Below are 279570 nucleotides of genomic sequence, written 5' to 3' on the forward strand. Positions count from 1 at the left end.
GGTTTTTCTTTTAGCGCACGATAATATTTTATTTTCGTCGTTAGCAACGTTGTTTTGTCATTTGATAAAATAATTTCAATTTATGTAGTAAAACATAAATTGAAACTCATAAAGATGTAAGTAATGAAATTAAAGATTAAAAACTATCATCATACAGTCATGTTATAATATTATGTGGAATATAATAAGTGTCAAAAATAATATATCTCTCGTCAAGTAGTCCCGTTATTTATTTACAAACATTTCCATTCTGTGGCCGCCGGTCGGGAACTGGGAAGAACTCGTTTCCTGTTCAAATATTGACATAGGCAGCAGTTTGCTTCAAATTCACAGGACACAAGACTTCGAGCATTGTTATTTACTTACTTCTGTATATGTGCAATTTTTATATCATGGGTGTGCCATGTAATAAAAAGGTAAGTTTATTGCCTCGCCTTCGCAGAATAGATTTTCAATTGTTATACGACAGCCGGGTGCCGGCTTGGGGATTGATGGGTTATAATTGACTAGATGATCTCTGTTGCGCCAAATCTCGATAATCGCGCGGGGCCGTACATTTTTCCGGGACAAAAAGTATCCTATGTCCTTTTCCGGGACTCAAAGTATCTCCATGCCGAATTTCAACAAAATCGGTTCAGCGGTTTGGGCGTGAAGAGGTAATAGACAGATAGACACACTTTCGCATTTATAATATTAGTATGGATTAGTATTAAATAGTAAATACATATTAAGATCTGAACCTGACTTTATGACACAGGGTGTTACGAAACAAAGTGATAATAAGTACTTTAGGATCTCTAATGTGTATGTGTCCCTAATATAGAGTTTGTGATTTGTATGGGCCCACGCCCGAGCGAGCGTCATGAATTTGCCCATACAAAATTTAACCAAAAGCTGTTTCAGCGCTGCTACTTTTACTGTGAACCCTATACAGGGAACTCATACACGCTCTAAATTACTATCACATTGTTTTGCTACAACCTGTATTATATATATATTTTTTTTTTCATTTATTTCAGGAATCTAGGCCCATAATACAAATACCTTACAGACTAACATACATATTCATATTATAATAAATATAATATGTTGGTCGTTAGCGTAATAATTGCGTCGTCGTTAGAATCTATGAAAAAAATCATCTTGTATCTGCCACAGCATAAGATTTTATCCTCTTTGAACAATGCTCCATTATCATTACTAATATTTGGAAAAATAAAATCATTTATGAAAAGAATGCTGCTAGCGCTCGTTATCAAGTTCTTTAAAGGAAAGTCATTCATTTTGATTCATTCATTGATTAAGCGCTTTTTTGGTGAAGTATTCAAACATTGTGTGGTCAGCAAGACGCAAAAGTTAATTAATTCTAAGAGACTTAGAAAAAATATCATACCTAAATATTATTTCAACATAATAACGTATTTAAATCCTCCCCTGAACTTCCACGAATATTTCATGACTTAAGTTTGACAAATCGGTTCAGCCCTTCTCGAGTTCTAGCAAGACTAACAAAATTGTGATTCATTTGTATTTCAGTCGCGCCTGCGCAGGGTGCGCAGGCGCGACTGAAATAAAAATGAATCGTGGCGGTGGCGTATTTCGTGAATGCAATTATGGCGAGCGTGTTAAAGTGCAACAATTGTAATATTGTTATCGACGAGATGTTGGCATACATCCAAAACAAAGTATCAGTGATAGATGAGGAAACACTTGTGCGAATTTGTAAAAGTGCTTTAAGAGTGACGAAATTAAAATATCAAAGTCACTTCTCTTCGATTCCATCCCGACAGAGCTACGAAAAATAGTCCGAAAAAACAAAGGAAAGGAAGAACGTGACATAATTGATATTATCAATTTATTTAAGTGTGCGGAACCTACTGAAATTCCTGCATTTGTGGCGCGTCAACTGGAAAAACTACCTCCGATCGCATTTGACCACCTAAATAGATTGCACTAAACTATTAAAAGATATGCTGCGAATGCAATCCGCTATTGACGAATTGAAGGCGAATTGCGCTACCGTGGAGCAACTAAAGAAATTAAGGAAGGAAATTCAACAAGTAAAACATGCTTCGTTGCTTCCTTCATCGGCTCTTAAGGTGAACGTAAAACGGGGTGCCGCGTTGTTAGATAGTGGCCCTATAGGTTTGTCACACCTGCCCAATAAATCAATGAATGATTCATCGGCTAGTTTTGATGAAATTAATAATTCACAGTGCAACAAATTATTGAAGGTAGACGCACAACAACAGGCGCACAATACATGCACGCAGCAACGGACCGACGACGGGGCCGACATCCGAACCCGGTTTGCTATGCGCGTTATCGCGTTCGTCAGTGCAAGCGAGCTCGTCGTCGCCGCAATCAGCTGAGTGGAATAGTATGGCTGTAGTTATGAATGACAATAGTGCAATGCAAGGTAATCGTATCCGCGATGGTGAGGGATGGCAAAAAGTCACAAGTAAAAAGAAGCCAACTTATTATCGTTACGCTGGCAAGTCAAGAATATTGAAAGTCTCGGAATTTAATTTTAGAGCCGCTGAAAAGAAGATTCCAATGTTTAAAACAAACATTCATAGTGACACTGAGGAGAACGATATTATTAAATATGAAAGGTCAGGCGTATAAATTCTGGGATTCAATTTTAGTTGCAGATAGCAACTAAAAAGTTATGCGGTGTATGTGACTTAATAGCGCTACAAGAAACATGGTTGTTGCCGGAGAAAATTCCTTATCTGGGTACTATCGACGCGCAGTTTAATTATACGGGAACATCAGCGGTGGACACGTCCATGGGAATACTGCGTGGAAGGCCCCACGGAGGTGTTGCCATACTATGAAGGAGTACAGTTTTTCAACAGGTGCCAGTGTTAAAGTGTGACAACGTTCGTATCTGTGCTATCAAAATAGTAACTAAAGACTGGTCTATTATAGTGATGAGCGTATACATGCCTACCGTATCTGCGATAAATGTACCTGAATTTACTGACTGTACTATTCGTGCAATAATAGATGAGTACGGTCTAGAATTGGTGATAATGCTGGGTGACTTTAATGCTAATTTGGGTGAATTGTTTTATCAGGAACTTATTGATTTTTGTTATGATGTCATAGTACATATACGTTCATAAATGATGCTCACGGGACCTGCAGCTGGCTCGACCATTATATACTGACGCAAGCAGCTAAGCAAGCTGCCGTAGAAGTGTATGTGGATTATGACACTTTCTGGTCGGACCATTTCCCGCTCATAACTCTCGAAATCGGAGTGAAAATGACACTTTTCCGTGCGTACTGCACCTCGCTGTATACCTGCGCTCTGTGGGCTGACTATACGCAGCGGGCATACAACGCCATCCGTGTTCAGTTCAACAATGCTTTTAGAGCGATACTGGGGCTACCACGCTTTTGCAGTGCCTCTGGTATGTTTGCCGAGGCGCGAACCGACTGCTTTTATGCTACTATACGCAAACGTTGCGCGTCCCTCGTGCGCAGAGTGCGAGCTAGCTCCAACAATGTCTTAGCCATGATAGCTGACAGACTCGATTGCCCCTACATCAAGCACTGTTGTGATAAACATGTCTAGTATGGAGCCAGTCGTGGCATCACTCTTTGACGTAAAATATGTTTCTTTTTAGATATAAGATCCAGGATATTTTTTGAATGTTATTTTAGTATTTTAATTTTATACACCTAACTACTGATTTTAATTTTATAAACAATGAATTATTATTTATTAATTTAATTTTATCTGTTTATTAATTTGGTTTAATTTATTCAGTTGAATTTTATTTATGACCTTTAATCAATTTAATTTCATTTAAGTTTATTTTATCATAATTATAATGCATGAACTAGATTATTGGTAATTTTAATTGTGGATTTTTGAATTTTTATGTGATGCTAAATTGATGAAATTTTTACATTTATGGGTCTTTGATACCTGAAATAAAGACATTTATTTAGATGTATTAGGCGAGGGCCAAAAACAGTTCTGTTCTCCGTATTTGGAATGGCTGATGCTATCCAGTCAATTTTATTGATGTACCAGGTTAAACAATAAACATCCTTGTAAGTCTGACTTTTAACTTTTGAATTGACTGAATAAGAAATGCAAAAGTCGGATCAGAGGGTGCTACTACCACAACAAAATTATTCCGACCAAGATCTGACATGTTGCACACGTCATATCAGAATATAGACAAAAGCAATCGAACAAAACTTTTTGTTTTCCGTCTATACTAGTGGCATTCTAGCGAAAAAAAAAATCAGTAAGTAATAATATTATCCTATTAGAACTATATAAAGATGTATAAGTAATAATAGGGTTATTACCTACTAACCAGCAATTCCTCTTGATGCTGGAACTATTTCACCGAACGGGGAGATCCATATAGTAATAGATATTCCAAACAAACCAGCTAATTTCGGCTAATGTAGATCCATCCGAGCTAGACAATGGATTCACCGTTGTAATTATTAAAAGATAACGCAACCGGATAACAGAACTGCACTTAATAGCCTGTAATTAAGATATTATAGTAGGGGAGGGGAAGGTGCTAATTTTGTAGTCACTCGAGCGTCACGGATACCTAGTAGGTTTTTTACATTAGGTAAAACTGATAAAAAAATAATAAGAGCGTTTATTTTTTATTTTAGCGGTGGGTTTATAAACTGCAGCCATTTCAAAGTTTTGAAAAGAAAAATATAATATCCAGAAAATTGCTTATTGAGGTTAATTATAAGACAACAAGGACTATTACTAAATCATTTAGTGTTAAAAAAAGTTTAGTGGAAAATAAAATATCTGCAAAGCTTAGTTAGGGAAATATGAAGCTATATTTTTTTTTAATGTCCCTACAGGCTTACCTAACCATTGAATCGTCAGTGCTTTATATGGAAGCTTCTTTGGGGTATACTAAACATCCCCTATCTTAATCTGACAGATCCAATAACATTTCAATATTAAAAAAAAAATTTAACCCACCACGTGAGATATCTGATTTCTATACCATGATAACTAGACACATGTCGGAAGCCTATACCAGCTTAATCTGACACGCTCGAGCTTATCCCGAAATCCCCTCTTCCCCTCCCCAACTATTATATTCTAGTGACCAATACCTTACTTTGTCAGGTAAACTTGCTTTATATCCATACTAATATTATAAATGTAAAAGTGTGTCTGTCTTGCTGAAATTTGGTACGGCTATACTTTGAATCCTGGGAAAGGACATAGAATACTTTTTATGCCGGAGAAATGTACGTTTCCCGAGCAATAAACGAGTTTTGGTATATCTGTCCTGAGACTTGGGAGTCCTGTGCATCTAGCATGCGTCTAACGAGATATCTCACTCTCGAGATATCTCGTTGAAACTACTCTTCTCATAATGTCAAAATTGCGCAAAACTCGATAAAAATGTATTGTCATGTTAGGGTTCGCTAATTTTGACGACAGATCTACAGGAGAAAAAATGTATGTCATGAGGGTCAATAGATATGAAGAGACAAACCATCAAACATTGAGAAAACATGTAGACAAAATTTTCTCGTTGGCACATGCTGGGCGCACTGATATAAGCAAGTAGAAGAAAGTAGAGAAGATAATGTATTTACAACGTTGCAAAAAGCACAACGCAAAACTGTGTAATTTACTAAAGACTGGTCAAAAATAAAAAATAAAACTTATAATAAAAAAGTAAAAAGCAATTTTGGCCTTCTGTAATAACTCTTTTGCCTTTATAATTTTCTACCTTTCTTGTTGTACAGCATGTCCCTCAGCCTGCCGGCTTATTTATAAAATTTTCAACCAGCTACAGTATGTCAAGAAAGAGTAGACGCAGTACAAAATTTTTGAAATGTCATCACGCTCAAAAGGTGCTTTTAGGGTTCCGTACCCAAAGGTTAAAAACGGGAAGCTATTACTAAGACTTCATTGTCTGTCCGTCTGTCTGTCCGTCTGTCCGCCTGTCCGTCCGTCTGTCTATCTGTCTGTCTGTCTCCAGACTGTAACTCAAGAACGGTAATAGCTAGAGAGTTAAAATTTTCACAGATTATGTATATCTATTGCCGCTATAAGAACAAATACGAACAAAAAAGAACAAAATAAAATTCATATTTAAGGGCACCCATACAACAAACGTGATTTTGTGGCCTTTTTTGCTCTATATCAATAATGGCAACAGGTAGGTACTTGAATATTTCTCAAAGTCCTAAGTTATAAGTATACTTTAATATTTAATAATAATATTAAAATAAAATATAAAATTAAGGGTGGCTCCCACACAAAAAACACAATTTTGCTCTATAATGGTACGGAACCCTTCGTGCGCGAGTCTGACTCGCACTTGGCCGATTATTTTCTCTTTGTATTTCCAAAGAAAATGCTTATATGTGCACTTTAAATATTATCAGTTATCACCTTGCACATTTTTATCTCGATTTAAAAAGGTTTTCTTTTATGTGATTTTAAAATTATGTCAACGATTGTTATTATGTTTTTATTATTCGTAGAATTGTGTACAGTAGCTAGGTACCCCTTTTTTGACAAACTATAGCTAGAACAACAATTTGTGTACTTTTTTGTATTCCTGTGTGTCCTCTTGTTTTTTAATAATTATTATTGTTGAGCCTATTGCAATAAAAGTAATTCACACTAAAATGTTTAGGTTGCCTCATCAATAAACTAAACTTCACTTAGTGGATCAGTTAATAATCTCTGACCGTTAAATGTAATGCACATTTGGTACTAATGCGACCATTAGGACGATGATCCACAAACCATGCGGATAATTCGTTTAACCACCAACGCTGTTTCCATAATCATACTCTAGTTGTGATGATTTCATTCTGTGTATTGTTTAGTAAATTGCCTCAGAACGGATGTGCGGTTGACTAAAGCATACAACATTTTTGCGTTTAATAAAAAATGCAATTTTTTCATGTAGCTTACATGCCCATCCGACGCATGAATCATCTTACTTGTCAGATAATCAGGTGATCAGCCTGCATTGTCCTAACCAAACTTGGAAATAACATTTTTCCAACGCGGGAATCGAACCCACTACCTCCGAGTCAAGAGCCGCGCTCTATACCACTAGACTACGGAGGCATTAAATACAAAATAATATCATTATTTTAAAACTAAAACTACCGGTCAGAAAAAGAAGAATATTTGGAAAAAGCAAATATTACAGTGCCACAAAAATAATTTTATTTGTTCTGCGAAAATAATTAAAACAACTCACGTTAGAATTAAATAATAATGATAATAAAAACGCAATTCTCATCACCCATTACTATACGATGAAGGGTATCAAATTAACGAGTTCACTGCCACTAATGGGTTTCATTATCACATTACACGAATCATCCCAAGGATTAACTAGTTCTGTGTGATATGGATTTCAATTTCCTCTCAGTAATATAGTACGGGAACCCTAGAACAATATATTTTTTATTACTATCAAGCTAATTTTTTGTGAGTAGCTCCATTTTGATAAGACGAACAACATTGTTATTTGCGAAAAATCTCGAAAGTGGTAGCTAACAGTGATAGAAAGGATTTCATACTTTGAATTGATGGTCCTAAAATATGGACTGTTGTATTTGTAGGACAATGTTACCCTTAAATTATATGACTATTCTAATTTCTATCAATATACAAAAAATTAGCTCGTTCTGTAATCAACAAAACTTGGTTGACTACTGAACCCTAAAACGGAACCTTAACAAGCTGATTCTTAGTGTTCTAGGGCTCCCGTACTTTACTAGGTAACGCCCGCAACTCCGTTCGCTCGGCAAACATTTTTCCGGGATTAAAAGTATCATATTATTATATCCATTGCCGGGACTCAAACTATCTTCAAACCAAATTTCATTAAAATCAGCTGTTTAAGCGTGATGACTGATGAGGTAACAGACAGACACAATTACGCATTTATTATATTAGTATTGATTATCATATAATGCTATGTTCGGTACTTTTGTTTTGGTTTATTTTATGGAAACCAGGCAGCCGTGTATTTTTATACCATGTGTAACAAAAATAAGTGATAATACTTTAGGGTGTGTACGTGTTCCTTGTAGAGAGTTCACTGTGAAAATAGCCGCGCTAAAAGACAATTTTTTCACTTTTGTATGGGCAAGGGTCACGTGCTTGCCCATACAAAAGTGAAAAAAAAAATGGTCTTTTAGCGCCTCTACTTTCACAGTGAACTCTCTACAAGGAACATGTACACACCCTAAAGTATTATCACTTATTTTTGTTACACCCTGTATAGTCCAAGACGTATGTGTACAGTTATACATAAGAACATTATTTTTTCTTATCATCTTGTTATACAGTAGGATGACAACCTGTTATATAAGGCAAAATATCGGTACATGTCTATGTCCTCTTAACGCTTAAAAACCGTTAAACGGAACTTCATAAAACTTGGCATTGTCTTCATACCAAGTTTCAACAAAATTGTTTAAGCGCATCCCCAGGACCCCTATCACTAACTTTGTCAAAACCTGAGCTAATCCGTGCAGGTATGTAAACAGTTGTAAAGTGAGTGGTTCTGTTTCGGTATCATTTGCACTTTTACTTCTCAATGGTTTTAACCTGTAATATTTGTCTCTGAACTGGATTAAGAAATGTCAAACACGAACGTCAAATTTGACTAACGGAATTGTTTTTTTTTTAGGAATTGAAATGGCTTAGCCATAACGACTAACGGAAAAATTGTAAATCAAGATGAAAATATAGTTTAAAAAAAGATTGACATTTTTTATTATAAAATATACTATTTTCTAATATATAACGTGGTCAATGTAGGAATAGTTACTTTTGCACCGATTTATTGTATTTAAAGGTAATTATTATAAATGTGTAAATGGTTTTATTTATATTTTTTGGTATTTTATAAGCCCTTTATGAAAACACTGAGAAAATAACACTCCTTCATGTTTATATTATCACAAGCATGGCGATCTAGAGGAGAAAGAATTCTCTGACATTGGCAACTAACTGAGTCGGCAATTAAAAAAGAGAAGAAGAAGAAGACAAAAAAAAAAGATAATTAGATATTGTTATTATGTTTATAGAGATTATGTTTTAAGCAAGAAATTGATAAGTTTATTATATCCTATACCTATTTGATACCTACGCTAAATAATCTACCATGAAAAAGTCTTAGAAATGCATCAAACTTGTGGATTACAATTACATGCATTACAACAGAGTTGATGTCATGAGTTGAACATAGTTTGTTGAACTTGAACTCATTCTTGAACACCTACGTTTTTTTGAGCTTTCAAATAGGTATTATTGTAACATAAACAGGCAATTTATAAGTTTAATAATCCCCTTTTCGTGCCTTGTAAGGCATTTTACATTATTAGTACTGTGTACGCTGAACCAAATATTTTTCAGGATAAAGGATGATTGCTAACACTGAGATACTATAAGTACTACATTTTATAATAAAGAATTGCAAGTGTAATGATGACGAAGTCCTAGGAAGATAATATATATTCACTCAAAAGCTTTAATTAAAAGAAATTTAATAAATACTCGTTTTTAAATGTTTTTTTATTTATTTTCTCACTTAAATATACCTACCTTAGATACATATTCATACACAGCTTTCATCAATAGGTACTACATTTGTCTTAAACCTTATTATCAACCTAGTATCAGATAGGCAAGTGTTAAATCTCTTTTTTATTATACTTATAAAAATATTTATACAGCGGAAATCTTAAACAAGGTCTTGTCACTTAAAATCAAAGAAGATGAATCAAATATCCCTTGTGTAAATATTAATTTATTATTATTAAAGGAGTTCAAATACCAACTTTTGATGAAAGATAAAAACAATATTATAATTTCAGACTTTTATTTGGCAAACCAATAACAATTAGAAACTGCATTGCAAGTTGCAACTATGGGAAATTGCCTGGGATATCTCAGACAGAGAGCGGTCAAGGGTTTTGTGTTCTTTGTGTTGTATTATGTTGTAGAATGCCTCCCGTGTGAGTATCTCTATATACTCACACAGGAGGAGTTCTGAATGTGTCAGAATTGCTCCTCAGTCACACACTGACTGCTCCAACGCAAATGCTTCAACGCGTGACCACTCTGTCTGATAGGTCCCTAAAACGACCACATCTTTTTAAAATGTATAATACATGAGGACTTACTAAAGTCCTTATTACATTAAAATTTAAAATGTATTTTAAATTTTAATGTAAAAATATAAAACTAATATTATTATTATTGAGGTACAAAAGAATTTTTGGTAATAATAATATAAGTTCCAATGAAAATATTATGTTTTATGAACAATAAGTATGTTTGTTATGCAATTTTTGTTATGTCTTTTTGGAAAAAGTACTATAAGTAATGTAGGATTATATTTTTGAGTTTTAGTGACTATTCCCATTATATATTATATCATATTGTAGTCAAGAGAAGTTATAAATGAAAAAGTGCATATGAGAATTTAGCTAATTTGGATTTTATATTATCAATGATTTAACTTTTCTAGTAGTTTAGGTGTATGTGTGTGTGTCAATATTTATTCGTGAATATACATGAATCTAAAGTTTCAAAGGTTGTGTTCTCAAAATTCTTGTTATTGAGAAAGTAATACCTTTGAATTTACCTCTTTGGTGCAGCGTTTATCATGCATGGTTTACAAGGAAATAGTTTGTGAAATAACACAAAGACCTACTGCAATCAAAAGATTGTACGAAATGCTCCTAAGATAGGTTCCTAAGAAGTACATAGTAAGTCCTCATGTATTTTAAGTTTTAATTTAATATAAAACTAATACTTATTATTATTATTGAGGTAAGTACAAAAGTATTTTTGGTAATACATAATAATATATGTTCCTATGATAATATTATGTTTTATGAACAATAAGTTCCATATGTTTGTTATGCAATTCTTATTAAGTAAGTCTTTTTTGGAAAAGTACTATAATGTAGGTTTTTGTTTTTGAGTAAAATTTAGTGATTTACACTATTCCCATCATATAATACCATATTGTAGTCAAGAGAAGAAGTTATACTTAAATAAAAAAGTGCTCATATGAGAATTTAGCTAATTGGGATTCTATGATATTATCAATTATTTAACTTTTCTAGAAGTTTAGGTGTGTCAATGTTTATCCGGAGCATGTTATACATACATCTAAAGTTTAAAAGGTTGTGTTCTGAAAATTCTTGTTAAAAGTAAGTAATATTGAATTTACCTCTTTGGTGCAGTGTTTATCATGCATATACCAATAATACTTCAGATTTACAAGGAAATAGTTTGTGAAATAACACAAAAACCTACAATGCAACTATAAGATTGTACCTGTAGGTTTTTGGTGAAAATTCATACTTGTTTTACAGTAAGTAATTATACACAACACTTGTGTTCCTTATACCTTGTATGTGTTTCTTGTGTACTAAATCAATGCAGTCTTAGCTCATCGCACAAATGCAAACCTTATTGTTGACTAGACATATAGGTATACTACACCTCACTTATGTTATTATTCTGAAACCTCACTAACACTAAATGGATTACTAAGGTCTCTACGTTTCTTATGTATCACTTCGTGATTAACTTGAGAATACCTACTTAATCGTTTTCCAAAAATTTGGACACTTCGAATGTTTAGTTTTTTGGTTTTAATAACGAATTATTTTCACTAAAATATATGCTATAGACTAAAATATAACTTATTAAGTAACTAACCAACTAAATAGCAATATAATTTAAGACTAAAAAGTATGTAATATTAATAAATAAAATTACTAAAATGTAAACTATTCAGTAAAAGCTACTCGTTGGTTGGTGTTTATTGAATTGCTGTATTTGACGTAAAAGCAAGCGAGCTTATGTCAGAAGTGTTGTCATGATTCGAAATTATTACTCAGTTAACAATGGAGAAGTGAGTTTTGTGTCACGTGACCACTGACTGGCTGGAAAATAGAGGTCATGGTACCAAAATGCGAGCCAGTCAGTATTCTGGCTGGCTTTAAGAGCTCATGATAGAGGGGCTGGTAACAAATTTTTCCGTTTAATAAAACGGGCTCAAAAAATTTTAATTATAGAAAACTTTACCGATTCAATAAATATAGAAATCCAAGAATACTCTTTATTAGAAACAAAAATTTCCGTTTATTAAACGGACTCAAAATATTTTAATTTTAGAAAACTTTATCGATTCAATAAATATAGAGATCCAAGAATACTCCTTATTGAGTTGCCAAAGATAACTAAATCCAAAGTGACACATAGCTGGACCTTCATCAGTATCATTTTATTTTTAATATACATTCAACTATAATAATTAATCATTAATATCATCTAAGCCGCAGTAAAGTTCTGGATACTGACAGGAGATTAAGTTAAAAAATGTATGGATTGCGTCCAAAAACTTCTTTTTAGTCTTTGATTGCGTCGTGCTAAAATTAAAGGGTACTAGATGATGATGATGATGATAATACCATTCTCGTCACGGCCGCACTCAGAGACGAGAATGTAATGATAATTAATTTTACATAAGCGCCTTACATTATCTGTCAAATTCTTTATTTAATTACTAATATTACTGAATGCGGCCGCGGTTAGTGCATCTAACCCATACAATACGTCTGGGACCAACCATTACATGAAATTTTCCTTACAATGTTTTACTGTGTTTCTTTAACATGTGACATAATTTATTATTATTAATTATATAAATTAACATAAGATGATAACAATATTCTAGCTTTAAATTGATACTTTACTTATATCAATCTGACTAATCTAAATATAGCATGACTTTATAATCTCCGCAGAACCTGGATTTCTCAAAAGATAACATTACTCGATTCCCTAGAAGTTCTCAGGAATTAGTTACATATAAATTCCTGTGCTGGCTTTGCACAGCTGATATTAACATGCATTAGCATATATTACGATACTAGTTACTTTTCGCTCGTAAGCCTGAGTATGTTTGCTTCTTAAACATGCGAAATATTCTTGCTCAACTTAACCTACCAAGTGTGATGCAATGGTGAAATATCTGTAAATGATACAGATACATAAAGTTAGACACAGCATGAAAACGAGCGTGCCACTTTTTTCCTACCTACTGTGACGTACTGATATGATAAGAAACGTGTCCATTATCAAGGCCAACGTTTCCTTCTCTGATAGTACATCTCGCACGGCATAAAATTTTCTAGCAATTTAGTCTTGATCAGAACTTTCTCTTATTTTGGTAATTGAGTGTACGGATGTAGTCAATGTGTATTGTGTATGAATTTTCTATAAAATACAGGCAATTTACATCGTGTTCGACGCTTGTCAAAATCAATTTCGTAACAGCCAGCAAACAACAAAAAATTGTTTTGACCCAAAAACACAGCAAATTTTATCACAGTATGATATTTTCAGTGCTCGTTCTAGACACAAAAAACCGCAACTCCGAAATAGTTTGCCACACAACGATGTCGATATTGCTTTTGTTATTACGATCGGAGCCACTATAGGGATATCTATGTGGCAATCTTTTTTCAGCGTTCAATCGCCATAACAACACAATAACTCTTTTTGTTATTGAAATTGTGGCGATGACATGAATATTTTACGACAATGTAGTTCTGTGAAATTGTATATTTTATATTAAAATCAAATCTCATACCTCAAATGTCGCTTCAATCCCAGGTTGCTCTCCGATCTCACATACCCCGGTAGCGCTCCCCAGACTGCCGGGGATGCGTAAACGCATTTCCCCAACGCAACAAAGGGTGGCTTTCCGATATTTGCGACCGACATAGGCTACAAATTTCATTTTCTACCGACATTGGTCCAGCCACCCATACCGCCGCTGCTTTGTAATGGCGTATAGCAAAATGAAACCTTTAGCCTACGTCAGTGGCGTTTTATTTGAATTTTGTCGGCCGAGGTCGCTGGCCGCGTTGATTGGAACGGTACCTTTACTTGTACATACATCACCTAACATACGAAGTCAGGAGATCGGCCCGCACCTTCTAATCCCATCTTTTACACTTTAAAGGACGTATCGTATCGTTATCCTAATTCTATTAGTCATTTACTATTCGTATTTATCTTAGCAAATTACATTTATTGTATCTTCTCACTAAGGCTGTAGTTTTAGAGGCCTTTTACGCGAACTGGAAAGGATTATCCAATCCCCGAGCTCGAGCCGATTAGCAAAATGCATCATTCAATACATTCAATTTCCTTTGTAAGTTCTAATGAAATAAGATTTATGTTATTTGAATAAAATCTATTTAAATCAATTTAAAGGTTTTTCAATTCAGTTGCAATACATCATATTAATATTATATGTACGAAAGTGTGTATGTCTGTCTGTTACCTCTTCATGCTTAAACCACTGAACCGATTTTGATTTTTTTTTATGAAATAAGGGGGCAAACGAGCAAACGGGTCACATGATGGAAAGCAACCTCCGTCGCCCATGGACACTCGCATCATCAGAAGAGCTGCAGGTGCGTTGCCGACCTTTTAAGAGGGAATAGGCTAATAGAAGAGGGTAGGGAAGGGAAGGGAATATAAGGAGGGTGGGGAAGGGAATAGGGTAGGGGATTGGGCATCCGGTAAACTCACTCACTTGGCGAAACACAGCGCGAGTGCTGTTTCACGCCGGTTTTCTGTGAGAACGTGGTATTTCTCCGGTCGAGCCGGCCCATTCGTGCCGAAGCATGGCTCTCCCACGTATAAATGGACGCTGTTAAGCATTCGTGTACTAGCCCACACAAAAATTACGTATTGAGTTATGAATGCAGTTATGTTCTTTACATGATTTAGAACAAGACTGCATTCAAAATTTAACGACAAAAAAAATGTGGGTTAGGACTTAGGACACTAATACTTAACAGCGACCAAATATGGATAATATTCTTTGGAGATACTTTGAATCCCGGGTTTGGATATTTCTTATCCTGGAAAAATGTTCGGCTCCCGCGCGATAAATAAATCTCTGCGCAGCAGAGTTAGATGAGGACGTAGTAAAAATATTTGTTACAAGTTTTTGTTTTCTACCTACCATCTTACAATAAAGAACAGTAAATTCTAATAACTTTATTATTTTTTTAAATGTAGATTAGATAGAATAAATAAGCTTTATCTATATTACTAGATGACGCCCGCAACTTCGTTGCGCCAATACTCGTTTATCGCGCGAGGACCGTACATTTTTTTGGAACAAAAAGTATCCTATGTCCTTTCCCGGGACTTAAAATATCCCCATAACAAGTTTCAGCGAAATCGGTTCAGCGGTTTGGCCGTGAAGAGGTAACAGACAGACAGACACACTTTGGCATTTATAATATTAGTATGGATTATTCTTGTATAAATAACAGAAAATCTACATTTTCTCATACAAAATAGAATGTTTTATATGGCTACGGTGAAAATTAATTTTTCGTGATCCGGATAAGGAATTTCATTATTTTACTTGATAAGGAATAAAATAAGATAAGAGCACATTTTTTATATTTTCAAGTTTAGATAACATGAGAAGAGCTTACAATATAATTATAAAATGGTATTTAAAATTTAAAATACCATCGTAACACTTGAAAAATATGACTAGTTCTTTAACTATTAATACAAATTAAAATGTTTTAAATTTTTATCAAGGCTCCGACATTAAAAAGGGTTCTTGTTGGACAGATTTCAATTAAACTTAGTTGATTCTGTATAAAATATTGGTACCTATTTAAAATCCGAGATAAAACTACTATTAAGCAAGCCAAGATAACCTCGTTCCTTTTTAATTTTCCGTCTGGAATTCGCTTCAATCCCGGCGTTAAATAAATGAGGATTGCATTACTTCTGCCCTTTTTTAAATTTATTTTATTACCGCGAGTAAGATCTCGGGTAAATTCCTTAGAACTACTTGTCCCTGGGTTTGATTAACTAGTATAACTTTGTAAAGAAAAGTCTCTCGGACAACCATTTTTCTAAGCTTGAGTAATGATTCTTTTCTGCGAGTTAAAAGTGAGTAGCTATGTCAGAATATAATTTAGGATATCAGATGTGGATAGAGAAATACGGGGTAAAAATATTATTATGGTTACTATTTTACGAGTATATTCCAGCAATTCAGCAACTATGTATTAACAATTAAACAGCTTTTAATTCCCTTGCACGAAAATAAGTTATTCACCAATTGTGAGTTAGAATATTACGTAGCTAGCAGCAGCCAGCTCGACCGGAGAAATACCACGTCCTCACAAAAAACCGGCGTGAAACAGCGCTTCCGCTGTGTTTCGCCGAGTGAGTGAGTTTACCGGAGGCCCAATCCCCTACCCTTTTCGCTTCCCTACCCTCCCCTATTATCCCTTAAAAGGCCGGCAACGCACCTGCAGCTCTTCTGATGCTGCGAGTGTCCATGGGCGACGGAAGTTGCTTTCCATCAGGTGACCCGTTTGCTCGTTTGCCCCCTTATTTCATAAAAAAAAAACAGTCTCGTAGCTCTTCGTAGAGCGGCGTAGCGCTACGAAGCTTGACGTAGCACCGTAGATTAGAGGTTGATCTCAGTAGACTCGAATTTAAGGGGACTACTGAGATATTATAATATTATAGAGGCGCAGCTCAGTAGCGGGGCATCGGACATCTTGGCGTTCATAGAAAGTGGTATATGTCCAGCTGCAGAGTACAGGCTGTTTAGATAGATAGAATATAGACACTCAAATAAATTCAGTATCTAAAATATTAGCCCAGTAGAGTTAGTTCAGCCTGGTATGGGAATCTGAAATTAATTATAGTCATTATACATTTTTGCTCCTATATTATACATACACCTAAATTATAAGAACTCGAAATGTAGAAAATTAAATTTACAACAAATTTAGTTCTTATCATTTTCTTAAAAAAATAAAAAATAAATGAGATTTAGCTAAAAAAAGATTGGACCTTCAAACCAATATGGCGGCTAACGCACACGTCGGATTTGGTCGAATTTTTTAATTTAAGCTATTTGTGACCTCCTCTAAACACTAGTGTAAAAAAAAAATCTGACTATAATGAATATAAAAAAATCTAACTCTACTGGGGCGTAAATGAAATAAATACCCAAGTCTGAAGTCAGTGTCACAAACATTGTCATTGTATGTTATCTTATATCTTTAAACGAGCAATTCTTGTATATTATATATAATATATAATTGGAATCTCGGAATCAGCTCCAACGATTTTCATGAAATTTAGTTTAAAGGGGGTTTCGGGGGCGATAAATCGATCTAGCCAGGAACCAATTTTAGAAAATGTCATTTAATTCGTGTTTTATCGAATACCGAGCAAAGCTCGGTCAAATAGCTAGTTTTATATAATAAGAAAAACGAAGAAGAAACATTATCTAAATTACATAATTTATTTTGATATAGCGTAGTACGAGATAATTAAAGCGGTCAAATGATGGCGGAGTTAAAATATGTAAAGTGAGATGGCGCGGGCTTTCGGCAATAAACGGCCTCATAATGATTTCGATCGATTACTAATGGCTTTGATCTGTTTAGATGCTTTTATGTTTTACTTAAATTACATAACATTTTTTTTTAATAATTCTATTTTTTATTTATGTAACGTATTTTTAAATTTTAATATCTAAATGGAGATCACCTAAAACCAACTAAACACAGGACTCCCTAGATCCATGGATCGGCAGTTCAAGAAGACAGCTGGCAGTGGCTTGGGCAGCCGTCATACATGATGGTGGCCCAAGATCGGGGTGGTTGGCGCTCGTTGGTACACCACATTCAGCAGCGGCTATAATGATGATGATGAATAATATAGTTTTATTGAACACACATTTTTTGGATATGGAAATTATGATTCTATGTTTCAAATACGTTTTCTATGTTTGGTTTACCAACCAACTCAATTAAACCAATTAATAAAATTACTTACAATGTATGTTTTCGTAACCATTATACGTGGGAGAGCCATGGTTCGGCACGAATGGGCCGGCTCGACTGGAGAAATACCACGTCCTCACAGAAAACCGGCGTGAAACAGCGCTTGTACTGTGTTTCGCCGAGTGAGTGAGTTTACCGGAGGCCGATCCCCTACCCTAGTCCCTTCCCTACCCTTCCCTCCCCTATTTCCCTATGCAGCTCTTCTGATGCTGCGAGTGTCCATGGGCGACGGAAGTTGCTTTCCATCAGGTGACCTATTTGCTCGTTTGCCCCCTTATTTTCATTTAAAAAAAACCAAGTACGATTTCCATAAAACTTTGCAGTAAGTTGTAGCATAACAAGCAAACTTATTTGCCATGTAACAGCTAACATCATGAACTTTAAAGCAGTGTTAGCGGTTTAAATTATACTTCGTCAAAAAGTTTAAAGGCATTTGTGAAATGCGTGGCTTTGGAATTGCCGTCGGAACACTTCTGACGAATTACAATTTACAACTCGGTGCCTTACGTTCCGTGCAACGTGCAAAAATGCGAGCGCAAATAATTGCTTCATAGTTTAAATTTTAGATTTTTATACAAAAAGTTCAAAATGTGTGAAAATATGTTTTTATTTTTAAGTTAATATTTTTAAATAACTTCGAGTTTGTACGAGTACTTGTAATCACATACACTTTTTTTACGGGATATTTGAAAATGCCCTTTGAAAACGTTGCATGTTTGAAAAAGTCAAAGTGTTTTTCAATTCTCTATAAATCTGAATAATAATAATCAGAGACGAACGCCTATTGTGAGTATCTATATATTAATACGTGAGAGAAAAACTTTGTAACCCTTTTTACGAAAAATGGGGAAACGTAGGTGCATGAAATTTCGCACAGTTATAGTTTATATGGTGAAGGAGTGCATCGAGCTAATATTATTTTAAAATTATGCTTTTATCATATATATTTTTAACAAATAAAACGTTACACACACTACGACACTACTACTAGGAAAAATGACAGATTTTTGAGTGACAAGCCTATACATACGAATTATACTCTTTTATTTATGATTGAATTCTGTTGACAACAAGTTGACAAATTGAAAATGGATTATTGTTTTTTTTATTTAATTTTAGATAGTAATTAGACAATGCTTAAACGGCCAGTCTGAGATCAGCTGAGTCCCAGAGACAAGAATTGAATAAAACTATGATGAAGTCAATATTTTTTACAAAATATAGGTAGTAGGTAGTCCTAATGTCGTTGCAGGTAAGGTCGAATTTCGACCATTGGGCGATCTCTAGTTCATATTAATATGGTTACATATTTTAAATTATTCTAACAACATTAAGGGTGGGTTGCACCAACTTACTTTAACTATACCTAAATTTAATTTTAACCATAAAGAAATGTCAAATGAACTGTCAAATCCCTAGTAATAGTCCATAATGGACGTCATATTTGACGATCACCTTAACCTTAACTATAACAAAGCCTCTGGTGCAACCCACCCTTAAAAAATCAAGATATTTGACATCTGTGTACTGAAAAAAAATGACCTTACGTTTAATAAAATTAAATAAGTCGTCGACTCGCTGCGACCTCCAGGGACGGTTTACCGGACAAATAGTTTAAACTACGTTTAAAAGCTTCACTTTAAGTAAAATAAACTTTCGGATTCAACATCTTAACACTCAGAAAAGAGGGTGGATGTCAAGCCTTTTTAACTAAATTGAGATATTCAATAGGTATATTTTTTCTAGCGTACTTAAGTGTTGGTACGAGTATCATTAACATGTTTCTTATTTAGGTTTTTTGTACCTTTTAAAGCTTACTGTCTCAATGCGACTCAAATATTTTAATATCTATAATATAAAAATGAGTCGCTGAATGTGTTGCTAAGCGCAAAACTCGAGAACGGTTGGACCGATTTCGCAAATTCTTTTTTTTAAATATTCCTTGAAGTACGAGGATGGTTCTTACGGAGAGAAAAATTCTAAAAAAGATTTTTTTTTATTTCCTGAAAAAGTCTAAAAACAACACTTTTCTATACTCCCATTCAAAAGATTTGTGATAATACTTAAAAGTCAAATATATAAAAATGGATTTTCAATTATGTTAGTAACGCTAAAACTCGAAAACAGCTGAACAGGTTGGGCTAATTTTAGTCTTAAAATATTCGTAGAAGTCCAGGGAAGGTTTTAAAGTGACACGAAGTTCACCGGGACAGCTAGTATTATATACAATCAACATTAAGTAAGATTTCAGATTATTTATAATTAGTTACCATAACTTCTGATTCTTTTATAATTTATTCTAAATTTCATGACATTCTCGTAATATTATTAGTTTCAACCAGTGGCTAGAATATTATTTGCAATAGGTGTTTGTGTACGGAATTTTGCAATTACCGTCCAGTCAGAATTATAACCCTTTGCGGCATTAAGGTTAAATCTGACCGTGCATATTTAGTCCGGTTTCCTTTATTTTAATATTTATTGCTTTATTAAAGGTACATTAAGTTCAACAGCGAGTATTTTGAGTCAGGACACGTGTTGCCCGCCCATATGGCGTCGGGTAAGCAACCCGAGCAAAACCGTTTGGGTCGAGACGTGCACAGATTTTATGGATATTTTTTGTTACATTCCTTATGCTGTAAAAACTAAGCATCTGAATATTTAGAGTAACTGATATAAGATGCGTCTTGTGTATCAACGAGACGTAGGAACATAATATTTTGATCAAAAAAACATAATTAATTAGCGTCATTCCCAATATTATACTTACCATCACAGAAATCACGTCATGTACTGTGAATGACAAATAAAAATCAGTGAAGCCATAGGCCTCTTGGATATCTCTCGTGGCGCGGCGAGTGGCAGATTCAGGCAACACGTGGGTGTCAGAGTGCGATCAGCTGTGAAATACGGTTTACTAGTTAAAAATGAAAACACGTTGAAAACGTTAAAAAGTGCCCTGAATAAGGAAAATATGGGCGGTACGAGGTACTGTTGTGTTGTAGGGTGCAAAAATTCCCAATCTCGGATTCGTGAATTAACGTTTTATTCGTTTCTGAGACGGAATTGGGAAACGTATCGAAATCAACATGCCGATTATTAATCATGCTTAAATCTAAATCTCGCATGAATATTTCTAAAATATCAGGTGCAAGTAATTTTTAATATCATTGTTGTATGTATAATAATATATTGTAATTGAAAAAACCAAATAAATAAAATTATAATTGTCGGTTCAATATTTATTACTAATTCCTTCAATATTCACTTTCGCATTTATATTATTATCATACTAATATACTAATTACTGATATTACTAATAATATTATAAGTGCGAAAGTGTGTCTGTCTGTTACCTCTTAATGCCTAAACAGCTAAACAGATTTTGCTGAAATTTGGCATGGATAACTCCATAATATATTCTTAAGAGTCCCGAAAAAGGACATAGACAGTGGCGTAACTATAAGATCCGGGGCCCGTGGCAAATTGATGGGGCTCTATCAGTAAAAATCGTCACGTTTATAATAATCAATATTATGTACTTACTTAAAAAATTTTGCCCATTTGTGTCGGGGCCCGTGGCATTTTGCCAGCCCTATATTTACGCCACTGGACATAGGATACTTTTTGTCTCGGGAAAATGTACGGTTCCCGAATCCCGCGCGGTTACTCCGTTGTGCAAGAGTTATGGGCGTCATCTAGTAAATTCATTATATTACATATTAATCATAAAAATCAAAGAAAAATTTATTTGATAATGAAATACATCTACATTTTCCATTTTTATTTTGCATGTATGGTTGAAAAGTTGCTGAAATATATTTGTTTAGATTATTCAATACATAGCTCCACTTTCACGTCGTACAGTCGATTACCTACTCTGGTCTGTGGTATTACTTTTACACGGATGATTCGTTCTCCATTATCATGGATTTCGAAGACTTCATGAACATGATTGCTTTAGAATTAGTTTGTGCTCTATAATTTTTTATTAGGTAAACAACCTGTTTTTAGTAATAATTAATAACTAAGAAGATGATCTTACAAATATTATTTATTTGTAAGATCATCTTCTTAGTTATTACAAATACAAAGTAAAAAATCATATTCAATGAATTTGAAAGAATATTTCATGATCGTGTATATTTAAGTAAATATAGCTTTTGATAAGTACTGATTTTCCGCGGAAAAAGTCTGCGGGAATATTATGAAGTCCACAATCAATAATAATTTGGCTTATTACTTTTTATTGTGCTAAAAATATAAACAATTACCAAAAAAGTGCAGTGACTTGTATGAGAATCATACGAGAAAAGCGCCCGTGAGTTTCCGCCGTCATCCGACCCGCGGCGTTGGCGTAGCTTAGCAACGATATCCAAGAGGCCTATAACGCCAAGCACAATTTTCAACTTATTATGTTTTTCTTTTATTAGGTTCACACAACAAGATACAATTCACAATACATGTAGTTATAAAATATAATAGAATATAAAATTAATAATACTAGAGAATGTATATCTCTAAAGAGTGAACACAACATGCACATATAATGCGAGCTCTACACTTGAAATCCCGTGATGGCCGCGAACCGCGAGTGTGAGGGTTTCACGGCTTCGCGTTCGCGCTTTGCGGCTTCGTATTTGTACGCATCGTGTTCACGGCGCGTAGCATCCGTGAATCGCGGCCGCAATTCGCACCGCGGATGTAGAGCCCGCATAACATAATAAAAGTTGTGAAATGTGATTGAAGTATGCCACCGTAATCTTTGGTTAAATAAAAAATGTTATTAAACTTTAGAAGCGCATTTTGATATTTAAAACGCCCAAGACATGCCCCAAGTTATGGTAACGCATAAAAAGATTTTTAACTAGATTAGATCATAAATCCTTAATACCGCCGAAACCTGGTGATATTTCCTCGAATTTTTATCACTCCATGCTGACGACATTTTACGATTAGCAAAGATAACTAGAAGGTAATTGAAAGCATTCTGCGTCCATAATGACCGCGCCGAGGCATAAAACACATCCCTCTCTCTCATAAAACCAAACCAAATTTAGTATAACATGATTTACTTCCAAGAAAACGGGGGTTTATTATAAAGAAGATGGTACACTCCAAATTTCTTGTACTATAAAATTTCAATCTTATCGAAATCTAGTTCAAAATTTTAAGTTTTAAAAGGTGATGTTGTTGAAAGACTTCTAAGAAGTTATGCGAAAGAAAAACCCCATTTCGATATTCATATAATATTTTATATTTAAAATAATATTTATTGAATACATTATTTATTTTAAAATAACGTTATAAATTTTAATATTTTATAGAAATGAAAATATTCGATCGACATAATATTAGAAATATTGAATGTCAATTATTAAACGAAAGTAATGTTAATATTTTTTTAATTACATAGCTTTTATTGCGGGCTTATCCCGTAACGAAAAAACATAACACCCTCACTCCAACCAGTTAAGTGGTGTGGCGTTATCAGACTTCGGCACGGTGTTTGTGTGCGTGTGACTAGACGTATGCGTATTATAAATGTATAAGATTATAAAAAATGCTAAGCTTTACCGCGGCAGTCCCCGAGTGTCACACGTATTTTTAATTCAATATTTACAAGTATTTTTAATACATAATATTTATATAGTACTTAGATGAGACACGTATACTTGTCCATAGTGGAGGTTTGAGTTTGGCTGGAACAGAAGGTTTCAAGACCTAATATTATTATGTCCTATTCTTGACACCGAAAGTTATATTAATTTATGTAACATATAATTACTTAGTAATTTCACAACGTAGTCTCAATTTGTTTTGTTAATTAATTTTGTTATTATGTTTCATTTAGTACAATTTTGTATCCAAAAAAGCAAATCGTATGTTTTATGCGATACAGTGCCCAGATAAACTGATCCGGTTTATGGCGCACTATTTTATGTTGTAAAAAAAAACTGTGTTTCTAATAATAAATAAATAATTTAAAAAGTATATATCATTTTACTAGTCGAGGAATTTGGAGAACTGTATGACAATGAGGAGGTAAGTGGTACATATACTGCAGTAGTTGAGCGGTAAAGCCATGTTCATCTTGACGACTCCCCCCAGGAGGTACACTATCTGATTGTCTTTGGTCAACTGAAGAAACGCCTTTATGTTACGCCGCTCCATTTTACCTGAAATTCAAAATGAATACAAAATCATATTACATCATCTCCATAAATTTCTAGTAGTGGCTTAAAAAGTTATGCTTTAGGATATTCTTGAATGTAGCTACCAATATTCATGTTTTGAGTCTTAATATCAATTAATATAATATGTCGCGCAATCCACTAAAACGTTTTGGAACATAGTATAATACACTAAGTAAGTATATAAATTATAATGTAATGTTTTTTAACCGATAACATTCAAAACAATTTCTTTAGGCCATATTATATTTTATAACATTTAATTGTACAATTTTCAAATCCAACCACAGTATGAAGGTTATAACCACAGACATACATCAAGATAGATACCGCATGTCGCCCCATTTGTATGAAAACGAGCGTGTCACTTTTTACTTTTTTTTTTATGAAATAAGGGGGCAAACGAGCAAACGGGTCACCTGAAGGAAAGCAACTTCCGTCGCCCATGGACACTCGCAGCATCAGAAGAGCTGCAGGTGCGTTGCCGGCCTTTTAAGAGGGAATAGGGTAATAGGGGAGGGTAGGGTAGGGAAGGGAAGGGAAAAGGGGAGGGTAGGGAAGGGAAAAGGGTAGGGGATTGGGCCTCCGGTAAACTCACTCACTCGGCGAAACACAGCGCAAGCGCTGTTTCACGCCGGTTTCCTGTGAGAACGTGGTATTTCTCCGGTCGTGCCGGCCCATTCGTGCCGAAGCATGGCTCTCCCACGTACCTACGTACCGATGATATAAACGTTTTTATAAACTTTTAGGCATTTAGGCAATTTTTAAATTCCGACTGACGTCCGATTCCGATAGCAGACTAATAGAAAATATTTTCGAAAGATGAGCATTGCTCGTCGTTTGGGGACGCGATATGGCACGCGAAGTACATACACTTGCGGTATCTATCTTGATCTATATCTGTGGTTGTAACCAACCAATTGGAAACTAATTTTATACAATGTAGTCTTCTAGTCCCTAACGACTCTGTCATTTTCGAATTTGTTTCTCGTGATGAGACCACAAATATTTTCATTTACAATTTATTGAATACTAGTTGACAGGCCGTAACCCCGTTGCGCCAAAATTAGTTAATCGCGCGTGAACCGTACATTTTTCCGGGATAAAAAGTATCTCCATACACAACAAAATCATAATATACAGACAATAGACAGACAGGCAGACACACTTTCACATATTTTATAATACTAGCTATTTGACCGAGCTTTGCTCGGTATTCGATAAAACACGAATAAAATTACATTTTCTAAAAATGATTCCTAGCTAGATCGATTTATCGCCCCAGAAACCCCCTGTATACTAAATTTCATGAAAATCGTTTCACGAAAACCGATTCCGAGATTCCAATTATATGTATAATATATATATATATATATATATATATATATATATATATATATATATATATATATATATATATATATATATATATATAAATATACAAGAATTGCTCGTTTAAATATATAAAATTCTTTATTTTTACAAAATGTTGAAATACTTTATTAATACTTTATTATGCTAAGTACTCAATACGGTTTTGCTCGTCGAGCAATAACGACGAGCAAAACCCGCGGCTCGGGCTTTCGTCCACACATTTAGCATTGCTCGATAGTTTTATTCTAAATCGATATATTTCATTCCATCAATCCGGCTCCATCCGGTTCCATCAATCCTTGGAGCGGCTCGATGCGAGCCTTCGAGCTGTCAGGAGCTGTCAGTTCTGCGGCCCACACAATAATTATTACTCGATTTAGGTAGCGAACTCACGGCGCAGTTTTTTCCCGCGCCCGCCGCGGTTGCGGGCCCGCGAAAATGAGCGGTATTATTTCAGAACTCACGAGACCGCTGATTTGTGCGGGCCCGCAGTCCGCGCCGAAAAAACCGCGCCGTGAGTTCGCTCCCTACTACGGCTACTGCGATCGCCCGCTAAACTATCGCAGAGAGCGCGGGCGCAAACCGCCGAGGCTGCGGGCGGTGCAGTGGGAGCCGCAAACAACCGCGAAAGTTTAAACTATCGATCAAAACCATATGTGAGTACTTAGCATTAGGAAAATACTTACTTAGCTCCTGTGTGTTCAAAGTTTCTTGTAAAATAACTTGTAAATCCTCAACTTGGTTTACTGTTATTGTGGAAAAGAAACACAGCGCCACGATCAGAAATATGTACTTCAGACATCGAGCTATACCCACCACCATAACGTTGTAATGCTCCTGAAATATTATAGTATAAGTAAAATTAAAAAGAGTGAAAAATTTAAATTACACTGTATAGGCCTCTTGGATATCGTTGCTAAGCTACGGCAACGCCGCGGGTCGGTTGACGGCGGAAACTCACGGGCGCTTTTCTCATATGATTCTCATACAAGTCACTGCACTTTTTTGGTAATTGTTTATATTTTTAGCACAATAAAAAGTAATGAGTCAAATTATTATTAATTGTGGACTTCATAATATTTGCGCAGACTTTTTCCGCGGAAAATCAGTACTACGCGGAAAAGCAGTAATTTGGCATGGATAACTAACTCCATAGAGTTATCCATGCCAAATTTCAGCAAAATCTGTTCAGCAGTTTAGGCGTTAAGAGGTAACAGACATACACACTTTCGCACTTATAATATTATTAGTAAATTAGTAATATCATTAATATTAGTATATTAGTATGATAATAATATTATAAATGCGAAAGTGAATATTAAAGGAATTAGTAATAAATATTGAACCGACAATAATTATATTTATATCGTTTTTTCAATTACAATATATTATTATACATAAAACAATGATATTAAAAATAACTTGCACGTGATATTTTAGAAATATTCATGCGAGATTTAGATTTAAGCATGATTAATAATCGGCATGTTGATTTCGATACGTTTCCCAATTCCGTCTCAGAAACGAATAAAAAATTAATTCACGATTCCGAGATTGGGAATATTTGAACCCTACAACACAACAGTACTTTTTCATAGCACTTTTTAACGTTTTCAACGTGTTTTCATTCTTAACTAGTAAACCGTATTTCACAGCTGATCACACTCTGACACCCACGTGTTGCCTCAATCTGCCACACGCCGCGCCACTAGAGTTATCCAAGAGGCCTATACTAGATGACACCAGCAACTCCTCACAGAAAAAAAATCATTTTCAATAAATAAATAAATTCTAATAAACTTTTCTAATCTCTAACAAGAGAAATACTAACTATTAATAATAACAAATAGCCTTCTCATATTTCTGGATTGCACAATTAAAAATGTTACGTAACATACCTACAAGTATCCAGTCATAATATCATTGACTAAGTATTTCGACGCTTCCTTTTTTATATTCTAAAATCTAAACGATATAAACGTTAAAAATATCACAAGACTAAAGATAAACGCGAAGGCAAAATTGAAAGTAACGGCCTTGTAAATAGATAACAGAAAACTTTGTCCCATCCAGATTAAATTAGGACCCATTATCAGGTCTCGCGATAAAGTTTCGCAGGAAAATAAAAGGACCCGTTGAACTTTTCACCCGTTTGCTTCGTTATTGGGTATATAGTACCTATACAAATAGGTACCATCGAAGAAATTGATTCAAATAGGCAGTTGACGGATCTACGTCATATTTTGGTGGGATTACGTCAGTCCAATGTTAGTTGTGTGATCTGTCGACACCTCAGAACAGGAAAATAAGGTCGAAACGGTTTGACATAACGCGACCAAATTACGTAGGTCCACCATCTGCCTATTAATCAATTTCTCTGATAGTACTTTCATAATATATGAAATTACTAGATGTCCCGCGCGGCTTCGCCCGCGTAAATTAGAAATTTTACAGAATCCGTAGGTACATTTTCCCATAAAAAATATATCCCCCGTTTTTCTCACATTTTCCTGAGTTTCTTCTGTCGTATTAGTCTTAGAGTAATAATATAATATAACCTTCTCGATAAATGATGAGTCTTACTCGATAAATGATCTATCTAACACTGAGATAAGTTTTTAAATCGGACCTGTAGTTTCTGAGATTGACGCGTTCAAGCAAACATACTCTTCAGGTTTATAATATTAGGTAGATATAGATTTTTTTTAATTATCGCTTGACAAACTCGAGTCTCGATCTAAAAGACTATGAAATGGTATAATATGGTAGTGATGATGATGATGATGATGATGAAGAATGTAATTTGCATAGTAGCATATGCTTTCTGTTCTTAAAACAACGCCGAAACTCCCAAACTTGTATCTATAAAGAATCAGGAATTCTCTCAGCACCTTCCGAACCACGGTATACCAGGTATATCTCGGTGCAAAATCTTACTTGTTGGTAGCATATGCTTAGAATACTTCTCACGAAACCGAAGTCACCATATGTTTCCCTATAAGTTTTGAGGAGTTCCCTCGATTACTTATGGATCCTTCATCAGATCACCACTTTTCTGAATATAATACCAAATTGGGATGATACCCTATATACCAAAAGAAAAATTTTGAAAATCGGTTAACAAACGGCGGAGTAATCGTTGAATATAAGAAAACGAACATAACACCTCCCCCATTTTGAAAGTCGGTTAAAATTGTAGCCTATGTGTTATTTATTTAATATTTTAATCAGCACATGAATTGAATAACAAAAAAAAATCTGTCAGGACAAACTAAAATTGAAATAGAATAATATTGAATGCGATGATAGCGCCGTCCGCCGGATCTAATGTAAAACATTCCAAAATCAACAACTCCTTATAAATAAGAAATTAATTGAAAAAACATTTTCCAGTAGACCAAACTGTAAATCTAAACCATTCTCGAATCTCCACGAACACACACAAAAAATTTCATCAAAATTGGTCCAGTCGTTTAGGAGGAGTTCAGTCACATACACACGCACACAAGAAATATATATATATACTAGATGTCCCGCGCGGCTTCGCCCGCGTAAATTAGAAATTTTACAGAATCCGTAGGTACATTTTCCCATAAAAAATATTTCCCCCGTTTTTCCCACATTTTCCTGAGTTTCTTCTGTCGTATTAGTCTTAGAGTAATAATATAATATAACCTTCTCGATAAATGATGAGTCTTACTCGATAAATGATCTATCTAACACTGAGATAAGTTTTTAAATCGGACCTGTAGTTTCTGAGATTGACGCGTTCAAGCAAACATACTCTTCAGGTTTATAATATTAGGTAGATATAGATTTTTTTTAATTATCGCTTGACAAACTCGAGTCTCGATCTAAAAGACTATGAAATGGTATAATATGGTAGTGATGATGATGATGATGATGATGAAGAATGTAATTTGCATAGTAGCATATGCTTTCTGTTCTTAAAACAACGCCGAAACTCCCAAACTTGTATCTATAAAGAATCAGGAATTCTCTCAGCACCTTCCGAACCACGGTATACCAGGTATATCTCGGTGCAAAATCTTACTTGTTGGTAGCATATGCTTAGAATACTTCTCACGAAACCGAAGTCACCACACGTTTCCCTATAAGTTTTGAGGAGTTCCCTCGATTACTTATGGATCCTTCATCAGATCACCACTTTTCTGAATATAATACCAAATTGGGATGATACCCTATATACCAAAAGAAAAATTTTGAAAATCGGTTAACAAACGGCGGAGTAATCGTTGAATATAAGAAAACGAACATAACACCTCCCCCATTTTGAAAGTCGGTTAAAATTGTAGCCTATGTGTTATTTATTTAATATTTTAATCAGCACATGAATTGAATAACAAAATTTTTTTCAAATTAATCGTAGCACCATCTGTCAGGACAAACTAAAATTGAAATAGAATAATATTGAATGCGATGATAGCGCCGTCCGCCGGATCTAATGTAAAACATTCCAAAATCAACAACTCCTTATAAATAAGAAATTAATTGAAAAAACATTTTCCAGTAGACCAAACTGTAAATCTAAACCATTCTCGAATCTCCACGAACACACACAAAAAATTTCATCAAAATTGGTCCAGTCGTTTAGGAGGAGTTCAGTCACATACACACGCACACAAGAAATATATATATTAAGATTAAGATTAAGATTAAGATAAGATTAAGATAAGCATTTAAATTATAACTTTATATATTTAATTTATTGTTATTTCATAAATTATAATTTCATTTGGCATAATTATTTTTTGTTATCAAAATTTACTTTGGGTTAACTGTTATCTAAAACTTACCAAAGCATTTGAATTAAAATATTGCACCACAGTCTTCATTATCAACACCGTGCACATACCAGATGACAATAACATTATCAAAATCTGAAATAGAACGAAGAACTTCAAAATATGTACAACAAAAATTTACTAAATGCAATATAAAAATTACGATACATACCGGAAAACCGATAAGTTTATTCAAATGCTTGGAGCACTTGTGTATTAATTCGTATTCCTTGTAGAACGAGGCCGTGGCGCTGAACATTTCGCCCGACAAATTACTTCCCTCCGACAAAAAAGCCTGCTCGTTTAAAATAAAAATCCTCGATACTCGTTCCCTCAGCAGCTCCACTCTCCTCAGTATCAATGCGAGGGACGAACAAAAAAATAACGTCTCCAGGTCGTGAGTGAATAGAGACACGAAAATCGCACCCCTCGCCCCGTACCCCGGGCTCGGCTCGTCAAAATATGCATCGTCGAAAACGAACTCGAATATGTCGTAACAAAATATTGCCAGGAAACAGAATAAGTAGCGGTGTTTCGAACTCGATACGTCTGAAGCCCGGCCGTCGTCGAACAACTCCGCAAACAATTGGCTTCTTGATACACTCGTAAAACTTAGCACCAGATATTCCAATGCTACCGTTATATTGAACACGATCTGCGTAGCGCTGTACGAGTTTATAAAAATTCTAAAATATACAGTGAGTATGACAACGCAAACTGTGTACGCGTAGCACAGTCCGAGAATGAATTTGCTTTTACAGACTAATCTGAGCCTATTTATACCGAACAGAGTTTCGAATTTAATCAAATATTGTATTTTCTTTGGTATCTGACCGTCTACAATGAAATTATTCTTTTTTTGGACTGGAATATTATTTGGTGTTACTTTATTTTCTCGCATTTCAAAGTATGTCATAGCTCTGGCGCGACCGATGTTTCCCTACAACTGATACCAGTCAAAATACGAAATTAATTGATGATTGATTAGACTTCTGAATATTTTATTTGATTGCGTCAATTACAATTAGCTTTTAAAAACGTGGCACTTAAAACTAATTGTGGTATAAAAGGCGGGTCACAAAATTCAAATCGATTGTGGTTTGTATGGCATTTTGTGACTTTCCTCAAGGTTTAAATTATAGCATACTCTATACTCTAATTGACAACATTATAAGACTGTTACATTAAAATTGCTAATTTTATTATTATTTACATATTGATCTGCACTAATTACTTTACAATATATACATTGTACATGGTAAATGGTCAAAGAGTTAGTTGATCATTTTTTGTGACTTTAGGGAGATCGCAAACGACAGACTTTTTGTGCGATCGAGTCCAGATCGAGTCGGCATGGGCGCCGCAGACTCGATCGCACAAAAAGTATGTAAATAAATAAAAATAAAAATTGTTTTGTATCTTAATAAATTTGAATCAAATATTTTCAGAACGTTGAACTACATGTTGCCTACCACCGGTTCGGGAACTAACCCGGCGACAAGAATCGGCGTAAGAAACTCGCACGAGGCCACTTTTTAGTAAAAAAGTGGATAATTTGTCTTTTAAAAAAATAAAATTTACAATGTAAATATGTCGTCTGCGATCTCCCTTATTGTGGCATGTATACAAATACTCTTGCCGATCGTGCAACAATATTTCGTCCTATAACTTGTTAAACTTTATCAGGCGGTACAGTAGTATCTCCAATTTGATGCGTTTATGTCAACGAAACAGTTTTCGGATGTGTGGAATCGAACCGACGCATCATCATATCAGTTGAAATATCCATATCCATACTTCTATACTTAATATTAAAAATGCGAAAGTGTGTCTGTCTGACTGTCTGTCTGTTACCTCTTCACGTCCAAACTGCTGAACCGATTTTGCTGGGTGTAGAGATGCTTTGAGTCTCGGGAAAGGACATATGATACTTTTTATCCCGGAAAAATGTACGGTTCCCACGCGATAAACTAATTTTGGCGCAACGGAGTTGCGAGCGTCATCTAGTGAGGACATAACTAAATGGCCCAAATCGATGAATGGGTAATAAAATAATATTGGTAGGTACCTGACTTTAATATTTTTGGTACGTTAGCATTAAGTCCTGCTTATCAGCAGTTCTTTTTTTAATGATATAGAATAAATTAAAATAATATCATCGCTTATTAAAATATAAAATATCATCGCTTATTAAAATATAAGAGAGATTAAAAAGAGTTTTTAGCTTTACGGGAGTGTTACACGTATTGTTTCGATTTTCCATCGCAACATGGTCACAGGTGGACTGTACTGAGTCTGAGACAATACGTAAACGATCAAACAATAAAATACAATTTAGTTAGCTATTTTTTAACTTACCAAGTTTTTAATTTAATCATAATGTTTTTGAAGTTATTGCATATGTTATGAACTTATCGAACTGTTTAACAATAACAAGGTATGTTATGCAGATGCTTATATAAACATACCTCATCCAGGTATGTTTGTCATTTTCTGTATGACTCTACACGTAAACACCTCACTGGTGGTCAAACGTGTCCTCACACAGAGAATTACTAAAATTGCGTTGTACTTCAAACATCGGTTGAACACCAAGACTGCTGCATATTTCAATACGTCGATAACTACAAACACAAAAAATACTTTAGTTTTTAGTTACAAAAACTTTTACAATATCAAGAAAATACCGTTTTTACATTACAATGAGTCTGCAGGCAATGCACTTGCCCTCCGATATGGTGGGTGTCAAGTTGCAACTTGGTTGCAACAGCAGTCGTGTCAGAGCTTGTATTGCAAGTGTGCAAAATATTTATTTAACAAAACTAGAGATCGCCCAATGGTCGAAATTCGACCTTAGTTTCAACGACATTAGGAGTAAAAATATTGACTTCATCATATTTTTTTCAACTCTTGTCTCTGGGACTCAGCTGATCTCAGACTGGCCGTGTAAGCATTGTCTAATAGTATCTTAGATTCAATAAAAAAAACTATAATCCATTTTCAATTTGTTACCTTGTTGTCAACAGACTTCAACCATAAATAAAAGAGTATAATTCGTATGTATAGGCTTGTCACTCAAAAATCTGTCATTTTTCCTAGTGTGTATGTTGTTGTGTGTGTAATGTTTTATTTGTTAAAAAAATGTATGATAAAAGCATAATTTCAAAATAATATTAGCTCGATGCACTCCTTCACCATATAAACTATAACTGTGCAAAATTTCATTCACCTACGTTTCCCCATTTTCGTCAAAAGGGATACAAAGTTTTTGGCTCACGTATTAATATATAGACTAGAGATCGCCCAATGGTCGAAATTCGACCTTAGTTACAACGACATTAGGACTACTACCTATATTTTGTAAAAAAATATTGACTTTATCATATTTTTTTCAACTCTTGTCTCTGGGACTTAGCTGATCTCAGACTGGCCATGTGCATTGTCTAATAGTATCTAAGATTCAATAAAAAAACTACAATCAATTTTTAATTTGTCACCTTGTTGTCAACAGATTTCAACCATAAATAAAAGAGTCATATAATTCGTATGTATAGGCTTGTCACTCAAAAATCTGTCATTTTTCCCAGTTTGTGTGTTGTAGTGTGTGTAATGTTTTATTTGTTAAAAAAATGTATGATAAAAGCATAATTTCGAAATAATATTAGCTCGATGCACACCTTCACCATATAAACTATAACTGTGCAAAATTTCATTCACCTACGTTTCCACATTTTTCGTAAAAAGGGTTACAAAGTTTTTCGTTCGCGTATTAATATTATAGATATTATTGCTTACCTCACTATTATAGCTGAAGTTCAGGACAAAGACAATAAACGTTTTTATAAGAATATTTAATTCGCTACGAGCGTCACCGTAACCTGAAAATATAATAATTATCATGACTTGAATTTTGAATTCACGTACGTGTTATGTGATGAACTATATTACTTTTAGCATCATAATATCAATAACAGCATTTAATAAAATTGCTTACCGATACTTTGATGATATTATTTAAATCCTCCGAACACCTGTGCAAGTGGTCATAGTGTTTATATATAAAAGAAATGTTCTCCGACATTTTCTTAAAATTCTGATAATGTACTAGGAAACTTCTTCCCTCCGGCGGACTAACGTGCTCGAGACGGTTTCTGACCTTTCATTTTAACTCTTTGATGTATTAAATACAGGATAGTATTTAGAAACACGAGTTCCAAATCGTGTCCAAACAATATGTAACGCACGTAAAACTCCTCATCGACTCCGAAATATGGTCGGAGTCCTATCGCGTACACACCAACGTCCAGTAAAATAAATATGGCTGCGACGGAGGTCGACAAAATGTTGAAGACTTTTAAAGACCTCGTTGAACTTTCTTTCAGACTATTATTTTGGTCAAAAATTTTAACGTTTTTAAAAAACGACTCGTAAGTCGCTTTACTCGTGGTTAGGAGCAAATTAAACTGGTAATAATGTAAGCAGGTAGAATGGCATATTTGTACACAATGATACTGACCAAAGCGAAGATCAGTTTTAAAAACCAGACACAAATAAAGTATAGGAAAGCGCAGTTTAGGTTAGCGAGGAGACAAACGTATTTGTGACAGCCGATCAGTAACAAGCGACAGTATCCCAAGCACACGGTCATGCAGATTGCTGGTTTCAGGGCCTTCAATATGCTTTGATCCTCATTTACAAAGTTATTACATTTTACGGAAGGTATTATATGATTGGATTGCATTTTATTAAATACTGCTAACCGCAATACAGCAAGTTTGTTCATAAACAGTAAGTCCAACAAAAGAAAACAGTGTTTCCATTAACAAAATTAACGAGTTTTAGTACATTATATATTATCCATCATAATATTTTTCATTCGAAGCCATCTTTTTTTTTTTATGAAATAAGGGGGCAAACGAGCAAACGGGTCACCTGATGGAAAGCAACTTCCGTCGCCCATGGACACTCGCAGCATCAGAAGAGCTGCAGGTGCGTTGCCGGCCTTCTAAGGGGTAATAGGGGAGGGTAGGGAAGGGAATAGGGGAGGGTACGGGAGGAAATAGGGGAGGGTAGGGAAAGGAAAAGGGTAGGGGATTGGGCCTCCGGTAAACTCACTTACTCGGCGAAACACAGCGGAAGCGCTGTTTCACGCCGGTTTTCTGTGAGGACGTGGTATCTCTCCGGTCGATCCGGCCCATTCGTGCCGAAGCATGGCTCTCCCACGTCAAAAAGTCGTCTTATGATTACGCCTTTCTATTTGGTAAATTGAAGACCTTTAATCACACAAAATAGCACTTAACATCATTGATAAATGCAAAAAAGCTTGATTTAATTAATGAATTTATTGAATTGCAAAATCATGATGAGATACGTGATACAAATATTAACATACTTCAAAGGTAGGTTCATGTCTAACTTTATATCGCCATATAACTTGTAGATGAATTGTCTGTCTTTGGTTAATTGAAATAAAGCCTTCAATTGACGTCGGTTGCTTCGATCTACAATTGAGAAATAACGAGACTGAGCAAAGGAAGATATTTCTTAAATTTTTAGGTTGCAGTAATTATGCTGTTTGAATAGTAGACCATGGAATTACTGTAATAAATACAGAGATTTTGCTGGCGTTAAAAATAAAGTACGAGGTTTGTTCAAAGTAAACAAAGGAAAGGGTTTTAGAACATGTTTTACAACAAAATTAAACTAAATTTCATAGAAATATAGCCGTTGCTGAGAAATCTATTATTATGTAAAGATACAAGGTAGTCTCTTTATTAAGTTTAGAAGTAAAATTATTTAGCACTTACGCAAACATTCGGTGTCCCGCAATTTTTTGACTCGCCGACGTATGGAGGCTACTTCGCTGGTTGTCAAACGCGTTATTAAACTGATCATCGTAAAGATGGATACATTCTTCAATATTTGTGCCACAGCTATGACTATGCAGTATTTGATCATCTAAAAATTTAAAAGTCATTACATCAGAACAATTTTCATTTTATATCTTGAGTTGATATTAGAAAATCACTCTAACTATCTAAATAAAGCATATTCTTAGTATAATATACAAATTCAAACATAATTAGTGCCGAATGTATGAAAAGAAAAATGAAGTGAACAATTTTGGTAGATCGTATGATATTATAATCAATAACATAAATATTGTTACCTACCACATGAAAATTTACGTTTATCACTAAAATAGTTAGTACTTTCAACATAAATATTGTACTAGCAACCAGCATCAAGAGAATCACTGAAATCTGTAAAAAAATATATTTGTTTTTCAGAAAGTTTGGTTTTTTACCAACATACAATTATACATTACAAAGGTAAATCTTAATTTTTTGTAAAGTTAATTTATACAAACTAAAACGAAATAAAAAACGAGTATAACTTTATAATATAACACAGTATACCAATAATTTAAAACTTACTGTAAATCTTACTGCGTCATTTAAAATTTCGGAACAGTCATGCAAATGATCATATTGCCTATAAAGATTAGAGATACGCCGAGACATAAACAAAATATTCCTCGTCGCCTTACAATTTTTCTTTACATCAGACAGTAAACTGTTAAAATTATGATTAAATATTCTAATCCTTTGATATATGGTATAAAGCAATGAATTTATAAACACAATTTCCAACTGGAATCCTAAACCAGATAGATATGAACTAAAATAATGGGCGCCAAAGCCAAAGTACTCACTGACAGAGAAGTAGTATAACAAAATTTCGTAAACCGAAAACACAAACAAAGCAACGAGACAGTAAATATTAAATAACTTGATGTTTCTGTTTAGTATTGTATCGGTCTTATTGTCTGATTCGAAATTACTCAGTTTATCGAAAAAGCTTTGTAGTGTTTTCTGCGAAAAGAAACAGCTAAAGGCACTCACGATGTAGGCAAAAGTGCTACTATATCTGTAAACGATTAAACTAACAGATTCTAAGTCACTGTGCTGTAAGAAGTAGCCAGCGCTAAAAAGCACCAAAACTGTGTTCGAGTACGAAAGAAAGCGTAGCCAAATGTTACGATTCAGTAAAGATAATCGGCTGTAACCAAAACATGACTGAATATAAATCGTTTGTTTCAATCCATTTACTATTAATTGTTGTTTCTTCGGTAAAAAGTTGTCGTGTCTATGCACCCGACCTCCAATTTCTAAGTCCATTTTAGCTTTGCCACCGCGTACGTATGTTGCAAATGAATGTTGCCTCGCAAAACTGTAATACATACAACAGTATGTAAATATTGTGCACTTAATTTATTAGTGTAAATATTAAGTATATTGCGAAATGCGATATAACCTAGAGTGGGTGACAGAAGAGTAATATTATTATTTATTTATTGATACGTGAGTATTGATAATTTAAACTATTGCATAGCTTATATCGCGGGCTTTGAGCGCGGCGACCGAATAAAGAAATTCCGTAACGAAAAACACCTAACATTCGTCTAACGTCGTTTCAGTTCGTCAGCAATCAGCATAGTAAAAAGAGGGGAAGTAAGTTATCTTCATACAAAGGCACCGCGCGCGGCTTGTATGTGTGCGCCATAGTATCAATGCGTCGCCACGTACGGCACACAACAAAATCTCGGCGGTACCAGCCTAGTAAAACTGGCAGAGATTTTGTTGTGAGCGCTACGTGGCGACGCATTGATACTATGGCGCACACATACCTACAAGTCGCGCGCGGTGCTCGCCAGACCGGCGCGTCGCGGCGGTCGGTGCGACGTTGGCAGACTTCGGCACGGTACTGATAAAAAATGCTATGCAAAATGCCGCTTTACCGCGGCAGCCTTACGTATTTTTTATATACTTTTCAACATAATATAAAATATTGCAGTTTGCTCTTATGATTTACAAAGTCACTTACAGTAAAAATATCTTTAAAATAATTATATACTAAAACCTACATAGGTACTAACGAGTATTTTTAGGGTTCCGTAGCCAAATGGTAAAAAACGGAACCCTTATAGATTCGTCATGTCTGTCTGTCTGTCTGTCTGTCTGTCCGTCCGTATGTCACAGCCATTTTTCTCCGAAACTATAAGAGCTAATTGAAACTTGGTAAGTAGATGTAATTTGTGAACCGCTTTAAGATTTTGATACCATTTTTTTAAAAATTATTAAAAATTTTAGGGGTCCCCATAGATACAAGTGAAACAAAAATTTTTTTTTTATCTAACCTATGCGTGTGGGGTATTTATGGATAGGTCTTCAAAAATCATATTGAGGTTTCTAATTTTTTTTTTTTCTAATCTAAATAGTTTGCGAGAGACACTCTTCCAAAGTGGTGCTTCTAAAGTAGGGGCATGATAAGTCTTAAAAAAATATATGATGTACATTACTACAAAAACTACCAAAGAAAATTGGTTCGAACGAGATCTAGCCAGTAGTTTTTTTTATACGTCATAAATGGTAAACCTTAATTTAACTTTCATTAAATCAACTGAAATATGAAAATAAATCAGAAACCTCTTAATTTCATAAAAATAAACCTTATTGTTGCTGCGGAACCCTTCATGGGCGAGTCCAACTCGCACTTGGCCGGTTTCATCTTATTATTTTATCAAATGAAAAAATAAAATAGTATTGATAAGCTAAAAGCCTTTTCCATTAATCAAAAGTCAATATTGAATATCAATCTAAAGAGTATAAAAATACAAATGAACCATTATATAATAAACTAGCTGTACCTCGCGGTGTTACCCGCGGTTTAAGTGATATATTATATATCATAAAAGACTATGGAAAGTAGATACCAATAATAGGGTCAAAACGGGACGACACATGGTTCTGTAACGGTTTATGGTAGTGATGATGATTAAGATGAAGGTAATTTGCATAGTAGCATATGCTTTCTTAAAACAACGTCGAAACTCCCAAACTTGTATCTATAAAGAATCAGGAGTTCTCTCAGCACCTTCCGAACCATGGTATACCTTGGTACAAAATCTTACTTGTTGGTAGCATATGATGATGAGGTTGGTAGAGATCAAAATCGGTCCACCCGTTTGGATGCTACGATGCGACGGACTGACACACACAGACAGACCGACAGACAGACAGACAGACACGTCAAACTTATAACACCCCTCTTTTTTGTCGGGGGTTAAAAAGATCCTTAAAGAGCAGAAAATTTCCTAAAAAGAGTCGTACCTTCCGGAACTATACTAACAATCCTTATCAGTTTATATTAATACGCAAGCGAAAAACTTTAAAACCCTTTTGGAATTTTTCGTTTTTACGAAAAATGGGGAAACGTAGATATGCATAAAATTTCGCACAGTTACAGTTTATATGGAGAAGGAGTGCATAGAGTCAATATCGTTTTAAGATTATGCTTTTAATCGTACATAATTTTAATACACACACTACAATGTGTACACTACCTACCGAAAAATTTCGATTTTTCACTTTTTAATTAACAATCAAAGGCAATCAAGAATTTCCCATGTAAATAAAGCCATTACAATTTTTTATTAATAAAAAATATTAGTTAAATGATATAAATAAAAAAATAAATATTATTGTTATATGACTTTTAACAAAAACAAAACAAAATAATAACAATAATTTGACAAAAAAATAGTATTTTCATTTTTCATTTTTACCACATTGATAGAAATCCTGTAGCAAAATATGAAAAACCTCAAGATATATTCGCTAAAAGCGATCTCGGTATGAACTTCTTCATTTCATTTCCTGTCCGTCGTCGCCAGCCTATATTTGTATTGCAAATGCATCTTCTCGCCCACTCGTAAACCATTTTGAAAATACACACTCAAGAATATTTTGCATGACATGAAAAGGAGAACTCCTTTGAATCTTAATATATATATTTCTTGTGTGCGTGTGTATGTGACTGAACTCCTCCTAAACGACTGGACCAATTTTGATGAAATTTTTTGTGTGTGTTCGTGGAGATTCGAGAATGGTTTAGATTTACAGTTTGGTCTACTGGAAAATGTTTTTTCAATTAATTTCTTATTTATAAGGAGTTGTTGATTTTGGAATGTTTTACATTAGATCCGGCGGACGGCGCTATCATCGCATTCAATATTATTCTATTTCAATTTTAGTTTGTCCTGACAGATGGTGCTACGATTAATTTGAAAAAAATTTTGTTATTCAATTCATGTGCTGATTAAAATATTAAATAAATAACACATAGGCTACAATTTTAACCGACTTTCAAAATGGGGGAGGTGTTATGTTCGTTTTCTTATATTCAACGATTACTCCGCCGTTTGTTAACCGATTTTCAAAATTTTTCTTTTGGTATATAGGGTATCATCCCAATTTGGTATTATATTCAGAAAAGTGGTGATCTGATGAAGGATCCATAAGTAATCGAGGGAACTCCTCAAAACTTATAGGGAAACATATGGTGACTTCGATTTCGTGAGAAGTATTCTAAGCATATGCTACCAACAAGTAAGATTTTGCACCGAGATATACCTGGTATACCGTGGTTCGGAAGGTGCTGAGAGAATTCCTGATTCTTTATAGATACAAGTTTGGGAGTTTCGGCGTTGTTTTAAGAACAGAAAGCATATGCTACTATGCAAATTACATTCTTCATCATCATCATCATCATCATCACTACCATATTATACCATTTCATAGTCTTTTAGATCGAGACTCGAGTTTGTCAAGCGATAATTAAAAAAAATCTATATCTACCTAATATTATAAACCTGAAGAGTATGTTTGCTTGAACGCGTCAATCTCAGAAACTACAGGTCCGATTTAAAAACTTATCTCAGTGTTAGATAGATCATTTATCGAGTAAGACTCATCATTTATCGAGAAGGTTATATTATATTATTACTCTAAGACTAATACGACAGAAGAAACTCAGGAAAATGTGGGAAAAACGGGGGAAATATTTTTTATGGGAAAATGTACCTACGGATTCTGTAAAATTTCTAATTTACGCGGGCGAAGCCGCGCGGGACATCTAGTATGAATATATTATTTTAAAGGTTTTTGAGGACTATTCTTATCTTGGACTTCGATTAGCTTTTTACAAGTATGTATAAGCACAGTGTATAAGTCTAAAAAGATTAACATTAAACATTTCATAATATAAGTAAACTAACTTGAGCCTCATTCGTTATGGGTGGATGTAAAAAGAGCGAAAAGTAATGCAATCCTCATTATTTTAATGTAGGTTTGGAACAATTTCGAGATGGAAAAATTAAAAAGCGACGACCCTATCTTTTTCAACCTCGCCAAATTACTAGACTGAGCAATTTTATAATGTTTTAGGAGGAACGTAGCACGATAATTTTCCTTTACGAGGAATATTATCGTGCTATGTTTATATTCAAATTTAAGTTTCTAGTAACTTTATTGTTAGATGGGATTTTGCTTTAACCAACACCCAATATTTTATAAAAATAAAAGTTACTACAAGATAAGATTGCACTGCAAACCTTGTAACTTGTGACTTCGCTTATGGTTAAACCATAAAGTTAATATACCTAGCGGAATAGAGAAACAAAGGCCTGAGCAAGCGAGATGTCACTATCAGTAACACTGCGTGGTAAAAAGAGACGTGTGATACATGACAGCAGCACTCTTTTTTTTTTGACGCCCAGTCGGCTTATACCGCACATTGAGAATTTAATCTCATAGAAATCATGTTCAATCATGCTTGTGTAAGTGTATATGTACACAATATATTTTTACACACAGATGAAACCAATTTCGGTTTCGTTTGACAGCTCGAGATTGTTGCTAGGTATATTCCGCTAGGTATATTAACTTTATGGGTTAAACGCCTTATCAAACTTATCGTAATGAAAGTTGGACTGATGTCACAACTTCCTTTTTCATTGAGTTCAAACCTACAGAAAATGAGAAAAACTATTAGTTTTTATGACAAAATTTTGTATTTCTGAGTTAGGGCAAGTCATATGTGCATAGTTTTAAGCCTTATACCGGTCTATAAAGAAAGGGTAAATTGGCCATTTAAGACCCATAGTTGGGAGATACAAGCCATTATTGGGTCCGGGGCTGAGAGGGATGGGAACGATTTAATGAACGAGCTGACTTTACCCAAAAAGCTTAATATTCAGGAAGTTACAAGCGCCATTCTTGTTTACATTGTTCTAAATAGAAGCGAGAAAGTCCTAAGAGAATTCTTACTAAGCTATGGACTTAATAAAGCTTATATTTCATTAAAGTATATTTTATTTAATTTACGATAATATGATGAAAAATTGTGTTGTGTGGTAATAATATAATTAAAGCAATTAAACTACTTATTATTATGTAAGTTTAAAAAGTATGTTGCAGTCAAAGTTATCAGATAACCTAAAGCTTTCTTGGAAACCATTTTTTCCTTTTGAAAACATATTTTCTTTGTTGCCTGCTTACTCGTAACAAAACTACATGCAAGCAGTTTGGTGTTTTCGAAAATCCATTAACTAGGGACGAACTATTATCAGCGACAATTTTAACTTAAAAGTAGACAGTATTGTACCTAGAACGACGTCACTACGAGTACGGCTGAGTCGACAAAAACGTAGCGTAACGTTCTCTAATACATTTTCGATAAAAATAAAGGAGTGCTTCGTTTAGCGAGGCTTATTAGGTTTTAAGATAGCGGAGAGAAAATCGGCAATTAGGCTAAATAGATTTCCAAACCAAAGTTCGAAGGGAAAATATCAAGATTTTGCAGCAATATTTATTTATTTATTATAAAAGAACAGACACAAATTTTGTGTCTATTAACATAACTAGCTATTTGACCGAGCTTTGCTCGGTATTCGATAAAACACGAATTCAGTGACATTTTCTAAAAATGATTCCCAGCTAGATCGATTTATCGCCCCCGAAACCGCCTATATACAAAATTTCATGAAAATCGTTGGAGCCGATTCCGAGATTCCAATTATATATATTATATAACTAGCTTTTGCCCGCGGCTTCGCTCACGTGGAATTCGAAAATCGTGTACAATACGAATATTCTTGCAAATCTCCTTTAGAAACATGATGTTTTTCCAAGACCAAAAGTAGCCTATGTTACTCTCTATCCTTTCAACTAAGTCGATGCCAAAAATCAAGTCAATTGGTTGCTTCGTTAGGCTGCGAAGAAAAGACAAACAAACAAACAAACAAACGAATACACTTTCGCATTTATAATATTAGTATGGATAGCTGTTTCCCGTAGGCGTTACCATAGTATAATAACGGAAATGGATAATTCTTTCCTTTTTATGGTCCCTTACTCAAATGGTAAAAAACGGAACCCGATTACAAAGATATAATATCAGCCTGTCCGTCTGTCCATATCCAGGCAAAGCCTCCCTCATATTAATCAAATGACACTAGAAATCTGTATGTTTCACTATTAATTAATAACTTAGTTTGTTTCTAAGGAATAAGAATTAACTCAACACTAACGACGCAACATGTTTTTGCTTGGCAACATTACCAGGAGGGGGGGGGGGGGGGTATGAGGGGGCGTAGCCCCCCCAAGTACCGGCCGGAGGCAAAGCCTCCCACATGTTAATCAAACGACACTCAAAATCTGTATGTAAAAATTTGGTTAGATTAATTTCACTTTTAATAAATAACTTTGTTTGATCCTAAAGGAGAATTAAAACTCAACACTAACGATGCAACACGTCTTTGCTTGGCAACATTACCAGGTGGGGGGGGGGGGGTTTGGGGGGGCGCAGCCCCCCCAAGTAGGGGCAGGGGCAAAGCCTCCCACATATCAATCAAACGACACGCAAAATCTGCATGTTTAGTTTTGGTTAGATTAATTTCACTTTTAATAAGTAACTTACTTTGATTCTAAAGAAGGAGGAGTAAAACTCAACACTAACGACGCAACACCATTTTGCTTAGCAACATTACCAGGAGCGGGGTTTGGGGGGGCGCAGCCCCCCCAAGTATGGGCAGGGGGAAAGCCTCCCGCATATTAATCAAACAACACGCAAAATCTGCATGTTTAGTTTTGGTTAGATTAATTTCACTTTTAATAAATAACTTACTTTGATTTTAAAAAAGGAGTAAAACTCAACACTAACGACTCAACACCATTTTGCTTAGCAACATTACCAGGAGGGGGGGGTTACCCCCACAGTTACACCCCAAGTACCAGCCGGGGGCAAAGTCCGGAGAATTAAAACTCAACACTAACGACGCAACATGTTTTTGCTTGGCAACATTACCAGGTGGGGGGGGGGGGGGGGGATTGGGGCGGCGAAGATGCTAAGTGTGAATAAGGCATATATATCTGCAAAAACCGTATTCAAATCGGATCAGTAGTTTTCGTGTTAAAGAAAAAAGTTTTATACAAAATCTTGCCCCCTCTCTTGTCCCCTTAGAGGGGTCAGGGGAAAAATTTTATACACCAGATATTAAATTGGAAAATACAGTTTATAATATGATGTAAGTTTATTCAAGAAAAAAGTTTGATACAAAATCTGCCCCCTCTTTGGTCCCCTTTGAGGGTTGGGGGGGAAAAATTTTATACACCAGATATGAAGTTGGAAGAAGACAAATATATCTGCGAAAACCATATTCAAATCGGATCAGTAGTTTTCATGTTTAAAAAAAGTTTGATACAATATCTGACCCCCTCTTCGGCCCCCTTAAAGGGGTGGGGGGAAAATTTTATGCACCAGATGTTAAATTGAAAAATACAGTTAATAATATGAAGTTAGTCCATTGAAGAAAATAGTTTGATAGAAAATTTGACCCCCTCTTTGGTCCCCTTAGAGGGGTAAGGGGGGGAAAAATTTATACACCAGATGTTAAGTTGGAAGAAGATAAATATATCTGCGAAAACCGTATTCAAATCGGATCAGTAGTTTTCGTGTTAAAGAAAAAAGTTTGGTACAAAATCTTACCCCCTCTTTTGACCCCTTGGAGAGGTGGGGGGAAAAATTTTTGTACACCAGATGTTAAGTTGGGAGAAGACAAATATATCTGCGAAAACCGCATTCAAATCGGATCAGTAGTTTTCGTGTGATGCTGGAACAAACATACAGACAGACAGACAGACAGACAAAAAACTAACCACAGTTTTGGCTTCTATAGCGATGTAGTAACAGCCCCCGCTTATTATTTTTTGGATATCTTTAATGTACAGAATTGTCATTCCTACAGTTTTATTATATGTATAGATATACAGGAATTGCTCGTTTAAAGATATAAGATAGGCTTAATTTTTTTAAGCCGACTATGTTTTTACGTAATAGGCTTAATTGTTGCTAACTATCATTACAGGCAAAGTTCGTAAAAATATAAATAAGCAACGGGAATCAATTGATACAAAATTGTAATATTGATCATAATACGTGGTTTATACGTGGGAGAGCCATGCTTCGGCCGAATGGGCCGGCTCGACCGGATAAATACCACGTTCTCACAGAAAACCGGCGTAAAACAGCGCTTGCGCTGTGTTTCGCCGAGTGAGTGAGTTTACCGGAGGCCCAATCCCCTAACCCCTACCCTATTCCCTTCCCTACCCTCAACTATTCCCTTCCCTTCCCTTCCCTACCCTCCCCTATTACCCTATTCCCTCTTAAAAGGTCGGCAACGCACTTGCAGCTCTTCTGATGCTGCGAGTGTCCATGGGCGACGGAAGTTGCTTTCCATCAGGTGACCCGTTTGCTCGTTTGCCCCCTTATTTCATAAAAAAAAAAAAAATATATTATTAAATATTTTAAACTAGATGACGCCCGCAACTCCGTTGCGCCAAAACTCGTTTATCGCGGGGGAACCGTAAATTTTTTTCGGGATAAAAAGTATCCTATGTCCTTTCTCGGGACTCAAAGTATCTCCATGCCAAATTTCAGCAAAATCGATCCAGCGGTTTGGGCGTGAAGAGGTAACAGACAGACAGACAGACACACATTAAGTATGGAAGTATGGATTTTAATAACAACCAGATTTAATCCACTTTTTAAGTTTATGAAACAATATATATAATAAAGAACGACAGCTGAATTTCAAAATTTTTGCGACTCAAAAAAACGATATGATATAAAAAGTTAAAGTAAGAATATTATCAAAGGAAACTTTGTATGTGAAGCCTTTGTAGAAAAATTTAATTCACATACTCGGGCACGTGAAATGAAAGAACTGCCTCACATTATATAAAAGAATGTCATTTTCGTTGGCAAGTCAACCAAAAGTATGTCGTATGTCATCAAAGTAAAAAGTGTATGTTTAAAAAGTATTAAAATACGAGCAAAGTAAAAGTCACGGTTATTAAAATTGTGAACTGTATTTTGTTCGTTAAATTTTTTAACTTTCAAAATAATTTAATAGGTATTGTTTAACGTTGTTCTAAAAAATTCAACAAAGTAATCGGTTTTAGGATGGGTTACTATTATATTATTATCGCAGCTCATTTAAGTGTGCCCAACCCTGAGGGTCAATTCACGTTGAAACGTAACGAGACGATGCCATGCATTTTTATATGAGAATTTCGAAATTGGAACAGGCCGCCTGATTATTCAATGTGTAGTATGTTCTTGTGAAAGTTATTAAAGTGCAGTTTTCAATAGTTTATTCAATAATGCTTTGCATTGCCACTTCATGTACTAATAATAATCATGGGCAACCAGGTAGGGGCAGATAGAAGCAGACTTTTATTAATCTGATTAAAAAGATACTGACAAAGAGACTGTCGCAGGAATTAGGTATATTTAAAAAATAATAAAGTCAATATTTTGACAATAGAATATCAATAGAAAAGCTAGAGAGCTATCCGGTGTATGTTTATATTTCTCTATGAGAAAAGCGTTGAAATTTTAATTTTTTTTTTATTTTAAGGTCGAATTTCGACCATTGGGCGATCTCTAATCCATATAAATGTTGAAATGCATCTACGCGTCGTGTTGCGGTCTGAATTGACCCTAAGACGACAATAAATCTAAAACGTATCGTCGAACTTTATTCTCACATTAGCCTTTAACGTTGCACGTTGAGCGCTGAAATCGCCATAGGGAATTTGAAAATTACACGTACAGTAGGAGATCATCTAGTTCACGTCTTTCAATGATATCCCCTTTCTGTTTTCAATTTAGATACAATTCCTTTGTGAGCTGCACAGTAATAGCGTATAGTGCTGAAGCTTGAATTTTATACACTACGCGATACGTCAGCTGACTGAATTTGTACTCAATTTGTGGCTGTAAAAGTTTGATATTAAAAATTCCGGATCAAATTTGTTGCCCTTTAGAGTTTGAATAAACAGTTTTGTTGTTTATAAAATAAGTAACCTGGTAAAAGTTTGTGTATAACCTACATAGTAAGGTGAAGATATTGTGTATCACAGTGTATGCATATACAATATTGTGTCCGATCCTTTAATGTCATGATATATGGCATATTTTATCGACAAATTGGTGTTGGGACACATTGTATAATATAAAGTTTAGTAATGTCTTTGACGTTCTTATCTTGTTTGTTTTATCAACTAAATAAATTTAATGCTTTTACTTTTATTTGTTTCGCTCTATTTATTTAATTACATTTTTTTCGATGTCACGTTCATTACTTATACTTTCATGAAATTACATATTTTTGTTGTGTCACTCATTTCATTAGCATGCGCCATGCTCTACTTATGTGGTAGCATTTTAGTGATCAAATGAGTAGGACTACTTTTGAGTAGCACCATGGATCCTACGGCGGGTTCGTCCACTCGCATAAATGTTTTTTTAAAAGAAGCTAGCATACCAGCTCAATCACCGATCAAGAAACTTATTGTTATGAAAACCTTTCTTGGATATAACCATCTCTATTTAATTAGGTGTCGCAATGTTTATTCTGTTATGTCGTATATCTATACGTGTTTTTTGTTTTCCGTTTCTATATGGCAGCTCACTTTCGATTCGGCGTTTAGTTCAACGATGCTAGTGTATAAAAGGGAAATTTATTTTCAATACTTAGCTCTCACTTTGTTCTCCGTTTTCGTGCAAAAAGGTAGGTTAAAATCTTTTTTCGAAAATCTTAACGATTTCGATGATGAAGCTATGATCAAGAACAAATTTGAACTTTACCCCCGGCTTCTTAATTTGGTAACAATTCCGATGGTATTCGTGTACTATTTAATTGAAATATACTGGCATATGATTGTGTTTCCTACGAAATCAATGTCAACATTTAGTATGTATATGACATTCCTGTTGAGCGCGTCACATGACATAGAGATACTCTTTATTAATTCTTTACTTTACATGATTTACAAGAGGGTACAGATACTTAGGAATCTAATATTTAGTCATTTTGATAATAGTAATAAAATATTCATATTCGAAAATGCAAAGCGAGGTCCAAATTTTTTGTTTAAACTTTACGACGATTTACATAAATGTTCAGATGCGTTAAATCAAGCTGTCCGATTCTGTGTGAGTAGTAATTTTTTTTGTGAAATTTTCATATTACTTTCGTTTAATTCATCAAGCCCCATACGCTCACCGGTGAACGAGACGCAATAGAATATCTTTTTTGTCTCGTTTTCCCACGATCGACGGGTTAATTTAACGATATTATCCATTAGCTTTCAGTTTTATTTGCGACGTCTGTTTTGTCGACAGTCACTCATATAAAAACGATCTCATTGGCTTTTGCTCGCTCTGGCTGGCTGCGGACAAATTTGGTACGGGTTTTATTTTTGGTTATTAAATACAATTTTCTTTTTTAATCGACTTCAACTTTCAAGTAAAGAGGTTTAATTCGATCCGTATTATGTAGATAATATTTCTGCGTCTTAACAAAGGCGCTAAATGTGTATGTATGTAATACGTCTGTATATATTATGTATGTTTATGTCCGATTTCAGTAATTCTTTTTTTGTTGTACGAGGTATTATATTATCTTAGGAAATATTGCAAATTTCACTAAATCGGATGGGTAGTTTTTAAGATAGGGAAATTTGAAGTATGTTTTATTTCTTTATGAGACTAGTCGGTTTTATATTATTATGAGTTTATGTCATGTCATTCGTAAACACCCGTAAAATGAAGTGTTATCTCCTCCTACCCGCGGCAAATATGTATGCCTTCTTTCCTGCTTCTTAATTTTGCCGACAATCCTGGAAATCAACTTTTTTGTTTTTTTTTTGTTACAGTTTTGGCTCGCGATGTTCGGCAGCTATGGCCGAATTATGAGATACAGTCTGCATGTGGTACTCGTCTGTTTTACCACTCGACTAATAACGGACCAAGTAACCAGCATTCGCATCAAAGTTCAGAGTGAACTTGACAACACACAACAACGTACGTAATTTTTTGTCCAGATAAATATTTTTCTTAACTTCGTTTATTGGAACGAAGTTCCTTATCGCACGTTCGGCGTAAAGGGGGCTAGACAGAACGATATTTGACCTCGACACTTTTTATTAATACCTGCATGGTAGGGGCAGAGGGAGTTGATATTATATGAAAACTATCAACGCCCTCTTCCCCTGTGCGTCAACTAGATGGCGTTTTTTGAGAATAAACAGCGAAGCGTTGTTAGTATTCCTGGGCGTCAATAGATGGCATTTTTTAAATAATTTCTTTGAGTGCATATGTATACAGGTTTTTTGAACACAAGAAAACTTCATTCCATTTGGGTGTCCCTCGACACCCCTCAAGTTTTTTATAATGGGAACTTTATATATTTTTTTCAGGACAAAAATTCATATTTTGTGTTCTCCTGGGACTCAAGGTATCTCCATAGTCTATACCAGGTTTTATCAAATGCGGTTCAGTGGTTTAAGCGTGAAGTGATAACAGACAGACACACTGCAGCATATTTTACAATATTAGCACGCATATTTTATCAGGATTTAAAATTCGTGCAATTTACGCGCCTCTACTAGTAGGTTTAGATCCCGAAATAGTAGTAGGCATTATGTAGAATCCCAGCAGATTGGTTTTTAACCAATTTAGATTTTATTTTTATTTCAGCTCTCGTGTACCGCCGCCAGTTGAAAGCACTCTACCAGCTGACGCGAAACAAAGAATTTACATACAACCTATGGGGGAACATCAAGATAGACATGAGGCTGCCACTCCGCTATGTAGGCTTGTGTATCACCTATGTGATCATTCTGCTACAGTTTAGTAAGATTTTAGATTAAATAGTAGAAATTACAGGGATTTTATTTGCATGCTTTAGGCTGTTTTACTTTTCAAGTATTTACCTAAGAAGCTATTGGTCGTTAGACAACATAGAAAATTCCTTTGTGGAGAACCTATGGTGCAAAAAGCCAGACCATGATCAAAGTCATACCACGTGACACAAAACATAATATCATGTGGTAGTCATATAAGCATATTTTAAAATGTGAATAATTATAATCGTCATAGTTTTTAAAATATGTTTTGTAGTTCCTATCATTTTTCATATAAATAAAACCCTGTAACAAATATTAAACGATGGTTTTGGCTGAACACAATGTTTAAAAATTTCAGGCAGCATACAAAATAAGAAAAAATTGAGAAATTCAAATGATAAAACGCAAGATTCTCGATGCTATTATCTCGGTAAAGTAGACGTGAGATTGCGGTCGGGGATTCAATCATTACCCCGGGGAAGATCATTACCCACGATTGTGGAACTTGAGTGCTCCCACCTGACATTGTTTACCCCCTGTAACTTACCATTTGGAGGCATCTTCGAAGCTGTCTCTATCAAATCCAAATTCTTGTCATGGAATAACAATTGAACTTTTGATGCTGGTGATCAAATAGTTTCTTCATGCTCGCTGTTGCAAAGAAATTTGTATTTTTCTCATTTGTACATAAAATTTAAATTAAGATTATTGTAATCTTCAACATTTTGAAGTATACTACGCGACCTATCACCTAGCCATCTTTCTTGATTTATTATTATATGTGCAATATGAACACGACATTATTATATTGTAAACATTATCATAATAATATCGAAAAATATTATGTTGCTACGAAGTGCTACGGCGCGCTACGGCACGCTACGGCGTAGCACCGTAGCATAGTCTTTGTTAAAAAAAACAAAATATATATACGTAGGGTAAATGACTAATAGATTGGACAGTACCAGTCATTGGAAAAAGTACAAAATCACAATATTTATTAATGTTGCTTTAAAAATTGCCTGTTTTTAAAGTAAAAGAACGCCTGATTTTAAAGAAAAACAGGTAGTTTTTAAAGCAACCTTAATCAATATAGTGTTTTTGTGCTTTGTCCAATGACTAGAACTGTCCAATCATTAGTCATGTTCACCCAAATACAGTGATTTATCAAAACGAAATTAGAACTGTGCTAACGAGTAGCACTTAAATATAAATCATGTTATCCTGGATTAAAACTTGTTTATTAAACTTGCGTTTTGTACGAGTATCTTCTGAACTCCTAAAATTTAAGGTTATCTCAATATTTTATTTAACGTTAAAGTAAATTTTAAGACGCCAGAAACTCGTTGAAATATTAAGAGCGTTTAGATTGGACGAACATAATTATTTTACAAGCTATTTTTTAGTGAATCCATAGTGTGATGTTCCATGCCCACATCGACCATTAATATGTTCACTTTCACTTTATAGAACAGAAATTCCTATATTTACTCTAATTTCTAAATAATAATGAATAATTATTATTGGTTTTTAAAGAAAGGATATAATATTTACATGATATATTTTAATTTTAAAGTACTATGATTCCTTTACACTCTTTTTAGGGTTCCGTACCCAAAGGGAAAAAAACGGGACCCTATTACTAAGACTTCGATGTCGGTCCCTCTGTCTATCTGTCTGTGTATATATATATATATATATATATCTATATATAATTTCAGAAATCTATTTCTAAAATTTTCACAGATTGTATATATCTGTTGCCGCTATAACAACAAATACTAAAAGAAAATAAAATATTAAATATTTTAGGGGGCCTCCCATACAACAAACATATTTTTTTTTCTGTTTTTTGAACGAAATATTCAGTTTTATTTGTACTTTTATAATAGTAAAATTCAAATAAATGTAATATTAAATATTATCTCTTATACTAAAAACACAATTTTCGGCCTATTTTTGCTCTATTGTGGTACGGAACACTTCGTGCGCGAGTCCAACTCGCACTTGACCGATTTTTAGTTCTGATCAAAAACTCGATCTTACTTTCAAAGAACGGTTTAAATCATAAACTACAAAGGAGTTACACAAAATAAATTAATTTTTTGTTTCCTTTTATTGCATACTTTAAGTAAATTTTCTGGTTGTTACCGAAAAACTGAAATATCTTACGGAACCCTATATTTCCAAAATAAAAAGTAGCCTATGTTACTCGTAAATAATGTACCTTTCGAATGGTGAAAGAATTTTAAAAATCGGTCCAATAGTTTTTGAGCCTATATTCATTACAATTAAACAAACAAACAAACAAAGTTTACCTCCGTTTGCCTACCTCTTTATAATATTAGTAAGTATAGACCTACGTAAAGACTATTACGTTTATTATTTGCACGTTGTTACAATGTTAGAACAAAAAAGTTATCTTAACAATTTCTTAGAAATCAAAAAGTAACTTTGAAGTTTTATCCCGAGGAATATTATTAATGCGGCAAAGCAAGTAATAAAGGAGCAACCTTTTTATTAATAACTGGATCGCAACCCTTTACAAGGATTTCCAATAAATAAGAGCCTAAAGACCCAAAGAAATATGGCGCCGTGATCTTTAAGTATCCTATATTTTAGATTACAAACATTATTTCCTTAGAAATAATGACGCCCTCCGGCGAAAATTAACAACAAAATACTCTTTCTCCTACGTTTTAACGCTTACATAAATTAAATACCTAAATAATATCCGAATGCTACCAAAAATCAAATAAGCGCATAAGAATTCAAAGTAGGCCCAATGGTAAAGTCGTTATATCCTATAGAGTGACTTTTCCAATGTGCTAAATAATAAAAAATAAATCTTGTATTCACTGCGTCAATGGGGAATGTCCATTTTTTTTTTAATTTTGCTCATTACAAAAACATTTCAAGGAATAAGGTCAGTGATCGTTTTTCTGTACATAAACAAAAAAAATACCCATTAGTTACTTATATTTTTAAACAAATATGTTTAACCTTTGTTTGACTTTCAATGGCTTTAAATTAGCAATAAATTCGACCAACATTACGTTTCGAACTTTTGGTAAGGTTTTCGTATCAGCTTTCCCATTATGAGAACTTGCATTTGACGAACCAGCTATTATAAATAAGATTGAAAGGAAATTTAAAACACACTGCAGTGGTCACTTGGCCGCCGATGATGACGTCAGAGCGAAACTTTAAAAATTTGTTGAGAAAAAACTAGCCAATGAATTTCAAAATTATTTAATTAATATTCTTAAAATACCCTATTTTAACGAAAAAATATAAAAAGTATATGTGATTTTTTTTGGACAATGCCCATTGGTGCCAATATTAGTTTTTAGGGTTCCGTACCTAAAAGGTAAAAACGGGACCCTTTTAGTAAGACTTCGTTGGCTGTCCGTCTGTCCGTCTGCCTGTCTGTCTATCTGTCTGTCTCCAGGCTGTAACTCAAGAACGGTAACAGCTAGAGAGTTGAAATTTTTACAGATTACGTATTAAGTTGTCGCTATAACAGCAAATACTAAAAACAAAATAAAATTAATATTTAGGGGGGCTCCCATACTTGATTTGTTTGGCCTTTTTTTTCTCCAGATCCATAATAGCAACAGGTAGGTACTTGAATTTTTCTGAAAGTACTAAGTTGTATGTGTACTATAATTTTTAATAATAATATTAAAATAAAATAAAAAAATTAAGGGGGCTCCCATACAAAAAACACGATTTTTGCCTAATTTTGCTCGTCACAGACTTAGCTATAATATATATTAATATACCGTACTATAATATATATTATAGTAGCTATCAGAAATATATATTATAGCTGAGTGTATATAGAAAATATATAGGAATATGCCTAGCTATAAAAATATTAATATAATTATATTATAGCTAAGTCTGTGACGGGCTTTATGGTACGTAACCCTTCCTGCGGGAGTCTGACTCGCACTTGGCCGATTTTGATGACAAAACAGATTTTTATGATTATAGTACTAGATGACGTCCGCAACTCGGTTGCACCAAAATTCATTTAACGTGCAGGAACCGTACATTTTTCCAGGATAAAAGTATCCTATTATCCTTTTCCGGGACTCAAAGTATCTCCATACCAAATTTCAGCAAAATCAGGTTCAGAGGTTAGTGGTAACTGATAACAGACAGACTGGTAACATTTATAATATTAGTATGGATTTTACTTCAGCGATTTGGGAGTAAAAAGGTTACAGGCAGACATACTTGTGCAATAGTATGGATTGAATTGAAAAATAATTTTAGACAACATCTACTGCATGACTGGTGAGACAATATTTTCAATACTCGAGGACATGATAATAGCACAGTGTAGATAAATATTAGACTATTATATAGATGAAAAAAAAAACAATTGATCACTGAGTAAATGTCGCTTAAAGCACAGAATTGATAATAGTACAAGTACTTAAAGTTAAATTATTATTTACCCAACGCATGGACACCGCGCGCGGGGGTAGCGGCCTAGTAGCGGCGCGGTGTTTCTGTGATGGCGCACGCTTCTGCGGCCGCGCCGGCCGCACAGTATGCCTACCATAAAGTTAATATACCTAGCGGAATAGAGTAACAAAGGTCTGAGCAAGAGAGATGTCACTATCAGTAATACTGCGTGGTAAAAAGAGACGTATGATACGTCATACATGTCAGCAGCACTCTTTTTTTGACATTCAGTCGGCACGTGCCGCACGTTGACAATTTAATCTTCATAGAATTCATGTTCAATCATTCTTCTGTAAGCGTATACGTACACATATTTTTCACACAAATGAAAACTAATTTTCGTTTTTCGTTTTCGTTTCGGTTTCGTTTGACAGCTCGATATTGTTGCTCTATTCCGCTAGGTATATTAACTTTATGATGCCTACTTGTCTAGCCGCGTAATTTACTTAGTGTCCATGATTTATTTATTTAAAGAGAAATTCGGACAAAAATTAAGTACTCACCTAATTTTATTACATAATTATAATGAGAATCGAGTACAGAGTACTCTCCTTAAGTATTGAACATGTCTCACCGATCATGTTGTATATTATTTTGTTATGAAGTTTTTTTTAAATAAAAACGAAAGAAGTAATATTTGCTGAGATCAGAAAACTACAAACATCTTTTGTAGTGCTGCCCTCTAGCTACATAATTTATGTGTTGTTAGAGATTTTAATAATTCTTTTTGAGGGATGACGTATCGAGGAATACCGCTGGAAAAAAAGAAACCGTAACTAGGGGCCAAGAGAAAGTACAAAAACGTTACCTTTTAGACTCGTTAAAAAATTTATTCAAGGCTTTTAAGGCTGAGAATCCGGGCGTCAAATGTTCATATTTCAATTTTACAAAACACCGGCCCTTCTACATACTTAGACCAACAATAAATGGAAGAGACATGTGTCTTTGTAAAACACACACAAATGCCGAACATAAGTTCAAGGCTTTAAGACAAAAAGGAGTCATTAATGCAATTGATACTGGCGCACTGATAATGGAAACAGTTTGCAACAGCAATCAAAAAGATTGTATGTATGGAGTCTGTGTTCAGTGTCATGATAAAGAAATAAAAACTAACAGCGAAAATGTTAAAGGCAAAATACAATGGTTGGAATGGGTGCGAGAAGAGGAAATCTATTTGAAAGAAGGGAAACGAATTAAAACTATAAAGAATGTAAAAAAACTGTTAGAAGACACGATACAAGATATGCTGGAGAATTTTAAAGGGGATCTGAAAACATTAAAAAAGCATATTTTTAATATGAAAACACAGAACAAGAACTTCCGTCAAAGTGTTGACGAGATTCGACCAAATGAAGCGGTAATATTGGTTGATTTTAGCGAAAACTACAATGCTAAATGTAGTGAAGAAATTCAAGCGCATCATTTTGGTGGATCACGTAACCAAATAACTCTTCACACTGTTGTCGTGTATGTATATGACAGTGATAAAAAGCACAAAGTTTTGCCATTTTGCACTATATCACCGTGTAATATACATCAACCGGCTGCAATATGGGCGCATTTAGACCCGATACTGAAACATATAATTGAAAATTACGAGGACATCGACACTATTCATTATTTCTCTGACGGACCGTTTTCACAATACCGCCAAAAGGCAAATTTTTATTTGGCTTGCACAAAGACGTTTGATTATGGATTTCAAGCTTTCAGCTGGTCATTTTTCGAAGCTGGCCATGGAAAGGGTCCAGCTGATGGGATTGGAGGATATTTAAAACGAGAAGCCGACAAAAAGGTGGCTACTGGAAATGACATTATTGACGCATTTGGCTTTTACACAATTCTTCAAGAATCAAGTAAGATTAAGTTGTTTTACATCACCAAAGAAAATATTGACAACGTCCAGAGATGTATTCCGAATGACCTCATCCCTCTGCCTGGAACCAAAGATGTACACCAAATCTTTTCAAGGATTCGCGGTCAAGTAATGCACAGAAATTTGAGCTGTTTCTGCTCACGAGCATTCTGCGAATGCTTGCATCCAAAGATGTACTTACCTTCACAAGCTGCAAGAAACGCTTCATCCTCTATCAATACTTGTGAAGACATACCTGAAATCGACAACGTGGTACTGAATCCTGTGATACCTTTTAACTTAAATCTTTGTGAAGACGTTTCTAGCGATGATGACGTGCCTCTTATCAACTTGAAATCTTCAAAACAAGGTGATTTTTTATACACCAATCTGCATGACACTCGACGCGCTAGTATTTACAAGAGAGTATATGGTGAGGATTCTGATGATGAAACCAATACCACCCGGCCATCAGTTTCAGGACAAAATTGTGAATTACCTGGAATCGGAGATTCATCAGTCGATAAAAAATATGCATCTACTTTTCTGACCGAAAGTATGAATGATAAGAAAGAGGGCAAGGAAAATAAGGCGAAAGCTATGGAGGTCAAACGTAAAGCGGTTTTAGATAACAAAGGAAAAGAGATTGTTCCCAAGAAGATAAAAAGGAATTTCAATAAAAATAATATTAATGAATATACGACTGAAGAAGAGACTGGAATTATGCCCGAACCATCTAATGACAAAAGTGCTATGGACGAAGTGTATGAAGATGATGAGGACTTCTCAGTAATAAGAGGAAATTTCGGAAAGCTGACTAGAAGACCGGCCGAAGGTGATTACGTTTTAGTCATGTTTAATGCAAAAAACCTCAAGGTTTATTACGTCGGAAAGATCATTGAAATAGAGGGCAATGATTGTTTTGGAGTGTCATTTATGCGGCTTCTGAACAAAGTCAATATGAAGTTCCGGATGCCTTTAGAGCCAGATCTCGCAAGTGTTGAATTGAAGGAAATCAAGATGATTCTACCAGCACCTAAAATTAACGGAACAGAACGCCGAAACTCAACCTTTTGCTTCCCAGTACGAGTTGCTCCTACTATAAACTTACGTTAAGAAATTTTGATGATTTTCTTTTCAAGCTAGATTTTAACTACGTTTTCATTTAAACAGTTTTAGCTAAAAGGATAGTATTTTTTTTATATTATTGTTTTTTAAGAGTTAAAAAGTGTCTTCCTAGGTTTAAGTAGGCATTTTTATATAATAATAAGTCAATAGAGGTTCTACTGAAAATATTGTGATTCTAGTTAGTAATTTAATGAAGCTCAAAGCAAATTTTGTGATTTAAAGTACATTAATGTTAACATTTGGATCTCAAGAAAAACTTAAGAGAGATTGTTTAAGACTGCAATATAATAGAAGAGAGTAAACTATTTGACTGATTAGAAAAAGCTATTTTATTTTTAATTCTAAATGTGGACCCTGAAAACCATATCAAATGTAAGTAAATTAGGTATCTTTATATTGTTTTTCATATAACACATTAATTACCTTCTAATAATATAATATTTCAATGTTAGATGGTGGTCATTATCGTTTGGACAAACAAATAATGTCCCATGGACAACCAAATATGTCTTCTGGACAACTAAGATGTCCCCATATGAAAATCACATTATACTTCATTCATTCAGTTTTATCGAGAATCAGTTCATTTTAATTTAGTAAAATCAATAATACAATACGTAACAACCTCGCCTTAATAGTTTTTTGTAAAAAAATATCACTATTTCCACTTTACTTATTTTTTTTATATTAGAAACATAATTTGGTTGTCCAAAAGACATCATTCGTTTCAATTTTAATAAAAATATTTCGTATTTTGGGTGTACACAGAACAAATATCAAAATATTATTTATTATTTAATATTAGAAGAATTTGTTTTAATTCTTAAGGGCATTTAACATTTAAAAAAGTACTACTGTGTAAGTTGTCCAAAGGACATTATTTCCCGTGAAAAGATCGGTTAGTGAAGTTAAATCCACAAATGTGTTTAATCAACATCACTGCTGCTTATATAATCTTAATCTACGAAGAATCCTCTTCTAAATGAAATAGTAAAATGCTGAAAAAGAAGCAAAAAAAAAAAATAGCAGAAAATTATGATCGGGACCTTTAAAAATTGATTGACCCATATACAGGGTGTAACAAAAATAAGTGATAATACTTTAGGGTGTGTACGTGTTCCTTGTAGAGAGTTCACTGTGAAAGTGCAGTGCTGAAAGACGAAAAAAAATTTTCACTTTTGTATGGGCAACGGCCCGAGCGTCACGAGTTTCCCCATACAAAAGTGAAAAAAATTTTTGGTCTTTCAGCGCTGCTACTTTCACAGTGAACTCTCTACAAGGAACACGTACACACCCTAAAGTATTATCACTTATTTTTGTTACACCCTGTATATATATATATATATATATATATATATATATATATATATATATATATATATATATATATATATATATTTATATATATATATATATATATATATATATATATATATATATATATATATATATATACAACTAAAAGTTCATATGGCTGTACTTATTGTAGTTAATGATGAAATTGTGTCAAAATCTTTACTAAACAAAATGGTAAGTTTTTCCCCTCGTTACTTGAACAAACATTGTAATTTGTAACTTATTTACTTCATCATCAAGCCTCCATTTGTGCAAAAAACGTCAACTTGTTACTTATCCACTTCATCCACTTACGTTTTCAACACGTAGTAGGATGTCATTCATTCGGGTTGATAATGCAACGCGACGAGGCGAGGCGAGGCGCGGCGGAACATTTGTATGGATTTGAAAGATTTCAATTGCGTGAGACGTCTTGCGAATCTGTCAAATCCATATAAATTTAGAAATGCATCTACGCGTCGCGTTGCGGTCTGAATCAACCATTGGTCTCTGGTGCATCCGTAACGGATGTGAACTTGTGAAAGGTTTTAAATATTGATTGTACGAAAACTCGTACGAGATGTACACCCGTACTTCACTTGTACACCGTACTTTTGCTTGTAGCTCACACATAGATAATCCTAGTAGACGACCCATTGTTAAAATGTTAAAAGTAAACCTAAATTCGAAAGAGCTCTACACGGCTCACAAATTGAATAGTTGCTTAATTCCATTTAATGCTGAATAAAGGGACAAATAGGTCTTTTATTACAAAGGATTTAAAGAGATTAGAGAGGATGAAACTAAAACCTAAAACTTTTAAGGATTTACTACGCTTATAAAATTAATGAATGCTTACTTGCTTGAGCTTTAAATTTTTATAAGTAGGTACTAGGTAGGTTTAAAAATATATTATGTTTTGGTTATTACCATTATTTTGATTTAACATGATTGCATCTCATCTTAGTAAGCCTGAAAAATATATCATCAGCAACAATTTTAGATCAAAAAAAAAATTGAGAGGTGTCAAGGGACACCCGAATGGAACGAAGTTATTTCTTTTGTTTAAAAACCTGTATACATAATATACTTACGCTCAAAAAAAATATTTAAAAAAAACGCCATACGTTTTTAGTAATCCTGGACGTATTGACGTCCAGGAATACTAACAACGCGTCGGTTTATTCTCAAAAAATGCCATCTAGTTGACACACAGGAATACCAATAAAAAAGTAAAGTAAAAATATAATAAAAAAAATGTCGAGGTCAAATATCGTTCTGTCTTAGATCTATCTATCTTACGCCGAACGCGCGATAAGGAACTTCGTTCCAATAAAGCACTTGAAATTTATTTTATTACGACTGTTTGTTGCCTGCAACTTCGTTTAAGCTGTAATTATTTATCACACGATAATCTAACAAACCATCTTTCATTACATTATAATGTCTTTTTTTTTTCAGAATTTAAAGCATATTAGCTAAATGTACATTCACACCAGATTCCCACAAATCGGTTCAGTGCAATGACTTAACAGACAGACATACCTTCGTATAATATTATAATATTAGTGCGGATTAGGCAAAAAGGCAGCACGTACTTAATTAAAGTCAACAATTCGGTGCGATTTAAGATATCGTTCGGATGAGAAATTCAATATTATGAAATAATTAACTTTCGAAGGTCTGTTTGCTTAGGATGAGTCTATGATGAAACGATAACATCGGATAATGATCGGGCACGCACGGGATACTAAAACCGCTAAATATTATATATCACTAGATTATCTCGACTATAATTATATAAGTAATTGGTTTACTGTTTTGATTGCTAATTTGATCAACGACAGATTTTACAACCAACGTACAACGCTTCTTATGACCGCACAGAAACATTTACTGATTTATCTTCAATTTTATGAAGTTCGATAGATAATGTATGGGGCCTACGCTAAAATATTCATGTAATTAATATTCGATGCTGAGTGCGACAGTTAGTGATTTAGGACGGCTCTTGATCTGGCAAAGTCGCGGTTGTGTATTCCGCGTATCCCGTGGGTCTGCCTAAGCGGAAGAGCAGGAACACCGTTGGGGTTTTAGTATGCCCGGGCGCGGCCTTCACCGCCCCCAGGGAGTCTCACTACCCCGGTGGCCCTCTCCAGACCGCCGGGGATCCGTAAATGCATTTCCCCAACGAAAAAAAAAGGCAGCTCTTGATTCGGAGAGTGGGGTCAATATTCACAGAAAAAGTTATTTTCAAGTTTGGTTAGGATAATACGGGCTGATCAAATTATATGCCTGCGTAGCTGGTGTAGTCGGACAAAAATATGGGTTTTTCATACGTAGTTGATTGTTAACCTTTTATGTAACAAAAGATTTATAAAACAAAAAGCTATTATTAGAGCCAATGCATAGAAAATGTCAAAACATAATCCACTTTTAGTTTCCCCGTGGTGGTTAAAGAACTTCGCTAGTACCTGATCTTGTGGAATACTAAAGGTTGAACTTACGAATATTATGCAAGAGAGAAACTTGAAGGTAACATTCGCATCTAAGTTATAATCGTTATTAAAACTCTCAACAACTTATACGCAGAAATTGTATTACATATATGGCTTACGGAGTAGAATTTCAATCAAGGTACGGTTAAGTTAACTACGCAAGTAGAAAATTACTGACGTTAGTTAGCTAATTTATACAAATATTATAAAAGTGTGATTGTCTTTCTGTATGTCACCTTTTCACGCTTTGCTGAACCGATTTGCTTTTCGTTTGAATAAAGTTAAAAAAAAATCTAAAAAAAAAAATCCTGAAAAAGTCTAAAAACAAACTAACGCTAAAACTCGAAAACGGCTGAACGGGTTGGGCTAATTTTAGTCTTAAAATATTCGTAGAAGTCCAGGAAAGGTTTAAAGTGACACGAAGTTCACCGGGACAGCTAGTTAAAAATAATAATCATTTTCAAGTAACACTTACTGTTGCATCTAATCTCATCAACGTTTAGATAATTTTATTTTTTCTTAGCAAGCTCTTCTCTTTATTCTATGACAATTTTTTCCCGTAAAAAAAATAAAACAACACTGAGATAATAACTTACAAGAACAAGAGGCGGGCACAAAATTAACAAGCGAAAATGTATGTTACCGTCATAATTAAATCGTCCCCGGGAATGGTTTTCGCACTTTTAAAAGTTTGTCCAGTCCGGCGCTTGTGTGCAAACAGAGTCGCATACGCTGCCAATTTCATTATGCAAATACGTCTGAAATGAACGCAAAACATGGCTACAATGGCCTAATTGATGGACGAATTTGCATCCCAATAAAATTCATGCCCTGTCTCGTAGATTGCATATAATTGCAACCAATGCCCGATAATGTACGAAAAACGCGCGAAATGGCTTTTGTTTTATAAACTCGATCTGATACTTTAAAGTTTAATAAGGGTTTTTCTTCAGTTATATACTTTAAATGTAGGAAATTCAGGTGCTGTAGCAAGTTTTTGTATATAATAACAAAATGGCCCATTAAGGAGTGAGCACACTGAGACGGGCCGTGCCGGGGCTCAGCGTGCCGGGGCTCATCGCAAAAATCCGCCTCCATACAATCTGTATGGAAGCGGATGCGCGTATCGCACACTGTGTCGGGGCGCAGCGGATTTCCGCTTCCATACAAATTGTATGGAGGCAGATTTTTGCGATAGCCCCGGCACGCTGAGCCCCAGCACGGCCAGTCTCAGTGTGCTCACTCCTTTAGGGTCAATTCAGACCCCAACGCGACGCGTAGATATTCATTCCTAAATTTGTATGGATTTAACAGATTTGCAAGACGTCTCCCGCTCACGAAATCTGTCAATTCAATACAAATTTAGAAATGCATCTACGCGTCGCTCGATAGTTTTACTCCAAATCGAGTAATAATGACTGTGTGGACCGCAAAGCTGACAGCTCGAAGGCTCGCATCGAGCCAGCTTGATGGAATTAAATATATCGATTTAGAATAAAATTATCGAGCAATGCTGAATGTGTGGACGAAATCCCGAGCCGCGGGTTTTGCTCGACGTTATTGCTCGATCGAGCAAAACGGTATGTGAGTACTTTAAGCATTACTCGTAACATAAGATTTGGCTGGACTAAGTTATGAATATTTGTTTGAAAATTTGAATCCATTTTAAAATACGTATACAAAGACTGTTTAGTAACTTTTCCTCTTTTAAAGAATTGTTCATATCTTAGTTCCCAAGCGAAAAATTTCAAACTCTAAAATTGTGCTAAAGATAAAAATATTCTTTCGAAATATAGCAAAAAACTACCCCTTTTCGTGGAAATGTTTGCTACGAATACCTTTGTTTGGCTTATCAAGGGAACGCCGTTTTATTTGCCGTCGCACAGAGCTTATTCGTTATTTTTATTTACAAACCGGCATTTTGATTTCAATTGAAATTTAAATTCGTAACGATGTTACAAACCTACGAAAGGTGTATTGTATACGTTATTTTATTCGAATTCGTGACGTTATTTAACTTTTTCTATTTTTTTATTGTTCTAAAATTATCTAGAAGTTACTTCCTTAACGGGTCTCATAGTCTTTTCAAAGAGAGTGTTATTAACTTTTGTGTCTTTTTAGGAAGGATTATCTGTTTTTTTTTCCACAAAACATTACAACCATGATTTCAACTTATTACAAAACTATATATTATTTTGTGACCTACAATTTGTGTAAAGTAACAATAATAATTATAATATTGTATGCAGCCTGCATTCAGGTATATGCGCCCGCCGGAACGTGCGACCGCGCCGCTGTTTAAATAAATCGCTATACAGTGTGTAACAAAAATAAGTGATAATACTTTAGGGTGTGAACGTGTTCTTTATAGAGAGTTCACTGTGAAAGTAGCAGCTCTGAAAGACGAACATTTTTTTTCACTTTTGTATGGGCAAGAGCCCCAGCGTCACGAGTTTCCCCATACAAAAGTGAAAAAAAATTTTGGTCTTTCAGCGCTGCTACTTTCACAGTAAACTCTCTACAAGGAACACGTACACACCCTAAAGTATTATCACTTGTTTTTGTTACAGCCTGTATATATATTTTGCTTGCAAACTCGCGGTGTACACTTAACTTATAAATCCAGCCTAAGTATTAAGGTATTCGTTTAAACGTTAAAATAAGTAAAATGCCTTAGTTCACTACTTGGTGCACTCAGTGCTACTCTAATGTATTTGTAAAATTGTATACATACCATTACCGTGTAACTTGAAGTGGAGGGGAGGGAAGAGGTGGATTTTAAATGCACCTACGATATTCCGCGTAATTTTCCGAGTTAGTATTTAGTTGCAACCTGAGGAAGCTAACGTTTATCCGACTACGCCGAAAGGATTCGATTTTTAAGAGGGCGACCGCAAAAAATCAAACATCGTCCTTCTCTCTTCACACTCACGCCCGTCTTTCATATGCCAGGTGAAAAAGGACGACGCGGAATCATCGCCAAGTTAGTTTTTTCTTAATAACTCGATAAATAATAATGAATGACTAGCTATATATATATATATATATATCCAATCTATAAACGAGCAACAAACGTGGCTTTGCTGGTAATTAATGATAGCTAAAGGTAGGCGCAAGACTTAGAAAATCCTTAATTATATTTGTATTTTAATAATTTATAATAAAATTAAATAAATAAATATTTCCTAACTTTTGCTCTATAATTGCGAGTCCAACTCGCATTTGTTCAATTACTTTTTTATTTCTACCGTTTCCATACATAGTGAAATGGCAGATAAAAAACTTAATACAGCGTATATCGTCGTTGGTGTTTACCTCCCCGTAAGTACATTGCGCGGATAGGGATCTTATCTTCGACAATGACTATAAAGAGAGCTGTTAAGCATTTAATCATTCGGAATACATTTCGTTTAATAGTACACAATAAAAAGCGTTGGTTCCCCGCGATACGGCGTAAGGGAAACTTGCGCCGTAAATATGGCTGCACATTCAGTCTCTGGGGCGACTCGCGAGAACATTATAACGTGAAATATTTATGCTGTTTAGTAGAATTTATGATTACAACTTGATTCATTTGTGGACGAAAGATATTTATGTATTTTGAAATGCGGTTCGTAAAAATGTTGATTGACAAGTAAGGTTAGGTTAAATATTCCCTCGGCGATAGTTCGAATCAGATTTCTAGAGAAAAAAACTTAGCTGAATCGTTTTTCCCCCCTAAAGACTTAGATACTAAATTATACACGCAAGTAAATATTAAACATTGTCTCATTTAAAGTATTAAAATGGGCCACACGGCGAAAAATAAGTTTCGTATTCATTTTCAGCAAATAATTATTTTTTTACCTCGTAAAATTAAATACTTATTAGTTCTAATTTCAACGCTATAGATCCTAAAATAATTGACTCTAATTAAATTTCATGAATGTTTGACCCCTGTACCGAACAAATTTTTTCTATCGTCTAAGTATATTATTAAATTCTATTGATTTTACGCACCGCGGAGGTTTTGTGCGGTTCAGAAGAGTGTAGACGTCGTGATGTCCTCTAACGTGCACGTTAAAAACTTGTCGTCGACGGAAATTTAAAGTGTCTTCATATATTTCCATACATTTTACTTCTCTATGTCATCGTTTTACCGCGGACATCCACGATATTACCGCTACGTCCAAAATTATAAAAGCGCACATTAACACATTAGAAGGAAAAACGCCACATAACTGCGTTGGGACGACGCGCGAAGACACAAGGCGTTTACAAGGCAGCGCGTCTCTCAACCTCCCACTTTTTCTTCCAAAAACCGCGGCGCAGACGCAGCGCATGATTGGTACGATAAAAATAATATTATAATATTATGTATTTATGTAAAGGAGGAACGACGCGCGGTAACGCAACGTATAAATGTGGTCTCGCTCTAATTGTAGGCGCCATATTGTGCAATTCACGTTACTCACATCCGTGAAACAGGTCAAGTTTCCGGACAAAGGAATATTACATTCTAACTAGCTCCCCAAAATCGTTTCTAAAGATATTTAGCTTTGAACACGTTGTTCAAAGTGCTTTGCGAACGTTATTGCATTGTTCAAAAGTCATAACGTTGTTATTACTTTAATTTATATTTCCCGTTTGTAGAAATATGAATGTTGCTGTTCGCTAGGATGGTTATCACAGGTAAAACCTTAGGCTAGGTTCACATGGCATTGTATTGCACGTTTCCTGCACGTTTTTTTTGCAGTACTTATACGTCTTAAGGTAACGCCGCGTTAAAGTAAAAAACCGTGTTGGATATGTTTTAGATGAGATAGCTTGTTTTCTATGAGAGGCCGGCCCGGCCTAAGGGCGTAAGCGACAAAATGGTTTTTGTCGCGTAATTTAAAAATCATAAATACATTTCATATAAGCTACGGGCAAATTAAAGTGTATGCTTGAACCAATTTATGCACTAATTTTGGAAGCTTAAATGACTCTCCGCTATTGGCAAAATTAGGAATCCCTTTTTCTACAGAGGTCTTTTTGATTGATTATTCTGTGTTATAATAATTTACCAATCGTGCCCTTTCCTCTATGGGTAATTCAAAGACAAAGACATGATGAATACTGACAATGAACTTTAATTTCTTAGCTTTAGTTATTGCTGAGAAAAATCGATATCGCTACAGCCAAATTATCAAGGAGTCGCCTTAAAGAATAAACAGTGGCGCATACAATGTATATATTATTGTACTGCACGATTTGTCGTTTCATTAATGTCATTATAATATACTAGCTGTTGCCCGCGACTTCGTCCGCGTTAGCATAGTAGACCACGTCCCAAGTATTATTGTACAAAAATATTCAATATACAGAATTGACCTTCCTTATAATATTTAGATGTTCCGCGCGGCTTCACCCGCGTAATTTAGGAATTTCACGCAAACATTTGCAAAACATTTTTCCGCAAAAATAGCCTTTGTCCCTTCACGTGGTCTATTCTTCATGTTTGTCAAATAACATAAAAATTGCTCCAGTAGTTCTTAAGATAATAAGCAATTTCATATAATTATCCCCGTTTTTTCCACATTTTCCTCTATTTCTTCACTCCTAGTAGTCTTAGCGTAATAAAATATAGCCTATAGCCTTCTTCGATAAATGGGCTATCTAACTCTGAAAGAATTTTTCAAATCGGACTTTTTCAGATTAGCACGTTCAAATAAGCCCTTTAAAATAATTTCTCCCCGTTTTTTCCACATTTTCCTCTATTTCTTCGCTCCTATTAGTCTTAGCGTGATAAAATAAAACCTATAGCCTTTCTCGATAAATAAGCTATCTATCACTGAAATAAATTTGAACGCGCTAATCTTAGGAACTACTGATCCGCAGTAGTTCCTAAGATTAGCGCGTTCAAATAAGCCCTTACAAATAATTTCCCTCGTTTTTTCCACTCTTTTCTCTATTTCTTAGCTCCTATTAATATTGGCGTGATAAAATATAGCCTATAGCCTTCCTCAATAAATGGGCTATCTAGCATTGAAAGAATTTTTCAAATCGGACCAGTAGTTCCTGAGATTAGCGCATTCAAATAAGCTCTTTCAAAAAATTTCCCCCCGTTTTTCCACATTTTCCTCTATTTCTTCGCTCCTATTAGTTATAGCGTGATAAAATATAGCCTATAGCCTTCTTTAATAAATGGGCTATGTAACACTGAAAGAATTTTTCAAATCGGACCAGTAGTTCCTGAGATTAGCGCGTTCAAACAAACAAACTCTTCCGCTTTATAATATTAGTATAGATTTTTCCACATTTTCCTCTATTTCTTCGCTCCTATTAGTCTTAGCGTGATAAAATATAGCCTATAGCCTTCCTCGATAAATGGGCTAACTAACACTGAAATATTTTTTCAAATCGGACCAGTAGTTCCTGAGATTAAGCGCGTTCAAACAAACAAACAAACAAACTCTTCCGCTTTATAATATTAGTATAGATTTTTCAAATCGGACCAGTAGTTCCTGAGATTAGCGCGTTCAAACAAACAAACAAACAAACTCTTCCGCTTTATAATATTAGTAAAGATTGTATGCGCCACTGTGACGTATACTGCAAAAAACGTGCAGGGTTGTGCCGTGTGAACTTAACCTTACAGAAAATTTGTTTTTACGTGCATTTTCGTTATAATAAGAGAAGATTTTCGCCTTTTGATTTTAAATATCCCATAAGGTCGCTCACATAATATTATTATAACGAAACCAGCTTTTTATCGTCACAGTTGAATGTTGATATTCCAATGTATTCCTTATATTTGCATTTTACAAGGATAGTTTTGTCAAAGCCATTTGTAAACGCGGTTTGGAGCCATATGCTGCGGGCTACGACCTAAACGTTATATTGCTTGAAATAAAATTTGATTTTGATTTCATATGAAACTTAGATAAGTGCTGGTTACAATTTTCTACAAATGTATGATGTTTTTTAAGTGGCAGCTATGTAATATTTCGTAAGTATTTAAGAGCTCACCTGACTCTAAAAATCAAACATCGTCCTTCTCTCTTCACACTCACGCACGTTTTTCATATGCCAGGTGAAAAAGGACGGCGCGGAATCATCGCCGAGTTAGTTTTACTTGAATAAAAGAAGAACTATAATGATTATGAAAAAAGTGTTCTGAGCAAATTTAGGTTTTATCAATACCTTTTTAGATATTAAAAAATATTAAAGAAAAGACAGCAAACTTCGAAGATCCAAGCAAAAATGTGTCTAAAACAAGGTTTTTTGTAAAAAAGAAACTATCGAGCATTTTTTGAGTAATCGTGTTTTCATCTTGAGCATTTAATCTTTATGAACTGAAGTTAATTGTGTCAAAAAATCAGTTTTCTAGACCTTACAGATTTTGAGATCTAGGTTAAAGTATGTAGTCAAGGGTCATATGGGCTCTTAAGTTTCTTTGAGGTTAAGTAATATTCATAAAATATGAATCTTAGCTTTTAATTTAGTAGTTTCCCTATCCTATTGCTGTAGTAGGACCATTAATTTAATACTTTCCTTTACCCTTCCCAAATTCTATAATAAGTCACACATTGTTCGTAAATTCTTTACAAATTGGAATTCTTACAAGCCACTTAATAGTTTTAAATAGTAATTTATTATCAGGGAGAAACTCAGCGGCAGCGAGGTAGTCACCGCGACATAAGGCTATAGGTTAAGTTCACACCGCGACAAAACGCAACGACGTTGTGTAATAGCGATACAGGATTAAAATGTTGAGTGGCATCATGTTATTTAAGATTTCAAAATATTGCTTTGGCCAATTTGCGCCTCATCAATTCTTGTTTCTGTATAAACTGGTTCTTGGGACTGAATAAAATATTTTTTAATCAGTCTACTTGGGTTCAGCTCGGGATAAAATTAATTGTTCCAGCTCTTTGTGTACTAACAATGTCCACAATGACAGCTGACTTGCAGTAACTGTACTTTTTAAAATAAAGAAGTTAAAATTGTTCCACGTCCTGAAATGCGAAACTTAGGAATAAGGATACAAAAGAACAGTGCGATCTTGTTTAACAAGAATTCTTAAGGGAGGATCGGCGAAAAAGTTAAAATTAAAACTCATTCTTCTCACTAATAACTACTCAGTGACTTTAGCTTTTGTCCATTACTGATACGGATTAGTGTTTTGTTCGTGTCGGAACTTTATGTTTGAAGGTATTTAACAATACCAAAAGTAGTTTTATTTTTATAGTTCTATTTAAGTTTACAAGGAGGTTGTTGGTAACTGCAATCAATCAGCAATCGATTATTTACTATAATATATACTATTTCTAACTTTGAACGTTTTGATTTTATCCACGCTTCAGCATGAATTTGTCAGCTCCAAATAACGCTACGTTGTATTCCGACGAGCGATAGCCAATAGAGCCCAAAAGAAGTGCCTTTGAAGACTGGAGTCAAAACCTTGAATCTTTGGACATTATAATATGATAATATTATCTATTTCGACGATCCATCTACTTATTTCTTTATTTCCTTCACAAATTAATGCTGTTTCACAATTCATCCTCACTATCATTATTTTTCCTTTTCCAAATACATTACTAGATTTAATTAAAGCAATCTACATAACGATACACAAGGGAAGTCACCCCCATTCTCGCACAATACTACCTCTCGGCCTCACCGCACTACGTCGGTCAATTCTAATTACTTGTATAGAAATTGCCAGTATCATGTATATGAACTATCAGTTCAGAATAAATTGCTATCCTAGATCTTAAATACCTTGTATTCAATTTAGTTTGCAAACCCATTTGAAATTAGCAGGTTTGTAGTTTGAATAAACAAAAATTGTTGCTGAAAAGGTAATTTTGGGAAAAACAAACTTAAAAAAATTATAATATAAGTATAAAAAATAAAATCATGATATTCTCCATATTTTTTTTATTAGAAAATACACACCTGTTTTTTATTTCTTATAAATAATAAATATTAAAATAATTACTATTCTATCAACTTATAAATTAAAACATTAATTAATCGTTGTTATTGTTAGGCCCCATAAAAGTCTATGAGATTATCTATAGTATGTTTTAAATTGTCACTGGTGACTAGATAATTGGAACCTAGCCAAATGTTTCTTACAATAAGAGCAGAATATTATTAATCATTGATGTAACGAGCAATATGCTACACTTGCCAAACAATTAATTAAGCACAAATTACAAGCTTCATAATTCAGAAATAATTACTACGCGGCAATATATTTACACTTTATTTAAACTACCTACATTACACTATCCAAATTTAAACGTAGTCCTATCGATAAATCTTATCGTCGTGCGATGGCATACTTATGAAGTACGGGGCGGGGGGAGGTTGGGCCAAGTATCTCACAGATCCGGGCCCGGACTGCAGTTTATGCGGCAAGGTGGCGGTGGACAGGGATGGCGGGGGTAACGTGGCTGCGTACCCCGGCCAAGGTCCGTTCCACATGGGACCGGCACCCGCACCGGGACTGTTCGCTAATGGACCACCTCTGTAAGATGTCGTCGTCATTCTTAATCGAACGATGCAAATAGCAACAATGAGGATTGCAATGAACGCGACTACTCCACCTACGATACCGATGATGAGGTTGTCGTCGTTAGTCGTAGTGGCTACGCCGAGAACGGGGGCACCCTTCGGTTCCCCGGAATTTTTCGGCCTCTCGTGCGAAGGAGCGACCGACCAGATGATGTCAGGTTCCGCTGAAGTACGTTGAACTATCCTCGGTGAAGAGGTCGTAGCGGCACTACTCGAGGATGACGAAATCGTAGTCTTTTTTCTTTGGTCACAAGATAGCTCGTCGTCCCCAATTTCAATGAGTAGAAAGCCCGATAAATGATCTGGGGAATGACACCGGACGTTTTCGATGCCGACGTTCGGTATCCAACGCCGCAGAGCTCTAGCGTTACAATCGCACCGAATAGGATTGGTGTCTAGGCCGAACATGGACAAGTCAGCACGACGATCATCTAGAGCCACTAAAAGTTGAGGTTGTAATGTAGTTAGCTGACTTCCGCCGATGTCGATCGTTATCTGAGATGACCTCGGTAAGGGGAATAGAATCGCAGGAGGCAGATTTGTTATTGAGGTGTTTCGTAGACGTAGCGTAATTTCTGGTGCTTTTAATCCAGCCAGGACACCAGATGACACTGTTTTTAGTCTGCTACCCCTGAGGCCTAATTCCTCAAGTCGTGGATGTAAAATAGAATGCAATTGATCACTGCCTATATTCGTATCCTTTATCTCAACATCTAGTTTTTCAAGCGCCACCAAGTATTCTAGAGCACCTTGAATGTCGAAGTAGCCAAGTCTTGGGTAACCATAAGCTCTAAGTTCCACCAGATTTGTCAACACTCTAAATGAGTTCTTTTCTATTTTTGTGCATCTTTCCAAATTACTTATATCCAATACTCGAAGTGATGATAAACCTTCGAAATTGCCATCAATGACCACTACAATTGGATTGAAGGATATATTTAATTTCTGAAGATTTTTAAGTTTTGGCCACGATATAGCTAACGAATTGGCGATTTCATTGATTTGGTTATATGACAAATCTAATGATTCTAGTAAAGTTGTCCGTGTAAATGTTTTTTCGGAGAGTTTAGTTATATTATTATGGGATAAATTAAGTCTGTATAAGAATGGAGTTTCGAGCTGGCCAACTTGTTTTATGCCTGTTCCGGCAAGATTTAAATCTCTAACAGTTTTTGGTTCTGTAAGCACATTGTTTATAGTTTTTTCAGACAATGGATTATAAGACAAATCTAGCTTTTTGATATTGACCATTACGCTGTCCTCAGCTGGTATATCTACTATTTCATTGTTTGACAAATCGACAGAAGAAACAAAGAAATATTGCTTCTGCAGTGCTTTCAAGGGAGCTTGTTCGAATAAATTGTGACTCAAAATTATGGACTCTAACATGTTCAGCCTGGACCTGTCAAATATGTTATCGGGTAGCTCGGTCAGAAGGTTGCCAGCGAGATTAAGAACTTCCAGTCTTATCAGACCTTCAAATAATCTATCTCCCAAGCGGTCTATTTTATTATACGAAAAATCTAAGTGCTGAATTTGGGAGGAGTTGTGGAACGCCATTTCACTTATCGAGTCTATTTCGTTACGCGCCAATAACACTGTTCTTAGTTTAGGCAAGCGAGCGAAATCTAATTCATCAACGTTCTTCAAAGCGTTCCCAGACAAATCCACTAATTCAAGGTATTGTAGAGTACTTATGAGCTCAGACGGGAAAAAGTTAAACTTGTTATTAGTGAGAATAATTTCGCGCAGCCTTGGATGTATCTTAAACGAGGAGGGAAACAAATAACTCAGTTGATTGTCTGAAACGTCTATCACCTCTAAGCTCGTTCCGGTGTTAAAGAATTCGCCCTTAAAAGCGTTAAGCTGATTACCTTTTAATGATAAATATTGAATCGACATTACGTTTACGAAGGCCGGGGTTCTTATTGTTACAATGTTGTTATAAGATAGATCCAAATGAGTTAAGTTCTTTAAATTTTTAAACGTTCCCTCGGTGATCTCCTGGAGATAATTGTTAGACAAATATATTTGCTGAAGATTATGATTCTTCGAGAATAAATTTACGGGCAGGGCTTTCAATCCGACATCACTAATATCCACCACTTGTAAGGCGTCGTTCTGACTGAAGACATTTTGCGGCAGGACATTTATGTGCAAGTTATGGCTAAGATTCAAATGCGTCAAACTGGGCACCATCTGGAAGGCGTCGACGGGAATTTCCGAGATTTGATTTCCGGATACGTCGAGGAACCAAAGATTCACAAACTTCAATTGTTGTCCGGTGAAACCGAGGACTCTATTTTGGTTCAAAGACAAAAACTCTAAAGTCGTTTCCAAACCGCTGAACACTTCCGCCGAAATCGAGTTCAATAGATTTCCCGATAAGTCTAAGTGGCGTAAGTTCTTAAAGTGTTCGAAGGCGGCGGGCGGCAATTCTCTGATAACGTTTCGGGAGAGCACTAAAGAATTGATTCTGTCGGATACGGCATGAAGTATGTCACTCGATAGCGCCGTGACTCTATTGAAACCTAAATGAATGGAGGTGAGGCTCGGCAGGCGCGATAAGGCGGTGGCGGGGATCAGCAGTATATTGTTGTCCCGCAACAACAGCGTCTGCAAGCTCGTTAATCCGTCGAATGCATCGTCCTCCACCTGAAATGATCAGTGTACGATTTAATATAATTATTGTTTTACTTACAAGGTTACGAGGTTGTGTACATGATAATATTACTTATGGTGTCTTAAATAAAATTAAGAATCGATATAGAAATAATTAATCTACTTTTATTTCGGGAAAAGTTACGACTCTTTTGAGGTTTTAATATTACGAAGACACGGGAAACATCTCATATATATAACGAGCTATTGCCCGCGGCTTCGCGTATTTTAACCCCTTGGAGGTGGAATTGATCAAAATCCTTTCTTAGCGGATGCCTACGTCATAATATCTACCTGCATGCCCAGCCCGATCGGTCCAGTGGTTTGGGCTGTGCGTTGATAGATCACCATGTCAGACAGTCACCTTTGAGTTTTATAATAATATCTAGATATAAGTCTATATAACTAAAATAAGGGATTTCACTTTGCGCTTACAAAGTCGCAGGAAATATCCAATATTATATAAGTCCATATAACTAACACATTATGTAACAACACAATATAACGTACCGTGCGGAGGGAATTGACTCCGACGTCCAAGTATCTCAACTCGGTTAGACCCACGAAGGTCCCGGGGGAGAGCTTCACTAAATTATTTCTGCTCAGATCCAACACTTCCATCGCCGTCAGGGAGTTCAGGTGGCTGTGGTCGATGTTCTGTAACGCGATTACATATTATTATTTAATACATGAAGACTAACCATAATATTATGTTCAAAAACTTCGTAGAAAGTTATGTGATCTAAGCTGTTTCGCCAAACTAACATTAGAGAGAAAAAAAATTTTATGTAATGTTAGCAATTTACAATATAATACATTGTAAGATAAATAATAGCACTGAAAAAGCAATGTTTTTGGTGATTTTTTTAAAAAAGTTACTCATTCAGCGCTGATACTTTCCCATAGGAACTTAATATAGGGTACCCATTACGTGAGGTGTTTTTTTTACTATTTTTTTACCCCCCCCCCTCTGGTGGGATTTTATTCAACCCCCCCTCCCCCCCACAAATCTAACGTGAGATTTTTCAAAATGTGGGTTTCTTACGTAAATGTTTGGTTTGACAGTCACATTTGTGAATAACGATTACGCTTACGATTAAATCTTAAGCATGCGTAAAATCTGGATGAAATGGACCAAAATAGTGTTATTTTGATTAGAAAAAAATTACGTGAGATTAGATGAGATTTCACCCGCCCCCCCCCCCCCCCCCTCTCCCCTAAACACCTCACATAATTTGTGGACGCCTCCTAACTGCCGCACTCAGAGTGGAACATCAATTACTTAAATGTAATTTTGACATAAGCCTCATAACATTATCTGTCAAACTCTTCATAAATTCATAAATGTCTCTGAGTTAGTTTCATAACACCCTGTTTAAGTATAATTTGACTTACCGTGATCATATTGCTCGATAAATTCAAATGTTTGAGAGACGAGAAAGATTTAAGTGCGACCGTCGGGAAGTCCGTTATAAAGTTTTGCGAGAGGTCCAATTTCTCCAAGTTTTCGATCCCCTGGAACACGTCACTGTTGAACTTGGAGAGCCTGTTCCTGCCCAGGTCGAGGCTCTGAAGGTCACCGAGGCTGACGAAGGCCCCGCCCTCGATAGCGGATATCATGTTTCCGTGTAAATCGATCTCCTCTAATGTCTTCTGAGAGACGAACGTCGCTTGCCTGATTAAACCTGAAACATGAAACGGTGAGATGCGAAGTTTATCGTGAAATTTTCCGTGATGATATTCGATTTTCAGGTTGTAAAGATGTAAAACAAGATTTTATTTTTATATCTGTACCTTTTTAGTTTTCTAATATGTTTGAGCGTTGTGTTTTCTTTTACCGTTTAGGATAGATTTGGTACGCATGAATAGGTGTTTTACGAAAATAGAAACACCTATTTTCCGAAACTGAATTGGACTAACCGTGGGCGGACCTGCCGGAGGGCTCCTGATAGCATTCAATATTCCTTTCAAAACATTAATATAAAAAGGGTGCCCGGCCAGCCTCGTATAAATAAAAATAGTTTGAAGTACGTCCTATTTACGGAAAGTTCTTTTCCTTCCACAACAAAAAAGATTTATTTTACTTTGAGCGTCGAGTTTGAGCACTTTGCGAAGTAGGTACGACGAGCCCTCGCCTACATTATAATTGTGAAAAAACCGACTTACCTATTCTGTTTTCCCTCAGAGAAATAACTTTTAATGATTGGGGCCCATTGAGTGAGGAAGACGGAACGAAATTCATATTGTTACGATCCAAGCGCAATATCTGAAAATAAAATTTACATAAAATATCTTTACTACGGGAATATCATGCTGAAATTAAATTACAAAAAATCCGAATACAATTCTTCGTTTTCTCGGATAAAACGATAAACGCAATAATAATAATAATATCTAAGTCCGGCCCCATGCTAAGTACGTGAAGGACTTGTGTTACAGGTACCAGACAACGGAAATATATTTAAAATACTTTTATACTATACATATATTTAAGATTTTTATTATATGATACACATCCAAGACCCAGGAACTTTTGAAAAACTTTTTGTTCCGTCGGCGGGATTCGAACCCGCGACCCCCGGCTTGAGCTACCAACAGCCCACTGAGCCACAGAGGTCGTCAAATAGGCAATACATGGAATGTCAGTTGTAGGAAATAATATTCTGAGTACCTACGTGGAACACTACTATCTTAACTACCACTACTATCTTAATGTTGGAAACATGCCTTAAAACCTAACATACTCGTACTTACTTTAAATCCTAGGGTCCTACATTATGATATATATATTTTTTATGAAATAAGGGGGCAAACGAGCAAACGGGTCACCTGATGGAAAGCAACTTCCGTCGCCCATGGACACTCGCAGCATCAGAAGAGCTGCAGGTGCGTTGCCGGCCTTTTAAGAGGGAATAGGATAATAGGGGAGGGTAGGGATGGGAAGGGAAGGGGAAAGGGGAGGATAGGAAAGGGAATTGGGCCTCCGGTAGACTCACTCACTCGGCGAAACACAGCGCAAGCGCTGTTTCACGCCGGTTTTCTGTGAGAACGTGGTATTTCTCCGGTCGAGCCGGTCCATTCGTGCCGAAGCATGGCTCTCCCACGTATAAGTATTTTGTTATACATTTATTATAACATAAGAAAGAGGTTGGCCAGTGTGTTGACCTATAAACTAATATATTATGTATTATTTATTTGGGTATTAGTTTATAGATCAAGACACACGCCAAACTCTCAAGAGCTAAAAACTTTTAATTTCGCACACGTGTTCCCTTAATGACGGAGGCATCTACCAAGCAAGGATTTTTATATACTTATAAGGAGATACATAATCGACGAGATACCCTCAATTTGAGCAGGCAAAAATAGTACAGTATTATAATTATAGTAATAGCTCACCTTGAGTACATCGCAGCCTATCAGTAAGCCTTCCTCGATCCCCCTTATGTTGTTCCCGCTCAAATCCAGTTCTTCCAAAGCCGGCAGGTTATGGAATTCCGTCGTCGAGAATATCGGGTTCAGGTTGTCTCCGAGCAGATTGTCAGCCAGCACCAACTTGGTCAAGTTCCCCCTCACTCCGGCCAGCAGACGGTCAGGCAGCCTCCGGAGACTGTTGTGGGAGAAGTCCAGCTCTTTCATCGGCAACCCATACGAGGAAAATATCTGGAAATAACCAAAAATTAACAACCACAAATCAAAAGCTGAAAAAAATAATTTAAGAAAGTACATTAATTATAAAATTATTCTTAACAGACTGCCGAATAAAACTTCTGTATATAATATAATAAACTTTTTTATTGCTTCAATTTTCTAGCCACCAAAGTCCAAAAATAATACCAAAGTCCTTCAGCTACTTAGCACTTTTATGAGTGCTATGCAATGCTATTAAGAGGATTCCACACCGCCCTTTTTTCCATACAAACGTTGTCCCCTGTTTCCTCCCTGGATAATGCTAGTAGAGTTATAATTTTTTTCCTGAATATCTACGGCCACTAATACAATGTCCCTATGTTTTCTTTCTTCTCATAATTTAATTATTAAATAAGATATGAACGTTCAAAAACCCAAAAAAATGGCCAGATTTTCCACTGTGTTCAAACGTCCAGAAAACAGATTTGGCTAGATTATACAAAAAAAGCAAAACATAGGAACACAGCTCAAGCCTTTTTTTAATCTTTAATGAAAAAAGTACTTAAATCGGTTAAGTTTTGGAGAAGGAATAAGGGGACAACGAATCGTTGATTTTCTGGATTTTCTGCAGTTGTCTCTATCGCGTTCTGCGGTATAGGCTTGAGGTAAGGGAGACAGCTATAGATATTACACGTACTTTTTTTTCATTTCTCTAGCCCCTGTTGTATCCTCTTAAAGAGTTGTTTAAATTTCTCTTGATTATATTATAATATAATCATGATATTATTATACAATACTAGATGAGAAGGCGAACTTTGTGTGACTTTCCTATTCATAATAATATTATGAGGAGAAAGGTTTATAATTTTATATAGATCTTCTCTGGACTTCCAGGAATTATTCAGGACCGCCTCTCGAGAGCGAGAGTAATAAATTTGAAATTCATTTTTTTATTTATAAAAGATTGTATTCGTTGTAAAAAGTCTCAAAACGAATCTATTGACACCTCATTCATAAGCGCTACGTTAAAAAATATGCACACAAATATAGGGTGCAATTTAACCTTCCTGCCATATTTGGATATAATGATCCTTGTCTATATATATAAAAATCAATTGCTGTTCGTTAGTCTCGCTAAAACTCGAGAACGGCTGAACGGATTTATCTTATCTTGGTCTTGAATTATTCGTGGAGGTCTAGGGAAGGTTTAAAAGGTGAGAAAAATTCGAATAATTGCCGGGAAAATCCTCAAAACAGCATTTTTCTATTTCCCATACAAACGTTTTCTAAATAAAATGGAGAGTCAATTTGTAATTTATTACCGCTGCATAAAGTTCAAATTCGCGTGCGCGTTGGAGGACCTAATATCGCGTTCTGAAACTCAACAAAAGTGAAAGTGAATCGCGAACGCGACAAAATTGCATAGTCTCAAAATACATAGTACATAAATAAACACAATTTTAGCTAACTTCAGTTATTACTCTGTCCGATTATTTTTTTATTTTAGCTAACTTAAGTTGTTACTCTGTCCGATTATTTTTTTAATAAGACTATATAGAAATCGAAAGATAAATCTATATATATAAAAATCAATTGCTGTTCGTTAGTCTCGCTAAAACTCGAGAACGGCTGAACGGATTTATCTTATCTTGGCCAATTTTGATGAAATTTTTTGTGTGTGTTCGTGGAGATTCGAGAATGGTTTAGATTTACAGTTTGGTCTACTGGAAAATGTTTTTTCAATTAATTTCTTATTTATAAGGAGTTGTTGATTTTGGAATGTTTTACATTAGATCCGGCGGACGGCGCTATCATCGCATTCAATATTATTCTATTTCAATTTTAGTTTGTCCTGACAGATGGTGCTACGATTAATTTGAAAAAAAATTTGTTATTCAATTTATGTGCTGATTAAAATATTAAATAAATAACACATAGGCTACAATTTTAACCGACTTTCAAAATGGGGGAGGTGTTATGTTCGTTTTCTTATATTCAACGATTACTCCGCCGTTGGTTAACCGATTTTCAAAATTTTTCTTTTGGTATATAGGGTATTATATTATATCCCAATTTGGTATTATATTCAGAAAAGTGATGATCTGATGAAGGATCCATAAGTAATCGAGGGAACTCCTCAAAACTTATAGGGAAACATATGGTGACTTCGGTTTCGTGAGAAGTATTCTAAGCATATGCTACCAACAAGTAAGATTTTGCACCGAGATATACCTGGTATACTGTGGTTCGGAAGGTGCTGAGAGAATTCCTGATTCTTTATAGATACAAGTTTGGGAGTTTCGGCGTTGTTTTAAGAACAGAAAGCATATGCTACTATGCAAATTACATTCTTCATCATCATCATCACTACCATATTATAGTCTTTTAGATCGAGACTCGAGTTTGTCAAGCGATAATTAAAAAAAATCTATATCTACCTAATATTATAAACCTGAAGAGTATGTTTGCTTGAACGCGTCAATCTCAGAAACTACAGGTCCGAATTTAAAAACTTATCTCAGTGTTAGATAGATCATTTATCGAGTAAGACTCATCATTTATCGAGAAGGTTATATTATATTATTACTCTAAGACTAATACGACAGAAGAAACTCAGGAAAATATGGGAAAAACGGGGGAAATATTTTTTATGGGAAAATGTACCTACGGATTCTGTAAAATTTCTAATTTACGCGGGCGAAGCCGCGCGGGACATCTAGTTAAAAATAAAAATACACGTATTTCTTCTTTTATAATCACTCAGTACTAATCTTTTAAGAAATAGCCTCCGTAAGTTATCCTACCAAACACCACAAAATATGGACACATGCGCGGCCCGGGGGCCGGGGGGGGGGGGGGGGGGGTGGGGGGGGCGTGACAAACAAAATAATTACGTGTTAGCTACACAACTACGCGCGTGGTACTAAACGGTCACCGGCGACCGGCGGGCGGCGGGCCTCCCGCCTCCCACCCCTCGCGTCACCCCCGCTTTACCCCTACGCATAACCGGTCTCGACTGGATATCTGTGCGGCGCGATGTACTAGCTCGGTCGCAATATCGTAATTATTATTAACTTATGAAGTGACTATTGTGCATCGATTTTTTTGGGATAAAATATGTTATTGTAAAAAAATTAACACCCTATTGTTTTTGGTTTAATGGACTCACCTAATGATACCTAAGCCCCAGAAAAAATTTGGCAGGTAGGTTTAATTGCAACCTGTATAATATGTTTTCGTATAAACATTACTGGAATCGTTAGAGCCAGTCCACACGGCGCGTTGCGCCATCGCAGCGTTATTAGTTATTACTAGACATCGGATTATATGCATTTGCATAATTGCATAAGCAAATGCATATAATGGCACTTTTTAGGCGATAGTGCATATTTTTGCAATTTTTCGTTGATAGTGCATACTTTGGTAGTTTTGTGCCCTCGTAGTCTCCAAACTAGCTATCATGACACACACCGAGGCCACAAAACAGAGGTACGATAGATCAAAACACTTCAAATATGTGGCTCCATCCATATTTAAACTACGGGACCCTAAAAATGCAATACTCCCAATAGGCACAATATCTTTCTAGAAACAACATTTTTCTTTATAGTTGGCAACATTTGTAAAAAATTTCAATAAAGTAGTAACAATTTAATAAAGAAAATTATTATAGTTATTGGTGCTGTATAAGAAATGAAAAACCCTGCATTTGATGAAATTATAAAAATTGGCACTTTTATTAACGGCACCGCCGGAAAACTCTTCAAAAAAAATTTTATATTAAGTGACCTTTGATTGTGCACATTTTGTGCACATTTCGGCCATTTTTTTCGTGCATATTTGCATGCATATTTCAGCGCTTTGATCGTGCATATAATCCGATGTCTTGTTATTACTTATTACGAAGCAGTCTTAACGTCAATACCCCCTTCGGCTTCATCTCGGGGGCTGCTGTCCGTTATGTGTGCGTTGCAACGACGCAGCGCGCATTGTGAACACCTTGGTTATTAATTGTATGTAAAACAACGCAACGGCAGCGCTGCGTCGACGCAATGCTGACGCAACGCGCCGTGTGGTCTGGCTCTTACCTAGTGGCTCTCTCTCTCTCTCTCTCTCTCTCTCTAAGATAAAGAGCATACGGATCGCCTGATGGCAAGCGCGTTACAAGTATTCTTGATAAAAGATAAGAAATGTGAATTTTACACAGCATCTACAAAAACGTACCGCGTTTTGCCCCTAGCGTTTCATTATGCAGATTTCTCTGACGAGTTTTCTTCATAGCCGAGTAATATCATTTTTGAAACTATCTTCTCTAACGCTTGAGTAACCAGTTTAATATTATGATAGCTTGTTTATAAAATATGTAAAAGATTTTACGTAATAGAAATTAGAAATCTAAATGATTAAAATAATTCTAAACCTTACAGCTACTCAGTATTTAATTTTGAACTTGAATAGATAACAGTAATTATTTACTTGGACGAATCCTAGCAATTAACAACAATAATTTTAAATATTAACTCACATAATTTCAGCCCAACAATAATTACTTTCTAATAAAAATATTTACACAGAGGTTTGCATGTTTTTTTGTGAATTGGAATTTTCGTATTGAAATAGTCACCTGACGGACAAAGACAGCGGACCTGAATCTGTAGCCAAGACCTCTTCTTTATAGAAAATGTATGAAATTGACATTAGACGAGTCGTACGTCAACTTCATATTAACGAACGCTTATGTCGATTCCATTCATTTTGATCGGCGATTCTATAAAGAAGCGATAAAGAAAAGGTCATGGCTAAAGGGCGAAGGAAATCTACATAATATTTATTTGGGACGAGTGTACGATATTGCGATGTATGATGTGTTCTGAATTAATGTAGTAAGTGCGATGAAGTTATGAATGGATTGCGAAAGTTTTAAGGCCAACCGCACACAGAGCACAACTTATATAAAAAAATTATAATATATTTTTAAGTAAGCGCCCCTGGTTATTAATAAAATATTAATAAAATACATATAATTTCGTCCTTGTGGGTTGATGAAAACAATAACTATAATGTCTATACAAAGTGTAACCAAGCTAAGTGATAATACTTTAGGGTGTGTACTACGGTGTGCATGAGTCCCCTGTATATAGTTCACTGCCAAAGAAGCTGCGCTGAAAGAGTAACTTTTTTTTAAGTTTCGCAAAGTTTTCTGTAAGAGGAGTCCACACCGCCTTTTTTTCCATACAAACGTTGTCCCCTGTTTCCTCCCTAGATAATGCTAGTAGAGTTATAATTTTTTTTTCCTGAATATCTACGGCCACTAATACAATGTCCCTATGTTTTCTTTTTTTTCATAATTATATTATGAAATAAGATATGAACGTTCAAAAACCCCAAAAAAATGGCCAAATTTTCCGCTGTGTTCAAACATCCAGAAAACAGATTTGGCTAGATTATACAAAAAAAATAAAACATAGGAACACAGCTCAAGCCTTTCTTTAATCTTTAATAAAAAAGTACTTAAATCGGTTAAGTTTTGGAGAAGGAATCAGGGGACAACGAATCGTTGATTTTCTGCAGTTGTCTCTATCGCGTTCTACGGTATAGGCTTGAGGTAAGGGAGACAGCTATAGATATTACACGTAAGTACTTTTTTTTCATTTTTCTAGCCCCTGGTGTATCCCTCTTAAGTTAAGCAAAAAAATGTTTTTTCAGCGCTGTAACGCTCACAGTGAACTCTATACGAAAGGCACATACACACTCTCAAGTATTATTAATTAGTTTTGTTACACGTTGTATAAACAGTGTGTATTCTTCATTAGTGAGGGTAAGTGTACGTTAGTCCTAGTATGAGTGGCATGCATGAGTTGTCGGACAAGATGCATTTATCAGATCGTGAATCGCGTGACATCACTAGAAATCGGAGCAACAATGGCCGCAATTAACCGGCTAAGCTTATATTTACAGACGCGCGGAGAATACCCGATGGCCCGAAATATCGCCTTTTAGAACGTTTCGCGGGAAGTTGAGAGGTAAAATAGGTTAGTCTGTCTCTCAGATTAGTTACTAGCAAAGATTTTAGCTTTTAGCAGCAACCACATCAATAGCAGGATGATAATGGAGAAGAAAGAGACATATACCTAATGAGGGACGATTGGCGCTATGTAGTCGTAGGATCTATCGTATCAATTGTCATGTCAAAAATGCTCAAAATAGGAGGCATTTTAAGCGTTTTGATCGTTTTTCACGCTAAATGGAACGCGGGGATTAAGTCCTAAAATAGCTTCCGCATGTCACATGTCTGTATGATACGACATTTGACACGAAAGACCATACCGACTTTGTGCGTCTAGCATGCGCGTACAACGAGATATCTCACTCTTCTGTGTAGTTATATAATATTATGGTCGATATAACTACACACGACAAAATCTTCTCGTTTGCGCATCTTAGGCCGGCTGCAGCTGGTACAAATGATAATATATCGACAACCCTCATTGATTGAACTACATTCCAATAATTTTTAACGGAGAAAGACAATGAAGGCTACAATGCGTCGATGCCTCAAACCACTTGTGATCGCGCAGAAGGATTTCTGTATAATTAAAAATTTAACTTTTGACATGAATTAGCAATAAATAATTAGAATATTTTCGTTTAATTTCTATTTCTACATAATTTGCAGTGATGTTCCTACATTAAAATATTTTTATAGTAACTGTTTCCATAAAATAAAATTAAAAACGTAAAATTTTAGGTTTTTGTTTTCTACTATGTACTTACTACAATAATAATTATGTTTAAAAAAATATTGGCAATCGTGTTACTTTTATCCACATAATGTATCTGCATGTAATCTAGCTGTAACTTTTTTTAAAACAAAAAAAATACCTGCGTGGGCAGCGATTGGTGGCCGGCGTAGCGCTGGCTGAATGCCACTATGGGTGCTCCATAAGGCAGCGGGGGGAAGTCGCCAGCGAACACCACCCGGTCACAGTTCATGAGTATCCTCAGCTGCAGAGCTCTGTCCACCTGGACCTTGCAGCGGCAGGGGTAGCGCAGGTCATCGTTAAGCTCTGAACACGGCACCCACGACTGCTGGCTCACCACGAACGGCAGAAACAGAAGAAGAAACCGCCGCATCGTGACCTGAAAACAAATGTTGGGTTTGTAACTGGTAAAGTAAACTTTATTATGTCAAAATAATTTTAGGTGGCGCCAGCGATCTTTGACCTTTTTAGTCTAGGAGCTATGTGAAAAGTCTCGCACTGTATTTTGTTAACTAAAGAAAAAAGTTAAACTCTTTTAAATACATAGACTATTATAGATTCATCAGAAAACCTCTTGGCAACTCTTAGAAAGATAATCTCCAATAATTTATAAGCTCGAAGTGACATAAGTACTTCATACTCAGTTCACATAGAGTTTGCAAAATGCGATATCGCCCTTAGGGCCAACCCACACGTACCACAACCACACGACAACCGCAACCACACGACAAACACACGACGTGGTCAGGCGTATATTTCGTATTGTAAATGAACTGGACCATTCACACGTACCACATTTTGCAGTCGTTGTCGACCACTTGTCAAATACCGACCACATCGCAACCACGTCGCAACCACATCGCAACCACAACGTTGCGTCGATGCAACGACATGCCGCCCGCGCTCTTCCAAAGCAAAAGTTGGTAGTTGGTACTGAGTAACGGGTACGCCATCGGGTACGCGTACGAAACGTTACTCACGAATGCGTTTCGTTAGGTACTCGCATTTTTCGTTGCCGTATATTTTTTATTTAATGTTTTTTTTTGTAAATATAATAATAATATTATTATTATTAAGTTTTTTTAGGGTTCCGTACCCAAGGGGTAAAAACGGGACCCTATTACTAAGACTTCGATGTCTGTCCGTCTGTCTGTCCGTCTGTCAGTCTGTCTCCAGGCTGTATCTCAAGAACCGCTATAACTAGACTTCTGAAACTTTCACAGATTTTGTATATTTGATGCCGCTATAACAAGAAATACCAATAATCGGCCAAGTGCGAGTCGGACTCGCGCACGAAGGGTTTGGGTTGGGTATGCTTTTTCTCATGACCGTGTCTTTTTTTTGTAAATCACTATTCAGTTCCTTTAACAAGTAGTCAAATGTGTTTGTGCTCATTCTAAATTTTTTGAAAAACTTTATCTTGAACCTTCGCAGTATGAGATAATCAGTACGAAATTGGCTTTGACTTTTGTTTTCCAATAAAGGATGTACCCAATAAATTCTATTTCGACGATTACGCTGACATCGCCGTCGTCTTCTTCTTATCAATAATACATATAGCAAGGATAGCAACAATAAAGTGCCCTCTTCGAAATCCACGACTTTGGGCAAGACGTGTTTCCGCTATAAAAGCCGGAGTCGAACTACAATGGTTCGACTTGCACATGACGCAACCACGTCGAAACCACATCGCATCCACGTCGCAACCACATCGCAACGTCATTTTGTCGGTACCATAACGCAACCACAAAACGCTGCAGAGGCACCATTCACACGTAACCACAGCTCGACGACATTTTGTCGTTGCGATGTTGTGTGGTTGTGGTACGTGAGGGTTGGCACTTAGACTAGAAATATCTGACACTTTATTCTCAAAATCTCAATCGCCTTTTTTATAAAAATCAATGAAATATGACAAGTTTTTTGACAGAGGGTCAATGACCGCTACCGACAGAATTCAGCATTTTGAGAGTAATAGAAAGCGAATGCTGGACTATGTCCAGCAGTGGACGACTATAGGCTGATATGATGAGGAAGCGAATTAATCATCACGTAAAAGTTGGTAATTAATTTATGAATTCGCTTTATATAAGTTTATTTTCCTGTAAAATTTGTTAGGAAGATTACTTTTAAAGCTGCTCATTACAACATTGTCATTTAGTAAGCCATTAAAACTTTTACGACGGGGTAACTCGACCATAATCACATTAATAATAATAATTGCTCTCCTTAATAACCTGTATCACCTTAATGTACCTGTAAAGGCGGTAATTTGTTTGTCGTTTTCATCAAACGATCTTAAATTTAAATTAGCTCGTGAGTTGTGAGTTCGTCGGGAATTATATCAACAAATTTCGCTTCTTCATATTTGCTCGCTGTTCTTTGATAAATCAAACAAAAGAAAACACAATATTAAGAAGCCATGTTGAATTCGAAATGTTTAAGACGACAAAAGAAATTCAAAATATGACAATGAAGTAACGAGAAAACCTTTAACAGCTCCGATACAATATTTACGAGTTACAGCGACGGAGCTTTACCGCTGTCCTTACGTGCGCTTTAATTTACCTACTACCGAAAATATGGTTTTACTATAAATACAAACACTTTTCAAATTACAGGTTTATAACTCTGTTTTAATCCAACATTGGCTGGCACTGGCTGGTGTAATTTGATCTACAAATCTCGTTTGAATAGTAAACATCAGACGCTGTTAGATGGCTCCGACTTACATTTTGGCGTCGGACGTCTGAAGCCTTTGGAGTTTGGACACATCAATATACACCACAATCAAATTTACATAGCAATAAAGGGAATACGGATACTCCTAGGTCTGTTATAATTTATGCATAAACTTGTGCGAGTATACGTCATACGTGGCTACGTGCTGTATAATCTATAAATTACTTGCTGCTCGTAAACTCGTAAAATAACCATAACGGTTACATTACTCACGTGATACTTATGATCAGTTATAAAAAATATTATCTAACAATACTAGGATACAGATGTGTGAATTCTCTATTGAGAATTCACTATCCGAACGTCGTATCTATACAGAATTACATCTATACATATTATAAAACAAAGTCGCTTTTTTCCCTCATGTCCCTTTGTTCCCTTTAATCTTTAAAGCTACGCAACGGATTTTGATGATTCTTTCAGTGTTAGATAGCCAATTTATTGAGGAAGGCTATAGGCTATATTTTATCACGCTAAGACTAATAGGAGAATGTGGAAAAAACGAGGGAAATTATTTGAAAGGGCTTATCTCGCGAACTACGGGAGCAATTTTTATGTTATTTGGCACAGATAAGAAGTACACCACGTGAAGGATCATAGCTATCGATTTTAATCATTTTTTCAGTGGCTATATATTTTATACCCGTGTGACGCCGGGGCGGGTCGCTAATAGGTTATATAGAACAGATGATTCCGTCTTTAACCCCTAAAATTTTGAACCTGGAACACGCCTCCAATTTTAAGGAGGTGAATGACATTTGTGTAAAAAGTAAAAACGTTAGAAATCGAACTCAGAAACTCTATTTAATAATGTTAATAGATAAAGTAATAACTGCATATTGCATTTAAAGAGGTGCACGCATTTATATGCAAATATATTTATGAACTTCTGGGTGTAGTCACGCGAGGAATTATAATCGACGTACGGGCATTCTAATGATGCTAAAAGACCAGTACCCCTATTCTACTAACGACTTCAACCGTACAGTAGTACATCATCTAAATAGTTCGTATTATGCAGTTTTGGTATTAAACCTGTCTACATCAGACGGTGCGATTGGTGATTGGTGAAAACTCCAAAGTTCAAAAATGTTCATGGGTCCAAAGTATACAATTAGTGCAATATTACCAATTTACAGGAGAGTGGATAAAACGCATTTTATACTCGCAAACGGACCCGCATTTTTGACCCGAGCATTTTTTCGTGTTTGTGAATTGTATGTACATGAAAGTAATTAATTGGAAAACGACTGTACAAGGAACGAAGCTGCTGCCTGCTGCAACATTAAAATTGTAGAATACGAGTGTACTTTAAATTATTCCAATTACATTTCATAAATGGTAATGATAATCAAATTGTTTTACGTTACACAGTGTATTCTAAGACACTTCATAATGATAAATTAGACTTGACCGCTAGGTCTTCCGTTTCAGGGTAATAATGAAAACTTGGCGGGCGGCCAGCGCTGTCATAGTTGATTTAAACTGGCCACTGCACCTGTGGTCCCTAAGTAAAATGGTCGTGACTTGTGATGTACATGACACTTTAGCGTGTCCGACGTCGTAAGGTCTTATAGTGTAAAGTTTATACCGGCTCAATTGCATGCGCCAATAGATAAAGTTTTTTATGAACACATGAAAAAGATTATTTTCAAAATATAACTGACTGTAGGTATTTCTGTGGGTCTATTTTTGCAATAATTGAATTTGCTAACGAGAAAATTGCGAACAACTCCCATACCAAAAAAGTTGTTTGAATACCTCGTAACCTGTACACGAAGCCAAAAAAAGATATGGCGAAAATAAATATTGTAATATTTAGTGCGACACCGACGGCCCGCAATAACTGAAGTTGGGATCCACAGCGTTCGTTATTGGTATTCATTTTATTTAGTCGATTCGTTCCGATAAATTGTTAACGAAGCTAAATTTATGTGAAAAGTTTTGCGTTCGCATTCAGAACTAGCTAAATTTGTTTCTAACTCGCCCCAACTCCCATCAGGCTTCCATCTTACTGCCACTATTTGACGACTGGAACTACGAGTGCCCTTTTTATTTATTCTCCAATATCTAGATCAAAGATTTGCCAAAGTTTCACCGATTATTGCTAAACTTTTAGTTTGGTGATATTGTTACGTTGAGTGTTTATTCTGTTATCGTCCACTCATAAAACTATTTTGTCTCTATCAATAGATCAACTTTGTCAATAGTTTGTTTAACGTGTAAGTTGTAATAAATATTCTGTTAGTTACGTAATATTATGTAGGGCGTAAAAGGGGTCTAAAGAGCTACAGAAAATGTATTAATGAAATGTACTCCTATCCATACAAAGAAAAATTATGTTCTAAAACTATGAATTTTACAACAACTAGTAATAAAAGTGGACCCTCGTTTCTGAATAAAGTTTTAATATGAGCGCGCCGAGTTAAATCATAGTAGTTTATGAAAAATATATTTTGAAGTAAGCGAAAGCCGCAATTTGGCCGGGCCCCAGGAGATTTGGAAGGCGTTGTCTAGTTTTATCAGCAGTGCTCTTTACGAAATATTTCAAAGAAAAACTTTTTTGTTTTCATAAAACAGTAGCTCCATAATACTCGCGCTGCAGCGCAGAGTTCTTACCTGCAATCTTTCCTTACAACACGTTTCTTAAAAACACTAGCTATTTGACCGAGCTTTGCTCGGTATTCGATAAAACACGAATAAAATGACATTTTCTAAAAATGATTCCTAGCTAGATCGATTTATCGCCCCCGAAACCCTATATACTAAATCTCATGAAAATCGTTGGAGCCGATTCCGAGATTCCAATTATATATAAATATACAAGAATTGCTCGTATAAAGATATAAGATACTATAATATTATGTTTGATTATGGCATGTCTTTTTGCACACTGACTGTTTTTTTTATCTAAGAAATATTTTAATATAATATACTGATATCAGATTGTTAATTAACTGTATAGTGTACCAAAATATTGAGAAAAGATTTCTTAGTCTAAATACGTACTCCACATTTCATCACCAATCACCACCCTCACTCTAGAGCTATAGAGCTTTTGTTGTACTAAAATAAATGCATTAATTTCCCTCCATCCCATATTATGTCAAGACACTTTGCACTGTTCGACGTCGCATTGCTATAAGCCATATTAATTAATATGTAAGTAATTAATAAAATATAATATGCCATATTCGTGCGTTGATTGGCGGTGTTTTGTCGGAACGATGGAAAATAGATATAACGCGCTGCGTCGGCACATTCTTTGTTGCCACTTGTCATATTGCGTCGTACGTGCGTCCATATTTCATTAGCTATGTCCACACTGTGCACTTTCATCTTCAATTTTCGTCATCAACTTCCATATTGGCGCATTCAATAATTGCATGCGTCAAGAAACGCAACGCCAGTATTGTCATTTTTGAAGTTTTGGATACGGTCAGAGGGCATGCGTTGCGGGCATGTCTCACGTTCGCTGTTGACTGCGCTATAGCGCATGCCCTTGACGAACAGAAAAAGGCACAGTGTGGACAAAGCTATTGTGCGTGCATACAGAATGTTATACTGTCAAAACGACAGAATACAGTGTGCAGCTGATCGGAATAATATGGCCTCGCTCACGACCGTATACGGCAAGCTTAGGACTTGCATGTGTGCACTTAATTAAAATAAATTCGATCTTCCCTCAACGCGCCGTCAAGCGTAATTTCCACGCTTTACGATCAAAGCCCAATCGGACTAACTGCAAACATTGACTGGATAAAATTGACTTTGGAAGAAATTAAATAAATAATAAATAAAATAATAAAATAAAAATTGTTTTATTTCCGAATAGATTTGTAACAAATACTTTCAGAACGTTGAAGCTAATGGTGCCTACCACCGGTTCTGGGACTATCCCGGCGAGAAGAACCGGCGTAAGAAACTCGCACGGGGTCCCACTTTTTACCAAAAAAGTAAGAAAAAAAATAATCTTTTTAAAATAAAATTTTCAATTGTAACTTAAAATTATACAAATCCCAGAACAAATAATTTTAATTTTTAACATTAAAATTACGAAATGCGTCCAATACTATAAGACAACATAAACTAATATACGAAGCTTATTTACTACTATATTTTTTTTAAATCAAAGTGTTAAAAATCACTTCCACAATAATTAATGACCGCGAATACCATTGACTAATAACTAATTGATTTGAAATGGCAATTCAATAATGGAATGGACAATACAATGTAGAATTGTAGTTTACTTGTGAACAATGCATAATCATTTATCCGCGCGAATTCCCAACGGATTTAGTTCTGATAGCCGTTGAAATTGCGAACCGCCTAAAATATCCGCGTAGTTTTCTTCTTTTTTGTGTAAGCCATATAAAATAGTTTTACGTATCCATACATAATATAGGGTTTATAAAGCAACAATATTTGCAAAGTTACATTTTATGTAGAGTTTTTAGTTCCCGAACCGGTGCTAGGCCTCATGTAGACGTTTCAATAATCTATACATAATACATAAATTATAATAAAATCGTAGAGGTAAAATTTTTGTACATTGAAAATAAACTTGAAAAAACGAGTCAGGGGCATGTTAGAAGAGTAATAGAACACATTTTAACTGTTTTTGAAATTTTTGTTTCTCTGTCTGTTTGTCTGTTTGTACAGGCTAATCTCTGAATCCGCTGTACCGATTTCAATGAAATTTGGCACGATCATACCTTACATCCCTGGTCAACATCTTAGATACTTTTTTTAACTAACTTTCAAAAAACAAGGAGTTAATGTTTACTTTACTGTTTTTCAAATTTGAGATACAGCCTGGAGACATACAGACGGACAGACAACGAAGTCTTAGTAGTAGGGTCCCGTTTTTACCCTTTGGGTACGGAACCCTAAAAACGGTGACTTGGTAAGTAATGGAATTGAAGAAACTCCTCGAAATTAACAACGACAACCAAAGTGATTACCAATTCTAGCAAAGGTTGATCTTTAAAACTTTTCCTAATATTCGTAAACGATTATCCAAATCCTGGATGGATATTGACCATTGCGTATCTCAATTCGTTACCGGCCATGGAAATTTTAAAGTCAATCTTTACGGATCTAAAGTTACTAGCATCGGTCGAGCACATAGTAAGAAATGGTAGAATATGTACGACAGAAGGCAGTATGTTTGAATAAACCTCTCATCATGTTCTCTGGGAGAGTTTTTTCTACCAAGATGAAAGAACTATAATGCTAGACAACCTACAGTGTAAATCTAATGTCGCATACGATATGCAAATAAAATAGTCGTAGATGGGTGTTCAATTTTCTAAATCTCGATTTTAATAACATACATTCACGCGGACGAAGTTGCGGGCAACAGCTAGTTTATAATAATAATTTATAGGAGTGATCCAGAGAATAGACTTATATATCTCTTTATTTATTTTCAAATCAATAAGAATCATTTACGTAGTTTAATCGCTGAATTGTATGGAATTTATTTCAGTGGAATTAATTTACTTGAGTATTTAATTATTGTTCAATTGTATTTCACCTGACGAGCGCTATTACGTCTGAATTTCATTGTGCTTTATTCTGCTGTTCAAAGCTGGATTTGCAAAAATGTTGATGAAACAAAATTCTATGTAAATACTTGATTAATTTATATCCATTAACTAATATACGAAAACGTGTCTGTTTGTCTGTCTGCTACCTCTTCAGAATCAAGTCAAACTTGATGAAATTTGGTATATACTTGGAATCCCGGGAAAGGACATAGGATACTTTTTATCAAGAAAATATGTACGGTTCCCGCACCACAAACCAATTTTGGCGCAAAGGAGTTGCGGGCGTCATCTGGTTAGATATTATATTTTTAAATGGTAAGATAATTCTTACTACTATACAAACTGTATAAGCCACCTTTATATCAGCAGCTACGCCTGCTTAAAATAGTATTCGAAGTGGACGAGGCCGCTGAAAAAAGGTAGTCGCATATAAAATAACGATTGCAATGTCGTGCTAAATTTGTCGCTTCCACATACTCGACCAAGTGCACAGCCAACCGATAAGGATGCTTCAACAATCTTCTCAACTAGAACTTCTTTGAAAATGTCTGTATGGACTTTGAAAATACTTATCAATTTTCATAGTAAGTAACTACCCTTAGTCATTTTTAAAGATACAATATTGAATGTTCCAGGATATTCTGGTACCTTGAACAGTATATTGTATGGTAAGACAGCTTGAGTTAGACATCGTGATTCGTGATCGAAGCGACAATCATGGTACCAGAATCAGAATGAACTATCACCAGCAGTATTTCCGGACCGATACGACCTGCAAACCTTCAAGAAAAGAGCGTATTCCCTCTTAAAAGGCCGGCAACGCACCTGCAGCTCTTCTGATGTTGTGAGTGTCCATGGGCAACGGTAGTTGCTTACCATCAGGTTACCCGTTTGCTCGTTTGCCCCCTTATTTAATAATAGAAAAAAAAATCGGGCCCCTGTCGATGTCACTTATTTGATGGAAATCTCATGATCATGTCGACGTAAATAATCCCCCAGCATAATACGCCTCCTCGAGAAACCTTTTGTTTTTATTGCTGGAAACGGAAAACCTAATTTGTTTTGATACTCGCCCCACTCTCAGGTATGTCTCAAATTTCATTTCTCCTTTAGAAACCTTTTAACAACAAACAAGGCAAAACAAAAAAGGATTGGGTATTAAGTCTTTCAATTACTCGTAATTTGCATGGAAAATAACTTTCGTATTTTGCGTGTAATTTAATTTTATTTTGTATATTTTCTTTTTCACGATAATCTAGGGCCTTGAATTCGTTCGGCCTCAAAATTACATTTTTGAGACTTATATTCGGGGGAATTTATTTTAGGCTGGAAAGTAATGATAATATTATTATCACTAGCTGTTTGACCGAGCTTTGCTCGTTATACGATAAAACTCTTTTTATATATATTTTTTTTTATGAAATAAGGGGGCAAACGAGCAAACGGGTCACCTGATGGAAAGCAATTTCCGTCGCCCATGGACACTCGCAGCATCAGAAGAGCTGCAAGTGCCGACCTTTTAAGAGGGAATAGGGTAATAGGGGAGGGTAGGGAAGGGAATAGTTGAGGGTAGTGAAGGGAATAGGGTAGGGGTTAGGGGATTGAGCCTCCGGTAAACTCACTCACTCGGCGAAACACAGCGCAAGCGCTGTTTCACGCCGGTTTTCTGTGAGAACGTGGTATTAATCCGGTCGAGCCGCCCCATTCGTGCCGAAGCATGGCTCTCCCACGTATATATATATTTATATATATATCTATTTCTATATCGTATTATTCTATATCGTAAACCTCATTTTGAGAATCAAAATTTTTAGCCCGTCAGCAACTTATTAAGTTACCAACTATAGCATATTTTGTTGTGATTAACAATAGCTTTAATGAAGCAAGCCGTCAAAAAGTTTAAGCAGCATACGAAAGACTTTAAAGTAAGTATAATGTTATGCTAGCTGGTACAATTTAAACCAGTATAATAAACTGCTATGAATTAATTTGATGAAATATGCATTGCCAACTTCGCAGCCAGCAAAGTTGTGAGCAAACTTGGAAGTTCTGCAACCCGCGCTGGTCCGGCGCGAGACATAAGACAGATTAACGATGCCCTAGAAAATACACAATCTTCATGTCAACAGGCTCCCAACTCCAGCACAAAGCTGATTCTATTATGAACTAGCTGTTGCCCGCGACTTCGTCCGCGTTAGCATAGTAGATTTCCCACGTTTTTTCCACATTGTCCTCTATTTCTTCGCTCCTATTAGTCTTCGTGTTATAAAATGTAGCCTATAGCCTTCCTCAATCAATGGGCTATTCAACAGTAAAAGAATTTTTCAAATCGGACCAGTAGTTCCTGAGATTAGCGCGTTCAAACAAACAAACAAACATGTTTGAGTGAATGCTCGTATATTTAAGTATAAGGGTTCTCGCACAGTTGAGCTGTACGACAGTTAGACTATTGCAATCTAAGACTGTCGTACAGCTAATCCATACTAATATTATAAATGTGAAAGTGTGTCTCTCTGTGTGTTTGGTCTGTCTGTTACCTCTTCACGCCCAAACCCCTGAACTGATTTTGCTAAAATTCGGTAAGTACGGAGATAGTTTGAGTCCCGGGAAAGGACATAATATGATACTTTTTATCCCGGGGAAAGGTACGGTTCCCGCGCGATAAACGGCGTTGCGGGCGTCATCTAGTACAAAATACTTGTTTGTGTATGATTATCATAGCGTTTTTTTAGCTGTAGAAGTAGTGTGTCTTAAAACTGACGTGTCTTAAGTGAGCGAGAGCCTTAAAAGCGTATAAAACACACATGCTCCATGTTATTTAATTGCAATGGTAACAGCATTTATTTAATCTCCATATCCGGAAATATCTGGAATATTCCGTTCAGATTTTATCTTTTGTTCTAGAGAAATATAGTGTTTCACAATTCAGCGGAGCAGCCCGGTCACGTTTAAACCAATTCAAGTGAAGATTGGAGAGCTCGGACCAATTGCGGGCGAGCGCGGTTTGTCGCCGCTCATCCGATTCCAACGACTAATAATATCTTCCGTACACTTTTACACTATTTTGTAACAAATCTTTATTTATTTTCACATCCAATAAGGATGTTTTATAGCTTTATTTGTTTTAGATTTAGCTGTATGTGGTCGTTTGTTGACACATCACACAACAGTTGCAATTGACACGACTTAATATTTTCATATGATAAATATTTTGAAATTGGAACTTAAAAGCACAAATGTTTTAAGAACTCTATCTATCTCTTTTCATTACTAAATCGAGTACCTACACAGCAGGAATGAAAAATTATAATGTGTTAAAATTTTATCTCTATTGGTATGTACCAATAGAGATAAAATTTTAACACATTATAATTTTCTCTGATGGTATATGTATACCATCAGAGAAATAAATAGGCTCTCTCATATTTTGAATGATGCCATCATTCAAAATATGAGAGATAGAGAGAAAAGACAGTAATATGAGTTATGACTAGTCATCGGATTATATGCATTTGCATACTTTCATATGCAAATGCATATTATAATGGCACTTTTTAGGCGATAGTGCATATTTTGGCAATTTTCCGTTGATAGTGCATATTTCGGTAGTTTTATGCCCTCGTAGTCTCCAAACTAGCAGTCATGACACACACTGAGACCACAAAACAGAGGAACGATAGATCAAAACACTTAAAATATGTGGCTCCATCCCAGATCCAGATCCCCATCTTTCTAGAAACAAAATTTTTTTCTGTAGTTGGCAACATTAGTAAAAAATTTGAATAAAGTAGTTATCGATTTATTGAACTTCCATGGGATTACAATCGGAAAAAGTTGGTAGAAAATTAATATTGAATTGGTGCTGTAAGTATAAAAAAAAATATAAAAATATTATAAAAATTTACGCTTTTCTTAACGGCACCACCGGAAAGCTATTAAAAAAAATTATAAATTTTAATAATAAGTGACTTTTGATTGTGCATATTTTGTGCATATTTCGGCCATTTATCGTGCATACTTGCATGCATATTTCGGCACTTTGATCGTGCATATAATCCGATGTCTAGTTATGACCTAACAAATAGCTATTAGCTACTCACTCATAACTTTCAGTTTTACTTCTATGTTTTTATCTTAATGTAATACTTATGTCCACGGCAAAACTGTGCATATGTACTAGGTAAGTACGGCATTGTTGTATGAGTTGTATGACTTATCGTCAAACTAGTAGCGATCTATACACGAGGCACGTACCGTAGCCACAAAATACACTACACCGTGCTACTGGGAAACCAACAAAAACAGATCCTAGTATTAGTTTCGCTGCGTATATCTGAAATACGAGCATCATACATTCGAAGTTGCTTCATAGGATTGAGTAAGTTGTATTGGATTTAACATTTCACCGCAACGTTATAAATTAATATCCTGCTATAGCTAAGAGGACAGTAAGTGATTTTGGCAGTTTGTGTATCATGTATGTATTATTTTAATCTGCGGCTTCAACCTTTGGCAAAAAAGAAGCTAATCGGCAAAATTTTTGAATTCAGCTGGATACACGACTAAAGCCGAAAGTTTTCTTAAGTTGCGAAGAAAAAAGAAACATCCTTCAAATGCAATATTTAACTTATTTCATCTACAGTTATATCAATCATTCAACACAAAACTAGCCGGCAATTAAATGAAAACTCCAATACTCTAGGTCCGTGTCCAAAAATGTGTGAAAAACGCGTGCCCGGGAATGCAGACCGTCAGTTTCACGGCACATAAAGCTTTTATGGAGACACACGACGGCCCTGACCCACCTCCAACAAAGACCGACACTATTTAGTGAAATTTCATCACATTTTTTATGGAAAATGGTTGAATCGTCCTTTTGTGCTTGACCACCGGAGCGTACCCATAAAACTCGCGTGATTTATACTAGATAAGTACGAAATTAGCATCATTTATCTTCTACCTATAATAAATCGTGTCATTTCTCCCGAAAAATGTCTAAGGTCTAATTTTATTTAATTAAACTGTTAATTTGTGAAACGTATGGTAAAATAAAGTCGCAAAAAGTTTAAGAGCCTGTTTTACCACTTTCTGATAAGTGACGAATAGGCTATCCACCAATTAACTTGACAGATCAAGTTAATTGGTGGATAGCCATACAGCCATAGCCAGATAGTATGGAGAATCTGTCAAAAAAGTTTTGAATAGCCTAATCGGAACTTTACCAGAAAGTGGTGAAACAGGCCCTCAGGCAATATTCGTTTTTTTATAGCTATGCAAATGACAGATGGTGAAGGAAAAACCATTAATGGCTTCCTTTTATCTCCGGAACAAATGAAATGATCTATTTTAATTCTGTATGGAAATTGGAATCACCGCTTGAAACTCGTAATAATAATAATTGGAATCGAGACATAGTCACTGACCGTACCATACTGAGTAATAGACCTGACATTACATTGACAATCAAATCTCAAAAAATCACTTACCTCATAGAGATATAGCCGTCCCGAACACCAATAACCTGAAACAGAAACACAACGAAAAGATTCAAAAATACATACCTCTTGCAGACAAAATAAAGCAAATGTGGCGTCAGGATACTGTAAAAATCATACCCATCATCATCTCCTCAACTGGCGTCATCCCGAAGACCCTTGCTGCTGCTCTGAAATCACTCGACCTAAACAAAAACACATACATCCACATACAAAAATCCGTCGTAATTGATACCTGCTCCATCGTTCGTCGGTTTATAAATCCATCATCATCATTCACTATCTCACAATCATAACTCTTCCCTCATACAAACTGAGTCAGGTATTTGGCATAGCCCGTACCTGAATCATAACCGGCATATTTGCCGAGACATAAATTCATATATAGATAATAATAATAATAATAGACATTTATTCAACAAAGTTCACAGCACACTACAATAAAACAAAGCACAACAAGAAACAGAGAAAACATGAACAAAAAACGCACAAACAAAACAACAAAAATTCATACTAACCATAATATAATATCTAAGGTAACAGAAAAAGAAACTATTGAGAACACTTAATTAAAACGGTGCGGTTCATTCTATAATTAGTCATACTTTACATACATTTTACGCACAATTATTTTAACGTGGGAGAGCCATGCTTCGGCACGAATGGGCCGGCTCGACCGGAGAAATACCACGTTCTCACAGAAAACCGGCATGAAACAGCGCTTGCGCTGTGTTTCGTCGAGTGAGTGAGTTTAACGGAGGCCCAATTCCCTATCCTATTCCGTTCCCTACTCTCCCCTATTCCCTTCCCTTCCCTTCCCTCCCCTATTACCCTATTTCCTCTTAAAAGGCCGGCAATGCACTTGCAGCTCTTCTGATGCTGCGAGTGTCCATGGGCGACGGAAGTTGCTTTCCATCAGGTGACCCGTTTGCTCGTTTGCCCCCTTATTTCATTAAAAAAAAAAAATTGTGCAGTGCAGTGCGAAAAGTTGTCGAATAGGACTCCACTCAGGTAAATGAACATGGCACAGAATACTGTACCACGATCCCTGGTATTATATGGATCCTCGAATAATAATAGGCAGTCACTACTTCAGTGGCAAGGTCTTATATCATTTACACAGCCCAAACAAATTAATTAATAACAATATTCCGACTGCCAGTCGTAGACAGCCCTAAAACTTAATTAATTAACGTGTTGTAACAAAAATGTTGCGAATTCGTTAAACCAATCGGAGGAGCTATGAATCTAAATCGAGCGTCTCATCAAACTTTGCTCGCTCGAGGCCGAGGGTACTTTTAAACTAATTTTCATATCGCAGCTTCGCCTAAGATTTCAATTAGGCCGTGTACTCCGAAGGAATCCCCCGAAAACGCTTCAAAGTAGACCAATGCCGGTGGTGTTTATTCTGTCAATGTTTATACGGACAGAACTTTTTAATGGAATGCTTTTTGCGCTATCGGCTTGTGAACTTGTAAATACTGGATTCCTGTCCGACGACTCTTTGAACCGTTTTATATTTTTGTTACGAAAAGTTAACAGGATTCCCTTTTTATCAAGGGCGTCTAAAAGCATGTTTTGAATGAATTTACATAATCAAACCGTACTTTGGAATTGAAATAATTTCACGTAAGTTGAACGGCAGCATCCTTACGGCATCATCATGTAACAAACGTATTAATATACTACACTGATTAAAAATGTACAGTCTATTATTTCTTACATTAAATAAATAAATTATTAGTTAGTGTAATGTGATGTGTCCGATGCAAAACGAGAAAAAAACGCAGACAAAATAATATGTTTGTAAATGTTTTTTAATTTAACATTTTTAACCCCCGACAAAAAAGAGGGGTGTTATAAGTTTGACGTGACTGTCTGTCTGTCTGTCTGTGTGTACTGTGTGTGTCTCTCTGTGGCATCGTAGCATTCAAACGGGTCAGTGCTGGAAAATCGCGGTTCATCTGGTTCGTGAAGGGCCGATTAGCAACTTGCAGACGTTTGGTGGGCTTTATAGTTTGCATTCTAGTTCGTGACATTTATGAATATATACACATTAATCGACAGTTGACCTGGTGCAGCAGCATCACCTGGTAATCAATAGGATACCCAACTCCTCACCAACTTAGAGCAGGGGTTTGTGTTTAGGCTCATTTTAATTGCGGAAACTAGTAAGACGTAGATAAACAGTAAATATTTGCATGCTGCTGCCAGCTGCAGCATCACCTGGTTTCTATAGGAGCCGAGCTCCATATGAACCCAAAGTGGAGGATACATGTTTGAACTCATATTGACGGCCTCATCCAAGAGAACATTCATAGATGGTATTTATTGGGATATTATGATCCTGTTGATAGGAATTATTCTGCACTATAACCAACATAAGTTTAAAAATCATAATATAAAATTAAGTTTAGAAATTAAAAAAAAACCCGCCAAAGAACTTTAAAAAGTAATAAAATAATATTTATTTACTTTAAGTTTAAATAAAAGTGATATTTTAGTCCATATTATAATTGTTGTCAAGGTGTGTCGGGGCCCGCGGAACCACTAATGTCTTTTTTTTTTGCTTTGATCTACGAATAATAAAAACTAAGGAATCGTAACTCCCATACTATTATCGTTTTAAATTTGGTTCCTTTTGATCTGTCATGTAAGGTCAGCCTAGTACCGCTCAAGGTCACCTAAATATTGCAAATGTATTGAAATGTGTACCTAATGGTGCCTTCTCACGGCGCGTATTATCGCAAGCTGCGCCGCGCCCGCTCGAGCCACGCGCCGTGTGAAGGGGTGGCTCGGGCTGGCTCGAGCAGGCGCGTTTAATATCACGCGCCAGCTCGAGCCACGCGCCCTAAGGAAGTGGTGGCGTGGTTGCGTTCTCACGGCGCGTGCTACCACGAGCCGCGCCGCGCCCGCTCGAGCCACGCGCCGTGTGAAGGGGTGGCGCGGATACTTGCAGCATCTGAAGAGCTGCAGGTGCGTTGCCGGCTTTTTAAGAGGGAATAGGGTAATAGGGGAGGGTAGGGATGGGAAGGGAAGGGAATAGGGGAGGATATGAAAGGGAATTGGGCCTCCGGTAAACTCACTCACTCGGCGAAACACAGTGCATGGGCTGTTTCACGCCGGTTTTCTGTGAGAACGTGGTATTTCTCCGGTCGAGCTGGCCCATTCGTGCCGAAGCATGGCTCTCCCACGTGTAAACTGGGGGAAGAATGATGCTTCTGTTCGAGCACAACATCACGAAATCCGTCTGTACGGCTACCCTGGGACTAAAATCGCTCTGGCATGATAAATCTACAACACCAAGAGTGAGTGTGAATGGAAATAATTTCATACTAGTTAATCACCTTATACCTATAACAAATATCTTCGTTCTAGCTACAGCGCGATGTAGCCGCCAAGCAGCGGCATCTGTTATCGAAATAAAGGAATTAAACTTAATATAATAAAATTAGCGACATAGATTAAAATGCAACCTAGTTGCCTACTGAATAAAGTTGCATTTCATTAAAATTTACTTATTTTACGTAGTGACTTAGAGCAAAATGATATCTATGTTCGTGTTAATAAAGTTTAATTTTACTTGAATGTTTGTCAGCGTGGCGCGGCTTGTGATATCACGCGCCGTGAGAAGGGGTGGCTCGTGCTCGCCTGTGGCTCGTGCTCGCTCGTAATAGCTGGCTCGGCGCGGCGCGGCTTGTGATATCACACGCCGTGAGAAGCCAGCCTAAGGTACACTTTTTTGACAAGTATTGTGGAGCATGTTTTTTGACGGAGTTACTTTTCCTCAGTTTTTATTATTCGTAGGCTTTGATTGACACTTTGATTTGCCGCTTTGATTTCACATAACATAATAGTTTAAGGGTCAGTTCACAACGAACTGAATCGAGACCATAAGTGACTTGGCGATACAAAATGTAAAAGTCGCTGTTGGCGGTCCCCCGACACACCGTGACAACTGTTATGGACTAAAATATCACTTCACACTTAGGAATTATTTAAACTTGAAGTCCATAAATATTACTTTTTAAAATTGTTTGGCGGGGGTTTTTTTATTCTATATGAGGCAGGAAACCTAGTACAAAAATCAAACATAACAAATTATGCGGATTATAAATTTATAATTAGTAATTACATAATATTATAGGCAAATTTCGGCTACAAGCGGATTCCCAGTGAAATATAATACCTAATAGGTACTATAATGTTTAAACATCTTCTATCCAAATATTTCATATAATATCTGTCAGACCGTACGATGCAACGTAAAACATAAATTTTGTGTTAATGAATTGAAAATTCATCAACACAAAATTTATGTTATTATTTTCACGGTATCCAATTTTCTAAAGTTACATTCAGGTAAGGTTACCATTACCTTTTACCTTCCTCCTAATTACAGGAGTAGAATTACCTTCAATTAATTATACGTAAGTTGAACAAATGTATGACATTTGTTCAAATTAAAATAGTTTTTAATAGTTCAAATTAAAATAGTTTTTAACTACGGTTTATCGCAGATGACCTTAAAAATTAATAAATGATTCTTAACGTGCGTAGCATCGATATTGTCATACATTTCCCAATCTTTATTATGAAATGTGTTATAATATATCTAGCTATAATAATAATATAAACTTCCACGCCGATTTCAATCTTGGTTTTATTAAAACCAAACTGACGCAGGAGTCGTTTTTATACTTTATAGTTATAGTAATTTATCAAACGCCCTTGCATCCTTGTAAAGCAATAATGTGATCTACCTATATTGTAAGCAACTTTAAAACAAAGTTTAAAGTTGTTCCAACACGGGAATCAAATCCACAATTCCTCCATGTCGATAGCTAAACCTTAAACCTAAAAAATAGAGGTGTAAAATTTTAACACTTTAACGAATGGTATCAAATAATCTGCAGATTACTTAGTTAATGTGCACATGAACGTATTGTTACGTGCTAGGGTTCGAGGATTTGGAGAGAAAGACCTGGTGACTCTCTTGAAGACTTTATTAACACTGCACTAAACACTAGGTCACAACACTTAGCACTAAGTCCAAACACAAATCACTAGGTCCAATCACTAAGCACTATCCTAGGTCCTAGGTCGTAGCCAAGTCGCAGGTTTCACTGGTTCACTCACTATTGATCACTTGTTGTCGCCTCGAAGATCGCCCGAACTGAACTGAATCGCCGGGCCATCTACCTGCCGCTTTTTATATGGCGAGACGAATTCCAGAAAGTTCCCGATTCACGTAAACAAGTAAACAAGTATGGGAACCTTCGGGGAGGCTCGAGCATGTACCACCTGGCGCCATCTAGTTCCGAGTAGGGGATTTATGTGTAGTGTGTCCCCTGATCAGTTTCGCTGGTTTGCCGCTAGATGGCACCACATGTCCGTATATCGTGTACCGTAACACTACTCCCCTCTTAGAGATGCTCGTCCCGAGCATCATTGTTACTGCCATGGTAACGCGCCACGCTGTTCCTACGACTACTCCTGGTCTGTGGTCCCTTTACAGCAGCGCAAGTAATACATCTGTGGCACCAATCCTGCACATCATCTCTCCAATGCAACCAGAAGAATCGTTCTCGCACTTTCCTTAGCATCCTCTTGACACCTAGATGACTCCCTGATACGCCCTCATGTATCTCGCGGAGAACATCTGGTACTCTTGCCCTTGGGACAATTATCTGAAAATAGAACTCTCAACCGTTAGCCTTCTGCCATTTCTGGTAGAGTATTCCATCCTGAAGAATCAGACTGTCCCATTGCTCCCAGTACGCCTTTGTGACAGCGCCAGTGGGTGCAACCTCACTCCAGATTGGTTTTACATCACCCCGTTTCTTCCATGTGATGATGTGCCGAAGGTCGTCATCTCTTTCTTGAGCCTTTCTCATAGCTTCATTCTCCATGTGCCCCAAATTACTTGTTCTCTTTGTTCCGCTCCGTGCCTGGGAGGTAACAGTTACCGGGGCTTTCTCCACGTCATCCAGTACTCACCCCTTAGTTCTGGATTCTATTCGTTCCCCATGATTCCGGGTAGGGGACGAAACCGCTTGCTTCTTCAACTCCTCCATTTGTTCCTCGATCCTTTTTATCCTTGCCATCTGGGTCTTCTTCTGCGGACAGTTTAGCTGAAGATGGCCCCTCTCACCACACTTATAGCACATGGCTTCAAATCTTTTCCTCGTAGAAGCCTTAACTTTGACTTCCTCAAAGACCTTGTGGATCTTATGGATCTGCTGTATGTCATGGCGAACAGCCTCAACTTCCAAAGCATGCGCTAATGCTTCCTTTAGCGAGGTATGGTGACCAAGTCTTACTGCAGCCCTGACCTCCAGGTCTTTGATTCCGTCGACAAATCCTTGAACAATATTTGTGTCGACCATCTTGGTGTCGGCTCCTGGATATGCCTTCCTGACGAGTTTTTCTATTTCCAACGCCCATTGTTGAAGTCCTTCTCCTGAACGTTGGACTCTGTCACGCAGTTGGGCACGGAACACGTGCTTCAGATGTCGCTCCCCGTACCTGGATTCAAGTGCCTCCATCAGGTCTTGAAACCCATTTCCCGTATGCGGCAGTGCTTCCAGGACCGACAAAGCTTGCCCTCTGAGCGCAACAGTGAGAGCGATCAGGCATTGTTCTCCTGTCCATCCGTTGACGGTAGCAACAGTCTGAAATTGCCGACGATAAGCGTTCCAAGAAGTAGTGCCGTCGTATGGCGGTACTTTCACGCTTGGTCCCTGCACCACCTGCACTACTCCGGTAGTTCCACTAGACCCAACTCCTGTAGTTTCAAGGCGCACTACTCTCTTCTGCAGTTCAGTAAATCCGGTTTTCAAATTTTCCACAACCGACTCTAACCCAGTAACTCGTTCTTTCATTACGTCGACATCTTTACGAAGCTTAGTCACCGTGTCACTGACATCCTTTATAGCCAGAAGCGCTTTCTCTTGGAGGTCCTTTTGTTGCTCTTGTGACTCTTGCAAAGCGCCGAGCTTGCGGTCTTGTGATTTCATCATTGCCTGAATTTCAGCCCTTTGAGAATCTTGCAAAGCGCCTAGCTTGCGGTCTTGTGACTCCTGCAATGCGCCGAGCTTGCGGTCTTGTGACTCCTGCAATGCCTGAATTAATTCGATTAGGCTTTCTAATTGAAGAGCCACTTGAGGGGTCGCAGAAGCTACGGGCGAGTCGAGGTGGGTAGAGCCAGTGGCCGGGGCTTGAGCAGGCGGGCTCCGGTGGGCGGGGCCAGTGGGCGTGGCCTGAGTGGGCGTGGCCTGGTGGACGGAGCCAGAGGGCGTGGCTTCACCCAAAGTGGGCGGAGCCTGGTGGGCGTGGTCAGTGGGCAGTGCCAGGTGGGCGGGGCCAGTGGGTGGAGCCTGTCCCTCAGTGGGTGGAGCTTGGTCCCCAGTGGGTGCGGCCTCCGCAGCTCGTTGTGCCCTTGTCCTGACACTCCCTGTGAAGTCCTCTCTCGGAGTCAATGGCATCTCCAAATCCCACTTCTGACACCAGTTGTTACATGCTAGGGTTCGAGGATTTGGAGAGAAAGACCTGGTGACTCTCTTGAAGACTTTATTAACACTGCACTAAACACTAGGTCACAACACTTAGCACTAAGTCCAAACACAAATCACTAGGTCCAATCACTAAGCACTATCACTGTCCTAGGTCGTAGCCAAGTCGCAGGTTTCACTGGTTCACTCACTATTGATCACTTGTTGTCGCCTCGAAGATCGCTCGAACTGAACTGAATCGCCGGGCCGTCTACCTGCGGCTTTTTATATGGCGAGACGAATTCCAGAAAGTTCCCGATTCACGTAAACAAGTAAACAAGTATGGGAACCTTCTAGGAGACTCGAGCATGTACCACCTGGCGCCATCTAGTTTCGAGTAGGGGATTTATGTGTAGTGTTTGCCGCTAGATGGCACCACATGTCCGTATACCGTGTACCGTAACAGTATTTTAAATGCTAATGGAAACATAATATTATATATTTATAATAAGTTATTCAACTGCAGAAAATGTATGAAAATGTTTGAGAATAAAGTTCGTCTCTGTCTTTCCTTCCTCTGGGTTGTTCACAAACTTCAAACCAAAATGGACACAGTACGACGGTTCCTTAAGCTGGCCACGGCAAAGTTGGAGCAAGTGGCCAAGTTGGCTAATTTAAACTACGTCAATCGTGACAAGTTAACGCAGTGCATCCTAATATTATAAATGTGAAAGTGTGTCTGTCTGTTACCTCTTCACGCCTAAGCCGCTGAATCGATTTAGCTGAAATTTGGTATAGAGATACTTTGAGACCTCTGGCAAACTCGACAAAAGTTTCGCGACCCACACGAATAACACTGATTTAAAGTTTTTGCATTTATTAAATAATAGAAGTCATAATATCTTATATATATATATATATATATATATATATATATATATATATATATATATATATATATATATATATATATATATATATATATATATATATATATATATAAAAACGGATTTTCAATTGTGATATTAGCGCTAAAACTCGAAAACGACTGAACGGATAGGGCTAATTTTAGTTTTAAAATATTCGTAGAAGTCCAGGGAAGATTTTAAAGTGTCACGAACTTCACCGGGACAGCTAGTAACATTATAAAATGATCATACCGTAAATCATACCGTATTACTACCGAGTACTTATAGTAGTGTGTATAGTTGGCTACTTTATACATAATACTGCTGGTTTCAAAGAGCTTTGCCCGCGGGAACACTATTACAAGCTTGTACGAATTATATGCTTGTATTATATATCTAAGCAGTATAGTATATAACTAAGTACTACGTTGTACGAATGTGGTAACGGTAATGTTATTTTTAGAATAAATAGTACAAAATTGAGACAGTTCCAATGAAATCTAAATTATTATCCAAGATTGGTATGTATTCAAATTACTGGTACGCCTACTAATTCCGAGAAATACTAATAATACTTAAGAACTTGTGGCTTCGAGAGCTCTCCAAGATATTTTATAAAATAATTCGTTTTTCAGTGGTAAAAATGAGAGAAAAAGTTTAGATAAGCGCCGAAAGAGTTATGAGCAAAAACCGTTGCAAATGTTATCTTCGGGTCCGTTTGTCTTTAATGGCACCGCTTAAACTTCAGCATCTGAAGGTTATATCAAGACATTATAAGATCCAGAGCTTCGTCATTGTTGGGGAGATTTATTCGACAATTTGTCTCAAACTAACGGCGCAGCATCCATCACAACACAAATCAATGGCCGCTTAATTAGCTAATTAATGCAATTAAGAAGGATTTACTAAGATATTGTAATAATTAATATATGCTTAGAGAGCTAAATTGAATGAAGATTACAATACATATTATACATAGTTATACGAGTATATTTGTTACACGTGTACATTGTACACAGTACAACATTAGCAAACTTTTGCTAATGTTGTACTGTGTACAATGTACACGTGTAAACAAAAACAAATAGCTTTTGGTTGCTATATTATAACAATAATTTTAGCTTCGAAGCTCGAATCATATCATCCGTGATCAAACCACAAAATAAGACTTACTTTTTACATTTAATTTGAAGTTTTGTAACTTGTCTCTTGGTTTGAACTTTAACTTGATTTGGACCATAATATTCAGAAGATACCTAATACCTAATAATAATCCTCGATATCGTGGAGATTTTGAGGTTATTTTCGGCGTAACCGACCTGAAATAATTCATATTGTGTTGCCGGCTATTATATTTACGAGCAACTACAGACTTCTCAACCCCGGAACACGAGGTGTAAAAACGTAATAAATTATGGTATCAAATAACCCCGAAAAAAATGCTCCGTGACTATTATCAATTTCGCTGGAAACAGGCGGTGCAAGATAGCTTAGATTTATGAGTGAGGGTTACAAGGGAAACGGCTAGCGCGATTTTGACGGGACTTTTTTTGGCAGATAGCTGATGTAATAAGGAGTAACTTAGGCTACTTTTTAACTGACTTTCAATAAAGGAGGAGGATATATTTTATTTTTTTATATGTTTTGTTCGGAAAATTTATCTCTTTTTTATTGTCTTCGTTATCACATTTTGCTGACGCGGACGAAGTCGCGGGCAACAGCTATCTCTTTTTTATTGTCTTCGTTATCACATTTTGCTGACGCGGATGAAGTCGCGGGCAACAGCTAGTATAATATAAGTTGCGAATTACGATCATAACACCAAAAGGCAAATTATGCAGTGAAAAATATTATGATAATCATATTCAGTGTTTTAATCTAAGCTCTAGCTTTATAGCATTTTCTTAAAATCTATTCAAAAATAAAACAATTTTTAATAATAATAATAATAATAATAATTGTTTATTGCATTAAATTTTACAAAGTACAACTTAATTACTAGTGGACTCCACACTAGGTCTGGCCTGTCTCGTGGAGTCCATGAGTGGTCTTACTAATAATAATAATTTTATCTAATTAGCGGTAATTACATAGAATCGTTTTTTTTAATACAAAATGAAACTGTACAATTAATTATCCATGAACGATTAATTATGTGAACGTGTAGATGTACTTTGGTGTGTGTGTGTGTGTGTGTGTGTGTGTGTGTGTGTGTGTGTGTGTGTGTGTGTGTGTGCGTGCGTGCGTGCGTGTGTGTGTGTGTGTGTGTGTGTGTGTGTGTGTGTGTGTGTGTGTGTGTGTGTGTGTGTGTGTGCGTGTGTGTGTGTGTGTGTGTGTGCGTGTGTGTGTGTGTGTGTGTGTGTGTGTGTGTGTGTGTGTGTGTGTGTGTGATACTACTCTTATGAAGGATTCGATTTCGTCGTAGGCTTTTAAGCTTTTAAGACTTTGTTGTATATAAAGGTAAACATAAATTCCTGCATGTGTTGGGCAAAAGTGGAAGACATATACGGTTTTATTTTTTATTTTTATCAATTTTTATATCTAATGTTATAGATTACACGACATGTTTTAGGTATCTTCAACTTGCTAATAATACACCTAGCTCACTAATTATATATCTCTAATCCTCTTCTATATTAAATGTTATGGCAAACATACGACAAACATACACTAAAGTTATTAATATTGTACTGTATAAAAACTTATTCGATCTTTTTGACACTTTCCATTGAACATAATATTATGTAAATAGAAAATATTATATAAATAGAATCATCTTAGATATAATTGACAGCTAGTAAAGTCTTCTCAGGCTCGATAAACATAATATATGAGCCGAAGGCGGGCGGCGCCTGGGCGGGCGGCGCGGGGCGTGTGCAGTGCAATATCCTGAGCCGCCTGATGATACGACACACGATAAGAATTCAATATACACCAGCCATTGTATAAGAATTCACAGAATAGACGGTGCCAAGAAAATTTATAATTAAAGTGAAAATATGTCATATTTTTAATAACTAAGGGCTTGTTTCACCACTTACTGATAAGTTCCGGATAGGCTATCTGACAGATACTCCATAATCTATCTGTCTGATAAGTTGTGGACAGCCTATACGGCACTTGTCAGTAAGTGGAGGAGGAGGAGCGGCTGAAGCAGCGGCCGGCGGACATCGACGCGGACGTGCGCGAGATGGAGCGGCGCAAGCGCGTGGAGGCGCTGATGTCGTCGAAGCTGTTCCGCGAGGAGCTGGAGCACGTGCTCGACCAGCAGATGCACGAGGGCGGCGACGCGCCCCTGCTGCAGCGCATCCGCGAGATCGAGGGTGTGGGCTACGAGAAGGGGGAGAAGATCCTGCGCTGCAAGCTCGCCGCCGTCTACCGCCTCGTCGACCTGTTCGGGTGGACGCAGACGGGGTACTCCGGCCAGATCACGGCGCGCCTGAACACGGCGGTGGAGCAGGTGCTGACGACGCCGCGCGGGCTGCTGCCGCACGAGGTCACCGCCTCCTCCCTCGTCAAGGTCGACATGCAGGGCACCGTCCAGGACCAGGGCACCACCAACTTCCCGCCCTACTGGCATGTTTCACCACTTACTGCCTTATCTGTACTAAGTGCCGGATAGGCTATCCACCACGTAACTTGACAGATAGAGTATGGAGATTATGTCAAAGTTGTGGATAGCCTATTCAGCACTTTATCAGTGAGTGGTGAAACAGGACATAAATGTCGAAAAAATAAAATCGTACCAGTAGATATGAAACATTAAACATAATATAAGTACTAAAATGCCAGATGTTTTCATATTTGCAAGCAAGCTTGAAATAATACCCCTTTTAACAAAAATAGCTCTTAATTCTGCTAAATTTAGGAAGTAATTTTGTCACTGTTCGGTCGTTTACATTTAAATCGCAAAGTCACGGTTTAAACAAACATAATTAAGTTAGAGCTACACGTATTGGCCGGCAGCCAGAGCGGGCGACAGGGCGGGCGCCCAGTCAGCTAGTATTCGTGTGATGCATGGCCATCCTTAGCACCTAAGCCCCGTGTTAAATGTTCCCGGAGATTCTGCTATTCCAATTTCCGATAACGCTTCGAAAATAATAGAAGTAAATCTCAAGTTACTATTTTATGTTGATATCGCTAAAATTATTTATGATTGATGTTTTGGAAATTACTTTGAATAATTTCTAAAATCCAAATATCAAATCTATTCTCAAATCTCGGAATTCTGTCTGTAGCGGTCATTGACTCCCTCTCAAAAACTTGTCATTTTTCGTCGTTTTTCTTAGATACAAACCGCGATTGACAATAAAGTGACAGATGTTTCTAGTCTAATGGTGATATCGTATTTTGCATACACGATGTAGGTAAGCAGAGTATGAATTATATTACTTCAAAGTTCAAACTCATAAATAGTTGGAGATTATCACACGAACAGTTACCAAGACGTTTTCCGATGAAAATATAATAGTCTGTTTCTCTACAAGAATTTAATTTTATTCTTAAGTTAACAGAATGCAGTGCGAGTATTTTTCACATAGCTCCTAGACTATAAAGGGCAATAGCTATGTCCACACTGTGCACTTTCATCTTCAATTTTCGTCATCAACTTTCCTATTGGCGCATTCAATAATTAAATGCGTCAAGGAACGCAACGCCAATATTGTCATTTTTGAAGTTTTGGATACAGTCAGAGCCTCAGACAGAGGGCATGCGTCGCGGGCATGCCTCACGTGCGCTGTTGACTGCGCTACAACGCATGCCCTTGACGAACTAAAAAAAGGCACAGTGTGGACAAAGCTATTGACCGCTAGTGCCACCGTGTCCTGACTATAGGCACAAAACTTTATATAAAACGTCAAAATATGAAGCTCTGCGCCTGCTTATTACAGTACTAGCTGTTGCCCGCGACTTCGTCCGCGTGGACTTCAGTTTATAGTACTTTATAGCGCGCGATGTCAACAAAATTGGTGTCAAAAGCTTTTATAAAAAAACCCTGGTACCCCTTAAATCAATACAGCTGTGCAGTGTGCACACAATAAGTATTTCATTTTTTTATATTAAACTTTATATTTTATGCCAAATTTTAAAGCTTATTTAGCCCTCCGATTACACAACTTTACCCATAAACTATTTATCATTGATAGATTTAAGGTTACGTCACTGCACAGATAAAGTACTGAGTTATTTAATACCGTAGAATAGATATAACAATCGAAAAAAATCGAAACTTAAATGTAAGATGATACCACGTCTTATAGGAAGACTTTTGAGCAAGCGTCAGCGCGATGTAGAAGACGCACGGCGTCATCTATTATGAATTGTTGGAACTAACTTAATTTGAACAAATTTACGCATTTTCACCCCCTTACAACCCTTTTTTCTAGTAAAAAAGTAGCCTATGTCCTTTCTCAGGCTTTAGACTATCTGTATACAAAATTTCATTACCATCGGTTCGGTAGTTTTGGCGTTTGGCGTGAAAGCGAGACTGACAGACAGACAGACAGACAGAGATACTTTTGGCGTTTGGCGTGAAAGCGAGACTGACAGACAGACAGACAGACAAAGATACTTTCGCATTTATAATATTAGTATAGATTATGTGCACACTGCACAGCTGTTTTTGGGTATTTTGATTAATTAAGGGCCGCGCTACACCGGAATGGCAGCGGCGAGGCGAGCACTTTCAGCGCTGCCATTCCGGTGTAACGCGGCCCTAAGAGGGGTACCACTTACCAGGGTTTTAAAAAGTTTTTAAATTTGACACAAATTTTGTTGACACCGCGCGCTATAAACTAAAGTCCACGCGGACGAAGTCGCGGGCAACAGCTAGTTAGTTAATATTAACGTGTACAACAATCGAAAGAATCGTAAAACCTACCTCAACATGGTACCACCTCTTATAGAAATACGTATGAGCAAGCAATAGCGCGATCTAGGGGACTCTTGGCGCCATCTGTTTTAAGTTTTTGGAACTAAGTTAATTTGACCAAATTTACGCATTTTCACCCCCTTACAACCCCTTTTTCCAGTTAAAAAGTAGCCTATGTCCTTTCTCAGGCTTTAGACTATCTGTGTACAAAATTTCATTACTATCGGTTCAGTAGTTTTGGCGTGAAAGCGAGACAGACAGACAGACAGACAGAGATACTTTCGCATTTATAATATTAGTATAGATAATATTCTAACGTATTAAAAACTATAAACAAAAACATACTAACTAATAAGTATGATTAGTTCTATGTTACAATAAAGTAAAAAATAAAACGCCATCTGTTGAATCGTATTAGAACTAAAATGTTCATTCCATCGATATATTTCTGGATTTTTTATAATATTATACATAAAATATTATGTTTAAGATTTTTGAAATTTTATTTTAATACACATCCAAGACCCAGGAAAATTGAAAACTTTTTGTTCACAGGACCCCCGGGATGAGCGCTGGCCACGCGCAATGCGAATTCATTTTCATCGAAATTTTCATGGAAATACGAGTAAGATATTTTCCCACATCAAAATGTAGCCTATGTCCTTTCTCAGACTCTAGAATAACTGTATACAAAATTTCATTGCAAACGGTTCAGTAGTTTTGGCGTGAAAGCAAGACAGACAGACAGACAGACAGACAGACAGACAGACAGAGATACTTTCGCATTTATAATATTAGTATGGATTAAACATCATATTCTAACGTATTAAAAACTATAAACAAAAACATACTAACTAATAAGTATGATTAGTTCTATGTTACAATAAAGTAAAAAATAAAACGCCATCTGTTGAATCGTATTAGAACTAAAATGATCATTCCATCGATATATTTCTGGATTTTTTATAATATTATACATAAAATATGTTTAAGATTTTTGAAATTTTATTTTAATACACATCCAAGACCCAGGAAAATTGAAAACTTTTTGTTCCGCCTGCGGGACTCGAACCCAGGACCCCCGGGATGAGCGCTGGCCACGCGCAATGCGAATTCATTTTCATCGAAATTTTCATGGAAATAAGATATTTTCCCACACCAAAATGTAGCCTATGTCCTTTCTCAGACTCTAGAATAACTGTATACAAAATTTCATTGCAATCGGTTCAGTAGTTTTGGCGTGAAAGCAAGACAGACAGACAGACAGACAGACAGACAGACAGACAGACAGACAGACAGAGATACTTTCGCATTTATAATATTAGTATGGATAACTTTTGTTCAAAGCAATTTTTAATCAGATTTTGAACGCGCTCTCGAAAAACTAATTAAAATTAGCATGCAGTTCAAAACACCTCAGCCAAACTAGGAAAACAGCTCAAGGAAAAAAGTCCAAGTCGACTCTTATAGAGCAATTTCCCCGAAACGAATAGCTCGTTCAGTTTTCAATTTGCCACGTTGTCTCGTACAGGGCGACCGCGCGGGGACTGCTGACGGGACAAGCCCACTGGAAATTCCTGACTTCAAGATGCATCGCTGTGTAGCATATCGATATTTCAACTCTTATTTTTCGTGTTATAAAACTTTTCGAATATTTGTACAAAAATGAATCGCCGTGTAACGTATCGATATTTCAGGTCTTACTTTTCTTACTGGAAATTTTTCGGGTGCTTTTACATTTTTTTTTATTTCGTTATTAAACGAGCCCGCTAAAAATTCCCGACTTCTATCGTAGAATTGATGCATCGCCGTGTTGCATATCGATATTTCAATTCTTATGTTTCGAGCTATAAAAATCTGGGATAATACAAAGTAAGTGGTACTTTCCAAATCAAATGTATTTATTTGGTTTATTGAATTAAAGTATATTTTGCAATTAATATAAATATCGTAACATTCAAATTGTAAAATATATAATGATTGATGGTAATATTAACAAATGAAATTCAATAATTTTGCTTTAAATAGCGTTTTTTTGTAAAAAAAAATACTACATGGATATTAGTTGCAAAAGGATATTTCATTTATTTTGAATTAAAATATATTTTGCAATTAATATAAACATTTTATGAATAAAAATATCGTAACATTCAAATTGTAAAATATATAACGATTGATGGTAATATTAACAAATGAAATTAAAAATATTTGTTTTAAATAGCGTTTTTTTTTTGTAAAAAAACACTAAGTGGATAAATTGCGAAAGGATATTTCATTTTCGCTTATATTTTTCTATTTCTCATGTATTTTCGTTAATCTATATTGTTATCATTTAATAATTCTCATTGATATTTCAAATTGCTTGCAAAAAAAATGAAAGTGACGCAACAAAACGAGGCCACAAATACACCGGTGCGTCGCATTGTGTTGCTTTGTATCGTCGGAACTCGGAATGAAATGGAACAACGCAGTCCCACAGCTGCGTTGAGGTGACGCACCGCAACGTAATTGAGCTATGTGGCTTTTAAGGTGCCATAATTAATGGCAAGCGACTGCGCTCGACAAAAATTCAAATAAAATGCCACTTTATGAGCTAGGATATAGGTTTCATTGTCTACCGACATTGATCTAGCGACCCATGCTAAAGCTGGCGTAGAGCAAAATGCCACCTTAGGGTCAATTCAGACCGCATGTTTGTTTCACACTTTATGGTTTGACAGATTTGCAAGACGTCTCACGCAATTTATACGTGGGAGAGCCATGCTTCGGCAAGAATGGGCCGGCTCGACCGGAGAAATACCACGTTCTCGCAGAAAACCGGCGTGAAACAGCGCTTGCGCTGTGTTTCGCCGAGTGAGTGAGTTTACCGGAGGCCCAATCCCCTATCCTATTCCCTTCCCTACCCTATTACCCTATTCCCTCTTAAAAGGCCGGCAACGCATCTGCAGCTCTTCTGCCAGTGTACATGGGCGACGGAAGTTGCTTTCCATCAGGTGACCCGTTTGCTCGTTTGCCCCCTTATTTCATAAAAAAATTGAAGTCTGTCAAATCCATACAAATTTAGAAATGCATCTAGTATCTACGCTTCGCGTTGCGGTCTGAATTGACCCTCGAAGCTCAAAAATTCAGACCCGACGAGGGTACACTAGACAACGTTCGTATCAAAAATTGAGTGATGCTTGACATGAATCACGCTTGGTGATACTCTTCACGTTGTACTGTGTAGGACGTAGTCCCCATAAATAATGTGCTCACCTGTCAGTTTTGGTCCACGGGAGATTGGATGGTACCTGCGAAGAATAAATAACATTAAATATTTTATGGTGGAGGTGGGAAGACTGCAGTATCAAAAAAATGCTAAGCCGCTTTCGTTTTATTGCTATATAATATAACTTGGTTTTATACATATAATACTAGAGATCGCCCAATGGTCAAAATTCGACATTAGTTTCAACGATATTAGGACTACTACATTTAATTTGTAAAAAAATATTGACTTATTTTTTTTTTCAACTCTCATCTCTGGGACTCAACTGATCTCAGACTGGCCGTGTAAGCATTGTCTAATAGTATCTAAGATTCAATAAAAAACGTTTAACGGCCATTCCCAATATTTGATCTATCTCTGGTTTTGCCCTACTAGAGATAGGAATAGCTCACATTAGACATTAGAGACATATATTTTATGTCAATTGTGAGCTATTCCTATCTCTAGTAGGGCAAAACCAGAGATAGATCAAATATTGGGAACGGCCGTTAGTAATCCATTTTCAATTTGTCAACTTGTTGTCAACAGACTTCAACCATAAATAAAAGAGTATAATTCTTATGTATAGGTTTGGCACATGTTTGTAACTCAAAAATCTGTCATCTTCTTGAATGTGCGTATTGTAGTGTGTGTAATATTTTATTTGTTCAAAAAATGTGTGATAAAAGCATAATTTCAAAATAATATTAGCTCGATGCACTCCTTCACCTATACGGTGAAGGAGTGCTATCTATAACTGTGCAAAATTTAAGTCACCTACGTTTCCGCATTTTTACGCAAAAGCGATACAAAGTTTTTCGCTTGCGTATTAATATATAGATAATATATAGAATAGACACTTGACAATTGATTTTCAAATTACAAGGAACCTAAAATTTCAGCTTTAGTTGTAAATAAATAATAATTGGGATCATTAGTTAAAACTTAAATTTTGTCAGGCCCTGGCGGCAAAAGACCTAGAGGCCGCCAGAGTGAACGTTGGGTAGACGAAATTAAAAAATACGCTGGGAATAACTGGACAAAGAAAGCTGCATCAAGGAAAACTTGGAAAATTTTGGAGGAGGCCTATATCCCGACAGGGGCCTTAACTTTAATTACTTTTTCTCATAAATAAATGTATGTTTATCAAAATATTTGCAAAAAATGTTGTAAAGTTAAGGTTAAAGAGGCTTTATTATTATTAATTTAGATCATTAGTTAAAACTTAAATTTTGCTAATCATACTTCCAGTCTATTGAGTAGCTTATTTTATTTAAATTTTTTTTAATAACTTTAATTAATTTAAATGGTACCTTTAACATATCCCTATGGGCTCCTGGGCAAACTTGTAAGTAACTTGGGGCACATGTAGACCGCTAGCTACATAGTACGTTACACTGCATATCATTTTCACAACCTCAGGCGCGGTTTAAACCCCATGTAACTTGAAATAATTTAGGACATGAGAGGATAAAGTGGATAACTAATATTTTATAAAATAAGAGCAATTACTCATTTTTCCCTAATAATTTGAACAAACTTTTTATCTACTTTGTCATCTGGCTAATGTAATATCTAGCTACATATAAAATCCACAGTTTTTTAATTTCAAATAATATTTTTCCGGCCCTAAAGCCTCCATTTCTGCAAAAAGAAACGGCAATTTTTTATCTATTACTTTGTTTACCCTGACAAAGCTATAATTGCATCAGCAAAACGACGATACTATTTACTGCAGGGTGTAAAATAATGAAGAGTCAGCGCTGCTACTTTCACAGCTAATTCTAATTGGGAACAAATTTTTTGAGATGTTATTATGATCAGTTGAAAAAAATATAGAGCAGTTATTTAATTTAATTGCGGTTGATTAATTATTGCGACATTAAGACATGGACATTGGACAGTAATAAAAAATTGATTAGTCGGTTACTTCATCATACAATGTCAATTCTAAAAATAATTGAGCAGTCCAATAACTAAAATGAGCGGTAAAAAGGATGGAATGAGCGGTTCGATAAATAGTTCGGCAAATCATAGCGAGCGGTGACACCCGAACTCAAGTTCAATGAAAAGAGAGGTAAATGTTCGTTAGTTGGGCGGAAGTGACAGAATTTATTTTAGCAGCTATTAAAGCAAATTCTATGTCATTTTAATTACTTAAGTATGTTTCGAACTACAAATAAAAGTTCCTATTATATAGTTACAATTTGCTTTATTTAATTCCTTGTCAAAGCAAAAGTAATTAAATTTTTTATTACTATTTAAGTTTTTTTTTTTTTACCACTTTATTGTTTAAAGAAATGCTTGGAATGAGATTTTTACTGTCAAATTTCGATTTATTACTGCCCACGCGTAACCGCTCGTCCAATAATTTTTGCCGCTCATTTAAGTAAGTATTTTCATGCTCAATTATATATTCACTGATCCATTATTAATACTCATTTTTGTTTACTTTACTGCTTAGTTTTAACTGCCGAACTAGTTATTAAACGTGCCATTTATAATTTTTAACTTATATATTTACAACTGCCACTTTAAATCAGTGCCATTCTAAATACACACCTTAAGCTTTATCTCTTAGTTTAATTACATCGTGTATAAATTTATACGTGTTTGTCTCCACAAACTTCTATAACACAATATTATTATGACAAAATAATCGTATTTATTCATACTCAGAATGTTTCTTCTACTGACACGCGTTAATTAGGTACCGTCGTGTACAACAATTATAACATTTTTCTATTTTCCGTTACGAACATCCTGTACATGAGTCCGAGAAGAATCTGTAGATGACCGTTCGTTTCTCAGTAGTACAGGCCTGAGGCCTAAAAACTTGTCCCATTACGACCTTCAGTACTGTTACACTTGAGTACAGTCGGCGTACTAATTAAGGTTACTTTTGATTAATATCCGTGAATGCTTGCTCTTGTCCTTTGTTTAAATATTTTCTTTTGATCCCTTAGTGTTACGTAAAATTATAATTAACAAAAATATTTTGTGCTATACAATTCTATATGATTATTTTTTGTTTCTATGCGTTATCTTTGTTGTTTTCTTAATCGAAAGTAAAAACTTTTCTTGATCAAGAAAGATTGATCAAAATGGTATGATTGACTGCAGATTTACATACACATTAAATGTACATTACATCTTAAAATTAGTAAGTTGCTAATAACGAAAGCTTTGTCATCTCAGTGATTTCAAATTCAGAAAGTAATCAATTATCTATACACATATAAATAAAATTAGAGTGTATGTTTGTAATATTAAAATAACCGTTTTTTACTACATGCATATGAATATTTAGACGGTATTTACACCAAATTAACAATTTTTAGAATTTTTGTCTGTCTGTATGTCTGTCTGTTTGTTCCGGCTAATCTCCGAAATGGCTGGACCGATTTTGACGGTACTTTTATTGGCAGATAACTGATGTAATAAGGAGTAACTTAGGCTACTTTTTAACCGACTTCCAAAAAGGAGGAAGACATATTTTTACTTTTTTATTTTTTACCGATGTATTTTACATTTTGTTGACGCGGACGAAGTCGCGGGTAACAGCTAGTTATAAATATAGAGCACGGATTTTATATCACATAATATTCAGCACATAGCATTTAAAATAATAAGCTGTTTTTGAAACGACTGTACTTACATTCCACACATGAATGTGAAGGCTGTTATCTAAACAGTAACACAGTTATAGAACCTTAAATTTTATTTCTTGTGAACTGAATGTTTGTTCACAAGATGTTAAATTTAAAAAATTTAATATTCAAACCTTTAACAAGTCATAATACGGGATAGAAACACGGTATGTCGGGAATAAAATGCGTAGTCAAATGGCCCCACTTCCGTCTTATTGGGGCAATTTTGATATTTCAGGTAGATTGCTTTATTGCTTTATAATTTATAATAATATGAAGATTGTTTAAGTCACATTAATAAAATAGCGGGTTATAATATTTTAATCTAAACAGGCTCTGGAAATCACTTAATTGCTTTCCTTCACTATTTTGGAATGCATTTTATTGCTTTCCAGTGCATTCCAACGCTAGATTGGTTCACTGGATTGAAATAATGTACACCGGCCATAAGGGTATTTTGTAAGTAAATATAATATGGTAAACATAATATTATGATGACGTTACATAAGTCGAATAGCGAATGTAAAATATAAACATCGACCTTCCGGCCCTACGGCTTCGTTAAAACTTGACCTTTGAGTGTCATTGACCTCGTAACACATTGATTTTCCCTCGTATTGTTTAAAAAATTGTGGCTTATTACGTTACCAGCTAAGGATAAATAATAAAGTTATGCTCGACGTTGGCAACGTTTTTTAACCGACTTCCAAAAAGGAGGAGGTTATATGTTCGGCTGTGGAGTTTTTTTTTTGTATGTTCAACGATTACTTCGCCGTTTGTGAACCGATTTTTAAAATTTTTATTTTGTTGTATACCCCAATTTGGTACCATGTTCATAAAAATGGTGACCTGATGATGGGATCCAGGAGTAATCGAGGGAACTCCTCAAAATTTATAAGGAAACATATGGTGATTTTGGTTTTATGAGAAGTATCCTAAGCATATGCTACCAAAACGAAAGATTTCGCACCAAGGTATACTATGGTTCCGGAGATACTAAGAGAACCCCAGATTCCTAATGTTCGGGCCACACTAACGAGAAACGCCGTTAATTATCGCGTTAATTCTAAAACATGTTATAGCATTATCGCCTTTACATGCCACTAATTAAAGGCGATAATGCCTGTTTTAGAATTAACGCGATAATTAACGGCGTTTCTCGTTAGTGTGGCCCGAACATAATAGATACAAGTTTGGTGGTTTCGGCGTTGTTTTAAGAATTGAAAGCATATGCTACTATGCAAATTACATTCATCATCATCATCATCATTACCACGTCAGGGTCGCCACACCACGTCACCAAAATTGAACATAACAAATTCAACCTTAACTCCAGAGCGTAAGGCACACATTTGACATTTCTTCTGAGAAGTGAGTTGCTTCGATAATACACTAATTGCACTAGTATAAATTGAAAGGAAACTGAAAAACAATCTACATCGTAATAGGAATAAAAAACACAATCGCATTTATGAGTAAAAAATACTTCGTAATTGAATTTTTATTTATATTTACACGATTTTGCACCTTATTACCATACATATACAGATCGAATTCCTATGTAAGTTTAATGTTTATACAATTTTAATCTGTTAGTGTCTAAACACACTAGGCTGAATTATTAATTACTAGCTGTTGCCCGCGACTTCGTCCGCGTTAGCATAGAAGACCACGTTCCAAATATTATTACGTACAAAAATATTCAATGTACAGAATTGACCTTCCTACGATTTTATTATATTAAGATGTTCCGCGCGGCTTCGCCCGCGTAATTTAGGAATTTCACGCAACCGTACATTCTTCCGCAAAAAAACAGCCTATGTCCCTTCACGTGGTCTATTCTTCATGTTTGCCAAATAACACAAAAATTGCTCCAGTAGTTCTTAAGATAATAAGCAATTTCACATAATTTCCCCCGTTTGTTCCACATTTTCCTCTATTTCTTCGCTCCTATTAATCATAGCGTGATAAATATAGCATATAGCCTTTTCCAACAAATGGGCTATCTAACACTGAAAGAATTTTTCAAATCGGACCAGTTCCACCATCGGTTCCTGAGATTAGCGCGTTCAAATAAGCCCTTTCAAATAATTTCCCTCGTTTTTTCCACACTTTTCTCTATTACTTGGCTCCTTTTAATATTGGCGTGATAAAATATAGCCTATAGCCTTACTCAATAAATGAGCTATCTAGCACTGAAAGAATTTTTCAAATCGGACCAGTAGTTCCTGAGATTAGCGCGTTCAAATAAGCCTCTCAAATAATTTCCCCCCGTTGTTTCCATATTTTTCTCTATTTCTTCGCTCCTATTAGTCTTGGCGTGATAAAATATAGCCTATAGCCTTCCTCAATAAATGAGCTATCTAACACTGAAATAATTTTTCAAATCAGACCAGTAGTTCCTGAGATTAGCACGTTCAAACAAATAAACTCTTCCACTTTATAATATTAGTATAGATTTTTCCACATTTTCCTCTATTTCTTTGCTCCTATTAGTCTTAGCGTGATAAAATATAGCCTATAGCCTTCCTCGATAAATGGGCTATCTAACACTGAAAGAATTTTTCAAATCGGACCAATAGTTCCTGAGATTAGCGCGTTCAAACAAACAAACAAACAAACAAACTCTTCCGCTTTATAATATTATTATAATTTATAGTATAGAAGTATAGATTATTAAGTAATGTTTTGTTAAAGTTTGGATGTATGTATGTATGGATGTTTGTTACTCATTCACGCAAAAACTACTGAACGGATTTTAATAAAACAATACAATAATATAGATTATACCTTAAACATCAGAATAACACATAGGCTACAATTTTAACCGATTTTCGAAATGGGGGAGGGGTTATGTTCGTTTTTCTATGTTCAACGATTACGTGTCAATTTATATTAGCGCAGAAGCGAAGTATCAAAACCAAACATAGCAAATCCAACCTTAACTCTAAAGCGTTAACGCACACATTACATCTGAGAATTTCTGAATCTGAGAAATTCCGCCGCGTAATTTTAAAATTCTCAGATGTAATGTGTGCGTTAATGCTTTGGAGTTAAGGTTGGATTTGCTATGTTCGGTTTTGAAAAACATTACCGCCGAATCGCTGCCGAACTTTCCACTCGACTCGACTCGACGGAAGTTCGGCTCGCGACGGGATTTCGGCATAGTGTGTCGTCCATCACGTTCCGTCCGTATTTTGTATGCGTTTGAAACGCGGCGGAATTTACGCCGGCGTAATTCAGCCTAGTGTGCTTAGACACATAGATTAAGAGCCGCGCCACACCGGAATGGCAGCGGCGAGGCGAGCACTTTCAGTGTCATATTATGATTTTAAACTTTATCTTCATTATTGTAATACATAGTATCGCTTGACAAATCGCGGCCGCCGCCGGCCACGAGCGGCCACGAGCGGTCACGGGCGGCCGTAGAGTTCTGTGGTACGCGATATGACGCGATGGTTTACTAGGTAACTAAAATTATTATTTTTACCAAAAAATTAAAACCGACTTCCAAGGTAAAAACAATAATAACATCCTTATAATATGAACTAAAAAGTATTAAATAATTTTTCCTATCTAATAGTGCCTTTTTCTGTATTCGGCTAAAACTCAACTAGGTATTCTGTACTCAATCTTCATAATTTTGAAGTCGGTGCCAGTTACAAAAGTTTCAAATATTCTGGCAGACTGAAGATTCAGCTATATCTGGTACCGACTTCAAAATGATGAAGATTGAGTACAGAAATACGTAGTTGAGTTTTAGCCGAATACAGAACAAGGCACTATTAGATAGGAAAAATTATTTAATACTTTTTAGTTCATATTATAAGGATGTTATTATTGTTTTTACCTTGGAAGTCGGTTTTAATTTTTTGTTAAAAATAATTCTGATAGGACGTGTGCAACATGTCGGGTTATTTACTATTTGGCGCCTCCGTGGTCTAGTGGTATAGAGCGCGGCTCTTGACTCGGAGGTCGTGGGTTCGATTCCCGCGTTGGAAACATGTTATTTCCAAGTTTGGTTAGGAAAATGCAGGCTGATCACCTGATTGTCTGACAAGTAAGATGATCCATGCGTTAAAAGTCGGTCCTGCGTCTGATCTCTCGCCGGTCGTGTCGGTCTTCCGTCCTACTGGGTTATGAGAGTAAAGGAATAGAGAGTGCTCTCGTGTACTGCGCACACACTTGGGCACTATAAAATTACTCCTACGTAGCTGGCCTGGTTTCAATGAAACCGGCCACCGTCACCGAAACCGGTGTGGGAGCTATTATTATATGTGCTAGTACCGCCCTCTGCTCCGAGTTTTTTGTAATATTCCCTATTATTTTTTTATGGGAAAGTCCAAAATGAGAAGCTCAGCGCATTAGTACCCAACAGCTATGTCCTAAAGACTGAACGTGACGAAAAATTTAATTTCCTTTTCGACTACAAGACAGAAATGTCAATACACCCAGTGACGCAATTTAGGAACGCTTATTATGTTATAAGCTGTATATACAGGGTGTAACAAAAGTAAGTGATAATACTTTAGGGCGTGTATGAGTCCCTTATACAAGGTATAACAAAACCCTTATAATATAGAGTTCACTGTGAAAGTTAGACTAGCGCTGAAAGAGCAATTTTTTGTGATATGTGTGAGCAGTCATAAATAATAAATAAAATCATCAATAATATCATAAATTCCATACAAAGGTGATCCCACAAAAAATACCTAATAATTATTATATTATAAATTTGAAAGTGTGTCTGTCTGTCTGTCTGTCTGTTACCTCTTCACGCTTAAACCGCTGAACCGATTTTGCTGAAATTTGACATGGAGATACTTTGAGTCCCGGGTAAGGGTATAGGATACTTTTTGTCCCAGAAAAATGTACGGTTCCCACGCGACAAACGAGTTTTGGCGCAACAGAGTTGCGGGAGTCATCTAGTATATAATATATTTATTGAAGTTATGAATGCATGTTCTTTAGATTAGAACAAGACCGCATTCATAAGTCAACAAAAAAATATTGGGTTAGTAGGTATAGTTAGTACACAAATGCTTAACAGTGACCATATAAGGGACCCATACACCCTGTATACCGCTTAAATATTTTGCTGTGAACATAATATAATTTTTGAGCTCCAGAATACGCGATTGTTATTTTAGATATTAGTAACCGTATTTCTTAAGCTGACAATTATTATTGTTACGTTATTTATAAAAAAAGTATTCGTATTAACATAACGTAACGTAAGTATGTTACAATACTCAGGCTGTAATATTTTTCAAATGAGTTATGCGCCCCAAAATTTTCATGTCATAGTTAAAGACGTGTCGGGAAGAACCAGATAAGTAACATTTTGTAACATAAGGACAATTACTCATTTTTTACCTTATAATTTAAGCAAACCTTGTAACTTTATATCTACTTCATCATCTGGCTAATATAACGTAATCCTCATTTTTTTATTTCAAATCATTTTCCTACCTCAAATAATCATTAAATTACCTAATCATTAGCTTATATTTATGCAAAAAAATGACATTTTTTTAACTGCTTACCTGCTTCTTCCAGTCACGTTTTCAATTAATTTTAATGTCTGTTAGTTCTTTTAGAGTACACTACCACAGAATATATATTAGTGACACTACAATAATAATATTAGAATATAGCGCAGACGACAACGCGGGCACCAGCTAGTTATAATGTAATTTTTGAGCTCTAAAATACGCAGTCGCTATTTAAGATATATCCATACTAATAATATAAATGTGAAAGTGTGTCTATCTGTCCGTTACCTCTTCACACCCAAACCGCTGAACCGATTTTGCTGAAGTTTCGCATGGAGATACGAGTACTTTGAGTCCCGGGAATAGGGATTGCAATCCGGCGTCATTTTCAATCCGGACCGGATTTGACCGGATTCCCATAAATCCGGCCAGGTCCGGCCGTATCCGACCGGATTGATGAAACTGAACTAAAAAGTAAAAATACAACGTCTCCATCCATCCTTAGTGACTTAAAGATAAAAACAAGACTGTCATCGATATGCCTACAAAGAGTTTTGGATTTCTTTGGTCACATAGCAAGAAAGGATGGCCTTAACATTGAACAGCTTGTGGTTACAGGCAAAGTTGACGGTCGCCGTTCAAGAGGCCGAAGCCCTATCAGGTGGTCTGGCCAAGTGCGCACTACGCTAGACACTGGCCTTCATGACGCCCTCCATTCTGCCAAGGATCACCACAGATGGCTTAATGTGGTCACCTCTAAACTAAAGGGGAATCACGACCCTCAGCAATGAGGGACACGACGCGAGGAGGAGGAACCAACCAAAGTGTGACCACCAAAGCGTCACCTAGTAAACTACTTCTAATAAAGCTGCTTAAGGCTGAAAGGCCCTTACAGCTTCTATTATGACAGTACTAGTGTACTAATTCGCTTTATTGTCAGCAAAATATTATCATAAAAACAAGATAAAGCTTAAACACCACGCGTAACGTATTTGAAGCACCTTTTTCATGCAACGACCGTATCAGTTAGCTACCAATTATTAGCACCGGATCCGGTCTCCGGATCCGGTATATTGGGACCGCATCCAGTAACCGTAAAATGATACCGGATCCGGCGAATTTCCGGATCCGGTTTTCCGGATTGCAATCCCTGCCCGGGAAAGGACATAGGATACTTTTAACCCATCAAGCCCCATGAGATCAACCCAACTCACCGGTGAGCGAGACACAATAGAATAACAATAGATTTCCAAGAATCCGGATTGAGGGATTAAGAGGAGTCCACACCGCCCTTTTTTCCATACAAACGTTGTCCCCTGTTTCCTCCCTGGATAATGCTAGTAGAGTTATAATTTTTTTCCTGAATATCTACGGCCACTAATACAATGTCCCTATGTTTTCTTTTTTTTCATAATTTAATTATTAAATAAGATATGAACATTCAAAAACCCAAAAAAATAGCCAGATTTTCTGCTGTGTTCAAACATCCAGAAAACAGATTTGGCTAAATTATACAAAAAAAATAAAACATAGGAACACAGCTCAAGCCATTCTTTAATCTTTAATGAAAAAAGTACTTAAATCGGTTAAGTTTTGGAGAAGGAATCAGGGGACAACGAATCGTTGATTTTCTGGATTTTCTGCAGTTGTCTCTATCGCGTTCCGCGGTATAAGCTTGAGGTAAGGGAGACAGCTATAGATATTACACGTACTTTTTTTTCATTTCTCTAGCCCCTGGTGTATCCTCTTAATCCCGGAAAAATATACGGTTCCCGCGCGATAAACGAGTTTTGGCGCAACAGAGCTGCGGGCAACATCTAGTATTTTATATTTTAGACTCTAGAGATAGATATAGAAATCACGTTAACGCTATTTTAATACTTTTGATAATAATGAACACACCAGCAGCAGGCAGCAACATCAATAAAAGTATCATCTCCTGATTTGAAAAAACTAGTTCACCTCTATTTGGCCGTGTGTGGGCCAGCACGACGGAATATAATTTATTGTCTTCATGCCAACGCAGACTTAGCTCGTTGGGAAAATCCCAAATAGATTTTTCTCGGATTGAAGATTTTGTTTCTGCATTTTCGTCACTATTTCGTTTCCGTAAACAAGTAGAACATTTTTGATACGGTAAAACCTTAGGAATAAGTTTCGTTAACTTTTTATTATACTTAAAGTTACTCATTAGGAATATCTCAAAATATTTTGTTACTCTTCATCACAGGCTTACCAATGATGTGTAGATATTATTTTTCATTCAGAACTATACCGTTTTTGACTGACCCTTATTCTGACGACATAAGGATTAATATTAAAAAAATTACAGTTTGATAAACTCCGGTCACCGCCTTCCGCAGTAGGTATAATAAAGGCCTTATCACACTGGCGATTCGCGAGCAATTTGAAAGCGACGCGACTGCGCAGCGCACACGCCGCGATGACGCCGCGATTGCGCGGCGTGCACGCAGCTTGCCTTTGGTATTTTGGACACTCAGCAGCAAAATGGATTCTGACGTCACTCCCTAGACGAGTCTACTATGAATAATAATAATCTGTGTAGACGAATGTACAAAATGGCGTTCACGCCACGCCGCGACGATGCCGCGCAATCGCGGTGTGTGCGCTGCGCAGTCGCGTCGCTTTCAAATCGCTCGCTAATCGCCAGTGTGATAAGGCACTTATAATAATAAAAACTAGTAAAAGGGTGTGTGTACGCGATTTTAAAATATTTTACCTTTAGCACGCCCCTATCCCAATGAGACATGGATCAATATAAAAACACAATATAACAGTTAGACAAACTCTGGTCATCGCTTTCCGGAGAAATAATCAAAACTAGTAAAGGTTGTGCGTGTGCCGTGTTCAAAACTATTTTACCTCTGATACACTCTTATTTACACTCTTATTTCAACGAGATAAGGATCAACATAACACCTAACAAACTCGGGTCACCGCCTTCCGGAGCAATAGCGGTAACACACGACCTACATCCGACCACCTGTACCAAACCCGTTTTAGCCGTTTATATTATGATAATGCCCGATGGATTGCTATAATTTATTTACTACGGTTAACAAACTTGATTGGGCTGCGTTACTTTTATGTAAAACATGCCCTGTATGAATGTAGAGTTACATTATCTTGTAGTCATACTTATTTCGGGATGAAAACTAACATTCCATTTTCTATAATATTTTCTCAAAAATAGCCATAAAAAATATATCAAACGACGGCAAAAGCTCTCCACTGCACAGACAGAGTGGATCATAATATTCGTAAGTGTTAAAACAGCCATTTTTACGTTAACGCAAATCAATATATTTAATCCGTATCACTAAAACTTAACTGAGCCAAAATAAGTACCTCGAAATTAATTAACTCTATCCGCCTAGCCGAAAGAAAGTACCTTTGCAGTTTTGTGAGTGAAAAAAATTATTATTTAGCCTGCGGCGAGCGCAGTGATCGGACCCCTCCCACGAGGCTTACGTTCCATCAAATTGCCTGGGGGAAATCTATACTTATATTATAAATGCGAAAGTATCTCTGTCTGTCTGTCTGTCTGTCTGTCTCGCTTTCACGCCAAAACTATCGACCCGATTGTAATGAAATTTTGTATACAGATAGTCTAAAGCCTGAGAAAGGACATAGGCTACTTTTTTTCTGGAAAAAAGCGTTGTAGGGGGGTGAAAAGGCGTAAATTTGTTCAAATTAAGTTAGTTCCAAAAATTCATAATAGATGGCGCCGTGCGTCTCCTACATCGCGCTAACGCTTGCCCAAAAGTCATTTTATAAGAGGTGGTATTATCTTACATTCGATTTTTTTCGATTGTTATTTCTTTTTTATGATTGCTATTTCTTTTTTACGTTAATTGTAAATCAGTACTTTATCTATGCAATGACGTAACCTTAAACCTATCAACGATAAATAGTTTATGGGTAAAGTTGTGTAATTGGGGGGCTAAATAAGCTTAAAAATTTGGCATAAAATATAAAGTTTAATTTAAAAAAAATTAATATTATGTGCACACTGCACAGCTGTTTTGATTTAAGAGGTACCAGGGTTTTTTTATAAAAGCTTTTGACACCAATTTTGTTGTCATCGCGCGCTATAAACTGAAGTCCACGCGGACGAAGTCGCGGGCAACAGCTAGTAATCTATAAAAACTCCAATTATGGTAAGTACATCGCATTCCATACGAGGAACTTTACGAATCTGTTGCGCGTTTATATTGAATTCGTGGGCACTTAAACATTGGTTCGGCTTTTGAGAGATATTTTTACACTGGATGACGCTCGCCACTCTGTTGCAACAAATTCGTTTATCGCTTGGGAACCGTACATTTTTCCTGGGTCAAAAGTTTACTATGTCCTTTCCTGGGGCTCAAAGCATCTCCATAGTCAACAAAATTGATTTATCGGTTTAAGTGTGAGGACGTAATAGACAAACTGACAGACGGTAAGATAGAGAGACAGAAAGACACACAGTTTTTTCCCTTTTTTCGCGGCTATTCTGATAGCACATAATATTACATAAAAATACACAGACATAAAAGTAACTCCTTCAGGAGATACAGTGGTGGGTGTGGTGGTAATGTGTGGTGAGCCAAAGCCCGATTATAAGACATAAAAGTAACAGATCGACTGATCACGGGCACGATTGATATTGTCTTGACATAAATCTAACTAGTTCACGTAGATCTGCCATTTGCCTACAAATTATTTTTTGATGGACGATGGCACATTGTAATAGATTTTTCCTAAAAACCTAAAAGGCATTCTTGCATAAGTAAAGAGTCATAAAATAAATGGACTGTAAATACTACATTAACTACATTGTATATTATAGCGGATACAGTAGGTATGTTCAGACTACAGAATTGTATTGAAAAGTGATCCTTATGTAGCTGGGATAAAGGTTATGGCAAAGGTAATATAACAGCGAACGAATTGGTTAAAATCGTGAGGTCCAGGCTGAAACCAATAGTGACATTGTAGCGGTTAATGTTCGGGAAACGAGAAAGTTACAACCGAAGCTAAACCCACTAGATACATGGCATTGCGATGCTGCTAGGTAAAACTTAAAAGACATTTGAAGTATAAATTACTGGGGGGCTATAATGGTCACATTTAGCAATTCCTCTCAATCAATTTAGCAATCAATGAATTGTCAAAACTTTCGAATGTCAAATTAGACATTTTTATCAACATTAGAAGTTAGAAATACTTTTGTCAGAAAAAGAATTGATTTGCAAGCAGAGTGACCATTTTGTGATTTAAAAAAATGAGTCAAAATTATCCAAAGCGACCACTTTAGCCCCGCTGTTGTTTGCATTTTTGTCAGAATTATCGGATACTAGATGACGCCCGCAACTCCGTTGCGCAGAATTCATTTATCGCGCGGGAACCGTACATTTTTCCGGGATATTTCCTATGTCCTTTCCCGGGACTCAAAGTATCTCCATACAAATTTCAGCATTTGGTTGCGTGGTTTGGGCGTAGAGAGGTAACATACAGACAGACAGACAGACAGACAGAAATACTTTCGCGATATGGATTGTACTTATGAAAGAAATAAGAATGACTAGATGAGCCATTCAAGTGCCCTGGGGCTCCGCATAAGCCTTGTAGGAGAAACCGTGAGAGATACATGCATGGTTTTTTTAGCATCAGATACCAGCATGATGACAGTTCATTCAAAGACAAATTTTTTTTAAAAGGTAAAAATGACACTTTTTAAAACAGATTCTATTGACTAGATATTTCCCGCGAAGTCTTTGCAGCGGTTTTGTTACCCCGATAGCCATTTATCGCACGAGAAGCGCACAATCTTCTGGGATAAATATAAATTTTAATTAGAATCCTACGTTCTTTCTTAACTAAGCTCATCGTAAATAAAATAATAGCCATCAAATTCGGTTCAACAGTCTTGTCCATCTATATTATGTCTGTAGGTAGACTTTAAGTACACAAGACAGAGTACATTCGTATTTTTGATTATTAAGCCCGTCACAGACTTAGCTATAATATATATTCATATTTTTATAGCTAGGCATATTACTATATATTTTCTATACTAATTTTGTAATCTACTAATAAAAATCTGTGACGGGCTTTAAGCTAATTAAGCTAAGATTTAGCTATAATATATATTAATATACCGTAATATAATATATATTATAGTAGCTACCAGAAATACATATTATAGCTGAGTGTGCGGTCACGCGAAAATTAGTATATAAAATATATAGGTAGTAGGTAGTAATATGCTTAGCTATAAAAATATGAATATATATTATGGCTAAGTCTGTGACGGGCTTTATTTGGATTGTTAATGACGTTATACAGAGTTCAGATGAAGTTTTTAAACAAGTTAACTTTTAGGCCCAAAATTAAGCTTCTGAAAGGACGTTAAAATATTTAATATTTTATAAGTATGTAAACTCTGTTGCACAGTAAAATTTCAAAAACGTGTTTACAACCGTAATTACTTTATGTAATACATTTTCACGTTTCAAAATTACGAAACTGACTTAACTAGTGTCGGTTAAATGCCGTATTTAATTCATTCGAAAATAAGAACATTTAGTAACATCGGATAATAATATGTAAATATACACATACATTTTAACATTTTCGTTCCTTATTTATTAGAAAACTGACTCGAAGAAGGAAAAAAAATTAAAAAAATAGTATGAATGTTGCATTTCAATAGTGGAAGCAATATATACAGTGTGTAACAAAAATAAGTGATAATACTTTAGGGTGTGTACGTGTTCCTTGTAGAGAGTTCACTGTGAAAGTAGCAGCGCTGAAAGACCAATTTTTTTTTTCACTTTTGTATGGGCAAGGGCCAAGGGCCCGTGCGTCACGAGTTTCCCCATACAAAAGTGAAAAAAATTTTGGTCTTTCAGTGCTATTACTTTCACAGTGAACTCTTTACAAGGAACACGTACACACCCTAAAGTATTATCACTTATTTTTGTTACACACTGTATATATTATACGTGTGAATACGCGGTGTAACAAAACAAAATCATAATACTTTGGGTGTTAAATATAATTATAATAAGCATCTACCAGACGATAATAAAAGCACGTAGTTTTGCATACTAATAAAATTTTCACAATCTCGTTTTAACGAGGTTGATCCTATAGCCAGATATACTGCAAATCATAAAAGCCTTTGACGCACATAAAACGATCCTCGATTTAACTCCACGTCGGCCGTTTACAAACTGTAGTTTGTGCCCAAAGTAATACCGGGTCAATTTAAAAAAGAAATGACGCAGGTCGAGGGATATAAGGATACGAATGGCCAATAAAAAGCTAACAAAACGTTGCCGCAACCGTTCCGTACTGTAAATCCGAGTGCTGAAGCCATAAATCTGGGGGAATATATCGAAAACCGTGTAATACACACTCATTCTACACTACACTGACACCGGGGGCACGTTGAAACGTTTGTTTACGACTGCGGGGTTAAATACGATGATTGGCCGATATATTTTTTAACGCCAGCTGCACTTTGTGGGTGAAATATAATTCGACGCTGTTAGGCAAAAAGCATTCTTGTACTAACCCACAAAAGCTTACGTATTGAGTTATGAATGCAGTTATGTTCTGTAGATGATTTAGAACTACAATACTGCATTCAAAATTTAACAACAAAAAAAATTGTGGGTAAGGACACTATGCTTAACAGCGACCATATTGTATGTCGGTTTTCAGGCTATCTGAAAACAAAATAACAAAGAGTGTCTAAGTTTCTAAACTATTATATTATAGCGTTAATTTTGTTTATGAAATTTGGTTCAATACATATTCCATACTAATGTTATGAATGTGATTGTCTGTCAGTTACCTCTAATTCACGCTTAAGCCCCTGAACAAATTTTGATGAAATTTGGTATGCATATAATTGGTGCCCCCGGAAAGGACATTTTTGTTCTGAAAAATGTACGGTTCCCGCGCGATTCATGAATTTTATCGCAACGGAGTTGCGGGCATCTTGTTTACGATAAATATTTTGTTAAACCTATGGTAGTATTAAAATTACGACAAAAATATAACTGTACACACATTAAAATATACACTTTGACCATAAGACACTTATAATTTGATAATTATGTATCTTGTACGAAGATAGCATGGAAATGGGACGTCCATACATAACAAGTAATGCAAATAATTTCGTCGCTGGAATGTTAGCGAAGACGTGTACGGGGCATAAAGTTCGAGACTCCGGTAGAGCCTGTTTTCAATGCCAAAGTCATATTCGGTAATACGTTCTTAAGAAGTTTAAATAACAACTTTAGTATTTATTATATAACGTCATAATATACGAGCTTTTGCCCGTGGCTTCGCTCGCGTTAAGAAGTATTATTATATACAAACTTTCATCCCCTATTTGAACTCCTTGGGGTTGGAACTTATCAAAATCCTTTCTTAGCGGATGCCTACGTCATAACATCTACCTGCATGCCAAATTTTAGCCCGATCTGTCCAGTGGTTTGGGCTGTGCGTTGATAGATCACTATGTCAATCAGTCAGTCACCTTTGAGTTTTATATATATAGATTTTAATAATCGTGTAGTTCGTGACCGTTTGGGTAAGGGTGAAGCCAAACGAGCGTAATGTGTGAGTTGTGAGTCGCAGAATTTCGGCTGGCAGAAATTCTGCTGCATTCAGTTTCATACAAAAGTCCTGTTTGATTCACACGAGCGTAATTTTGTAAGTCATGATTTGTATGAAAAGATATTCACGCGACTCACAAATTACGCTCGTTTGGATTCACGTTTTTTTTTTAATACATAAGGGTATGTCGGATTTTTTGTTAAGTTTGTACATGCTGAGTAAGCACCTATTTGGTAAAGGTGTTGAAATGTTTTTTAATTGTTTAGTTTGTTTGTATTGTTTACCAAATGAAGTTTGTTTCTTTCTTTCTTTCTTTCCGTGGAAAGGCAAGAGGGGCGCCGTGCATCGATCCTCCGTCATTATCCGAAACCAAAAATATCGTAAAATTAAATTATAATTTGTAAAGTGTTATTGATTAGTATAATATTGATTAGTGTTGTTGATTATTATTTACCAATTACCATCTAAAGCTAACTATAATTATTAAAGGTATTTATTCATCTTTTTCTAATATTAGGTAGAGTAGGGCACCGTGACAAAACATTGTACGTGTAACTGCGCCGCAGGCTGAAAAAGATTGGGAACCCCTGGATTAAATGATTAAAATTCTCAGGATGCTAAAGCGTGGGAAGCAAAGACATAATGTTATTAAATTTACGTAGAAATATTTTGTTTACTGAGTAACAGCACAATATCGAAAATGTATTTTAAAAATCCATCAACATCCGAAATTAAGAATTATACGGAATACAATTGAAATTGTTCGGCTCAAACCAGATGTTACCACAAACGCTCCAATTTTGCCAATTAAATAAAATTTTACCAATAGCCAAACTTTCAGGAAATTCTTCGGTAAGCGGTTTATAACCATAGCACCCGCTGTCGGCTGGGAATTAAATACAATATTAAAATAAAAGGGATATCAGCCTTCGAATATTCCCATCAGAACCGCCAACACTCGAGGAACTTTGTGAATAATTCTCTTTCTTAACTCCAAATTTAACATAAAAATTCGAGCGAAAATGAAATGTGTTTCGATTAGAATACATTTCACTTTCAAATGTACGGGGTTAGGATATAATTTAAATAGGAACCATTTCATCAACACCTCAATTAAAACGTTCGTTACTCCAAACAAAACCTCGATATATTAAATAGATTGTGACTTTCTGAAAAAAAAAATGTTTTATTTAAATAGTATTTGTATGCAGTATACACTGTGTGTTAAAACAATTAGTAGAATATAATATTTTCGACGATAAGGAACCCTTTAATTTTGCTCTGTCCGTTTGTCCGTCCACTCTAAAATAACTTCGGTATTTATGAATATTAAATGGCGAAATTTTTGATTGTATAGAGTCTAGAGATTTTTGATATATTATATTAATATTATAATTATTTGACTCCATATTCAAGCTTTAGTAAGTTACTTTGTAAGTCAGTCCTTACGTCAATCGGTAGAAATGTACTGCAGACATAATACGATCTCTCTTACCTCATTTGTAATGGCGAGGGTCCTTTGCTCAATGAACCTTAATATATCGTTAAAGCAATCCAACTGTTCGAGGATTTTGAGAAAAAGTGGATAGAACCCAATCGATTTTCGCTTTTCATCAAAGAAATGTATTTGCTAGCAAGCGATTTTTAAAAGGACTAAAGAATTCTTACGATACCACGACTTTTTTCGGTTTTTTACTTTATTCTGTGGGCACGTTTGAATTCGCTTGACAATAACAGCAATCAACTTGTAGCTATAGTTCGAACCACGACACGAGCCACTGATACTTTGATATTTGTTATGAAACTACTACTACAGCTGACTCATGTTGTGTGACTCAGGTGGAACACCTTCCTAGCACACTTTTTTTTCCTTCTTTAGATCTTTTCTTCAGAACTAAAAACTAAAAAGTCTACAAAATCTAGATCCACCCTTAAAAATCTTTGAAATGCGATTTTAATGTCCCGCTCGAACTCGGATGGACTATTTTAGACCCCTTAAATCAAGGAAGGCTTAAGCAATCAGAAGTTTATGAAACACTATATGACGCCCGCAACTCCGGACCGTACATTTTTCCGGGATAAAAAGTAGCCTATATCCTTTTCCACGACAAAAGTATCTCCATACCAAATTTCAGCAAAATTGTTTCAGCAGTTTGGGCCTGAAGAGGTAACAGACAGACAGACTTTCGTATTTATAAATAATATAATAATATATTAGTATGTATTAAGAATTACAATGGATTGCGGGATAAAGACCACTTATATTCTAGATACGATAGAAAATCTTATTTATACGTGGGAGAGCCATGCTTCGGCACGAATGGGCCGTCTCGACCGGATAAATACCACGTTCTCACAGAAAACCGGCGTGAAACAGCGCTTGCGCTGTGTTTCGCCGAGTGAGTGAGTTTACCGGAGGCCCAATCCCCTAACCCCTACCCTATTCCCTTCCCTACCCTCAACTATTCCCTTCCCTTCCCTTCCCTACCCTCCCCTATTACCCTATTCCCTCTTAAAAGGCCGGCAACGCACTTGCAGCTCTTCTGATGCTGCGAGTGTCGATGGGCGACGGAAATTGCTTTCCATCAGGTGACCCGTTTGCTCGTTTGCCCAATTATTTCATCATAAAAAAAATCGTATGAGGCTAGTAAAGAATAAATTAAAGAAAGTGCGTGATTGTCCAGTTATTGTTTGGTAGGCGGATATAATTACTGAGTTATTAAACAGCGCACAGCCGTGACGCCAATGCCATTTTACAATTGAATAATAGACTGAGAGCGAGTGTTCGGCAGACTTACAGTAAAGTAGCAAACTCCATATTAATGGCAGGTATACTCTTCAATCTGCCGTTGATGCAATCGGCATTCACTTGTCCCAAAGACGATTCCTACGTGGCTCTGCCTGCGTAAATAAAAAGTTTTCTGGGAACAGTACATTACTGCAAGTCTGCCGAACACTCGCTCTTAGACTATAAGTCTTGAACTGTGATCAAATGTAGAGAACGCGAACATAGAGAACGGACGAATAGTAAACTGTTAGGGTTGGGTCACACCAAAACGAGATAAGACACGACGCGGCGAAACAAAATGCCCAGCGGCTCACACTCTTTAACATTTTAATTCTGTACTGACTCGTTTTTTCAAGTTAATTTTCAATGTACAAAAATTTTACCCCTACAATTTTATTGTATGCATAGGTTACTAACTACATAACATTATGTATTATGTGGTGTTACTTCTAAACGTGTCGTTTCGTGATTAAAATAGTGCTTGTATTGATCTTTAGGATAAGTAATAAGGATATAATATCGTACGTCCCAAATATTTTATACTTATTTGTAGAGAGTTGGTCAAGCTCTCTACTAATATTGGTTACGTCTCAACAATTTGCATAATACTCATCATCATTATTGTCAGCCTATGGCGGCTTTTGCTTCTGAACTTAGGTCTCCGAATTAGTGCGAACTGCGAACTATTCTGTGGAATGGTTCGCAGTCAATAAATAACTCTTCTATCCGTGGAGGCCTTCTAATAAGTAATTGACCTATCGAGGCTCGAGACGAAGGAGGAAGATCATATTCAATAATAAAAATATCATTATTAAATTGTTCCCTTCAAAAGCGACCTGGGGGCATGGTTACCCTCGCCAAGACCAGCACGTTTGACGTTACACAATAAAGCACCAGATAATCTTATTTTTACTGACATCATTAAAACTACAATATAAGGTACTATGATATAATATCTCGAGACAAGTCAATGAATATAAAAGATTTATTGATTTTAAAATGTTATTTAAGTGCAATAACAAGGTGATCGATTCCCACCAAAAGAAAACATGTTTTTATCCTGAGTGTGCATGCTCGTTACTCGTTATTGTTCTACGTCTATTGTTAACTAATGATTTTCACTAACCGTGACAAGATTTTCTAAGAGATTCTCATTTTAATTTTATAATTAGCTGTATTACCATGTTTAGTGACACCATTTACACAAATAATACAGAATATAGCACAAAGCAAATATTAGTAAATTACGTATTTTATAAGAAAATTATTATGCTGTAGTACGACAGCTAATAATAAAAATAAGTTTCAAAGAGAATATAAACTACGTAACAATATTTTTGTCAATATTGATTTTTTTTTAAATTTCTATTGAAAGTGTAAATAAACTATTATTTTAGTATTTTCCTCCTTTTTAGTTAAATCTTATCCAAAAAATAAATTATATTATGTGTAATGATTACCAATTTTATTATAATCATAATCATATTTTATTTGCCTTGAATGTAGGTTACAAAAGTTCTTAAAATATTATAAGATGGTACAAACATTCTGCTATAATTATTAGCGTGCAAATATTATAAAAGCAGTGAACATGTATAGAAAATTATTTATAAGATTTACAATTATTAATTTTTAATTAACTTGGCTATCATTGCATACAAGTTTATTATGTTTTGGATAAGATTTATAAAAGAGGAAAAAATACAAAGTAAGTACTTGACCCATTACTTTGGTAGCACACACACGAAAACAACATAGCTGACATAATCCACACATTATTTGGTTTGGTTGGAGAATGTACTCAAAGGTTGGATTTAGAGACGCCGAGCTCGGTAAAATAATTACACAGCTTATCTTTAGAGACACTTTTGAACATAACAAATAAATCTAGAGTACCTGCTTAGAGAACTCTGGGTTTCAAATTAAATGTATTAAGTTTTAATAATTAGATCAGTAGCTTGCTAATAGTTGCTGTTCCATATGACGCATTAATATTGTTTTAATTAGGATTAATGTATTTATTTTACGCAGTAAATTATGTTGAAAGTTTTGCTCGATACTTGTAGAATCCGTACTAATACTATAAATGCAAAAGTGTGTCTATTTATCTGTTATCTCTTTACGCTAAAACCGATTAAGACTATTGTGTAGTGCCGCGAGCGTAGAAAATAGGTATTTGGAAAACCATTCTCTGTCGCCACAGCGTTCGGCCCCGCGCAAACGTGCGATAAAGAGAGTTGCAGTTCGGCTGTGATTCTGGGTATTTTTAGACAAAAATCGCGTTTCGGGGTACTCGGTAGTCGATCCTCTTAACTGATTTTGATGAAATTTAGTATGCAGATACTTTGAGTGTCGGGACAATACATAGGTTAGTTTTATCCCCCTGAAACGGTTCCCGGGCGATAAACGAATTTTCGTGGGCGGGCGGGCGGGCGTCATGAGTCATCTAGTACCAAAACAACTAAATTAAAAGTTATTTTAAATTTAAATTCTATATTATCCGTAAAATTGATGATTAGGTAGATGATGGACCTACGTAATTTTTTTTTTTATGAAATAAGAGGGCAAACGAGCAAACGGATCACCTGATGGAAAGCAACTTCCGTCGCCCATGGACACTCGCAGCATCAGAAGAGCTGCAGTTGCATTGCCAGCCTTTTAAGAGGGAATAGGGTAATAGGGGAGGGTAGGGAAGGGAAAGGAATAAGGGAGGGTAGGGAAACTCACTCACTCGGCGAAACACAGCACAAGCGCTGTTTTACGCCGGTTTTCTATGAGAACATGGTATTTCTCCGGTCGAGCCGGCCCATTCCTGCCGAAGCATGGCTCTCCCACGTGTTTTGTGTGACTATGTCAAGTAAACTTAAGATTAGGTAACATAGTTTTCTTAACGAACTCTGTAAGTATGTAAATAGTAAATCTTAACGGTCAGCCTGACCTTACGGTAAGTGAATACCGACGCCTACAGATATTTGCAATACTAAATAACCTAAACAGTTACGACAGCTAATTAAATTGTTGACAACGTAGTACTTCGTATAGTTTTATCGGTTATGACTTTATCGAACTTTTACATGAACTAGGACCAATAAGTAGATATTAAAGGTATTCCCTGGTGAAATGCGATTACCAGTGACAGGAGCCTTACGACGTTTTTTTTTTTTTAAATTAAAAAAGCCGTTTTTAGGGTTCCATAGCCAAATGGCGAAAAACGGAACCCTTATAGATTCGTCATGTCTGTCTGTCTGTCTTCCTGTCTGTCTGTCCGTCCGTATGTCACAGCCACTTTTCTCCGAAACTATAAGAGCTATACTATTAAAACTTGGTAAGTAGATGTAGTCTGTGAACCGCATTAATATTTTGATATAAAAATGGAAAAAACATAAAAAAATTTAGGGGTCCCCATGGGTACACGTACAACTGAAAAAAAAAATCATCTAACCTATGGGTGTCGGGTATCTATGGATAGGTCTTCGAAAATCATATTGAGGTTCCTCATATTATTTTTTTTTTAACCTGAATAGTTTGCGAGAGAGACTCTTCCAAAGTGGTAAAATTATAAATGGTAAACATTAAATAAACTTTCATTAAATCAACTGAAATATAAAAATAAATCAAAAACTTTTTAATTTCATAAAAATAAACCTTATTGCGGCCGGTTTTTTTAAATGTCATCGTAAGTCTAGTTAAATTGTAAGATTTCTTGTCTTTTTTTACATCTTTGTTTTTAACTTATTGTTTTGTAACACCCTGCATATAAGGCTAAACATAGAGAAGGTATAATAATAATATTATAATACCGCGAAGTGCGAACGTTGAACGTCACATAAATGTCGCCAGCGCGTCCTGATATGACGTCTATTTTATTTTTCTTTTCTCCGCAACCTCTGTTTCCTTATTTTTTCGTGGCATTGAGAAAAAATATATATTTTGTTGCTCTTCCTTTAGTTAGAATTTTCTAACCGCAGTCCTTAAACGAAATAGCATTCGACACTTTCGACAGTAAAGTTAGAAATCAAGATTTAATAGACATAATATTCGCAAAATATTCGCTTGCATTGCCTTTTGTCAAAACACAAATCATATTTAATTTCTAATAACTTTGCTGTCGAAATAAATAATGAAATTTTGCTTAAAGACGCTTTTACAGTAGAATTTGACTAAATGCTCAGATGAATTGATTATAATTAAATATGTTTTTTTATCAAAACCATAATTTGCGTAATTATAGTTGATATTCTTAGTTATATTTGTCCCTTCATTGTTATACCTACTCTGAGTTTTCCCAGTAATTGAAAAAGAATCTTACGTTCAAAATTGTAGCCTAAAATATTTGTCAATGTGGGAAGACGGCTCATTTTCATAATATTTAGGAATGAAATATGGTCTCTTCGGCGCGAGTAAGCGCGTGTGATATTTGTTCTATCCATTATGCTGAGTGTCTCTTATTTTTCTTCCGGTTGAAACGCAGGTTGAAGTATATGATAAAACGTCTTCTTTTTCTTTTATGGAAGCAAATTGTTCAAAAAATGGTTAAATCCCATCCATAGTAAGAAAACAAAATACGGAAATATGACAGACTATCCAATTTTGATCCGAGTTGGGCATTAATTAGGGAAAATACGTGGGAGAGCCATGCTCCGGCACGAATGGGCCAGCTCGACCGGAGAAATACTCTCTCACAGAAAACCGGCGCGAAACAGCGCTTGCGCTGTGTTTCGCCGAGTGAGTGAGTTTACCGGAGGCCCAATCCCCTACCCTTTCCCGTCCCTACCCTCCCCTATTCCCTCTTAAAATGCCAGCAACGCACCTGCAGCTCTTCTGATGCTGCGAGAGACCATGGGCGACGGAAGTTGCTTTCCATCAGGTGACCCGTATGCTCGTTTGCCCCCTTATTTCATAAAATAAGAAATGAATTGCTGGGCAATTAAGTTTTTTTTAATATATTTTTTATTTATTCATAGCAACATTTTTTTATAAAACAAATTCCGGACGCGCCATTAGCGCAGAGTATCGTCCATGCCAACACCATTACTGCGTGGCTGGTACAAACGCCGACTAAACTATTCAAAGGAATTCCTAACTTCATTTAAACGTAGGAAATTATTTAACGTGTTTACAGTGCATCATGGCGGCTTTTCATTAGTAAGGCTTACCCGGGCTTCGCTCTCGAGCTGAGTAATATACGTAAACAACGGTGTATGGGTTTCAGGAAAATTCTAAAAGACCTATTATATCAGAGTAAATTTTCAAGTTGTTTGCTAAAGTAAGCCGTGTAGATTTTTTACTACCTACTTTGATGCTACTTATATTAATTTTTTTGTTTAGTGTGTGCCCAAAGATATGTCCTAGAAACCGTAGATTTTTCCGCGATAATTTTTCCTAAGCCTAAACGTTTCTTTATAGTCATCAGAATTGATAAGTAGTGAATATTGATGTAGAGACTAGTCGCTGTCTTCGCTTGTTTGTGCAAAAAGTAAACACATATGGATCGTACTTACATTTTTTTTAGGGTTCCGTAGCCAAATGGCAAAAAACGGAACCCTTACAGATTCGTCATGTCTGTCTGTCTGTCCGTCCGTATGTCACAGCCACTTTTCTCCGAAACTATAAGAGCTATACTATTAAAACTTGGTAAGTAGATGTGGTATGTGAACCGCTTTAAGATTTTGATACAAAAATGGAAAAAATATTAAAAATTTTAGGGGTCCCCATAGAAACAACTGAAACAAAAAAATTTTTTTTCATCTAACCTGTGCATGTGGGGTATCTATGGATAGGTGTTTAAAAATCATATTGAGGTTTCTAATTTAATTTTTTTCTAACCTAAAGAGTTTGCGAGATACACTCTTCCAAAGCGGTAAAATGTGTGCCCCCCCCCCCCTCTAACTTCTAAAGTAGGGGCATGATAAGTCTAAAAAAATATATGATGTACATTACTACAAAAACTACCAACGAAAATTGGTTCGAATGAGATCTAGTCAGTAGTTTTTTTAATTCATTAAATCAACTGAAATATGAAAACAAATCAAAAAAAAACCTCTTAATTTCATAAAAATAAACCTTATTGCTGCTGCGGAACCCTTCATGGGCGAGTCCAACTCGCACTTGGCCGGTTTTTTCGAAATTAACTTTCTCGGGATCCAAACTATCCATCAAAGCGGTCCAGTGATTCAAGCGTGTTATCTTCTTTTAATCCTTTAAATTTGTGCTAAAATGTATTGTATTTCACTGTAAACAGTTTTGTGTACATAAATTATTAAATAAATAATAAATAAATTTTAGTGTGAATTTTATAGACGCTACGTTAATTTATGCAGCAGATAGTATTCTAGGTCTTATAACACACCTGTAAGACTAATCATAATCAATATAGTGTTTTAGTGGCTCGAGGTCGGCCACCTCGTTACCTATATTATCTTGCGGAACTCTGCGGTCGCTATTTTATCTATTTGTCGGTCAACTGTAACTAGAGTTATATGAGAACGTGTTTATGTTTGTTGAATACATAAAAATATGATCAAATATTCCTCCAATAATATTATTCATGCAAGTCTTGTTTATTTATTTCACTTCACGAGGGTTTTGAACATTGCTAACAGTATTTCCATGAAATTTCGCATGCAGTTTTGGGGGAGGAGCGTCCGTGGCCGTAGACCTTTGCTTCACACTTTTAGAGGGTGCAGATTTGAACCCGGGTGGAGGCGTGTACCAATGAGACATTTTCTGAACTCAAGTACATTATACGGACACTCATACGGTGAAGGAAAACATCGTGAGGAAACCCGCACATAGGTCATAGACGTATTGACTAGTTCTTTCCTCTGGACTAGGCCGACTATGTTGCGACTTGCGAGAATGCCGTATGCGCTTGGGCAACCATACGGTCATTTAAAAATCTTGGTCCGAGCACTACAGTATTTGAGGAGTGGTTACTGGTTACTTCGCTCTGAAAATACTGTATAAATCATCAACAACGGATGCAAAAGCACAGTTTTGGGGGAAAAAAATCAACAACCCAAAAGATATAACTAATGTGACTTTTAGGCACTTCAGCCCCACACATCCATACTAATACTCTATAGTCTCCTCTTCACGCCCAAACCGCTAAAACGATTTCACTAAAATGTATGGAGATACTTTCAGCCCCGGAAAAGGACATAGGATACTTTTATACCGGAAAATGTACGGTTCTCGCGCGATAGACGATTTATGGCGCAACGGAGTTGCGGGCGTCATCTAGTTAGGACAGTTATCATTGTTTAATGTTCTTCTCGGCGGGGTAGTCCCCGAACCGGTGGTAGGCAACGAAGTTTCTTCGTTCGACTTTCAAAAAGTGTATCATGATACCCATTTTGAATAAAAAGATATTTTATTTTATTAATAACTATATCAAAACACCGCTTCTGTCCTCTCATCTAAACACTGTATATACTCAAAAAAAAATTATCGAGATACGATAGTGTACAAAAATAAAACCCTCGACCTATTTAAATTAAGGTACTTTGAATGACAACAGGGTATGCAAAACTGAGGAGATAGAGACTTTGTGGGTTTGCGGCGCCGCCCCGGCAAATCAATAAAAGGCATCTATTATCCCGTCGAGCCTCCGTCACTGCTCTATAAGGACGTCTGTCCAACTCCGCCTTCACCGGGACGTCATCGGAAACGAGATGACGTGAACGGTGTGGCGCCGCCGATTTAGCTATAAGTACACATTCAAACTCAAACTCAAAATTATTTATTCAGAATAAATTTTTGCAAATGTTCTCTGATTTCTGAACGTCGGTCGTTCATTAATTAGTGTCTAAGCACACTAGGCCAAAAATACACGGCCAAAGATCGGCATAATTACGCCTGCAATGTATTTTAAATTACTGATGACACACCATACCGAAATTACGTCGCGTTATAGCGTATGCGTAGCGCATTGCAAGGATTTAACTATACATACATTTTCTATGTAGCCGGGTTTCCACAGCATGCCCGTCACCCGAGCGCAGTGGTGGACATACGGCCATGGTAAAGGCTGGCTTACGATATTCCAATCCAGTGATAGAAATCAATTCAGTGTATTCTAGTGCCCGTTTACATTATTCTAAGCGCTGGATTAGATTACTGGATTGGTATAATGTAGGTATAATGTAGACCGCGGCCATGAATCTATGTATCGCTAAAGCGCCGTCATCTCGTTCTCGATGACGTCACGGTGGCGGTAACAACTAACAATGGACAAACGGCCTCACTGCTCTATAAATGATCACTTTTCCGTCACTGTCGAGGCCCACATCAAAGCCAGGCAATTCTCAAACCAAATGTACTGAAAAAGTGCAAACAGCATTCTATTTCTAAAGGAAATGGCACGTCCTTTTTTTAGGTGACTTTTTGTCGTTGCGTATCTAATCGAGTTTTGAGAAAAAATTGAACAAGTATATTATGGATTTTGTAAATATATTTAATGGCGATTTGATTACATTGTAATAGAAACGTGGATGCTATAAATATCTTTAAACAACGTAAGTATATGCCAGTAGTTTACATTTTGGTGCTAAATTATGCTTGGAGTCTTGGATGTTATAATACAGGACAGGCGTCGTGTGTATATTAACAGAAAATTGTCTCTTGCGTGGCATCATTTTGACCACGTACCAGAAAGCCTTGTAATTTCTCAATGTGTTCATTCTTATCATGAAACCAAATTGGCCATACGGATAAATATTAAGTCTAATTTTCAATATCGCATTGGAAACATTGTATCGTTTACTGTACACCATACTCGGAATAACTAATCAGTACAGTCGCATACAACTATTCCTCTCACGTACAGTCTCAGCTAGAAGTGCTTCTGCCTATCGCTAGGGCTGCCTACACCCACATAAAGTATAGTACAGGAGGAAATTATTGTTCTCACCAATTTTATTTATAACTGGGTATGAAAAACCTTTCACCCGACTGCGCCTAAAGAAGGGGTAGATTTTTCTAGAGAATGTATGTTTATTTGACTCACTGTTCAGCCCTAACAGCTGTTAGACTTTAGCTGGAGAGGGGTTTCCACGTTTTTTTTTTTTGGTGGGTATAAAAATCCTACTACCCTACTGCGCCAGAAGACATAAAAATTATAATATTATTTTGAGGCGATTTTTCCTTAAATAAGTACTTTACACAGACGTTTTTGTACTTACACACAGAACAGTTGCAAAATAGTTTTAGTGTTATTGACCGTCTAGTGTTGATATTGAATCATATTCAATCAGGCCTTTCAATCATAATGTCAAATAAATTGTTCAATAATAATATTGTTCAATGATGTTGTACAATAAATTGGTCGTCTAAACATACGACAGTATATATTAAGTCTATGTCTAAACAACAGAAATGGATCTAGTTAGAACCGCCATGTCGCTCCAATTTGTATGAACACGAGCGTGTCACTTTTTTCATACCTACTGTGACGTCACAAGAGCGCTTTAGTGATGGGAATATCCCTACGCGTGGAATCGATTCGAAGGCATCGCCGCGCCCCGTCTCTTTTGCCACTTTATTAGGTATATCGATTTTTTAATCGATTATTATTCGAGTTAATATACAGACGAATGATAAACATAAAGATACGTGCTTGCCAGGACAGATAGTAATATATTATATTATTCTAAACTAAATCACTAAACAGGAACATAAATACATATTACATAAAATTATACAAGCCATGCTTCGGCACGAATGGGCCGGCTCCGCCGGAGAAATACCACGTTCTCACAGAAAACCGGCGTGAAACAGCGCTTGCACTGTGTTTCGCCGAGTGAGTGAGTTTACCGGAGGCCCGATTCCCTTCCCTATCCTCCCCTATTCCCTTCCCTTCCAATCCCTATCCTCCCCTATTACCCTATTCCCTCTAAAAGGCCGGCAACGCACCTGCAGCTCTTCTGATGCTGCGAGTGTCCATGGGCGACGGAAGTTGCTTTCCATCAAGTGACCCGTTTGCTCGTTTGCCCCCTTATTTCATAAAAAAAATATATGTATAATTACCGAGTCACAAAATATCCCAAAGCGAACATTATCATTCTTCTGTTTCATGTCTGTTTCTAAAATCGATTAATTAGAATCGAGAATATGTACAACACTATTTGCTTCATTTGACAGAAAAATGAGAATATTGACTGTACCTCGAAACTAAGCGATGAGTGAAAGTATCGATTGTTTTATTTCCATTGCGCGCTTAATAGCGGACAAACAGAACGGGCTCTATAATTTTCTAACTAAAGCGGCAAAGTATTATGAATCATACGGTACACATGCAGTTACGTAGATTTCATGGTAAAAACTACAACCACCCACGACTAACATTAAATAATTGATTTTAAAATTACTTACCGATGAAAAGAAACGTATCCACTATTTAGACCAACGTTTCTAGTCGAATTTCCACAGCCCAATACGGCATAATTAAGTAGACATTTTTACAATTCCGATAACGGTGGAGCGCAGACTAAAGAACAGACTTTCGAAATTTTGACATTGTACAACGTATGGGAACGCGATGGCACGCGAAGTACATACACATGGCAGTTCTAACTATATCCATTTCTGTGGTCTAAACTTACTCTTTTAGTATTTTTGTTTATATTTTTATTGTTTTGAAGAAAATGGTGCTCATATTATAAATATGAAAAAGATTTCGGTTTCCTATCTTTATTTCAGCCATGAAAGTGCGGTTAAAAAAAACAAAGCTTTCCGAATCTGCTTCTCATCGATTAACTTCAAATGTAAAGCTTCGTTCACAATCTCGGAACTCTGACATCGTTGTCAGACATTTGTTCTGTTACTAAAAATATAAAACTGAAAAGTTTAATCTCACAAACTACTGGACCGATTTTTAAATAATTTGGCACAAATTATAAAGTAGACCACGAAGAAGGACATAGTTTACATTTTTGTATGAAAATGCATTGCATTCGCATCGTCTGGTCTAGTATATTATTTGCTTACTGACACATAATTAAAGCAGTAGCTAAAAAGAAGTGTCCAAACTCTCATACAATATAGCAGCAAAAGCTTAAAGTTTTCTTTAAAATATATAATTATAAAGACTAGCTGTCCCGGCCAACGTTTCTTTGCCATAATATAAAGTATTTCGCCCGTATTATTTTATTGAAGTGACTAAATAAGTATGTCACCATAGCAACGTCCTGCGCTATCTCGTCGCACAAGCAATGGTCGCCGTCAATCTTGAGTTGTAATAATTTACTATTATTTATTCAACAAATGCACTTAGCAATATAAAAAGTACCCAGTAGCCGATTCTCAGACCCACTGAATATGCATATAGAATTTGGTTAAAATCAGTAAAGCCGTTTCGGAGGTACTCCTCCGAAACGGCTTTACTGATTTTAACCAAACGCTATCTAACATTGTGACACGAGAATTTTATACATTAGATAGTATAACATTTTATTATTTAAATGTTATATACTATCTACTAACAGTTTACTTTTTTATTAAAGTTAAAGTTTGGTTTGCACGTCAAATTGTCTGCGGTGTAGAATCTTTACAAAGTAATATACCTTATTACTTTGTAAAGACGGCAATCGTCTATATTCTATAAGCCTTAATTCCCCACTACGCCAGAAGAAGGGGTAATGTTTTTCGAATGTATAATACAATGTACCGTATAGATCTACCAGAATCTGATGACAATTTTTGCCACCAGATTTTCAAAAAATATCCTTGATCATTGGATGAATTTTTATATTTGCATATTTCACACACAAAAAAAGCCGCTAAAGGAATAAAAAAGGATGAAAATGTTATAATATTCCTATTATCCCGGTATTGCTAGAGACAATTTATTTTCTCATTTTTTGCCATCAGCTTCTGGTAGACCTATAACATATTTTGTTATTCGTTCAGAATTCGTTCAAATTTCAGGGCAGCTTTTGAAATTTGAGCTTAAGATATTGTACAACAACATTTTTGTCTTAGATAAGAGAGTATGAAATAAGTCAAAGTAAGAGTTTATTTGTATTTTCCTAACCCTACTACTGACAGGCCAACTTTTTTAAATGGCCCATCTGTTACAATGTCAAAATACGGCGCCCAATTTTAGCTTTAAGAGGGCGACTAACCCAAAAAATCAAATATCGTCCTTATCTCTTCACACTCACGCCCGTCTTTCGTATGCCAGGTGAAAAAGGACGACGCGGATTCATCGCCAAATTAGTTTTTTCTCAATAACTCGATAAATATACAACATTTTAAAAATCCGCTAGGTCGGTATCTCAATGATAGAATTTTATACAATGTGTTGAAATATTAACTTAGTTTAATGCACGGTTATGGCAATAAATGAAAAATTCGTGAAAATTAGATGCATCTTTGTGATTTTTTTCTATCGAGAAAATTTTAAGATATCGTGTTTTTGCTCAGATCGGATTCTTGAAAATATAATGCAGTATCTAATTTTAGAAAATGAAACAATTCGGGGCTTATTTTCAAGTATAAAAATGAATTATAAAATCGAAAATTTGGGTTAAGCTCGGCATTTGGACACTTAAGAGACTTAAGGGCCTGTTTCGCCACTTACTGATAAGTGTCGGATATGCTTTCCACAGACAACAACTTGTCAGATATACTCCATTTGTCAGATAAGTTGCGGATAGCCTATCCGGCACTTATCAGTAAATGGCAAAGAATCCCCTAATAAAATATTAATATTCTTCCTGATTTATAACTCTAGGGTCTGTCAAGTATGCATGAGCCCTTACTCTGGCTTAACGTCTGCCACTTAGTGACGTCAATCGGTTCGAGTCGGGGCTTAACGCCGCCGAACCGAATGTCAGTCCTTAATACAATCAAATACATCGAATAATGCCTGATCAATTTTCATCAAACGTTTTTTCATCCTTTCAATTACGATAATGTTGATTTAGAGACCTATAAAATATTGAAGTCGGTTTTTGAACCGTTACGTAATAAATTCTCATCATAAAGTTATGTAACGATCTTTATTGAAAGTCGAAGTAAGGTAAAAATAATGAATACGGCGAAACTGATGATTAAAAAATCAGCCCCGAAAGTTTGAGGTTTATACTACTAATTACTTTTTATGGCACACAATATCTACGGTGACGGATTTTCGCACTGACAATAAATGAAGAGTTTGCACACAAGTGATTCTTAATTATTATGAAGAAAATCTATAATCGAAGAAAATATAGAGTATACGATATGTCTTACCGTGAATGCCCATCTTCCCTATACATATATAATATAACAAAGGAAAATCTAATATTCCTCTCTAGTCCATCCGTTTAAACGTGCCTACGAGGGGAATAAAAGCTAGTGAAATTACAGATAGTATCGCAGACTGTCACATTAGCGTGACGATAAAATCGGTACGTGAGAAAAAACTTGATGGCGTGCCGTGTACTCCAGTGAAATAACTATAAACCGACTTGATAAAACTGTTATGACTCTTTATATCTTTACAGTTGGAGCTATGCTGTGCAATAAAAAGGACGTTTAAAAATTTAAATTTTTAATTTTTTTTTATTGTTGGTAAATGGTAGTTGAGTCGTCAGGTCATGTTTCAATGTGAATTAACCTTTAGTCAAAAGCTTTTAATAAGTTTATTATTGTAGATAGACCATGTAGACAATTATTATTTAGTAGACAAAGATTTAAAACCAAGAATACATTGAAAAACAACGTTACGAGTATAAACTAGGCAGCATCTCGCAATTTTCTTTTTGCTGCAGATAATATGTATAGAAAGTGCACAAATATGGTTTTATGTGAGGAAGTCCGCGCATCTTGTTAAAATAGAAATCGGTTATACAACCGGCGGGTTAGCACGTCCATACTTCATGCTCTCTTAATCTGGAAAATTCAACAACACGATTATCGCGGTGTGCACGAAACGGCACTGGGTCAGTTATATGAATCCGAGCTATCTGTAGCAACTAGCAAACGACAACCACAATCCTACAAGGATATGTTTTAGCCCCCACCTGAATGCAGAAGTAACGTTATTTCGTAAGGCGCAAGTTTTATAGGCACGTCCCCCAATCAATGTCATCTATATATTAATACGTTTGGACCCCTTTTGACGAAAAATGCGGGAACGTAGGTGCATGAAATTTCGTACAGTTATAGTTTATATGGAGAAGGAGTGCATCTAGCCAACATTGTTTTAAAATTATGCTGTTATCATACCTTATTTTAATAAATAAAACATTACACAATACACACACTACAATGTGCACACTACGATATTTTGAATGACAAGCCTATACAGTATACACACGAATTATTTTTTTTATTTATGGTTGAAGTCTATTGTCAGATTAAAAATGGGTTGTTGTTTTTTTAAAATCTGAAATATTAGTCAATAATTTAAACAAGGAGAACAAGGAGCCAAAAGAAGAAGAAAGTCAATATTTTGGTAATTGATTTTATTTTTTTTAGATTTCGTCCCCCTAACATTATCAGGGCTATTTATTTTCTATTTGTCTAATTAGCCTTAGGTGTAACAATTTTATGTTCAATATTATAATTTTTACAAGATTTATGATATCAATATAAAATATACGATGTTATTAACTCTAGATTGCACTCCTTCACCATATAAACTATAACTGTGCGAAATTTCATGCACCTACGTTTCCCCATTTTTCGTAAAAAGGGTTACAAAGTTTTTCTCTCACGGATTAATATATAGATAAGTTTTTCGTTCTACTTTTGCAGTGGTTATACTAAATATATTTTTTTCTCAACTGTACTATAATTATTTAGCCATAGTCAATCATACCATCCAGATATCATTGTTTTGATAAAGTTTAAAGTTATAGCTAATGTATGTAATATGTATACGTTGATTTCCACTTCTCTCTTTTTTTAGTATCATAACTATTAGTGGAAACTTGTAATTGGCTCTTAGCTTTATAGTAATCATTGTTATAGTTATTTTTACGTAGCTGTAAGTTTTCCAAATAAAATAAAAATAAAAAAATACATAGGTTCAAATACCAATTTCAATTTAACAAAATACAATAAAATGATTTCACTAAAATAAACAATTAAAATAAAATTAGAATGTCAAACAATAAAACAACGGCACAAATATGAAACAAAAAGAACAGAGACTATCCTAATATCACAGCTTAAATTTAGAACCTAATTGTTATTATCACACATAATACTACCGTTACGCTTATTCACTACACCCACGATCGTCCTGCAAAAAGCCAGGAAGATATCCCGCTTTTTACCCCCCAGGATGGATGGTAGATTCTCACCCGTTATCGGTGTGCCCAATTCCTGCTCAATATCGTATCTATTGCTAGCAAAAATTGGGCACTCGAGTAGCAGGTGAGGAACCGTCTCCTCAACTCCTGGCTGACACAGGCAGGACGGATCCTCCTTCAGCTTGAATCTGTTCAAGTAGAAGGCAAATCCGCCGTGACCGGTCAGAATCTGTGTGGTGTGGTGTGTGATGTCTATTTTATGTACTATTTTGTATACAGCAGCAGCGTTTAGAAAAAAGAGCTTCGTGACTCCGGCCGTCCCTCCCACTTCGTATCTCCCGTTCCATTCCTCAATCGTATCCTCTCTCAAGATACGCTTGACGAATGAAACAGGACATAGATCGTAGTCAGGTTTCCTTCTCAATTTCAGAGCGGCCTCCTTGGCTAGTTCGTCAACCCTCTCATTCCCTCTTAACCCTGCGTGCGCCTTAATCCAAAACAAAGAGACCTCCTGCCTGTGCAATGCAGCTTTTCGGAGGGCCGCCCTTGTTTGCACTGCCAGGGGATGATGGGAACAAAGGGTGACAGCCTGGAGAGCCGATCCGGAATGGCTAAGGATACCGACCTTTGCCATTCCACTGTTGCAGGCTATACTTACTGCTCCTTGGAGCGCTAGAAGTTCGGCTTGGTAGACGGTGCAATACGGCGACAAGGCAAGCTTGACGGCCTTTGTCTCACCTCACCCTTCCATACGGAGAGTGCGGTTCCGACTCGACCCTCAATCTTGCTGCCGTCCGTATAGATCCTATGGATGTGGCTATCAACCACATCAGCATACGAGTCCTCATCTACTATCCCGAACCTCAGCTCTACCTGCTCTGCCGGATGTGGGTCTTCAATCGCGAAAGCCATTCGATCCACCTCCCTGTCTCCCAATGCCGGGTATGACACTCCCTTCTTGATCTCATAAAGTCTCGATGCTTCGAGTATTCTGAGATCAAAAGGGAGTATTCCAGCCAACAGCAGCGCAGACTTCAGGGAGACGGTCATATATGCTTTGCAGATCTTCAAGGCAAAACTTCGTTGGACAGAGTTGAGCCTTTTTTGGACCCCCATCTTTTCCACGGTGGGTGCCCACGCTGCTGATGCATACAAAATAGTCGGTTCTATGACCGCTGTATATATAATTTTAACTACTTGGGGGTTAAGACCCCAACCTACTCTGGCTGCTCTGGCTAGCATTGTGTAGCGAACAGGTAATTGAATATTATAATAATAGCATTGAAATTTCTAGTTTTAATAATATTTTGTGTGAATTTTTAGTATGGCTGAATATCGCTGGTGTCATTTTTGTTCACAGCTTGTACACTTTACACTGTACACATTCACACCTCCATGGCAATGTCATAAGATCCTTGTAGATTTGTAGGTCTGTAAAAGCCACAAAGATAGGTTTTATATTAAAAAAATATACTAATGTAAAACAAATGCAAAAAACGGGTAGTGTTTAAATACTTTTTTAAATATTTTTAATTTTAAGGTTTCAACTTCAGACACCAACAATTTAGAGGATTTTTAGAAATCTCCACAGTATCAGGGCATTAATAATATTTTATTATATATTTAACGGTTAATGAAAGTAGACATATAATACTAGCAATATATGTTACCTGTTCCACTCATATCGAGTTACCGACATCAGCAGGGAAAACCTATACGGTACTTTTACCAACTTTCCTGTTTAATCACATGCGAATTTATATGTTAGCCTTCCTTACAACTCTGTTATGTCCTTTAGCAATAATTATAAGTTTCAAAGACTTTTTATTATTGCTAAAAAATTTCATTGAGAGGCTACGGAACTACCAGCTCTATATATAGAGTAGGTAGAGAACATGGAATGTACGGCCCCAATTAACTATATTATCAAGATATTTTCGGCTTCTAATTTATATTAAATTAAACACAAACCCCCTTACTAATAAACGTTGTATAAGCTTTGAATAGTTATACAGTGTTTTGTTCCTGTCACACAAGTGACATTTTTAATTGGATTGAAGAAGATAAAACACAGTATAACTATTCAAAGCTTATACAGTGTTTATTAGTAAGGGGGATAGTATATTATCAATACATCACACATCACAATACACATATAAATAAAATTGGAGTGTCTGTTTGTAATATTGAAAGAACCGTTTTTACTACATGCATACGAATGAAAACGCTACATACACCAAAATAACAGTTTTTACAATTTTTGTCTGTATGTCTGTATGTCTGTTTGTTCCGGCTAATCTCTGAAATGGCTGGAGCGATTTTGACGGGACTTTTTTGGCACATAGCTGATGTAGTAAGAAATAACTTAGGCTATTTTACTTTTTTGTATTTTTTCTCGGACACGGACAACTACGCCATCTAGTTATAGAATATACATACTAATAATTGTTTTCAAGTCTTGTAGCACAAGTCTAGATATACAATAACAATAATTATTATAATTGGTTGCTTATACTATGCTAACAGAGTAACGTATATATAATTAATTGTATTATTCCTAAAGCGTAGGCTGCCAACCAAATTATTATGTTTGCTTGATACAAGATTTTTACGCAGCTTCGCCCCCCTAAAATAGTATTCCTAATATTTCCACAAAATGTCGTCATAAAAGAAAAGGGTACGACATTACCTTTAGTTATCACTTATCAGTATCAAATGTAAAAAATCAAAATGCCCCTGAACAAACTCAAAATGTTTTTTTTTTTTGGAAACCATGTTTTTTGCTTCTGCCATTAATTAGGAACCTACTTGGCATATTTTGTTATTGAAAATACCACACCATTAAAATACGTATATCATAATAATAAAACTTAATATAATATTTTATATGTACCTTACTTACCGTAACAATAAGTATTTTTGATGAAATTAAAATATTCTTTATGTAATACTTAAACAATATTACGTAAATAATGTAAGCGACCGGATTCATGAGGCACACACTACTTGTATATTTAGTTATTTACATTGAGCATGCCCCTGAAATAAACTTACAATGTGTGAAATACAAAACCTTGCTTGTTACGCAGATTCGAGCATTGTTTTAAATGAAAATGCATTTAATTTCGAACAATGAAGAATATTTCATAATATTTAATTAGTAATTACAGCTCGGTTACGAAATACTTTTTCATTGGCAGTAGATTAAATAACCTCAAAATAAAATGTATCAATAACATCCGTTAGATGTTAAGGAAACGAAAATTAATTAACAATATAATTACGACCTTAAAAATCTTTAAAGTATACGAGTACATCAGACTTTTCATCCGATTCTTTTTGATATTATAAGTTTCAGTTCGGTTATTAGGTAATTTTAGGGTTCCGTACCCAAAGGAAAAAACGGGACCCTATTACTAAGACTTCGTTGTCTGTCCGTCTGTCCGTCTGGCCATCTGTCTGTCTGTCTGTCTCCAGGCTGTAACTCAAGAGCCGCTATAGCTAGACTTCTGAAATTTTCACAGATGGTGTATTATATATCTGTTGCCGCTAGTATTTATTATTATTACTATGTGTAGTTCATTTGTTTGAATTATTTTCCTAGAAATAGACGCGTACTATATACGCGTCTATTTCTAGGAAAGTTTTGAAATCTTTACTTCTAGCCGCTTGTTCTTATCATTATGAGCATGCACACGCTTATAAAGCTATGTTCTTTAGAGTTTAGATAAATACAAACACAAGATCAAAGCGAGCACTCAAGACCTAGAGCTTAACGGTAAAATTTACGACCGACATTATTTTGGTCTTGTGACTGTTGTCTACAAAAGCCATAACTCTAGGATACCCACAATCGTCATACTTTACTACCGCAAAGTAGGTAAGGGAACGTACTTCGTGACCCGTTTGTGCTGGAAATATATGAGCCAGCCCGAACGCGCGGTTTGGCGGTTGCACCGCGAGATTAATGTATGCAACGATTTATTAGAATAACGGCGCGTTGTCATTTACATACAATGCTCCCAAAGTGATAGTGCGCATAGAAATCTTCGTAATTTTTCGGCAACGGTCGTATTTCCCCAGCGTCGGAAGACGTCGCTGCAAGCGCTGTTTAAACCGCTTTGCGACGACGTAGAGGCGCCAGACGTTGCTTGGACGTTACCATGGTAACGTCACTGGTCACGTCGTGATGGCTTCCCGGTGAGTTATGGCACTTATTGACGAACCGGCGACAGCGGACAGCCACCGGCTATATGATATTTACTTTCAATATCCTTTGAACAATGTGCAAAATGTGCATTGTTTGGGGCTCTTACGTTTCGGGTGTTTTCGTGATTACGACAACTAGCGAAGATTTGCATGCGCATTATTAATTTGGGAGTACTGTACATTTAGTTTGTCAACTCGCCGTATACCCGCCAAGGCGGGAATGCAATTCCGCAAGATAGTTTCAATCCCGGTATTTGCGGGATTGAACCATCACAATCCCGCTGGATCCCGGTATTTGCGGGATCCCGCAGGTTGATTTTAAACTTTTAAAATAAATCGTTATAATGATACTTGATATACCCCGTTTTATGCTCAGAAAGTCAAAGAAAACAAACTTTGTGGCACACTTTTTTACAGGTGTTTATTAATAAAAATAAAAGAAAACTATTTTTTTATATGTCTAGTAAAAAACTAAAAAAACTCACTTATTTATTTTCATCTTATAATTAAGTTTTTTTTTCGAAATATAGATATAAAATTGAACTCGAAGAGTCCGCTTATAAAAGTATGTTAAAAAGGTTAAGGTATTAATATTGTGTCGTCTGCCAAACGGCTCCTGATATTCTACACTAGGTAGCCCAGCAGCTGAAAAAGTTAGCTCAGCTTCCACGCTGGTTGGTACAATTGTCGTTAAAAGTGAATTGAAGGCAAATAATTGTTTAGTGGGCTGCTAGTAGCCAGTTTACGCACCTCCGCCTGCAGAGTTACACGTATGAATCACGCTTCTTTGTAATCCCGCCAGTCCCGCGGGATCCCGCTAAATTTTCGACCGGGATTAGTCCTGCGAAATGCATGCGAGTTCCCGGTATTTCAGGATCCCGGTATCCCGGTATTGCATTCCCTACCAAGCCATGCGTTCACATCGCCACATATAAATCCAGCCTTAGGGAACGGTTCCCGCGCGCGTGGTTCAACATCTATTTATACTAATATTATAAAGCGGAAGATATTTTATTACGCTAAGATAAACATTCCTATATATATATATATATATATATATATATATATATATATATATATATATATATATATATATATATATATATATATATATATAATAATAGGAGCGAAGAAATAGAGGAAAGTATGGAAAAAACGGGGGAACGTGAAAGGACATAGGTTTCTTTTTTTGCGGAAAAATATACGGTTTCCGTGACATTCCTAAATTATGCGGGCCGAACATCTAGTAGTTTTATATTTGTGCTGCGTCTCATTAAAATATTTTCCGCGAAAGTTTGAAACGGGAAAAATAACTCCCGAGGCTGCGTATCGGGATAAAAAGTTTCAACATTAAAGTTTAGTGCGGGTCGACTTTTTCAGCCTACTTGTACGTTGGGATGCCAACTTTAAAGTTTAACTACAATGTTTGAAGAGAATTTTACTTTAATAAGGTTTGAATACTATACTAATAATAGCGACATTTGATGTTGTTATTTTTGAATTAGTTTAGCGCTTGGGAGCTATCCTATATCCTTTCTCGAACCCAGCCAGCTAAATTTCATCTAACCCTAGAAGCCCAATCTACGTCGTTTCGACGTATACTCCGACGAAAATCTGCTCTATCTTTCTCGCGCAAGATCGGATCGCCGTAAACTCCCGAACCAACTTAGTAGCCGCCAAGACGAAACAGGGGACGGTTGTTTCGCTTCGGTAAGTGTCGCCATTTTGTTGTTACACACATGTTGCACGTCGATTCGACGTATGTTTGGGCTTTTTGTAACTTTTGGTAATAGCTTTGATGATTTATTATTCTGATTTTTATTTAATTATATTTTGTTTTGAGTGGTTTTCCATTCGATATTCACTTTTTATATCCAACCATACCATGACGTCCAGTCGGCAGCTCAATCAAGATGAAATTGCTGCTATTTTGGCAAATGAAGCACTGTTTTGGCACTTGATACAGAATCTGAAGATTAAGATTGTGTTACTCATGATGATGTTATGAGTGACGTAGAAGATGAAGTGGTGGACTACGTGGAAAATACAAGTCCAGAAAATGGACCAGAAAACCCATAAAATCCTGCATCTTTTCCGGAATTAGTTTAGTTCTTATAGGAAAACTTATAGGTGGCCAATGGCGGTCTTCTATGGTATTTTAAACATGGCTTTTGTGAATTCCTATATTATAATTATATTGTCATAACAAAGTTAACCAAAAGGAAAAACCAGTTAGTCGTAAAGACTTTATGAAGATATTGAGCACACAGTTGACGGAACCATGGATGGCAAAACATTTGGAGACACCTACTTTGCAGAAGAATTTGCAACAAAATTTAACAATTATAATAAAACTTGCACCACAGACAACACCAGAGACATCATGTGATGAGCCTGAACAAAATAAAACGACGATATCGTGGGTTTTGCTTCTATAAAAAAGGCGGATGATCAAATCGCAGTGCTTGAAATGCAAAAAAGCGGTATGCGGAGAACATAATATTAACATTTGTGAATAATATATTTAGAGACTGAATTACATACATTTTCTTATTTATTATTGATAAGAGATGATTTAATTTTAAGGAGAAACATTTAAAAAGTTGATTTATATAGAACTTTTATTATTATAAGAAAAAAACCTGAGAGGATCTAATTTTTGTTATTTTTTTTGTTCTTTTGTCTATTGTAGTATTAATAAAAATTATATATTTTTAAAATTACATTTTTTCATTTCATTATAACATACTTTAAATAAATAATTTAAAAAATCTGCATATTCTAAAATAAAAAGGTGAAATCGAGTGACTTTACTATATACACGTCGTTGTGACGTATGATTGGGCTTTATAGCTGGAAAAATATGTTTGGGCTTCTAGGGTTAAATCAGATTATTACTCGAAGCGAGAAGCACCAGGCAAAGTGACAAATAGAAACACTAGTGGTTTTATAAGTGGACGGATACAAATTGTGTTTGAAAAAATTATTGTCACAAAAAAATGGCCACAACTTCGAGAAAGTTCAAAAGTTTACGGCAATAATGCGGTCCGCGAATGTTTTGCAAATAATTACAAAATATATCACATTATAATAATTTCAAGACAATCATATTAAAATAATTTTAGCTTTATGTATCTCAAATGCGGCCCGCCTTAAGTTTAAACATCCACCTTGTGGGCCTTGTGGTCGCTAAACCGCGCGGTTTGGCAGCTACACCACTCTAACGGCGGTGTGTGTGTGTGTTTCGGGCGGACGCACATAAGTCGAGTCACAACTCACAGCTAAGAATCTCCTATCTACTGCAGTTCATAAACATGACAATAGGTACTACTAATATATATTCTGTGACAATAGTTAGGTTACTTAGCTTTCGGCTTTCATCTCTGCCATTATCCAGAGTATTACGAGCTATACGCACTTAAAAAGAATGCTCAAATTTATCCCTAGATATCACATTTGAAACTGTAAGTACTTTTACGTTAATGACGAAATCGTGTCTTACATTAGAAATGATATTACAGCCATTTACACCACTAAGAACTGTGTGAGTGAACGCAATGCGAGCTATGGCTTTTCTTAATGCGATTTTGTTGTAATGCGTGGGTTTATTCTATATTTAGACCCTGCTATAAATAATTCAATACTTAAGAGCTAATTTTACGTACGAACTCTTTTATTATCCCTGTAGGATGAAGTCCATGGCCTAGTGAATCGAAAGAAAAAGCCAGAGGTCTAGTGGATTGAAATAAAGAAAAGGATCAGTTCGCACTCGGTACGCAAGTTCGAATTTGAGGTTTTCAAGTAAGTTTAAGGGACACTAATACAATGACAAGAAACGTCATGAGGTTGGCCCCATTCCTTTTTAGGGTTCCGTACCCAAAAGGTTAAAACGGGACCCTATTACTAAGACTTCGATGTATATCCGTCTGTCCGTCTGTATGTGTGTCTCCAGGCTGTAACTAAGAACCGCTGTTGCCGCTACAACAACAAATACTAAAAACAAAATAAACGTGATTTTTTGCATTTTTTTGCTCGATATCAATAACGGCAATGCTGCACTTGAAATATTCACGAAATACTCAGTTTATTTGTAATTTAATAATTTATACTAAAATTTAAATAAATTAAATTATTAAATACTCCCATACAAAAAACACAATTTTCAGCCTGTTTTTTCTCTATTGTGGTACGGAACCATTCGTGCGCGAGTCCAACTCGCACTTGGCCGATTTTTTATAATACGAGTAGATTGTATTATACAGAAAGACAGGCTCTGACTTCAAAATGTTATTTTAAAGTTGTATTAGGAATAACTTTTGTCAAATTGAACATTAAATTTTCCACGAAACTTTACTACAAATGCATGATAATTAATTTCACGATTTAACATAGATGAGGTTAATTGTTGATAACAATTCCAATATAAAATGCAAATCGACCACATCGAGGTGAACACGCGAATAATTTGAAAACTCTATTCTATTACCCAACGAACGGATTATACAATGGATTAACATTTGGAATCGTATACTAGTTCTCATAGTATTAAAAATTTTTGGGAAATATTGATCAGCTTTTATAAGTTTGTCACAAATAATATCATGTATAGGCCAACCAGGATCTAATGGCAAATTTGGATGGCAGATTTAAAAAAAATGTCCTTGATCATTGGGTACATTTTTAATTTTTATATTTGCATGTTCCACACACAGAATCAGCTGCTATAAGGAAAAACCGGGAAAGTGCGTGTCGGGCCACGCGCAATATAGGGTTCCGTAGTACTGTAGTTTTTGATAATTTTTGTATGGTCAATGAATGTACATTTATAACGTGTTTACACTACTAACAACATCATCTCAGTTACGTTCAAAAGAATTTGAACGGAAAGTTCCTTTATACTTCGCCGAATACATTTTTTTTAATTGATCGACTATAACTCAAAAACTTTTGAAGTCTTCTTAGCCGTGATAGTTTTAAGTTTTTCTTTTAAATTATGCATATTTCCTACTCCCGTGAATTTTTTCACATTTCCACAACCGTTTAGCTGGTAGAAGGGGGGGTCACTGGACTCTAACGATTTTTTTCCACTTTAAAACTTAATATTTCACAAAAGGATCTCTAAATCGGAAAATGATCTATGAATTCTCATAATCATAATATTTTTTTAAATCTATCTAACGACACCCCACCCGATTGATGTGTTGAGAAGATACCATACAAAAATATATTTTTGTAAGATTTTATGAACCGTTTTGTCGGCATCATTAATATGTGCATTGTGCATTCGTGCCAATTAATTACAGTTTTGTAGGTCCTATAGTCTCTGAGCAAAACCGCGGACAGACAGACGGATGGATGGACAGAAAGTCGGACGGACAGATCGAAACTATAAGGGTTCCTTGTTGACTATGGAACCCTAAAAGGATCAAAATGCTTTATTCCAATTACCCCGGTATTGCTAGAGTCAATTTATTTTTTCACTTTTTGCCATCAGATCCTGATTCCTGGTACACCTATACATAATATACTAGATGACGCCCGCAACCCTGCTTCGCCAAAACTCTTTTCTCGCGTGGAAACAGGACATGTTTTGGGATAAAAAGTATTTTTTGACCTTTTCCGGGACTCAAAGTATCTCCATACCAAATTTCAGCAAAATCGGTTCAGTGGTTTGGGCGTGAAGAGGTAACAGACAGGCAGACAGACATGCTTGCGCATTAATAATATTAGTATGGATAGTATGGATGTACGGTAGGGAAAGTATCTAAATACTAACAGCTACATACCATAGAAAAATCTTTAAAAACCAATAAAACGTAGAACTAAACAGCTCAAAATGTGTTGTTATTGATCGTAAAAGTCCCGCGTTTCGATTATACTACCAACATGTTACATGGCATTACACCGCACCACAGAGTGTGCGCAATTGTACACACACAGAGAAAAGTGTTAAGATTAAAATCGATTTAAAATGTATGACACCATTGACGTAACGTAGAAAATGGCCGACAAAAAAGTATATTTCTCCGTAAAATTCTTATGCAACAGAAAATGCTCGCTCGGCAACATTCAGTGCGGTATTTTCGTTTCGTTTTAATTGATCAGTGAAAGTAACTTATATCAATAATAACTTAATTAATTTATGGGCAGAGAAAGTTCAAATACATAATAGATATTATAAAAGACACAACAAGAAACAATAGAAAACCTTACTGTGTGCTAACTTTGGTCTCAAGATGTGTCAATCTTCATTTGTTTCATTTTATTTCCCTAACAAAATGAAACAAATGAAGATTGACACACCTTAAAACCCGGGAAAGCACATACTTACTTTTTATCCCGGAAAAAAATTTGGCGCAACGGAGTTGCGGGCGTAATCTAGTTTTGAATAAATTTAATAAGAACAGACATCCGTATGGTGATAATGATGATTATTACATTAATTCGTTTCGTCTGAACTACGAACAAAAAATACCGACTCCGTAAGTTTTACGCTTCGAATATTTCGTATCAATTATTTTAAAGTTGATTTTCAATTGTTACTTTCTCAACTATCTTAGGTAATGGCGTCTGGGTCTAGAAATAAAATAAATGCTCAACTATATTTAGAGGCAAAAGTTTTAATATTTAATAGACATTTTATACAACCGTTCACAAAAGCTAGATTTGAGCTTTCATTTCTAGTTTCGACTGATATTAAATTGCGTGTTATATTCAATTATTTGTGTTTATTATCAACTTTTAAACTCGCCATTACATTGTAGATTACATAGAGCGTTCAAATTACTTTAAAGCTACGTGTAAAGCCCTGTAACCATTCACAACATAGCGTGCTTGTGAATTGTTTCCTTACCGGGCTATGCAATGCTAACGCAAGACCTAGGCTCGGTTGTCCATTCTGATTTTGGCATCTGCGTGTGTGGTAACTTTGATCTTTGATATTTTAAAATAATTGGCCGTGGATTCTCAACACTTTATAAGGGAACGTGCGCAAAGGTGCTGCTGACCACTGGTGTCGCCAATCAGAAAAAAAAAATTTAATTGACATGCTTTGACATGTTATATTACCTGCAGTTACTACATGGTTCCGATTAGCCCTTGAAACTCTACATTATACTTACTCGTAGTAATTTATAAGTTATAACCTTCCAATCTATGGAAATTGGCAGTAGTCAGTAAGTGCCTTTTTAGACGCCCAAGCCAAAGAATATAGGGGTTAGTCCGATGTGTACATAACGTTTTATTCTTTGCCAGAATGTTTTTGCATCACAGAAATAAATCAAGATAGAACGGCGACGCACGTGCGTTGCTAAGGAATCGCTCGTGTCAATTCTTGCTTTGCTTTTAGTTAAAACAAATATCTTACCCGTGGCAAGAAATACCTCCTTTTGACCGATTCACTTTCGTACTTCTGTTTTTACAATTAGACACTGCACAATTGATAGAATGATAGAGTATGCCGACTTAGAACTGATGTTGAAATTATTAAATTTGACGTATTATGACGAAAATCGTCGCTAGGGTTGTTAACTTGTTACCTACGAATTTAAAACTATGACATATTCGCTGGACGTGTTCCTTTTTGGTCGTATTGTTGTTTGTGTTTTGGCACATGCGATTAAAATTCTCAGAATCCAATTTTGAAAACTTTATTTTTAATATTTAAAAATTTATTATATCAGCCAGCGCGAGTCACATTCCGTTCATAATCCTAGTGAAACCCGACGAATTTGACATATATTGAAACCTGTCCGTCTCTTTGCAGTCGAACTACTGGTCATTATGTCTATTGTGACAACAGCTTCGGTGTAATCAAGTCGAGACGTGCGCGCTGACAGAATGAACGTTCAACGAATCTTGCAGTATACTGCAAGATTAAAACACGCGTACTCCACCCGCTTAGCCGTTCTATCTTGATTTATTTCTGTGTTTTGCATTAAATATTATCAATTTAATCGGTCGTTAAGTTATAAGATCAATTATAATTTAATCTACAGAAAACTTAAAACAAAAGACTAACTTTGTAAGATGAAATCCATATATTTTCAATAGTTTAAAAAAAGATTGTAAGAGGATGTTCAACCAAATAAATAAAAGGGAATTTGAAAGTAAATTGTCAGGTATCTTTCTGTGCTTTTAGATAACGGTTAATCTTTTCAATAGTTTGATGTTAGTAAACTAAAAGCAAAAACAAATTTCGGTCTGGCATTTGAATCACGCATTATAGGTAGTGGGGCGGGAACGGTGGCATTTTATAGGGGTTAGTTACCCCTTTCAAATGACACCTGATTTGTGTCTAGGAGATGCATAGTTTTTTTAATACATGTTTGAAGTTATGTGTGACGAAACGTTATTTTTTGTTAACTTGTCTTTAATATTCATTTTTCACAATAACTAGGTTTTGTTTTATGCGTAATTTGTTGTAAAATGTATTTAAGTGTCATAAAATATATAAAAACAGCATACAATTCTTTATAGCATTTACATTAGGTAATTAATTATAGCAATGTATCACTCCGTGCTGGCCCAATACGACTTGGTTGGGTTAGGTTAGATGGCTATGGCGGGAGCGTAGCGCAGCGAAGCTCCCGCCTTAGCCATCGTGGTTATTTTTTTGTGAACCACCCAGAAATAGGAGCCCCGCGGAGCGGGGCTCCGTCGACTATTAATTGAAGCCAGTTGTTATAATATTATATATCTATAAAAAATATAGGGGGTGCAATTAAACCTTTAATTAGTTTGCTAGGGTGCAAAAAAGTGCCTAAAATTTGTTACGCAAGGGCGATAGGGCATTGCATTCCCGCAGATGCCCGCAGCATTGGAGCTGTATATTTACAATATAAGACATAGAACCGAGTTTGCCCACACCCAAAAAAGATTAATTTTGTCGTAAGTCCACTAATTTGGTTGTTTTATCGAACATAATCTCAAAAACTAAAAAAAAAATTCGTGGTAACTACTGATTTCCTAACTTTAGGGAGGGGGTAGGGGGGTCCCCCCCCCCCCCCCCCCCCCCCCCCCCTCCTCTCCCGCCCCCTCCCTATAATGCGTAATTCAAATGCAACCCGAAAATTTCTTTTGATGGAGATAAAGACGAGACGAATGATGTTGATGATGATTATTCGACGCCAAGATGATGATTGATGATAGCGATGGCGGGAGTAACGACCTGTTTCTGTACAAGAAGCACCTGACCAGAACGACAAACTGTATTGACTTGGGCTTGCCCACTGGACTGGCAAATGAAATTGATAAGAGGGTAGACGTGAATCATGAAAATGGATCAGCTTTATGATCCAGTTTCTTAAAACTAATCTATTTTTGAAGGGCCTTACTGTATGTTGAGCCCCTTATAAAAGCAATTATACCTACATATAAAAGTCATTATTAGTCAGGTAGTAACTGAATACTTTAAAATTTAAACAAATTATAGAGTATCAGAAGGGTCGTAACAAACTTTATCATTATCCTAAGTCCTCATAAGAATTTCAAAGAAAATACAAAGCCATTTTAGATAAGATAAGGCACTTTTGGAAGCACATAACTTGACTTTTGGAAAGCATTTTACCAAGTAGGAGCTTATTCGCAATGTTTTGGTGAGTCACTGCGATGCAAAACGGGGACAAGGAACGTTAAGCCTGAGAAAGAATGCCGGTGATAAGTAGCAGTCGTGACGATCCACTCATGCAGAAACTAACGAAGAATGCCGCCTAAAAAACTCAATTTACACAAGAAATCTTTGACTGATTCCATTCCTTATACTCAATAAATTAAGATGACTTTAATACGTACGCGAACATAATATTTATAGAAAGTATAGTATAACTTCATGTGCAAATAATAATAATCTAAAAAGTACACAAAATCTACTACTAGTTTTCACACACATCTAATAGTTTTAAGATTTTTTTATCATAATATGCTTGCATAATACGATGATGTTGAATAAGCCACGTTAAAAGTTTTAATAAAAACCAAGGCTGAGAAGAGGATTAAGTTATTTTTAGACTTCGCATTCTTTAATCTAAAGTTTTTGTTTGGTAAATCGTATGATTGATATTTGGATGAAAAAAATTACGTGCACATAATGTTTACGACTAAAGATAACTAATTTTATATTGTACTAGATTTTGCCCGCAACTCCGATGAGACAAAATTCGTTTATCGCGCGGGAACCGTATATTTTTCCGGGATAAAAAGTATCCTATGTCCTTTCCCGGGACTCAAAGTATCTCCATACCGAATTTCAGCAAAATCGGTTCAACAGTTTAGTCGTGAAGAGGTAACAGACAGACAAACACGTGGTAGAGCCATGCTTCGGCGCGAATGGGCCGGCTCGACCGGTGAAATACCACGGGCTCACAGAAAACCGGCGTGAAACAGCGCTTGCGCTGTGTTTCACCGAGTGAGTGAGTTTACCGGAGGCCCCAATCCCCTACCCTATTCCCTTCCCTACCCTCCCCTATTACCCTATTCCCTCTTAAAAGGCCGGCAACGCACTTGCAGCTCTTCTGATGCTGCGAGTGTCCATGGGCGACGGAAGTTGTTTACCATCAGGTGACCCGTTTGCTCGTTTGCCCCCTTATTTCATATTAAAAAAAATACACATTCGCATTTATAATATTTGTAAGTTTTCGCATTTATAATACCTACATTCTAAGGGATAAGAATGTCCAAGTTATATTAAACCCGTCTTCCATTTAACCTGTCTTTGAAAAAATGCAGAGTGCAAAACCCTATAATGGCAAGGCGGTCGGGTAAGTCATGCTCTATCGTTGCTCGGTAAAATTCTTGCTCTTTGCCTTTGCACTTTAATATTATCATCCATCAGATGAAAATACGAAAAGTAATTTTAGGGTAATCATAGTTGAACTTAGCGAGATTACATTTTTTAGATAAAATGTTTCATTCAAAATTACTTAGCAAACGAAGATTTCATGGATTTAAAAAATCGTGACTTAACATCTCGGGGCGACGCTTTATCGCATCTTTATAATAAGTGTAACAACTAACAAACCTTTTCCAAACACACTGACACTGGAAATCACACAAAAATCACACTTCACAAACACATCACTGCATCAAATCCGAGGAATGTTGGTTGCGCGCGCGCACGGGGGCAGAGACCTATAGCGCGGACCGGCGACGGCGGGCGCTGCGACTCGAGTACCGTTGCACGAGGCGAAGGCTTTAACATTACACTCCACACTCCTTTGTGGTACAGACCTTGACTGTTTGATCTCCGAAACGAAAGTGGAATGATAGCCTAATTCTGTGAATGGACTTTTGTGTCAGCACTCAGCACAGATTTGGATACTTACTTGAAAGGTTGTTGAATGTTGGTGTTATTCTTTTGTTTATTTATATCTTTCTCTAATCTCTACCAAGTAGTGTACCAAAAACTGCGTTAGGTTTAAAATATTATAGAAAGTAATCACTCTTAAATTAAATATTACAACTACTTAATTATGGCTTAAATTCTGTTATTCTTCTTCTGCTCCGTTTTCAATTTTTTTTTATAATATTTTAAAACTTAATTTATTTAGTTTTACTTCATTAGTCTTATTGTGAATGAATATGAATCAGATTGTAAAAACAATTTAGCGTTATGTAAAACTGTGAATAATTATTAATTTTAGAAAGTTTATATTTTGAAATTCAAATTAAGATAATAAATAGTTCATATCCATAAGAAAATATATATTTTATTCATTTATTATTGCTGATATATTTTGTTGCTGGAATAAAATTTTTAACACATATTTGTTCAGCAGTATTCCCAAGGTGGAGTAGTGAACATAAAATAGAGCTAAAGGCAAATATTTTACTTGAAATTTATGTGTACATAACTTATTTTAAAAATAAATTATAAAAGCAAAGCCTTAAAATCCTTATTATTATGTTATGGACGTTGCTTAGAATACTTTCTAGCTTTTGTTTTACTACTAAGTAGAAGTTGAGATAGAAAATCAAAATTTAGTAAGCATTATTTTTATTATTGCCTTCTAAGCTTTCTAGTCTTCTAAATGAAGATAGGAAGGACTTATCTTATACTTATTATGTACAAGATAAGTCCCTTAATATCTACATATTATATTGCTATTTTTAGACTAAAAATAGCAATATAGGTATGGCCATTTTAGACTAAAATTGTTTATTTTTTTTGTACAAAATCATCTTGGCCAAGGGACTTATCTTGTGCATAATTAAATAAATTCAGATAAGAGTAATATTTAATAATACTACTCGTACGGAACTATGATAACAACACCAAAATGTTTACGTTGTTTTAATCGTTATTTCTACGGGCCGCTGATTTTGTAGACAAAACGATTAAATAATTACATAACAGACAACTTACAACCGAGACAGTTACGACGTAACTGTTACAATTATGTTACAAGAAATTACTCACTTTATAGCGAAAGCTAACTTCAATTACTTACATCTTAAAACGTCTTAATAGCCAATTCGACCCCATTAGCTGGTCATATAAAAGGCTGTGACTAATTTATCAATGGATAGAAATTGTAAATCTTTTATTAGCTAAAATAGTTTTGAAAATAACGAAAGTTCAGTGTTAATAGGAAGGTATAGTTTCAATATAAATAAATCATGATAATATTATGACGATCTTGTCTGAAGAATCTGGCCCACTTTTTACTTTATCGCTCAACTTCATAGAATCGCCGATCAAAATGTATGGAATTGACATAAGCGTTCGATAATAATAAATTAATAATATTATGAAGTCGACGTTCAACTCGTGTAATGTCAATTTCATACATTAATTTGATCGGCGTTTGTCTTGGGCAGTATTGGCTAGGCGCTCAGGTCTTATTGAAAACATAATAACAAGCAGAACCATAGCAATCTCTCTTACTAATAAAAATACACAGCAAAAATAACTATACAAGTTCTACTTGGCTTTGTCGGATACATAGGAATTAGGAAACGTCAAATGACAGAAAAAGATGGCGAACTTTGAATAGCTATACGCTGTGTAAATATTTTTTTTACTTATATATTTTTTTTAATAAGATAATGGGGCAAACGAGTAAACGGGCCAACTGATGGTAAGCAACTTCCGTCGCCCATGGACACTCGCAGCATCAGAAGAGCTGCAGGTACGTTGCCGGCCTTTTAAGAGGGAATAGGGAAGGGTAGGGATGGGAAGGGAAGGGAAGTGAATAGGGTAGGGGATTGGGCCTCCGGTAAACTCACTCACTCGGCGAAACACAGCGCAAGCGCTGTTTCACGCCGGTTTTCTGTGAGAACGTGGTATTTCTCCGGTCGATCCGGCCCATTCGTGCCAAAGCATGGCTCTCCCACGTATCAAAATTAGGAGGCAAACGGGCGTACGGATCACCTGATGAAAAGCAACTACCGTCGCCCGCGGATGTACTATCTATATTATATCGTCTTGCTATTTCCAATATGAAATAAAAGAGAGCGATAATAATTCTATTACATGCCTCTCGCTGAAGCTAAAAATAGCATCAAAATTACGTTAAAGAAAATATAAAATTTGTAATATCAATAAAGCTTTACTGTTATGTGGCGTCGGTGTAGAACAGCGCCATTATAGAAAAGCAAACGCTGTGTATATTACAGGTGTGTTTGTGCTAAAGTGGCGTCATGCTCAAATAGAAGACATGAGTGGATGAAGGTGGATGAAATGAGTAATTTACAATTTGAAAACTGTAGTTTTTTGCATAAATGGATGCTTTAACACCGGGTAAATGATTTGAAATTAAAAAAAAAATTATATCCTCGAAAATTACTTTTAAAATAGACAATGTGTAACTTGGTTAAAGAAATATAAAAAATATGTATAATTTTTTATTCCTCATAATATAACACGGCCTATCTTTAAATATAAACTCTGATTCCCCTCTCTCTAGCTCTTACGGTTCTTGAGATACAGCCTGGAGACAGACAGACGACAGACGGACAGACAACGAAGTCTCAGTAATAGGGTGGGATCCTATTACTGAGACTTCCGTCCGTCTGTCTGTCTCCAGGCAGTTTTACCCTTTGGGTACGGAGCCCTAAAAATGAGTAATTACTCCGGTACGGTAGGGTTCCGTACCCAAAGTGTTGTAAAATGTTAGTTACCCACTTCATCCACTCATATCTTCTATTATAAAGCAAGTAGGTATTACGTTTAATTTAAAATGAAACTAAACCCTTTTTATTATGTATGTACTATGTACCTTGTAGTTTTTGTAACTAACAAAAATCGTGAAAATAAGTAACTATAATAATAATATTTATTATAAAAAAAGTTTGCAGAAAAAAAAATCAACAATGGAGCGCGTTGATGTCTTTTATTTAAATCGATAAGTGCAGCGTACTGCGTTAGATTATGTTTAGATTTATTATCACTGCATAAATAAACTAGCTGTCCCGGTGAACTTCGTGTCACTTTAAAACCTTCCCTGGACTTATACGAATATTTTAAGACTAAAATTAGCCCAATCCGTTCAGCCGTTTTCAAGTTTTAGCGTTACTATCATAATTGAAAATCCATTTTTATACATATAGATTACTAGCTGTTGCCCGCGACTTCGTCCGCGTGGACTTCAGTTTATAGCGCGCGGTGTCAATAAAATTGGTGTTAAAAGCTTTTTAAAACCCTGGTACCCCTTAAATCAAAATACCCAAACAGCCGTGTAGTGTGCACTGTGCACATAATATGATTTTTTTTTAATTAAACTTTTTTATACCTTTTAAAGCTTATTTAGCGGTACACAACTTAGCTGCATAATGCATTACACAACTTTAGCTTTGCCCAATAGCCAATACCCATAGGCCATAAACTATTTAGTATTTATTATTGGTAGACTGTTGTTTCTGATTTCTATGGTGGTACGTGAGTTATTTAATAACATGTACAACAATCGAAAGAATCGAAATATACAACTTATAAACTCAACATGGTACCACCTCTTATAGAAATACATATGAGCAAGCGATAGCGCGATCTAGGCGACTCTTGGCGCCATCTGTTCCAGTTTTTGGAACTAACTTAATTTGAACAAATTTACGCATAAACACCCCCTTACAACCCCTTATCCAGTAAGAAGTAGCCTATGTCCTTTCTCAGGCTTTAGACTATCTGTGTACAAAATTTCATTACAATCGGTTCAGTAGTTTTGGCGCTGTTATTTTTGAATTTGATATCTAATCTAAGTTGGTAGGTGAGTTCTTAGTTAATAACGTGTATAACAATCAAAAGAATCGAAAAACCATGCTTAACATGGTACCACCTCTTATAGAAATACGCATGAGCAAGCAATAGCGCGATCTAGGGGACTCTTGGTGCCATCTATTTTGAGTTTTTGGAACTAACTTAATTTGACCAAATTTACGCATTTTCACCCCCTTACAACCCCCTTTTCCAGTTAAAAAGTAGCCTATGTCTTTTCTCAGGCTATAGACTATCTGTGTACAAAATTTCATTACAATCGGTTCAGTAGTTTTGGCGTGAAAGCGAGACAGACAGACAGACAGAGATACTTTCGCATTTATAATATTAGTATGGATAGTATGGATTAGAAATGCAGTAGGAGTTCTACATAAGATAAGATAGATTGATTATTATTATACCAAGTGATAATATTACTAAACATAATATTCTAACGTATTAAAAACTATAAACAAAAACATACTAACTAATAAGTATGATTAGTTCTATGTTACAATAAAGTAAAAAATAAAACGCCATCTGTTGAATCGTATTAGAACTAAAATGTTCATTCCATCGATATATTTCTGGATTTTTTATAATATTATACATAAAATATGTTTAAGATTTTTGAAATTTTATTTTAATACACATCCAAGACCCAGGAACATTGAAAACTTTTTGTTCCGCCTGCGGGACTCGAACCCAGGACCCCCGGGATGAGCGCTGGCCACGCGCAATGCGAATTCATTTTCATCGATATTTTCATGGAAATAAGATATTTTCCCACATCAAAATGTAGCCTATGTCCTTTCTCAGACTCTAGAATAACTGTGTACAAAATTTCATTGCAATCGGTTCAGTAGTTTTGGCGTGAAAGCAAGACAGACAGACAGACAGACAGACAGAGATACTTTCGCATTTATAATATTAGTATGGATTACTTATCACTATTTATTTAAGATTCATTTATTCTATTGTTACACATGCGAAAACTTTTCTTTCTGAATGTCTGTTACCTCTTAACGCTTAAATATAGACAGACAGACTTAAATATAAATATAGAATAAGACTTTGATGAAATTTGGTAAAAAATACTATGAGTTCCAAGAAACGATTAACCTCATCCTTATGAATGATCTATCCTAGCTTAAAATAGCTAGGCTAGATCATTTATAAGCATGAGGTAGGATAAAAATCCTGATAACCAATTTTAGAAACGTTTAAGTAGGTAAAATATTTTTTTTCTAAGTATTAAATACATAATATTTTCGCGATTCTTGCTGTAACCTATTTGTCTAAAGAACCACAAAATATAGATGAAGTAAACTGACTTATTCAATCGTATCTAAACAGTTTTCTTTTCCCATCTATCCGGTGTGATAAATGACGTAAGTGACGGCGGAATGGCCGGACTGGCCGGACAGGCCGGACAGGCGGACACGGCCGATTTGTTACGCACATCCGTGGACCTGTTTGACTTACATAAACATTTCTAAATATAGGAAAACTTTCATAAACCGCCAGTTCTGTACGCTAATGTAGAATATTTTTTAAATGAAAACTTCTTATGCAGCGTTATGCAGATTAGTTAAGATGGGGAAAAAAAATTTAAACACGCGAGTGTCCATTATAATAGGTCTCATTATTATGACTATATTAAGCCCCATTTAAAATTATACTTCTCAGAGAGATCGTTGGTGAGAAAATAACTGTCTCTTAAATCAATTCCCAAGCGGCACCCGGCTGTCGCATAACAATTGAAAATGATTCCTAGCTAGATCGATTTATCTAAAATCTTCGACTCGACAGGGACGAGAGCAGGAGGTGCGACGAGGAGGGCTTCGTTCTGGTGGAGAGGAGGAAGAAGAGGAAGCCCACCGTCCGCAATCACCGCGGCACCGCACCTTATGTGCCCGGGCTGCGCCTGCGGAGCGAGGTGCCCGCGACGCCGCTCTACATGTCGCGCCTGCACTGATCCATGACGGTCGAAGACGTCGTAAACCACACGAGAAGACCACCTACACCTTGAGGGTGGAGCGACTGCACTCTCGCCACAAAGTGAATTTCAGTTCCTTTGTGGTGAGAGTGCCGACTCAAGTTTTATCCATCTTTGAGGTGGAGGAGTTCTGGCCCGCCGGTGTAGTTTACCGGAGGTTACGGGGGAGGCTCCCGAACGAAGCGCGCATCACGTCGCCGAAAGAGACTTTACGTGATAAAGTGTAGTGTGATTATGTGTGTGAATGTGTAAATAATATATATTAGGATAAAATTGTTCGGCGTGCATCTGTTGTCTGATTGCCATAACACAAGTTTTTACTTAGCATGGGATTAGACGACGTGATGTACGCTACCTAGCTTTTATACTATTGTATATTATTGTATGCTTAATAAAGAATTTGAATTTGCTTTATTAAGTTATTTTTTTAAATAGAAATTACATCAATCTCTGTTTGGTAGGTTCGTAGATTACCTACACAGATGCTATTAATTTGTGCTAGGGATCTTTTTAAGACGTACCTACAAATTTGTATCTGACATGTAACTAGCGGTCGTCCGCGGCTCCACCCGCGTGGATGTCGGTTACCGCTGCAAAAAGCCTACTCAGGAAAGACATGGTCAGCAAAATGGTTCCCGTCAATTCACACACACCGACACTCATCGACGTAGTCGTCATCCGCAGGCTAGTGTATATTGTCTTTCTGTGGATGTCAAAGTTGTTGACGATGAAGATGTTTAAATGTAGGTATTTAAAGGGGCGACTAACCGAAAATTGTCGATTTTATAATCAGGCACTGATTGAGATAACATTTTAAACTTTCGCGTTGCATTATAATTTAAAAAATTTATCACACTTTACATCACACACATTACATCTAGAATTCCTTCGTAAAAAACGCGCTCAATTGGAAACGTCGGTCATATTCCTGTCACAGTGCCGCGATAGTGCAGTGTTACCTATATGTGTATGGATGACATAGCGTGTTCGAAGAGGATTCTAACGTCTGCGAGCTTTCGTTTGCTTAAACAACTTATATGAAACAATCACATTGAACTGAGTAGGGTGGTGAGTGAACTGTACACAGTGCATTTGGAATGCAGTAGGGTGTTGTCTACTGAAGATTTTGATAAATGTGATCGTATAACATTCCATCAAGCGTTGCGAACATACGAGTTATGTAGAGTGAGCCACGACCGCAAATTTAATAATTTGTGTACCCACCAACGTCGTGATGAGCCTCGGATGCCCACTAGTGATGGGACTCTTAACTCTGTGTCAGACATTGAACGTGTGGTGATCAATTTGTCAGATGAAGTGCTGGATGACCCTACAAAAAGTATATTGGCCAAAGGAATTAATTACGCATTAACACCTCAGCGAATTCCTTACGAGGATATAGTATGTGTGCGTGGAGCAGGCTATTTCACGTAATAAAGTTCCAACCGCGGATGCAGAAGTTATAAGGCAGGATATAGCGGTGATATTACGTAAGTCGAAGCTGCCAAAGAGTAACATAACTACAGAAGAGCGGCTAGCACTTAAACAGTTAAGAAACAACAATGACATCTTAGTGCTAAGGGCTGATAAAGGAAACGCTACTGTAGTTATGAGTACCGAAGAATATGTGCTGAAAATAAGGAGTTTGCTGTCTGACACAAATGTATACCAGCCAGTGTCATACAATCCAACGGCCAGAGTTACTCGGCGCTTTCGAGCTTTGATCCACGAAAACAAAGATGTCTTCACGGAGGACGAGTACAATTTTCTACACAAACCCAAACCTGTGCAACCCCCTAAGCTATATGGTCTGCCTAAAATTCACAAAAGGAACATTCCTCTGAGGCCCATTGTGAGTCAAATTGACTCTCCGACATACAACTTGGCTAAACATGTTGCTGGAGTGCTGCGACCATTAGTTGGGAAAACACCGTCTTTCGTGAAGGATTCGGTCCATTTCAGGGACATAGTGAAGAGTATGAGGTTGGAACCCGGAGATACCATGGTGAGTTTCGACGTTGAGTCACTTTTTACTAACGTTCCACTCAAGGATTGCATCGAGGTGATTAAAAACAAGCTGTGTGACCATGAGTTGCCTAAGGAATATATTGTTCTCATTGAACACTGTTTGGACGGTAATTACCTTCTCTTCAGAGATCAGTACTACCTCCAGATCGATGGCGTTGCAATGGGTAGCCCTCTGGCACCGATAATTGCAAATATTTGGATGGAGCACTTTGAAGACCTAGCTTTAGCTACTGGACCATGTACTGTGAAGCTTTGGAAAAGGTACGTTGATGATGTTTTTTGCATTATTGTAAGTATGTTAATTACCTTAACTCACTCCATCCAAAAATAAAGTTCACCTACGAGATGGAGAAAAACAGATGCCTCGCATTTTTGGATGTGGAGATCAAAGTGAAGGAGGGTGGTACATTATCCCACACTGTGTACAGAAAACCTACACACACTGACAGATCTACACGCATGTTCTCACCATCATCATCGGCATCTTCAATCTGTTATATCATCATTAACAAACAGAGCTCATAACCTTTGTGACCCTGAACATTTGCCCAAGGAGCTAACACATGTTCAGGAGGTACTTAGACGTAACGGGTATAAGGTGTCGAGGGGATTGAGAAGACAGAAGGAGAAAACGAGGTATCCAGAGGTGAACCGTCAAGCAGCATTTTTACCATACGTCAAAGGCGTAACGGACAAAATTGGAACAGAGCTAAGGAAATACTCCATTAAGACTGTGTATACTCCGTTACGTAAAATATCACAAGCACTTCGGTCACCAAAGGATTCCTTACCTTTCCAAACTCCTGGGGTTTATAAAATAGATTGTAGCTGTGGTAGTTCGTACATTGGCCAAACGAATCGGACTATTGGCGAAAGAGTGAAAGAGCACATAGCCGCAGTGAAAAATCGCCAGACAACTAAATCCGCGGTAGCAGAACACCTGCTTGATATAGGGACTAATCACTGGATGGAGCTACACGACCCTAAAATCCTCTCTACGGATCGTAATTACCACACGAGAGTAATACGTGAAGCCATTGAAATTAAAAAGTACAAAAATTTCAATCGTGAGGACGGATTTAAATTGTCGCCCGCCTGGAATCCAGTGATTAATAAGTGCAAACCGCGTGTGTAACCCGTGTCTATAAGTGTAAACCCGGATACAGTTAGTGTTGTGTGTCGCAGTGAACCTACTGACTTTCAGTGTATTGGAACACAAATATTGGACAACTCGAGGGTAGTCGTAGAACCGACCGCCCGGTGCAAACGAAGACGTCGCGCTCCTGCAGTCCCCTCGTGACCACGGCCGTTGCAACACGGCCGAAACGTCGAGAAAAAGTATGTACTCGTCGTAGCATTACTACTTAAATAAGTCGCGTTAAGTCCCGATTAAAAAAAAATAGTTATAGGCACTGATTGATTAAAAATATCTTACTTCCAATTTCACAAAAATCCAAACATCAGTAAATAGAAACAGTTTTAACACCATACTTAATATTATGTGGGTCTTTAAACGTAATATAATGTATCGCCCTCTTGTTACTTCAAGACGTTTCTTCTCTATTTTTACCCTCGTGAATCGAGATCCATGCCCTTGGCATTGCCATTGCCCTTGCCATTTTTTATTTCAATCTATCGAGACGCAAGTTAACAATCTACCTATATCTTACTGCTCTCTTTTTCCACCGAAACGCTAATTATGCCATGTTACTGTAACGTTTTTATAATGTTCGGTAACGGTGCTGTCCAGTTTCTCGCCTAACCTGTTTAGTTCGCCTACCGACCTACTTGATGAGCTTAATGTGTATAGTTAATTATACTCATTTCGCTTTTTGGACGATATTTTAAGTGTCAAATCAGGCTAAAAATTAGCATAATTAGCAGATTTATTATATAAATATAATATACATAGCTAAGGTTGGGTTGCACCCATGTTGCACTAACTAACTATAACTGTAACTTTAACTATAACTACAGTCCAAAATGTCAAATCTTTAGTTAAAGTTAAAATATATGGCGTCCTTGGACGCCATATATTTAACTTCCGCTTATACGTATAAGTATCTGAAAATTTACTAAGTTTCACAGTGTTATATTTTTCCTGTCGATTTTTACGGATAATTCATTTTTTTATACTCAATCCCGTTACCTGTAGCTTCAATAAAAAAATAAACGCAACAGACATCTGTGAATTTCTCCGGTTAAAGTTAAGGTTAAAGTTAAAGCTATATGTCGCCATATTTAACTATAACCATAACTTTAACTTTAACCACGCCTCTGGTGCAACCCACCCTAATTGTCTTTAAGCTAACCTTAAAGCATACTGACACAGTACATACTTCCCTAGATATAACAACTTTCAAGACAGATTAGGATAATAAAATTGTCTTGTATAATATCTTCTCTTGATATCGATTACTTAGCTTAGAGCCTTTGAGTATTGTTAGGTATATCCCAACTTATAGTATAATTGTGGGGGACAGCTTGCGCTAATTCCCCCTAGATCGCCTAGGTCAGCGTTTCTTGAAGAGATGAGGGTGATAATGATGATGATTATTCGATGAGAAGATGAATTTAAACACTTTTTCAGTCTTGTTCCAGGTAGCAAGTACACAGTGGTTCCGAAGCTGAGCAACGTTGGAGAGCGAGTGTCGTACTATGGCGGCCGACCCATATTTATATCGGCCCCGGTACCCAGCTTCTAGAACATTCCATGCCTCACCCCCTTGGAAGGAAAATTTATTAAATTTCCACGAAAATTACATTATTTTATAAAATATACATTGGTTTTATTTGTACAATTCTCTTAGCTATAATTTTACATACTAAACGTGTTCGTGCCGACCTCCGTAACCGAAATAATTGCAAAAATCTATTTTCCCTTTATATAAACTACCTCGCCGCCCCCCGACATAACGGTCGTCTCTGGCTGTCCCTCTCGCACGGGACTTCATTGTCTGGGACAAGGATAAACCGCTCGAGATGTATACTATCTCCCTCACTTTTCGGTTACAGAAATCGGCACTACCACACTGGCTCTAAACCCATCCCATTGAATGGCACTATTTTTCACTGTACACTAATTTCTCACTAAAATGTCAATAGTCCATACACTATTTACTGTCTGTCGTGCACAATAATATTAAAATTGTTATGATAAGAATACCCAATGCGTACTTGCTAGGTTATATATTTAATCCGCCATCGACATAATACTCGTATAAGTGGTGTAACAAAACAAAGTGATCATACTTTAGGGCAGTTTAGGGTATGTGTGTCCCTTGTATAGAGTTCACTGTGAAAGTAGCAGCGCTGAGAGACCAAATTTTTTTGTGATTTGTATGGGCAAGTGCCCCAGCGCCATGAATTTTCCCATACAAAAGTTAAAAAAAAAAGTTGCACTTTAACATTCAACTTTACGCAAGGGACACATACATATACATAAAAATTGTATGTTCTGTATTTAGGGGAAAAGAGACTGCTAGCCCTTACTACAGGTTTCCTAACCTATATAGGGTAGCAGGCGCTTCACTTCAAATTTTATTTTATTATTTATATTTATTATACATAGTACACACTACACTCCCAAAAGTATTATCACATTATTATTTGTAAATTTTGTTACACCCTGTATAAAGCGGAAATATTGTGGATGTAGTTTTATAATATTATGCTACTTTAGTGCTAACACACGTAATTATTGTTTGTCACATAACGAAGAATTACACAACGAAGTCAGTTTTTCTTCTTTTAGAAAGTGAAAATCTTTAATAATACGTAACAGCCAGACACTAGTAAAATGAGACTCGTGCATGAAATACCATGTTTTAATGTCATGATCTAATTTTACTCAGATAAAATAGACTCTTTGGAGACCCGAAATTTAATCTTGAAAAGTACTAGTAATAGGGTCATAATAGGCTCATAATCATGAGATGCATATTATAAGGTATAATGTGGTAACGATGATGAATGTAATTTGCATAGTAGCATAATATATGCTTTCCGTTCTTAAAACAATGCCAAACCTCCCAAACTCGTAAACGTATAAGGAATCTGGAGTTCTCTCAGCACCTTCCCAACCCAATGTTATAAATTATAACTTCAAAGAATAAAAAAATGTTTGAAGTCAGAAGTAAAAGCCATATTTGTTGGTGACGTGTCTTTTACTACAAAATGTTTGATAGTATTATCTTCAATATAGTATATATTATGTAGTATTAATCACGAAATTAAAAATATGTCGCTTACTACATAAATTTCAAAAATTAATAAAAAAAAATGCGCATTACAACATTTTCAAAGAAGAAAACTGGGTTTATAATGAGTTAAAAAATGTTATAAAAGCCATTTTTTTTGCGAATTTGAACATTTCGAATATACAGATCGATAGAGCTCGCGATTCTGAGTAAGAAACCGTTAAAAACTCATTTTGGCCAAAATGGCTCTTACGACGTTTCTACCCAGGGGGGTCGATATTTTAAGCTTAGCTGTTTTGAGTGTAAAAAAGTAAATGTGCCACATGGCTGAAGTGTTGAGTGTAAAAAAGTAAATGTGCCACTGTCAGGTGTCAACCGTCAATGTCAAATTGTGTCAAATCTTCGAATGTCAAATGCTTACCAAATAATTTTGTTCAATTTCACTGTTTACAAATTAAAAAGATGTATTTATATATAAAATATATATAAAATAATACCTATTGGGGCGTATCATCTTTATTTCTGGAATTGTAATGCTCTTCTTATAATATATCTCGTCTTAGGTACCATCTAGTTTATTATTCAAGGAATATTATTAACTACTTTCAGTATATTTTTGCTATCAGCAGTAATCAGGGAAAAAATATAAGTAAACTGCAACATGTCGGCACTACTAACAGCAGATTGGTTTCAACTGGAATCCTTTTATAGGTAAGTAAATGTTACAGTCTAAACAGAACAAAACATATAAAAATTCGCTGACCAAAGTTGATTTTATTCTAATGCCCTTTGGTAAGCTACTTTGTAATTTAAACCAAATTTTATGTTTGTGATTTTTCATAAGATCTTTATAATAACTTTTTAGGAAGTTTGACCTGTACAATATGACATGGACGATGACAGAAGGACTTGGCAGCATGGTAGTGAGTGGAGCGCCCTACGGAGGCCCCATAGCTACCATCCGAGACAGAAAACAAATGGTCCGAGTAATGACAACATCTAAACCACTCATAACTATATACAATTGTGCTGGGGATGTTATTTCAAAGTTTCCGGTAAGCAACAAAACATATTATTATATATTGAACTTATTAAATAGTGTGTGAATGGTAGGCACTGCAAGTAGCTGAAATTTGATTAGGTAATTACTATATTTTATATCATGTTAAATATATGTATAGTAATCAATAAGTAAAAGTGAAGCTGGTCTTTCTGTCTGCTTGTAATTTCTACACTGTATGCACCTCTGTTTATTAGGGCTAAATAATGAATTTCACATTAATATTATTCATTGAATAGTTCAAGATAAAAATATTTTGTGTATTTACACTTCAGTGGAACAGTGGTGTCTTAATCCACATGGGTTGGTCTGATGCAGAGCAGCTTTTATGTGTGCAAGAGAGTGGAGATGTGCTCATATATGACATGTTTGGGGCATATCAAAAGACTTTCAGTATGGGACAAGAAGTCAGAGATACAAAGGTGAGAATATTTTTTACTAAGAGGTTGGCAAATGGCCATACATGTTGTGTTTTTTGCTTTGCCAATCCATAATGCTTTGCCAAACATGCTGAAAATTAAATTATCTCTGATTACAAAAACCAAAAACCATTGACAAGTGACTATTTTTCTTTAAACATATTATAATACATAATACAAAGACAATACAGTTTAATGACTACTATTAATTTTATATTTGTAGCTTCAACTTCTGAAATAAAGTTTATTTCAAAGGCTATCTTATTGTAAACTATGAAACACTCTTTATGGCTTATTTCAGGTCTGCAAGGCCCAACTGTTTTCCAACCCCAATGGAATTGGACTGGCTGTTATGACCACAACCAACAGAATGTTTTTAGTGAACAATGTACTGGAACCAAAAGTAAGAGGTGCTCCAGACATACCTAGTAAGTAGATAAAATATCACCCTATACTTTGAACATAATATGTATATCATTCTTGGTTATTTATACATATATACAACTTTATTTCTTGGCAACAGTTGTATTTAAATTAAATTTTATAGAGGGTTTTGAGAGACAACAAAAGATAAAACTACATCTTTTGCCTATTTTTCGTTATTTATTTTTATTTATAATTTTTCAAATCCAACCAAAGCTCTTACTGTTACTAACTATAAAACAAAATAAATGCTTAAGTAAACCATTGCACCCATAGTAAATAAGCTGAGTATGGCTAAAAAGCCTTTAAAAATATTTTTGAGATATAAACTTTTTTGTTTTCCTTTTCGGCACTTTTTCAATTTCGAGTCTTAACAAATGCTTATATTAATTTTTCAGGAGCAAATGAACCAATAAGCTGTTGGTGTGTCATCAGTTCTGGTGCTCGTTCTGCCGGCATCATCGGCTTCCTTGTCTGCAGAGACAAAGAAGTGTATAGGTGTCAACTTGGTGAATCAAGAGCTGTTATGATGGTAAAAACTTTAGTTCCTTATGTTACCTGCTACCAATCAAAAGATAAACCCTGTACCATACATTATAATATATTAAAGTTATAATATAATGTTTTGTCCTTAGATTATGTCAGGTTATCTAATTTATCAGACAATGATAAATATGTATATATAACAAGACAATATACATGAAAACATTTCGACCAAGTGCCATAACAGTTTTGTTGGGCAGCTACTAGAAAATATTACTGTCTTTGCCTAATTATACTTGATAATTTTATTTTCAGCGTCCAGAAATGACTAATGCATACACTCAAGTATTAACCATAGTGCCATCACAGAATGGAAGGCATGTGGCTTTATTCACTGATTCTGGGTTCCTTTGGATTGGCTCCTCAGATTTCAAAAACAAATATTGTGAGATTGATACAAGCTATATAAAACAACCCAAGGAATTAGTATGGTAAGATATTCTTTTAACGACAAGATTTTTTGCAAATGTTGCACCGAATATCGTAATCCTGCGATTGCCATATTTTTTTAAATAAAAACTTCCATATTTTTTTCTACCTCTGGACCCAAAGATTTTATATGAACTTTCATTTAAAACGATTGAGCAATTTAAACTTAGGAGCTAACAGACATACACTTATTTATTTTCAAAATTGTATTTGATTTTAGTGTCATAATAATTTTATTATATTATCTGATTTTTATTAAAGGTGTGGATCACAAGCCGTCATTGGTCACTGGGATGACACGATGCGCATTTACGGTTTCAACGGTTCGTACGAAACCTATGTATACGATGGACCATTCCATATCATCTCTGAGATGGACTGTGTCAGGGTAATATCGGAGCAGAGTCACGAACTCATCCAGAAGGTTCCAGTAGTCGTAGAGAAGATATTCAGAATCAACAGTACAGCGCCTGGGTCATACCTTGTGGAGGCTTCCAAACAGTTTCAGGTAATTAGACACAGTCAAATTAACTAGACGCATGGTGATGACGTCATTACGAAGCTTGCATGTACATTCCAGTGGTGCGTCAGGTTAATGTGACCGTGTTGTACTGTATATGTTTTAAATTGTAATTTTCCATCTTTTTAGTAAAAGATGGCCCCGTGCGAGTTTCTTACGCCGGTTCTTCTCGCTGGGTTAGTTCCCGAACCGGTGGTAGGCACCGTAGTATCGACGTTCGGTATAGTTATTGTAAAAAAATTACTCCGAATAAAAATATTATTGATTTGATTAGACTTTAATCGATGCTGATATCCATCGCATTTAAGTAAAAACTCTTGTGTGTAATCCTTTGCCTGGGCGCCGAAAGGTCACGGCTACTCCAGAATGGACATTGCTCAACCCAAACCTTCAGAGACTACTTAACTGACACCGCCACTCTATGCCAAATTTCAGCAAAATGGGTCTAGCCGTTTACGCGTGATGTCGTGACCACGCGAAAATGGATTCATTTTTAACCGACTTCCAAAAAACGAGGAGGTTATATATTCGGTTGTGGAGATATATATATTTTTTTTGTATGTTCAACGATTGCTCCGCCGTTTGTGAACCGATTTTCGAAATGTTTTGTTTTGTTGTATTAAGTTTCACTGCAATTTGGTCCCATTTTCATAAAAGTGGTGACCTGATGATGGGAACCATGAGTAATCGAAGGAACTCTTCGAAATTTATATGGAAACATATGGTGATTTTGGTTTTATGAGAAGCATCCTAAGCATATGCTACCAAAACGCAAGATTTCGCAACGAGGTATACTATGGTTCCGAAGATACTAAGAGAACTCCGGATTCCTTATAGATACAAGTTTGGGGGTTTCGGCGCTGTTTTAAGAACTGAAAGCATATGCTACTATGCAAATTACATTCATCATCATCATTACCACGACAGGGTCACCAATGTCACCAAAATTGAACATAACAAATTCAACCTTAACTCCAGAGCGTAAGGCACACATTTGACATTACTTCTGAGAAGTAAGCTGCTTCGATAATACAAGTAACATTAATTAAATAATTGATGTTATTTGTATCTCTCAATTAAATAATTATACACTTTCCTTGCACTTATTCCACTTTATTATTTTGGGGTCACCAATGTCAACAAAATTGAACATAACAAATTCAACCTTAACTCCAGAGTGTAAGGCACACATTTGACATTACTTCTGAGAAGTAAGCTGCTTCGATAATACAAGTAACATTAATTAAATAATTAATGTTAGTTGTATCTCTCAATTAAATAATTATACACTTTACTTGCACTTATTCCACTTTATTTAAAAAAATACACACCTGATGATGATTTTTTCGAAACCGGTCGTGTATTTAACAATTTTGTAATAAATATCTTAAAAATTAAAATTTTTACTTAACTTTGGGTACGTAAGTACGTAAGTTCAAAGAATAGTCGTAGTCTTAGCATTTCTTTGCAAATATTTCATTAATAAGAGTATTTCATCAATTATAATAATAATAATTTGTTACTTAACTATCAATCTATTTCAAGTTTACAAACTTGAAACAGATTGATTAGGAATTTCAGGATAATTAGTATCATAATAGGTCTTAAAATATATTTTTTATGCAAACAACTTCAGTTTAAGATTACGATTAGTTAAAGACAAAAAAAAACGTGTCTGTGAAAGTTAAACGGCTATACCAAACATCTTCGCGTCATTGATAGTGCGATGCAGGTGCCCAACAGTGACATCTCTTGTCGATTAGAGTGCATTAACAAGTATATAAAACTGATCGTGCTAGCTATACCGCGATGTAGACGACCAGCAGCGACATCTATTATTATCAAAAGGAAAAAACAGCAAAAAAAATCACGTTTGTTGTATGAGAGCCCCCCCGAAATATCAATTTTATTTTGTTTTTAGTATTTATTGCTATAGCGACAACAGAAATACATAATCGATGAAAATTTCAACTCTTTAGCTTCTACTGTTCTTGAGACACATCCTAGAGACAGATAGACAGATAGACAGACGGATAGACGGACAGCGGACACACATCGAAGTCTCAGTAATAGGGTCCCGTTTTTACCCCTTGGGTACGGAAACTTAAAAATAAGGTGAAAGTTTATAATTTATATTATGATAGTCGGAGTCACGACGGCCGTCGCTAGATGAATGAGTTGGTACGACTAATATTATATATTCTGCGGCATGAGATACATCCAAGATAGACAGACAGACAGACGGATAGCGGACAGACAATGAAGTCGTGTAATAGGGTTCCGTTTTCACCCTCTGGGTACGGAAACCTAAACGAAAAACACCCAAAAAAAATGGCCAAGTGCGAGTCGGACTCGCGCACGAAGAGTTCCGTACTGTTATAGAGCGAAAGTAGGTAAATGTTCGATTCTTTTAATTGTTATACACCTTATTAAATAACTCACCTACCAACATAGACATCAGAAACAACAGCCTACCAATAATAAATCATAAAGTTAATACCTACAGGTATATTAACTTTATGTAATAAATACTAAAAAGTTTATGGGTAAAGCTAAAGTTGTGTAATGCAGCTAAGTTGTGTAAAGATAAATAAGCTTTAAAATTTGGTACTTACATATAAAAAAGTTTAATTAAAAAATATATATATTATGTGCACACTGCACGGCCGTTTTGGGTATTTTGATTTAAGGGGTAACAGGGTTTTAAAAAGCTTTTGACACCAATTTTGTTGACACCGCGCGCTATAAACTGAAGTCCACGCGGACGAAGTCACGGGCAAGAGCTAGTGTAGTTTATATACGTTTTAGGATAAGTACGTTTATTTTAATACGGGAACTAATTTTTTGAGTAGTTTTTTTAAATATTTGAGATGTTATTATTTAAATCAGTTAAAAAAAATATTGAGCAGTTATTTAATTTTATGGCGGTTGATTAATTATTGCGACTGTAAAACATGGACAGTAATAAAAAAATAATTGAGCAGTCCAATAACTGAATGAGAGATAAAAATGATGGAATGAGCGGTTCGATAACGACTTAACAGAAGGCCTACTTAACCACGGATACCGTAGCGGGGGGACGGGGCGGCGCAGCCCCCCGCCAAAACAAAAACAAACACAATCCAGAAAGTCCAAGAGTAGGTTAGGTTAGAACTTAGACCACAACACAGTGGAAGCCGAGCGAGCGGAACGAGCGTGCTGCGGCAGCAGCCGGCGACCGTCTTACTTTCGCTTTATAACGGTACGGAACCCTCCATGGGCGAGTTTGACTCGCACTTGGCCAATTTTATTATAATACGAGCTTTTGCACGCGGCTTCGCTCGCGTTAAGAAGTATTATTATATACAAACTTTCATCCCCTATTTGAACCCCTTGGAGTTGGAATTTATATATATATATATATATATATATATATATATATATAAATTCCAACTCCAAGGGGTTCAAATAGGGGTTCAAGTCGGTGCCAGTTACAAAAGTTTCAAATATTCTGGCAGACTGAAGATTCAGCTATATCTGGTACCGACTTCAAAATGATGAAGATTGAGTACAGAATACCTAGTTGAGTTTTAGCCGAATACGGAAAAAGGCACTATTAGATAGGAAAAATTATTTAATACTTTTTAGTTCATAATTATAATAAGGATGTTATTATTGTTTTTACCCTGGAAGTTGGTTTTAATTTTTTGTTAATTTAAATATAGATAATCGTTTATTTTAGAAACGCAGTCATCGGGCCGACGAGTACATCCGCCTAGTCAAGCCGGACTTGCCTTCAGCGGTGAGAGACTGTATCGACGCAGCGGCTTTTGAGTTCAACACCGACTTACAGAAAATGCTGATACGGGCTGCTCAGTTTGGAAAGGGCTTTATAATGAACCCGGAGTTAACGGACCACTATGTTACTACGTGTCGCTGGCTGAGAGTGCTCAATGCTGTCCGAGACCCCAGAGTGGCTATACCTTTGACGTTCTTGCAGTATCCTTTTTATATTATGGTGATGAGCTTGCTATAAAAAAATGGTTTGTTTTTGGTGACGGTTAGCGGTTTTACTCAAAGCGGTCTTACCGAATCGACAACGCAGGAGTTATTTTATATTGTGTGTATGTGGAGCACTCTCTCTTCCTTTACTCTTGTAACGCAGTGGGACGGAAAACCAACACGACTCGCGAGAGATCAGGCACAGGACCGATATTTTACATACATACTCGTACTCGACGCATATCATTTTTTTGACAGAGACAAAACTTGGGACATTTTTGTTGGTGAAAATGATAATACTTCTACTAAAGTGCACTTTAATGAAATTTAGATTAGGTTTGTGCTATAAAATCCTGAACATGTCAGAGTACAGAACCTGGGCGAGCGCGTGCTGCTGGACCGGCTGATCTGGCGGCGGCTGCACTGTCTGGCGAGCCTGGTGGCCGCGCACCTGCAGCTGCGGGACGGGCCCACGCGCGTGCTGTCCCACTGGGCCTGCTACAAGGTCAGTACAGAACCAGAGTAATTAACTAAGGCTTGTGTCTGGCTGGAAGGCTACTGCCAGTTCTTCAGTTATTCGTCTGTAGTAGCGATAACTTTCTAGAATTCTTTCGCCTTTTTGTACAGTAAACTCCTCGCAAAGATTTAACCACTGTTCGATTACAGCCCGGTTGACTCACGGTAAACTTATGAGAAAGTGGCGCTACACAGACCTATTTTTAACATGTGTGCTACAAACTTAAATACTAGTGTTCCGATAACTGGTAAAAATTTCACAAGTTAATTTTTTACTTGTGCACTCGCGAACTGGATACAATAAACCTAGGCTTCAACCACGGTCGCCATTTAAAAATGTCTCCAAATGTGTCCAATTAAAAACTTAAATACATGTTCGTACACACACATGTTAAAAATGGGTCTGTGTAGCGCCATTTTCTAATAGAGATAAGTTAACCGTGAGCCAACCGGGCTTCCGTACTTGATATCTATATTGACACAAATTATTACGAAATCTGATACGAGACATTTGACTAAAACTATCAAAAGCCGATTTAATGACCGTGACATTGATGTCCCACACCTACAGGTGTCGCAGCCGCACATCGACACGGAGAGCGCGGCGCGGGAGATCGGCGAGCGGCTGCGCGGCGTCCCCGGCGTGTCCTACTCCACCATCGCCATGAAGGCCGCGGAGAAGGGACGAAAAGCGCTCGCTATTAAGGTTTACCTTTATTTTTACAAACTGTTCCTATTTACAATATGCTACGGGAACATTTGTCAATCCAAAGTCTTTGTCTTTGACTTTTAAGGCGAGACCGCACTAAACTACACTAGTCACTACGCTATAACGAAGCGACGTGACACTTAACGTTTCATAGCAATGACGTTTTGTATCGCGTGGCGTCGCTGACGCGTAGCGCGGCTTACTTCATATGATTTCATACAAAGAATATTAGGCGGTGACGTGCCGCGTCGCTCCGCATCAGCGTAATGTCGCCTAGTGCTGTCCCACCTTTATTGTAACTTTTACAACAATGATGATTTGCAAGCAATGTCGAGTTTCTAAAATAATAGAGTAGCAACGTCATACAAACAATTCTCAGAAATGCGTAACCACTTGTTATTTCAAAAGACAATGTCAAGTCATCAATGACAAGTCAAGTCATATAGTCATTATGTAATTCATATCATATATGCCTACAGGCATCTTCGAAGTGGCATTGGTTGCTGCCGTAAACTGCCAATAACTAGATTGGCAGTTAGTAACATAGAATATCGTTGTTTGCAATACTCATACAATAATACAATGTAAGGCGGCCCTAAGGCCGCGGCATACAGTAATACAATAATATTGATGCAATATGGTGCAATAATAATTAAACTATCTCAAACTTTCGTTCAATCATTGCACAATGCTCAATATAAGCCGTCAATATTGATTATTGGACAATACAATTTATCGCTTAGGCCGCGTTTCCACTGACGCGGAGCCAAGCGGAGAAGAGCTTAGCGGTGCCGAATTGACGAATGGTGCCGACATGATTGAACGAAAGTTTGAGATAGTTTATTATTGCACCACATTGTATCAATATTATTGTAGGTTTCGGAGCCACCTTACAATTAATATTATTACTACATCCATAGATCCTAGAGTACGAGACGCGGTGCGCTCTGCAAGTTCCTCTACTCGTGTCACTGGGGGAGGGCGGCGCGGCGCTGCGGCGCGCGGCGGCCAGCGGCGACACCGACCTCGTGTACGCCGTGCTGCTGCACCTCAAGGACAAGATGGGCAAGCACGAGTTTGAGGTACAAGTTGACACGTCACGGCTAATTAAACGGCTATTATGTATAGTATTTTGAGTGAAATGAAAATAAAAATAAAACTAGGTGTCAGGTCACACCCAAAACGTGGCTCTCCGATCCCAGCGGCACGGGACCGCTACCGATAAGAATTCAAACAAAATTCCACTTTTTGAACTATTCTCAAATTGCTGGATTCTGTCCGTAGCTGTCATTGACCCCCTGTCAAAAAACTTGTCATATTTCATCGTTTTCTATATAAACCATAAACCTATAATGCTAAAGACCAACAAAGAGTGCGAGAGAGAAGAAAATCCTTTATGGAATTATAACAAGATGAAAAGAGAGAGGCAGTCTAATGAAAATTGTAACCACTTTTGACAGGTCGTCAAAAGTCGTCAGTCGTTTTTATGCCCTTTCGGTATTTCCAATATATTGTTTAATTTTTTTGTTATTTTTAATAAATATTATTATATTTTAAAATGATGACTTGTGCTGTAAGTGTTAGCAGTGTAAATCATAAGAATAATCCTGAAAAATATACATTTCACAGGTAATTAATCTTCATGTCCTAATTGCTATGATGTGTTTATTTCAAATAAAATATTGTGAATCTTTCCTTTTAATTTCATATTTTGCGTAACTAAAGGTATTATTGTTCTTATATTACACTAATTTTAAAGAAAAATTTTTCATCAAAATTTTTTACATACACGCTAGTGCTTGAATCAAATTTATCGGCTTATCGATATTTTACATTAACATTTTTATTATTTATTTATTTAATAGCTAATATAATATAACTACTATAATATAGAGTGACTATAAAACTAGAGGAAGGTTTATATTTATATATCATAATCATATGTTTTACAGATTCCCTCAAGATCCTCTAATAAGAGGAAAATGGCTGAAATTAATTGGGCGTGTTGGTTGAAATCCCAAGAAAAATTCAACAATATGTAGCAAACATTTCATTAAAAATTTTTAAAGAAAAAGTAGAATAAATACTATTTTGGTTAAAGGAGCTATCTCAACTTTATTTGTGCCAGTAAGTTTGACATACTGTTGCACTTGTTACTGAAGCAATTATTAAAAATAAGCAATTATAAGCAATTATTGCTTTTTAGTTCATTTAAGATTATACTTAAATGAACTAAAAAGTATTAAATAATCCTTATTCTGTACTCAATCTTCATAATTTTGAATTCGGTACCAGTCCTAAGTATATAAGTTGCAGTTATACCTATTCTGTCAGAGAACTGCCGATTAGGTTAGCTGGTACCGATTGCAAAAATAATGAAGATTGAGAACAGAATTAATACTGAATACAGAATAAGAATTATTTAATACTTTTTAGTTCATTTAAGTATAATATTACTATTGTCATTACCTTGGAAGTCGGTTTTAATTTTTTTAAAACAAAAAATTAAAAACGACTTCCAAGGTAATACTAACTACTCTTTTTAGCTGTCCTTAACGTTTTCTATACTTACAGTTGGTGTTAAAAAAAATTAAAATCAAAATTGCTTTATTTCTGAACAAATCTTAAATAAAATATATTTTCAGAATACATGGTGCCTACCACCGGTTCGGGAACTAAGCCGACGAGAAGAACCGGCATTAGAAACTCGCACGGGGCCCACTTTTTACCAAAAAAAAGTGAGAAAAAAAAATCTTTTAAAATAAAATTTACAATGCTGTAACTAAAAATTATACAATGTAAACATAGATAGACACATAATAATTGTAAGTCATGTAGAAGTAGCCTTGCAAGCAGTCATTCAGCATTCTACTCCCAAGATGTGCCATCGTTTATGAAATCATTGACCTTATAAATAGGCTTTGGCACAAAACGTTCTTTGACTACTTTTTTAAATTTATTAATCGAAAGATTTTGAACGTTTTCTGGGACCATATGTTCCCATTTGAATATCAAGAAGTCACCTCGATTTCTCATGGTTTCCATCACCAGACCACCACTTTTGTGAACATGATACCTACTCGGAACAATACAATGTACAACAAAAGAAAATTTTTGTTAATCGGTTCATAAACGGCGGAGTAATCGTTGAACATACATAAAAAATATATCCACAGCCGAACGTCTAGACTCCTCCTGTTTGGAAGTCGGTTAAAAATAATTGTAATAAAAATATTATGATATTTTATGATATGTATTGTTACGTGCTAGGGTTCGAGGATTTGGAGAGAAAGACCTGGTGACTCTCTTGAAGACTTTATTAACACTGCACTAAACACTAGGTCACAACACTTAGCACTAAATCCAAACACTAATCACTAGGTCCAATCACTAACCACTATCACTGTCCTAGGTCGTAGCCAAGTCGCAGGTTTCACTGGTTCACTCACTATTAATCACTTGTTGTCACTCCGAAATCGCCTTGATGATAGCTCGAAACGAACTGACTTCCAGGCCTGCCTGCGGCTCTTTTTATATGGCTATTTTTATATGGCCGTGGGAACTTTCTAGGAGGCTCGGGCATGTACCACAATAAAACTGCCGTCCTTAATCGTAAGGACGGCAGTTTTATTGTGGTACATGCCCGAGCCTCCTAGAAAGTTCCCACGGTTGTTTAATTGTTTACGTGAATCGGGAAATTTCTGGAATTCGTCTCGCCATATAAAAAGAAAGTGCAGTAAGTTTAATTAATTTTGGACCTTATGGACTCAGTCATAAGGTCTAAATTAAAACACGCTAACAAATAAACGGTAAACACGTAAACAAACATTGGACCTTTCTAGAAGGTTCGAGTATGTACTTGCGCACCTCATGCCATCTTGTATTGAGTAGGGGATTTATGTTGCCTGTGCTCCCTCGATAAGCTTCGCTGGTTTGTCGCTAGATGGCACCACGTGTCCGTATACCATGTACCGTAACAGTATTTAATTTAAGAATAAAATATAATATACTCTGTGTGTTGTTTACTTTCAACGTTTACTTTCAATGTAAGAGCTGATTTACCAGATAGATTTTACCTGAGTAATAAATAAGTAACTTTATAATGTGTTATGTGTATATTATTTACCCCTATAAGAACCTCATGTCATAACATATCCGACGATTGAAAAATCATTCCAAAAGAAAATGTGTATCTACTTTTCAATCGTCACCAAAATTTATGATACCTAATTTGAAATACAAATCTGTCAAAGTTGCATATTATTTATTTCTTATAGAAACTGAGGTAAAATAACTCGAACGGACTATACTATCGATAGCAAAATACTATACTATCGATAGTAAAATATACATCACTAGCACACGCACACATTGACAGATCGAAAATGGTCACGCATTTTCGGGTTGTCAGGTGGTCTATACGACAGTATATATTAAGTCTATGATATAAACCGTGATTGACAATGAAGTGATCGTATTTTGCATACTTGATGTGAACTTAGTATGAAGTATACCACTTCGAACTCATAAATAGCTGGAAATTATCATTCTAAGCGTTACCAATAGGTTTTCCGATGAATCTATAATAATCTGTGTCTTATTAAAAGCTCAATTTTTATCCTAAATTTACGAAATACAGTGTGAACATTTTTCACTTAGCTCCTAGACTAAAAAGGTCAAAGACCGCTGCGCGCTGGTGCCAACTTAAATTATTTTCACTTTCAGTTACCTTAATTAAACATAGCTGTATGTTGTATTTTGTATAATATCATGATTAATGGTTGATAAATGACTTTTAGAGCACCTATACAAAATATTTTAAGGTGACCCGCTTGCTCGTTTGCCCCCTTTATTTTATTATAAAAAAAATTGTTATCGCTATTGTTTCAGTTGACAATCCGGAGTTTTCCACTGGCCCACGCTTTATACATCAAATACTGCGCGAGTCACAACAGAGAGGCTTTGAGGAAAGTGTACATACAGGTCAGTTAAGAGGATACACCAAGGGCTGGAGAAATTGAAAATAAGTATTTTAAAATGTATTGCTGTCTCACCAATCTCAAGTCTCCCACCGCAGAGCGCGATCTATCGCGCTATATTGTCTCTAGACAACACGAGAAAAGTTCTAATAAAAGAACAGAAAATCATCGATTCCTTGTCGGCTGATTTCTTCTCCAAAACTTAACCGATTTAAGTACTTTTTTCATTAAGAATTAAAGCAAAGATTGAGCTGTGTTCCTATGTTTTTATTTTTTTGTATATTTTAGCCAGTATTGTTTTCTGGGTGTTTGAACACAGAGGAAAATCTGGCCATTTTTTTGGGTTTTTGAACGTTCATATCTTTTTTATTAACTAAATTATGAAAAAAAGAAAACATAAAGACATTGTATAACGGCCGTTCCCAATATTTGATCTATCTCTGGTTTTGCTCTACTAGAGATAGGAATAGCTCACAATTGACATAAAATATATGTCTCTAATGTCTAATGTGAGCTATTCCTATCTCTAGTAGGGCAAAACCAGAGATAGATCAAATATTGGGAACGGCCGTTAGTGGCCATAGATATTCAGGAAAAAAATTATAACTCTACCAGCATTATCCAGGGAGGAAACAGGGGACAACGTTTGTATGGAAAAACGGCGGTGTGGACTCCTCTTAATTCAGTAATATCCTTGATATTATTTATTATGCTTCTTAGCTGCATACGAAGAAGCGTATATAACCCTCTTGCTCTCACTAATTTCCGAAATTGACCCGTCACCAGACGTCGTTTAATATGAGGCCATAAGCCACAAAAGTAGCTAGTAGTGTAATATGACGTCATAACTGTATGTAGTTGTGTAATATGACGTCACAACTGCTTGTAGCTGTATAATATGACGTCACACCTGTCTCAAAGTTGTAATTTCACAGGAGGACGACTTCGCGGGTCAAGCGGCGACGCACATACTCGACGCGGTGGAGGCGACCGCGCCCGGCAGCGCCGAGGCCTCGCTCATTTCCGCCAGGGAGTGCTATAAGAAGGGAAAGAATGATTTAGGTAAATAAACTGAGTTTTGAGCGAGTTGGCGTCGCGGTATTTCATTATGTACTTTGAAAAAAAATTATAGGACAACATTAACATCAACATCATCACAAGTAAGAGATATGTGATAAGTCCTTATTACTTAAACGCCAAATCCCCTACATTTTGTGTTTTCAAAACAAACGTAAAAGGTTACAGGGACGAAAATGTATGTAGCTAGGTTTCATTTTCAGAAAATGTTGTTTTAATTGTTTTTTTCAGGCAATAAAGAAAGTTGCTCGGTTATTTAGATCTTATGAGTTATTTTTTATTTTTATTTATAGCCTTTATTTCAGACTTGCTGGATTTTTCTTTTCGCTTAACCCGCTGACTCTAGCGGGTCAGTAGTACCATATACTCGGTCTGTGTGCCCTTTGGCAAAGGCCTCCCCCATTTCTTTCCATTCTGTTCTGTTTAGCGCTGTCCTTGTCCAAGTTTTTCCTGCTGTCATTTTTAATTTATCTTCCCACCTCCGGAACTGCCTTCCTCTATTTCTTTTACCATTTCTTGGGTACCAGAACACTACGTTTTTGGTCCACTTTTCAGTGCCTCTTATTATGTGACCGGTCCACTTCCATTTTAGTTTCCTTATTCTTGTTATTACATCCTCGATTTGTGTACGTTTTCTAATTGTTTTGTATCTTATTCTGTCGGTCTTCCTTATGTTAAGCATGCTTCGTTCCATTCCTATCTGACAGGTTCTCAGTTTGTTATTTTGTTCCTTGGTGAGTGCTCAAGTCTGGCGCATTAGTTAGCATCCATATGTTAAAACTGGGATAATGCATGTATTATATAGTTTAGTTTTTACGTTCATCTTTGTTTCGTTGTTCTTCATTATGTCCTTGAATCCCCAGTAGCATTTCCAAGCCTGCGCAATTCTTGTGTCTATTTCTGGTGACATCACATTAGTTGCCGACATTTGCTGGCCGAGGTAGGTGTATTCCTTCACAAACTCAATCGTTCTTCCGCTTATGGTAATGTTCTCTTCCGTTGCGTTTGTCAAGGCCTTTGTTTTGTTGGCGTTCATCGTGAGGCCTACCTTGTTACTTTCTCTTTCTAGGTCTATGAGCATGCTTTGTAGGTGGTCCTTTGTCTTGGCAAATAATATGATGTCGTCAGCGAATCTTAAGTTTGATAATAGCTCACCGTTTATGTTTAGTCCATACTGGTCCCAATTTAGTTCTCGGAAGATTATTATTAGATATATTATATAAGATATATTAGTTATTACATTATATTAAAAATATTTACTTCCGTTACAGGCGTATCAATATGTGAGGACGCGCGCAAGTTATGCAAGCAACAGTCAAGCCTGCAAGAGACATACGGGGAAGGCTTCGTCGGGCTGTCTCTACACGACACTGTGGAGAAACTGCTTATGCTAGGAGAAGTGAAGCTAGCGGACAAACTGAGAGCCGAATACAAGATGCCGGATAGAAGGTAGTACTTCTTTCAGTTATCCAAAATTCCAAATGCTAAATTGTAAGTGAGTAATTGCTTAGTTATATAGATGTGATGTAATAAATAGATGTTGTCTAGTTCCATGATACTTATTTCTTAAAATTTGAACATTCGATAATATGTTAATAAATAAAAAGAAATAGTAGTTATTTGTTAAACTTGACGCTTTTATAATATAACTAAGCACACAAGAAATACTGCCCATCTCTTTTTTGCAAGAGGACTAGATAGTTTTTCAAGCTCATGCTAAAAATATTTTTAAAACTGATTTACGCCACATTACTTGTATTTAATGCTTTTGTAGCTAAAGATTCATGAGCGTATATTAATATTAATTTAAATACAGGTGTAACAAAACTAAGTTATAATAATTTAGGGTGTGTATGTGTTCGTTGTAGAGTTCGTTCGTTCGTTGTAGAGTTCACTGTGAATGTAGCAGCGCTAAAAGACCATTTTTTGTGATTTGTATGAGCAAGCGCCCAATGGTAAAAAAAAATTGGCTCTTTCAGCGTTGCAACTTTTACAGTGAACTCTATACCTACACGGGACTCAAACACGCCCTAAAGTATTATTAGTAAGTTTTGTGACACCCAGTTTATTAAAAACATTCACATGATGGTTACAAGTAGTATACAAAAATATTACTTATTATTACCTACATATTTCCAGGTACTGGTGGCTGCGCATTCTGACTCTAGCACAGAAGGACGAGTGGGAGGAGCTAGACAAGTTCTCTCGCAGCAAGCGCTCGCCAATCGGTTTCGAGCCGTTCGTCGACGCGTGCCTGCGCCGCGCGCGCCGTGACCAGGCGCTGCGGTATCTGCCGCGGTGTATGGACGATATCAAGGTCAAATACTACGTTAAGGCTGAGTGAGTATCGAGAGTGACGCTTTGGTACTTAGCGTGACTTACTTTATTACTTATATACTACGGACTTTTAAAAGTTGAAGATTTCTTCTTTGTTGAAGACTAAACAATCTGTCTTTTTAACCGACTTCTTCTATGGTGCTCATTTTATACAGGGTGTAAAAAACTAAGGGTCAATTTATACTAGTGCAGAGTATAAATTGACCCTTAGTTTTGACCCGCGAAAAGCGCATCGAAGCTAATTATTAAAACTGAACATAACAAATTCAACCTTAACTCTGAAGCGTTAAGGCATTTTTTTACTTATGAGAATTGAAAAAGGCGCGCGGATTGATTCGCGTGAATGCGCCCGACCAACGCTGATTGGCCTCGCATAAGTAATGTATGCGTTACGCTCTAGAGTTAAGGTTGAATTTACTGTGTTCAGTGTTTGGGAATTCGCTTCGCTTCGCTTCGACTCTGCGCTATTATAAATTGACCCTAAGTGATAATATTTATGGTATGTATGTACGTGTTCCTTGCAGAGAGTTCACTGTAAAAGTACCAGCTGAAAGGCCAAATTTTTCCAAATGTATCTTGTATGGGCAAGGCCAGCGTCGCGAGTTTCCTCATACAAAACTGAAAAAAAAATTTGGTGTTTCAGACCTGCTACATATAATAATAATCCCTTAGTACCCTCAGCCAACGTTTTTCAATTGTTATGCGACAACCGGCTGCCGCTTGGGGATTGATGGGTAAATACTCGTAATATGCTTCTTTAGATATTCCCTCAGGTTGTCTGTAACGGGACGTTATCGACAATATCGATTCTTAAGAAGCTTTAAAACGTTTTTGACGATACTCCAATATATTTTCTGTCAATTTCAGATATTACGAAGAGGCAGCTCAAGTAGCGTTTGAGCAGAAGGACCAAAACGCACTGCTGTACGTGCAGAAAAAATGTCCCTTGCGCGAGTCCGAGCAGCACGCCAGAATTTCCGTGCTGTTGGAACAACTCACTAATAAGAAATAATAATAATAATAATAGCTCCCACACCGGTTTCGGTGACGGTGGCCGGTTTCATTGAAACCAGGCCAGCTACGCAGGAGTAATTTTATAGTGCCCAAGTGTGTGCGCAGTACACAAGAGCACTCTCTATTCCTTTACTCTCATAACCCAGTGGGACGGAAGACCGACACGACCGGCGAGAGATCAGGCGCAGGACCGACTTTTTACATGCCCATCCGACGCATGGATCATCTTACTTGTCAGACAATCAGGTGATCAGCCTGCATTGTTCTAACCAAACTTGGAAATAATATGTTTCCAACGCGGGAATCGAACCCACGACCTCCGAGGCAAGAGCCGCGCTCTGTACCACTAGACCACGAATAAGAAATACTAGAATAAGAAATAAGATTGATAGAATTATGCAAAAAAAAATTATAAGGTAAAATCTTTGGATTGTGTTCTCCAAAAGGTAAAATCAACTAATTGTTACAGTTACCGCACTAAGCGACACTACGCTGAAGTGGCGCTACGCGACACAAAACTTCAGTGATATGGGACGTGAAGTTCGCTTCACTTCGCTGCCGCGTAGTGTCGCCTGGTGCGGTTTTGCCTTTAAAAGCAAGTTTTTATGAGCCTCGTTTAGATATTTTGCGTTAATATAGCATATTTTGCATGTGCCTAAAAATATTTAATTTAAGTTTATTCCATAAGTGTAATTTCGTATCTTATAATATATTTGTGATATTCTCATTTTAATACCAATTATAATATAATTAAAGGAAATTAAAATGTTTTATTTCTATGCAACAGATACGACTGTAGGTAATCATTTAAGTATTAACTACGCGTATGTCTTTCAATTTCTATAATTTTAACCTAAAACACGAGGGAAAAATAAAACCACAGACTTGATCATAGCATATAAGGATTTGAATCCATTTATTTACTACACATCAAAATACGAAACAACAAACTTGAGATATCTTCTCTTTGGTATTTTCTACACGTGGCGGGCTCTCCAGCCGAAAATATCACATTACCCGTTAAGCACCACAAAAATTTACCAAATGCAGGAGTTGACTCAGTGCACAAGATTTTTACCTTTGTTAATATTTAAAACAATATAACTATTTTTTTTGTAAAGAACTTACATTGTTCTTAGGGTCAATTTATACTAGCGCAGAGTCGAAGCGCATCGAAGCGAATTATTAAAACTGAACATAACAAATTCAACCTTAACTCCAAAGCGTTAACGCACATATTACTTCTGAGAATTTAAAAAGGCGCGCGCACTTTCGCGAATTCGCTTGACCACCGCTTTTTGGTGCGCGCGCATTCTCGCGCATCCAAGCGCACACAAGCGAATCTACGCATCATCACTGTAGGCTTTTTTTTTTTTTTTTTTTTTTTTTTCGAAAGGGTCTAAGCTACTGGTCTGGTTAAGACCATAGTAGTTTAATCGTGGCTATAACTAGTCTGTTGCTAGTTGGTTTGGAAATAAACAATGAGGGGGGCCTGGCCCCCTCCCCTAAAGTCACACGTGTGACATTCTAGACGGGCAATATTGGGGAAAGCTACGAAAATAAGCTATTTTTATCTGACGTGGGGACACGGGTCCCCCCTGCTCTTAAGGGGTCCGACCCCTTACTCACTCTCAGACGAGTGAGGCTGCTCGCGCGCGGTAGCACAAACTAGCTGCGTACGAGTTATCGCGGTAGATGAGCTCAAGTTATTAATGTTATTGCTTAAAAGAGGGCCGTCCCTCTCCCCTTCCGAGTCCGGTTGGGGTGACATACGCGTGTATGTTCTAATGTCAAAGTAATTGGTAGAGCTCTCTACGACAATGTCGCGGTCGCGGTAATGATTTAGGTGTGTTCCTATGCTATCCGCATGCGAACTCGAACCCGGGATCGAGCTCGGCATCGGATTTCGGTCGGTCTGTCTGTTTGTCATTCGGGTCGTGTTAAGTCCTCGGGGAAGGCGCCGGCGTCGTCCCCGGTGCAGTACTAACCACGCGGGTGAGTGTGATTTGTGTTTACGTAACTGTACACAGTACGTTACGTATTCTGTGATGGGGTCTACAGGGTCGGCTAAGATATGCTTAGGCCGTCTGAAGGGGTATCGGAATGTCACTGTAGGCACTCTGGCGAATCCGCGCGCATTCGTTCGACTTGTTGCGAATTTGACGCTTCGATGCGCTTCTATAAATTGACATGACTCTGCGCTATTATAAATTGACCCTTATAAGACGTGTACTTTTTCATCCATTTTGAATTTTACTCTACCCTTACCATAATCAAAATATTAACGCAGCGTATGACTAATGAAAGTCCGCTAAGTCTCAATATTACGTAATATTGAGACTTCCAAAATTCCGGAAAAAGACAAAGCAGACCTTGTTTAATAGTGAACAGTGATCCGCTGTGTAAATATTTATGTCAGTAATAGGGATAGTGTTTATTGTTTTAAAAATAAGTTACATTACTTAAAAAAAACTTGCGCACTGCCATTTTTCAAAGTTTCACCGCATAGCTCGCGTGTAGTAAAGCCAATTTTGTTTTACAAACATTTCTAGATCCCTTTTAGCACCACAGTGGCTACCGACAATCACAAATCGTATTAAAATTGACACACTTACATAAAAAGCATATTATGTCGGAGCAAACGATACAAAACCAATGGAAGGTTTGGAAGGGGGTATTTTATAAAAATAACTTGCCCTCGAATCGTTCCCACGAATACTTATCGTATAGATTACAAAATATATACTTTTAAAGTTATCATTTTAAAACTTATTATATTAATGAGACAATAATTTACATTGTGACATAACAACACCCACACATGACAGAAATTCCAATGTCAGGGAGATGAGTCATGACGAAAATATATGAAGGCACAAAACACACGCACTTAGATGCAAAAACAATTGTACGTCCAGTACATACGTCATATAATTAAAACAAACAATTTAAATAGTTCAACAATCTCGCTCACAACTCACAAATAATCGAGTGACAGTATGAACCTATGTCTAACATAAGTATGGCCAAAATGTTATTGTGATTATATGACGTAAATAAAGTACAGATTTTCTTATAATACTTAAACAATCTCAGCCTTACATACTACAGTCAAAAATTTAAATAGGTATACGCTTACAAGCATTTTTTTTTTTACTTTTTATAATATAATATCACATTTATGAGTATATTTGTAACTCTAATTGATGTCTCTGTAGCGAATGCCATACCTTACAATTACAAATTATCTTATTACAAACTAATTGGTTTTATAAAGCATATTTCACACTAGTAAGTACTACAAGTACTGTTTATCACCGACACAGTAACTCCACCGTACTGAAGTTAGCCGCCGTTGCGCTCACAGTCTTCGCAGACAGGTGGTCAAGCGCACAAACTTAACTCTGTAACTAAATTCAGCCGGACTAAGTTTTTATGTCATTTAAATTTCACCACAAAAGTCGCCTCATAATCAATATGTATTCATTAGTCTTGTCAAATGAGATTTTCACCACAATACCCTGTTGTAATGAATTTGAAAATATTATAAAAAAGCAGAGACCAATAGAAATACCTACTTACATTAAAACATTGACCCCCTTACTAATAAAAAAGTTACACAATAGATACGCCATATAATTTTATCCTTTACTATCAAGTATATTTTCTAGGCACTGTATGCACTGACATCCATTATACAAATGTACGCTGGACTTATTATACCCACCTGCTTTTTGTGACTATTTGAAACGGAATCAGCGCCCTAATGCGGGGGAAGAGAACTAAATCTGACGTAACTTGCAAATGGCCGCTTAATCGTTATTGGTTGTCATCACTAGTATTAGTTTCAAGTACTCTCACTACTTCTATAAGCGCCAATATGGCGACATTCAGACGTCATTTTTACGTCAGATTTAGTTCTCTTCCCCCGCATTGGGGGGCGCTGATTCCGCTTCAAATAGGCACAAAAAATAGCTGTCATTTCAAAGTGATAATATGTCCAGCGTACTTGTATAATGGAGGTCAGTGACTGTATAGTAGTATTTAAATAGTTTTAATAGTGTGGAGGACAGTGTCTTAAAATACAAAACCAAAATAAAGACAGAATATATGCTCAACTATAATAGTAACATCTTACTTTTTACGACACTGGGACAATTATGGCAAATCAATCATGGTTTTCTCATGAACTTTAAAATTACTTTTTAATAGTTAGCAATAGCAAGATTTTGTTGAGTTGTTTATCCGTTTAAGAATATACTGTTGTTAGTCTGTGGTAAAAGCAAGACTAAAATAAATATTACAGTTCGACAAGGCTTTAATTGAATGTGTCAATGTCAGTCAATGTGCGCTGCTGGTAAAAGAGAACTGTCAAAAATTACGTTTTTGTATGATAAAAGCGTTAGTTCCTTTTCTCGCCACGTTCATAAACAGCCTTGTCGACCAGTACAAGCGACTTTTTCGTTACAAGGCTCGTCTGTCATTACTCGTTACTGACAAATATCACAATGGAACATAATTAAATCACAACAAACATCTACAATAAAGAAACAGAAATTGAATAAGTTAAATAAATATTATATATATATTCTTTTGCATGCAAAACAAAGTAACAAAAAACAAAAACAACTTTCGTCTAAACTCTAAACAAAAATTATGAAGAATTATATAAATTATGTAATACTTTAAACATTATAAATATAATAATCATTAAATATTTGTACAACAATAATTTGTAACGAATATATGAAAATTTTCATTTACATTAATTTAAAACGCCTCTACGCTTTGGGATGAACCATCGATAAACTCACATTAAGTACAATCAGCTACTTATTTAAGTTTATACTTTGAGACACTAAGGCCATGTTTCACCACTTTCGTAAAGTGCCGAATAGGCTATACACAACTTTTTTGACAGATTCTTCATACTTGATCTGTCACGTTAATTGGTGGATAGCCTATTCGTCACTTATCAGGAAGTGGTGAAACAAGCCCTAAGCTTAAATCTTAACTACTAAGATTTTTATAGTAAGTTCAAATGAACACAAAACCTACGCATAAAATAACAAAACTTACTTTAACATTGTCTTTCAAATAAAGCTTGGAGTTCAATTCGCCACGCGGTAACACAAATATATTATAGTCAGCTGTCAAGTACAGTAGTAAAATAGGAACTGTATTGTATTAAGTACTACATCGAGTTTTTTCTTGCATAAATATAAAAATTAAAATTGTAATGTCAGAACAGAAATAGTAATAAATATAAAAATTGTAATAAATTAAAAAAACTATACTTATACCACATTGTTCATAAATAATTGTGGGCACTTTATGTAAGAAAAAACAAGGTATAGAAGTATTCGGTCGTATACAATACCTACATATTAGTGTCTAAAATTCTAAACTACAAACTCTAGAGCTCAGACTAAAATAATATATTCTGAGAGAGGGACTATGCCTTTGATCTGAGCCTGATATAAAGCTAATTTATTATTATTATTATTTGATTGGTTAGTATCGGCGTTACTCGTTAGCCAATCAAAAGCGTTAAGTTAAAAGATAAACTCGAGTCAAAAGATCTCCAAAACCAGGCATCAATATAATATTAAACTTATCTGTTCACTTTAGCTACACCCAACATCTAATTAACTAAATCATTTAAATAAAATCACCTAACGAAAATCTTTGACTCATCTAAAACAGAACCTTACTTAAAATAAAGAATTAATGTGATCAAAATCTGGAATCCTATGTAAATAGATATATCGCATTTTTCGTTTCAAAAAAGTAAAATCCACTTTCTAATATGACTTAAGACTAGTCGTTATTTGTTCTGAAAAAAAGTCAGACAATTTCGTGTTTAGCATCTGCGTTCGTTAGTCATCGATATGTCATAGTCGTGGGGTAGAGTTATTTTGGGTAGTCTCTCGCATTTGGTCTTGTCTAGCGGGCTGGAAGCGGGGGACGAATTCGGTGTCAACAGCACCGAGTGGCGAATGCCCCCGTTTTGACTAGTGATAATATTCAGGTTTGTCAGGTTATGCTTGGGTATAGTGAATGAGGGGAGATCTTTAGTATTTATGCTGTCGTATATACGGACTAGTTTGCTAGTGTCGATGGCCTCCATGATGTTGACTGGGCGACTGGCGGGAGATGCTGTGACGACCAGACCCGGCATCTTCTGAATGTTGGGCCTACTGGGCTCCGATGCTGGGACTGCGTTTTGACTTATGTGGTGGGTGATCGAGTGACTTTTGAGACCCTGTGCCGTTTTGTAACTCTTACCGCATTGACATTTGTAAGACTTTTTGATTCTGGAAATTAAGAATTATTGGCGCATTTTAAGTTACGTACTTAGTAATAAAAAGGAATTAAATAGAGCACTTAAAAACTGAAGTCCCTTATATTGTTGAAAGGAGCAGAAATAGAGCATTTTTGTCGCAGAAAAAAAGAAGTAAAGTGCTGCCGTATATTTGATTTCCAGCTCTATTCAACCGATTTTTTTTTCGGAAAACAAACTATAGTTCTAACAGAATCTGTTGGCAAAAAAAGAAAAAAAGAAATTGACGCTACCAATACTGGGGAAATTGGAGCAAAACGTTTGATACTTTTTATCCTCATAGCAGCTGATTATGTGTGTAATACATGCAAATGTAAAAAAATATCCAATGATTAAGGATATTTTTTTAAAATCTCGCATCCAAATTTGCCATGAGATTCTGGTAGACAGGGCCCCTGCTACCATATGTGCAATGTGTGCAATGCACACGGGCGCCATCCTCTAGGGGCGCCAAATCGCCATCTTTAGGGGCGCCAAAATCCTTATTTTGCACACAGGCGCCAGTAGCCCTTATGGGTAGACATATACATGTACATAAAAATTTGTTAATCTGTTTAAGGGCTGTTCCACACGTACCACAACAACACTATAGCCACAACCACACCACGTGGTCGGGCGTATACTTTGTATTGAGAATGAATAGGGCTATTCACACGCACCATTTTGCAATAATTATCAACAGCGTGTGTGATACAGATAACCACATTGTGTCGCTACGGTGTGGTGTGGATGTGATACGTGTGGGCAAGCCGGCGTAAGAAAGACACGCAATAAGTATACAGGTGTAACAAAAATAAGTGATAATACTTTAAGGTGTGTACGTGTTCCTTGTAGCGAGTTCACTGTGAAAGTAGCAGCACTGAAAGACCAAAAATTTTCTTCACTTTTGTATGGGGAAACTCGTGACGCTCGCCGCTCGGGACCTTGCCCATACAGAAGTAAACAAAAAAATTCGTCTTTCAGCGCTGCTACTTTCACAGTGAACTCTCTACAAGGAACACGTACACACCCTAAAGTATTATCACTTATTTTTGTTACACACTGCAGATTAGTACTCACTTGCCGTCCTTCTTGTGTCCGTTCTTGGAGTGGTATTTGATGCCGTTGACGTTTTTGTAGCGCTTCTTGCAGCCGGGCACGGGGCACGCGAACGGCTTCTCCTGCGCCGCTGGACCCAGCGCGCCGGACGCTGCGCTCGCGTTCATTCTAAAAAAATATATAGTCATATTATAGACTTTACTGTAAGAAAATATTGCCTAGCCCGGTTAGAGTCATTTTACCTGCAAAAAGATCCTATTGCCAATGACATAAAGGTCAGTCGTACAAAGAATACAAAAAATTACGCATACTTAGGCCCGATTCGACCAAACTTGAAGATACACGAGTATAACTATCATGAGAATAATTTTACTCCTTTAATTTACTCTAGGGTATTATCGTTTGGATTTTACCAAGTTACTCAAAGAGTATGAAATAAAATGTCACGGTCGGTGTCATTGTGAACTATTCACAATGACACCGACCGTGAGTCGTGACAGTTGAACCCTGTTGTGCAACTATTCTCAGTTTAATATTTACTCCACCAAAATAGCCCGTGTAAATATTTACTCCCGTGTAATTACCTCATTCTTGGATTAGAAGTTGGAAAAACGCAAAACCAGCTTACTCTTAGATTAGGAGACAGTTATACTCGAGTAAAATTTTACTCCAGTTTGGTCGAATCCGCCCTTAATAAATTAAGAAACTTCATAAGAACCTAGATCAAAATCGGTCTACACGTTTGCATTATGCATAACACGTAAGTTCCAAGTACTCCCACTACTGCTATCAGCGCCAATATGGCGACTTTTAAACGTCAAACTAACGTCAGATTTAGTTCTCTCTCCCCGCATTGGGGGCGTTGATTCCGCTTCAAATAGGCACAAAAAACAGCTGGGTATCATAAGTCCAGCGTACTTGTATAATGGAGGTCAGTGAATAGTAGCACTAAACTAATGGTCACCACTCACCTTAGTTAATTTACCATTTAACCAGTTAGCTAAGCGTCATCTAGCTGTAGTGTTGAACGTTGCAGTCAACAAGTCGGCTAAACGACGTATAGCAGTGTGATTCAATGGCGTTGTTCAGTCAAAGAGATTTTTGACTGAACAAGTTTTGAAGTTCTAGCTGTTTGATTGAATGGCTTTTTTAACCAGTCGACTGCGACATATATATTACTAGCTGTCCCGATGAACTTCGTGTCACAGGTCACTTTAAAACCTTCCCTGGACTTCTACGAATATTTCAAGACTAAAATCAGCCCAATCCGTTCAGCCGTTCTCGAGTTTTGCGCTTAGCAACACATTCAGCGACTCATTTTTATATTATAGACTAGCTGTCCCGGTAAACTTCGTGTCACTTAAAAACCTTCCCTGGGGTTCTACGAATATTTTATGACTAAAATTAGCCCAATCCGTTCAGCAGTTCTCGAGTTTTGCGCTTAGCAACACATTCAGCGACTCATTTTTATATTATAGATTATCATGCTAAGGGCCTGTTACACCACTTTCTGATAAAGTGCCGAATAGGCTATATATATTCTTTGGCAGACTCCCCATACTTGATTTGTCAAGTTAAGTGGTGAATAGCCTAAATAGGCCCTAAGACTAATAGGAGCAAAGAAACAGGAAAATGTGGAAAAAACTGGAAAAATTATTTGAATGGACTTATCGCGTGAATTCATGTTATTTCGCACAGATAAAAAGTAGACCACGTGAAGGATCATAGGCTATTTTTTGTGGGCTATACTAATTTGTCCGCGAAATTTCGAATTTACGCAGGCGAAGCCGCGTGGAACGTCTAGTACTTAATAAATATGTGCATTAAATTGTTTAGAAGATAATATTCTGATCACAGATTTAATATGTGCGTCATAGCATAGGTCATTAGTCATTACAATACTCATTTATGTATGAATCATCCAATGACTTAATAAGGACAATCTCTTCTTACATAATTTTAGATGACGCCCGCAACTCCGTTGCACCAAAATTCGTTTATAGCGCGAGAACCGTACATTTTTCCGAAATGAAAAGTATCCTATGTGATATGTCTCAAAGTATTTCCATACCTTTCAACAAATTGAGCCTAAAGAGCAAACAGTCAGACGGACAAACTTTTGCATTAATTGTAATGTTAGTATGGATAATATCTTTATCACATTCGAAGTAATGAAGAAGCAATCTAAATAAATAGAATGCTTACTTGACTCCATAGCGCAGTATGAACTCAGAGCTGTACTCTTCAACGGTGGTCCACGAGTCGTTGCTGTCCTCGGACGGGCTCATCATCTCGTCTTCATCTACTTCACTTCCTGGAATAGCGTCGCAAACGCTTTTAAGCCAACTCACATTAAAATTAAGGACATTTAGCATATTATTTTCCACTTTGGCCTGCGCTGCCTGCCATATTATGTCTAGACCACCTACAAACCTTCAAGATAATAGTTAATAGTTAATACCCATTTGAAAGGTTTGCAACGAATTCGTAAATCGATTAATGAGGATATTGTCTATGAGCAACCATAATCATTTGCCATCGGGTGATCCATATTATGCTTGTTTATTATCTACTTTTGTAAAAAGCACTTTTTTAAGTTGCTTATATTATTTCTCAGCTATGTTAGCTACTTTTAGTCAAATCTAACATTTGGCAGTAAATATGTATTTAAAATAAATAAGTATATAAGTAACTTATTTTAATTTTACTTGTTAACTGTTAATCCCTCAACAAGCACATAAGCTTTGTTTAGAATATTGTGTTCATTAAGTGTCCATTGTTGCAATTTATCCATATTATTCTTCATGCTTTTAAGCCAAAGTTCATACAGTTAGCAAAAAATGTCATCAACGTACATATCCTTAATCTAATAGCAATAACCTGTTGGGGAACTGCTTCGCACTGATGGTGTCTTGGGTGCGGACACGAGCCGCCTGCGCACATCCACAGGAGGTAGACTCTGCAGTTCCCGTCGCGAAGCCTCTGTGAAGAACTTCAATACGTAGCTCAGAGGTATACATGCTGGCTGTGATGCTTCCTTCTGTTCTATTACGGCTGGATCATAATCTGTGTGGAGACAAATTCAAATAAATAAAAATTAATACCAATTTTTGCAATAGGGGTGTAGACATGGGCGTACCCAGGTTCTGGGCCAGGGGGGAGGCAAATTACCCAGGTTCTGGACCAGGGGGGGGGGCAAATTACGCAGATTCTGGGCCAGGGAGGGCAAATCAGATTTTTTTTAAACTAGGTGTTTATAAAGAATAAAAAATTAGAAACTCGCACGGGGTCCCACTTTTTACCAAAAAAGTGAGAAAAAAATTAATCTTTTTAAAATAAAATTTACAATTGTAACTTAAAATTATACAATGTCAACATCCATACATAATTGTAAGTCATAATATAATAATGTAGAAGTAGCCTTGCAAGCAGCCATCCTACTCCCAAGATGTGCCATCGTTTATGAAATCATTGACCTTATTGGCTTTGGCACACAAACGTTCTTTGACTACTTTTTTTTTAATTTATTAATCGAAAGATTTTGAACATTTTCTGGGATTTTATTGTACAGGCGTATACATTGACCTTTAAACGATTTACTAACTTTACTAAGTCTGATCATCGGCAAATCCAGCTTGTGCTTATTTCTGGTGTTCCTACAATGAATGTCACTTTTAGCTTTAAATTTACTTATATTTTTTGTAACTTATATTACATTATCCAAAATGTATTGAGAAGCAACAGTTAGAATACCAATTTCTTTAAATTTATCTCTCAGAGATTCAAAAGAAGACATTTTATAAATAGAGCGTGACTCGCTTCTGCAGTACAAATATTGTATTAATGTCGGCAGCGTTTCCCCATAAAAGGATTCCATATGACATTCTACTATGAAAATAACTAAAATATACTAATCGTGCCAAGTTTCTCTGATTTTTCTGACTGCAAATGCCTCAGAACTGAGCATACCTGCAAGATTAACAATATGAGGACCCCACTGTAATTTACTATCAAGTGTTATAACTTATACCTAAGAATACAGTGGTGTCTACCAAATTCATCTTCTCATCATTCAATAGTACATTGGTTTGGACTTGCCTAACATTGGGCAAAGTGAACTTTACACATTTAGTTTTACTGGAATTTAAAAGTAAGTTATTAGCATTAAACCAATGTACTATTTTTGAGAAAGTACTGTTTACCTCGTCGTAATTTGACTGTTGTCGCTTCACTTTAAAAATAAGTGAAGTGTCATCAGCAAAAAGTACTATCTCATTATCATTTTCCTTTAACAAGGTAAGGTAAGTCATTTATATAGATGAGAAAAAAAAGTGGGCCTAAAATAGATCCCTGTGGACATCTAATTCTATTTTGGTTCCATTGGACCTGTTTCCGTTTACTTCAACCCTTTGAGTCCTGTTTATAAGGTAAGAAGTCAAAAGGCTAAGAGCTGAGTCCGTTATGCCATAGTGGCGCAATTTCCTGATCAATGTAGCATGATCCACACAATCGAAGGCTTTGGAGAGGTCGCAAAAGACGCAAAGAGCGTCCTGCGACTCCTCCCAAGCTTGAAATGTACTACAAAGAAGACCTAAACCAGCATCCGTTGTGGATCGACCCTTAGTAAATCCGTATTGATTATCATATAATAAATTGTTTGAATTAAAATGTACCAATAATATTAATTAATCAGTAATTTCACGTGATCGCAAACAGACATCACAGAGTGTGACGTCACGATCTCCAAAACATTGTGTGTAATACCGCATTTATACATTAGCGCGAATCGCGAGGCGAATAACGAACACGAATGTGGAAACAGTTCGCTCGCTATTCGCCTCACACTTCGCCTCGCGATTCGTGGCATTCGCGCGGGAAGCGGTTTTTCGGGCGCGAATCAAAGGGCACGAATAGCGAATACGAACTTACTGTTTACACATTCGCCTGCATTCAGTTGACAGCTAGGTTCCGACTGTACATGACGTGTACAAAGCTGAACATACTTATTATTTGACTCCAGTACACTGTACTGAAAATAAGCCTATTTTTAGTATAGTGTATTTTATAATGTTATCATGTTATTATTATAATAATGTTAGTACAATGTTATTAGTTATTACAGTCGCTTCTTTTCTTACTAATGCCACATACATATACCATTGTGTAAACATAATTATTAATTATACATACAAAAAGATTATATTTTGTTGTTAAAGTATATTATTATATTAGTAAATATTCCGTATCGCACCACCAGCGATTTTGAGGCCGTTTTTTTTTTACAGTCGCGTTATAATCTGTAAACATCAGAACTAGTATTGTTATGATGGCGCATGACTATTTCTGGCAAAAGAAAGTCGACGGAGCCCCGCTACGCGGGGCTCTTTATTCTGGGTGTTGTGGTCTACGTTCCAACCTAACCTAACCTACATTTAGACTTTCTGGATTGTTGAAAATAAAGGCACCCTAAAATATAATACATATCAACAATATTGCTGTCCTCCATCTTATAATTTTTTAATGTACCAGACAAGGACATTGCAATATTTTTCTTATCTATTAAGTAAGTATGTATAATATATTAATATACATTGTAAAGGTGTATTGTAATTTGTAAAGTATAAAATAAAATAATTTTGTGAACCTACAATCTTTACATAATATTGTGAAATACTCTAATACTGTATCCGTACTTACCTATAATAATTTTAAAACAATATCTCAGAAAAAATAACAAAGTTTAAGTTTAAAAAAAAATCTGTGGATAGTACCTACTCAGGCCAGGGTGAGAAGTTGAAAACTCACACCCCTGCTAGCTGGGCCCATCTAAATGTAACTTGATAAGAAGAGCGTAATAATAATTCACTAATAATAAAAAAAAATATTATGAAGTTAGGGCTATATATAAATAAAATAACTCTCAGCATAACTCTCAGAATAACCCAGCATTGACTATGTTCATGCCCCAGCAATAAACAGCTGATCAATGTTTACAAAATATTATCAAAATAACATTTAAAGAATTTCCATTTCGGGACATCAAAGAATACAGTGAATTTATTCTAGTGGTTTACTAATATGTTTGAATAGAATTAAAATATTTAATATTAATAAAATACAGAGTTATTTTAAATTTCATGCTAAAATAAAACATTTTTAAGTTTCAATGTTGGCACTATGGATACTGATAAGACGTATATGGGAGGGTCATTGTATAATTGTCCACTTTTAGATGCAAGAAATCAGGTAATGTATGAAAAAGAAATCAATATTTACCAATGTGGACATCTTCAATGTGTTCAATTAAATCTGGTAGTCGAGGAAAAGTTATCCCACAGCCATTATATTTACAGATGTTTATCATGAAGACGGCCATGTCGAACGGTGGATAATATACTAGTCAAATTGGAAACGGTACTAACGATTGAGTTTTTTTCTTCCTGTATTTTAAAAGATATTTTATCCATTAGTTGCCTAAAATACTTTTGTGAAAGCTATTTTAAAATAATTTAATTAATTTTTAAATTAATGCACTAGTAATCTTGTGAATAAAACTATTTTTTTTAATAAAAAGTGATTTGTGTTTATGTCATACACCCTATGCAATCAATAGTTGGCTGTTCTTGGCGGAAATTTCGCGCACTGCGCAAGTCGACCAATGACGACACTCGATTTATACTCTGTTTCAGATCGGTCACTCAAAAATTGAACATTCCAAAGGCCGGTCTCCTCCTTCTCGGTGTTCTTTGGTAAGTGTCATAGGATTGTGAATTCTAATCGTGAAAAAGTGCTGAAATCTGAAATTTTATTACAGTAAAGAGTGATATATTGTGCTGACGGAAGGTCCCAGTGATAATCGGTGATAATATTTACTAGTGATATTGTAAGTTATCATAGAAATTAACTTTGCAAGATAGCTCCTACAATCGGCCATTTTCTACCGCTATATATGAAGAAAACCTCTATATTTATGTTACTATTCGCTCATTTTGTGGGCACCCAGTCATAATTTGGGTACAATACATTGTTATTTTGACATAGTCTCTTGTATCGTCCCCTTGTTACGTAGCCCTAATAATTACGTAACGCTCTGCGGTCAAACTGACAAGTCTTACTATACCGTAAGTTCTCTTGGCTGCCGTATTAAAACAACACTTCTCTCCTATTTCTTGCAGTTGTTAATCGCCGCACCCAATCAACATTAAAATGCTGTCCGCCGCTAGATTGATTGCCCCTGCAGCCAGGTCTGCTGTAAGTACTCAACTTGTAATATTTTATTGGTTATCTTAGGAGGTTTTATGAATAAATCTAATGTACTTATTCATAAAAATTGCAACTTTAGTCATAACATGTAATAAAACCTCTTATGCAATGAACCTTTGCCTTGACATTGGAATATCTATTGGTGACATTATTAGGTTTTCATTCACCTATCACATTCATAAATCACTAGGTTACTTCCAATGGAGTAGGTCTCAACTTAACGAAGCCTCGTTATGTAACAGCCAAACTATTTGCACTTTATTTTCAATTCATTTTTTATTGACATAATTGCATTTGTAACTTTAATAACTTTGCCATAATTTAATTATTAACACTTACATTTCAGATCTTCAGCAATGCCGCCATCGTCAGGCCACTGGCAGCAGTGCCCTCACAGACACAGATCGTGCCTGCGGCCCCAGCACAGTTCTCAGCTGTCCGATCGTTCCAGACCACCTCAGTCACTAAGGATATCGACTCAGCTGCTAAATTCATCGGCGCTGGTGCGGCGACAGTAGGAGTAGCTGGATCTGGTAATTATTCTATTATATAATAATCCTTGCCTGTTCACTTGCTGCATGATTGTATAATACCTAAGCACTAACCCAAATTGTGCCCCTGGTTTCTCACTGAACCCTAGTTCAGATTTCAGGAATGCTTGTATGTGCTAGTCATTTGTCAAATGACATCTTTCATTAAAACAAAGAATGAGGAAATAACATTGTATTGAATCTGAAATTAACCTAAACAGTTTAGTTATTGGCAGTTTAAAGTACATTCTAATGAAACCAAAGGCACAGTTTAGACTAATCTCACTGTTTTTGCGTGTTTGTTTCCTTTATTGTGCTTTGGTGACTTAAACTAAGCTAGATGCTACACAGTGCTAAAGCGCATAGCAAAGTGCTGCACTAAATTCTTAGTACAAAGTTGGCACACAAAACATTTTTGTGCAAATTTTCATCCTCATGTTACATAACCTAATGTGATGATGGTATTTCACATAACAGTAAAAAATGTTTTTTAAATAATGTTAACACAATAACTTGCAGGTATTGGAATTGGTGTCGTGTTTGGATGCTTGATCATTGGTTATTCACGTAACCCATCATTGAAACAACAACTTTTCTCATATGCAATTCTCGGATTTGCACTGTCTGAAGCTATGGGCCTTTTCTGTTTGATGATTGCTTTTCTAATGCTATTTGCTTTTTAATTTAAGTGTCACATTCAATGTACCGTCTTGCTTGCATGAAACTAATACTAAACTAATGGGTGAGTTCCAATTGTGTTGTCCTATTATAGTATGTGAATGTGGATGTATGTTTCATATTATTGTTTTATTAGTTGTTAAATAATTTGATTATAATTTAATGATCTTTCTAACACTTTAGCTGGCATGTCAGTTTCACAGGCATGCTGTAATAGAGTTTACTAATTTCATTTAGAGTTAATGTAGCCCGTGTCCGAAGAGCGTCCGTGGCCTAATGGGTAGACCTTCGGTTCGCACTCTTAGAGAGTGCAGGTTCGAACCCGGGTGGAGGCGTGTACCTATGAGACATTTTCTGATCTCAAGTACATAATACGGACGGCTCGTACGGTGAAGGAAAACATCGTGAGGAAACCCGCACATAGTTGGTCCCAGACGTATTGACTAGTTCTTTCCTCTGGACTAGGCCGACTATGATGCGAGAATGCCATATGCGCTTGGGCAACCATACGGACATTTAAAAATCTTGTCCCAGGCACTACAATATTTGAGGAGTGGTTACTTCGCTCTGAAAAATACTGTATAAATCATCCACAACGGATGTAAAGGCCTAGTTTTTTTAATGTAGCCCCAAATAATAGGTTTATAAAAATACTATATAATAAAATAAGTATACAACTCAAAAAACTTCATACAATTTATTTTAAGGCGATAATAACTTGACTTGATATTTTGTTTTACAGGTGCTGGTATCGGAACAGTTTTCGGCTCCCTCATCATCGGCTACGCCAGGAACCCATCTCTCAAACAGCAACTTTTCTCATACGCCATCTTAGGTTTCGCCCTGTCTGAGGCTATGGGTCTGTTCTGTCTTATGATGGCCTTCCTGCTGTTGTTCGCTTTCTAAGCTATTTATTGTTAAGAACACTACTACTGCCATCCTACGAGGTTTCAGTGTATAATATCTGGAGTGAAAGGCCATGGAATCAATGTGTGAAACCTCACCCTCATAGTGGTGCAAAGGACATGTGTTTTAAGTGTTACGGTATGCCGTCACATCATTGGGCATGCAATTTATTTAATTATGTAGTATATATCTGCAAATAAAACATTGTATGAAAACTTTGATTATTCCTACACCTATGTTTGTAGACTGTTGACCGAAAATCATGTTATGAATAGTCTCGCAGTGTAACTGTTGAAAGTCTTTGATGATATTTGAAGCCAGTCAAAACGCAATGCGTGTGTTGTCATCGACTTAATACTTATGCTGTTTGGGAATGTCAGTATCTGTATTGTACATTTTAGGGCAATTAAATGATACAAATCACAAGCTTTTTCACTATATCTTACCTCGTGTAACAGTATTTTTAAATAACTGTAAACAAAAATGTAAGATCCAAGTGTGTACTGTATGATATAGTCTGTCAACAAAATGAAGAAATTAAAAAGTGGCAACATCGTAGTGTCATCCCTTTTTCCTTCCCTTCCTTTTTTCATCCCTTACATCAATTTGAAAGGGATGACACTTCGATGTTACCACTTTTTAGTTTCTTCACTTTTTTGACAGACTATAAGTTTGGATCTTTCAAGTGAGAACTGCTTTGGCCACTTGAGTTTAAATATGTAGTGCATACTTCTAAAACAACAGTACGGGTACCCAATTTAGCTGCTATAAAAAGCTTGTTTACAAAAAATATGATAGTAGATGGATAGAAGTATAGCAACGCCTTCTCGTCTATGGAGTCTTAAACCTTGTTTACGTTACCATTACTCCAAGTAAGTCAGTTGTCTAGAGCTAGGTAGTCCTAGGCGGAGTAATAAAAATTGAAAATGACTTGTATGTTAAGTCACTAGTGATAATATTATGTACAACACTACCCACTATTTATCCGACAACGGCCAAGCCAACCAAAAGGGAGGGTTATGATTTATTTTTTACCTGTATGCTATGGATGTGCATTTATTCCCTAAAGGGGCAAACTACCAAACGGGTCATCTGATGGTAAGCAACTTCCGTCGCCCATGGACACTCGCAGCATCAGAAGAGCTGCAGGTGCGTTGCCGGCCTTTTAAGAGGGAATAGGGGAGGGTAGGCATGTAAAAGGGAATAGGGGTATGGGATTGGGCCTCCGGTAAACTCACTCGGCGAAACACAGCGCAAGCGCTGTTTCACGCCGGTTTTCTGCGAGAACGTGGTATTTCTCCGGTCGAGCCGGCCCATTCGTGCCGAAGCATGGCTCTCCCACGTATAAACCCTATTTTGATCGCTTAAAGGCTGCATTACTACTACAAAGGCGTCACGTTAAAATGACAGCGCCCTCTAGGGGACATTAACCGATTCAATGCGGCGCACCTTTTTGAAGACACTCAGTCGTGGCGGCATACAATTTTCTCGTGACACGTGAGCCGTGCCATACGCCATAGAAGTAGATGACACGGCTACCGTGTCACCCGCCACGTTCAAAAAGGTTTATTGTTTTTCTTGGTATCTCGAGCGTGTACAGTTGTGTCCAGAAGATTACCATGTATTATTTACTCATTTATTATTTGGCAAAAAGATGTCAACGGAAACAACGTCGATTGCGAAAAGCGTGCGCCCACGCCGTGTGCCCGCCCGTCCGTCGAGCGTACCCGCGTCCGCCCTCCGTCGCACGCTCCTGCACTGCTAATACTATTTTTCGTTTGTACACACGCGAGCGTGCGCCCGCGCGAGTTAAAACTCACGTTGGCCCTAATACTTACGAATGGGTCTCAATAAAATACATGCTATCATCAACAAATTTATTGCAAATAATTTCAATAGAAAGCATTTAAGTGCTCACCTCTGTAAAGGCCACAAATGTTTATGTACTGGCATAAGACATCCTGGACCATACTGTTATGTGACCGTTATATGACAGAGGTGAATCCTTAAATTTTTTACAAACTATGTTAAATATGAAGACTTCCTCAACACAATTTTGAACAAACCAAAATGCCAAAGTGCATACAAAATAGGCAATATATTTCGCATTCACTTTGGAGAAATGTCAAATGAACACTAATCGAGAAACTTTGTAGGAAACATTCAACGCTCACGCATCGCGCACGCAGACCGTATAAACATGTAAATATATTTCTGTTGTAATAGACAATGTCAAATTCCTTTCTTATTTGGTGTTTCATCAGCTACCTTATAGTTACTTGTACATTTTTTTCTTTTTAACCATCTAAAAATTATAAGATCACTAGGTATTCCTTATGAAATTTGCCACTAACCACATACTTCCCTGGCAAGTTATTACCTCTCAAACAGTATATACCATAAAGAAAACACTTATCTCGACCTTATCGAACATCTGTGCCAAAAAGCGTTGATTTCGTAGATCCCTTTTAGTATTTACCGGCACACAAACGTAGAAGTGAAACAACAAAACTTAAAGCGAATATTGTCTACACTTTCAACTGTCTTAAAATATGTTTATTTAACATAATTTATATAAAAACAACGTGCAAAATGTTCACACTACTGTAGGTGTGTGCAACAAATGACGGGTGTCCACAAAAGAATAATATTATAGTTAAATATTCAAACATGATATAATTTCACTTAAATCTAGCTCGCAAAACAAATAAGGCAAATCTCTACAGCATCGACTTCCCAATGTCTCTATATACCGTCACTTTTCAATCAAGCTCATAGAAATGTAACGCATAACTATGTCACTTTCAGCTTGGCGCATTCACAGAAATAAAATACTAATATAATATTATTTATGATGTCAATAACACGATTAGTAATATAATTAAATGACAATTTTATTTTATATACAATATTCATTGGGAATGATAATATTATTATAGAATGTCATATTAAATTATATAACTCATATCATTTTAAAGTTGAAGTATATTTTGAAGATTTAAAATCAGTACATATTGCTATTACTTTTATGAGTTTCTTACAATTCTAGTGTATGCAAATTATTTTAAAAGAGTGAGCTTGTGTCTTGACTGACTTCAGAGTTCATTGGTAAATTACGAGTTTCTAAGTTTAGTGAAAAATTTGTAACCGATTTTTAAAAACCGTTCAATTATTATAATATAATTGATAAAAACTATTATAACGATACAAGAGTGTATCATTTAAGTAAAATAAGCTTTAGCAGAAGGTGGACATAGTTATGACAATGTTGCCATTAAAATGAGATCATCACACAGCATTTTGGTCCGAAAAATATTTCTATGAATTTGAATCAACTTCTGTGACATCTAACATTATTTTTTGGCTCCAACCGTCCGTCGCATACAAAACACTCATATCACCATTTATATTACCCTCTTTTACAACTAATTGATAATATTTAAATCTAACAACTACGCTAATACAGTTAAATGGCCTCCGTTTCGAACTGAGCGCCCTTTGTGAAAGTAATAGGTCCATACGTTTCCGATTGTTCTATCTTTAACATTTGATGTTTTTTCAACACAAGTAAACTGTAGAACTTTTGCGCCACCTGAAAGATAAAAAAAATGGAATTTCAAATTGTACACAATGTTCATCTAATAAACTTTATTTGTTGCAACCAAAGGGTTGATTTGGGCTAAACTTCCATAGCAAGAAACTATTTCTAAGGCTTAACCCCAATTTCACCAACAACTTAAAATGTATGCTGGAATTAGTGTCAAGTTACCTATTTCGTTTTTCATATGGATGAAAAAGAAGACATGAAATTTATTAAGGTGGTAACGATAACTGACGTTGGTGAAATTAGGTCTTAGTATGGATTATATACCAGCATTACCAAATGCTGATATATAATCCGTACTAATATTATAAATGCGAAAGTGTGTCTGTCTGTCTGTTACCTCTTCACGCCCAAACCGCTTTGGGTCCCGTGAAAAGACATAGGCTACTTTTTATCCTAGAAAAATGTACGGTTCCCAGGCGATAAGGCGAATGCCCAAAGATGTATGGACCAAAAACCCGTAATCGATTCAAACCATTTATATGTGGCATAGTAGATTACATAATATAATTATACTGTATCCCAAATACAATGTCCTTTTCGGATTAAACAATCCCCAAGTACTTTAAAAACGATCGTAACAATTGACTTTTCTTATAGGAATCTACATTATGATATTTAATTCGACGCGATGCTACGAACGATAGTGTGGCGATTAGTACGTTGTAAAAGCCAGAAAGCCATCCTTTTAAATAATTTATAAATATGTTTTTAAATAAAATTAAATCTTAATATATTGTCTTTCGTCTTAATATATTGTGTTTAAAGATGTCTAGACGTAATCATCATATTCCTTACCTAAAGCCACTACTGTCGCCCATGGCAACATTAGAAGAGCTGCAATTGCGTTGCCGGCCTTTGAAGATTTGCAGGTCGTATTGGAAATACTGCTGGTGACTGTTTATTTCAGAGTTTTACAGTGCGCAGCAGAAAGTTAGCAAAAAACGCACGGTGGAAGACTGCCACTCATCAAGGTGATGAGGATGGCATATTTTTCGCGTGGAACGATAGCAAAAAGTTGCAGTAGGTATGATGCCGAACAATTCTTCAGAGCACTCCCCGTGATACAACTGATAGAGGATGTAGAGTGAAGCCACTTGTGATTTCTTTTATTCTATAACTGACATCTCTTTTCTTCTCTAAATTTAAATTCTTATCTATCAACATCACTTTCACGAGGAAGAACACAAAAAACAAAGGAAGTAATTGATTGATTTGAAGTACTGTGTATCTCAGATTTATTTTTTCAAATTATCTATTTCAGTTATGGTTTTGAATAAAATGAATTGCATATTTAAAATCTGTTTCAAACAGCTTGGACCCCTTGGAATTACGCCGAGATGTAAGCTTCACTCTGCATCCTCTATCGGTTGTATCACGGGGAGTGCTCTGAGGAATTGTTCGGAATCATACCACCTGCAACTTTTCGCCATCGCCCCACGCGAAAAACATACCATCCTCATCACCTTGATGAGTGGCAGTCTTCCACAGTGCGTTTTTCGGGTAACTTTCTGCCGCGCACTGTAAAACTCTGGAACGAACTGTCACCAGCAGTATTTCCGGACCTATACGACCTGCAAACCTTCAAGAAAAGAGCGTATTCCCTCTTATGTTCGGGCCACACTAACGAGAAACGCCGTTAATATAATAGCATTATCGCCTTTACGTGCCACTAATTAAAGGCGATAATGCTATAACATGTTTTAGAATTAACGCGATAATTAACGGCGTTTCTCGTTAGTGTGGCGTGGCCCGAACATTAAAAGGCCGGCAACGCACCTGCAGCTCTTCTGATGTTGCGAGTGTCCATGGGCGACGGTAGTTGCTTACGATCAGTTGACCCGTTTGCCCCCTTATTTAATAAAAAAAAATCTACTATTCTACTTTCCTGTACATTAATTATTTTAATCGACTATGGGTTTTTTGGGCATAGTCCTTTTGGCGCAACGGAGTTGCGGGCGACATCTAGTGGTATATAAAAGAAATAAGTAGCATATTTACCTGCTTCCTCGTATTATGTCGGGGCGCGATGTCGGCGAAGGCGAGGCACTGGCCGGCGGCGAGCTTGGAGCGCACGGCTGCGAACAGCTGGGCCGCGCGCCGGTTCAGCACGCGCTCTTCGAACTGCTCCTCCGTCTCACCCACCTCGCGCTCGCCTTCCTCCGCCTGAAAAATTACAAGAGTGAGATATACGAACAAGCTCTCTTCTGGCTGAGATGAAGACACTGGGATAGATACGCGACAGCCTATCTTCGATTCAGAAGATTATCAATTTTATTGTGCAATATCATTGAACAATATTATTGAACAATTTATTTGACAAAATAAGATTGAAAGGCAAGTTCAATATTAACCCTAGACGGTCAAAAATATTACGCAATACGTGATATTGACGATAAAATTGCTCGTCTAGGCGGCCGGTTAGAAGTTGTTACAATGATTGTTAACATGTTACACTTACAATGTTATGACAGAGAGGCAATTATTATAAAACACTTGCTTCTACATAAGAATAATATCGTTGAAAGTTAATTAATACTAGAAATGTATCCAAACAAAATACAATTGGTAGCACCATCGCTAATAAAGACATTTACAAGTGTCCATTATCTTTGTCTGTGGTGTCGAGACTTGTGAAATGAGAGATAAAATATTTATGCAGACCTTTTATAGTATTAATTAGTAGTAATTTGCAGTTTATTTGTAATGCTAAGTACTCACATACGGTTTTGCTCGATAGTTTTACTCCAAATCGAGTAATAATTACTGTGTGGACCGCAAAACTGACAGCTCAAAGGCTCGCATCGAGCCGCTCGAAGGATTGATAAAACCGGATCGAGCCGGATTGATGGAATGAAATATATTGATTTAGAATAGGTAAAACTATCGAGCAATGCTGAATGTGTGGACGAAAGCCCGAGCCGCGGGTTCGCTCGACGTTATTGCTCGATCGAGCAAAACCGTATGTGAGTACTTAGCATAAGAGGCTGCCTTCACATTAAGTCGCGAGCCGCGCGGCAGCCGCCCGGCTCGTTTTAGTATAGCAGTCGCGCGGCTGCCGCACTACTCGCGACTTAATGTGAAGGCAGCCTAAAGGCCTGTTTCACCACTTCCTGATAAGTGCCGAATAGGCTGTCCACCACTCAACTTGACAGATGAAGTATGGAGAATTTGTCAAAAAAGCTGTGGATAGCCTATTCGGCACTTTATCAGAAAGTGGTGAAACAGTGGCCGTACCACGTAACTATTTTGAGACTCAAACAATCGTACGAGAATGCCGCATCCTACTCTAACAAACGAGAAATTACGTTGTTAGAGCGGAACGCGGCATTCTCCGCCGATTGTTTGAGTCTCAAAACGGTTTCGTAGTAGGCCTACCAGGCCCCTAGTGTTTACTGGAACAAAATATTAATTATAATACTTACATTTTCCACACTGAGCGGTAAATCGTAATCATGCTGTGGACTGTTGTGTCCCTGTTGATCGTCGTACCCTAAGTTCGTCATTTGCATGCCACTCTGAAATAAGATATATGCACTGTCAGTAACAGAAAGTAATAATAATGTGTATTTTTTCATTTGTTTTTTTTTTGCATAACATTTTATAGTTATGTTAGTTAACTGTTGAAGCGATTGAATGAAATTCGGCATGTCGTACGAAGTGTCTTGGGGAACATGGGGACCGTCATATTATGACGACTTAAACTTTAACATAACCCCATCAAACAACCTAGGCTCCTCTGCCTATAAGAGAATCTATAATAGTTTACCGTACCTGGTAGTCGGGGTGGTCAAGCGGCAGCGGCAGCGGGTCGAGCGGGCCGGCGTGCAAGTCGTGCGGCGCGGGGGCGGACTGCGGCGCCGACCGCGTCAGCAGCGGCCGCTCCCCGCCCACCTGCGGCATCATTGGCGGCGGCTCCGGACCCTGCAGCAGCATGTGACCTGGACACAAACATAATATCGTGTTAGCAAATACGAAATTAAGAAAACATGGTAAACGGACCCGTTAAAGGGCACTCGAATAATTGAATTTTCTTACTTAATCACCTGGCTAGTATATCGGGCTACACATAAAGGTGCCCATACACGGGACAATTTGTCGTTTCGATCGATCGTCAAGAAAATCGTCCAATCGATCTTTTGAACGTAAAATCGTTTGCGATATTGCTTTACACGTACAATTTGTCGTTCGATTTTAACATCGAGGAGATAAATCGTTACGATAATTGTCCCGTGTATGGCCATTTTAAAAACCACATTATTTTGATTTCAAATCATCTTTCAGGTCCTAAAGCCTCTATTTTCAAATTGTTAGTTATTCAATTCATCTAATTACGTTTTCCATAATAAAACACACAAGATCCTCAATTTTTATGATCCTTATGGTCGATTTACGCGGGTGACTAACGGGTCGATTTTAGTCACCAGTCGAATCGCCTGTCCAAGTCGAATCGCCATTCGCCACCCCATTTACACGGGTGACTAACTGGTTGATTTTAGTCACCCGGCAAGTCACCAGTCGACAGTAGTATTCGCAGCAAGCGATCGCTTGCGACTGAGCGTTTGCACGGTCGATTTTAGTCACCAGCCGCATGCCGCCATTGGCCGCACGACTTTGGGGCTTGCGACTTTAGCCACATGCGGCGTAGTCGAATTGCCATTTAGACGGTCGAATTTCGCCGTGCGGCGTAAATCGTGCGGCTTTAGTCACCCGTGTAAATCGGCCATTATACATGGTGAATCATTTGTTTTGCGCTAGTTATCTAAGCACAATCTAATAAAATTATTATTATATTATTGGCAGGACCTAGGACATTACATAATCGTGTATTAGTATGTCTTGAAGTTCACGGCTAAAGAGAGTTAATCAGTTTGTTCTTGTCACTAGTTTTAACAACAAAAATCCTTAACATGACTTACAAAATAAAGGAAACTTACTTGACGGCGTCATTCCACCGTGCTGTAGGCCAGCCGGCGTCATTCCACCGTGCTGGAGGCCCGCGGGCGTCATTCCTCCGTGATGTAGGCCCGCCGGCGTCATGGCCCCGTGGTGGAGGCCCGCCGGCGTCATCCCTCCATGGTGGAGACCCGCCGGGGTCATGCCTCCGTGCTGGAGACCCGCCGGCGTCATGCCTCCGTGATGGAGCCCCGCTGGAGTCATACCACCGTGGTCTAAGCCGCCTGCATCGATAAAATTATATTGGGTCAGACACACTGATTCTATTTTAAATGCTCGCACCATTTTTTGATCGCTCGTGAAACATGTGGGAGCATTATGTTTAATTATTGTGTATGTTCTCACCTGGAGTCATACCACCATGATGTAGTCCCGCCGGCGTCAACCCTCCATGCACCAGGCCGCCCGGCGTCATCCCGCTGTCCAGACCCAATCCCGGCGTCATCCCGCCGGGCGTCATGCCGCCAGGTGTCATGCCTCCCGGGGTCATGCCTCCCGGGGTCATGCCACCGGGCGTCATGCCTGGAAAATGTGAATGGTAAATATAAACGTAATAAAATCAAAATTATTCAAATAAATTTATTAAGTTTTTAATGACCAGCAGACAAATCTATAAAATATTATGTTACTCGCATAATACAAGGTAAAATATATTGGATGCCATTTTGTCAGTTTTACTTTCTAACTTTTAAGGCACATAGAACTAGTTATAGAGTAGTTTGCAAGATATACTGGATGCCTCAACAGTCAATCTCCACTCCACTTACCTCCATGTTGAAGTCCCGCTGGAGTCATGCCACTGGACGGTAGTCCCAGGTCCATAGGTTGTTCTCCGTGACCCAAGCCAGCTGGCGTCATCGCTCCATGAGGTAGGCCTCCTAAAATATTCATCGATTTTTATATTCTTCTTTACTAAAAGTATATACTTGTCTGTCAAATAACTTTTCCAACATAATATTAATTCATCAAGCCCCATACGGTCACCGGTGACCGGTGAATAGAAATTCTATTGTGTCTCGTTTTTCCACGATCAAGGGGTTAAGACAAGGACAAACATTTTATTGCAATATTTTTATTAGTTTCATTGTTTAAATATTGTGATTAGTAAGGGGTTTTAAAGTTTCAAGTTGAATTAACATAATAATTAATATATTATATATTTATAAATGTTAATTTAAATTTTCTAAGAAGTCTAAAGTAAGATGAAACAGCAAATAAGTAAGTAGCAAATATTAAACATCCATATAATTGCATGGTGTGTTGGTGGGTGAGGTTTTAAGACTTAGAGCCATAACAAACTTGGGGGACATGATCAGGAACATAGTCTATGTCCCCTATCTGGAACACCCTGATCTAAAGGTACAAACTGACCTGGCGTCATAGCTCCGTGCTGCAGACCGGCCGGTGTCAGGCCGCCGTGTAGGAGCGTGCCCGGCGTCAGAGGACCCAGCACGCCCGGGGTAAGAGGCGCACCCAGCGAGCCCAGCATACCTGTCGTACATATTATATAGGTATTAGGTATAAACTATAAAGCATTTGAAAAGCAAGCGAGACATGAGAAGTCAATGTATATCATACTGCTTGATACTCATTTTAAGAAGTCCTTAGGTAATTTTGAATTTCAGTAAATACTTTCAAAGTACAGATCGAAGTAAGGTACGAGGCATTAGGACCGTGATAGTAATTTTCAATTAAAAATATCTTCGATTATAAAAAATATGGATATTTTGTTGCTAAAGTAAACATTTGTTTTTATTATTCGTAGCATTTAATCCATATTTTATTATTTCAAATCATTTTCACGCTTCATCATTTTCCTAAAGCCTCCTATGTATGCATAAAAGCGATCATTATCAAGAACGCTAGTTACGGCCCTTCCCATTATTCAATCTATCTCTGGTTTGACATACAACCGATCGCAGCGAACATTGAATTGACATAAAATATATGGCTCTAATGTCTAATGTGAGCTATTCCTATCTCTAGTAGGGCAAAACCAGAGATAGATCAAATATTGGGAACGGCCGTTAGCCACTAAGGTTGGGTTGCATCAGAGGCGAGGTTAAAGTTAAAGTTATGGTTATAGTTAAGGTTAATTTAACTTTAACGTTAACTTTGACCACATAATTTGACAGATGACGTTGCTGGTCCGACAAGGCTATAAAGAACGTGGGCGGGGGCGCTGCTGGTAAAGGAGAACTGTCAAAAATTGCATTTTTGTATGATAACAGCGTTAGTTCTTTTTTTCGCCACGTGCATTTAAAGCCTTGTCGAGTCTATGGTTATGGTTAAATAATATTACGTCTTGATGGCTTCCATTTTTAACTTTAACCAAAGATTTGACATTTTGCATTGTAGGTATAGGTAAAGTTACAGTTATAGTTAAAGTAAGTTGGTGCAACCCACCCTTAATCCACTCACGTCTTCAATTATGTTAGAACAAAAATAGTAATTATTTAAAGCTCCCAAACCATTATGAAATATTTGATGAAAGTCGAAAACGTAATATTGCGGCCCCTTACAATAATATGTACTGTTAGAGAAGTTTATCCATAAGCAGTCGGAGGACTTACGTAATTTGGTTGCGTTATGTCAAACCTAGGGTACAGATCATGATTATAATTGAATTGGCATAACCCGACCGAATGACGTAGGTCCACCTTTTCGAATATGGTATATGTTTAATTACCTGGCGAGTGGTCTTCTGGTTCGTGTCTTGGCGTGCGCGCTCCGTCCTCCGGCTCTAAACCGTGCGACCCAAGTGTTAGTAGTGGCACGTCACTAACTCACAATATGCATGGCACAGAGTAGCCTAATGTAAGCTACCATTATGGCCTGAGTTCCTATTTCATCATACTAGGTTACCATAGTGGACATAAGCCCTTTTTACCACAGTATATGGACTAAGGTCCTTTGTCAGCTAGTAAGCTACCGTAATGGATTTAGGAACTATTTTAGCATGGCAGGCTACTCTAATGGACTGAGGACCTATTACACAATCCTTAAATTATTATTTTCAGAAAGCTTATTTAGATGGTGTTTCTCCTCAATTTACATCGAGCGAAAGTTACAAAAGATGTATTTGTTAACTAATCTACTAATAGTACTTGACAATACTCATTCAATAATGACGATAATCGAGCACGAATAGCAAAATGGTCTTATTTTAAGCTAACTCACGCTTAACAGTAAATTGTGAATGGTCCCCAACCCCGTTTCAGGCATCTCTACAATGCATATTGTGAGTTAATTTTTAGTACATTTGAAACAAGAAAGCACAAGTAAAGCGTGTTTATCGAAAGAGATGGTAGTATGGTACACAGAAAATTCAAGAGAAAAGCGATGACTCGTTACAAATTGGTAAGATGACAGTAGTATAATAAAAATAATGTTAATCTCTTACATTTGGTATTTTTGTCAAAGTAAATTTTAAGTTAGTTTTGTTTAAAGATAGATCATAGAAAACTTTATGAGCGCAAAGACCAAGAACATTAAAGCTGTGTAACATGATATAGTGTAAGACAAGCCTCAGATTCCAGTTTTATGCACATATCATTTTAGGTTAACTATACATGTCTAGGTGCCGTTAAAGTACTATCAGAGAAATTTATTTATAAGCAGGTGACGTACCTATGGAATTTGGTGCGGTTACGTCAACAGCCGGCTGATCGTGGCTAAAGGCCTGTATTCACTTTGATTAGTGCAGGTGATTAGTGATTAGAAGAAAATAAAGGATTTGCAGTGATCTGTCGCTGTTGACGCTTGCTTTCACCTGATTACTAATCACCTGCACTTATTACTAATCAAAGTGAATACAGGCCTTAACATTGACTTGACATAAACCAACCAAATATGTAGATCAGTCATCGGCCAATGAATCAATTTCATTGATGGTACCATCAAGGAAATTGATTCCTAGGCAGTTGACAGACCAACGTCATTGGGTCAGATCATGTCAATTCTATAATTATTGTGATCTGTCACCTGGGTTTGACGTAAAGCGACCAAACTAGCGACATCTGCCTAGGAATCAACTTCTCTGATAGTACATATACGTTGAAAGGAGAAAGTGACAGCACTTACCGACAGACGGCTCATAGTCATGTGGTACTGGTGTGGCCGGCTGGACCTCCGCAGGCGCCGGCGTCTCCGCTGCAGCAAAGCTCTGTAAATAACATAATATGCGAGATGAGCACACGATCTCGGGTAGAAGCAGGGCGTGTCGCATTTTCCATTATTAAGACTTGATAGTGTATAAAATACTCGTATTTTATTATCTGTATTATGAACGCATCTTAAACAATACACGGTCTATCGTATGTAATAAGTATTGACACTAGTACGATTTTATCGTAGTGAAGCATGAATATAGCAACTTAACAGATAAAATTTATTTATTTCCATGCTCATTTCTACCATTACAGCATAGCTAGCACAAGCACGTAGACAAACGAAAGAAACTAAATTTTGACAGTTTTACCGGAAAAACATTGGAGTAAAAGTTTCTTTCCTATCTCGATATCTTTCGCTTTTGAAAATCTATAAGTCAAGCATGACGATCCGCTTTTGACATTTAGTTTCTTGATTCTGTTTTTATTTTTATTATGGCACTTGGCTATAAAACCATGGCCAGTGTACGAGTAAATGGCGGCAAATTCAAAAAAGCGATGTATAGCAACCCTGTCTATAGCCGGAATTATAGTTTTGATCTACAAACTACGAATAATAAAGTTCCTCAGTTTCTATTATTCGCATTTCGTAGCTCAAAACTATAATTCCGGCTATAGACAAGGTTGCTACACGTCGATTTTTTGAATTTGCCGCCATTTACTCGACACTAGCCATGGTTTTATAGCCGAGGTGCCATAATTAAAAAAAAAGAACCAAGAAACTAAATATCAAAAAAAATAATTGCCGTTGCTTTAATGGTTGCTATGGAAAGAGTTTCTTGTCTTTGTCCACTGAAACTCAAGTCGATGGGTGGTGCCATGCTCGGGAATAAGATATGTAGACATGGGAAAGAAACTGCCATTACTTTCTTCCGAAGAATCGACTGGGAAACCCCGTGCTAGCTACGCAGGTTTACCCAATGCGAAAGAAACGTACAAGTAAAAACTTACCACTAAATAATATTCAAAATATGATTGTACCTTAATTAAACTAAACAGTTTGAATGAACATGAGCAATGAAAATGGATAAAACGGATATAATATTGTGAGTTCTACAAAAATATCAATGGCTGAACAGTCACCAGACCAGAAACAGAAGCCTAAAAATATTAACCCGTCATCCCCAAGCGGCACCGGGCTGTCACATAACAATTGAAAATCCAGGTATTAATTGTAGTGCTAACCTCTTCATGCCTTCGTTTCCGTCCCCCGCGTTTAGCCACAGCAGGCTCAGGGTCGGGGGACCGCGCCGCCTCGGTTTCTTCGGGCTCGCTCCGTTGCGTCATCATGCGCTGGTATTTCTGACAAAACACACATAAATATTAATAATATTTACCAATAAACTAGCATGTAAAAATACAGAAGATTGTGTGATGTCTATGCGTAAGACGCCACACTAGCGTACAATATAGCATATTGTTTAAGTTTCAGGAATCAGAACTGGTATTATTGAACCGATCAAATCACTGGAAATTTCTTACACATAGCAGAATGTAGATAAACCCAAATATTTCAACATTAGGCGGAGTGATGATGATGAAATATTACTAGAAACACTCTCAATTATGTCAGCTTTAAAAAAAAAAGAGTACCAATGGCTTAACCTCTCGAACCCCACCGACACCTTAATGTGCCACCCGTAAAAATACCTCTGTGTACCACCGGCACGTTAATGAGCCACCTGATGCACTCGACCTCACACTGTTTTGTAAATTATTTTTGTGTGTTTAAGATTTAATTTCGTTTGTTCTATACATTATTTTTAAGAGTATGAAGTTGGCTACAAAAAGAATGCACTAAATTAGTTCCTGATTGGCGCAATTTTGTAAAACTTGATAAAAAAAATTCGAAAAATTTGAATGGCGCCATAGAACGCGGTATTTGAGGCTCAATAGATTTTTTACATCCCGGTATTCGAGAGGTTAATCTCCTATCTAGGACAACTACATTATAACTTATAGCAATGCTTCCAAGTTACCTTAAACAGCACTCTCGACGGTATAGGTCGAGCGGGCAACGTGAACAGTTTCTCCACTCCTCCAGTCTCTTTCCAGTGCATGAGTCTTCGTGTGGGAGGCGCAAGGTCCAACGTAGTGACGATATCTGAGGTGTTGCTCAGTTGGTTCTTCATTTCCTCGCCCGATATGTTTTTCACTTCGTCTACAATGAGTTTACGCTTGCGCTTCGCTTTCGTTATACCTAGAATGTAGAATATTATATTATTATAGAGTATGTGTAATAGGGTTCGTATAATTGGAGCGAGAAAGCAATACAGGCGCACGCTTACTTGAGACACGACAGTCTTAAGTCAGACTATTGCAATATAAATATTTGTTTATGTGTGATTCTATGTGAATCTTCTTGTGTTTTTCAATTTTCACAGCAATCATGGGCGTACCCAGGTTCTGGGCCAGGGGGGGGGGCAAATTACCCAGGTTCTGGGCCAGGGGGGGGGGGCAAATTACCCAGGTTCTGGGCCAGGGGGGGGCAAATCAGATTTTTTTTAAGCTAGGTGCTTAATAAGAATAAAAAATTAATAAATTTTAGTTATAAAAATATTGAATTGCAAACAAATGACAAAAATTCGTTTTATTATTTTTAATTTTTATACATGAAAGTACTAGATAATATACTTAGTAGGGACGTCAACATGATCCAGGGGGGGGCAGCTGCCCCCCCCTGCCCCCCTCGGTACGCCCATGACAGCAATAGTCTCGGGACTGTCGTGTGTTAAGTGGGCCCTTGCTTAAAACTATTAACAAGCATTAGACATACTTGTCGCAAAGCAATTTCGCCGCCATCAGGCAGTTTCGTTTACGACGTTATTACTTTGTATTGCAATAGTCAGTCTAACAACTAAAGTGATATACTGTACAGCTGTACTGTTGAAAATTTATTATATGTATAAAATTGACATAAGCGTTCGATAAAATAAAGTCGACATCCGACTCTTCTTCTTCTTCTTTTAAAAATGGCCGCCTCGGTGAGTTGCCATGGCATGTGATATGTCAATACTCAATTCCATACATTTTGATTGGCGATTCTATAAAAAAAGCGATAAAGTCTTGGCTAAAGGGCCAGTCGTTAGACTGACTTTGAAGTTAAAGTTCTACACTCACCCTTCAAGACCGTAGCGTCAACGGGCGCCAGTGCGAAGGACTCCTCGTCGTTGTGCAACAGCGTAGTGGTGTCAATGGCGGGCGCGGGCGTCGACGGCGGCCGCACCGGCTCAGGCATGTCCTCGTCTATCTCCTGTACATAAAGTATGAAAAATTAAATATCCTTTGATTCAATATAGGTATTATGAATAGACTTTTTGAATGTCGCAAAATGAACGTCGAAACTACGATGCCTACCGCCAGTTTGGGAATTTTGGGAAAAGAAAGTAGTCGGAATTAAAATATGACACATTGTAATTGAAGTAGCTGCGGTGCATCAGCACGACAACGATATAAGATGCTAGCAGCTAGATAGTAGCTCTGTAATTTGTTAATAAAGAAGGGCAAATATACTAAATAATATACCTATCTATCGTTATTGGCCACTACTCATCATTTGAAGATCAGACTTTGATGCCATCATAGTCCGACCTCTAATGATGGGGAAGGTTATTATTGCGTTAACTCATAAATCGTAACTAGTCCAAGTTAGCCTCTTTGGAATAAACTCAAAGAAAAAGCCGTAAAAAATATCATTACGGCTTTTCCTTCCAGTTTGTTCAAAAGAGGCTTAAGGCTAAAACTTTATTAACATACAAAGTACACTGTTTCTAAGGAACAAGTCAAATATGGAGGCGTAGAATCAAGTATGTTCAAAATGTATGTAATTTAACAAGCAATGGACCACATACCATGGGCCTAGCGGGTGGCGGGGAGGGCGGCGCGGGGGGCGGCATGAGCGCGCCGTCCGCCGCCGCCTCCGCGCCCGCGCCCGCTGCCGCCTCCGCTACCGCTTCCGCCTCGTGAGTCGGCGACCCGCCCCAACTGTAACAATAACATTAGAATTTAGAGTATGGTTACACGGTCAGTCTGGCATCAGTACAGTCCATCAATCTGAGACTGACGCCAGAATGATGAACGGAAAGTACATACATAATAAATAAAACATTCTACCGTCAGTCTGAATCAGACTGATGGACTAAACTTATGCCAGACTGGCTGTATTTTAACCTATGTCTTAGATTAAAACTAAGATCTTGCTTTCTCAATTGAGCTTTGTAGTGAAATGTCAAATACAATGGACTATGTGGCAAAGATTAGTTAAAAAGTTTCATTTAGTTAAAATAATAATCTGGGTAACATAGTATTTTAAATTTTTGTTGACGGCCAGTTTCACTTTAGTTAATAGTAAATCCCATCAAAAACATCCTGTAAAAAAACCAAGTCTCGCAACTCAGTTTTTATACCGTAAAAATTTATGAGATCCATGCAATACCAAGTCGGTTAATTTATTCAGTCCCCACTGTCCCCCACAGTCATTGTGTTTTCATGCGATGTCCAAGTCGATCTATTTATTTAAAACGTAAAAGATTTTTAATATTGATTTATGATAATAACTTACGTACTAACTTGAGACAGAAGGTCCCCTAGGTAGGGACTGAATAAATTAACCGACTTGGTATTGCATGGATCTCATAAATTTTTACGGTATAAAAACTGAGTTGCGAGACTTGGTTTTTTTACAGGATGTTTTTGATGGGATCTCACTTCTTTTTGTAGAGTCCTACTTTTCTCCTTTTTGGTACCTTTTACTACTATAAATATCAATAACGATTTTTATAAGAAACGAATAAAACTTACAATTATTAATAATAATATAATCATTATGTATACAGTATTACTATACTACTTTAAATTTAGCCTATGCGTACACTCACTCATTTAGGTGGAAGTTGTTTTCGCGGAATATTGCTAAAAATAATAACAAACTAAATTTAAACTATGGATTTCCGCAAAGTAACGCCTGATTCCATTAACTACTATACTACTTGTCTTTCATGACTATCCAATATCCATTCTAATTTTATTATAGAAATGCGAAAGTGTGTTTGTTTGTTTGATTGTCCTTCCTTCACGGCCTAGCGAAGCAACCAATCGACTTGATTTTTGACGTAGATTTAGTTGACAGGATGAAGAGTCACATAGGCTACTTTTGGTTTTGGAAAAACGTCAGGTTTCTAAAGGAGGTTTACAAGAATATTCGTATTTTACGCGATTTTTGAATTCCACGCGAGCGAAGCCTCGGGCAAAAGCTAGTGCTTTATTACTCCTTCGAAAATACGTACGGAAATATCGATGGTACCGGTACAATCTATATATATAAAAATGGATTTCCAAATGTGTTAGTCGCGTTAAAACTCGAAAACGGCTGGACGGATTGGGCTGATTTTAGTCTTAAAATGTTCGTAGAAGTCCAGGGAAGGTTTTAAAGTGACACGAAGTTCACCGGGACAGCTAGTGATTCATAAATTGCAATTAATATGACTTTGTAATCAACATGTATAGTGTATACCTATATGGGATTGCATTACAAAGTTATTCACGAAGTTAGAGAAAGAAGAAGATAACAGGACAGTAATTATTATGAAATGTTTATTAGGTTTTCCCTTAATTAAGACACTAAACACTAGCTAGATATCTCTATACCGACGATAAATCGGAGATATTGATATATTATATCGGATATTGGTACGGGTACAATGATTTATAAATCGCAAATGTAACTTTGTAATCCTATACATTTATATGGGATTACAAAGTTATTTACGAAGTTAGTGTATCTAGAAAACTAGACATAAATTTTGAAATATTTGATTTTTTCCTTGATTTAGACACTAAACACTATTTATATTCTAAGTTTGAAGGTTCTATGTCTGCTAGAAGTGCCTTAGACTTTTGGTGATCGGTCAGTCAGTGACAAAATTAAGAAACTTTAACAAGTTACAGTTCTTAAACTACTGGTGCAAATTGAATAAAATTTTAAATATACCGTGTTTATACAATGTTTGCTTAACAACTGAAAATTCAGGCTTGTTGGTTTATCCACAATGAAGTTATAAGGGGTCAAAAAGAGCCTGAATTGGTTCGAGAAAAGGATAGTACGGCCGTGCCGCTTTTTTGCTCGACTTGGAGGGGGCACTGCCGTGCCCCCAGATAATGAAGTAAATCTTATGATTAAAACAGATTCTTTAAAGCGAAAACGGTAAATGAAGTCACTCTTGTACTTTTGTTTCAAAAAATTTAAAAAAGAACAACCAGACAATTATTTCCTTTATTATTTAATCCTTTATAATTTTTCCTCTAAAAAAATAATGAGACAATTTTTATATGTATTTTCTCTATTACTAAATAATTTTCTGTTAAACAACATTTATTTTTACATACGGCTAAAGGGGCCAACAAAAGTACAGGCCTTTAGCCAAGAACTTTTCTTAATTGCTTCTTAATAGAATCGCCGAACAAAATGTATGGAATCGTTAATTTGAAGTTCGACTCGTCCAATGTCAAATCCATACATTTTGATTAGCGATTCTAAAAAAAAGCGATAAAGAAAAGGTCTTGGCTACAGGCTCTGTTTCTTCATGACCCTTATGTGTACCTGTGGTGCGGCGAGTTGCCGGCGTCGTAGTGGTCGCCGTCGTCGTCGGAGTCCGGGCCCTCCGCCGCCGCGCCCGCGCCCTCCCCCGCGCCCGCCGCCTCTATCTCCGCCTGATCACAACAATATATACCGTCTTACTAAAAAGAAATTATCTGTACTAAGTAATAAGATCCATTTTGTGTAAAGGATGTTTTCATATTTCATCGAAACATTTATGAGCGTAGGTATTGGAAAAGTATTATTGAATTTTATCATCATCCTTCAACAGTTTTTTTTATTTTATGATTATAGATTTTTTGTGATGAAATAATGATAAAAACTCTAAACACAGTAAACACACTTATATAATCTGACAAGGAGTAATATTTAACTAATAATACAAAAGATATTTATTTTACCTGCAACGACTGTGGTTGAGCCTCCGCCCCGGGCATGCCGGCCGAGGCTCCAGCGTTTGAGCTGCCAGCAGTCACATCACCGAACAGATCACCTTCGAATAGACCTCCCGCATCTATAACAAAATATATCAGGTTATGCTCAAAAAAGATGTGGCACATTCGATAGTACAAGAGATCGCCCAATGGTTGAAGTTCAACCTAAAATTTTATCTTCTTTTTTTGGCTCCCCATTTAAAGTTATTGAATATTTCAGATTCAATAAAAAAACAACAATCCATGTTTATGGTTCCGTACCCAAATGGTAAAAACGGGACCCTATTACTAAGATTTTGATGTCTATCTGTCTCCAGGCTATATCTCAAGAACCGCTATAGCTAGTTCTGAAATTTTCACAGATTGTGTATATCTGTTGCCGCTATAACAATAAATACTAAAAACAAAACTAATAAAATATTTAAGAGAGGCTCCCAATACAAGAAACTTATTTTTTTGCTATTTTTTGCTCAATATCAATAATGGCAATAGGTAGGCACTTGAAATGTTCACAAAAAAATACTCAGTTGTATTTATACTTTAATAATTAATAATAAAATTTAAATGAAATAAATAATTAAGGGGGGCTCCCATACAAAAAACACATTGTATACCTATTTTTGCACTATAATAGTATGGAACCCTTCGTGCGCGAGTCCAACTCGCACTTGGCCGATTTTTTAATTTGACAACAGACTTCCACCACAAACAAAGGAGTATAATTCGTATGTATAGGCTTGTCAGTCAAAATGTTTCAAAAATGGCATCAGTTATATCCGTAACAGGGCAACCAGAGGGACATGCATCTTTGATATCAAAATTTCCGGATTGAAAACGCTTAAACCAAATTAGCGCTACTCTCACACATACTACATTAGGTCCATAAAATCACAAATTTTTTTCACGGCTTGTGTTACATTTATACCTTTATTGTAATAAAATTTTAAAATGTATCGAATTTCTTCATTAGAATCACTCATTTTAACAATAAGAAAAACAAATGAAAATCTTACATTTACCTAATTTGAATTTGGAATTGTCTTCTGTAAAATTAAAACTTTATAATGATACCAAAATCAGCCAGATACAATTGGTATAGTCCAAGAGATTGTATGACAAGTTCATAGATACTTTAATGCGAAAAGACTTTTTTCCCGACCTATTATAATTTCTCATCATACATAACTATCTTAGTTTTAATTGAAATAACATTATGTAACATACGTCCAAAGTCAGGTACGTCTCCTATGGTGCCACCGAAACCATCATCCAAAGGTGCATGTGGAGCTGCCTCCATCCGTGGTTCAGCTAGAGTCACCCCTGCATCGCTAGTGCTCCCGGACTTGCCACCAAGCTCCAATGCAGATGACGAGCCAAACAGCAGGTTACTCTGTCAAAAAAAAATTTATTATTTATAACTAAATTACCCAAGATAAAAATTTAAAAAATTGTTATAGCTTTCTTGTAATGAAAATCTTTAAAACTATATTTATGGAAACAACTTATTCTTGCAAAATATGTGTATGGCTGGCTTTAACCATAAAAATTACCAACAATAAAAATGAATGACTATAAGAATGAATGATGGGTAACCATTTAGGCCCGTAAAAATAGTCAGTACTTAAAATGCGACCCGGTCTCAAGACCCGCGTCGTTCGGCTCTGTGATTGGTCCCAATTTTGACAGCCAACCAATCACAGAGCCTGAACCGTATCTTGAGAACGAGATGCATCTTGAGTACAGACTATATATATGGGCCTTATACCTGCTCTAAAGCTCCTTCATTTCCAATGGCTTCTCTCATAATATCAGGGTTGTCCGTATCAAATCCCATGTCACCAAATCCATCATCATGGGTCACCAAGTTCAAAGAACCATAATCTTCACGCATAGTAATTTCTTCGGCTCTTGATTGATTGAGTGAAAACTGAGCCTCAATATCCACTTCACTGAAAGTTTTTAAAAATATTTATTAATCTAATACACATTTTTAGTTTTATCACATATTTCAAATTACTCCTATTTTGTTTTATTTCATAAACATTTTGTTAACAAATATTTTGTTTTGTTGAAAAATAAGGATGAGTAAACCTAAGAATTAAGATACACCAATACTAGTTATATTTATACTAGTCTTCTAAAGATACAGCAACAGATAAATATGCCAATATTTATCTGTTGCCGTATCTTTATAAGAAAGATGTAAAAACCCGTTAATCCCAAGCGGCAACCAGCTGTCACATAACAATTGAAAATCTATTGTGTCTGCGATTCCCACGATGAAGGTATAAAGATACCAATTACCATCATAATTTGCTTTTACTATGTAGCATGTAAAAGTAACTTATGGAAAAATATTAATCAACTTACTTTAATTCTGGCATAGCTGTGTCAAAGTCATGAAACACTTCTGGCAATGTGATTGCATTCATTGCCGCCTCTCTGTGTTCTTCAGGCAAATCAACCATACCAGGCCTAAAGGCCATCTGGAAAAGATTATTTATGTTGAAACCAAATATTTGTAGCCAATTATTGTCAGCGGGAATACCCCAACTAGGGAAATATTTTTTTAATGACTTTGATTTATTACAATCTGGTCAATCGTGTGCATGTACATTGAATGCACATGTACAAGGAATGGTAAAATCATACTGTTGGTCAACATGTCTCATTAGTTTAGACTTTAGCCATACTTGGATGTCATACAATTCAACAATAAGAAACTAACCTTGATCTTGACGAACGCTTCATTACAATCCTGGAGAAGATATTTAGCTTTTCTGGAGTAAATTCTGACAACTCCAAGTAGTAAATGACCCGAAGTTCGCAGAGCCATTTTCACCTTTGGCTTTAGAATACCATCAACTGATTTTTCTATGTTCGTTTCGAAAACATGGGCCTTTGTAAGTTTTTTGTCCCAATGAGCAGCCAGCCAAATCTTAGCCAAAGGGCCTTTTTTGGCTAGCACAAAGTGTGCGTAAAACATCGTTACTGATTATGTTTTATTTCTGCCGCATTCAAGGTATTCTGAAAGAATGAAGATAATCATTATTTATTGACATCACAGAATGAATTATTATGAATTTATCTGCTAAATAAACAATTATTAACACGATTGCTGACAATTTGGCGCCTATTCCACCCGTCAACAAACTAATGTTTGCCACCGATTAAGGTTTTGCCACACAATGTTAATTTGATTTATAATATAATAGAAATGCAACATTCTCTGAATCTACACAATCAATTAGAAAATGCATACCTATTTAGACAAAATCAAAAAATAATTTACACCTTTCACATACAACGTAAACATGACAACAATTATGCTTTCAAGATGGCGTTCAAAATGGCGGTTGTACTAATTTTTTTACCAGAAAAAAAATCTATTGGGCATTGGGCATTGGATACTGTACTCTTTAATCTAGATACGGTACGGGGTATACGTATTCATTATGGCCCCTCTTCAAGATGGGCCAGCGCTGGGCGATCGAATGGCGCATGCGATGGCTATGCAATGGTCGCAACGCCTCTATATGATGGCCGTGTTCAGTTGTGATCTAAACGTCGTTCAAGATGGACGTGTAAGCATTAGCCATTGCGGCAATGCAAAACATGCATTTTTAATAATTTATGACTTCACCAGATTTATACGTGGGAGAGCCATGCTTCGGCACGAATGGGCCGGCTCGACCGGATAAATACCACGTTCTCACAGAAAACCGGCGTGAAACAGCGCTTGCGCTGTGTTTCGCCGAGTGAGTGAGTTTACCGGACTCCCAATCCCCTACCCTATTCCCTTTTCTACCCTCCCCTATCCCTTCCCTTCCCTACCCTCCCCTATTACCCTATTCCCTCTTAAAAGGCCGGCAACGCACATGCAGCTCTTCTGATGCTGCGAGTGTCCATGGGCGACGGAAGTTGCTTTCCATCAGGTGACCCGTTTGCTCGTTTGCCCCCTTATTTCATAAAAAAAAAAAAAAAAAAACCGGTGAACTTCGTATCACCTCCCTCCTAATATGAACCTTCTCTTGATATCTACGAATAATTATTTCGAGACTAAAATTAAAATAATGGTTTATGGTAGTGATGATGATGAAAATGATGAATGTAATAATAGCATAATATGCTTTCCGTTCTTAAAACAACGCCGAAACTCCCAAAATTGTATCTTTAAAGAGTCAGGAGTTATGTACATATAAAATGTAAAAGGTATAATAATTATTGTAAAGTTTCATTAAAATCCGTTCAGTAGTTTTGAATAACAACTTTCGGCTTTATCATATTACTATAGTTTCATTTATTATGAGACCACGTACTCGTCATTTTGAATGAAATTTGTGAATTGCAATACGAATTACGACGTCCTCACTCGACCGCAGTCAGGCACCGACTGTCGTATCGCCAACGTGTAGAGGCGTACCGCCATCGCTGGCCCATCATCCTTTGATGTGCGGCCGAAAAACCGACACCGCCGCCATTCCACGGCCAGCGCTGGCGTCATCGGCCATCCTACGCCACTACGTCCTCCACACGCTGGGCCATCGTGATGGCCCACTACGCTGACCCATCGTGAAGAGCCGCAATTATACGTATTCAAAGTATTTCAAACTTTCAAAGTGATTGGAGTTTGGACAGTACTCGTCATTGGACAGAGCACAAAAACACTTTAATCTATAATTACTAATTAGTGTCCGACCGAAGGTCTATTTTCGGCCGAAGCCGAAGCCAAAGCCGATTAATCGGCAATCACTACAACCTTCGGCCGAAGCCGAAGCCGAAGGTTTATATAATCTTAATCGCTCGACTCTCAGTAATTAATTTTTACCGACTTATGTTAGTCTGTAATAGCTGTTTCAGCGTCTGAAAAATGTGCCAAATCTTATATCTTTAAACGAGCAATTCTTGTATATATATATAATTGGAATCTCGGAATCGGCTCCAACGATTTTCATGAATCTTATATTATATCTTTAAACGAGCAATTCTTGTATCTATACTATCTATATCCATACTAATATTATAAATGCGAAAGTATCTCTGTCTGTCTGTCTGTCTGTCTGTCTTGCTTTCACGCCAAAACTACTGAACCGATTGCAATGAAATTTTGTACACAGTTATTCTAGAGTCTGAGAAAGGACATAGGCTACATTTTGATGTGGGAAAATATCTTATTTCCATGAAAATATCGATGAAAATGAATTCGCATTGCGCCTGGCCAGCGCTCATCCCGGGGGTCCTGGGTTCGAGTCCCGCAGGCGGAACAAAAAGTTTTCAATGTTCCTGGGTCTTGGATGTGTATTAAAATAAAATTTCAAAAATCTTAAACATATTTTATGTATAATATTCAGTCTTTCCACTTTGACCAACTAAACTAACCAACTGCAACTGACCAACTATTTTTCGTTCCCAACGTTACAACTTTTTAGTTGGTTTGATAGGAATATTTTATTTTTTTGAATTTGTTCCCGTTCACACAACTTTATAATAATTATAATAACTATGAAGTTTGTTGTGTATAAAAATGAACTGGCCACTTACTGGCCACTTATAATTATTATTGATAATGGCCGTGTTCGTCGGCGTAATTTTTAGCGCATTCGCTGCAAAACCTAGTTATTGCGCATGTCCAAATCATGTCATGCCATGGCAACGACAACTGTTTACGACCTGACATTTAACCCAATTGCAATTTGTTGGTGGAGTTGCAATGAACAAACCAGTGGGAGAGGCATGCTTCGGCACGAATGGGCCGGCCCGACCGGAGAAATACCACGCTCTCACAGAAAACCGGCGTGAAACAGCGCTTGCGCTGTGTTTCACCGAGTGAGTGAGTTTACCGGAGGCCCAATCCCCTACCCTATTCCCTTCCCTACCTTTCCCTATTCCCTTCCCTTCCCATCCCTACCCTCCCCTGTTACCCTATTCCCTCTTAAAAGGCCGGCAACGCACCTGCATTTCTTCTGATGCTACGAGTGTCCATGGGTGACGGAAGTTGCTTTCCATCAGGTGACCCGTTTGCTCGTTTGCCCTCTTATTTCATAAAAAAAACAAATTTTTCCAAGTGATCCATATCCATATTTTCCAAAATAAAATAATCAAACACTATCATAGTGTTAAATAAATTATTTGTGCGGCTGTTAGACAATTTAGGCTTATGTATTTATGTTTAGCTTCTATTATTTTAATCATGTACTTATAAACAATTAAGACGTTGTTTACGACTTGACCAGCAACTTGTTATGGCGTTGCCATGACATATTTTGGACATGCGCAATAAAAGCTTTGTCCAAAAATACGCCGACGAACACGGCCTATGAGTAAATACTTTATAACTTTGACTGAAGTATTGTGTCATTGGGCGTGTTCGTCGGCGTATTTTTGGACAAACCTTTTATTGCGCATGTCCAAAAGATGTCATGGCAACGCCATAACAAGTTGCTGGTCAAGTCGTAAACAACGTCTTAATTGTTAATACATGATTAAAATAATAAAAGCTAAATACATAAAACTAAATTGTCTAACAGCCGCACAAATAGTTTATGTAACACTATGATAGTGTTTGATTATTTTATTTTGGAAAATATGGATATGGATCACTTGGAAAAATTTAAAAATTTAATTGTTTTTTTTTAATGAAATAAGAGGGCAAACGAGCAAACGGGTCACCTGATGGAAAGCAACTTCCGTCACCCATGGACAGATATAGATGCAGGACATAGATGCAGGTGCGTTGCCGGCCTAGTTTTAAGAGGGAATAGGGTAACAGGGGAGGGTAAAGATGGGAAGGGAAGGGAATAGGGGAAGGTAGGGAAGGGAATAGGGTAGGGGATTGGGCCTCCGGTAAACTCACTCACTCGGTGAAACACAGCGCAAGCGCTGTTTCACGCAGGTTTTCTGTGAGAGCGTGGTATTTCTCCGGTCGAGCCGGCCCATTCATGCCGAAGCATGGCTCTGCCACTAGGTTTGATCATTGCAACGCCACCAACAAATTGCAATTGGGTTAAATGTCAAGTCGTAAACAGTTGTCGTTGCCATGGCATGACATGATTTGGACATGCGCAATAACTAGGTTTTGCAGTGAATGCGCTAAAAATTACGCCGACGAACACGGCCGTTGTGTCGAGTGCATAATAATTTGGTAAATATCAAAGAGAATATAATCACTAATTGCTTTGAAAATGATTGAAGTCTGTGAGAAAAACGGAGGAAAAGTTTTTCTATATGAACATTTTCAATATACGAAAGTCCGGAAATTTAAAAGTGGAGCTTTGTATTTAAGGTGCATAAATTATAAGAAATTGAAATGCAACGGAAGCATAACTGTAAAAGTAAGTTTCTGTCCTCATACTTTTGCAGTTGGTCCGTTGAGTTGGTTGGAGTGAAAAGAGTCCTTCAACTCCTACCAACTATACTGACCAACAGTCCGTTCAATGGACAGAACGATCAGACAGAAGTTTTTGGCCAATTTTCAAAGCTTAATCCCGATTCCCGCCGATTTATTTTATTAATCAATGGACGTGTTCGTTGGCGTAATTTTTAGCGCATGCGTCGCAAATCCTTTTATTGCGCATATCCAAAACGTGTCATGTCATGGCAACGCCACGAACAAAGTTGTTTATACACTTAGTTACCTGGCAAATTAAAACAACGTGTACTTTGTTGTTGCCATGATTTTGACATGGGCAATAAAAGGTTTTTGCAGCGCATGCGCTAAAAAATTACGCCTACGAAGTACGAACACGACCATTGAAAAGGTAGGTTTTGTTTTTAGATTGTCATTTGTTTTTATTAATCTGCATTAAACCTAGTAGGTTTAATGCAGATTAATAAAAACAAATTGGTTAGTTTAGTTGGTCAAAGTGGAAGGAAGCCATCGAGTTCCATTCTGCACAACCAGTTGGTCTAACTAGAATAGTTTTTTCAAAAATAAAATATGGGATCAACCAGTTGGTTAGATTGGAATTATTCCTTTACCGAGTTCCATTCTGCACAACCAGTTGGTTAGTTTAGTTGGTCAAAGTGGAAAGACTGATAATATTATAAAAAATCCAGAAATATATCGATGGAATGAACATTTTAGATCTAATACGATTCAACAGATGGCGTTTTATTTTTTACTTTATTGTAACATAGAACTAATCATACTTATTAGTTAGTATGTTTTTGTTTATAGTTTTTAATACGTTAGAATATTATGTTTAATAATATTATCACTTGGTATAATAATAATCAATCTATCTTATCTTATGTAGAACTTTTACTGCATTTCTAATCCATACTATCTATACTAATATTATAAATGCGAAAGTATCTCTGTCTGTCTGTCTGTCTGTCTTGCTTTCACGCCAAAACTACTGAACCGATTGCAATGAAATTTTGTATACAGTTATTCTAGAGTTTGAGAAAGGACATAGGCTACATTTTGATGTGGGAAAATATCTTATTTCCATGAAAATTTCGATGAAAATGAATTCGCATTGCGCGTGGCCAGCGCTCATCCCGGGGGTCCTGGGTTCGAGTCCCGCAGGCGGAACAAAAAGTTTTCAATGTTCCTGGGTCTTGGATGTGTATTAAAATAAAATTTCAAAAATCTTAAACATATTTTATGTATAATAAGTACTAGCTGTTGCCCGCGACTTCGTCCGCGTGGACTTCAGTTTATAGCGCGCGATGTCAACAAAATTGGTGTCAAAAGTTTTTATAAAAACACCCTGGTACCCCTTAAATCAATACAGCTGTGCAGTGTGCACACAATAAGTATTTCATTTTTTTATATTAAACTTTATATTTTATGCCAAATTTTAAAGCTTATTTAGCCCTCCAATTACACAACTTTACCCATAAACTGTTTATCATTGATAGATTTAAGGTTACGTCACTGCACAGATAAAGTACTGAGTTATTTAATACCGTAGAATAGATATAACAATCGAAAAAAATCTAAACTTAAATGTAAGATGATACCACGTCTTATAGGAAGACTTTTGAGCAAGCGTCAGCGCGATGTAGAAGACGCACGGCGCCTTCTTCACGGCGTTGGAACTAACTTAATTTGAACAAATTTACGCATTTTCACCCCCTTACAACCCTTTTTTCCAGTAAAAAAGTAGCCTATGTCCTTTCTCAGGCTTTAGACTATCTGTATACAAAATTTCATTACAATCGGTTCGGTAGTTTTAGCGTTTGGCGTGAAAGCGAGACTGACAGACAGACAGAGATACTTTTGGCGTTTGGCGTGAAAGCGAGACTGACAGACAGACAGACAGACAGTGATACTTTCGCATTTATAATATTAGTATAGATTATGTGCACACTGCACAGCTGTTTTTGGGTATTTTGATTAATTAAGGGCCGCGCTACACCGGAATGGCAGCGGCGAGGCGAGCACTTTCAGCGCTGCCATTCCGGTGTAGCGCGGCCCTAAGAGGGGTACCACTTACCAGGGTTTTAAAAAGTTTTTAAATTTGACACAAGTTTTGTTGACACCGCGCGCTATAAACTAAAGTTCACGCGGACGAAGTCGCGGGCAACAGCTAGTAATATTATAAATGCGAAAGTATCTCTGTCTGTCTGTCTGTCTGTCTCGCTTTCACGCCAAACCTACTGAACCGATTGTAATGAAATTTTGTACACAGATAGTCTAAAGCCTGAGAAAGGACATAGGCTACTTCTTACTGGAAAAAGGGGTTGTAAGGGGGTGTTTATGCGCAAATTTGTTCAAATTAAGTTAGTTCCAAAAACTCAAAATAGATGGCGCCAAGAGTCCCCTAGATCGCACTATCGCTTGATCATGCATATTTCTATAAGAGGTGGTACCATGTTGATATATGTTTTTCGATTCTTTCGATTGTTATACATGTTATAAATAACTCACCTACCAATATAGATATCAGAAACAGTCTACCAATAATAAATACTAAATAGTTTATGGGCATTGGGCAAAGCTAAGGTTGTGTAATGTATTATGCAGCTAAGTTGTGTAACGCTAAATAAGCTTTAAAATTTGGTATAAAAAGTTTAATTAAGTAAGAAAAAAATCATATTATGTGCACACTACACGGCTGTTTTGGGTATTTTGATTTAAGGGGTACCAGCTTTTGACACCAATTTTGTTGACACCGCGCGCTATAAACTGAAGTCCACGCGGACGAAGTCGCGGGCAACAGCTAGTATATATATGTATATTTATAATTGGAATCTCGGAATCGGCTCCAACGATTTTCATGAAATTTAGTATATAGGGGGTTTCGGGGGCGATAAATCGATCTAGCTAGGAATCATTTTTAGAAAATGTCTTTTTATTCGTGTTTTATCGATAATCGATAAACTGAAAAATATGACTCTTCCTGACATCTATTGGCGAATAATTATACTATTTTGTGAGCAACTAATTGTTTTAACGACACAACAACAGCTAAAGCTATTCCAGCAGATGGCGTTATTAAGTAACACAAAGTCAATGAGTGCTTGCTATACCGAGCAAAGCTCGGTCATCCAGGTACTCTTTAAAGTTTAAACGAGCAATTCTTGTATATATATATATATATATATATATATATATATATATATATATATATATATATATATATATATATATATGTATATATATATATATATATATATATATATATATATATATATATATATATATATATATATATATATATATATATATATATATATATATATATATATATATATATATATATATATATTATTCCAATTCTATATATATATAGAATTGGAATCTCGGAATCGGCTCCAACGATTTTCATGAAATTTAGTATACAGGGGGTTTCGGGGGCGAAAAATTGATCTAGCTAGGAATCATTTTTAGAAAATGTCTTTTTATTCGTGTTTTATCGATAATCGATAAACTGAAAAATATGACTCTTCCTGACATCTATTGGCGAATAATAATACTATTTTGTGAGCAACTAATTACTTTAACGACACAACAACAGCTAATGCTATTCCAGCAGATGGCGTTGTTAAGTAACACGAAGTCAATGAGTGTTTGCTATACCGAGCAAAGCTCGGTCATCCAGGTACTTACAAGTGTATGTATGTTTTTATGTTTGTGTTCGCATATCTCTGGAATTACCGTTGTGATTTCAGTAATTCTTTTTTTGTTGTATTGTATTGTTCAACTTAGGGAAAAGTGCAAGTAGTTTTGGAGATACGGAGATACGGCCTTTTTTTGCTATATACGTAGCGGTACGGAACTCTTCGTGCGCGAGTCCGACTCGCACTTGGCCGATTATTTATTTGTATTTTTTTAACCGACTTCCATAAAGGAGGAGGTATGTTCGTCTGTTTATATATTTTTTTTGTATGTTCAACGATCACTTCGCCGTTTGTAGACCGATTTTCAAGATTTTTTCGCTATTGTATCGGGTTTAACCCGAGTTTGGTACCATGTTCATAAAAAAGGTGACTTCATGATGGGATCCATAAGTAATCGAAGGAATTCCTCACTTTTTATACTAAAACCGCTTATTTATCTGGATGATATTGTGATTTTGATTCATAATTTCTGAAGTATTTCAAATGGAAACTTATAGTGATTTTGGATAAATAATGAAGTATTCCAAGTAAATATTACCAAAAAGTAAGATTTTGCACCAAGATAATAGATATTATACCATGGTTCGAAGGTGGTGAACAGAATTCCAACTTCCTTGAAGATACTACTAGTTTGGGGATTTCGGTGTTGTTTTAAGAACCGAAAGCATAAGCTACTAAGCATATTAGATTATTCGTCATCATCATCACTTCCCTCACACCACGCATAATATGGGTAATGCGGCCCGCGCGGAGCAATTGTGATATGACGTCACACCGTAACGGGGCGCCCGCGTCGTACAGTTACAACTTGTTTTGCTTGTTAATCGGAAACTTATTAGTTATTATTAATTAACGTATCCAAGTAATTCTTTCACTAGTATTTTTTATTTTTGACTGAGAATATGGAATGCTAATAATCAAAATTAGGTAACATTCTTCAATGAAGAACTGTGTGTGTTAACTGGGTTTTTAATGTGTTATATTGGTAGGATATTAAGTATTAACCATTAGATATTCGTTATCGTGCACAAGTGTAGGAAAGTGATGCAATATCCAGAAACGAAAGTTTCAGTAAAGCGTCTAGGGCCCGTACAGTCAGTACTTAAGATGCGACCCGGTCTCAAGACGCGGTTCGGCTCTATGATTGGTCCAAATTTTGACAGCCAACCAATCACAGAGCCTGAATCAGATGAGATGCATCTTGAGTACTGACTATTTATACGGGCCTTAGTACCACTTTACTGAATCGACCGACTTGACTTCTTGACTGTATTCACTTTTACTTTAGACTTTGACTAGACTTTAGACCTGACATTAAAGAAAAACGATGCTGAAAATATTGTTTTCCCGCTAGGCGCTATAATATTATACTTGACACTGGCCAAGGTTAAATAGCCGAAATGCCATAATAAGAATAAAATAAAGCCTCCCGCACACAGGAGCGATAATACCGCTCGGTAAAATCGCGCGGTATACCGCTCGGTAAAATCGCGATTCCTTGCACACAGCGGCGATCTTGGCTGCGATTTCTTTTTTTTATATTATGGCACTTCGGCTTAGACACTGACCTCCATTATACAAGTATAGTTCGACAAGGCTCTATACGAACGTGGCGAGAAAAGGAACTAAACGCTTCTATCATTTTTGACAGGGTCTGCAGGGAGAATTGGGTCAAAAGTGTGACCTTTTTAGAAAACCTAATTTCCTATAGTATTTTAATTTTACACTCTATGGTAAGCTTTTTTATTTAAAGCTTACAACATTTTTTATATATTCTGGCAACATTTGCTCGTCCTGTCATTGAATTTGATGAAAATAACGGTCTTCAAAGAGTTGAGTCATACGTAGTATCCCTAAGTAGTCTGTGGTTGAGTCAAAATCGTCGAAATTTGCTCCGAAAAATATTTTAATTTTCTTTACTTATTTGGAATAATTCTGTGAAAGTGAACATCGCATCCGTTGTAGCGGATATTCAGGCATTGAATAAGTAAGAAAGTAAGTGGATTTAAGTATTTTTTAAATAGTATTTAAATTTTTTATCACTAAGGTAGTTTTAAGAAAAAATCGGGGTGTAAAGGGTCGTATGTGGGGGAAATTGGGCCTAATATGGGTTTAATAGGGACCTAATTTGGATGAATTGGGACGCCTATGGGTGAATTGGGTCTTTATGGATAGGGTTGTCACGATGGATATATTCTAGTATTATTATTTTATCATTATTGTTCGTACAGGTGTTTGTTGTTTAAAGGGGAGAAAAACCATGCTTCGGCACGAATGGACCGGCTCGACCGGATACATACCATCACCTCATAGAAAACTAGCGTGAAACAACGCATGCGTTGTGTTTTGCTGAGTGCGTGAGGGATTGGGAATTTTAAAGATCAGGAACGCAAGTCGCAACACCAGACGAGTTACAAGACGATGAAGAAGAGTGACTTAATATTTATATAAAAATATAATAATAATGTGATAATGCTTGATTGGATCTGTTGTTTGATTTTGTACTAATTCTTGTATAATATATATACCTCATACCTATACAGCTATGCCAAAAACATTATTTCATATAAGTACCTACCTGAGTAGGTAGTACCTATTTGGAAACATCAGGAAAGTGGCAGCCCTAGCAAAAATGTCTATTAACCCCATGTGCGTCCCTTTTCACCCCAGACTGTGGGTGAATTGGGTCTAGTAAGTTTTTGGACCTTTTTGTATATTTTATTTAATAAACTAAAATTGTAATGTATTGCAAACAAAACTAGGAACCACCGGAACTCTATTGATAAAATTTTTTCTTATTAATCTTAACATAAAGTAAATAAAAATCAATGTTGAACTTGGAAAGTGACCCGATTCCCCCCATTTTACGGTTATCTTAATACGCCTAAGCGATCATTGGCTTAAGCGATTAGGCCAGTATACTGGTAACAGTTCAGGAACACGCTGACTTAATATAATACTTTTTTTTTTGGGATTTGGCACTGACACTGGGGCATGGAATTAATATGTACTACGTACAGTAGTACATATTAATTCCATGCACTGGGGTGTACTTTGCCATAAACAAAGGTAGGGAATAGGTGGTGGAAAAACGATGGACGGAGAAGTGATACAGAAGGAGGTGCTAGTCTATTTAAAAAATCGTTGGCTAAAGAGTCTGGCATAGGATGAAAAGGAGGTTTATATGCTGACCTGTACCTTTTAATATTATTCCAAACTATAGAAGCATGTGTGTCCGGACAGATAGATTCACAAAACTTTTTCCAGCTTGCAGACTTCTTTTTCTTAAATATTTTTTTTTGCATCGTTAACAGACTTACAATAAATATCATAGTTTTCAAAGGTAGAATTATTATTATATTCTCTTTCAGCCTGTTTTCTTTTATGTATAGCGACTGAACAGTCATTATCCCACCAAGGAGGTGATGGAATGTAACATTTAGATGTTTTCTTAATAGGAAGAGTTTCATCAGCTGATTGGATCAAAGCAGATGCTAGAGCATCAGCGCAAACAGATTCATTACCTGGTGATATACTAGGAAGATGGGGTAGTTTATTTTTTAGTGTATGATAAAACTTTTCCCATTCTGCATTTTTTAAGTTATATTTTAATGATGATGAATTAGTAGGATGATTTTGCTTTTTATTTTTACAGGGGAGAGACAGAAGAATAGGGAAGTGATCACTACCGTGACTAGATGATAGAACTGACCAGTGTAAAAGAGAAGATAAATTTGAAGTACAAATAGACAAATCAGGGGCACTATAACCCTCGTTAGGTGCAGTTTGCCGTGTTGGGAACCCTGTGTTGAGAATACATAACTTATGGAAATCTAATAAATCTAGTACTTCAAAACCCCACCCCAAGACAAATGTTGGACATTTAAATCCCCAAGTATTACAAAAGGTTTTGGCAAAAGGCTAATTATGTTCTTAATTTCTAAAAATATTGAATAGGATGGATGTGGAATATACAATGAGACAAAACAGATGTTATTTACAGATGCTGCTATTATAGAAATATTTGGATTATGTGATGGAAGTGAAATATGTACAAATGAATGACGATGATTGATGAGTAAGGCAGCACCGCCATACCCATCAGATCTGTCCTCTCTTAAACAAGCATAGCCAGGAATCTTAAAAAGAGATTCTGGCTTAAGCCATGTTTCTTGGAGAGCAAAGATAAGAGGGTGATATTTGTTTATTAAATAAATGATTTCATTTTTTTTGCTGACTGCACTGCGACAATTCCACTGGATCAGATAATCCGTAGTGGGAGTTAATTTCAGGTGAGTTACTTACAGAGGCTACGTTGGACGGTGAAACTGATGACGGTAAAATATTTGACTGAGTAAGATAATTAATTAAAGCTGTAATTAATTCGGGCACTGAAAAATTATTATTATCACCATTTGTAGGCAAAGCAGTGCCATTTGAACCCGATGGGGGACTGTAATCTTTAATTAAGTTAAAATGAGCAGTTTTATCATACCCACCTACTGACTTTGGTGGTGTTCTAGGTTGTCGGAAGACTGTTTTTTTATATGACTCTGTGGTTGTCCTCTTTGCAGAGTTTTTGGTGACCGATGAGAAATTTTGTTTTTGAGAGTCTATAAATGAAGGGGATGGACTAGAAGAGGTTAAAACTGTGGAGTATAATTTAGAAATAGGAAGGTGGAGTTTTGATGCTTCGGCATAAGATAAGTTTTTGTGAGCCATGGACTCTTTAATTAATTTTTGTCGTTGGAACTCAGGGCAGTTCTTACTTGTGGCTATATGGGAAGCTTGGCAAAGACAACAGAAAACAGAATCTTCATCTACAGAACATTTCTCACCAGAATGACTCTGACCACAACGGAAACATCTGGGGGTTGATCTGCACTGTGACTTAACATGCCCATACCTGCAGCAATTGCAACACTGTATGGTGGGATAGATGTACAAGTCGACAGGCAAGGCGTTATAACACATAAAAATTCTTTTTGGTAATACTTGGCCATCAAATGTAAAAACAACTGACTCTGTATTTACAAACTGTACAGTATTATTTACAATGTTTTTTTTCTTTAAGCGTCTTACTTTCAAAATGTCCCCATAACCATACGGTAAAGTAATATTGGCCAAAATGTCATCATCAGACCAATCGGCTGGAATACCTCTAACCAAGCCAACACGACTAACTTGAAAATATGGAAGAAAAATTTTGTAGCTGTTCTGTTTTAGATTCTCATTAGTAATAAAATTATTTGCATCAGAAAATACAGAGAAAGATAATGACAATCTTTTCCTGCCAATTCTCTTAAGGCTACCGTTTTCTATATTCTTAATATTATGGTTTTTACTTCCTTAAAAAACCAAATTCGACGGGATGTAAAGAGCAGTTTCCATTAGGAGATGATATTTCTTTTTGCACATGTACTACATAAGGTGTAGAGTCAGTGTCGGTGTACAACAAACGACTAACACGAGGATTCACCAAGCCCTGATGTTTTTCAATGACGCCAGCTGTATGTACTTCTTGGATATTATTCAGGTTTTCTTTATTTTCCGTGTCACTCAAGCACATACAGTTGATTGGTCAGGTTTTGTTTTGTCAGGATTTTTCCTAATCTTTTTATTGCATTTTCTGCATACTCGCCTAGATGCAGCAGGGCGTTTGCGGTTTGTAGATTTGTTATTAACGGACGAATCTGTGTCCATACTTGAGTCATTTACATTTTCAGTAGTATGAATAGTAATAAATTGGCCAACAGGGGGGCTTTCCAGCCCCCCTGGGTCCTCATCCATATTTACAGAATATATACAAAAAACTTACCAAATAGTATGCACAAATAAAAATAAAAACTAAAAGAAACTAATAATAAGATAAATAGAAAACTAACTAACGAAGATATTTACAATAAATAAAACAAAAATTAAAAATTTCCAGAAAACACGACCGCCCTTTTCGAAGATTCCCGCGCTTTTTCTAATATAATACTTGTCAAACTGAAAACTGACAACTGAAAGAATTTTGGTGGGCATTGATAGGGGGCATCACTTTCAAACTTCTTCTACTTTTTATTGTTGATGTGGTTTTTATTATTTTTTCCCAAATTGTGTTATTTGGGTTTTCGATGTTCACTATTGGTAAAATATTAGCCACTAAATATCCGTTATCTTGCACAAGTGCAGGTAAGATGTTGTCAAAACCAAAATGTATAGTTCCTATGACATTTGGTGTGAACAACGGTAAATAGGGCTATTTCTTCCGTGAGTTTTAACTAAAACATCGTTATAATAACTTTCTTATCCTATTCATTGGAATATTATTGCGTCTTTTTCAAATTGACATGTATCAAGTTTTACATTATTTTGCCCAGTTTTGTAGCAATCATTGATGGTAGTCCCTGGTATTACCGATAGTTGTCTACCCATACGCGAGTATATCGGTATATCGTGCGTTATTACCGAGCGGTATACCGCGCGTTATTACCGAGCGGTATACCGCGCGATATACATTAATCGCGGCGTTATTACCGCAGCAGTGTGTAAATACATGAGCGTCCCCATACAAAATGTACTGAAAACATATATCGCGCGATTTTACCGAGCGGTATTATCGCTCCTGTGTGCGGGAGGCTTAATAGTTTTGACAAGTGACAACTGACAGCTCATTTCACATTTGGCATTTTTTGTCAGACTTCTTTCAGCCATTTTCTTTTCCAGTTTACCTGTGGAGCGTGCGAGACGTATGTGTATTTTTAATTAAATCAATCATAATCTTGTGAATCGTGATTTTTAATGTCTTTATTTCGAAGTAAATTGATAATTGTGTTCGATATAATTTAAAAACAGGGTGTATTTTGTGTGTTTTAACAGTTTTAATAAAAGTATTCGTTGATTTGCAGAACTCATACATCATGTTTCATGAGGGTCTTGATTCGCTCTTTTTGTGGCCAGACCGATGATGTGACTTCTGATCAATATGTATTGATTTTGTTGCTAGGTCTGCCACAGGCTTCCCAAGATGGGTGCGTACAGATACATTCAAGAGTTGTACCGCAAAAAGTTGAGCGATGTTATGCGGTTTTTGTTGCGTGTCAGGGTATGGCAATACCGTCAATTGACTCGTATGCACCGTGCTCCTAGGCCAACCAGGCCCGACAAAGCTAGAAGACTGGGATACCGCGCTAAGCAAGGTAACATTGGTTTCATCGAATTATTAGCACTCTAGTTATCCAGGACCTCTACTACATTAACTTCCTATTACTTTCAGGTTACGTTATCTTCAGAATCAGAGTACGTCGTGGTGGCCGCAAACGCCCAGTCGCCAAGGGTGCCACCTACGGCAAGCCCAAGAGCCACGGGGTTAACCAGCTGAAGCCTACACGCAACCTGCAGTCTATTGCCGAGGTAAATATAACGCCGGTATCTTTACGTATAACCCACACGTGGATGACATGTGGCATTTATTTATTTGTATAATTAATTTAATAATTATACAAATAAATAAATAAGAATTACTGTTATGCTAAGTACTCACATTATACGGTTTTTGCTCGAATCGAAGGAATTTTGACATATTTAATTCCGTCGAGCTGGCTCGAAGCAGCCTTGGAGCTGTCAGTTTTGTGGTCCACACGGTGGTTACGGTATTGCTCGATTTAGAGTAAAACTATCGAGCAAAACCGTATGCGAGTACTTTGCATAATAGCTATAATATTGATCTTGATTTCAACACAGGAACGTGTTGGTCGCCGCTGTGGTGGTCTCCGTGTCCTCAACTCCTACTGGGTCGCTCAGGATTCATCATACAAATACTATGAAGTCATCCTAGTTGACCCATCACACAAGGTAATTATTTGAAGTTATCACAACATACACATTTAGAATTATTGCAATAAATGCACTGTTATCCCCAATTTAACTTTGTAATGATGAACAATTTGTCATGCACCAATCTGAAAGGTTTTGCTGAAAAATCACCTACCATATTTTCTGATAAAATATGACCTAACTAGTTTACACACATTATTCAGACTTTAGTTTCTTATGTAGCATTATTTTTACAGGCTATCCGCCGCGATCCTAAGATCAACTGGATTGTAAACGCTGTCCACAAACATCGCGAGATGCGTGGACTCACATCGGCAGGAAAGAGCTCTCGTGGTCTTGGAAAGGGTCACCGCTTCTCACAGACCAAGGGTGGTTCTCGCCGTGCTGCCTGGATCAGAAGGAACACTCTGCAACTTCGCCGCAAGCGATAAACATTTTATTAAGATTACTATTGACTTTCTATTTAACAGTATTTGCTATCAGATGGAAAGCCAGTGGACTACAATAAACATACTGCTATATGCAATTTTAGTTTCTATTTCTCTTTTCTTATCCATACAAAAGGAAAAGAAGGTAAGATGTATATGATGATGAAGCCTCATGAAGGCATATTATATTTTTAAATAAAATAATAATTGTTTGTCTTTTAAAGGAATTATTTTCCCAGGTGGGGTTTGGCAGTAGACTCGCACAAGAAAAGCAAAAGGTAATTTTTATTGATGTATTGTTGAAGTTCTTAATCCCCTGTTCTACAATTTTTTATGATGATATAATGCTTAATGATATGCGCAACCCTGATTACCACGCATTTAAAACTTCCTTGGATGGCTGAAATTTACTTCAATTAAACAAAAGACTTTTTATTGTATCTGTCAATAAATTAATATGGGGCTCTATTGTCTTTAGATCTTGCAACACAAAAGGAGGCATTTGAACACAGGCCACAGCACCACTTGTTCAGCTTCAGGTATTGAAATACACATCTATTTAATTAAATTTCTTTAGAATAAGCACAATAGAATAACCACAGTCTGTGGAAGTAGAATAGAAGCAATTGTATATTATTATTCAGCTTCTCAGAATCCCAAAATCATTCTGTGTTTAATTAATTTTTATAGTAATTAGAATAAATGAATTTGGGAAAATAATTCTCGTCTAGGTGAGGTTGTTGTTACTTTAATTTTCGATTATCCTCAATCCGGCGAGAAACAATAAAAAGAATACAACATCCAGATGAACGTAATTTAATAGCAACAAAAAAATAATTTTTAATTGTGTTTTTTCAGGTACCCAAGGAAATTACAAAAATTGTAGATTTTAAAATTAAATATAAACCTAAAAGTAACGCTTAATGTTTTTTTTATTTACAACGATAGGCTTATCCTATTCATACATAGTTTAGAATTTAGATAGGAAAAATCACAATTCTACGAATAGGCTGAAACAGCCCAGCAAAATTTTGATGAAAAATATGAAAGCTTGCTCAAAAGTCTTGATTGGTCAGATAAGTAAAATAAAACACCAAGCAATGATTGATTATTTATGAATAATTATGATCTTATACATGAAATAACAAAATTTTATACAAACTAAACACAAATCTTTTCTTACATTGGGCTGGGTAAAATCAAGGTTATTGATACGATAAAATATTCTCGATAGAATTGCTTGATAGTTATTTTCAATACATAGGCGCTTTGCGGACGACGGGGCGGGGCGGGCCGGTCAATTTCGCCGCGAACGATAGCACAAAGGGAATCTTATATTACCAATGCACACGGCGGGCAAAAAGACCGCGGCGCACGTCCGCGGCTGCCCGCCGTGGATCACACAAAAATGTTTACATGCAATAACGCAGACGGCGTGTGCTTTGTGTACGCGGCGCGGGCAGCCGCAGACATCGACTGGCGTACCGTTGAACCGAAATTGACCTGCCCGCCCCGTCCCTTCGTCTGCAAAGCGCCTAATGGTGCCTAGCGTAAAACATCGATAGTACTGACTCGCGTTTATTTTCCAATTCATAATGCCTTGATAACACCTACCGAGAAGCGGCGAGAAAGTGCAGCACTTGGTAAGTTTTGTATGGATATGCTCGGCCGAGGGAACTGTCTCGCCACTACTCGCTAGGTGGGATCATGGCAAAAGCTAGTCATAACAGTCTTACCAGTCAAATTATCCGAATGGCCTGTTCGCATTTCAAAATTGTTACTATCATGGTAGACCGGGAGATGGTGACACAAAATTCTTGGTCATTTGTACCAGTATGGCGGTTCTACAGTGCCCAGGGGTTTAATTACGTAAAGGCAAAAAGGAAAATGATGGTCATAGCGCTCTGGTGGCCCAAACGCGTGGGCGTTTATCGAACGCATCGGATAAATGAGTGTCGGAACGATTTGTTCCACAAAAACGCTTGCATTTTCAGATAGTCGAAAAAAATATTAGTACGGTACCTAGGCGGTAGCGTAATGCCATACTTCTCGGGTGTGGCTTTCAGCCCGCCATACCTACGCGCGACGAGAATACATTAATAAAAAAAAAACCATTTGGGCTTATTTTTGCATAGCTAATCAATTATTATCATCGTCGAGTAGCCCATTCACGAAAATCACCTTAGTATACTTTTCCGACAGGTCCCAATGGCCGCCATATCACTGCAAAGGTTGTAATTTTTTTGAAACGCCCATTGTGAAAACCTGCTTCATTTGAAGGCATTCTAACTGCGAGTCGTATGGCCAGCCTAATGGCGCAATTTCACTGGTCCCGCATAGGACCCGCATGCGGGGTGCGGGAGATGTCTTTAGCCATAGGAACCATTTTCATTAGTCGATATGTCTTTCTACTACAACAAGCACTTGTGAGACGAAATTGAATAATGAAAATGTATTTGACTCGCGTCCCGCAAGCTGTATATATCGACCGAATTTCATTAGTTGATATCACGGTCGGTATAAAGCATGCGGGCAATCCCAGCAGGCGGTGTAACGAACACGTATCGACTTGTAACTTTCATTAGTTGTTATCTCGGCTGCGGGGACTCCCCGTATGCTGTGTCGAACGAGACGACCAATGAAAATGCGCCATAACGCTACTTGTCTCTTTCACTCGCGCACGAATACATAGCAATTTCGCTTATCGCTGTTTTTAATGCCACGCACCTGTGGAAACTGAAAACGCGCGATTGGAAGAGAGCTGGCTAGCAGCCCTTTTTCTAAATTCCTATCTATCCAGCGACCGAACTTACATTTTATCATCATTATAACTAGTCGACAAGAAGCTTATCACAAAATCAAGATATACGCGAATGCGAAATTAAATTTATTTAAACGGTCCCGACTCCCTTTCCCTGGCAGATTTCTGACGTATTCCGATTCGGGAATACGTTGATAGTTGGGGTATCTGGGAGTTGAGACGGTAGGTACTTTCAAAATATAAGATATTAAAATTAGATGTTCACAATTAACTGACTAAATAAATACAAAATGATGTTACCTTAATAATTACTTATTTATATACATTTTTAAAACATTATGTAATCAGTAAACTCAGTAATTTAAATGTTAATTGGAAAGCAAGAATTACCTAAAGACATTGATGAGAAGTTAACTTTCTTTTCGATTTTGAAACGTAAGCCAATCTAACGTTAATGAAAATGTTTTTTTAACTTTGGAAACTAAATCATAATAATATAATGATATGAATAAATAAATCGTGACAAACACCGACACACTTAACGCTAGCCATACCAGCCAATTTGCCTGCGGAGAATGCCTGAGGCATGTGGGAAAAAGGAGTTCTCTGTAAGTATGGCTTTCCGCACTATTTACCTGTGCTGGCGAACTGGTCAAACTACATTATCGTGCTTTAAACAATTTATCTGCCTGCACCTAAATCTCTTGGCCATTATTATCAACATCAATTTATTTTTGAGATACATCTTAAATTTTGTCTTAAATAAGAAATGGGCCTTCAATTTTAAAAGTCACCGAGTACCTAATACAACGTTTTGGAAATCATTACACATTGTAAAACTGCTATACCATTGCTTTAAGTCCATATTTCCAATTGTTTGTTTAATTATTTGGTACAGGCTGATTTGGTCTTCGATCAAAATGGAATGTGTCGGAAAGATATAAACCAAATATAGCAACAGTGTAGAAAACTGTTAGAGCGAAGAGGGCGACGCTAGCGCTGGCAGTGAACATATTAGAATATTCACATCTGAAAACAATATTTTTATTATTGTAACATATTAATTAATTATTAAATTATTATAGGGGGGGGCGCTTTTTAGGGTTCCGTACCTCAAAAGGAAAAAACGGAACCCTTATAGGATCACTTTGTTGTCCGTCTGTCCGTCCGTCCGTCTGTCAAGACCCTTTTTCTCAGGAACGCGTGGAGGTATGAAGCTGAAATTTATATCAATTACTCAGGTCTACTGTCCCTTGAAGCTGTGAAAAAATCAAACTTCTAAGCCAACGCAATCAAAAGATACAGCCGTTTATGCCGCAAATTTTCGACACTTGCAAGGGAATCAAAACCTACAGGGTGCTTCCCGTGAACTCAGAATCTTGAAATTTGGTACGAAGCAACGTCTTATAGCATAGATAAAGGAAAAATTACGAAAACCATAAATTTTTAGTTACATCACATAATATATTTTTTTTTAATAATTTTAAACTTACTACCCATTTCCTCATAAACGCGTAGAGGTATTAAATTGAAATTCATACCAAATACTCAGGTCTATAATACCTTTAAGCTGTAACAAAATCAAACTTCTATGTCAACGCAATCAAAAGAAACAGCAATTTAAGCTGCATATTTTGAAACTCGCAAGTACTCGCAAGGGAATCAAAACCTAAAGGGTACTTCCAGTCGACCTAGAATCTTGAAATTTGGCATGAAGCAACGTTTTATAGCACACATAAAGGAAAAATTCCGAAAACCTTAAATTTTGTTATGAATTTCATTTTGCAATAAAAATACCATAGTTATGACTCGATTGTCGTAATGAACGAACTTTGTAAACCTTGCAGGTTTGTACGGAACCCTCGGTGCGCGAGTCCGACTCGCACTTGGCCGGTTTTTTTATCGCCGACTGCTTATCGAATAACTTAACCATACATGATTATTGACCTTGTAAGGTCTGCTTGTATCTGACATCATATTTGAAATATAACATGACAAAGTCAGCGGACAAACATAACTTGTTTTTCATTTGCAGCACTTGCTTATTATGCAGCTTAATGCTCAGCGTTGAATGTTTCAACTACAACAACGCTTCGCTCAATGAAGTACTCTCAAATCTCAATCAAAATAATTCACATTCCATTAAGCGTTAGCAGTAACTTCGGTATTGTGCGCTCAAGTAAGTCGCATTATTCTCTACAATGAGGGTTGTTGAATTTCTTTTTGCCACCAGCCTACCTAGCATACGCCAACGTGATATCTCACTCTCGACGAGTAGTTACTCGTCTCATAATGTCAAAATCTCGACATTATCTCGACCAAACTCTATAAAAATGTGTTATTTCGATAATAGATCTACGCGAGAACAAATGTTTGTTATGCTAGGGTGAATAGAGATGAAGAGACAAACCATCAAATATCGAGAAAACATGTAGAGTGAGATATTTCGTTGGCGTATGCTAGGTAGGCAGGTGCCGCGATGTATGATAGATCATAGACCTGACGGCTACTACAGCCGTCAGGTCTGTCGTGTCAAACTGCTGTCATGTGTCACGATATTATATGCATGGGCGTACCGAGGGGGGGGGGGGGGGGGGCAGGGGGGGGGGGGGCTGCTGCCCCCCCCCCTGGATCATGTTGACGTCCCTACTAAGTATATTATCTAGTACTTTCGTCTATAAAAATTGAAAATAATAAAACGAATGTTTGCCATTTGTTTGCAATACAATATTTTTACAACATAAATTATTAATTTTTTATTCTTTACAAACACCTAGCTTCTAAAAAATCTGATTTGCCCTCCCCTGGCCCAGAACCTGGGTACGCCCATGATTATATGTCTATTTGACACGATAGACCTGACGGCTACATCGCGGCACCTGCTTGCAAATAGAATTTCAATAACCCTCATTGTAAAACAATAATAATTTCGTAAATGAAGACATACCTAAAGAACCAGACGATAGTGAGCGCGACGGACACGAGCGTCATGAGCACATTCTCCATGTCCAGCCAGCGCTCCCCCTGCGGCGTCTCCCGACTCAACTCCGGATTGGCAGCCGCTTCCGGCGGGCTCTGCTGCTGTAATACAATAACATGTTTAAATACGGTAAAACATTATATTATTGGCACTTAAACTACTGGGTACTTTAACTATTATTGAACATTAAATGCAGCGTCGCTCGTTGATCCAATGTTGCATACAAAGAATTCTATTTATACTGAGGTAGAAGTGGTGTACTCTAAGAAATGTCATTTGAAAAGCAATCCTAAAACAATACAATCAAAACATAACTCACACACAGAAACTAAAAGTATATCTACGTAGTCAAGTGCGAGATGCCAATATTATTTGTAACAAGAGTGACAAGGATGCAGGCCTATGACATTCGGTCATACCGAACGCAAGCGTAACTCCCCGAAAAATCAAACGCCCGCAAGTACTGACTGCAAAAAAGTCTATTACAAATTAAGATTTTTTTTGTTATTAAGTTTATTGTTTTTTATAATAATATAAATTAAACTTAAACTGCAACTTACAATTAACTGGTATTTAGTACCTGCAAAGGGCGTGCGCGGGTGAGGTCAGTGTGAAGCGGGAGGGTGGTCGAATGCATTGTATAGGAATATAATATTATGTTACCGTTAGAATGCGGAATACGTTAATGTTCAAATTAACTAGGTAATCTGCAGATTTCCCGATACCATCCGGTAAAGTGTGAAATTTAAATCAAAAAAGCAAATTTTTGTACTTTACCTAGTTAGTTTGCATAGTAACGAATGGTACATCGTTGAATTGCGGAAGACAGTGAACTAAACACTTTTGTTACGCTCCTTCGCTGGGACTCCACCCCTCTGTTCCTATGTTCGACGATTTGGTCTGTTATATTTTATCAGTGGAGTAACATTAACAACATTGACGTTAATATTGAATATTTTATCCTTTGTTTATTTTTTTCTTATTATGGCGCTTCGGCTATATAACCATGGCCAGTGTCAAATAAGTGGCGGGAAAACTATGTTCTTGTAACTATTTTTAGCATCGATTTTCTATTTGGTAAAGTCCAAAGTCTAGTCAAAGTCAAAGTAAAAGTCAATGCAGTCAAGGACTCAAATTGGTCGATTCAGTAAAATGGTAGACGCTTTACTAAAACTTTCGATGGAGTTTAGGAGGGAACACAAAAGGCACGTTTCTGGAAGTTGTATCACTGGCCTACAATTGTGCATGATAATAAATATCTAATGGTTAATACTTAATATTCTACCAATAAAACACACTAAAAACCCAGAACAATCTTAGGAAATTAATATAAAACACATTAACGTCACTCTTTCACAATCTAAATTCTAAGCTAAACTCTTCCTTCGTTTATATTAAATTTTAATATTTTATTCCTTTGTTATGGTCCTAAAAATTAAAATCAATAATCCCTATACCTACAACTAAATAATATTATTTATTCAAACAAGAACCTGATTTATGCAATTTACCGTATGTATGGTCAGTATTCTTCAGATTACCTAGATATTCTGCAGATTACTTAGTAATGTAAGAATATAATCAATTTTTTGCACTTTAACTGACTCACCCAGATAATCTGCAGAATACCGCGTTAATCTGCACTCTAACTGGCTTACGCAAACTAACGGTAACATATACATACATACATAGCCTGTGAGACACATAACTCTTACTTTTTGCTTTGCTGTAGTCAGGTAAAAATTATTCATCTATTGTGAACAACTATGATAGTTACCTGTGAAAGGTAATCCCTGAAGATTTATTTGTATATTTTTTACAAAATCTTATAATATAAGATAGTATTTTGCCCTTTGACTACATTTAGTATCTGAAAATAAAACTAAGTTTGTTTTAAAAATTTCTTTGCTAACCGTACACACTCGCATACAACCGTCGCGTACAGCGTGCCAGTGAACACTGACTGCAATGGTGTGAATTAGCTCTATTGGAACGGCGGAACATTTGTTGCGTATGGCATGTCTACATCAGTTTAAATAGAATCTTTGGTTGCATAAAAACAAAAAAAAAATCGAATTGAGTACCGTTTAGAAATAAGCAGTTACCTTAATATATCGTTTTTCCGTGTCAATTGTAGCGTTATAAATGTATCTAGTGCGCAAAAAATTTGGTAAAAAACTTGAGAGGAACACATGGAACGAAGTTAAATAGAGAGAGAGACATAGAGAGAAACACGCGCTACCGCACGGCTTACAACTATAGCATTATTGCTCTAGTTGTAATATACCGACACTTTTGTGTCATGTCGTTACAACTTTTTCCGTCTAGCCCCCTTTCGCAACGCGCGATAAGGAACTTCGTTCCAATAAAATAAAAAAAGACAATAGTATAAACCTGTGTCTGCTGCGGACGATTGGGGTGCACGAGACAGTGTACCACAGCTCGGTGGTGGAGACCAAGCGCGCGCAGCGTCGCCGCCTCCTCCAGCACGCGCCCGTTGAAGATCAGCCTCACGCGCCGCTCCGACGACAGCTCCGCCGAGAAGTGCCTCCTGAATTAATCCAGAGAAGTCGATTCATAGACAGATCATCTACGTATGCCAGCAGAATCATAGCAGTCATATAACAGCGCTCGCGACTCCTAATCCGAATAAGGAAGGTAGGTTCTTGTGAGGAGACATGGAGCCGCCCGCTCCATCTTCACCCGGGAGAGCCCCACATACTCCAGTGACCCTACCTCAGCGGTACCGGGGATGCATAAATTTCCCGGCGTTAAAAAAAAGATTAAGTACCTACGTATTTTGTTTACGTTAAGTCAAAACTCAAACCCAGCCGACGGCGTGATCCGGCTGGGCTAAGTTACTAACTACTAACTTTAAATTTAGATGTAGGTAGAGAGACTTTAGGTTTACATCCGACGTGGGTCCACCATCTATTTCACACACAATCTATTTAAATCAAAATACTTTAGAATACATAACAACTTTGTTATACAAACAATTTAAAATCCTTCAACAGCTCATCCAGACTGCCTTCGACTTCTTTCAAAGTTTCGTTGAGGTATTTGAGTTTAATGAGGATTTTCCGTTGGTCGGCGTCGGCGCTAGCGATGTCAGTCGACGTACTGCTGGCGACGTCTACGGCTGCCTCTCCTTCGCCTGCCGCAGACTGATCATTATCCTTTTCTTCGCTACTTTTTAAACTCGAGTTAGGTTCTGAAATGAATCACGAATATGGAACTTAAACCTGTTAAATTACAGATATTTTTAGACATATGGTTAAAAAGTGGTTACAATAATTACATGGCTGTTTAAATTCAGAAAAATCTTTATTATTAAAATAAATTACCTACTCCTACTGATTAATTCATAATAGGTGAGCTAACGATTGAAGTTAGTCAAGCCCAGACACAACAAAACCCGACCAAATAGGTCCGTTTTCGGGGGGCCAACTCCACTCTTCGAATTTCGCTTTCAAGGTATCTAGCGAGTGAGACAACATGACGTGTACGCGCGAGTGCGACAACCTGCGCTTAATCGCACATTTGTCAGCACCGTACGCGCCGTACGCGTCGAACGCACATATATGAAATGCGGCGCAAATGGTGCAGATGAAAGTGCGAGGTATCACATCATTTTATACAACGAATTCTAAAATGCGGAGCGTTCGATAAAGCGATCACCTTAAAGCGACATTCGAGTCATGACTATATGCTATAAATCTAGTTCGTGATAGTACTACCAAAGAAGTTGATTCATAAATCATAGGCAGATGGCGGACCTATGTAATTTGGTCGTTTTATGTCAAACCCTCAGAACAGGAAAATAAATCAAACCCATCCGACAGATCACGAATTACATTAAATTTACATATTCCGACCAAAATGACGTAGGTCCGTCAACGTCTACCTATGAATGTATTCGATGGAACAAACCATTATTGCGCGCAAAGAAATCGCAGCCATCTGTGACATCGGCCTCCATGGCGCTGACGATACTATCCATTTCACGTATCTGGTCGTTGCTGGCGGGCTCCGCCTCCACAGGAGCCACCTCCTCCCTCTGAGTCTCCTGGGTTTGTGTCGCTGCGGGTGCTGAAATTATTACCTTTATAGGGTTCCGTACCCAAAGTGTAAAAACGGGACCCTATTACTAAGACTTCGTTGTATGTCCATCTGTCTGTCTGTGTATCTCCAGGCTGTATCTCAAGAACCGCTATAGCTAGACTTCTGAAATTTTCACATAATGTGTATTATCTGTTGCCGCTATAACAACAAATACTAAAAACAAAATATTAATATTTAAGGGGGGCTCCCATACAACAAATGTGATTTTTTTGGCCTTTTTTGCTCGACATCAATAATGGCAATAGGTAGGCACTTGAAATTTTCACTAAGGCCTTAAATACATGTGTAATTTAATAATTAATAATAATCCTCAAATCCTTAATAAATAAGGCTCCCATACAAAAAACACATTTTTGGCCTATTTTTGCTTGGCCACTTGGCCGATTTTTAATTTTTTTATTTACTATTTATGTAGTTTATTTTTAGATTAGAGACTTGTACAAAGCTTAAAATTAATCCATCTATTTATGAAAGAAAAGACTTTACATATTTTAAGGCAGGGCTAACTTTAGCTTTGATAAGCCCAATAATGGGCCTTAGCAGAAAGAAACAATGAAGCACTGTTTAACATTTTCACACTATTACCAGTTACCCTACTCATTTGCCTAAAGTCTAAACACTTTTGTATAATATTAAATATGGCAGATTTTTTAAGAAAAAAAATAAAAAAGTATGACATAGTATTTTTTTTGGACACACAAATTTTAAGGTGTAGGTTTGATTCTCAAGCTGAAATGTCATCAATGAGTCTGTTTTAGTCAGTTTTTCTACTCACCATCAATTCGTCTATAAAAGTGCAAACGGTTGTTATCTAGCATGGCCATGTCTGCATCTACAATACTGTCCATCTCTTGAAGGGGAATTACTCCATTGTTTCTTGAGCTCTCCGACTCCAAAGCAGTATTTGTTGTAGTTGCTACAAAGAAAAAAATATTTGTAACAAGTGTTCATAAAAATACTAATGTGAAGGTCCACTTTTAACAAAGTCCTCAAGTTAGCCTTAACACCGAGTCCAAGGAGAATACAATTATAAATTATAATGCACAATAATTACACACACTAACAAACATTAAGTAAGCTTTTATGACATTCATAACCAATTTAAAGATAAAAGTATTGTAACTTAAGTTAAAATATTATATAATAGCCACATGAAATAAACATTTATGAAAAGCCATAAAAAACAATATGACCAGCCTATATTGTATAAATAATCCTTTATAATTTGTCTTTATATTAACCATAATGAATTTTATCAAGTAGGAAAATATTCAAGACAACATTTTTTGACCCAAAAAGTATTTCTTACTATTTTATAATTTTTTTATATAATTCATAATAATTATTATTACAATATAGTATTTTGTATGCACATAATTCTTAAACATATTATTTTGAAAGATTCACAGAAATACTAGTAGGTTCCCATAGATTTTTTTTCTGATTCATCATCAAGCTAATTTTTGATGAGTAGCTCTCAGTTATACAATTTAAGAGTAACATTGTTCTACAAATAGAACAATCCATATTTTAGGACCATCATATCAAAGTATGAAATCCTTTCTATCTCTGTTAACTAACACTTTCGAGATTTTTTGCAGATACAAATATTGTTTGTCTTATCAAAATGAAGCTACACACGAAAACTTAGCTTGATAGTTATAAAAAAAAATTCTAGGGAACCCGGACTATAGTATTCAGAAAGACCAGAAAGTAAATAGTTTGTTAAGTGATAAGCTATGTATTATTTATGATTTAGTAATGAATAAGTAAAATTATTATGCAACTGAAATCATGAACTGGATGTGCATCTTACGAGTAGGTTCAGCGGGAGTTTCCTGGGAACTATTTATTTGTAAATTTGTTGTATTCGGTCCTGCAAATCAAAATATATTTTGTCATAAATTCTTTTAACTTGTATACAATGTAATACACTTATAGATTTCATTCTCTTTTAACCATAATATTATGGGTAACATAAGTTTTCCAGTTTTGATTTATATAATAATATGATAATGCACATATTTCTTTTAAAAGACAGAAAATTTTTAGTTTTTGTATCCAATATTTAACCCGAAACAAAACATCTCTTTGCTAAGTTAAAACCAGTTATGGCACTTTTTTTTTAATACTTCTGTACATAAAGATCTTTGGTAAATAACTATGTGTGTAAAAGTTGATTTTACTCACTCGTTCGTATACTAACTGTGACAGGATGGTGGGGCCGAGACCTCATAACAAGTATGGTCCTGTATCTATTTGGTCTTGCGTTTGTAGACCACCAAGCTAATGATGCTACAAATATGATCAACACCACTGCCATAAACTGTATAACTTCATCACCAATGCCGTCTATCATAGTCATTGTAAACTGAAATATAGATCACAATAAAATTTATGAACATTTACTACTAATGATTTGGAATATTATACGAAATAATTAAAATTCACAGGCAAGAACTGATCAAGGTCATAAGCAAAAAGGCAAATACAAACCACTTGTATCTGTATGTTAACTCTAATAATCAAAATACGTGGTCAAATGTTTATACCATTCAAGCGTCGATTATAGCGAAAGAACATACATTGCTAAAGAGCTGAAATGCGATCATATTATTATTTTATTAATTCGTAAGCAGAATTTTAAAATTTGCATTATGAGCTCTATAACAACATGAAAACTGTTTCATACTAAAACCGACAAAATTTCAAATATTTAACACATATTTGATCGTGATTGCAAATAAAAGACAAAATTAAACTAAAGTTTTAATTAAAATCTTATTAACTGAGAAAAACTAATTAATTATCACCAAACTACACTATTTTTCATGAAAAACGAAAATATTTATGACATATTTTATAAAATGACGAAATGACAACTGGCAACTGACTTTGACAATTGACAATTGTCAAAAGTATTTTTAAGTGTTATTGGTATCTAAGCCAAAGTATTAAGTATCAGATTATAACTTAAGGGTCTTACACACAGATCAGGTAAGGTAATAAAAGATGTTACTACTTACTGTATACCTAATTACTAATAAGCACAAATCACAATACATGTTATACATCTCGATTCTCGATATATCTTTCTATAGAAATCGTCAGGAGACCACACACAACAGCTATAATGTATATTTTTACATCTTCGTATCTTAAGATACATATCTATATGAAAATATACATTTATTACATGATCTTAATACATTTCCGTGTCAAGTACATACTTCTCTTCATAGGATGTCAAAAATTTCTGTGATTATCCTAATATGTATATATGACCCGCGTAACGCGTTCCATTTAGCGTTAAAAACGATCAAAACGCTCAAAATGCCTCCTACTTTGAGCGTTTTTATCGTTTTAAACGCTTAAATATGAAAAGCGTTACGCGGCCCGGATGATAGACGGAGACACACAGTGTTACCTTTGGTGTTACCTTGGTGTTACCATGTCTCAGTACCGTGTTAAGCTTAGGACAAACCTACGCGACCAAAGCGGTCGTCTACCGCGCGGCGGACGCTGCCCATGTAATCTTATGACGCCGTGCACACCTACGCGACCGCGACGCGAAATGTTCGCGTCGGCAAAGCGAAACATGCGCGTCAAGTTGTCAGACGCGTGTTTTGAAGTGTACATAACTAGACTTCTTTTTTAAAACCTTTTTTATATTATTTTTGTACAACTTTTTAGTTTATGATTTTTTGATTTGTTTACGTTTTGATAGATTGTGTCATGATATTAAGGCACGTACCACATGTGCATGCTTGAACACAGTTTTGCTAGCGCATGCTTCTCGCATGAAAAGATGTAAGACTGACTTATCTACCACATGCATGCGCAAGCCACATTCTTGCCGAGATCGTCGGCGTATAAACAATGTTTCTCAATGAAGAATTATATTTTCTTCTGCTTTAATTTTTCCAGTGTTTGCTAGTGACAAAATTGATAATGCATAAATAAAATATTTTTTTTCATATGCGTATTTTTTTTATTCCTGTCAGAATAATCTTTCGATTTGATCTTCCACAGAGCGAGCAGAGATTTTTATAATTCAATGAATTCAGTTGCAAACTGACGTTTATAATATGTACGTAAATCTACCATTTTATAGCAGCGTGCGCGCATTTTAGCACCATATTTTGACTGACAGAGAGCGGATTGAACACGGAACTTCCAACCACACGCGCAGACAAGTCTACACGAAGGCATCCCTGAATTTCAAGCAAGTTTAAAAAACAACAAGACAAACTTTGGGGCTTGCGCGTACTACAGTTTTACCAACTACACGCACAATAATAATAATAATAATAATAATATCTATGGACGCTTCACACCACGTCAGTCTGGCCCCGTGCTAAGTACCTAAAGGACTTGTGTTACAGGTACCAGACAACGGAAATATATTTAATACTTTATACTATACATATATTTAAGATTTTTATTATATCATACATATATTTAATACACATCCAGACCCGGGAACATTGAAAACTTTTTGTTCCGTCGGCGGGATTCGAACCCGCGACCCCCGGCTTGAGCTACCGACGCGCTCACCACTGAGCCACAGAGGTCGTCACAATGTTCAGTGTTCAAGCCGGCATGCGCAAGCAAATCTGTAGTTAAGCGCATGCTTGACTACCACACGTGCATACGTGTGGTAGGCGCCTAAATTAATTCAACTTGACCATTGTGGACGTGTTTTATTCCTCTGCACCTTCCAAATCAAAAGCAAGCTTAGCATCTCGCAACCCCGACGCATCGGACTCTGATATTAAGTATGAGGATGTCATTACCACAACAGTTAGCATACACCAGATAAAGTCGCGCGTCTTCAGTGACTGTTCATTAACAAATGAAGTTTGACGGTTCGCGCCGTAGTCGCGCAGGTGTGCACGGCCAGTTTCGCGTTGCAGACGCTCCCGTATCGCGTACCGCGTCCCCTGTCACTGACGCGTAGGTTTGTTCTAAGCTTTATAGTTTATATTATTTTGAAATTATGTTTTTATTATAGTTTTTAGTTTTTATCATGTTGACAACAAGGTGACAAATTGAAAATAGATTACAGTTCGACAAGGCTTTATTTGAACATGATTTGAACCATCCAACCAACCATAGACTTAATATATACTGTAGCATTATAGGTTTATTAGGTTTATGGGTTTATGCAACCAGCCATAGACTTATAATCAGAGATCGGAATTGGGTGTGTGAAAATACCTAAAGTTTGCAGCGGGACATAATATGGAGCTGTTACAACCACTTAAGTTAAACCGGTTTTAGATTTTACCGGTTCAGTTTTGTATTTTTTTTAACATGTTCCTTACCTTTGAAACACCGAACTATAAACATTTACAAGCTGCTTATACAGTTCTAAATTAATTTTTTAGTCTCAATTTTTCTCTGTCGGCCAAACACAGAATTTTACATGTCTGCAAAATGCTAATGTGGTTTTAATCTTTTTTTGACCTGTATCTTAAGTTAAAAAGTTTTGCTACAGATTGATGCACGGAAAACGAACATTTTCGCGCATGTAAGCGCAGCGTTCAATTTAATGGCGTCGCTCCGTTTTTACTTGCCCTGCTTACTTGACCTCAACGGAGTTAAATTCCGACTTGTTACAATAGTAACAAGTCGGAATTTAACACTTGTCATAGAATACCTAATAAGGTATTCTATGACAGTGTTCGTCTTTCGAGCGTCGATCTGTATTCAGGGGCTTACTATAAAAATATATAAGCAAAAAATTGATTAGAAAATATTTATTTCAATCACTTATTTGTTCTTGCTTGTACGAATCTAAGTAAAACTGTTACAAATATACGACTAATGATAAATACGATGCACAATTTCTTTAGAGCAATTTTTAAATCTAATTAACTGGCTATTTACATACTATACTAACTACATATTTATACTATTTATTTATTAACTACATATTTACAATATTTTTTATTTACATATTATATAAATTATTAATTATTTTCATTACTTAATATATTTACTAGCCTTCCAATGATAGCACAATATTTTCAGAAGGATCAACGTTTTCAAAATCAATTTCCGACTCGGGAGCGTTGAGACCTTCGCCTTGATTGTTAAGGGAATTAAAATATATTACCATCAGTTTTTCTATGTTCTCTTCTTTTAACCGGTTTCTTTTTACATTTACTATCCATTTGTAAGTAGAAAAGGATCGTTCAACGTCTACGGAAGTGAGAGGTGCAAATTTGTAAAATGATTCATGATCTGTTTCAATTCCCTTTTCAATATTTTCACACGTCGTTCTAATAATATCATAATCGGGATTTTGTTGTAAAACATTTTCTAATTTATTTTGTACAATTTCGTTAGAACTCCAATTCAGAGCACACTCAACATTGTCCAATATTTCAAAAGTTTCGGAAAGAGTCAGATTCATTTTTTGTAATTTATTAAGCGCATTTTCTACTATCGAAAAATTATCTTGAATGAACTTTATTTCAGATAGTATGTTTTCACTTCGCATAACATTTTTGGCGTTTGTAATACTCAAGGCCTCACTGCTATCTAGTCTATTTAGTACATTGGAAATCTTTTCTAAATGTTTACTATAATATGTTACTGCTTGCAACCATGTACCCCACCACGTGATCACAGGTTGCGGTGGTAACGGCAAGTCAGAGTACATTTCTTTTAAAATTTTTACCCTGTTGGGAGCTTTTAAGAATATTTTTTTTACATTTGCTATTAATGCATCAACATTTGCATACTGCGAACGAACTTGTTCTGCAACTCTATTCAGAGCATGTGCCAAACATGTTACGTGAATCATGTTAGAGAAGTCTATTGTCAGTAGCCGTCCAGCTCGTAACATATATGCTACGCTGTCTGTACATAGCATGAGCACATTATTTGATTTTTCTTCAAAAGAATCGCGCCACATATTCCTTAAAGAATTCGTCACAAATTCTGACATCGTTGCTCCGTTTACTTTTTCCAAAACCTGACAGGCAATTAAGTAGGGTTTTGTTGGTAGATTTTTAATTAATGGCATTACCAATAAGTTTACTACAAATCGCCCTTTAAAATCGGTAGTCTCATCGAGAGAAATCCAAATTTTGTTATCCCCTATAGCGTCATGCACTGATTTTAATTTTTTGTTGAAAACGATGTCGCAATAATTTTTGCGTAATATAGACTCCGATGGTACAACTTTTTTCGAACAAATGCAGCAACATGAACCACATAAATATTTTTCAAAAAACTTTATAAAAGCCAATTTATTTACTACAGACCACGGTATATTGCACAGTATTAAAAACTCTACAAAATCCAAGTGAAATTCTTATTCAGGTCTCTGTTATTGTCGGCCTTGATGTAAAGCTCCTTTGACATGACGATCCACACTGCTTTTATGCGTGGCTGTTATTTGTGTTTCACATTTCTTGCAGAATATGAGGCCACTCGCATGATCGTAAACAAGTTCTGGATTGTTCACAATCCAGCTCTGGATTAATTCTGGCCTCACTCCAGACATTTTAAAAGCACTACTACGAAAATGTAGTCAAACTTGAAGTACCTGTAAAGAAAATATATTTTGAAACATTTACTAACATATCAATATTTTAGACAACTACATAGTTTCATTAATGCCCCCGATTATTATATTAGGTATACCCACGAATTTTAATGGCCCAGCAGTATAAGAAATTGAAAGTTCCTATCCCCAAAACTTCGGCCTATAAAGTTATAATAAGATCAATATAAATACGCCAAGCCTAACATCCTTCCTACCATGATCTTTTATAGCAGTATTACTTAAATATTACTTTCAGATTTGGCACAAACAAAAAACATAGTTTTGTTTATATAAATAGAGATCATGTTAGCTTAAACGAAATTCAAAAGTAATATTGGGTATAATTTAAACGGTCACCAAAATATTTTTAAGACCCTGAGCCTAAGCACCAAATAAAATAAATAACGCCAAAAAAAATAAATTGACTATAAAAAGAGTCCTAAAGTAAATCATATTAAGATCCAAAATAAATAAACAAATGTTAGAATAATTGTACGCTTGTACAAATATTATTTTTGATTCGCAAAATGGATAAATTGATCACCACATAATGTCTTACACAAAAATTCATATTACTACCAAAAACCTTACTCTAAATTTGTTTGACGTCATCCAAAATATTGAACACAGACTACTAATGGGGATATTATTATTATATTATTATTGTAGACAATATACCTACCAAGCTGCAAGCATCTGCTAGCTTTCTCAAATTCCATTCATGCTAGTTTCTTAGACATTGTTAAACATCTGTTCCTAAATATCCTTATTCATTGTTCTGACAATGTATTGAAAACAGAAGACAGTACTTTATTATTATTCCTTTTACAGAAACTTTTGATGAAAAAGATTTTGATGAAATTTGTACTACTCCCTAAGTTGAACAATACCAAGTAAAACAAAAAAGAATTACTGAAATTGGACTGGTAGTTCCAGAGATATGCGAACACAAACATAAAAACATGCATACATACATACATAAATACACTTTTATTTGGCACATTTGCTCAGACGCTGATATAGACTAACATATACGAAAACTGGGCACTTCTAGAAATACATACATATGCGTCGAACTGATTACCTCCTTTTTTGAAGTCAGTTAAAAATAGGTGCATTTCTGGCAGGCGCTTAAACACAAGCCACAAATAAGACCTATGTTTAGGAACCCTAGTATATTTTTTGAAAAAAATTCTAGCAATCGTTAGCTTTTTTAAGCCTACCAAAAACTACCAAACTAAAACTCGTGACCTAAATTGGTGACACGTATTTAGTGACAATATATAATATTTAGTCGGAATTTAATTTTAAAGACGTCCATATATTTTTATGGCAGTCAATAATAAGAAAAATAGCATTCATTTGATAATATTTTAGGAAACATAATTTGGTGATCAAAATATCCATTTTGGTGATCGTTTCAAATGTTATTGGTAGTAAACAGGTGCATTTTTGGGCACCGTTTAAACACAAGCCTTGAAGTAATACTGGTCATGATAGGCCCGCAGGACTCTAAAACTTGAACTATATTTTTCTTAAAAATATGATTTCTCTTTGAACTTTTTTTGTATAAAATATTGATTTTACAATCAATTTACCAAGGGAATACCTATTATCAATAAGAAATATTGATAATTAGATATCGGCACATTTCGTTTGAATAAGTTTATTTTCTTAAAATTGTATATTTGACCATTACATCCTAAGTTAAAAATAAAATAAGTATTTCAATTACATAATATACTTACCAGTATTATTGCTACACTTGTGCGTGTTGAGGTAATACAGGTTATCTTCAAAATCACACATGCACACTTATAAATAAGCGCAAGTCTAAAAATAAGCTAGATTCAAATTTGCGACCGATCAAAATATCGAGAATATAACACGTGTTAACTCAACAAGGTGCCCTGCAAGACTGCACATGTTTATCGGTCCGCGGTCGGTTAAAACAATGACAGCCACAGGGTGGCGCGGGCACGCGAAGAGCGGCGGCAGACTGATTTTTTTTACCTGTTAAACAATGGATTAGCGTGGGCTTTTGTACCGCGCAGAACACAAGGCTTTTTAACATTAGAAGAATATTTATCATTTCTAGGACAAAACTGATATTATTACATATTCCGAACTCTGAATGTGGAAAGTAGTTTACGCACAACATTCTTGCAATTAAAATAAATGTTTTTAATTTATTTTTTGACGCACTGCAGGTTTAATAATTAAAAAAAAACAACTTCAAAACTATGCAAAGACGCGAAAATGTTCGTTTTCCTTGCATCAATCTGTGGCAAAACTTTTTAACTTAAGATACTGATCAAAAAAAGAAATTAAAACCGCATTAGCATTTTGCAGATACATATAATATAAACCTCTGTGTTTGACCGACAAAGAACAGTTAGGACTAAAAGACCGACTTTTAAACCGGAAAAGAGCAAAACAAAAATTAATTTAGAACTGTATTAGCAGCTTGTAAATTTTTATAGTCCGGTGTTTCAAGGGTAAGGAACATTTTAAACAAAAAAAACGAAACTGAACCGGTGAAATCCAAAACCGGTTTAACTTAAGTGGTTGTAACAGCTCCATATTATGTCCCGCTGCAAACTTTAGGTATTTTCACACACCCGATTCCGATCTCTGCTTATAATATATACGTAGCATTATAGGTTTATGCAATCAACCAACCAATTAAAAAAAAAGTTAATATACAGTCTAGCGGAATAGAGCAACAATCTCGAGCTGTCAAACGTCTCGTAGACAGAGTAAAAGTATAGACAGCTGTATATTTCCTTTTCACTTACACAAAGAAAGAGATAGTTAATTACGTATTGCTTGTGGAGAAACGAGATAAAATAATTATTTTCTGACCCTCACCGCATGGCCATTTTTTGCGTGGCCACTACCAGTCATTGGACAGCTAAGGATTTTTTTTACAGAAATAGCTGTATTAACATTAAATGCTTCACATGAAATAGGAATAGATATTATATTTGTGTTCATAAATTATCTAGCTTAAGATACACAAACATAAAAATGCGATGGTTTTTCAGTTTATATTGATTTTTTGGTAAAAACTGAATAGTAGGTAAATCCATAGAATTAGAACGTTAGAAAAGGCATTCCATATAATCGTCAGCGCGAAAATGTGTCATCCTCGAAATGAGTGAGCTCACTCATCTGAGAGCAGTGTGCCTTAGGACGCGGTAACAGCCGGACTTGTTTAATTCCTTAATTACCACGTTGTTTTTCGCTACATTTCGCTCCAGAATGCCGTCATGTGCCTTCCGACAGTGCAGTAACAAAACGAGGAATACAAATAAAGCTAAAGGTGTAATATTTCACACGTAATTACTAAGATTATTAATATTTAAATTATTGTCTTCTATTTTAGGAGAAAAATCAAAGCGAAGCGTAAAATGAGCGAAAGAGAAAGTAGTATATGATATTACTGTAAGACAAAAAAGGACGACAATATTTTCTCGATTTGATTAAAGCGTAAAATGAGCGAAAGAGAAAGTAGTATATGCTATTACTGTAAGACAAAAAAGGACGACAATATTTTCTCGATACACATTTTGCATGCAAAAACATTGCTACACTTTTGACGGCATACGTCGTATCTAAGTATTTTGATATCGTTGGGTAAATCACAGTCATGGGACGGAATTACAGTAGTTGGGACACCCAAAACCAGTAGTTGGACAAGCAAAGTCGATTGAAATTTGGATTGGTATTGTGTTTTTATTATTCGTAGGGTATTGTAGTAGGAAACATTATAAATAATTGTTGTTTTTACATATATATATTTATTATTTATTGCAAAATAAGGTATTTTAATTAAATATTTAACAAAAACTGACTTCAAAAAATTAAAATTAAATAACTAGGTTCATAACAACTTTTTGCTTTTACTATCTCCGGAATCACAAGAAATATATTCTTTGTTATATTTAAATTACTAGGCCAGGTACTCATCGAAAACATTTCAAGTGTTTCTGAATAATTATAAATGTGAAGACCTCTTAGTTCTTTATGTAGATTAATTATTAAGTTGGCTCCTTCCTCACCGACCAATAAGAAGAACGCCTACTCGTACATATCTCTTCTAAAATAGGTATTTAGTGTTTTAATATTACAAATTGATTTCGATCTAAATACTTTCCAGCTAAATATTTTCTTCTTATATTTAGAGGCGTTAAATACAATCCCACCAAAAACATTTTCATGTAAAAATGTTGCCAAGATGAGAACATAATATTACAGTTCGTCGTGTCAAAAAGTAGTGAGATCTCATGTAGGGCTAAGTTTCTAACCTTACATACTCAGCCCTAAATCTAAAAACCTTAATTTTACACTAAAGCGCGGCAAAATATTTGATAATAATATTATAATGTGTCAGCCGCACGAGAAGAATCTAAAAACTCTACACATTAGTTAAAATCGGTGGCCTCATGACTATCGTTCTAGAGGCTCCTGTGTCTAGATTCATTTTGCAATCCGTCCTGTTAATAGTCCCCTGAATCACATGACTATTCCCGCTGCATGCTTGGGAGATAACAGTTTTTTTTTATGAAATAAGGGGGCAAACGAGCAAACGGGTCGCCTGATGGAAAGCAACATCCGTCACCCATGGACACTCGCAGCATCAGAAGAGCTGCAAGTGCGTTGCCGGCCTTTTAAGAGGTAATAGGGGAGGGAAGGGAAGGAAATAGGGGAGGACAGGGAAGGGAATAGGGTAGGGGATTGGGCCCCCGGTAAACTCACTCACTCGGCGAAACACAGCGCAAGCGCTGTTTCACGCCGGTTTTCTGTGAGAACGTGGTATTTCTCCGGTCGAGCCGGCCCATTCGTGCCGAAGCATGGCTCTCCCACGTATATCGGGGCTTCCTCTGCGTCGCCCCTTAGTCCTGGCTTTTATTCGATCCCGGGCAGGGGACGAAGCCCCTTGCTTCCTCAGCTCCTCCATTTGTTCCTCGAGCCTTTTCATTCTTGCCATCTGGGTCTCCTTCTGCGGGCAGTTGAGCTGAATATGGCCCCTCTCGCCGCACTTGTAGCACATGGCTCCAGAACTTCTCTTCGTAGGAGCTTTAATCTCCTTCTGTGGGCAGTTGAGCTGAAGATGGCCCCTCTCGCCGCACTTGTAGCACATGGCTCCAGAACTTCTCTTCGTAGGAGCCTCAATCTCCTTCTGTGGGCAGTTGAGCTGAAGATGGCCCCTCTCACCGCACTTGTAACACATGGCTCCAAAACTTTTCTTTATAGGAGCCTTAATCTCCTTGACTTCTTCAGAGACCTCGCGGATCTTATAGGTCTGCCGTATGTCACGCCGAACAGCCTCGACCTCCAAAGCATGCGCCAATGCTTCCTTGAGCGAGGTGTGGTGACGTAGCCTCACTGCAGCTCTGACCTCCGGGTCCTTGATTCCGTAGACAAATGCTTGCACAATATTCGTGTCGACCATCTTGGAATCGGCTCCTGGGTTTGCCTTCTTGATCAGTTTTTCAATTTCCAACGCCCATTGTTGTAGTCCCTCTCCTGAGCGTTGGACTCTGTCACAAAGTTGAGCGCGAAACACGTGCTCCAGGTGTCGCTCCCCGTATCTGGATTCAAGGGCCTCTATCAGGTCTTGGAACCCTTTTCCTGTATGTGCTTCCAGGACCGACAAAGCTTGCCCTCCGAGCGCAACAGTGAGAGCGGTCAGGCATTGTTCGTCAGTCCATCCGTTGGCAGAAGCAACCGTCTGAAATTGCTGACGATAAGCGTTCCAAGAAGTAGTACCGTCGTATGGTGGCACTTTAACTCTTGGTCCTTGTACCACTACTCCGGTAGTTCCAGTAGGCGTCGTGACTCCTGTGGTTTCCAGGCGCACTTTCCACTTCTGTAGTTCTGTGAGGCCAGTTTTCACATTTTCCATATCCACTCCTAGCCCGGTAACTCGTTCTTCCATTATGTCGACATCTTTCCGAAGCTTAGTCACCGTGTCACTGACATCCTTTTTAGCGAATAGAGCTTTCTCTTGGAGGTCCTTGTTGCTCTTGTGACTCTTGCAAAGCACTGAGCTTACGGTCTTGTGACTCTCGAATCGCTCTGATTTCAGCCCTTTGCAGCTCCATTAATTCGATTAAACTTTCTAAATGAAGGGCCACTTGAGGTGCTGTAGGAGCTACGGGCGGGGCCTGGTGGGCGGGGCCAGTGGGCGTGGCCTGAGTGGGCGTGGCCTGGTGGGCGGGGTCAGTGGGCGTGCCCACGACCAAAGTGGGCGGGGCCTGAGGGGCGTGGTCAGTGGGCGAGTCCCGGTGGGCGGCGCCAGTGGGTGTGGCTTCATCCGAAGTGGGTGGAGCCTGGGGGGCGTGGTCAGTGGGCGGAGCCTGGTGGGCGGGGCCAGCGGGTGGGGCCTGCCCCGCAGTGGGCGGAGCTTGGTCCCCAGTGGGTGTGGCCTCCGCAGCCCGTTGCGCCCTTGTCCTGACACTCCCCTTGAAGTCCTCTCTCGGAGTCAATGGCATCTCCAAATCTCACTTCCGACACCAGTTGCTACGTGCTAGGGTTCGAGGATTTGGAGAGAAAGACCTGGTGACTCTCTTGAAGACTTTATTAACACTGCACTAAATACTAAGTCACAACACTTAGCACTAAGTCCAAGCACTAATCATTAGGTCCAATCACTAAGCACTATCACTGTCCTAGGTCGTAGCCAAGTTGCAGGTTTCACTGGTTCACTCACTACTGATCACTTGTTGTCACTCCGAAATCGCCTTGATGATAGCTTGAAACGAACTGAACCCGCCGGGCCTGCCTGCGGCTTTTTATATGGCGAGACGAATTTCAGAAAGTTCCCGATTCACGTAAACAAGTAAACAACCGTGGGAACTTTCTAGGAGGCTCGAGCATGTACCACAATAAAACTGCCGTCCTTACGATAAGTGCAGTAAGGTGAATTTTTTTGGTAAATTTAATTTAGACCTTATGGACTCAGTCATAAGGTCTAAATTAAAACACGTAAACAAACATTGGACCTTTCTAGAAGGTTCGAGTATGTACTTGCGCACCTCATGCCATCTAGTATTGAGTAGGGGATTTATGTTGCCTGTGCTCCCTCGGTAAGTTTCGCTGGTTTGTCGCTAGATGGCACCACGTGTCCGTATACCATGTACCGTAACAATAGCTACGATATTCAAACTTTGCGCATTTAATAACTCATGTCACTATATCATAAAAATTTCAACTATCTGGCATTATTCAAACCAAAGTTACGAGGGCTCAAAAATACGACGAAACGTTTCCAGAAAAGGTAGGTAGTGCCCTTGCGCGCTTCTCTTCGCTCATCTTGGCGGGGGCACTCCCGTGCCCCCAGATTCATTTTGCATTATATGTATAGGTGTACTTCTGATGTATCCACCAATAATTCTCATAATATTGTTCTGAATGAGTTCCAATTTTTTTTAATGAACTTTGCATGCGTTATCAAACAAAAAACAAGCATATTCTAATTTACGAGTACTTCGGATGAGAGATATATAAAGATTCCTGAGATGTTTTTGGTGGACGGGGTGTCCAAAATCCTGAGCCTGAAAGAACTTTAAATATGTTTACCGTCTTTGATACTTTACAACAAATTTCATTTATATGTTTCTTCCAACGTAACGATCTATCCAACCACAATCCGAGATATTTAACATTTTTTACAACCGGTAAGATAATATTATTTATATTTATATTAAGTTCCTGTCTAAAAACCCCTCATTTAAATACACAAATTTTACTTTTAAAACTTGAAATATCTAAACCTAAACTACTTAACATACGAGTGAATTTATCTAAGGCAGATTGCAACAATGTAACTCCTTCGTTAACATTCTTACATGTAACATATATGGAAAAGTCATCAGCGTATTGAGAACCATCGATATTACCTAAACACGAAAGTAATTTGTGCGTCGCGATATTGAACAGGAGAGAGGACAATGGGTCACCTTGGGCCAAGCCATGGTCGGTCCATCTACATAATATTTTATTTAAACTGTGCATTACGAGATGAAGTCTCCTTTCTTTCTTAAAACAATTGTGTACCAGGTATATTTTGAGTGATTATTCTTCGCATTATAAAATTTACACGGATGGCTAAAAAAGCCAGGCCGGTTCGGGCGCAGGCGCAGCCTTTTTCGACTGTCATATTAATTGCCATTTTAAGTTAGAATTGCTTCCAATGTTTTGTCTATTATATATATATATATGTATATATATATATATATACAAGGTGTAACAAAAATAAGTGATAATACTTTAGGGTGTGTATGTGTTCCTTATAGAGAGTTTACTGTGAAAGTAGCAGCGCTGAAAGACCAAAAAATGTTTTCACTTTTGTATGGGGAAACTCGTGACGCTCGGGCCCTTGCCCATACAAAAGTGAAAAAAAATTTTCGTCTTTCAGCGCTGCTACTTTCACAGTGAATTCTCTACAAGGAACACGTACACACCCTAAAGTATTATCACTTATTTTTGTTACACCCTGTATATATATATATATATATATATATATATATATATATATATATAATGCCGTCGTCCTTATAGGTATTCAACCCGCATTGACCGATCCACGTCCTGTAGGTGCTTAATTGTGGTTGGATAGTTGCGTACCAAATACCTTTTTCTTTAGATCTTTCATTGAAGTACTCCCGCCAATCTTCAAAACATTTATTTTAATATATGGAAAGAAGTCGCTATACAATGGTTCCACGTCAATCAGAGTACCGTCAGCGATGGCTTCTCTGGCCAACCTGTCTACAATTTCATTAGCCTCGATATTAATATGCGATGGAATCCATTGTATGGCGACTTCTTTCCCATTCCTTCTCAAGTTTAGAATGTCCTCCAATATAGAATAGGCTATCGGTGTACCTCGTGAAGACGAGGTGCATCGAGCCAAATGTTGTAAAGAACTTTTTGAATCCGTAAATATAACAAACTTTGATTGATTTATCGAATGAATGTAAGAAATAGCTTTCGATATAGCGGTTAACTCGATCGTCATAATAGACAAAACATTGGAAGCAATTCTAACTTAAAATGGCAATTAATATGACAGTCGAAAAAGGCTGCGCCTGCGCCCGAACCGGCCTGGCTTTTTGAGCCATCCGTGTAAATTTTATAATGCGAAGAGTAATCACTCAAAATATACCTGGTACACAATTGTTTTAAGAAAGAAAGGAGACTTCATCTCGTAATGCACAGTTTAAATAAA

General features: G+C 36.6%; 8 protein-coding genes and 1 long non-coding RNA gene across 16 annotated transcripts; 4 read left to right on the forward strand and 5 right to left on the reverse strand.

Moving 5' to 3' along the window:
* Nucleotides 1-23949: 23949 nt before the first annotated feature.
* On the reverse strand, nucleotides 23950-30863 carry LOC121725349. Its single transcript, XM_042112241.1, has 4 exons — nucleotides 30489-30863; nucleotides 30329-30412; nucleotides 26198-26348; nucleotides 23950-24122 (listed from the first exon to the last, which is right to left on the reverse strand). Exons 1-4 carry the CDS (start codon nucleotides 30573-30575, stop codon nucleotides 23950-23952), a joined length of 495 nt encoding a protein of 164 aa, XP_041968175.1. The 5' UTR covers nucleotides 30576-30863.
* On the forward strand, nucleotides 25704-37102 carry LOC121725350. Its single transcript, XR_006035367.1, has 3 exons — nucleotides 25704-25850; nucleotides 33904-33910; nucleotides 37090-37102. It is a non-coding gene; the product is annotated as an uncharacterized LOC121725350 (long non-coding RNA).
* A 33627-nt stretch (nucleotides 37103-70729) lies between these two features.
* LOC121725317 (protein artichoke) lies at nucleotides 70730-166771 on the reverse strand. The gene is made up of 8 exons (XM_042112208.1): nucleotides 166665-166771; nucleotides 115632-115666; nucleotides 84433-84690; nucleotides 77320-77583; nucleotides 76087-76186; nucleotides 75316-75605; nucleotides 74431-74577; nucleotides 70730-73914 (listed from the first exon to the last, which is right to left on the reverse strand). Exons 3-8 carry the CDS (start codon nucleotides 84682-84684, stop codon nucleotides 70993-70995), a joined length of 3975 nt encoding a protein of 1324 aa, XP_041968142.1. The 5' UTR covers nucleotides 84685-84690; nucleotides 115632-115666; nucleotides 166665-166771; the 3' UTR covers nucleotides 70730-70992.
* A 12801-nt stretch (nucleotides 166772-179572) lies between these two features.
* On the forward strand, nucleotides 179573-197742 carry LOC121725402 (vacuolar protein sorting-associated protein 16 homolog). Of its 2 annotated transcripts, none has more exons than XM_042112319.1 (17): nucleotides 179573-179774; nucleotides 179929-180118; nucleotides 180399-180545; nucleotides 180844-180970; nucleotides 181364-181497; nucleotides 181764-181939; nucleotides 182199-182445; nucleotides 186179-186435; nucleotides 186805-186943; nucleotides 187526-187660; nucleotides 188584-188745; nucleotides 192554-192646; nucleotides 193578-193704; nucleotides 194991-195168; nucleotides 195859-196059; nucleotides 196924-197064; nucleotides 197450-197742. In XM_042112319.1, exons 1-17 carry the CDS (start codon nucleotides 179725-179727, stop codon nucleotides 197451-197453), a joined length of 2508 nt encoding a protein of 835 aa, XP_041968253.1. In that variant the 5' UTR covers nucleotides 179573-179724; the 3' UTR covers nucleotides 197454-197742. The 2 variants fall into 2 exon arrangements, with proteins under 2 accessions (XP_041968253.1, XP_041968252.1); XM_042112318.1 differs by lacking the exon at nucleotides 197450-197742 and having other exon boundaries at nucleotides 179575-179593; nucleotides 179690-179774; nucleotides 196924-197105.
* Nucleotides 197743-202105: 4363 nt separating this feature from the next.
* Nucleotides 202106-210907, reverse strand: LOC121725417 (juxtaposed with another zinc finger protein 1). The gene is made up of 5 exons (XM_042112391.1): nucleotides 210728-210907; nucleotides 207332-207517; nucleotides 206657-206765; nucleotides 204473-204619; nucleotides 202106-203387 (listed from the first exon to the last, which is right to left on the reverse strand). The coding sequence occupies exons 1-5, from the start codon at nucleotides 210825-210827 to the stop codon at nucleotides 202934-202936; spliced, it is 996 nt and encodes a 331-aa protein (XP_041968325.1). The 5' UTR covers nucleotides 210828-210907; the 3' UTR covers nucleotides 202106-202933.
* Nucleotides 210908-211052: 145 nt separating this feature from the next.
* LOC121725424 (ATP synthase lipid-binding protein, mitochondrial) lies at nucleotides 211053-214251 on the forward strand. 2 transcript variants are annotated; one of them, XM_042112406.1, is made up of 4 exons: nucleotides 211053-211200; nucleotides 211627-211702; nucleotides 212061-212247; nucleotides 213665-214251. In XM_042112406.1, the coding sequence occupies exons 2-4, from the start codon at nucleotides 211658-211660 to the stop codon at nucleotides 213826-213828; spliced, it is 396 nt and encodes a 131-aa protein (XP_041968340.1). In that variant the 5' UTR covers nucleotides 211053-211200; nucleotides 211627-211657; the 3' UTR covers nucleotides 213829-214251. The 2 variants fall into 2 exon arrangements, with proteins under 2 accessions (XP_041968340.1, XP_041968341.1); XM_042112407.1 differs by having other exon boundaries at nucleotides 211195-211334.
* Nucleotides 214252-215691: 1440 nt separating this feature from the next.
* Nucleotides 215692-236929, reverse strand: LOC121725399. 2 transcript variants are annotated; one of them, XM_042112308.1, is made up of 21 exons: nucleotides 236849-236929; nucleotides 236315-236613; nucleotides 235957-236072; nucleotides 235352-235535; nucleotides 234811-234976; nucleotides 233554-233666; nucleotides 233156-233265; nucleotides 230409-230541; nucleotides 229678-229810; nucleotides 228537-228757; nucleotides 227743-227859; nucleotides 226472-226553; nucleotides 225078-225131; nucleotides 223760-223879; nucleotides 223156-223266; nucleotides 222734-222910; nucleotides 222370-222612; nucleotides 221207-221373; nucleotides 220858-220950; nucleotides 219434-219598; nucleotides 215692-217420 (listed from the first exon to the last, which is right to left on the reverse strand). In XM_042112308.1, the coding sequence occupies exons 2-21, from the start codon at nucleotides 236570-236572 to the stop codon at nucleotides 217295-217297; spliced, it is 2889 nt and encodes a 962-aa protein (XP_041968242.1). In that variant the 5' UTR covers nucleotides 236573-236613; nucleotides 236849-236929; the 3' UTR covers nucleotides 215692-217294. The 2 variants fall into 2 exon arrangements, with proteins under 2 accessions (XP_041968242.1, XP_041968243.1); XM_042112309.1 differs by lacking the exon at nucleotides 225078-225131.
* A 14353-nt stretch (nucleotides 236930-251282) lies between these two features.
* LOC121725423 (60S ribosomal protein L15) lies at nucleotides 251283-253003 on the forward strand. Its single transcript, XM_042112405.1, has 5 exons — nucleotides 251283-251390; nucleotides 251648-251840; nucleotides 251918-252054; nucleotides 252385-252495; nucleotides 252714-253003. The coding sequence occupies exons 2-5, from the start codon at nucleotides 251669-251671 to the stop codon at nucleotides 252906-252908; spliced, it is 615 nt and encodes a 204-aa protein (XP_041968339.1). The 5' UTR covers nucleotides 251283-251390; nucleotides 251648-251668; the 3' UTR covers nucleotides 252909-253003.
* Nucleotides 253004-255990: 2987 nt separating this feature from the next.
* LOC121725412 (transmembrane and ubiquitin-like domain-containing protein 1) lies at nucleotides 255991-265497 on the reverse strand. 5 transcript variants are annotated; one of them, XM_042112383.1, is made up of 10 exons: nucleotides 265474-265497; nucleotides 265268-265368; nucleotides 264962-265142; nucleotides 264588-264647; nucleotides 263547-263690; nucleotides 262580-262738; nucleotides 261646-261860; nucleotides 261041-261199; nucleotides 258614-258747; nucleotides 255993-256695 (listed from the first exon to the last, which is right to left on the reverse strand). In XM_042112383.1, the coding sequence occupies exons 3-10, from the start codon at nucleotides 265134-265136 to the stop codon at nucleotides 256548-256550; spliced, it is 1194 nt and encodes a 397-aa protein (XP_041968317.1). In that variant the 5' UTR covers nucleotides 265137-265142; nucleotides 265268-265368; nucleotides 265474-265497; the 3' UTR covers nucleotides 255993-256547. The 5 variants fall into 5 exon arrangements, with proteins under 5 accessions (XP_041968319.1, XP_041968316.1, XP_041968321.1 ...); XM_042112385.1 differs by lacking the exon at nucleotides 265474-265497 and having other exon boundaries at nucleotides 255991-256695; nucleotides 258614-258744; nucleotides 261041-261197; nucleotides 261644-261860; nucleotides 265268-265455; XM_042112382.1 differs by lacking the exon at nucleotides 265474-265497 and having other exon boundaries at nucleotides 255992-256695; nucleotides 261041-261197; nucleotides 261644-261860; nucleotides 265268-265455.
* Nucleotides 265498-279570: the final 14073 nt, after the last annotated feature.

This window comes from Aricia agestis, chromosome 3 (assembly GCF_905147365.1).
Source record: "Aricia agestis chromosome 3, ilAriAges1.1, whole genome shotgun sequence".
Taxonomy (NCBI): Eukaryota; Metazoa; Arthropoda; class Insecta; order Lepidoptera; family Lycaenidae; genus Aricia; species Aricia agestis.

Bases quoted from the DNA above. Each gene is read 5' to 3' on its own strand.
- LOC121725349 (XM_042112241.1), bottom strand. From the start codon at position 30,575: ATGTTCAGCGCCACGGCCTCGTTCTACAAGGAATACGAATTAATACAC. The intron at 30,413-30,488 runs GTATGTATCGTA...GTTCTATTTCAG, and splicing joins ATAAACTTATCGGTTTTCCG to ATTTTGATAATGTTATTGTC. The intron at 26,349-30,328 runs GTAAGTTTTAGA...ATAATATTTCAG, and splicing joins ATTTTAATTCAAATGCTTTG to GAGCATTACAACGTTATGGT.
- LOC121725317 (XM_042112208.1), bottom strand. From the start codon at position 84,684: ATGCGGCGGTTTCTTCTTCTGTTTCTGCCGTTCGTGGTGAGCCAGCAG. The intron at 75,606-76,086 runs GTAAGTCGGTTT...TTCATGTTTCAG, and splicing joins TCTGAGGGAAAACAGAATAG to GTTTAATCAGGCAAGCGACG. The intron at 73,915-74,430 runs GTACGTTATATT...TGATCATTTCAG, and splicing joins GAGTCAATTCCCTCCGCACG to GTGGAGGACGATGCATTCGA.
- LOC121725402 (XM_042112319.1), top strand. From the start codon at position 179,725: ATGTCGGCACTACTAACAGCAGATTGGTTTCAACTGGAATCCTTTTAT. The intron at 186,436-186,804 runs GTATCCTTTTTA...TGAACATGTCAG, and splicing joins ATACCTTTGACGTTCTTGCA to AGTACAGAACCTGGGCGAGC. The intron at 187,661-188,583 runs GTTTACCTTTAT...CTACATCCATAG, and splicing joins GAAAAGCGCTCGCTATTAAG to ATCCTAGAGTACGAGACGCG.
- LOC121725417 (XM_042112391.1), bottom strand. From the start codon at position 210,827: ATGGCCGTCTTCATGATAAACATCTGTAAATATAATGGCTGTGGGATA. The intron at 207,518-210,727 runs GTAAATATTGAT...GTCTCCACACAG, and splicing joins CATTGAAGATGTCCACATTG to ATTATGATCCAGCCGTAATA. The intron at 204,620-206,656 runs GTAAGCATTCTA...ATATTTTTTTAG, and splicing joins ATACTGCGCTATGGAGTCAA to AATGAACGCGAGCGCAGCGT.
- LOC121725424 (XM_042112406.1), top strand. From the start codon at position 211,658: ATGCTGTCCGCCGCTAGATTGATTGCCCCTGCAGCCAGGTCTGCT. The intron at 211,703-212,060 runs GTAAGTACTCAA...CTTACATTTCAG, and splicing joins CCCCTGCAGCCAGGTCTGCT to ATCTTCAGCAATGCCGCCAT. The intron at 212,248-213,664 runs GTAATTATTCTA...TTTGTTTTACAG, and splicing joins AGTAGGAGTAGCTGGATCTG to GTGCTGGTATCGGAACAGTT.
- LOC121725399 (XM_042112308.1), bottom strand. From the start codon at position 236,572: ATGTTTTACGCACACTTTGTGCTAGCCAAAAAAGGCCCTTTGGCTAAG. The intron at 233,667-234,810 runs GTATGTTACATA...ATTTTGTTATAG, and splicing joins AGACGTACCTGACTTTGGAC to ATGCGGGAGGTCTATTCGAA. The intron at 227,860-228,536 runs GTAACTTGGAAG...GTGTTTTGTCAG, and splicing joins CGTCGAGAGTGCTGTTTAAG to AAATACCAGCGCATGATGAC.
- LOC121725423 (XM_042112405.1), top strand. From the start codon at position 251,669: ATGGGTGCGTACAGATACATTCAAGAGTTGTACCGCAAAAAGTTGAGC. The intron at 251,841-251,917 runs GTAACATTGGTT...TATTACTTTCAG, and splicing joins GGGATACCGCGCTAAGCAAG to GTTACGTTATCTTCAGAATC. The intron at 252,055-252,384 runs GTAAATATAACG...ATTTCAACACAG, and splicing joins ACCTGCAGTCTATTGCCGAG to GAACGTGTTGGTCGCCGCTG.
- LOC121725412 (XM_042112382.1), bottom strand. From the start codon at position 265,136: ATGACTATGATAGACGGCATTGGTGATGAAGTTATACAGTTTATGGCA. The intron at 263,691-264,587 runs GTAAGATGCACA...TTTTTTTCTTTG, and splicing joins AACTCCCGCTGAACCTACTC to TAGCAACTACAACAAATACT. The intron at 256,696-258,613 runs GTATGTCTTCAT...TATTGTTTTCAG, and splicing joins ACTATCGTCTGGTTCTTTAG to ATGTGAATATTCTAATATGT.